This window comes from Doryrhamphus excisus, chromosome 1 (assembly GCF_030265055.1).
Source record: "Doryrhamphus excisus isolate RoL2022-K1 chromosome 1, RoL_Dexc_1.0, whole genome shotgun sequence".
In the NCBI taxonomy this organism is placed as follows: domain Eukaryota; kingdom Metazoa; phylum Chordata; class Actinopteri; order Syngnathiformes; family Syngnathidae; genus Doryrhamphus; species Doryrhamphus excisus.
In genome coordinates, this window is record NC_080466.1 from 28,729,311 (window position 1) to 29,017,668 (window position 288,358).

The following is a 288,358-nucleotide window of genomic DNA, read 5'->3' on the forward strand; positions in this document are numbered from 1 at the left end:
TGATTATGGGATGCATTCAATTGTCGAGTGGTTAGCGCGCAGACCTCACAGCTAGGAGACCCGAGTTCAATTCCACCCTCGGCCATCTCTGTGTGGAGTTTGCATGTTCTCCCCGTGCATGCGTGGGTTTCTCCGGGTACTCCGGTTTCCTCCCACATTCCAAAAACATGCTAGGTTAATTAGCGACTCCAAATTGTCCATAGGTATGAATGTGAGTATGAATGGTTGTTTGTCTATATGTGCCCTGTGATTGGCTGGCCACTAGTCCAGGGTGTACCCCGCCGCAGGCCGTGCCATCGGGGGACCAGCACCCGGGCCCCCCGACTCCGACAGACAGGAGGACCCCCACATTAAAGTGAGGAACCCCCAGCCGGCCGGGTCGAAGGGACCCAAGGATGGCACCCCCTCAGCAGACCCGACACAGCCCCCAGTGTGGACGACCCCCCCCCCCCCCCCCCCCCCCCCGAGGAAATACTGGAGTTAAAAGCTACAAACTAAAAGCATAAAATAGGACTAAAACGATAAAAAACATAAGAAAAGTTAAAAAATATTAGTTAAAAATGTGGGGGTCTGTCGGAGTCGAGCGGCCCGGGTGCTGGTCTCCAAAGGTGACATTTCCATGATTCCATGCCATGCCATGTCTCCCTATTGTGTGTGATTGTGTGTGGGTGGGAGGTAGAGGCTTTCTTTGTAATTGTTTTCTTTTTAATTGTGGTAATTGTTTTTAATTCTGTAAAGCACTTTGTGTTGCATGTCCTTGCAGGAAAAGTGCTCTACAAATAAAGTTGATATTGATTTGATTTGGCCGTACAGTTGTGGGCGGTCAGCGTGCTTAAATTCTAATTTTATGTCCCGTTCCTGTTTCTGTCATATCTACAGTATTCTGCTGGAATACTGGGAATATAATTAGCTTTTTAACGCTGTTATATGGTTCTCCATTGTTTTTTTTTCCCCACATCTTCTGTTTTTTTTTTTAATCCTGTTTCAGCATTTCCGTTGTATGTATTTCAACCTATGGCAGTGTTTCAGACTAATCTATGAATATTAATATTCACATAATCGTGTTTAATACGCACATAGAAGGGACTCTTATGTGCTTTTCTGAGCTTGGCATGTAAGCCGACGGAAGCGGGATATTCAGATATACAGTAAAGGTAGAAACGCTAGCCGATGAAAAGGTTGGTGGCAGTGTTCAAGCACGGGCAGTCGCTTATAGCGGAGGTCCTGAGAAAAAGCCTCACATTGATAGAATAATTAAAATAATTCCTCAGTTGGTTAGTGATCACATTTCAACTTTCATCTGCTAAAAAGACACTAAATGGAATGCTTAATTTGGTTTGTGCTCATTAGGAGCTGAACCCAAGTGGGACCCCTGGCTGCGTTAGAGAGATGTGAAGCTGCCAGCATCCGCCATTACATAACGCCCACATTGATTTGGTATTACAGCCTTGAAGTCATAATAGCCGTCGAATGTGAGAAATACTGAAACAGAATGCAAAGGGAGCTTTAGAAAAGATCCCACAAGGAGAAAAAGGCGAGGTCGGAATTAAGCTATTTGTTTCAGACTTCACACGCTGACTTTATTTAAAGGGCACAAATCACAAACACGGGGAATGTACCAAACCATCACAGCCTTGTTGGGTACTCTGGGTACTCTGTACTAGTATGTAGTCAGCACACGTAGTCATGTGCTAAATCCATAACCCTGTATGTCAACACTTCTATTTACCCTGCGAAGCTACCGTATTTTGCCATTTTTCATAACACACTTGCTTTCATTCCAAAAAAAAAAAAAATGTAAATCCTCTGTGGAGTAGCACAATGTCCGATCTGCACCAGCAAGGACTTACACCAGCACGGCAACACTCGTGGAAGATCAGAATTTCCCTTCTGTGGCCGAGAAATGCCATTTAACAACTCTAATGAAACAAAACATGATGCCAAGGTCCAAATGTTAGCCTGATTTGTGTGCTGCAGTCTGCTTCTGGGTGGAATAATTGTCATTTATTTTCCTTTTTATTCATGTTTTTTGCACTTCTCAGCCACTGTATTGTGTACATATCCACTAGCTCCAGAAAATGTCCCTTATTTTACACTGCAAATGTCTTTACACCAGCATTCATCCCACTCATAATAGGTTCTTTCCTGTGCTGGAGAGGTTGGAGGGATAGTGCTGGTGCTAAACCTTATGGAAGATTATAATTCCCATTATTTTTCCTTTGTTTTGCTGGTGGAAATTCTCATCGAAGATTCAAATCTCCCTTATTTTCTATCAATGTCCCTTCTTTTTTCCAGAAATTGTCCCCTATTTTATAATGCAAATGTCTTTACACCAGCTTTCATCCCACTCATAATATGTTATTTCCTGTGCTGGGGGGGTGCTGGTGCTAAATCTTATGGAAGATTATAATTTCCCTTATTTTTCCTTTGTGTTGTTGGTGGAAATTCTCATAGAAGAATCAAATCTCCCTTATTTTCTCTCAATGTCCCTTCTTTTTTTCAGAAAATGTCCCCAATTTTATGACAAAAATGTCTTTACACCATGTGATCAGTTTGGAGCTAGTTTTTGCCCAAAGGGGAAGCTAGAAGTGGATATCACGTTCATGGGGCAGATACTTTTTCAAGTGGCACTGAACAATTTTGCTGTCTAGTCAATATATTAATTATGTCAATATATTAATTATGCATTGTACTCAAAACACTATTTGTGCACCCCCACTTGTGAAATGTTGTTTGTTGTGGAGGGGGAAGGTGCTGGTGGAAGAATTTCCCTTATTTCTTCTAATTTTCTCTATTTATTTTTCTAGAAAATGTAACTTATTTTGTCTTCAACAGAATTGAAGTGGCTGTATATATGTCTGTTTATTTGTGGATACACTTCTGTGTGTGTGAGAGAGAGAGGTAGAGAGAGAGAGAGAGAGAGAGAGAGAGAGAGAGAGAGAGAGAGAGAGAGAGAGAGAGAGAGAGAGAGAGAGAGAATAAGTCTGTTTGTCATAAGGCTTCCCTGATGACCTTGTACACTGCGGCAGGGGGGTGATTAAGGATCAGGGCTGAAGACCATTTCCTTTTGCAGGGGAAGACGGATGACCCTGTTTGAAAGTGGCTGCCTTTGGCCTCGGGGCAATTAGAGTTTTCTGTGTGCCAGCAACCTTCTCTGTGCTGTGTGTACGATCGCTGGCCTTTTTTTTTTCCTGTGAAATCTTCTGCACAGAAGCCATTCTGCTGAAACCAGTTAGTCACCCAGCACTTGTCTCCCTTTCTTTCCATTTCTTCTTAAACCCATGAAGGCAATTAAGGCATATCAATATTTGATGTGCAAGATCATTAAACAGAGCTTTGGGCTCTACAAGTTGATACTGGTTCTAATTCTGTTGCCGTTTACCAACAAAATGGAAGGAATACGGGTTTGACAACTGATCCTTCTTGCTAATGGATTCCATTTTACAAGTGATGGAACCCAGCAATAAAGCAGCATTGTGTAACATGTCATATAATTTGGTTGATACGAATTCCGATAGCAAAACAACCACAAATAATGTTTTGAGTACAAGACATAATTAATATAATGACAAGAAAGCAAAATTGTTCAGTGCCACTTGAAAAAGTATCTACCCCTTGAACGTGATATCCACTTGTAGCTTCCCGGTTGGACAAAAAAAAGCTCCAAACTAATCACATTGCTTGTTTGTTTTAAAAACAAAATGGAGTTTGTGGTAATTCCAATAGCAAAACAACCACACATAATGTTTCGAGTACAAGACATAATTAATATAATGACAAGACAGCAAAATTGTTCAGTGCCTTGTGGTGATTGTAGCATGTCTCGATAGCAAAACAACCACAAATAGTGTTTTCAGTACAAGACATAATAAATATGACAAAACATCAAAATTGTTCAGTGCCACTTGCAAAAGTATCTACCCCGTGAATGTGATATCCACTTGTAGCTTCCCCATTGGGCAAAAACAAGCTCCAAACTAATCACATTGCTTGTTTGTTTTAAAAACAAAATGGAGTTTGTGGCAAAAAGTCATATTTGGAGTCCAAAAAACACCAAAAGGTTTGACAAGGGGTTGATCAATGCATGCGTCAAAGCAATCAAACAGAAACCATTGAGGTTTTATAGACTTGTGGTGATTGTAGCATGTCTCGATAGCAAAACAACCACAAATAGTGTTTTGAGTACAAGACATAATTAATATAATGACAAGACAGCAAAATTGTTCAGTGCCACTTGAAAAAGTATCTACCCCGTGAACGTGATATCCACTTGTAGCTTCCCGGTTGGGCAAAAACAAGCTCCAAACTAATCACATTGCTTATTTGTTTTAAAAACAAAACGTGGTTTGTGACATTTGGAGTCATTGAGTAGGCGTGTAATTTTCTGATTTTATTCGACCATAATTTCATACTTTGCACTTTACTTTTGTTATTTTATGGATGTTTGTGCCACATAGAAATGTGCAGTTTTCAAAACTGTGTGATTACACGAGATTTGCCCTGGCATGAGAATGAGGGAACAGCTGATGCCTATATCGGCAGGATATCAGATATCGGTAAGAAACACAATATTGAACATCTACTATTTAATAAAAACAAAATAAATATAGTAAAGTAAAAAAAAAAAAGAAATTTCATGGTGGAAAGCTTCTGGTTCCCGGAGAATAAAGATGAAGATGTTAGGATTAGGCAGATGGTTCATTGTAACTCAAATCGTCTAAAGCGAAAATAAATGAGTTTCCATATATTTATTCAGAACCTCATCAAAATGTAATTGGATCTTGCACAGCACATGTCCCCCCACTCTATGAAACCGTGTTTCATAGAAATAATCGTGTTGTATTTAGAGAGGACAACTTTTAAGCAATTTATTTTATCTTTCAGTCTGCGGTGCCGTTTGCACCACAGGCAGTCTTTACCCCTTTTCTTATCTGGCACAGTGAGGAGCGTGGACAGAAGTTATGGCAGTGTGACAGATAAGGATAGGGGCACGGTGCCATTGATTCCCCTTGTAATACAAGCGTGAGCCTTGTCGGCCTGCCAAAGCTCAGATTGGACACGATAACGAGCACAAGAGACAGTCGTCGACAAAGAAGCGAAACATCACCCATGAAGATGACTATCTTGCCAACAAGGACCATATCCGCAGAGTACTGGAACGGGAACTAGCGAAATAGTTAGAAAGCGGAGATTAAAGTCTTACTTCTGAGTCTTACATCCCGAGAAATATTCTACTTCATGTATTTCTACGGAGCATATGAAAAATATAAAGGGTCCAAGGTGACCAAGGAGCACCCCAGGGAATAAGAAGTTGCTTTGAATTCTGTCTTTGATTTGCCCTTGCCTCTGCGTCGTCACTTTGATCTCTCAAAGTGTAACCATATTGCATTTCCATGGCAACTGATGAAGCGCTGGAGGAAAACGTATTTGTTTGAGTTCGTCTTTTTTTTTTTTTTATCAGTGCAAAAAGCAGTTTTAGCATTCAGGCACTCTGCCTTTGTAAATAAACCAAATTGGGTATGATAGACGGAGTAATGGGGTTCCATACTGTGTTTTTTTTTTCTCAAAAGGCATTGTTTCGCTGTGTTTACATCACCCTTTAGGGCAGAAATGTGTTTGAAGGTCATTTATTATGATTGCGGTGCGTTCGGGAGCAGCTTCCCTCATGTAATGAATGACTCTGTGGAATATATACAGTGGGCTTGTGTTTCTTCTTCACCTCCCCAGACAGCACTGTCATGCTCATACTTCATCTCATGTTAGTAAGCCTCCAGTCAACGCTGCCTTTTAGCCTTTACATTGCTTTTATTGACCCGGGGGGGGGGCATATAGACCGGGCTTGTTACATAGTCTTTTTCACTCCAAATGATGAGCATAAACTATTGCAGTGATGTGTCCACTGATCACATCTTCATCTTGCACTCTGGCCCATGCACACAGTTTCTTAACAGAACATTACCCAGCATGCCTTGCATGTATACGGTAATCTCTTGTTTACTGCAGTTAATTGGTTCCAGAACCAATTGTGACATCAATTGTGTTCATAGAGCATGGAAAACATGTTCACAAGCTTCTAAATACAGTTTGTTTTTTATATTATTAGAGCCCTTTAGACAAGAAATAACACCCCTATAGTCACCATTACACTCATATTATCCAAGTAGAGATAATGGTAGAAAATCAGACATACATAAGGATCAATAAGATATATTTAAACACAGTATGAGCTGCAGCGGTGAGACGCTTTCCTCTCCTTTGCGTGCTTTTCTCGAGCAGATATCTGCAGCTGTGTGTCGGATGAAAGGCACCCAAGGTGCCTTCACGGACATCGGATCATTACCAGGCATAGGCATAGACTCGCGACTCACTGAAAACAGCTCCTGAAGCCACTTCTGGGTCCCGATCCACCAGTTGAGAAATTTGCTTCAGAGCACGCAAGTGAGAGCTTTTCTCCCTGTCACTCACACACACTGGTGAGTTGGAGAGATGCAGCTGGGACCAGCTTGGAAATATGTTTTTTTTTTTTTTTTTTTTTTTGCAGTCTGCTGTTCATTTATTCATTTTCTCCCAGCTGTCTTTGGGCGAGAGGCAGGGTACACCCTGGACTGGTGGCCAGCCAATCACAGGGCACATATAGACAAACAACCATTCACACTCACATTCATACTTATGGACAATTTGGAGTCGCCAATTAACCTAGCATGTTTTTGGAATGTGGGAGGAAACCGGAGTACCCGGAGAAAACCCATGCATGCACGGAGAGAACATGCAAACTCCACACAGAGATGGTTGAGGGTGGAATTGAACTCGGGTCTCTGACTTTTATTAAACGGATCTTGGAAAAAGTGGGGTAATCTTGTATTCAGGCTTGTCTTATATTCGGGTCAATACGGTACCGTACTGTATATAGATCATTTAGAATATTTATTCAAATAATGTCAGAAGTGAGCATCTTCAGCTGCCCTTCATGTTGTGTTCGTGAACATCAGAGCTTTGAGCTATGACTCATCTTCGGAGCCTGTCTGTCTTCATCGATCCCTCATAGGATCTGCTTGACGTGCAGAAGCAGTCAGAAGTAAATGTTTTATTGAGGCTTGGTTATTGATTTTTGTTGTAGCGTTGTTTGAGTTAAGATTCTTAGGTGACGTCATCTCGATAATCAGGTGTGATGTTTAGAGACGCCTGCTGGCTTCACCCCTTGTACGCTCGCTTGCATTGCGTGACGTAGTAGTGACGTATACTAACCAAAAATAGTGGTTGGTCAGCTTGGAGAACATTATGGTGGAGGGAGTCTCAGTCAGTAAGACAAAGGTCTGTGGGCTCACTATCTATGTTAGTTCAAAAGGTGTTTAACCCTTATATGCATAAATGGGTCAAAAATGACCCGGTCAGGTTGTTTTCTTGAAATATCTTCGTAATGAAATTTATGTAATGAAAAATATCATTTGATATTCCAGGTATTCCTCAAAAAACATGTTTTTGATATCATGCCATTCACATTTTTAACTTACCTTTTATACATTTTAAGAAATTTTATTTTTTGTGTTACTACCCCAACCTTCCATAAGTGGGTCAAAAATGACCCGGTTAGGTTGTTTTCTTGAAATATCTTCGTCATTAATATTTTTTATAATTTCATATTCCAGGTATTCCTCAAAAAACATGTTTTTGATATCATGCCATTCACATTTTTAACTTACATTTTAAGAATTTTTTGTTTTTGTGTTACTACCCCAACCTTCCATAAGTGGGTCAAAAATGACCTGCATGCATTTTCTATGGAATCCAATAGGAACCTTTGATTCTTATCAACTTATCAACTCCTAAATATAATACTAAATATCATAGAAGTGATTATTCCTCACCAAAATGGGAAAATTGGCATAACAACGCATTGATTGTAGTATGGGTCATTTTTGACCCACTAATGGAAGAGTTTAGGGTCCAGTCAATAATGCATCTAAGGGTTAATGAGCTTGAAGTCAAGGTTTTTCGCTATTTATTCCGTATTTTGCTTTGTGGAGCGTTCTCCGAACAGTTTATGTAAATCCCACCAACCCCGAATAAAAATGACAACCAAAGCTTTTTGAGGAGAATAATAATTACACCAAAAAATAAATGTTTTTGCTACCAGAGTATATCCAACTCTATGTTATGGAGATTTTGAGAATTGGATTTCTCCAGCTGTGAAATCAGTTTCTGCAGTCCTGCTGGAAACCAGATGATCATTATGCTACACCGCTGTAGCCTCACTTCTCTGCTCGCACGCGTTGCCATGGCATTTTGTGCCCTACCAGCTCTCTATTTTTTCCGTCGACAGCCTCATGTTGATTCCACCCAATGGCTGACCGGGGAAAAAAAAAAAAACAAAACAAAAAAAAACAATAAGCTTTAGGTGTCACTTCACTGGCTTTGCATTAAGTAAAAACGCACTTTCAAGCCTTGGCGAGAAAGCACTTCAATCAGAAGCGTAAAGGCAAGCAGGGATGCATTCAATGTTTGCGAAGATGAGTGGGCTACACATCTTTTGGGCCTGCAAATGTCAAACATCGCACTTCCAACGCCACCCTCTTAGTTCAGAGAACACAATCAGCCACTTTGATGAGAGAGCCTCTCACTCAAAGTGCGTAGATGATGAACTGTCAACTGAAGAGCGAAGTCCTTCTGTCTTCTTTTACGATGCATGAGCCCGGACCAAAAACTGTATGTAGTATTGCACAGGTGGTATTTGAAGTCGTACTTTACCATAGAAAAAACAACATATGCAATTATAGTGAAACTACATTAGACCAGGGGTCTGCAACCCACGGCTCCAGACCTCCAGCCTCTTTGTTGTGGTTTTTAACACACAAACTTGTTGGGGTAAACAACAAATGTATTAATTTATTTTATACATATATTTATGTATGTACATATATCTACTATATTAGTAAGATCTGTTACTAGCAAGAGTACTCGATCAACTCTGCTTTTCTCCTTTGAGCTACTTTGATACCCCAAAATTCGGTCTAAATCTGTCAATCAATCAAAGATATCAGGTAAAAACTTTTAAAAGTTTATAAGATATTGTTTTTTGAATTAAGTTTTGCAGGTCCGGTCTATTTTCCTTTAGTCAGTAAATTGATCCGGGTTCAATTCCACTCTCGGCCATCTCTGTGTGGAGTTTGCATGTTCTCCCCGTGCATGCGTGGGTTTTCTCCGGGTACTCCGGTTTCCTCCCACATTCCAAAAACATTCTAGGTTAATTGGCGACTCCAAATTGTCCATCTTTCTTTCAATAAAATACAGTTTAAAAAAGGGCATATTTTGGACATTGGTGCAAATGGTGATTAATCAGGATTAATTCATTAGAGAACTAATTAATCACACAATACACCATTTTCAAAATAGTAACTTCCTACAAAGTGGAAAGCAGTGAAGCCTGTGCGCTAACCATACTTCCACCATGTAGGCTTCACAGCTAGGAGACTCAGGTTCGATTCCCGACTTGGGATGTGTGGAGTTTGCATGTTCTCCCTGTGCATGCGTGGGTTTTTTTCCGGGTGCTCCGGTTTCCTCCCACATTCCAAAAACATGCTAGGTTAATTGGCGACTCCAAATTGTCCATAGGTATGAATGTGAGTGTGAATGGTTGTTTGTCTATACGTGCCCTGTGATTGGCTGGCTACCAGTCCAGGGTGTACCCCGCCTTTTGCCCGAAGACAGCTGGGATAGGTTCCAGCACCCCCGCAACCCTCGTGAGGATAACCGGTAGAAAATGAATGAATGAATGAATGAAATGTTCTTAGCTACACGGCAGTCGTGTGGTTAGCGCGCAGACCTCACAGCTAGGAGATCCACGTTCAATTCCACCCTCGGCCATCTCTGTGTGGAGTTTGCATGTTCTCCCCGTGCATGCGTGGGTTTTCTCCGGGTACTCCGGTTTCCTCCCACATTCCAAAAACATGCTAGGTTAATTAGCGACTCCAAATTGTCCATAGGTATGAATGTGAATGTGAATGGTTGTTTGTCTATATGTGCCCTGTGATTGGCTGGCGACCAGTCCAGGATGTACCCCGCCTCTTGACCGAAGACAGAATGAATGAATGAATGAAATGTTTCTTCAGACATTCGCATCCAATACGGATGTTTTATTATTTGATTAGATTATATGGAACTTTATTGTGTCCTCAGGGAAATTAAGGTTCCAATAACAGCAACCAAAGTAAACATGTATAAATAATATTGCATAATAAAATCTGAAATTAACAAAAACTATTATGGAAATGACGGTGAGACTATTTAAATGATTACTTACAACGATGCGGGTAATGCTTGCATCAAAGGTTGTGCAAATACCGAATGGGAGTGCAGGGGAATTTGCCAAAAGGGGAGTGAAGTGGCCATTTCCTGTCCCTCTGTGTCCCTACCTCCCATATCTGTTGTCATCATCATCATAACAAGCAATAACCAAGACATTCACACCCATAATGTGGCTTCAATAAATAATGCTATGTTTACCAGGGGGGGCTGTATTTTACATCCATTTCATTTAAAGCTGCCACTTTTGCGCTTTTTTTTCCCCCAGCCTTGTGCCACCGTAATTGGCTGCAATGTGTACACAGATGCATATTTGATGCGCGTACGGAACATTATTTGTTAGCGATATGCTTACAGCAGAGGGGAACCGGTGCCCTATCGAATGCAGTAAGCTAAGGTATGATGGTGGCGCCTTTCATTAGTCTGTCAAAACCAATGATATTTAGAACCCCCCCATACCACCAACCTCGCATACAGCCACCAGAAAACTCAATCAATGCTTTTGATTTCATAACCCTGCAAGGTGACAGCACCTGTTTTATTGCCCTGCTGATTCTTTCTAATAAACAGCGGCTGCTGGGCACGGCTTGAAATACAATCCTCCCCCCCTTCTTCTTGTCATACTCGGTTTGCCCCAAAAGAAGACGAAAGAAAGGGAGGGGGGGCCTTAACAGAAAAGTGTTGATCTATGAAAGCTTGCCCAGGTTATTGATTGTACGAAGCAGAGAAAGGGGTGAGTGGGTAAATAATGACTGGTGGAGGGTGAAGGAAAACAATTATCCCGCGTTGGTGGAAAGCCCATAAAGTGCAAAATGATAAACACTGTGAAATATGATGGCGCTGAAGTGATATGTAAAGCCAAAGGCGGCGGGGGAGGGGGGCAAGTGTGCAGAGATATGGACTCGCTGTGTGGATGTTCCCGCCTAACTGATGTGTGTTTTTTGTCTACAGACCACAGATGACATTGTTTCATCAGCCGAGTGCTCCAGCGACGACGAGGACCTGGAAGAGTGTGATTCCGGACATACAGGTGGGATGAGTGTGTCGAAGTTGTGCTTGCTCGAGTCTAGTCCCCCCCCCCCCTTTCCCCCCTTCCGAATGTTCTTTTATTTGCTTCCGAGGAGACTCTCCTCTCTTAGCATCATGTCCCATTGGAGCTTCAAGTGTAACTTAGAAATATGGAATAGAAATGGAACCGGCCTTTTCCCACAAGAATTTAGGAGGATATAGCTGGAAAGAGTGAAAGACTCATTATGGATTTTATTATGAATTAATATTAGTACACTAGTATGATGAGTTCATGTCTATTACTATTACTATTATTAGCTTTGCCATTATTTTTATTATTAATTATTTATTATTATTATTAATATTATTAGTATTAGTATTATTATTTTATTATCCTGTTACTATCATCAGTATCAACCAGCAGTATTAATATGTATTATCATATTATTGTTGCTTTTAATGACTATATTGTCATTTTTAATATATATATTATTAGTAGTACGTATATCACCTTTATTATTATTATTATTGCCGTTGTTAGCATTATTATTACTTCCACTGTTCTGATTATTATTACTATTGTCATTATTACTATTATCTGTGTGCTCAAGAGCAATTATGCAACGGTTCTATGGTCGTCATCACTTTTCTCATTACTATTAGCTTTGCGTTATTATTTTATTATGCTGTTACTATTATCATCAGCAGTATTAATATGTATTATCATATTATTGTTGCTTTTAATGACTATATTGTCATATTTAATACATATATTATTAGTAGTATATCACCTTTATTATTATTATTGCCGTTGTTAGCATTATTATTACTTCCACTGTTCTGATTATTATTACTATTGTCATTATTACTATTATTTGTGTGCTCTTGTACATATCAAGAGCAATTATGCAACGGTTCTATGGCCGTCATCACTTTTTCTCATTACTATTAGCTTTGCTGTTATTATTTTATTATGCTGTTACTATCATCATTAGCAGTATTAATATGTATTATTATATTATTGTTGCTTTTAATTACTATATTGTCATTTTTAATACAGATAATAGTAGTAGTATATCACCATTATTATTATTATTGCCGTTGTTAGCATTATTTATACTTCCACTGTTCTGAGTATTATTACTCTTGTCATTATTACTATTATTTGTGTGCTCTTGTACATATCAAGAGCAATTATGCAACAGTTCTATGGTCGTCATCACTCTTTCTCATTACTATTATTAGCTTTGCTGTTATTTTATTATTTGTTTACTATTATCATTAGCAGTATTATGTATTATCATATTATTGTTGCTTTTAATGACAAATACGAAGTAATTATTATTACTTCCACTGTTCTGATTATTATTACTATTGTCATTATTACTATTATTTGTGTGCTCTTATACATATCAAGAGCAATTATGCAACGGTTCTATGGTCGTCATCACTCTTTCTCATTACTATTATCCTTCCTTGGTGGTATCAGGTTTTATGTAGTTTTTAATTGCTGAGCAAGTATCAGCAGGATCAATAATATCATATTTTTGACGTTATTACTGTGAAATATTTCAGCCTTAAAATGTTCCTACTAAAAATGTCCTACTAAATTCTTGTGAGATGATTTTGCCGCTTTTGCGTGAGGCTCCCAACTTAGTTCTTTTAGTTGTAGTTGACATGCTTGGCACGTTCCCTGGAAGAAGTCACACTTTTAAAACCGCAAATAAACACAACTTTTCAAAAGAAAGAAAAAACCAGGACACGGTAAAAAAAAAGAAGTTACACTTAGCTATGGGGCCACTGCTTGCTGACATGATGATGCGTTGATACTAATTTTGCTCTCTCAGCATCGGGTGGAGAGGCAGCTTGACACAAAGTACAAAATTAGTATCAAGCCCCCCCCCATGTCGCCCGGCGCTGATGCTTCAAAATGTATCTGTCCTCTACCTTAGTTCCTCTTGCTGTGGGTGTGTCTCCTTTGACCCAGGATACATTTTGAGATTGTTTTGAGAACAAAGATGCTTTCAGCATAGACACCGTTGATATGTAGCAGACTAACTGCAACACGGCCTCCCTTACCTCCTCCTCTTCCTCCTTCTCTTGTTTGTAACTCGTTTCCTTTTGTTGGAGGCTTGCCTTACCTGAAACATTCTAATAGAGAACAGATATCCTCGAATTTCTGTGCGCATTGTCTCTCTTCCCTCCTCCCTACACACACACACACACACATTTATGCACATACATAAACATGCATATAAAGAATAAATGTGTCTTTTGTGATTCAATCACAAATTTTTGATTAGACTTGGGTTTGGGTGATTTGATACCACCTTTAAGTTTTTTGATGACTAACAAAATATCTCCAGTGTCATACATACGTATAGTGTAGAATAATGTATTTGGATATCATTATTATTCCAAGAGTGACAAGACAAACAAGATTTCATTCATTCAAACCCTCCCAGTGCCGAATTGGGACAAATTAACTGTCCCTCCTAGTCACAGACTGTACCCAGACCCCCCCACCCCCCCCTTATGTTTAGTGTCAAGTATAAGTCACAATTTTTCGCTGACATGTGAGTCTATACTATGCCTAAAATGTCTTATTTAATGTTATTATATTATATATATATATATATATATATATATATATATATATATATATATATATATATATTATATTGGGTAATATAAGTGGTAACTATAACTAGGGTTGTTATTTTATGTCTAGAGGGCTCTAATCATGTAAAAAAAACATATTTAAAAGGCCATAAAGAGATTTTTCTATGCTGTATGAAAATATTCAGTGTAGAAATAAGGAGTAAATAAGAATCCTAATTCCGAGAAACTGACAGTTGTGACAATAAACTTGGGGGTGTTATTGTATGATTAGACGACGCAATGGAATAACGTTGATAGATATTTTTGGTTAAAAAAAAAACAGCAAAACCTATTAGAAAGCTTAGAAGGCCGTATATAGCCTGTAGGCTGTAGTTTACCAATGTCTGTTATGGAGAAGTACTGTATTTTAAGTAGCATTTTTTTTTTTTTACATAGGTTGGCTGTTCCTGCGACTTGTACCCCAGAGCGATTTATAAATGAAAATATATAATTTCTGAGAACGACAGAACAAAATGTAATGTCTGTTTTGGTCAAGTAATTTGTAAAATAAATTACCCACAAAAAATGCGACTTGCACTCCAGTGCAACTTATGTATATTTTTTTCTAATTATGCATTTTTGGCCTTGTGCGACTTATACTCCGGAGCGACTTCTAGTCCAGAAAATACGGTAATGTCGGTGAGCTAGGGTTGGCCTTGCCATGTTTACATGCTATTTGAACACCACTACTACGTTTCTCTCCAATTCCAAGTGTCACTCCTTCACTCATTTTTTGGGATTAGAACAACTAATCAGATATTTATTATTCGTTAACGCTATTAAAAAGGCCCGAGTAATATTTTTCTTCCCATGTACTTTGGACCACATTGGAGAGTGGTTGATTTTAAACCTCAAACCCAAGTTTTGTCAAAAGTGTCCAAATAGTGTAAGAGGTCTCTACTGGTACCCCTCCCCTCATATAGTGGCAACATACAGTACGTACTCCAACACACTCATATGTACTGTATATACATCTCACCATGTTGACACAGAAATTCATATCCTCATTCCTTGACTCACGTCCAGTCGTTTGAACAGTTGCATGATGACTTGATGTTTGATTTCTTTTCTGTTGCTTTGGTCTTTTTTTTTTTTTTTCCTGTGATGCGCCTGTGAACATCTTCTGTGTCGATTGAGGCCCACTTGCCAGGTCGCTTAAGATTTTTGTTTTGGTTTTATTTTGGGGTCTGGATGGTTTGAGTAAGGGACGCGACTGGGGCAGTTTTGTTTGGTTTTGTAGTGTTTTTTTTTTTTTTTTGGTGTCCTCCTCATCATCCGTCGTCCATCCTCCAAGCAAGGATAGAGCTGCTACTCCTCCCGTTTTTGCCTCATCTTGTGCCGCATGAACTTTTGGTGGTTGGAAAATTCAAAGTTGTCCTCCTCATTAAGTTTGTGTTGATTTATTATTTTGTGCCATATGGCTTCTAAACAAACATGCCCCCCCCACCCCCTCTCCATTTTTTCTTTTTTAAACTGAGAAAAAGGCAACAAAATCTTTTATTGCCATCATCATTTATTTATTTTGGCCTTGTGCAGGCGACTCCATTCTGTCTCAAGAAAGTTGTGTGTGAAAGAATGACCCCCCCCCCCCCCTTACCCCGTCCCTTTCCTCGCCCAAGTGTTAACCCCCCCTGACTTCCATCCCAAGTCACCCATCCTCTTTGGTTCCGCCTCTGTTTGAATGCAGATGGCATAAAAAGACTTTTATTGCCACAAAGTATATCTGTTTTTCTATTCTATCTGTTGCTCCAAGTAGAAGGCATTTGTGGCATGTACCCCGTACTGGACTGTACTGTAGCTCTAGAACTAACAGACCCCCCCTCGTTCCTCTCCCCTCCTCTACATGCTACCAGCTTCTGCATGAATATGATTGGCCTCCATTTTCTGTGCTGCTTCTTCTCCCTCACCCATAAATGTGTGCTGACTCCCAACCCCGCCCCCCCTCAGCTGGCTTGTGCAACATGTCGGCATGTATTTTCAGGGGGACACAGCAGGGGGGCCTGCAGCGCCACCATAGCTCCTCCCCCTTGAGATGTCTTGTTGATGCTTGAACTTGTTGTCACAGTTCCGTCTGCGTCTCCTGTCTCCTGTGTGCGGGTGTATCATAGTTGTGTTGTCTGTGTGATATAAAAATGTTCAACCCTCTTTGCCCTTTTATCCCATGCGGGTTCCACAGGAGAGCAAATAAGGAGTCATGACCATCCTCTGATGACAGTCTCGGAACAATCTTGTCATTTTTGCTATTATTTGATTGAGCGTTAACTCAGGATGCGAGGACAATCAATGGAGGTTTTTTTTTTTTATAAACAATAGCAATAGCAGTACGACTAGGTCTAATATAAAAAGTCAGCATGGGATGTGGAAACAGGAAGTGACAAGAAAAAGTGCTAACAGAGATACCAGCGGGGAGCATCGTTTAAGTTAAGAGTCCAAGCAGAAACAACCGTCCAACGAAACAGAAACCGGCTAAAATCCAAGCTTATCCTACACAGAAGAGTAATTACCGGTAGCCAACAGGTACGATCCAAGCTACCTCCAACAGGAGTAACAGCGGCAAAACGAAAATAATGACAAACCAGAAAAAAAAAACAACTATAAGCTGACCTGTCATGCCCAGCGGGGCATTTTTCAGACAAAATGATCTACCACCAAAACATATAGCATGTATATAACACATTTGGTTGACACACTTTTGGCGCATTTGAAACAAAGTTAAGTATCGGCCATTTTGAACAATTTTGACTGATCTTTCAAGGCACGCAGATTATTGTGATCGATGGCTATATAAACACGGAGGCTACCATAAGAAAGACGAGACTCTAATCTTGTTTTAATCTTTTTTTTCCCCGTTCAGCCGTAGAGCATAGGTAAGTTTCAGGGAAATATCAGTTCCCAACAAAAAAGACAAAAACAGTTTTTGTGAAAAGATACATTTACATAACTGACTTTTTTGAGCATAGGTAAGTTTCAGGGAAATATCAGTTCCCAACAAAAAAAGAGAGACTGTTTTTGTGAAAAGATACATTTACATAACGCACTTTTTCGAGCATAGGTAAGTTTCAGGGAAATATCAGTTCCCAACAAAAACATAGAAAAACTGTTTTTGTGAAAAGATACATTTACATAACGCATTTTTTCGAGCTTAGGTAAGTTTCAGGGAAATATCAGTTTCCAACAAAAAAGAGAAAAACTATTTTTGAAAAAAAACAAACTATAAGCTGACCTGTCATGCGGAGCGGGACATTTTTCAGACAAAATGATCTACCACCAAAACACCAAAACATATAACATGTATATAACACCAGTAAACTACTATATTAAATACTATTATGGGTATTTCCCATTGACAGTTTTAAAGTTCAGTGCATATCAGTCAATAATAAAAATAACCATCACAGATCATCAACTTAAAGAGTTTAAGTATAGACCAATGCGTACAGTACAGGCACAGACAGCATCAAAAATGCACAAATATAAGTGTGCATCATGTTTCCCATAGGAAATCCAATTAATCCATTCCAAACACCCAAAAATATTCACAGAAATATATATAGAGAATAATTATGTTTTTACATAATTTAATTTGGCCGTATAGCCTTATTTAGCAGTCACACTCGAAAAAAAATGGCCGGAGTAATATGAGTTTGTTTGGGAATGATACACAGCAGGGCAAACAGACTCGTTTGTTACGTGCAATATTGTATGCAAACCCTTGGGCGTATGAAAACCAATGACGATATTTTCACCTTTTGCTCAGTAATTATTCATTCTCTCTCTAATTCTACTCTCAAAATATTGGAAGACAATTGGGTGTTGTGTGCTACTGCAAACACAGCAGACACGGAACAAATTTGTCTAATGGTTCCATCTTTAAAAAAGTTATCTACCTACCAATCACTATGTTCTGCATTATTGTTAACAAATAGACTTACCAATGACAGCACTCACCAATCATAACGTTTGACGCAATGCAAAGTTTTCATAAAGATTGAGTGAGATGCCAATCACGGATCAGTTGCATTCAAGTAAACCATTTTGAGAGATAATGACTTATTTCCTCTACGGGATCACAAACTAAACTTAAACAACTAGAATAAGTGACCAGTGAGATCCTTTTGATGGGCATACGTTGCACCCGAGCACGTCCTTTTGAAACATGTCGGGTGATCATCTTGCTCCGTGAGCTTGGTGAATGAATCTGCTGCAACAGGTATTTGGACACAATGCAGACAACCACAATAGGATTTCAACCCCTTCCTAAATGACTGACTCTTTCACAATTTCCAGTGTTGAAATCACATTGACTCGGCCTAGCCTTGGGTCGGTACTCGCGCTCCAGCTTCCACGGTGTGTATGCGTGGTAAAATCCCTTCCACACAGTCAGGATTCATCTCCATTTGGAAGCCTCAGCAAATGCTGGATAGACCAGGGGAGAAGTGCTACTCAACACATTTCTAAACTGCTGAGCTTGTCACTCAATCAAGCATGCAGAAGACGACTAACTTAATACCTCTTCAGAACCCTGAAGGTATATGAAGTGATTATTTCCTTTCAAGGGTGATGAGCAAATGCATGTAACATTCCGGCTGGAATGCTCTCACTTCAATTCTGCTACTCTTTAGGATTACTTTTTTCCCGACTGATAACAGCTAGTGCTTAGATGGTACCCAGGCATGCCTTTTTGTCTTCTTTTCAAGAGTAAAATGCACAATGACTTGCACCGAGGCAAAGGTTTCTCCGGCTTGACACGTGCAGAACACAAACAAAATTTGGGTAGGCAAGCAAACGACAGTGTTTGCCAGCACCATGAAAAATGCTTGTGCAAGAGCTTACTCGGGATTAAAGTGTTTACCAAAACATCAAGGGTCCTCTGCACTTATTTGAAGCCCTTTTGACTGCAGCAGCAAATGTTTTGTTGATATAACACAAAGCACACAACAGAGGGCTAACACAGCCAAGACAACAAGGGCAAACTCAGCCATCTATGAAACTGCCGTTCCACTACACAGTAGCTCGATTCTACTTATCTTGCTTTGGTTGACACACTTATGGCGCATTTGAAACATAGATAACATTAACTCATCAAAATTCAACCCCTTAAGTACCAGCCATTTTGGACAATTTTGACTGATCTTTCAAGGCACGCAGATTATTGTGATCGATGGCTATATAAACATGGAAGCTACCATAAGAAAGACTAGACTCTAATTTTGTAATCTTTTTTTCCCGTTCAACTGTAGAGCATAGGTAAGTTTCAGGGAAATATCGGTTCCCAACAAAAAAAAAGAGAAAAACAGTTTTGTGAAAAGATACATTTACATAACGCACTTTTTCGAGCATAGGTACGTTTCAGGGAAATATCAGTTCCCGACAAAAAAAAAGAAAAACAGTTGTTGTGAAAAGATACATTTACATAATGCACTTTTTCGAGCATAGGTACATTTCAGGGAAATATCAGTTCCCAACAAAAAAAGAAAAATAGTTTTTGTGAAAAGATAGATTTACATAACTCACTTTTTCGAGCATAGGTAAGTTTCAGGGAAATATCAGTTCCCAACAAAAAAAAGAGAAAAACTGTTTTTGTGAAAAAATACATTTACATAACGCACTTTTTCGAGCATAGTTACGTTTCAGGGAAATATCAGTTCCCAACAAAAAAAAGAGAATAATAGAAAATATGCCGACTTTGGTGCATGGCAGTGTTAGGGATAGCCAAGCTAACATATTCCGAGAGCCTATTTTGCATACGTCAACATTTGCATTTAACTATGGCGAATCTTCTGTAAAATTACAAAATTTTGGGTGGGTTGACAGGTTGTTTAATTGAAAACTATTTCCATCTTGCAGAGGATGAAGTCAAAACTCAATACCAGTCTCTCCATTTAGTGCCCCCTTGTGGAACTCACACCAGTACTTGTTCATCTGTCCGACCAAGGCTGTTGGCTGCTCGTTAATTAATAGTAATACAGCATTGCTGGATTAATTAATTTAATGCTTCCTTTGCCTGAGAGAACATCTTGCAGCCCTTGGTGACGGTGACCTTGTCGTGACCCCCTCCCCTTCCACCCTTACATAACCCCAGCTTGTTGTAGCGTTATTATGTTATCTTACTCTCCCTAAATGCAACTTACTTAAGCATGCATTAACCCAATCAAATGTAGACAAGTATAGAAATACTATATCTAGATAGACCCTCTCCTGTCTGACGTACATCCAGATTGCACGCCCTGCCCCGTGTTTTGAGAATACTAACAAGAGAAATGTATCTCACTAACTAATAATAAAGTGTTTATTATTAGTTAAAGGAAGTACCTTTGAACCGTGTCCTAGTGTGTGCTTTCTGGTTGTTCATCTTTGGTATAGTGTGACAAATTTAATGCCTTTCTTGCTTGCAAGTTTTGTCCTTGAACCACATGTATGTTCTTCAACATACATGTGCACCTCTATGTTTCTTTCTTGAAAATGTGACAATTATCTTCTAATTTGCTAAGATTTCCAATGTTTTGATGATTTGTTTGTCACCGGATTAGACTGAAGCCTTCCTCGTTTCTCTGCGAATCCATTTTATCCGAGACAACAACAAAAAAAAACAACGAAAAATGGACGCGCCGAGAAAAGAGCGAGCCCAAAGTTACGAGCCGCTATCTTGTGCAAAGTGTTTCAATGCTTATCTTTCCTGTCACTCCATGCCTATCTGGGATTTGAAAAAAAAATTGGGATAAAATGGCTTTGGTGCATGGCAAAGAAGTTGCAACTTAGGGTTTGTAAAACTGTCAGTGCTGTTCTCTTCTGTCGATGGGCATGAATATGCTCATTGTTTGTATATCCCCATCCCTTCCTTACAGCCAAAAGCTCTAATGCCGCCCGACCGCTTCGTGCCGCCTTTACATGGACATGGCAACTGATGTACACGTTCACCCCCATCTATGTCATCCCCTTCCTCGTATGTTCATAGGCCCCGCCCTTGTCTCGCACCCCCCCCACCACCACCGCTTCCCGACCTTTTATGTAGACATTCAAAGATATGTACAGTCATTCTTTTGTTCATCGCTAATGAACAAGGTAGTTTAAAAGAGCCTGTACATATTTATGGAGAAGTTCAACAGTTTTTATACTTAATGAGAATTTAAAAAAAAAATGATATAAATATATATATATATATATAGCCGGAACAGAATGGTGAAGATTATTTTTCATGTCATAAAGTGTGGATGATTGTGTTGTTTCCTCCCTGTACCATCCTGTCCAAAAAGATACATATATACAAAAATTAACTGTTTCAAGTAACTAACCTGTCCAAAGGCATTCTTACACAACTTTCTTTTGTAAACTTTTTTTTTTCTTCCTGCCAAAATCATGCGGGCAATTTGTTGATGTAAGTTGACAAAACTGACGGTATGCTTTCTTCTTTAAGAGCTGTCCTTTGTAGGCTTTTATGGTTTTGTTTTGTTTTTTTTTATGTCTTTGTTTTCTCTCTCCGACCTTCTAACTCTGACTGATCCCTTTCTGGGTAGCTCTATCTGTGACTTTACTTTGTGAATGTTTCAACAATGTCTGCTCTAACTCTCAACTTCTTGCAATGTCTTCATTCTTTGGTTCTGTTTCGTTTTTTGTTTTTTTCATTTTTTTGTTTCCTTTATTTATTATGATTTGTTTTAATTTGCTGTTCCATAAGGTTTGCATCTCTATCTAGTGCCCTGTTTGTGAGGCTTTGCAATGTACGAACAAACCACTTTGACAAGAGGATGAGCAGATTCAATGAACATCTGAATGTTTTAGGATTTAACCGGTTTTACCAGTAGCGGAATGCAGTGGAACCTCAGGTCGAGCCTGATCAAACTCCGATGTGACTACTCAACCACCTCCTCGCCATATTTACAATGTTTGGGTAGATGTTAAAATACGATATTTATGATTTTTATTATTTATATAACATTGTGTATGCTTCCGGGCTGATGTGGTTAGCACGCAGGGCTCACAGCTAGGAAGACCCCAGTTCAATTCCACCCTCAGCCATCTTTTTGCATGTTCTCCCAGTGGGACTCCGGTTTCCTCCCACATTCCAAAAACATGCTAGGTTAATTGGCGACTCCAAATTGTCCATAGGTATGAATGTGAGTGTGAATGGTTGTTTGTCTATATGTGCCCTGTGATTGAAGGCGGCTGGGATAGGCTCCAGCACCCCCCCCCCTCTTGTGACGATAAGCGGTAGGAAATGAATGAATGACTGAATGAATGAACATTACCATATGCTTTCCTGATGCTATTTATCCGGGCTTGAGATCAGCACTGGACAGCTCCATTGGCTGAGTGTTGGCGAACTAATAAAGGCTGAATTATGATACAACTCAGTCACTGTGACTACTCCACGGCTTCCTGCTGTTGTTCAAAAACACAGTATTTGTAAACATGCTAATTTTTATCTTATTATTTTTTATTTTATTTTTTGAAGACAGCTGGGATAGGCTCCAGCACCCCCCATGACCATCGTGAGGATAAGGGGTAGAAAATGAATGAATGTGTACCCTTCCGCGTACTTTTCTCCACGACCATGATTCTTGCCTAGACAAGGGCAAGAACCAACTCCGAGTCAGGGATGAGATCCTGCCCCGAGTCCGAGTACCTTGTGAGCTTGTTCACCAAGGATGGAAGTCTAGACCTCAAGATTGGTGCGGCGCATTCAGTGATGCGGACTCTGCATCGATCCGTCTTGGTGAAGAGGGAACTGGGGCTCTCAGTCCGACCCCCATCGCATGGTATACCAAATACCCAAATAGTGACCTGAAGGACAAGATTGCGGGTCCAAGTGACCAAAATTAGTTTTTTTCTGTGGGGTGTCTGGGGTCTCCCTTAGTGATAAGGTGAGAAGCTGTCATCCAGTAGAAACTCCTTCACATTCCTCCACATTGAGAGGAACCAGATGAGGTCCAGCTTGGGCACCCGGTCCTGAACGCCTCCCTTGGGAAGTGTTCAAGGCATGTCCGAGGAAAACTCAGGCAACGTCTCTCTGGAGGAGCTGGACGACATAGCAAAGGAGAAGGAAGTCTGGGCTTCCCTGCTTAGGCTGCTGTCCCCCACGAAAAGTACAAAAGACACCACCGCTTTACATTTGAGGTTCCACTGTAGTTTTGAAATTTTTTATTTAAAAAAAAATGTAAACATAACAAACATAAGCCGATGTCGGCAATTTTTAAAGAAAACATTCAGGTGTTGCTGAACTGCCATATGACTTTATGCCACTGTGGTAACTGTAGGGGTCAAAAGGCACGAGGCCAGGGGAGTCCACAATTACACCGAAGATGAAAGATTTAGCTCAGTTTTTCAGCATAAAGTAGTACTAGTACCATAAGTACAAGGTATGTTTGCCGATGCATGACACAGTATTCAGATTGTGCTTTTCAAGAGGCTTGTTTCATTTATATGAAAACTAGATGCAAAACACAGGAACGATTTGGTACTTTTTGATGCTAGTAGACAAGTAGAGGAGATATTTGTGTGTTTGTGCAGAAGAAAGGTCGCCGTTTTATTTTAATCGTGTTCCAGTATTGACAGGTTTTTGAGATCATACTTGTCAACCTGTTTTCCGAAGTTCCACATTTTCTTACTTCCTGGTGCCATCACGTTTGGATAGGTTCTTATTGTTTTCATTTAATGAAAAATGTATTGCTAGAGCACAGATTCATCCTTTTGATGGCAGTAAAATAACACAGTTGTACCACATGTGGCATTTAAAGGTTCAATTAATTTGACTGCTCACCTATTTGATGAGTTCAAATGCTTACAGTAAATCGTAAATATACATAGAGTATAATAAACATTTAATAATAATAAGCATTTAAATCAATGAAACAAGCCTCTTAAAAGCCTGAACAAGTCATGCAAGTGGAAAAGTTATCACCCTCTTTAGACGGACGGCAGTTATTTATTTATGGCCCTTTACGCTCACTTGTCAATTTATTGGGAATGCTGACAGTTGAATATCCGCCATATCTGATGGCGGTACGCTTTTCATTCAATTCATCGGTGAGAAGATTCAGTGGATGCTGCTGTTTTGGTTAGCAAAAGTGCAACAAACACAGCAGTTCAATACAACATACGGTGGTACATCGGTTTTTGTTATGAATTCAAAACATACGTACAGAAATCGAAGCAATTTTTCCTATAGGAAATAATGTGAAGCCAATTAAATGTAGACAACCCAAAATCTTAACAAAAACTACAATTTCTAGAAAATGTTTTTATGATTATTATGACTATTACTATTATTATAGAAAAACAATATCAAAATATTAAAAAGTTAATATTCTAAATTAATAATAATAATTATCATGATTATGATGATTGTTATTGTTATACTACTAGTAATAATAATTATTATTATTATTGTACTACTACTACTACTACTACTGATACTGATACTGATACTACTAATAGTGATACTACTAATACTGATACTACTAATACTGATAATACTAATAATGATAATACTCATACTGATAATACTAATACTGATAATACTAATACTGATAATACTAATAATGATAATACTAATAATGATAATACTAATAATGACAATACTAATACTGATACTACTAATACTGATACTACTAATAATGATAATACTAATACTAATACTACTAATATTGATAATACTAATACTACTAATAATGATAATAATGATAATAATAACTATTATTATTATTATCATCATCATCATAATGGTTTTCTTGTATAGTAAAAATAGTAAAAAAAATAGTTTTACATGCAGAATAATTAAAATCTACCAGGACATCTTCGTACTTGAATTCAGTAGAATTTACCCGTTACGGGTCACCACGAGCCAGTTGGGAGGCAGTTTGAGCCACTGCACGCCACTAGGCACCTTATTGGCACCACAGCAAATTGCATTGGCGCGAACTGGCATCAACTGGCGCCGGCCATGTGGACTCTTAGCATAACCGAGACAGTATAAGACAAAATTTTGCTTAAAAAAAAATGCCGGTCATTTGAAACCCAAGGTTTGTTTTCATTTCTATTTGTGTTTCCTGAATCAACTGGCAAGTGAGTGTCAAGGTCAGCTAGCAAGCGTACGGAGTTTGTTGTGGCTCGCCCTTATTGCGTTCCTCCAAGCCTTTTGATGCAAAGTATACGTTACTAATGGCTGTCGTTTTCTTTCTCCGATGGGTCTTGTTTGGTTCTAACTTCTCTTCTTTTTGCACTGGTACCGTCTTTTCTGTTCCTCAATTTCTCTTCAGTTCATTTCCTTTTTAAGTTCTTTGCTCCTCCATCCTTTGCCGTTTGCTTCACTGCCGCTCGGGAGTCTGGCTGCCTTCTCACTGGTGTTTCTTTCTGTCTTTCACTTTCCAGGAGGGGAGCTAGTCATCCCCATTTTAGTGGAGGACCCCATAGACATCCCTTCTGTCTCCACCCGTTCTTCTTTCATCCCCCTCCCCCCCACCCTTCACCCCCTCCTCACCATTATCGAGACCACCAAAGAATCCTTGGCCATGGCCACTGAGGCGGGGGTACCTTGCTTGTCGGACCGAGGCGGCGATGATTGTGATGATGGTGGTGATGATGATGGTGATGATGATGATGGCATGGTGATTTCGGGGTTTGGCTCTGGGGAAGAGTTCGACTCTAGCCTGCCCCCGACTGACGATGAAGATTTTTACACCACCTTCTCCCTGGTAACAGATAAGATCTTGACCACCTCAACCTATGAAGGCGGCTACAAAGCCCTCGCACCCAAGTGGGAGGCCAAGGACTTGAGGCCTAGCAAAGCCTCCGAGGCAGGTAGGACTACACCCACCTTGCCTCTGCCCAACCCCGGGGGCACGCCAGCAGCCGCGGCCCCCTCGGACACGCCTCCTAAGCTGCCCGCTGGGAAAATGAACAACCGCGAGCTAAAACCCCCGCAGCCTGACATAGTCCTGCTGCCGCTTCCCACGTCCATCGATCTGGACGGCACCAAACCGCGGGGTCCTTACATCACTTCGCCCATGCTGCGCACGGTACCCGCCGCCTTACCCACCGTTCCCGGCGTGGTGCGGCGAGTACCGCCAGGGGCCTCGGAAGTGATCCGGGAGTCGAGCAGTACCACGGGCATGGTGGTGGGCATCGTTTCGGCCGCCGCCCTTTGCATCCTCATCCTCCTCTACGCCATGTACAAGTACAGGAACAGGGACGAGGGGTCCTACCAGGTGGATGAGACGCGCAACTACATCAGCAACTCGGCGCAAACTAACGGCGCCGTAGTGAAGGATAAAACGCCCGGCACGGGCCCCAAAGGCAGCGTCGCCAACAAGAGACCGAAAGACAAGGACAAGGAATATTATGTATAGAAATCATTTCCCAACATGAAGAATAAACATTTTGACAGTACCATATTGGCAACTGTGACTTAAAAAAGTGAACTCGAGACTTTCTGAGTCCGTGGAACATTTCCACATGAAAAAAAAAAAAAAAAAAAACACTTACTATTGTAAGCATTCTGGAGAGACTGTGACTCCACATGGACCTTTTCAAGGAGATGACTGAATCACATCCACGACCCCAAGTGACTATCCGAGGTATGTTTGTGGGTGGGTGTGTGTATGTGTGTGTGTGTGTGTGTGTGTGATTCATCGGAGTACTGATGACCCTGGACCTTGTCCGTTGTAACCCTGTAAAATACAATCACTGTCATTCGGGCCATTCAAAGCTTGCATGTGAGGTGTACGTGACGTGGTGCTGGCATCTGTGTAGGGGAGGAACCTCAAGGAACAACGCTTGTTGCTTTCAGGACATGTAGCTTTTTTCAGATGTGGTTGGAAGTTGTATACATTTTTTTTGGCTTTTGATTAGTTTATTCATTTATAGGGATGGGTACCGAACCTGGGTTGCATACTGGCACTGGTGCCGACATTGAGGGTAGTACATTGAAAAAGTAAAAGTAGCTATGGGTGCCTCATTCCAGTGCTAAATCATGGCGGACTTAGCCTCCTGCAAAAAGTCCTTGAAGGTGATATTGTGCAAATAGTCTTGTAAGTCCTGGCAAACGAACTCTGGGCTGGCGCCAGTTGGTGCCAGTTCGTGCCAGTTCGCACCAATCACATAATCTTTGGCGCAAACTGGCGCCGGACCAGTGGACTCCTAGCATCATCGACGCAACTTGGCTCGTGCCATTACATTCCAGTTGATTCCAATAGGCGCATTGTTTGCGACATTTGGTTCCACTTGGTGGACACTTTGCGCTGATTGCTTGATACAAGTGACGCGACGAAGATTTTAAACATTTTGAAGTTTTCTTGCCGCCAAACTAAATTTTTGCCGCCGTTACGGGCCACCACGAGCCAGTTGGGAGGCAGTTTGAGCCACTGCACGCCACTAGGCAAAGTGGCATCAACTGGCGCCAGCCCAGTGGACTCTTAGCATAACTGAGACAGTATAAGACAAAATTTTGTAAAAAAAAAAAAAGCGTGACATCCTTGTAAGTCCTGGCAAACGAACTCTTAAACATTTTGAAGTTTTCTTGCCGCCAAACTAAATTTTTGCCGCCGTTACGGGCGAAAGTGTGAATGGTTGTTTGTCTATATGTACCCTGTGATTGGCTGGCCACCAGTCCAGGGTGTACCCCGCCTCTCGCCCCAAAGACAGCTGGGATAGGCTCCAGCACCCCACCGCGACCCTCGTGAGGATAAGCGGTAGAAAATGAATGAATGAATGAATGAATAAATAATACCAAAATATCGTTGATTAATTGGTCAAATCAATTAATTGCCTCATGGATTAACTGGTGCTTATTGCCCTATTGCCAACCATCAGCAGTGCTCAGTTCCAACAATTTTCGATTTCGACGTAGCGCTCCTCAGAACAGCAACACAACACTTCCTCATTATCAACCAGAGCAAGGTGCATTCACTGACAGCGGGATTCTGCATGTTTTTTTTCTGTGTTGATGCTGGTCTTGCTGTGATAATTATGACAATTTGTTGTGTAGTTTTTTTTTTTTATATTAGTGAACTGTATTACTTTTATTTACTTTACTTTTAAGTATTTAATTGATTTTGGATATAACTTGTATTTTCAGAAATACCGCTTTGGCACCGGTTTCAGATCAAATGGAAACGATACCCATCCCTATTCATTTATTAAGCAATTATTTTTTTTGTTTTTTTTTTTTAACAAAAAAACACAGCACACAACACTGTGATCACCCGGTAGGAGGTAACATGGTTCGCTCCTTCTTGTCTGACCTTAAATTGGATGATTGTGATCGGAAGGATTTCTTCTAATTTATCAGAATTTAAATATGATAAAGCATTTCCTCTTTATTAGCAGAAATTATCTTAAAGATGTATATCGCTGATGGATTTGGGAGTTTTTTTATATTTTATTTGGATATATTTTTTGCAGGAATTGAAGGTTTTTGTTGTTTTTTTTCCCCTCGATTTGGGACTTTCTGGAGATAAACCACATGTTGGATTCCACACCGCAAACCAGAAAACTAGTTCAGTTTTTTGGGGTTTTTTTTCAGAATTTAAGATTTTTAAAAAAGTAAACTAAAGATGGATTATGATGATTTTATTATGATGTATTGCCAGCACCTTACTTGACTTTGGGTTTCATTCCTTCCTTGGTTTTTAATTGTGACATTGTTTCGTTAATTGGCTCAGCATTTTTTTTCTGTTACTGTTGTAGCCGAAATTACATGTATGATTTTTATGATTTTTTTTTTTATCCATTTATTACCATATCATGATTTATTGCTGACGTTATCTGTTCGGTCAATGTTCACTTTGCTTTTTTGTGTTGGTACTTGACTCGTCTTATGCTCCTTTTTGACTCCGAATCCTGAAATTAAAAAAAAAAAAATGTTGTTCCCAAACTTTTTCTGTTTGTGTGTGGTTTTGACTGCGCTCATTTGTGTGAGGAGATGGAGATGCACTGATACCCGTCTCTGCTATAGCGACAATTCACCAAAACACAATTTCTCATCGCCTCTCCAACACTTCAATGATTTCCTTTTTGACCGAATAGCAACTGCATTTCCATACAAATGAAATGCGTCGCTGAGTAGCTATCATTTACCTATGGATGATTATGTAAATATATACACTGTTCATCCATGCAAGAAGGGAAAAAGACAATGTTTACTGGAGCAACATTCTCAGTGCGTACCACCAGGTTATATACACTTTTTTTTTTAAATAATTTCTTTACATGGTCTGTATTTTAGTACAAATGGGTCTTCACGGACTCGGTCATTAACTTGCAAATAACCCATTGATACGGGATATCAGAGTAGCACGTGTGAGTCTATTCAGCTCACACTATGACTTCATATTAGCCGATTCATCCTGCTGCAGGCAATCGGAGCAAGGAGGTCAGCAAGGATTTCTTGCTCATTATCCTCTATGAATTTTTTATCATTTTATTAGAAGGCTCCAGAAATTTAAACTTTAATACCAAATATGTGGAGTCGACCTGATTTTTTTTTTTTTTTTTTTTTGGTAATGTCCCCCCAGGATATAACGGAAATACAGTAGCTCCTCGCTTTCCATGGGGGCATACATTCCAATACACTAGTGATTGATGAAAATAAGTATTTCGATTTTGGCTCAACAGCTGGGATAGACTCCAGCATAAAAAATAGATTGATAGATAGATGGATTGAATTTCTGTAGTGTTTTTACAGTATTTTTGGGGGGAAAAATCATTAAAACAAATACATTTTATCTTCTTAAGAATCTCTGGTGTAACTATGGTGCGTTCAACAACCAAGGACAAAGTGCAAAATCTGAACACTTGGTGAAAAAAACATCAAGGTGAGACATAAACATGTAAAAGTGCATTTTATCTGTATTATCAAAATGTATCAATTATTACTGACTTACTGAGGGTGTTATCTATGGAACAAATATCCTGTTTCCATAGAAAAAAATATACTTGTTTTTACTAAAAATCCACAAATTTGCATACATTGCATACATTCCAACAACACCAGTGAATTACGAAAATAAGTTATTCAATTTTGGCTCAACATTTACAATGTCAGTAATTGCCTTTCAGCTGGGATAGACTCCAGCATAAAAAAATAGATTGATGGATGGATGGATTGAATTTTTTTTGTGTTTTACAGTGTTTTTAAATGTCATTGAAAAAAAAATAATTAAAACAAATACATTTTATCTTGTTAAGAATTGGTGGAGAGCCAGATGCCGTCATCAACCATCTCTGGTGTAACTATGGTGCGTTCAACGAGGACAAAGTGCAAAATCGGAACACTTGATGAAAAAACCATCAAGGTGAGACATAAACATGTAAAAGTTGTATTATCACAAATGTATCAATTAGTACAGGACTTAGGGTGTTATCTGTGGAAAAAAACGTCCTGTTTCCATAGAAAAAATATACTTGTTTTTACCAAAAAATCCACAAATTTGCAGAAGAATATTTAACTAAATTGTAAATTGTATTCAAATATATTCAATGGGCAAACATTCAAAATAGATGGATGGATTGAATTTCTGTAGTGTTTTACAATATTTTTAAATGTAATTGGAAAAAAATCATTAAAACAAATACATTTTATCTTGTTAAGAATTGATGCTGTCATCAACCATCTCTGGTGTAACTATGGTGCGTTCAAAGACCAAGGACAAAATGCAAAATCTCAACACTTGATGAAAACAAAAATCAAGGTGAGACATAAGCATGTAAAAGTTGTCGGCTGTACATTTTTTCTGTATTATCACAAATGTATCAATTATTACTGACTTACGGTGTTATCTATGGAACAAAAATATACTTGTTTTTTACCAAAAAATCCACAAATTTACAGAAGAATATTTAACTAAATGGTAAATTGTGTTCAAATATATTCAATAGGCAAACATTCAAAATATCCCGATTACCATCTTGACCATGATGTTCTGAAGGACTATTTTCCTTTTGAATACAAATGATTATATTACATATTACAAAATATGTGAATCCAAGCAATTGCTTTATTTTTCCTTTTAAGCTAATTGGAAGATCACATCAATCCTGTCCATGTCGGCTGAATAATGTATCATTAAAATAATTGTCAGACAATTTTCCTCCACTAATGACTTTCCTGGACAGACGTATGCATCCGACTGCATTAATGCTGCCTGAAACCTTAATGAGGTTTTTTTTTTTTTTTTTTTTTGGACGTTCCTTTCTGCTTTTAATGGCTGCCACTTGACCAGCCTTGTAATTTTACTCCAGCTTCCGAATTGCTTCATTCCACTCCATCACCTTATAATGTTTTCACTCCGCATGCTTTGCTATAAAAATAAAGGTAATCATCACAGAGGCAATCGTTGGAATGGCAAGGCAATTAGCGAGACAACCTTTAACAACTATTAAGAAATGTTTTTGCCACAGTTTCTCCTCATTATTTCTGCTTGGCTCCTGGCGACTGCATTTCCTCGCTCCATGAGTCGATGTATGCAGCCTTTGGAGGTTTATCAGCTTGTGTATCATAGCCATAGATGGTTTGCTACGTCAAAGAGGCTGGATGAGATGCCAGGCGACAGGCCAACGTACCAGGAAAGGCGGATGCTGCGATATTCCGATCTACTCCTGTGTGCAAGGATTACCAGGGATATGTGTGTCTCTGTCCAAACTGTCAAACTCTGGGATGGTTGGATGCCCGCTGGGTTTTGCCAGAAGCTGATTCTTCCTTGGTGCCTTGTTCTCGGTCACATTGAGCTCCTAGGATGGACTGGCATGGATAGAGATAGTATGGAGGTGTGGGGAACTGTAGCCGAGAAATTCATGTACGAGGTTGCGGTCGGATCAGGAGATGGCAAGAACTAATCCGGACCGTTGATCCGCCCTGCAGCTTCCATAACTACAAATAAATGTCTGTTTGGGAAGGTGTGTCCTAACGCCGCATTTCAGAAAAATAATAATATAGAGTAATATATGGTGGTGGTAGTGTGATGATCTGGGTTGTTTTGCTGATTCACGACCTGACCAAAGGAAGCTTTCTAGATCTTCCAGATTCTGCACCTTTTTTCTGCAGTGTTTTCATTGACTTCCTGCTCCTGGCTGTTGAATAATATAGAGTAATATATGGTGGTGGTAGTGTGATGGTCTGGGTTGTTTTGCTGATTCACGACCTGACCAGAGGAAGCTTTCTAGATCTTCCAGATTCTGCACCTTCTTTCTGCAGTGTTTTGATGGACTTCCTGCTCTCGGCTGTTGAATAATATAGAGTAATATATGGTGGTGGTAGTGTGATGGTCTGGGTTGTTTTGCTGATTCACAACCTGACCAAAGGAAGCTTTCTAGATCTTCCAGATTCTGCACCTTCTTTCTGCAGTGTTTTGATGGACTTCCTGCTCTCGGCTGTTGAATAATATAGAGTAATATATGGTGGTGGTAGTGTGATGGTCTGGGTTGTTTTGCTGATTCACGACCTGACCAAAGGAAGCTTTCTAGATCTTCCAGATTCTGCACCTTCTTTCTGCAGTGTTTTGATGGACTTCCTGCTCTCGGCTGTTGAATAATATAGAGTAATATATGGTGGTGGTAGTGTGATGGTCTGGGTTGTTTTGCTGATTCACGACCTGACCATAGGAAGCTTTCTTGATCTTCCAGATTCTCCAGCTCCTTTCTGCAGTATTTTCATGGACTTCCTGCTCCCGGCCTCTAGATACGCCCACTCCGCTGTGATTGGTCACGCTCCAAAGCGCTCCCGAGGACTTTTGGATACGTAGGTCCGCGTTTACTGAGTGCAGGCGATCTACAGCTTATATAAGGAAGTAAAACCGAGATTTTAAAATTATAATACAGTCAGATTCACAAAGATCTGAATGTTATTGAGCACGTCTGGCACATTTTTCATTCATTAAGATCTGGAACATGTACGTAAGTCTTCTTTTTATTTGAATGATAAAACCCAAACTGATTTTCTTTCAAGCATCCGTGGTGATGAGCTTGGACAGGTAAAATATCAGCCCATTGACCTTAACAGGCAGCAAAACGAAGGACACACACACAAGTTGTTTTTTTTTAATGCAGGCTTGCGTCAAAGAGGAAGAAGCACTTTAATGCGTGGTGGTTAGGAGGAGATATGCATATGTCTCGGTGGGTGCACACGGTGAATCAGGTGTGTATCTGTGCACTTCACTCACCTTTGTGTCACTCGGTTTGGTGCGCTCCTCCTATTTTTCCTCCGCTCCATTACTTCCCATCTAAAGCTTTCTGTGAGCGTGCAGCCTCTAATTAATGGCAAAGATATGAAGGCTCTAATCTGGTCTCTAAATCTTTGAAGGTGTTTGCAGACTTTTGGCCTCGTGGACACAGTGCCACCTAGAGATCATGTGCTTGGGCAGGATGTTTCGATTACCGACTGCTTCATGAGTGGGATTTTCATTTTAAATGGATAGTCAATGAGCATTCTGTAAATTCGGTGCACCCTGTGGGGTTGTTGGGGGCACATTTGGGTCATATGTACCACCCCCACCCCTTCTTCTGTCAGCACACTTACGTATGTGTGTGCTACATATGCTACCAAGGGACTCACACCTGCTATCCAAGCTTCACAGTGTGGATCCAGAGGGAATCCCAATGAACCAGCGAGCATCTCAGCAGCAGCAGAGAACCAACACAGCCCACAAGTCGGTCCCGGCCCTGCCTGTGTGCGACAGATGGGACACAAGGATAGATGGGCTCCATGAGGGGGGAGTCTAGCCAACAATTGAGCTGCTGTGAAGGTGACTGCAGCAAACGCTTCTGATTATTTTTTAAAGTAAGATTACTGCTCTTTTAAAGATGTTTATGATTTTTTTGAGGTGTCATTCTCCCGTGGAGGAGACTTTGTCTTCCCCCGCTTGGGAGACATAATGAAAATATGTTTCCATTGCAGTACATTGTTTATTTTTCTATATTGGAAATGTGCACCAAAAAAATGCCAGTGTTTGAGGGCATAGATTTTAACAAAAAAACGTAAGGGCTTAGTATGTAAGTTTTTTATCAAAAATCAACGCCCTCAAACACTGGCGTTTTATGCGCTTTTTGGGTGCTCCTGGGCCCCCCGGTGTGAGGTTTCCGCTGTTTTTTTTTGTTTGTTTTCTTACCAGAAAAGTGCATTTTCAGCAAGTTGAAAAAATGAAAAAAAACAACATACTAACCCCTTATGTTTTTTTTCAAAAATCAATGCCCTGAAATACTGGCGTTTTATGCACTTTTTGGGTGCTTCTGGGCCCCCTGGTGAGTGTGTGTGAGGTTTCTGGGGGGTTTTGACCAGAAAAATGCATTTTCAGCAAGTTGAAAAAATGAAAAAAATCGACATACTAGCCCCTTACGTTTTTTTCAAAACTCAACGCCCTGAAATACTGGCGTTTTATGCACTTTTTGGGTGCTTCTGGGCCCCCTGGTGAGTGTGTGTGAGGTTTCTGGTGTTTTTTTGACCAGAAAAGTGCATTTTCAGCAAGTTGAAAAAACGAAAAAAAACGACATAAAAAACGACTTACGTTTTTTTTTCAAAAATCAACACCCTGAAATACTGGTGTTTTATGCGCTTTTTGGGTGCTTCTGGGGCCCCTGGTGAGTGTGTGTGAGGTTTCTGGTGTTTTTTTTTTTTTACCAGAAAAGTGCATTTTCAGCAAGTTGAAAAAATGAAAAAAAAACGACATTCTAACCCATTACGTTTTTTTTCAAAAATCAACACCCTGAAATACTGGCGTTTTATGCACTTTTTGGGTGCTTCTGGGGCCCCTGGTGAGTGTGTGTGAGATTTTGGGTGTTTTTTTGACCAGAAAAGTGCATTTTCAGCAAGTTGAGAAAATTAAAAAAAAACGACATACTAACCCCTTACGTTTTTTTTCAAAAATCAACGCCCTGAAAAACTGGCGTTTTATGCGCTTTTTGGGTGCTACTGGGCCCCCTGGTGAGTGTGTGTGAGGTTTCTGGTGTTTTTTTGACCAGAAAAGTGCATTTTCAGGAAGTTGAAAAAATGAAAAAAACCCTTACGTTTTTTTTTTCAAAAATCAACGCCCTGAAACACTGGCGTTTTATGCGCTTTTTGGGTGCCTCTGGGCCCCCTGGTGAGTGTGTGTGAGATTTCTGGTGTGTTTTGACCAGAAAAGTGCATTTTCAGTAGGTTGAAAAAATGAAAAAAAACGACATACTAACCCCTTACGTTTTTTTTCAAAAATCAACGCCCTGAAATACTGGCGTTTTATGCGCTTTTTGGGTGCTGCTGGGCCCCCTGGTGAGTGTGTGTGAGGTTTCTAGTGGTTTTTTGACCAGAAAAGTGCATTTTCAGCAAGTTGAAAAAATGAAAAAAAACAACATACTAACCCCTTACGTTTTTTTTCAAAAATCAACGCCCTGAAATACTGGCGTTTTATGCACTTTTTGGGTGCTTCTGGGCCCCCTGGTGAGTGTGTGTGAGGTTTCTGGGGGGTTTTGACCAGAAAAATGCATTTTCAGCAAGTTGAAAAAATGAAAAAAATCGACATACTAGCCCCTTACGTTTTTTTCAAAACTCAACGCCCTGAAATACTGGCGTTTTATGCACTTTTTGGGTGCTTCTGGGCCCCCTGGTGAGTGTGTGTGAGGTTTCTGGTGTTTTTTTGACCAGAAAAGTGCATTTTCAGCAAGTTGAAAAAACGAAAAAAAACGACATAAAAAACGACTTACGTTTTTTTTTCAAAAATCAACACCCTGAAATACTGGTGTTTTATGCGCTTTTTGGGTGCTTCTGGGGCCCCTGGTGAGTGTGTGTGAGGTTTCTGGTGTTTTTTTTTTTTACCAGAAAAGTGCATTTTCAGCAAGTTGAAAAAATGAAAAAAAAACGACATACTAACCCCTTACGTTTTTTTTCAAAAATCAACGCCCTCAAACACTGGCGTTTTATGCACTTTTTGGGTGCTTCTGGGCCCCCTGGTGAGTGTGTGTGAGATTTCTGGTGTTTTTTTGACCAGAAAAGTGCATTTTCAGCAAGTTGAAAAAATGAAAAAAATCGACATACTAACCCCTTACGTTTTTTTTCAAAAATCAACGCCCTGAAATACCGGCGTTTTATGCACTTTTTGGGTGCTTCTGGGCCCCCTGGTGAGTGTGTGTGAGGTTTCTGGGGGGTTTGACCAGAAAAATGCATATTCAGCAAGTTGAAAAAATGAAAAAAAACGACATACTAACCCCTTACGTTTTTTTTCAAAAATCAACGCCCTGAAATACTGGTGTTTTATGCGCTTTTTGGGTGCCTCTGGGCCCCCTGGTGAGTGTGTGTGAGGTTTCTGGTTTTGTTTTGACCAAAAAAGTGCATTTTCAGCAAGTTGAAAAAAATGAAAAAAATCGACATACTAACCCCTTACGTTTTTTTTCAAAAATCAACGTCCTGAAATACTGGCGTTTTATGCGCTTTTTGGGTGCTTCTGGGCCCCCTGGTGAGTGTGTGTGAGGTTTCTGGTGTTTTTTTGACCAGAAAAGTGCATTTTCAGCAAGTTGAAAAAATGAAAAAAAACGACATACTAACCCCTTACGTTTTTTTTCAAAAATCAACGCCCTGAATTACCGGCGTTTTATGCACTTTTTGGGTGCTTCTGGGCCCACTGGTGAGTGTGTGTGAGGTTTCTGGGGGGGGGGTTTGACCAGAAAAATGCATTTTCAGCAAGTTGAAAAAATGAAAAAAAACGACATACTAACCCCTTACGTTTTTTTTCAAAAATCAACGCCCTCAAACACTGGTGTTTTATGCGCTTTTTGGGTGCTTCTGGGCCCCCTGGTGAGTGTGTGTGAGGTTTCTGGTTTTGTTTTGACCAAAAAAGTGCATTTTTAGCAAGTTGAAAAAATGAAAAAAAACGACATACTAACCCCTTAGGTTTTTTTTCAAAAATCAACGCCCTGAAATACTAGTGTTTTATGCGCTTTTTGGGTGTTTCTGGGGCCCCTGGTGAGTGTGTGTGAGGTTTCTGGTGTGTTTTTGACCAGAAAAGTGCATTTTCAGCAAGTTGAAAAAATGAAAAAAAAACGACATACTAACCCCTTACGTTTTTTTTTAAAAATCAACGCCTTGAAGTACCGGCGTTTTATGCACTTTTTGGGTGCGTCTGGGCCCCCTGGTGAGTGTGTGTGAGGCTTCTGGTGTGTTTTTGACCAGAAAAGTGCATTTTCAGCAAGTTGAAAAAATGAAAAAAAACGACATACTAACCCCTTACGTTTTTTTAAAAAAATCAACGCCCTGAAACACTGGCGTTTTTTGCACTTTTTGGGTGCTTCTGGGCCCCCTGGTGAGTGTGTGTGAGATTCCGGGTGTTTTTTTGACCAGAAAAGTGCATTTTCAGCAAGTTGAAAAAATGAAAAAAAAATCGACATACTAACCCCTTACGTTTTTTTTCAAAAATCAACGCACTGAAACACTGGCGTTTAATGCACTTTTTGGGTGCTTCTGGGCCCACTGGTGAGTTTGTGTGAGGTTTCTGGGGGGGTTTGACCAGAAAAATGCATTTTCAGCAAGTTGAAAAAATGAAAAAAAACGACATACTAACCCCTTACGTTTTTTTTCAAAAATCAACGCCCTGAAATACCGGCGTTTTATGCGCTTTTTGGGTGCTTCTGGGCCCCCTGGTGAGTGTGTGTGAGGTTTCTGGTGTGTTTTTGACCAGAAAAGTGTATTTTCAGCAAGTTGAAAAAATGAAAAAAAACGACATACTAACCCCTTACGTTTTTTTTCAAAAATCAACGCCCTGAAATACTGGCGTTTTATGCACTTTTTGGGTGCTTCTGGGCCCCCTGGTGAGTGTGTGTGAGGTTTCTGGTGTGTTTTTGACCAGAAAAGTGTATTTTCAGCAAGTTGAAAAAATGAAAAAAACACGACATACGTTTTTTTTCAAAAATCAACGCCCTGAAATACTGGTGTTTTATGCACTTTTTGGGTGCTTCTGGGCCCCCTGGTGAGTGTGTGTGAGGTTTCTGGTGTTTTTTTTGACCAGAAAAGTGCATTTTCAGCAAGTTGAAAAAATGAAAAAAAACGACATACTAACCCCTTACGTTTTTTTTCAAAAATCAACGCCCTGAAATACCGGCGTTTTATGCACTTTTTGGGTGCTTCTGGGCCCCCTGGTGTGTGTGAGGTTTCTGGGGGGGTTTGACCAGAAAAATATATTTTCAGCAAGTTGAAAAAATGAAAAAAAACGACATACTAACCCCTTACGTTTTTTTTCAAAAATCAACGCCCTGAAATACTAGTGTTTTATGCGCTTTTTGGGTGCTTCTGGGGCCCCTGGTGAGTGTGTGTGAGGTTTCTGGTGTGTTTTTGACCAGAAAAGTGCATTTTCAGCAAGTTGAAAAAATGAAAAAAACGACATACTAACCCCTTACGGTTTTTTTCAAAAATCAACGCCCTGAAACACTGGCGTTTTATGCGCTTTTTGGGTGCCTCTGGGCCCCCTGGTGAGTGTGTGTGAGGTTTCTGGTGTGTTTTTGACCAGAAAAGTGCATTTTCAGCAAGTTGAAAAAATGAAAAAAAAAACGACATACTAACCCCTTACGTTTTTTTCAAAAATCAACACCCTGAAATACCGGCGTTTTATGCACTTGTTGGGTGCTTCCGGGCCCCCTGGTGAGTGTGTGTGAGGCTTCTGGTGTGTTTTTGACCAGAAAAGTGCATTTTCAGCAAGTTGAAAAAATGAAAAAAAAAACGACATACTAACCCCTTACGTTTTTTTTCAAAAATCAACACCCTGAAATACCGGCGTTTTATGCGCTTCTTGGGTGCTTCTGGGCCCCCTGGTGAGTGTGTGTGAGGTTTCTGGTGTTTTTTTGACCAGAAAAATGCATTTTCAGCAAGTTGAAAAAATGAAAAAAAAACGACATACTAACCCCTTACGTTTTTTTTCAAAAATCAACGCCCTCAAACACTGGCGTTTTATGCACTTTTTGGGTGCCTCTGGGCCCCCTGGTGAGTGTGTGTGAGGTTTCTGGTGTGTTTTTGACCAGAAAAGTGTATTTTCAGCAAGTTGAAAAAATGAAAAAAAACGACATACTAACCCCTTACGTTTTTTTTCAAAAATCAACGCCCTGTAATACTGGTGTTTTATGCGCTTTTTGGGTGCCTCTGGGCCCCCTGGTGAGTGTGTGTGAGGTTTCTGGTTTTGTTTTGACCAAAAAAGTGCATTTTCAGCAAGTTGAAAAAAATGAAAAAAATCGACATACTAACCCCTTACGTTTTTTTTTCAAAAATCAATGCCCTGAATTACCGGCGTTTTATGCACTTTTTGGGTGCTTCTGGGCCCACTGGTGAGTATGTGTGAGGTTTCTGGGGGGGTTTGACCAGAAAAATGCATTTTCAGCAAGTTGAAAAAATGAAAAAAAACGACATACTAACCCCTTACGTTTTTTTTCAAAAATCAACGCCCTGAAATACCGGCGTTTTATGCGCTTTTTGGGTGCTTCTGGGCCCCCTGGTGAGTATGTGTGAGGTTTCTGGTGTGTTTTTGACCAGAAAAGTGTATTTTCAGCAAGTTGAAAAAATGAAAAAAAACGACATACTAACCCCTTACGTTTTTTTTCAAAAATCAACGCCCTGAAATACCGGCGTTTTATGCACTTTTTGGGTGCTTCTGGGCCCCCTGGTGTGTGTGAGGTTTCTGGGGGGGTTTGACCAGAAAAATATATTTTCAGCAAGTTGAAAAAATGAAAAAAAAACGACATACTAACCCCTTACGTTTTTTTTCAAAAATAAACGCCCTGAAATACTAGTGTTTTATGCGCTTTTTGGGTGCTTCTGGGGCCCCTGGTGAGTGTGTGTGAGGTTTCTGGTGTGTTTTTGACCAGAAAAGTGCATTTTCAGCAAGTTGAAAAAATGAAAAAAACGACATACTAACCCCTTACGTTTTTTTTCAAAAATCAACGCCCTGAAACACTGGCGTTTTATGCGCTTTTTGGGTGCCTCTGGGCCCCCTGGTGAGTGTGTGTGAGGGTTCTGGTGGTTTTTTGACCAGAAAAGTGCATTTTCAGCAAGTTGAAAAAATGAAAAAAAACGACATACTAACCCCTTACGTTTTTTTTCAAAAATCAACGCCCTGAAATACTGGTGTTTTATGCGCTTTTTGGGTGCTTCTGGGCCCCCTGGTGAGTGTGTGTGAGGTTTCGGGTGTTTTTTTGACCAGAAAAGTGCATTTTCGGCAAGTTGAAAAAATGAAAAAAAACGACATACTAACCCCTTACGTTTTTTTAAAAAAATCAACGCCCTGAAACACTGGCGTTTTATGCACTTTTTGGGTGCTTCTGGGCCCCCTGGTGAGTGTGTGTGAGATTTCGGGTGTTTTTTTGACCAGAAAAATGCATTTTCAGCAAGTTGAAAAAATGAAAAAAAACGACATACTAACCCCTTACGTTTTTTTTCAAAAATCAACGCCCTGAAATATTGGTGTTTTATGCGCTTTTTGGGTGCTTCTGGGCCCCCTGGTGAGTGTGTGTGAGGTTTCTGGTGTGTTTTTGACCAGAAAAGTGCATTTTCAGCAAGTTGAAAAAATGAAAATAACGACATACTAACCCCTTACTTTTTTTTTTCATATATCAACGCCCTAAAATACCGGCGTTTTATGCACTTTTTGGGTGCTTCTGGGGCCCCTGGTGAGTGTGTGTGAGGTTTCTGGTGTTTTTTTGACCACAAAAGTGCATTTTCAGCAAGTTGAAAAAATGAAAAAAAATGACATACTAACCCCTTACGTTTTTTTTCAAAAATCAATGCCCTGAAATACTGGTGTTTTATGCACTTTTTGGGTGCTCCTGGGCCCCCTGGTGAGTGTGTGTGAGGTTTCTGGTGTTTTTTTGACCAGAAAAGTGCATTTTCAGCAAGTTGAAAAAATGAACAAAACGACATACTAACCCCTTACGTTTTTTTTCAAAAATCAACGCCCTGAAACACTGGTGTTTTATGCGCTTTTTGGGTGCTTCTGGGCCCCCTGGTGAGTGTGTGTGAGGTTTCTGGTGGTTTTTTGACCAGAAAAGTGCATTTTCAGCAAGTTGAAAAAATGAAAAAAAACGACATACTAACCCCTTACGTTTTTTTTCAAAAATCAACGCCCTGAAACACTGGCGTGTTATGCACTTTTTGGGTGCCTCTGGGCCCCCTGGTGAGTGTGTGTGAGGTTTCTGGTGTTTTTTTGACCAGAAAAGTGCATTTTCAGCAAGTTGAAAAAATGAAAAAAAACAACATACTAACCCCTTACGTTTTTTTTCAAAAATCAACGCCCTCAAGCACTGGCGTTTTATGCGCTTTTTGGGTGCTTCTGGGCCCCCTGGTGAGTGTGTGTGAGGTTTCTGGGGGGTTTTGACCAGAAAAATGCATTTTCAGCAAGTTGAAAAAATGAAAAAAATCGACATACTAACCCCCTTACGTTTTTTTTCAAAAATCAACGGCCTGAAATACCGGCGTTTTATGCACTTTTTGGGTGCTTCTGGGCCCCCTGGTGAGTGTGTGTGAGGTTTCTGGTGTTTTTTTGACCAGAAAAGTGCATTTTCAGCAAGTTGAGAAAATGAAAAAAAAAACGACATACTAACCCCTTACGTTTTTTGGGTGCTTCTGGTGAGTGTTGGAAAAATTGTAAAAATATTCCAACTATTTTTGTGTTATTTTTACCTGAGCCTGGTTCCCAACCAGAGCAGTGTGACATAAGTATAATAAGCTAATTAGAACTGCTCACTGGGGGATCACCAAGTTAGACCAGACTCCACTGGGGCTACCAAATGGTCCCATTGCAAGTTGTTAAATGACGCTGAACGTCATGCACGCCGCCGAGACCATTGGCTTGAACTGGCTTGTTGCTATGGCGCTGCATTGTTCCCATCTTGCAACAGAACCACCGTGAGGACCATAAAGAGGAATGATGAAGCTCCCCACTCAGTGCCAGGAGGTCATCATGAGTGCTTCGCCACACCTGTCGGCCATCAAAGGCACAAAAAGACGGTGCTCATCCGTGACCGTTGCATATTCAGTAAGCAAACGGAGAATGTAGCTCCTCATCTTGTTTTACAATGGCTCATAAATACAAATAGTTGCACGGCAATTGTACTAAAATGTATTATGTTTTCTAAGCAGAGGGAAACCACTTGGCTCTGGCTGGATGCACTCACAGCCTCCGGGCTTAAACGAAAAATCCGAGCACGTCTGCCTGATTGAATGGGCTTGTAACGCAAGCCAAATAGGTTCGCTCTAATGGGAATGAGCCTGCTGCCGAAGCTTATACGCTTCGCACCTCCGTAGAGGTAAGTAGCTGTGATTGGATGGAAGCAGACGCTGCGTTTAATGGCTATTTTTTGCGAAGAAATAGTCCGCAAGCACCGACTGGCTTTATTTGCTATGTTTTGCTGTTTCTCCTTTAAAAACTTGCATGACACGGCCGCACTACCCAATATAATAAGATAATAATAAAATATAACAATAATAAATAATAATAAAATATTTTTTATTAATAATAATAATAAAAAATAAAATAAATAATAATAAATAATAAAACAAAAAAATAATAAACAATAATAATAAACATAATTATACGATAATATAATACGAGAAAATGCATAATACCAACAATACATTTTTTTTACGTCTAGTTTCCGGTTTCCAACATTACTACAAAGCTGTAAATATATTCATTACCATCTCTCATATGACAAGCTGGACTACAGCTGGACTAACGATGGGGTAGAACGTAGGTGGGAAAAGTAGTCTGCAGGGACCAGCAGGATCGATGTGTGTTTAAATGTGTTTTGCAATCTAATACACTCGAGATAAGCAGGCGTCTCGCTCGGTGTGCAGTTACAGCGTTAAGGTGCGTTACAGACAGAGTTTACCCAAATAATTAAAACTCAATATTGAAATACCGTATTTCTAATGTAGAAAAAAAAAATAATAATAATAATAAAGTATCAAACTTATTGGCTATCGTCAGATTGTCGATGTGTAACCACACACGATTGGTGCGCTTTAGTTTTAAACGTGGTCTTCCTGTTTGGCGTCGCTTCCATGCAGAATCCTTGCTTGGAATGAAATGCTAAAAAGCTACTGTTCTTATAGTTAATGTTGTTTAACAGCAACAGGAGGTGTCATATAAAACGTGATTTGCATAGTGGCTGTTAGTCAAGAATAGCTGCTGGAAGAGAGGCCCACTGAGTGTGTTTACACGGAATACCAAAAGGAACGCTCCAAATGCAAATGGAGTCAATATATCCTATTCGTATATTAAAATAGAATCCATTTGCACATTTCTGGTCAGAAGATAAAAAAAGGCCCATTTAAATGTAAAATTTAATACTGTGAAATTACTATTCACGTTATTCAGTCACGACATAAGTTAATTAATGTATTATCCGCCAGTACATAGCGTAAATTCCGGTGGAAAAGCAGCATCCAATAAATTTAGTGGAATATGGTAATGGAATATTTTGTGGCACGCATTACTAGAACAGTCTGACTCACGGTGTCGTCTTACATCATCACACAGCAATGTAACACTCAAAAGGTAGCTAGGATATATACAAACAAGTACCAATATGAGTTTAAAATGAAAAAAAAAACATTTTCCCATAATGCATTTCCTTTGAGGACAAACGGCATAGCAGCGCTCCAGCAGACACCAAAGAATGTTTGGCTTGGATGCAATGCATTATGGGAAAACTATGTTGACATTTTTAACTCCTATTGGTGCTTGTAGTATATATTTCCTAGCTACCTTTTGAGTGTTAAGTTGCTGTGTGATGAGTTTAGTGTAAGCTGACACTGCAAGTCAAGACTGTTACGTTGAGTAATGATTTCCTGCGATTTCCGACAGGTTGATAAGATCGTCGTAAGTGCAATGATAGCTCACGCTTGGCTCCTACCATTTCCTCAAAGTATTTAAACGATTAGCAGTTGTGAAATTAGAACTTAGCAATGAATTAGTGTAAGCCACAAGGATCGGAATTAGTTTCGTTATTTTAATTTTGATAACAATAAAAAATATATATATATTTTAAAATGTATTTAAATTTGAATGCCACTAACTTTCGCCTAATTTACACGTGTATGTATTTTGTCTCCACAGCGGCATGGCGGTCAATGTCGTAAACGTCACAATGTGCACACTGTGCATTCTTCCTGCTCTTTCCGCATTCTCTTTCTGCAGCTGCGAGACAAGACTTACTTATTTTAAAAGAGATTTATTTGCACCTTTTCACAGTTCATAAAAATACACTTCAGGTGCTCGGTGTTTCTTTTACAAATATACAGTACATAATACATAAACTACAACATTTTGATGGGAGTTTCATCATGGCATACTGTGTAAAACATGAAAAAGGCACTGTTATAAGTAAATAATAATTATTTGAGTGATGGCACCACCGCTAGTTGTATGTTGGAGGTAGTCGAGGAGCATTCAGGGTTGAGACCTCCAAGTGCGGTTTAGTTACTTTCTGTTTGTTTGTGTGTTGCAGACAAAATCTTGCGGTCGAGCTGTCAAGGATCTGCAAGGAATCGGGCCGTGATGACTGCAGTGTCGTCGAGGTCAGAACTGGTTAGGCGTTTGTGTGGAGCTGGAAAAACAGACATGTCTCTCAGTTGATAGTAAGTACTACACTGGCCTCAAGTAGATGTTTTAGCAATACTGTAATGAGGATATGGAACTAGAATGTCAGTTAGAGGGACGAGCTCCAACAATTGGGACTAGCACAAGCTACTTCCTGGTTCATAGAGGATGACTAAACATAAGGGGGGGATGCCTTTGTTGCCATAGTGACCCAAACTCTCTCTTAAATCCCTGCAGAATTATTCCAGATCCTTAAGAAAAAGGTTTGTAAGACTCGACCGTCTCGACTAAGTTTGGTAAATTTATGGTAATGGTTTTATTTCATTTGAACATGCATCAGATTACAATTGAATGCATCACATAATCAGTTCACAGTTCCACATGTCCAAAAGGAGTAGGAAGAAGCAAAGCTTATTAAATCCTACCCCTCCATCTGGTACTATTACAATCAGTAACTGTTCCATTTATTCACTTCCTGCTTTCCTAATATAGTTTAAGTCTTTGTATTTATTTATTTTATTTTTGTCACGTACCGAAGTACGAGGTGATATGACCATACAATGACATAATGGGTACCATACTAATCATTATGTCATTGTATATGTCATGTATAGCACATAGATATTGTTACCGTATTTTCTGGACTATAAGTCGCTCCGGATTATAAATCGCACAAGGCCAAAAATGCATACTTAGGTAGAAAAAAAAACATACATAAGTCGCACTGGAGTATAAGTTGCATTTTTTGTGAGTAATTTATTTTACAAACTACTTGAACAAAACTGACATTACGTCCTCTTGGAAGGCAAGTTCTAACAATAAAAGAATAGAGAACAGATATGCTAACACAATGGTTATTCAGCTACACAAAAAATAAACATGAACAGAAAAGTCCAGTGTTTATGTAACATAAACAGTTTTTTCATTTATAAGTCGCACTGGAGTATAAGTCGCATTTTTTGCAGGTAATTTACTTTACAAACTACTTGAGTTGTCGTGGAAGTGATGACTATTAAAGTACCGTATTTTCTGGACTATAAGTTGCTCTGAAGTATAAGGTGCACAAGGCCAAAAATGCATAATTAGGTAGAAAAACAACAAACACTAGTCACACCGGAGTATAAGTTGCATTTTTTGCGGGTAATTTACTTTACAAACTACTTGACCAAAAACAGACATTACGTCCTCTAACAATAAAAGAATAGAGAACAGGCTGAATAGGTGTAAGATATTACACCTATTCAATGGTTATTCAGCTACACAAAAAATAAACATGAACAGAAAAGGTGTCCAGTGTTTATGTAACATAAACACTTTTTTTCATTTATAAGTCGCTCTGGAGTATAAGTCGCAGGAACGGCCAACCTATGAAAAAAAGTGTGACTTATAGTCCGGAAAATACGGTAATTATGTTGGTCTTATTAATGTGTCAGACATTTTCATATGGCAGCAAAGTAGATAAACCAGTATGAGTCATGTCTGCTTAAGTATGAACATCATCATCCACGATTTAACAGCTCTCTTAACTATAAGTCATGACAAAAATGGCTGAATTCCGTCTATCAATATCCATTTTGTGTCTTAAAAGGCCAAGTCTGCCCATCGCCTCATCACAACAGTCAAAGCGGTCACACGGTTTGCAATTGCACGTATTGAAATTATATTTAGATCACTATTATTACAGAGACGGGTTGTTGACATAAATGGGACCGACTTATGCGGGTTCCACTGTATACTCACATATCGTGTCAGCTTTCACAGAGCGACTGAGGAATGAGTCGGGGCTCTTCATGGAGGAAGACATAGCAGCTAATCTCATGCTCCTGGAAGAGGCGTCCAGTTTCTCTTCCTGAAAGGCAGGACAAAACAGGAAGTCAGTAACATACTGGTATGAGTGTTTGTTTCTTGAAAATTAGATAATTTATTTTTTTTTTTTTTTACATAAGGTCCCAATTCCCCTGCAAGGTATGCTGGGTAACTAACCACCGTATGTTCACAAAAGTACTAAATACATTTCAAATTATGATGCTAATGATGTTACATGCACAGTTCATAATATGATACATGCACGTTTAAAGAATAAAAAGAATGACATAACATGCAGTTACATTGTTTAGTTTTTTCCCATTCATTTCCTACCGCTTATATATTCTCAGGGTCAAGAAGTGGGTACACCGTGGACTGGTTACCATTCACTCACACATCGAGACAGTTTCATTTATGAGAAATTACTTTTGTAAAGCTTCAGATTGTCTAAAAAAAAAAAAGGTTTGGCTCTGCACCACCGCCTGTTGTGCTGGACAAGTATTAAGAAGCATTTTGAACATTTTGTACAAGGACAGGCAGCCACATTTAACTGTGATTTCCATTGTTAATACTCACCAAGACGGATGTCTTTTTATATCCATTTCAATACCACAAACCTTGAATATGCACATTGAGAGTCCCATTAGGTAAAGTACTCTGACAACGCAATAAAGCAGGTCTTAAAAAGTTATCAGCACTCAAAAGCTACCAAACATGTATTCACGGCTCTCCTGGCAGACTGACATCATCAAAAGTGACTCTTATCATTCACATTTGGTTAAGTGTACATTTGTGCCATTGCTTTAGCTTATCGCGTCCTCTATAAAGCATGCAGAATTGCCCAAGTTCCAAATGAGGTGCATCATAGACAATGGTACTGCCGTGGGCCAGTTAAACTGTTATATAAATAGAGTAGATGCATAGTCAATTGTTGGTGTCGATGCCCCTTGAACTGGTTGACTTATCGTAGCCGAATTGGAAATTAACCATTCCCTGCACATTTATTTGAGAGTTTGGCCAGAGGCAATACAAAAATAGGCAATTAGTGGAATTTTAGGGAGTATGTATGAATTAACGCTGTGTAGCAATAGTTGTCAAATCGCACTGACAATGATGAAGTTAATACTACAAACATGTTGACATGAATACGTATATATACATGTACGTATACGTACATACATGCATACATGTATGTATACATACATAGTACATACATACATACACGTACGTACATACGTACATACATACATACACATACGTACATACGTACATACATACATGTACGTATACGTACATACATACATACATACATGTACGTATACATACATACATGTACGTATACGTACATACATGTACGTACATACATACATACATACATGTACGTATACGTACATACATACATACATACACGTACATACATACATACATGTACGTATACGTACATACATACATACATGTACGTATACGTACATACATACATACATGTACGTACATACATACATACATGTACGTGTACGTACATACATACATACATGTACGTACATACATACATACATGTACGTATACGTACATACATACATACATGTACGTACATACATACATACATGCACGTATACGTACATACATACATGCACGTATACGTACATACATACATACATGCACGTATACGTACATACATACATACATGCACGTATACGTACATACATACACGTATACGTACATACGTACATACATACATGTACGTATACGTACATACATACATACATACATGTACGTATACATACATACATGTACGTATACGTACATACATGTACGTACATACATACATACATACATGTACGTATACGTACATACATACATACATACACGTACATACATACATACATGTACGTATACGTACATACATACATACATGTACGTATACGTACATACATACATACATGTACGTACATACATACATACATGTACGTGTACGTACATACATACATACATGTACGTACATACATACATACATGTACGTATACGTACATACATACATACATGTACGTACATACATACATACATGCACGTATACGTACATACATACATGCACGTATACGTACATACATACATACATGCACGTATACGTACATACATACATACATGCACGTATACGTACATACATACACGTATACGTACATACATACACGTATATGTACATACATACACGTATACGTACATACATACATACACGTGCGTATACATAGATACATACACGTACGTATACATACATACATACACGTACGTATACATACATACACGTATACATACATACATACATACATACATACATACATACATACACATATACATACACATACACACATATACGTATTTATGTCAACATGTTTGTAGTATTAACTTCATCATTGTCAGTGCGATTTGACAACATAACTACTGCTACACAACGTTAATACATAGTGTGACTCCCTGAAATTACTGTAATTGCCTATATATATATATATATATATATATATATATATATATATATATGCTGTATGTGTTGTGTGTGTGTGTGTCATACTCTGTACTCCTGGATTTTGCGGTTGGATTCATCAAGCTGGTGCTGCAGGTCCCAGACAATTTCTTTGTGTTTGGTGTAGCACTGCTCAACCACCTCCTTCTGCCGTTGGGACTCCTGATGACAGAAGATTAAATGTTATATTCCAAATTGAAGAGATTGTTTTCTTGAAATATTGAATAAATATATATAACCTACCTCTAAATCCTTGAAATTGTCCATCAGATATTGTTTCTGTGTCATGGATTTCCAATATTCCATTGCTGCTTTTGTGCTCTGGTAAAAAAAGAACGGTCAATTATATCAGGTAAAGATATTCCCATTTTAAAATTAAAACCATGAAGAAACAACAATTCAAATTCCCAAATATTGTTTAGTTGCTCAGCACTTCCAACTATACAGCAAAAAAAGTAAATGCAGCAAAGAGGAAAAGTGGAAGTGAAATGAGGCATCATTTCCAGTCCAGCGGTCATCTGAAGCGATGATTACACACGACGGCTGCACGGCTGCATCAGATCTCTGTGGATCATAACAGCTCTGGATGATCTGACGCTGTTCCTGCATTTCGGCAGATGGAAGAAACTTCCCAATAACATTCCTGCACAGTACATGTACCGTTATTTCTACATGAAATCCGATAGGGACAGAATATCTACTTCACTGGTCAGTGGAATAATAGCCTCCTACTAATTTAGGATTATTTGATTAGGAAATATTTTAAGTGGCCAATTCTATTCTAAAGGCAACCCCCAACCCCAGTCAGACGGAGCGACTTGGCATGACAAAATGTGGTTGTTACATGGTGTCACGCTGATTGCTACAGTGAATGACATGCTGGCATACAAGACTCACTGGACGACGACACCCGCCCGGGCAGAGTAAAAGTGGGTCGATGCATCCTACTGTTGCAGAAATGATTTAACTTGACGGTGGTCGGCAGTATTTTCTATCTGTCAGTGGTTCACTAAGTGAAGACTGCGGGGGCAAGCCAGCTGCATAACTGTCAGAGATGGACATCTTAAATTAGGCTGATGCTTTTTTACCGCCATTATTCCCATAACACATAAAACTAACAAAAACATGTTTTATACTTAAACCTAAATTGCTTTCAACCTTATTTTGAGCGAGAGAAGTCATTGTCTCATTTGCATAACTGGCCATGATGACATTCTCTTGTGTTTTTAAACCTTATTCAACACCAGCCCGCCATATTGTTGACTTATGGGTGTTTTTTTTCCATTTCTTGCAAACGAAGTAGTAAGAAATACACAAGTGTGTGCATTGTAACATGCACAAGAGATTAAAAGAAAACATGGATCGGACCTGCTGCTCATTGAGAAGAATAATGTTTACACATAAAGTGAGCTGCCATTATCAGTATTAGTTGATATCACTATCGCAGTTTTTTCAAAAATACATTAAGAAATAATTCTATTTTGTGGTTGAATACGGCCTATTAGTCAAACTATGCATTTTTAAACACATTTTACCCGGGGTTTATTTGACTAAATTAAGATTTTTCAAGCATCTAAATGGTTAAATGAACTAAAATATAAATATATAGTAATTCAGAAGACGCATTCAAAGACATACTGATCACAAGGTGTCAGTAATGTTACGGTAATGATTGGGACGACGCACAAGCACCGGACTTGATTATCTCACAACAGGCATATCTCACAATCCCTTAAACGGGCTCCTGTTGAGGTGTAACCCACGGCAAGCTAAAACTCAACTTCCTGTCCCCACTTTCACCAGAACATATTTACAGTAACAAATGAACACAATAACATTAAGACAATAATAATGCCCTTGAGGGCCATTACATTATATTACATTGATGAGATAATAGCCAGTGGAAGAAAAAACAACAACAACAACAAAAACAAGAGGGTGAGTCTATATTATATTATATTATATTTATTATGTTATGTTTATGTTATGTCTACTATATTGGGCAATACATGTAACAGTGACTATAGGGGTTTCACTTCATGTCTCTAGCCATATTCGCCATATTTTAAAATAACTATAAATACAATATACTTTAAGGGCTGCATGGTGGTCGAGTGTTTAGCGCGCAGACCTCACAGCTAGGAGACCAGGGTTCAATTCCACCCTCGGCCATCTCTGTGTGGAGTTTGCATGTTCTCCCCGTGTATGCGTGGGTTTTCCCCGGGTACTCCGGTTTCCTCCCACATTCCAAAAAACATGCTAGGTTAATTGGCGACTCCAAATTGTCCATAGGTATGAATGTGAGTGTGAATGGTTGTTTGTGTATTGGCTGGCGACAAAGTCCAGGGTGTACCCCGCCTCTTGCCCCAAGACAGCTGGGATAGGCTCCAGCGACCCTCGTGAGGAAAAGTGGTAGGAAATGAATGAATGAATAATATCCTTTAGCTGCAGGGTTTCAAGCGTGAGAAATACACTGCAAATTATGGTAACCGCAATAAATGAGGGAAATTGGTGAAAAGCTGATATCAAACATCTCTACTTACCAGCTCAAGGTCCAAAACACGATCCTGTGAAGACACAATAGACGGTAGATGATTAATTTACATGAAAAGTGGAAAAACACACAAGTGCATTAGGCAAACTAACAAGAGGAGGCGGAAAACACAGCTGTGTATGAGAGACACAAAGTCCAGGTAATTTATTCTAATAGCAAAAGTGGTGCGATTGTGTGTGTGTGTGTGTGTGTGTGTGTGTGATGAACAGAAACTAAATGGGTAACAAAAGAGGTAAGAAGTGATGGTAGCAGACAACTGGCTTCTTATCACACCCACACACAAAGACAAATTTCTCTCGCCCCTCATCCAGCTCCTGACTGATGTCCTCTCTGTAATGATGCATAAGTGATGCTATGCCTCTTATCCACCACTCAAACATACACCTGCTTCTCCCTAAACCGGGCCTTCCTCTCCCCCCACTGATGCATACGCATTGGCAGTTTGTAACAAGGCTTCCTTTATTGCAGCTTCTGCCTCCCTCGGCGAGCCTTTCCTTCCCACATCTCTCTATTCTCATTCTTCATAATTAAAAGCTCGACTGGGTACGGGACAGCTGAATAACTGCACGCGTTTCACCAGGTGCCATCGAGGGGGTAACAGATGTATCCAATGTGCGCACACACACACTTGTGCAAGTGAATGTGTATGTGTGTTATGATGAGCAAAAGGCCAAGTAAGGTGCTGGGAGGTGACTGGGCTCCAATGAAGGTGAGTTCGGTGGACGCTGTGGCGCTGTGGGAAAGAGACAGGGGCCGCTGGTGGCTCTCAAACACCAAGGCCTCATGTCTGCTGTAATTAACTACTTGTCCAGGCATGGCTGCAAGATGTGTGTCAGGCTCAGGGCTGTGCACTCATGTGTGCAGCACTGCATCGCAAATGACTACAAGTCCCTGCTGCTACTCCGAACTAAAACAAACTATAAGTAAGGAAAAATGGCTGCCATACCTGTAAGCTCCGCATTTGTTCATCTTTCCTGCGGCTCCCCTCCAACAGTTCTGAAGAACAATAAAAACAATTAGCATGAATGTGTGATAGTTTAGAACAGTAATTCTCAACTGATGGGCCGGGACACAAAGGTGAGTTGCGGACTCAATATGGGTGGGTGGCAGAAAGCTTTTCCAAAATTTACAGTAAATTTTGGCATAAACGCCGCATCCACTAAATTTTGACGAAAAACAGATTTGCACACGTACAGGCCACACGTGTCCAGTGGACAAACACCACACAAAATGTTGTATGGAATGCTGTCTTATATGTATATCAATATACATAATATATATATGTACATTTTGCGTGTTAAGTCGCTGAGTGATGAGTTTAATGACAAACTTGTTGTGAGTGAACACACAGCTTGTGGTTAGTTCCTACCAAAGAAAGCGCTACCGTTTCCTCATTGACGCATGAGCGGCACAATATTTAAAGAATTCGTAGTACAGTAAACCTCGGATATATCGGATTCAATTGTTCCCACTGGTTTTGTCCGATATAAGCGGAATCCGTTATATGCGTATACCGGAAAATGTCCGTTTTACCCATATATCGGATTTATATCCGGTATATGCGTAAATCGGATTTCATCCGTTATAAAAAGGCACTTCCTTGACTATGTTTCCAATGTACCTGGACGCGCAGGCAACGCTGCAAATGACGTCGTATAACGGCCTGTCACGATTCGGCGAATCGGAGCGCCACGATGCGGTCATCCGATATATGCGAGGGAAATTTAATGGAAATTCATTGGAACGGGACTGGAGATTTTGTCCGAAATAGGCGAAATCCGTTATAAAAAATCTGATATAGGCAATGAATTTTTATTGGAAATGCATTACAGAAAAATTGGTTCTTTTTTATCTGTCCGTTGTGAGCGAATTTCCGATATATCCAAGTCCGATATATCCGAGGTTTACTGTAGTTCTGGGGGCCGCACAGTGGACGAGTGGTTAGCATGTCACACAGTAAGGAGATCGGGAAGACTGTTCGATTCTACGCTTCGGCATCTCTGTGTGGTTGAGAATAAATGCCGTTCAATCACATAGCACTACAGAATATATATTTTTAAATTGTAAATGGGATAATGCTATGTTATAAGAGTGACAAGCTTACTCAGTGAGAATAATGTACAGACTGCAAATTATTATTATGTGGATCAAACAATTTGCGACAAGTGGCTTCTTGATACCCATGCAGGCAAAGCCTTGTTTCTGTTTGCTTTTGATTGCAGCACCAAAATTGTTTTCAATTCCGGTGACTGATTGTTTGCCTAATTACTGTAGATGTTTATTCAGCAACTGATTGTATTTCACAATGACACAATATTTTCACACGAGTTTGATTCGGATGATGCTGTGCCGAATTAACCTTGATTTGCTGTTTCAATTAGCTGCCGGCAAGAGATTAAAGCATTAATAAAAAAAGAGAGGAAATGTTCAAATATATTTTCCGTCAATATCATCACAAACAATCTGAGAGAAAATTTGTTCCGGCAATTATATTTGCTGTACCAAGTTGTTTGTTGTTACAACACTGATAGACTAAGCGCCTGCAGAACAGGAACTGGCATCAAACACATCTTCACTGAGCCTTAAGTACCTACTGATGTGCAAAACCTTTCATCTGGCAAATAAATAGAAAACACTTGATGCCTTTAGATGCTCATGAGCATTGCAAATACTTAAACCAGCAGGGTCCAAACTTTTTAAACCAGGGGGCCGCATATGCAAAATCTAAAGAATGCAAGGGGACACTTAAATTTTCTAAAGCAAACTATGTGGAACTGCAAATATGTTTTTATATTAAAAAAAAAAAAACCTGAATCTCTGCTTTGTGTGATTTTGCCATTTTTTTATTTTTACGAATGTATTTATTTATTTTTACTAATATTTCAACGTTTTTCTTGTAGTATTGTCTCTATTTTCATTATATTGTAACTTTATACTTTTACCCAACCTAATTTTCAGCAAGTTAATCTTTAGTTTTTCATAATATTACGACTTTAAAAAAAAAATCCAGGCCTTTGACTCCTATAGAGCAGCTACTACACACAATAACCAGCACAGAAAGCTTTCCACTTCTTCTAGAATCTGCACCTATTCAACTGTATTTCTTTACATTTTGTGCTTCTCGCGCAAACGGTCTGTTTTAATTTATTCCACCCCCGGCCGCCACCAGGCATGCCCACTCCCCTGTGGGTGGTCACACGACCAAGTGCTGGGTGATGTTTGCGTCGTTAGGATTTTGAAAAATTGGCATACTCTGGTAAACTATAACGTGTGTTTGCTTTTACCAAATGGTGTACTAAAGTCCAATAAAGTATGTATATGCACCTCCACATCTCCAAGCCCACATACGTTTTTAAACAAACTTATGACATTCCAAAACAAAGCTGTGGGTCTCTACAGTGTATGCTGATGTTACTGTGCAATAATTAATGAGGTCAAAATATGACATGTAAAGACAAAATACAGCGATAATTCATAAATGAATGATAAGTCAGGGGTGAGCAATTAAGTGGATTTGATATAAACATTGCTCATTTTTTAATGTGATTGATATTCAACACGAACATGAGCAGAATTCAGAGGACGGCAACAATACCGCATCGGCAGTTCAACTTTCTATCAAAGACATTTACTACTTTTGTATTAATGACTGATGGGTGCCAGAGATACCGGTGTTGTTAAACCTAGAAAAATGAGCTGACCTTCTTGTAAAATGAATCTTCAATCTTAATTATCACGCCATCACATCATTACTGGATCTTTTTAACAGGAGCGGTGAAGGGACAGCAGAGGGAATTGAAGATTGTGATAGGCTGATTAGAACTGCTGCAGAGGTGATGGGGAGAAAAGCGTTCACGTAAGAACAGACAGTGAACACAGGCTGAGACGCTGACAGGGTTTTAAATGATCACAAAGTTGAAGCAGAAGCTAAAAATGGAGCAAAATTTACGGTTGCTTGCAACATTTATATTAAGAACGATTTGCCCGCCAGCTGCTGCTCATAAGAAATGGATTACATTCAGTAAAGTTGCACTTTCTCTTGCACACACTAGACCTAAACCATTTGGTAGCATTTCATATTAAACATTGTAGAGGATCTAGTTACAGAAATGTTTGTGATTGCCCGCCACAAATAAATTTGGACCGCCACAGATTTGTATAGACCTTTTTTGTCACACTATTGGTTTGCCCTCATTTCTAAACATTATAAATTACTGTCTGTGTAGCTTGTCATTGTGGTATCCTGATATTGATTTCAGCAAAAAAAAAAAAAAAACATAAAACTTGCGGGTCGCGGGGGGTGCTGGAGCCTATCCCAGCTGTCTTTGGGCGAAAGGCGGGGTACACCCTGGACTGGTGGCCAGCCAATCACAGGGCAGATATAGACAAACAACCATTCACACTCACATTCATACCTATGGACAATTTGGAGTTAATCTAGCATGTTTTTGGAATGTGGGAGGAAACCGGAGTACCCGGAGAAAACCCACGCATGCACGGGGAGAACATGCAAACTCCACACAGAGATGGGAGGTGGAATTGAACCCTGGTCTCCTAGCTGTGAGGTCTGCGCGCTAACCGCCGTGCCGCCAGTATATTTAATTGAAGTCCGAAAAATATACATTGAAGCTTAGTGCAAATCTTGTCATGCACAAGTTTCATGTGGTGGCGCGTTTGAAGCAACATGACAAAAACATGGCATGGGGATTTTTGCAAGACAACAGTACACTGAAATCAACCAATGCTGTCCAAAACATTTGCATGAGAAGCGTGAGATACTCCCACAGGACAGAAAAAAAAAAAAAAAGTCAGCACCTGTCGGTGGTGAGTAATTCCAGGTTAAAACGCTTAACTGAGCCCATTGAGCCTTGCTACATTATGGATAAATCTATAACCCTGATGCATAGAGAAGTAAATGGGTCAGCTTTTCTCATACTTACTGTTGACGACTATTGTTCTCTGTTTTAATATCAGGCCTCCACACAACAAAGTAAGACATGTATGATGCTTGTTGATATATATGATACTGAAATTAGTATTGAAAAGTACTGGATTAGACATCAAACCCCTCTATCCTGTACCACAGATAGATAGCAATCCTGTTTATGTATCTTTCTTCTCTGTGGTGGCAGCTCATGGGAATAAAGCCCGCTACAATAATGTTTACCTTTCTTTTCAGTGCTGATTGAGTGCAGCAGCTTCTCTTGTTGTTCCAGACGCTGCAGGAGCGCATCTCTGTCTGCGTCACGGGTGTGCCTCAGTGCTTTCAACTCATCCCTGGTGTGTTGGCTCTGCCTCCGAAGGTGCTGTTCTCTTGTGCCTCGCTCTTGAACCTCCCCATGCAGCCGCCGTAGCTTGGACTGGTTAGGTGAAAAGACAGAAGTCAGGTGAAATTGCATGCAACAAGGCATGGTGGTAGGCCCAAGGAGACGAATTTGACAGATAGAATAAATAATAACAATAAAACAGCTACCTCGTGATTAAATCATGTTTAATTACAGTGTATCTTTGATTGTCTCGAATGGTAATAAATGCTGAACTGCGTAAACACTTTTTAACAACAGTCATGCATCACCCAGTGAGCGATACGTGCAAGTCATTTCGTAAGCGATTGATGCTATTAAATTGACTCATTTGGTTTAGAAAGCGGTGAGGTGGAAAGCACAGATACAAGACAAAAGACAACACGTACATTAGGAAAAAACACCTCATTTAAATAATACAGTTAAGAGAATGTGCTGTTTGTGGCGTCTGAAAGTAGAACTGATGACATGTCACAGTGTTAAAAATATCTACCTCCAATAATAAGTGCAAATGAACCATTTAGCCAAAAAAAGTAAATATAATTGAGCATTTTTTTATGCAGGGTTCCTATAGTGATTGTGTCTGTTTTACGTGATTAATCAAAACAACAAGCTTCATATTAATCAACTAAGAAAATAATCATGAGTTGCAGGACTAGCATCATGTTAATTAATGATGGAATTTTTCATTATTTGAAAAATACATGCTATTATGTCAGCATATTAAAAATATAAAAGGGACAGTGGTAAACGTGAATATTGTTCCATACTTGACTTTCCATACTTTTCCAGACGTGTAAATAAATAAAATCTAATTCCACACATGTGTAGGAACCCTGTTTAATGTCAGCAAGTATTGTCCACTCCTGGTCACACAAGTCTGAGCAGGAAATCGCATGTGATTTCGAAAGAGAAACGTTGTAGATGTGGGCCATAAGGACATATGTGTGTGGAAAATACAAAACCATAATCAGGCTAACCGAAAGGTCATATTACTCTACGCTCCACAAGGCCCAAAATGGTGGAATGCGTTTTCTCCGCTATAAATCATTTTCCTGAGAGGTTTCATCTAAGTAAATGTTGGTGTGGGACCAACAAAAAAAATGGATCATTAATTTCCCGTGCTGTGGAGGCACACCATGTTCCTACTAACAGTGTCACACTCTTAATCTTGTGTTATATAATTTCATTTGCTCGAAAAATCCCTTGTAAGGTTGGCAGCCCAACACTGCATGTTGCAATAATCTTACCTTTGTCTCCGCTAGCCAAAGAGAGGGATCTTTTACGAATCCATCTTTCTTGGTTGCCTGTTGGAAAAAAATGCAATTGTGAAGTGCAAAAAATGGATCCAAATGATTTTGTTATTGTTATTTTGTGTATGCATTTTACAATGTAAAAAAAATGCAATCAATAAATATACTGCAGAAAATATATAAGCTTTTGTCAAGTATGATTTATGTGAGGCACAGTGAGATGTCACACAAGCTTAAATGTACGCATTCCCAAACGATGCTGCCACCATTAGCAATACAAATGACCCTCCATAAGAGCTGCAGACGTGCTCATTTTCAAGACAATCACTGACAGTATTGTGTGCCATCACAAACCTAAATGTCACTCAGTTAAGAGCAAACCTAATGCTATGCAAATGCTGAAATGTACCAGCCGAGACGTATGATTTGAGAAATAACAGCCAAGGCTGCTAGTCGCATTCCGTGATTCATTTGTTACATGACTCATAAGGAGATTAAACATGTATGCAGGCCAACAGCTCAACTGGAACTTCAAACACCAATACCTCAAGAATCTTCAGGTATTTTAAGAGGGGCTGTCAAATGATTGATTAATCACCATCAATTGTGATTAATCATTAATCGCGTCAAGTGTGATTAATCGTTAATTTCATTGTGATTAATCGTTAATTGCATTGTGATTAATTGTTAATCACCATTAATTGTGATTAGGAGTTAATCGTCATTAATTGTGATAATTGTTAATCACATTAATTAGGATTAATCATTCATCTAAATTAATTTTGATTAATCATTAATCACATTAATTGTGATTAACCATTAACCACAAATTCGCAAATGAATTAATCATGATTAATCATGTCAAACCATGTCTGGAATATGTCATATTCACTGTATTTTATTCAAAGAAATATAAATGACATTTCTATGCATTGACAGCGCCAAATCTAAATCAAGTTAAGAGCTAGCACCCACGTCTGAAAATCTTGTGGTCTGCCCGGTGACAGCGGACGCGAGAGATGTGTTTGTTTGGAGTTAGGGATGTGTATATGGAATTGTTGGAATTACACTACTCTTGATGCGTTCAGGTCAGAATAGTTATAAAAGAGCATCAGACTCTGTGGGGAGCTCCACTGTGCTGCCTCCACACTTACCAACAAACTACATGTTTTTTGTTTTTTTTTTAGACCCAGTCCATAGGAGGTCTTGACACGGCCTTATCTCTGCATGGGCACCAGGCAGTTTTTCAAGGTGCTACTTCCAACCAGGTCCAAGCCACAGAGATATATCGAGTGAGTGGCTGCCACACAGCGTCAAAGCACACATAGAGCACGGCAGTGCACACAGGTCCCCTTCTGAAGGGGTCCACAAGCACTTGGCAGGGAGAGTGACTGTGAACCAGGATACAAATGCGATCAAAGGGAATGCTGCACTGTGGCAGGGAAAAAAAATATATTAAAAATTGAAGCAAACTCGACTGGGAGCTGAAAGTACTGTTGGTGTGAGTGATGTGCACAGAAGCATTGTTGAATCCAAGGTTCCTACTCAAATGTCTGCTTATGGTGATATATTCTGTTTATCATGTCTGTTGATGGGTGTCTTTCGTCTGTTTGCTTCAGTACTCCGTTCGAAAAAAGCTGAAGTAGAAGCTCAAGATCCCCAAAAGAAGCAAGTGTGTTCAAAACTAAAGGTTGCAGGCAGGGAATACAACCAAATGTAAATGGATAGGACAGCATCTATTCAAGTATGTTAATACTTTTGGTATATAGCTTTTTATCTCTCGATTTGCCACAATAACGTAATGAATTGAAATGAAAATATCTTTTGACAGCACTACATAATATACCTGGAAGTCGTCTTCACCGTTGCTGGCGATTCCATGAAGTGCTACATCTAGTTCATCACCAATGGAGGACAGAGCCTCCTCGTGTTCTGCCTCCATCTGTGCCACCTTCTCTTCCAGCTTTACAAGCTCTGAAACCGAGACACGTCTCCCTTCATTCATCCTCACCTGTGAAGGATGGGAGAGCAATGACACAGTTGAGGATATTGTCCCTTTCTTTATATAGCTACCTAGGAGACAGAACATCAATTAGGGATGGGAATAATCATCGATTAGTCAGTGAATTGATGGCAAAAGATTGTGTCAATTATCTGAATTGACTCTTGATCAAGTCATGAAGCAGTTGAAGTAAAAGGCAGTGCACTGCTTGGCCGAAGCCTGCAAAGGTGCCGTTGATTCAGTCTTAATTAGCATGCACTGTAGTCTGAAGATGAGGAACATGACGTTTGCCATCTCCAGTATGATCTCTTTATTACTTTAAGCCTTTAATATTATGACCCGTTGACCCTTTTCACGCTTGTTTGTGAAGAAAACAGTTTGATGCTGTATTACAACAAAATACGCTATTCTGCTACCAAAAACCTTGCCAATATCGTCAAAATTTAAAGTGGAGGTGCACTTCTTTTTTTGCAGTGCTTTGCCATATCATACAATAAACCAGGGGCACAGTTTCAAATGAATTAATCATGATTAATCACAACAGAGAAGTGTGCTTGCTCTTGTGGACATGTTATTTACACACAAAAATCTGGAATGTATTAAATAAATTAGTTTCTACTGTTAGTGTTATTTTTGACAGCCCTAATATTTAGATATGGCTTTTAGATATCAATACATTAAATGGTTGTGTTATTTACACACAAATATCTGTAATTAATTAAATAAAATTAGTTTCTACTTTTAGTGTTATTTTTGACAGCCTTAATATTATATATACAATATATTATGTTTATGAAAAATAGAGGAAAATGAAACCTTGCACTCACAAAACATTCTCGTCAGTGATCATGATTATGATTAGACTTTTAGATATCATATTTAGTAGTACTAGTAGTATAAAACTTATTACAATACAATTACAATAATTTAAGAATAAATTAAAATATAATTATATAACACATATATAATCCTGAGGTGGTGGCATGGCGACCGAGTGGCTAGCACGCAGACCTCACAGCTAGGAGACCCAAGTTCAATACCACGCTCGGCCATCTCTGTGTGGAGTTTGCATGTTCTCCCCGTGCATGTGTGGGTTTTCTCCAGGTACTCCAGTTTCCTCCCACATTCCAAAAACATGCTAGGTTAATTGGCGACTCCAAATGTCCATAGATATGAATGTGAGTGTGAATGGTTGTTTGTATATATGTGCCCTGTGATTGGCTGGCGACCAGTCCAGGGTATACCTCCACCTCTAGCCCGAAGACAGCTGGGATAGGCTCCAGCACGCCGCGAAAATGAATGAATGAATGACTAAATTCAAATTACTCACATGGAGTAATTTGGCCCCATATCTATGGCCTAGCTTCTTGCTTGTGTGCTGCAGAAGCAAAACTGAAAGTGTTCAAGGCACTTTCCACAATAATTAATGTGCATGATGCCGACACAAAAAGTAACAACTATTATTGGATTTCAAAAGTTGAGTCAACATTGTCTGTGTAGCAGAAATTGAGTTGTGTATTTTGCAAACAGCACATCAATAATGAGTTCCACTACAAATTATTTCACAGGATGCAAAGTACAATTAATGTCAGATCCCACTCAATAAAACCATGATATTTCAGAACATCAGAACAGATTGTAGTTACATTTCTAGATACCACCTTAAGTCGTATTTTTGTCTGTTTTCCTGGAAAAGAAACAAAAAAACACACTACAGATAAATACACATACAACCTTAGGCATCAGTGTCATTTGCTTTCCTCCCACACAAACAGACCTAGTTAACTATCTTCCTCGGCTCTGCTCTGCTCTGTCAATAGTTTCAGGGTCTCTTCCAGGACACAGTCAATCAATATGTCAGAGAACCAGGAACTAACCGATCAGTGTTGCCGGGGGACTGCGGGTCATTATTCTGTCTCTACATGATAAACTACCCACATTACATGAATAACGCCCTTTTTTTCTCCTCCACTCACCCGATTTAGAGTCAATACATGGATGCCCTAAAGAGACCCTCCTACTTATGGGGCCTGTCAGAAAGCAAAGTGAAGACCCCATCTGCTGTTGTAAAACACCTAAGATTTTATGCCGTAGGCCTTTTAAAAATAGTGCCGATTTGGCACAAACGTAACCTTTTAAACATGACGCATGATGACATGACCTTGCTCTGAATCCATCGCTGGTATGTTATTAAATGTGTGTTAGCCCATCTGTTGCAGCGCTAGAAAACACGGTTTGCATTTATTATGCTAATTGAACAAATAACTGTCAAAGTAATTGGGTGCAGTGGAACCGACTAAATAAAATTAAGAGTGCCGATATGAAGGAGCTATAAAGTCATACTGATAAATCAGATGAAAAAATACATTTGATTTATCAGTAAAAGGGGTGAGATTACCCGTACAGTGGCGGAGGGGAATTACCGTGAGCAAACAAAAGACTCCTTTTCTGGGATGTTCTGCAAACAGCCTGTCCAAACTTCCCGTGTGCTCACTGGTAAGCAAACATGCCATCCATGGTGTGAATGGCACGTCCACGGCCCGGGGCTTGTTCTTATCGTTGCGGCTTTCGAAAAAGTGCAAACAGTTTGCCAGAGAAGACCCAAAGGTCGGTGATTTCATCATGAAAATGGCCAGCCATTTACCATCGTTGAAGATGCCGGCTTTTGTCAGCGTTCAGCGTTTTTAATATGCAAGATGTTGGAAAATAACTTTATATTTTGCTCGCTATGTCGCCTTTTTGGTACCGCTTTCAGGCAACTGACCCACATAGAATGCATACATTGAGTTTATTTAACTAAAGTAATGCATCATCCAGGGCGACACGGCGGTCGAGTGGTTAGCGCGCAGACCTCACAGCTAGGAGACCAGGGTTCAATTCATGGAGTTTGTTCTCCCCGTGCATGCGTGGGTTTTCTCCGGGTACTCCGGTTCCATTCCATTCCAAAAACATGCTAGGTTAATTGGCGACTCCAAATTGTCCATAGGTATGAATGTGAGTGTGAATGGTTGTTTGTCTATATGTGCCCTGTGATTGGCTGGCCACCAGTCCAGGGTGTACCCCACCTCTCGCCCGAAGACAGCTGGGACAGGCTCCAGCACCCCCGCGACCCTCGTGAGGATAAGCGGTAGAAAATGAAATTAAATTTTAGAGCCCTCGAGACATGAAGTAACACACCTATAGTGAACTTTATACTCATATTACCCAATATAGTAGACATAATAAGTGAAAATAAGATGTTTTTACGCTGCATGGCAAACGAGTGAATTAGCACGAGGGCCTTACAGCTAGGAGACCCGAGTTCAATTCCACCCTCGGCCATCTATGTGTGGAGTTTGCATGTTCTCTCTGTGCATGCGTGGGTTTTCTCCGGTTTCCTCCCAAATTCCAAAAAGCTGGGATAGGCTCCGGGACCCCCTGCGACCCTCGTGAGGAAAAGCGGTAGAAAATGAATGAATGAATGAATGCATCATCCATCCATCTTCTATGCCGCTTATCCCCACAAGGGTTGTGGGGTATGCTGGAGCCTATCCCAGCTGTCTTCGGGCGAGAGGCGGGGTACACCCTGGACTGGTCACCAGCCAATCAAAGAGCACATATAGACAAACAACCATTCACACTCACATTCATACCTATGGACAATTTGGAGTCGAATGTGGGGAAAAAAACGCAGTACCCAGAGAAAACCCACGCACGGGGAGAACATGCAAACTCCACACAAATGTGTCTGTATTATTGTAATTATTGCTCCTAATTTTAGTGTGCTGCAACGTTTGTGTAAGCACTACACACAACTCTGAACAATAGCACCAAGTGCCCAGGGGTGCACTGGCTGTTCCACCAAGATTATAGCCATAAAAATAGCAAAAGCAACGACAGAGATGCGATTCTCTCTTTTTTACAAGCCAGAGGGTGCATTTTATGTCAAAATCACTCATGTCGTTTTTCTTTTTCTTTATTTTTCATTGATCTATATTATTTTATTTTTGCATTCCTCAATGTGAAACAGGAGACAGCACTTACTTCATCCAGTTCCAGTTTGAGTCGTTGGTACTTTTTGTGGAGGAGTGCATGCGCATCCTCTTTTGTGCTCAGCTGTGCAGCCAGCTTGTCACATTCATCTTTCATCCTGTCCAACTTGACACGCAGCGCCTCGCACAACTTCTTGTCAGACGTTGCACCTGCCTAATGGAGAGCAGGTGTGTTCATGACCATGATATGCTTAGGGATTCATTCCGACTTACAAGTGAACTCTCATCATTTCGTTTTATCTGGCAGATTTTAAAGTATGAAAACGTGTGTGTGAAAGTATGTGAACCCTTTCAATTTTCTTAGATTTCTGCAGAAATGGTCTCGTCAGACCAAAGAGTATTTTCTCAAAGGTCTTTGGGATCATCAAGATGTTTTTTCTGGTAAAATTGAGACGAGTCTTAATGTTCTTTCTGTTCAGTAGTCGTTTTCGTCTTGGAACTCTGCCATGAACACTGTTTTTTGCTCAGTGTCTTTCTTGAATGCTGACCTTAACTGAGGCATGTGACACTTCCAGTTCTTTGGATGTTGTCGTGGGGTCTTTTGTGACCTACTGGATGAGTGATCACTGCGTTCTTGGGGTCATTTTGGTTGGCTGGCCACTACTGGGAAGGTTCACCATCATACAATGTTTTGGCTATTTGTGGGTAATGGCTCTCACTGTGGTTTGTTGGAGGCCCAAATCTTTCGTAATGTATCAGCGTTTAAATTTAAAGGCTTTCTAACTTTTTTCCAGGCAGACAGATCTGAATGAATCACATTTATTTTTTTTAACCAGGAGTAATCACTTTTTCCACACAGAGGCGTGGAAGTTAAAATAAAAATAAAATGTAATTAAATTTAAAAAAAAAAGTTTCAAAATCTGTGTTTAGTAAATATTTGTATTTGTTTCATAATCTGTGCGACACACATGCAGAAAATTAAGAATCAAAAAGGGGGCCAACACTTTCATTTGTGTGTACAGTATATCCTGTCATTGCACTATATATATATATATATATATATATATATATATATATATATATATATATATATATATATATATATATATATATATATATATCCTGTCATTGCACTATATAGATAGATATATATATCCTGTCATTGCACTATATAGATAGATAGATAGATAGATAGATAGATAGATAGATAGATAGATAGATAGACAGATAGATAGATAGATAGAATGAGAGAATGAGAGAGAACGAGAGAGAACAAGAGAGAGAGAGAGAGACAACGAGAGAGAAAGAACGAGAGAGAGAACGAGAACGAGAGAGAAAACGAGAGAGAAAGAACGAGAACGAGAGAGAACGAGAACGAGAGAGAACGAGAACGAGAGAGAACGAGAACGAGAGAACGAGAGAAAACGAGAGAGAGAGAGAGAGAGAACGAGAGAGAGAGAGAGAGAACGAGAGAGAACAAGAACGAGAGAGAGAGAGAGAGAAAACGAGAACAAGAGAGAGAACGAGAGAGAGAATGAGAGAAAACGAAAGAAAATGAGAGAAAACGAGAGAGAACGAGAGAGAGAAAGAGTGAAAGAAAGAGAGAAAGAGAGAGAGAGAGAACGAGAGAGAACAAGAGAACGAGTCAGTAATTAAAGTGTCATTAACAATGATGGAGAACTTGGTATGAACTTGGTAACAAAATACAAAAAAAAAACCTTGAAAACGAGAGGAAGGAAACAGATGGAAAAATGCAAAATTAAAGCTGGAGGGAGGTGACAATGGGAAGGATTATGAGGGAGAAGGATGATGCAGTGGACAAGTACAAGGAAAAGCAGCTATTTTAAGCTTTGTCTCAAAGTTGACTGGAGCTAAACTAGAATACACGCTTCTAGCTATGAATATTAGGCGGGCTTCTTAGGGACATGTGCGGCACCCATGGGGTAGAACTTAATGCATTCTAGAACACGCCCTTGTCCTCACTGAACTGAAATGACACCATTACGTTGAGCTATGCCAGATATTAATGCCAATGAGGACACTTAAAGTGCTATCCTCAACCATATCAGGGAAGAGTAGGCACCTTAAAAACAATGAACCCATGAGGGCTCATCATTGCAGAGAGGAGGGTCAAGGTTGAGCGCTAAAAGGCTTCAAGTCAACGGGAATTCCCTATCTACAGCGCTGCCTTGATGAGACTCCTGTTTTTATATTTTCACGCCTGGAGCCTCGGAATGACCACGGTGATATGGTAATGGTTTTATTTCATTTGAACATGCATCAGATTACAATTGAATGCATCACATAATCAGTTCACAGTTCCACATGTCCAAAAGGAGTAGGAAGAAGCAAAGCTTATTAAATCCTACCCCTCCATCTGGTACTTTTACAATCAGTAACTGTTACATTTGATCACTTCCTGCTTTCCATCATACAGTTTAAGGTTTTTTTTTTGTTTTTTTTTTATTTAAATAATGTACCTCGTACTGAAGTATGAGGTGATATGAGCATCCAATGACATAATGGGTACCATAGTAAGTGTCAATATAGTGATATATATAGCACATCATGACTGGTTCAAGACTCTTCATCCTTGTATTTAGCAAACATCAACTGCTTGTATTGTTTCTTGAATTGGCTCATCGTTGTGCATTGTTTGATTTCCTTACTCAATCCATTCCATAGTTTGATTCCACATACTGAAATGCTATGGCTTTTTAACGTAGTCCTAGCATAGAAGTGTTTCAAATGTACTTCTTCCCTGAGATCATATTTCTCCTCTCTTGTAGAGAAGTATTGGATGACATTTTTAGGTAATTGGTTATTTTTAGCATTATGTATTATTTTAGCTGTTTGAAGATTAACTATAATATGTTGAAGTATTTGTGATTTTAGAAATAAGAAGTTAGTATGTTCTCTGTAGGCGGTATTATGAATTATCCTTACTGACCTTTTTTGCAGTACAGTGTGAAGATTGCTTTTGTAGTTATTGTGATCCGCGCACACCATTTAGATCTCAGCTATATTCCATTCCCTCACCCTCAGAGTGTCACAGACAATGAGGAAAAATATGCTTTATGAGTTTTGCATTTCCCCATGCTGGAAATCTGGCAGATGTTTAGTAACTGGGGCACATTATTCTAAAGTACAAGCTAATGACACTCCACGCGCAATGTCAAGCACAAGGAAAACTATCTGTGGTTGGATAATGTGGGTTTCTCGCAAGAACCTACCTTAAAGTCACTTAGATGTGCCTGGATTTCTTCCCGTTCCTGACGGCAAACCTGGATCATTTCCTGCATTTCCTTGTTCTTTGTCCTGCCATCCTCAATCAGGGCCTTCAGGTTGCTCAGCTCTTTTTCATGCACCTCTCTCTCCAGCTGCAGCTGTTGCCTTAGTGTGTCCCGTTCTTCCTGAGCCCTGGCCAGCTTGGCGTGCAACTCCGCCGAGACCTTATGAAGCTCCATCTTGGAAGCTTCCTCCTCAGCCAAGCGCTGTGCTAGCTGGGAATGGGCTGAGGTCATCTGCGTCACTTTGCCTTGAAGTTCAGCTTGCTTATTCTGGTCTCTCTGACAGAGACGGGCTTGTGCGTCAGCTTTTTCTCCGAGCCTCAGGTTCTCTTCTCTCAGTCTTGAGTGGATGTCCGACTGATGCCGAGCCTCTGTCTGAAGGGCAGCTGAGGCCTCTTTTACCTGTAGTTAGAAAACACCTTACAATCAGAATGTACAGTACTTTAACTTCAAATCACACCGATTGCCAAGAATATATGAGTTATGCATGAATACTAATGTGATCTTAATGATCAAACAAGCTTTTGAGAAAAGACATGTCTACCTTAGAATAACTTCTGTGCTGGCTGGGCTGCTTTAAAAAAAAAAACAAGTACATGACAGATAATAAAGCAAGCTTCGTGATGGATGAGGAATAACTTGACTGCTGCCTTGTCTGTAAAAGTGAATGTAATAAACATGAGTGACAACATCTTTTAAAGGCCTCACATTTCATGAATAATAACTAGAATATTCTTGTATAAAGGTAGTGTGGTCCCTGCAAAATAATCACTGATTACCAGTAGAAACTGCCAGAACTGTCACTAATAATTCTGCACCTGTATGACGTCAAGATGTCATTCAAAATTACTTGAAATCAGGTGAATATTTCAATATTCTTATTTAAACGTTTGACGGTCACTGGATTCGGTCTGCTGTGACCAAACACAATTTCGGAACGTTGACTGGTTGACTGGGTGACAAAGAACACCTATTGATTTTACCTTTTGTTTTAAGATACAGTAAACTACTAAAAGGTAGGCAAATTACGGCCCGGGGGCCACATCCGGCTCATTTAAACTCAACATTCAACCTGGCATCATGGCTTGAGCCGACCTTTTGATGGTTGAAGTCGCTGTTTTATCAATTTCGTTATTCGATGTGGTCTGTTGTTTACAAAGTGCTCCTGAAAAAAGAGACACAAGCACATAATAATAATAATAATCATAATAATAATAAATTTAATTTATAACGCAGGGCTGCACGGCGGTTGAGTGGTTAGCGCGCAGACCAGGGTTCAATTCCACCCTCGACCATTTCTGCGTGGAGTTTGCATGTGCATGCGTGGGTTTTCTCCGGGTACTCCGGTTTCCTCCCACATTCCAAAAACATGCTAGCTTAATTGGCGACTCCAAATTGTCCATAGGTATGAATGTGAGTGTGAATGGTTGTTTGTCTATATGTGCCCTGTGATTGGCTAGCCACTAGTGCAGGGTCTACCCCGCCTCTTGCCCCAAGACAGCTGGGATAGGCTCCAGCACTCCCCGCGACCCTCGTGAGGATAAGAGGTAGAATGAATGAATTAATTGTATTGGGGCTGCACAGTGGTTGAGTGGTTAGCGCACATGCCTCACAGCTAGGAGACCAGGGTTCAATGCCACTCTCGGCCATCTCTGTGTGGAGTTTTCATGTTCTCCCCGTGCATGCGTGGGTTTTCTCCGGGTACTCCGGTTTCCTCCCACATTCCAAAAAACATGCTAGGTTAATTGGCGACTCCAAATTGTCCATAGGTATGAGTGTGAATGGTTGTTTGTCTATATGTGCCCTGTGATTGGCTGGCCACCAGTCCAGGGTTTACCCCGCCTCTCTCGCCCAAAGACAGCTGGGATAGGCTCCAGCACTCCCCGCGACCCTTGTGAGGATAAGCGGTAGAAAATGAATGAATAATTTATAACGCGCTGTACATCAAAGAAATGATTTCAAAGTGCACATATTGCAGATTGCATGACACTTTTACAGATACAATAATTCCAGGTGGACTGTTACATGTAAAATATATAGTCTGACCCCCCCTCCCCCCGGCAATGCGGCCCACGACTCAAAAAGTTTGGCCACCCCTGACCTAAACCATTCATTCATTTATTTCTACCATACCACAACAGATTCCTTTTTTTGATATTCAAGAGATGAATGTATTTAGTCTTTGTATGTTTAATGAAACAGGATGAAAGGTTGTTCAACCCTCCCTCTAACCTCTCGGATTTCTTGCTCCAGAGCCAACTTGCGCTGGCAGGTCTCAGACAGTTCCACATCTTTGAGGTGAAGCTCCTCTTCACGCTGGGCCAAACGTCGCAGGTTTTCAGCCAGCTCTCTGCGGGCTGCCTCAGCCTGCTGGCTCAGCGCCTTCAGACGAGTCTGGGAGCTCTCCTTCTCTTTGGCTACCTGGAGAGAGGAACAGAAAGAGTGGGGGGGGAGATGGGCGCGAGGGGAGTTGGAAGGAAAAATAGAATTACAGATGATGGGGAGCTGAAATGGTGAACAAAAGGAGCGCTTTGACGATATTTGACAAGGCCAGATGGAAGAGTGACAGTGAAAAAGTGGAGGAAAGCAAACGCAGCACTCGCACCCGGCTCGACGATAAGCGACAACGGTCAGGTCTGTGCGAGGCAGATTGCTTCTAATACTCTGGCTTTGACTGGTATTTGTAAGGACTTTGCCGAAGCTCAGACACTAATCATTTAATTGAGCACTTGATTATCTATTCTAATTCATTAAGGGGGGGTAGACATTATTTCATAATTAATTCACACCACGTCAAGTATTCAAGGTAGAAGTCTCCGTGTGTGTGTGTGGTGATTACAAGTTTGGAGGTGAATTAGAACTGCATAGTAATATGCTAATATGCTAACATGCTATGTCCCGGGTCACCTGCACTACTGCAAGAGTTACAAACTATATCTGTCTATAAAGGTGATATGTTGAACGAAACGAGTCTTAGAGCTGGCTCTTTGAAGTGAACGAATTGTGCTTTTTTTTCCCTTGACTGTCCAAAAGACGTGTGGTTCCGCAAATGTCGACACTATACAGAATGCCAATATTACTTTCACCTGGACTCCTATAGAGCAGCTACACACAATAACCAGTACGCAACGCTTTATAGGTCTTCCAGAATCTGCACCTATTCAGCTGTATTTCTTTGGATTTTGTGCTTTGTGCAAAAACGGTCTACAATTTATTCCACTCATGACCCGCCTGCAAGCACGGCCAATCCATTGCTAGCAAGTAAAACAGAGGAGCAGAGGCTTACAGCGACGTCCGTCTAAGAAGGTCCACCCCTCTGTGACATCACAAAGGGGCAGTTTTACGACGCATTTTGAGCCATCTCAAACTTCTTTCAGGGCTCACTTCCAAATGCGCAAACCTCATTATCTGAAAATTTGGCATCGTTTAACATGAGAATAAAACACTAACTACAATTAAAAGTCAGAAAAGTGGAAAAAAGCATAATAGTTTTGCACATTTTAATCTATATTTTCTTGTATAAACTTTTGTTGTTGTAGTGTTGTTTTACTGTGTATAGTTGGACATTTAAAAATAACAGACAATCACATTGCACCTTTTCTGGTAATACCAATACCAATAATAAACTGCACTATAATGTCAGTATTCATCTTAGTACTCTAAGTATACTTTTGGAACCCATTGGATCCCACAAGATTACACACAAAGTTCCATCTTATTTGCGTTGTTGACTATCAGTGTCAGTATAAAGCGACATAACACCATCTTTTATTATTAATAAAAGGTATATTTGAATAGTTATAAGGTATTATATCCAATTCACCTTTTCACCAGACTTCAAGAGGACATTTCTGCTTATTTCACAGGCAATTTCTAATCTCAAAGGGCATTATAAAGAAATAGAAGCCAAAAAAAAAAAAAGCACATAAATAATTCAGCCACGGTAGGTTTATGCAAATGGTAGTGTGTTGGTTTATGTGCTGTGGAAACAAGATTACTTAACCACAGAATCACATAAGCTGGGAACGTTTGGTTCTGTTGTCAATGCCTGGAAGACTGGTAATTGTTGCACACAATGGCTAAAAACGAAATTTTTTGCTTATCTTTTTTGGAGATTGAGCGTCCGTACCTATTTGCTGCGGAATTACTTATTGATTTCTCAATTAAAATGATTTTCGTTTTCAAGTTCCGAGAGTCTATTGTGCTTAAGTGTGATAAGACTATTACAATTCAATTGCACACTTGACAGGCGACATGACTTCAAATCGCTCTTTGAGGTCAAATGTGCATTTAACTCAGTATACTTACTAAAAACACTCAGGAAAGTTCCATTCATTTTAGTGGGAAGCAGCTAGCAATGGTTTATGTGGCCAATTACCCTTGCAGAAATTAAAGTGATGATTTGCTATTGCTGTCTGGTGCTTCACCAATGTCCAGTATGCATCAAGAAAGTTTGAATTAATGTGCGCTGTTACTATCTTAGGGAGAGCTACTTCCAATGCCGCACTGAGTGACAGCGTATAAAGTGGTAACTTCTTCACCCAAGGTCTGTGACGACAGTAGTCATTTAACAAATTCATCTACCAGGTCAGCAAGCTGACCTGTACTGCCTTGGCACTGTGCAGCTGAACGTGGGCTCGGGCCTCCTCCAGCTCCTTCTGCAGTCGATTGCACTTTGCCCTCCATTGGCGCACAGCTTTTTGGGCCTTGGCCTTCAGTTCGTCTCTGCTCCTTGTGCTCTCTTGGAGTAACGCCTCGGTCTCGGTCCTCTCCGCCTGCTCTCGACTCTGAAAGAGAAAAGTAGATTCATGTATGGGTAATTATCCAATATTTTAACATCTTTTGGATTTAATTCGAAACAGGGGTTTCGCCATACAAACCATGTTGGTCTCGAAATTGTATTTTTTTGCCATTTAGCCCAGATTGAAGTATTAGATAAAGTATGATATACCGTAGTAAAACTAATGAATAATGCTAATGAATTAGAACAGTCTTATATTATGTTAATTTTATATAATATTATTTATAGTACGAGTAGTATAAAACGTATTACAATACATTTACAATAATAATTTAGAATAAATTAAAATTAATTATATAATACCGTAAAACAGAGGTGCCAATTATATAAAGAACCAAGCATGATAAGAACCATGATAAAAGGCATACATACTTTACAGCACCTCCAGGCCTGTCATGGCCGATCTTACAGTAGGTTAATTGCAATTGAAATGTCCACATTTCAGAGTGTTTTCTCTAAATTAATTTGTTTGTGAATACATTTGGACTGGCACAGGTACATTTGGTGCTAACTTTTTTTTTTTTATTTAGATTTGCCTTCGCTCATAAACACATTATAATGGGACTATGTGTTGCTTATTGTTACAGTAGATGGCATCCTAACTCTTTTCCTTAACATACATTGCAACTATTTATGGTCTTATTGTACGGCTTTGGAGACTCTAATGTGAAATAATGCAACAAGCAGTGGGGCCTACACATATATTTTTAAAAAATTAAAATTGTCTCCCACTCCCATGTTAAAAATGAAAAATGTGTTATCCATGCTACCACTGCGCGACAAATGCACACTAAATCACTGATTAGGAATTACAGTAAATACCTGTATGTCCCTCAGTTGTTCAAGCATTCGCACCTGCTGTTGCTCCCGCCGTGCCATGTCTGCAGACAAGCCCTGGAGTACAGAAACAAAAAGAGGTCTGTGGGTCGAAAAGAAAGTCTTGAAAGGGCCGCAGTGGCTGTAGTAGAAACAAACAATAGAAAGTAGAAACAAAAAAAGCAACAAAACACACTAACATCAAAGAAAGCAGAGAATGCGCATCTTCAAATTGGATTATCCTTTAAACAAGTCTGAAAAATAGTCCAAAATGAAGTCGCAGTGGATTATTTTATATCCCTCACAACAACAAAGTTGAGCCACTTTGATGTAATTTTTTTTTCCCAAGGACGTCAGTTAGGAGAAATTAGTCACAGGTTGATTAGTCATGGAATTATTTCACGGGGAACGATGCTCCTCTTTCTATCTCAATTTGGCTTTTTTTTCCTGCAAATACAAAGCATTTATTTGGATCTACCTTCAGTGGGGGCCTGGGTGATACATACAAACACCCACCTCATGTTTGAACACCTACGTGTAGGATTCAGGAAGCGTGGGATTTGAAATAAAGGTTCATTGCAAGGAACATCAGAGAGAAGAAAAATGATAAAACATTAAATGATGCAGCCTACCTCTAACATTTTATTCATGAAACAGCTTCGAACGCCGCTATTTAACACAGATTTTATGTTTTTACACGTTTCCCAACACAACAGAAGTTGGACAAAAAAACTGCCTTCAAAGTGCCAAGAAATTATTTAAAGATGCAATTTTGGAAAAAAAAAACAAAAACAGGATTGCACTATTTATCAGTCAAATTTTCATTATTCATCAACACACCTCCAACTGTAAACTCAGCTGGACTCGTTCTCTCTCCTTGCGGTCAACGGCCTTTTTCAGTTCTTCGATCTCGCTATTGGTCGAGGTCTTGTGCAGCTGGGCTCGCAATTCTGCAACCTCTTTTTCCAGATCTAAACCATCTAGACGCACATTCGAGACACAGAAGGACACACGTAGAAGGAAATGAATTGAACTGCTCAGAACTAAAAGTTAATATGGAAAATTATGAGTTACATAATTATAATTATATTTACAATGCACTATTTATTTAAGTATGCTAAGATACACATTAATGTCACACTGACCTGCTATGATTATCCGCTAGAAGTCTCCAAAACAAGTCCTCCACATGCTTACCACCTCATTCAAACAGCATTTTGTGTCTTGGCATGTGAGTCTTCCCTTCGTCATCTCTGTCCCCCACAAGAGATCACCCCCAATCTTGCATATGTGGTATCCTATATTAACTAATATTTTAGTATGAGGCTGCACGGCGGTCGAATGGTTAGCGCACAGACCTCACGGCTAGGAGACCTGAGTTCAATCCCACCCTGGGTCATCTCTGTGTGGAGTTTGCATGTTCTCCCCGTCATGCGTGGGTTTTCTCCGGGTACTCCGGTTTCCTCCCACATTCCAAAAACATGCTAGGTTAATTATCGACTCCAAATTGTCCATAGGCATGAATGTGAGTGTGAATGGTTGTTTGTCTATATGTGCCCTGTGATTGGCTGGCCACCATTCCAGGGTGCACCCCGCCTCTCGCCCGAAGACAGCTGGGATAGGCTCCAGCACCCCCGCGACCCTCGTGAGGATAAGCGGTAGAAAATGAATGAATGAATGAATTTTAGTATGAATTGTCTGACATTAATATTGCAAGCAAGCGATTTTGCTTTGAAATAACTTGTCTAATCTGTTGTCTATTTTGGAGCTAAGAGCAGATATTCACTTAACACGTGCCCATGTGTCATTTTCTGTTATGCAAATCAAACAATGACATCATCCATCCCCCCCACTCCCACAAATTAATGGCACATTTTTTTGTGTGGATTGGTCAACTGTGCACTTTGTACCTCGTAATCTCCCCTCATCTTTGCCAGTGTAGTTGCCCTGCATGGGCTGTGGAGGCTGCCTCCAGATCCTCTGAAGCTCCGTCTTCTCTTTCCGGGTCCTCTGCAGCTCAACCCGCATGTCCACCACCTGTGGATCATCGCCCACACGGGACGGACTCATGCAGTTGCCGAACCGGTGGGGGGCTTCTTTAAACGGGCTTTGCAAACCTGTTGAACAAGTGATTCTCTGCTGTCCTCTGACTCTTCCAGTAGTCTTTTAGCTCTCTCCAGCTCCTGCTCCATCTGAGGAGATAGGTGCTCATGACAGGAAGATGTGATGCACAATATACTGTAACATAGAAACCACACACTCACCTTAAATTTCTCCTTTTCTGCATTGTGTAGTCTATACGTCACGGGTTCCTCTCTATGGTGGGCTTGGACATTGTGTCTCTCCAAAGTCTATAAACAAACACACAGGTCAGAAACACATGAACACTGCAGCAAATAACAATGCAAAACATGACAGGTGCTTAACTATGACATCATCGGCCCTCCTCGTCTCTTTAGAATGAGACACGGGGCATAATGGTGGATTTGTACCAGGCTTCAGATCCTACTCAATCCCATCCATTCTAAGCAGAGTACGGTGATGAATTGTTGGCTGCGAGCAATAACATCTACCCAAGTGACTCATCATCTATTTGATTCACATCACAGCGGGCCCATCGGTGGGGAATAAATGTGTCCTCTGCTTTCCCTCTCCCCTTGCTCTTTAGTAGTATAAAAAAAGATTTGTTTTCTTCCCATTTCCTCATGTGTGTTTATTTACCGGGATTTTTTTGGGGGGGGTGGGGAAAAAAAACACTTCTTTTCACCCAAGGGGCTGTCTGCGTCCCATCAGAACACTATGGTGGAGAGGGATGTAATTTAATTTGTAGCTGCCTTGTATGTTTGTTATGTGAGCTTGTACTAATCAGTCTAAAAGAGAGACACAGTGCCCCCTTGTGGTCGCTTGCAAAATCGTACTACTGTACAACAATGTGCAAGACAGCTTTTTTTTTTAATTTTATTTGTGCAAACATTACAGTGCATTTGTTACATCAATAAAAATATAATTTTCCATTATTTACATTTGTATTCAACTACCTGATCACAAGCCCAAAAAGGAGTAGGCTGAAGCAAAAGCTTAAAAAATGCCTACCACTTTTTGCAAGATATAATCAGTCTTTTCCCCTGTTATCATTGTAATATTATTATTGTTATAATATTTATCATTATTACCATTATTTTTATTATTATCACCATTATTATAATCATTAATATTACCATTTTCATCATTATAGTTGTAACAATTTTTGGATTTTTTTTTATTATTTAATTTTACAGACTTCATTGCTTCTTGTAGAGTGCTGTGTCATTCCATCTGTTGTTTTCTGAAATCCGCAGTATTTGTGCTTTTATTGTCAATTTATTAGCATACTTTTTCCCCCCTAAGTGTAACATTTACATATCATTTTCTGGATTGCATGTGTCTAATCTTGTGCATTAAAAAAACAAGAACTTGAGACTGTGTGTGTCAAAGAAAAAAATAAACACCTCTGGCATCCCGATATACAAAGCAAATTTGTAATAGTTGAATTTGAGATTATTTAGATATTATTTATTGCAGTATCGTGTTTAGTCTTGCAGGATTGATGCCTTTCTCTGAAATCCATCAAGTAACACGATGAAATGTAGAAAACAGTACATAGCAAGAACTCACAGAGTCCAGACGCTGTGAAGTGGGCATGTGTTCTGACAGGCTTTCTATTGTTAGCCTGGTGTCAGCATCGGACCTGTCAAGACAAGACAAATGTTTATCCACAAAGTCAAGAAATATTATTAAGAAATATTTGCTGGAGAAATACTGTAGTAGCCTGTAGTAGGATTCTATTTTTCTCCAAAAAGAGGCAATTTTTTTCTGCAGAAAACATATGTCATTCACCCTAAGTCAGTAATAAATTATAAATGTGTGTTTAAAAAAAAAAGTCCACAATTTTTACAAGCTTGTCTTCATGTTTCACTGATAATGGTTTTACATCAAGAGGCTTTGTTCGGCTGTCCTTCAGCACATTAAAGTTGCTGCGAGAAGCAAAAAATATACAGTCCATCTTCTACATCCATCCGTTAATGGATCATTTTACATTATCATTCATCGGTGATGAGTACCTATATAGTATATGCTTTTAAATATGTTAATTCTAAATAATAATTGAAGAGATAACCTCATCTAATAATTACAATAGTCGGTCAATCTCACTGAAAATGTTGACTCATAAGAGCAGAATGTGAACATTAAGCTTGCGGGAGGGTTGAAATGGGGGGAGCAAGCAGTGTGTAATTTTTTTCAGAGTGTCTCAATAATTCGCATTAATGGTCTCGGACAACACACTAAGGTTATTAAATCATATTATTTAAAGGGGACCTAGCATATTGTGCAAATTTTCGGCCATTTGTATTGAGTTGTGGACTCGTGTAAGCTCCACACAATAACCTAAACAAAAAGTTTTCGAGATCTTCCAGAATCTGCACCTATTCCAGCTATATTTACTTAAATTTCCAACAGGTCTGTTTTAATTTATTCCACCCACGGCTCGCTTCCGGGCACATAGACTTTACTGTGATTGGTCCCACTCAGCTTGTACCCGAACACGCCCATATGAGGAACTCAGTGTGTCATTTTTTTTTTCAGAGTTTCTCAATAATTCGCATAATGGTCCCGGGACAACACACAAAAGTGATTAAATCCGATTATTTAAAGGGGACCTAGCATATTGTGCTAATTTTCGGCCCTTTGTATTGAGTTGTGGACTCCTATAAACTCCACACAAAAACCTATACCTATTTATATAAAAACCTATAAAGTTTTCTATATCTTCCAGAATCTGCACCTATTCCAGCTATATTTACTAAAATTTATTTAATTTATTCCACCCACGGCTTGCCTCCAGGCAACTACATTTTACTGTGATTTGTCCCACTCAGCTAGTACCTGAGCATGCCCATATAAGGAAGTCGGGTGAGGTCACAGTGAACTGGTGGTCGAAAAAAACTCTCTGAACCCGAGCATTCAAAGCCATCCCAAACTTCTTTCAGTGCAAACGTCATTATCTGAAACTTTGGCATTGTTTAAAACAATAATACATACTTTATTGTTCTGATGTTTATATATAGCCTTGTGGAAATACCTATTCCTCCGGAGGATTTCTCGATCCAGGTCCAGAGACAGTCTTTGTTGGCCGCAGTGCAGATCCCTCAAGGACTGGTGCAAAGCATGGATCTGGAATTGGTGTAATACATAACATTACATACATAAAAACAAAATGTCAACAAAAACATTGAGGATTCGAGGAATCAGCGGTTTAATTTCCATGGTATTCAAATGAAACCTAATTTAATCAACATGCAGGACACTTTTTGATCATGCATGAACGTGACAATAATGAAATGTATACAGTTCTTACATCTTCTCCTGACACACTGCTATTTTTGAAGCGGACACTGGCAGTGTGAGACCTCCTCCGTCCCGATGCTCCTGTGTAGTCTCTCGATGGAAACGTTGGGTGCAAGTGTTGACCATCTGTAACCCCACGTGAATGAATTACACAGCGGTCACATGTGAATAATAAAAAGACAGCGTTCGCAAGATGGCAGCTTCAATGGAAGAGCCAAATAGTCGCTTTGTGCTTTTGGAGTCAAAATTCGAGCAACTGCTGAATCTCTGTGCCTACCTGATCCAGGGCAGGTGTCCAGGTCACTAGAATGTAGAGTGGAGGCGGAAGCACTGTGAGCATTGTTTCTGCTCAACCTCTGTGCCTGCAGCTGGCTGATGGACTCTTCCAAGTTATCCCGAAGCTAAATGGAAAAGAGGAAACAACAACAAGTTACTATGGTAATGGTTTTATTTCATTTGAACATGCATCAGGTTACACTTGAATGCATCACATAATCAGTTCACAGTTCCACATGTCCAAAAGGAGTAGGAAGAAGCAAAGCTTATTAAATCCTACCCCTCCATCTGGTACTTTTACAATCAGTAACTGTTACATTTGTTCACTTCCTGCTTTCCATAATGCAGTTTACTTTTACAATCAGTAACTGTTTCATTTGTTCACTCCCTGCTTTCCATAATGCAGTTTACTTTTACAATCAGTAACTGTTTCATTTGTTCACTTCCTGCTTTCCATAATACAGTTTGCTTTTACAATCAGTAACTGTTACATTTGTTCACTTCCTGCTTTCCATAATACAGTTTACTTTTACAATCAATAACTGTTACATTTGTTCACTTCCTGCTTTCCATAATACAGTTTACTTTTACAATCAGTAAAAGTTTTTTTTTTTTAAATAATGTACCTCGTATCAAAGTATGAGGTGATGTGACGATAAAATGACATAATGGGTACCATAGTAAGTGTCAATATAGTGATATATATAGCACATCATGACTGGTTCAAGACTCTTCATCCTTGTATTTAGCAAACATCAACTGCTTGTATTGTTTCTTCAATTGCCTCATCGTTGTGCATTGTTTGATTTCCTTACTCAATCCATTCCATAGTTTGATTCCGCATACTGAAATGCTATGGCTTTTTAACGTAGTCCTAGCATATAAGTGTTTCAGATTTAGTTCTTCCCTGAGATCATGTCCCTGAGAAGGGACAGAACCAAGACTCAGAAACACTTAAGGGCGATGAGTCCAACCTCAATTTTCTGTTAATTGAATCCTCAACTGCGTCTTCATTTAATTTCAGACAGGTCAATATTCGGCAATATATTCGGCAATGACAGGGTGCAACTGAGAGTGAACTAACATAAAAATAAGACAACCCTGCCCTTGTGCAATTTAAAAGCCATCTGTGTAATGGCTAATATTTCATTACGCTGGGAATTAACTGAACAGGTGTCTCACCAAAGCCATGGCCTGAGCCTGGTCGTCTGTGTAGTCCCTGTACTGGCCCAGCATCTGGTCCACCTTGGTCAAGTTCCTATTGGTGTCCTGCCAGAGAGACATAACAATTACTGTGTGAGCGCTGATGTTCAATCGTTCACAATGATGCTAATGTGCAGCGGGGAAAAAAAAAAAAAAAACACCACCGCATGACAACCGAGCATCTGTTTAAATTGCTTTTTAAAGTTTATTCTCTTTGTACTTATTATTTGACGTTTTTAAAGTGTGGATTCAGATTCAAATATTGGTTGTATGGCTTCGGAACAAGTCTTACACGGTTACAGCACACACAGGAAATACTGTGCTAGAAGCCGACCAATCACAGCCTCGGCATTGAAAGAAAGGAAAACTGAACTGTAATTTGTCCATCATCCACAATCCTTATGTGAGATATGAATACACATTTCTCTTACCTTTAAATAACAGATAAGAAAGAGGCAGCAAAGAATGCACGTAATGGGACGCACCTTTTCCATTCATTCATTCATTTTGTACCACTTATCCTCACGAGGGTCACGGGGGTGCTGGAGCCTATCCCAGCTGTCTTCATGCGGGAAGTGGGGTACACCCTGGACTGGTGGCCAGCCAATCACAGGGCACATATAGACAAACAACCATTCACACTCACATTCATACCTATGGACAATTTGGAGTCGCTAATTAACCTATGTTTTTGGAATGTGGGAGGAAACCGGAGTACCCGGAGAAAAATCCACATGCAAAACATGCAAATTCCACACAGAGAGCCGTGCAACGCACCTTTACCTTTACCTTCTATATTAACCACATTACAGAGACATTGTTATTATTAAGCTACGAGACCAGGGTTCAATTCCACCCTCGGGTATCTCTGTGTGGAGTTTGCATGTTCTCCCCGTGCATGCGTGGGTTTTCTCCGGGTACTCCGGTTTCCTCCCACATTCCAAAAACATGCTAGGTTAATTAGCGACTCCAAATTGTCCATAGGTATGAATGTGAGTGTGAATGGTTGTTTGTCTATATGTGCCCTGTGATTGGCTGGCCACCAGTCTAGGGTGTACCCCGCCTCTCACCCGAAGACAGCTGGGATAGGCTCCAGCACCCCCCACGACCCTTGTGAGGAAAAGCGGTAGAAAAGAAATGAATGAATGAATTATTATTATTGGCTGTTTGTCTATATGTGCCCTGTGATTGGCTGGCAACCAGTTAAGGGTGGACCCCGCCTCTTGCCAGAAGACAGCTGTGATAGGCTCCAGCATACCCAGGCATAAGTGTAATAGAAAATGAATGAATAAATGTCATTATTGATAACATTGTCACCCTGAAGAACTACATTAGTGGCAAAGTGACACCATACCAGCTAGCCATTATCTGACTTCACCACACACTCTGAAAGGTATTCAGTAGTATTACTATATGATATTAGTTTTTGTTCTGTCACTCGGTTATTTTTGTTTGTGTGATTTGCAGTTTTAACGAGGTGTAAATGAAATTACCTGCAAAGTGTCGCACAGTGTGCTGATCTTCTCAGAGATGTCAGATGCTCGGCCATCAGCTGCTCGACCACTGGCTCTGCCCCTTTCTCGCCCCGGTCTGCGGTGGGATTCACGTCCCTGCGGCCTGCGGCCTCGCCGGTCGTACGAATCCGACCCACTGGATGTGTCCATACTTGGCTTGACAACAACCGAGGAGGCAAATCTGAAGATTATTGGCCAGAGTGTCGTAAACGCTTACTGGCAACAGAAGTGGAAATAACAACCAAATATTTGGCTGGGAAGATAATGCCAAACAAACACTGCACTCGTATCCCACAGAGGCATTTTGAGTTTTGCTAGTTAAATCCAAAAAGTAAGATTATTTTACCATTCAACTACAATGCAGGTTTTTGTTTTGCTTGATCTGCAACAGGTGTTAACAACTGAATGCTAGCAAGCTAACTTAAACCTTAATGCACGCATAATGCCAAAACCACCTCAAACCTCTCGATATGTCCAACATTTGCATCTCAATCACAACGATTTCTCATTTACGTTACACGCGAGTATTTCCACTTTGGCTGCAGTAAAAGAAAAATAAAACTAGGCATCGCTGTGCTATGGCAACTTGAACTAGCCGCCTCTAAGCAGCAAAACAACGGACTGCAGCACAAGCAAGAAATAGACGCTGGGAAACGTAGTCCTTTTAACCATTAGACACTGAAGGAATGTGAGGTTTGTGAACTACAATTCCCAGAAATAGGCTTTTGCGCCAGTGCTGCCGCGTCGAAGAAATGAACGAAGAAAATTTGCATTCCAGTATAACAGTAGCTCAACTAAAATAATTTATAAAAATGTTATTTTGTTGAATCTGCACTTTATTAGCTCTTAGTTTACTGGTAACACTGCAGAAGCTGTCACTGCCGTTTTTTTGTCATTTTTTTCAGCAAGGCAAGTCACATTTATTTATTGAGCACAAGATTTATTCATACACAAGATAATTCAAAGTACTTTACAGAAAAGAAGGCAAAAAAATAATTTAAAACCCCAAAAAGTAGATTAGAAAAGTAATAATGAATTAAATACTTTCAGTTGTCATACGCACATTTGAATATGATATAAAATATAATATAAAGTGTTTTCAGCCTGATGAAACTGAAATGCGGCCTCACCTTGTTTGGTCCTGACTGCGGGAATCTGCAGAAGACCTGCAGAAAAAATATTTGCATCCACACACTGATCTGTTTGACGTAGTGACAAAGTAAATCTGAAGGATCGTGTTCACCTTCGTCTGTCCGACGGAAGGATGTACAGATTGAACAACAGGGGTTCCCCGGATTGACCCCTGGGGAACCCCAACTAACTACTTCCTGTCATAGTTTAGAGCAACTAGAGATTCCAACACAGATTGTTTTTTACCAATATTTGCTCAATTTATTTTGTTCCCACACCTTTTCCTACATTTCTTTTTTCATCACTTTGTAATATCTATCTCTTGCTTTTTGCATTTTTTTAAATTAGTAAATGTTGACACTTAAACAGGAAGCAAACAAACGAGAAACCTGTCAACATGTAAAAAAAATGGTGTATTAATTATTAGTAATACTGTCTATATATGATTAAATGAGCATGTTGCATGGTGCAAACATGATGCTCCTTAATGTAACTTGTAACAAAACTTACCATACCATGCATAACACCCATAAGAACTGAAGAGAACAAGATAAGAATTGGGCTGGGAGTTATTCTCCAATCTAACACAAGAGTGCCTCATAAGTCCACCCTCAAGTCGAAGACCACCTCCAAAAAAAAAAAAAGTCCACTAAAGAGCTCTGGCTGCCCGTCCTCCAGCATCCCGACGTCTCAGCCTCACAGACAAGAATCTCTTGGGAAACTGGGAAGAAAACAAGTACTCTTTGAAAGGATTTGAGCAACAATTCATATGCTATTCTGCACACAGATCACCAAGAGGACCACCAGAGACTTCCACAGAGTGGCACTCCAAAATGCAAGTGATATTATGCACTTTGTTTGTCCTCCATATGAGCACTTGGTCCCAGGCTGACTCCTGTCCTGATGCCTGCGAGTGCACAGAATGGAAGAGTCACACCATCTCCTGTGTTGACATTGACAGACTCCCCGATTTCCCTGCAGGCACAGAGACTCTGTAAGTACATTTTCATCTGCTTTTTTTATTTTTTTATAGCTGTTGGATGTTAAACCTTGTCGGAATATTCATCATAATGCAGCTATTCCCCACCAAAAGTGTTCCCACATGACACTTTAACAGTCTGTCAAGTAGCCATGCTATCTGCCGGTTCAAAGCTCAGACTTTATTCTGGATTTTCATTGGATAGCGGTGTCCAAAGTGCAGTTTTTAATTGTCATACAGCACATTCTTAAAATGCAATTAAACAAGACAACAATAGCAAAAAAAAGTTGCCTTAATTATGTAAGAATAAAGTCATAATAGTATTAGGAAATAATGTATTTTTTAGAAGCATAAAATGGAAAGGATGTTATTTTTTAAAGTTGTAATATTGTGACAAACAAGAATGAAATTGCAAATTTGGGAAAACTAGGTCGGGGGAAAAGTTATGATATTAGGAGAATAAAGTCATACTCTTTACAAAAAACAGGAAAGATTCTCATTTTATGAGAATGAAGTGGTAATATTCTGAAGAAAAAACATGTCATTTTTCAAAGCATTAAGTTGTTATTTCTCATGTCAGAGGCAAAACTAAACAAAAAATTATATTGCCAATTTTGGAAAATTAGGTTGGGAAAAAGTTATACTTCAAGAATAAAGTCAAAATATTATTGAATAAAAGTCAGAGAAAATGTCAACTTTGGAATTTTTGGGGGCGAAAAAAAAAGAACAAGAAATGGAAAAACGTGAAAAATGTTCATACTAATAATACGCTTTTTCACCTACATTACAAAGCTGACATATAGGTTTTTCTTTCAGCCATAAAGTATATTATAACATCTTACCATATCATATCATATCATACAAGTTGGTTTGTAAAATGTAAAATATCAGAACTGATAAAGATAACATCGATCAGATTTATGTGAGTTCCATATTATAAAGTAAGTAAGTGTGCAGAAATGTTAGAAAATCTTAACTACAAATGCAATGACTGCATACAGAACACCTAAAACGGAAGAACGTGTCACCATTGGGGGGCTTCTTTGCGTATGCTCCTGTAAAAGGTCACCGCCTGTGTCAGTGGGAGTCAGAAAGGTGGAAAGAAAGCACCCTTAAAAGCCTGCAGAGCATGACGATGCCTTCAAACACAATGTTTGCAGCACTTTCTTAAGCATACTCTATCATCTTAGAATATGTATGGTTGAATATAGCCTATTAAAAGAAAAAGAAATGTAATAATTTAAACATTATTTTTGCCTGAATTAAGCATTTTATAGCATAGAACTGGCTAGATGAACAACAATACAAATACACTAAAGGTATTTAGAGGATGCAATCAAAAACAATGGAATGATATGGACGGTGAGACACACAAGCACCAGACTCGACAATTTCAACAACATGCAGACAACAGATAAAATAATCCCTAACACGGGCTACTGTTGTGACTGTAACTCATATGAAGCAAAAACTCAACTCAGAACCCCGATGTCACTTCCTGTCCACCCTCCACTCAGCTCCCAGAGTGCCGGAACACATTTAAAGCAATACACACAAGCATGAGTATTATTATTATTATTATCTTTTATGGCCACTATATTGGTTAATACATGTGTAAAGGTGACTATAGGGGTGTTATTTCATGTCTACAGGGCTCTAATGTCATAATGACCAACATGCTAGGTTGCTCTAACTATGGAAATATTATACTTATAAAAGGCATCACTTATCACAATCAGGTTTGGAACTAATTGACCGTGATAAGCGAGGGATTATTGTACTACACAGGCTCATAAAATGTAATCTTTTTTATATCCACTTAGGGCCTCCACTACGCCACCGCAAAAATGAAAATAATGTTAACACAACTGAAATGAGTTTAGCAGGTTTGAAAAATGTTTCTCTTTATTTTTCTTAAGCTGCTGTGCCTCCCTTCAAGTCCCAGGGGAGGCGCCCCTCACACTTTCAAAACCGCTGAATATACTGCTTATATAACTAACGGCAAAGTAAACAACAGTAATGGAAAATATATATATATATATATATGTATATATATATGTGCGGGAACATTCAACAGATGTTATTACAAAAACCATGTGACAGGTGTCCTGGCTGGTCAACCAAAAGGTATGGATCACTAAAGCCTACTATGGTTATAACAAGACACTATTTAAAGCATTTGTTAAATAAAAATGTTTTAGTTAGTATCAGTGGAGAAGCTCTAGCTTCATCTCATTATCCGTCAAAATAAAAGTCTATGGTAAACACCGCCATGTCGTCAATTCTGCTGACGCAACCATGAATTATGCGGCTTTTGCTTCACTTCAAAACCAATTCCCAACCTGTTTGTTTTCTCGGGTTTCCATCCAAATCCAAATTGAGGGTGTAATTTTCTCCTTAAGCCAATGAGACGGGCTCATTGGTTTTTATGCCGGTTATTTGGGTTGGTGCCGAGAGGTGCTATGCAGGTTCTGATGATGGGTGGGTTGGAATGTTCTAGGTGCCAAGGTCTGCTCTGTGTTGGGGTGTTTGTTTGAGTTTGTCAAAGTATTGTTGTGGTATGTAAAATGATCCCCCCCCAATGTGAGAGTGATGGAGCCAGATCAGAACCCTCTGACTCAGCTTATTGTTTCCTGACTGTATACAAGCAATGGCGTCATAGTAGTCATTTTTTGACATCAAAGTCAAACTGAAATGAACATTCATCTTACCAGCTGAGACACGTGACGGTTAAGTCTCCAGAAAACCATGCAAGGTAGGCCTCGAGTGTGATACAGCGGTTTCTCACATTCACCTCTCAGCACTCATGACCCTGCAAGGAATTTTTGGACCCTGGTTAAGGAATTTTTGGTGCAAAAACCTGCCACTTTATGCTTATAATCTCCATAATTGGTAGAAAACCTCATCTTGGTTGTACAGGAAGTAGTCCAGTCAAAAACATGTGGAACACACAATGTTACACTAATATACAGTACATGCAAAACAATATTTTATACTAATTTAGAACCTACAAACTGTATAAAGTCAGTTCAAATACCAACACTCCGTACGTATGTAGACGTGTAGTTTCAATGGGCAATATTTGTTAGGGAAATACAGGGTCAGGCAAAAATAATCTGACATACAGTAAACCTCGGATATATCGGACTCGGATATATCGGAAATTTGCTCACAACAGACAGATAAAAAAGAACCGATTTTTCTGTAATGCATTTCCAATAAAAATTCATTGCATATATCAGATTTTTTATAACGGATTTCGCCTATTTCGGACAAAATCTCCAGTCCCGTTCCAATGCATTTCCATTAAATTTCCCTCGCATATATCGGATGGCCGCATCGTGGCGCTCCGATTCGCCGAATCGTGACAGGCCGCTATACGACGTCATTTGCAGTGTTTGCAGCGTTGCCTGCGCGTCCAGGTACATTGGAAACATAGTCAAGGAAGTGCCTTTTTATAACGCATAAAATCTGATTTACGCATATACCGGATATAAATCTGATATATGCATAAAACGGACATTTTCCGGTATACGCATATAACGGATTTCGCTTATATCGGACAAAACCAGTGGGAACAATTGAATCCGATATACCCGAGGTTTACTGTATTTGTCGGTTAAATAAAAGGCAAATAAAGTAAAGAAACAAAAAAAAAGTGTTTTTATTTTCAAAAAGTACATATAATGCCATTCTGTTTTTTGGTTTCTTTTTCAGTTGTTGCCATGAATTGGAGTGGTGAGCATGGCGCTTTCATTGTGGAAACGTTTATCAAAAACAAATCTAACTGCAACTGAGTACCCGTTTGCACTTCAAACACCATCTTGTTATGGGTTACCAACTTCAGAGCGACTGGATCTGCATTGAAACCAAAACAAGCGGCTGACTTCGCACCGCCAGAACTGATTTAAATATTTAAAACACAATGAAACAGAATGGCATTATATGTACTTTTCGAAAATAAAAACACTTTTTTGTTTCTTTACTTTATTTTACTTTTATTTAACCTACAAATGTGTCAGATCATTTTGCCTGACCCTGTATAAAAATTGAGCTTGACATGAATTCCCCACTTTTTACAAATGCCATTTTTTTTGTGATGCACGGCTTGCTCACCCAACCCTCTAAACTTCTCCGTGTTAGCTTAACGATGTTCTTCTCGATTTCAGATCAATTTTGCTTTAAAATTTGCAGTACTGTGTGGAATCCACTGTACAAGGTCATCTGTTAACACTTGGTACTCAATCAATAGGTTGGGAAAAGTCCAAGATCACATTGCTAGTCAACAAAATTGATTTGTTTTGCCTTCTTCCAAGTTTGTAACAACTAAAGTTTTGGTGTTGCTTTAAAAAAAAAAAAAAAATCCCTTCTATCTTTCCAAGCAGATGGCTTTTCGAGACTCGCTTGTCCTCTGTGCCGTCAGATGCTTTTGCCAACCTGGTCAACATCTCGCGGATGTGAGTACCAACTCTCATTCTACTCTGCTCCACCTGCTCCTTTTCAGCCATGCCCCCCCCCCCACCCCACACACACACACACACACATACCCTTTGTCTGCCTCACACTCAAACGAATGATCCTCTCTCCGTCGAGTATCACCTCTGGCTGCACAGCTGGAAGCGTTAATACATTCCTCAAACGCCAAAAGCACTCATTTGACCGCAGGAAGGTTTTCAACACTGGTATTTGAGCCAAGCTTTAAAGGGGGCCGGGGGGACTCCCTGTAGAGAAGCATGATGTAGTCAAATATACTGTAGACCAGGGGTCTCAAACTCAATTTACTTGGGGGCCACTGGAGCTCGGGTCTGTGTGAGACTGGGCCGCATCAGGTTTTCAAAAAAAAAACAAAAAAAACGCATTTATTAAAAACAAAAAAATTTAAAAAACTGTGGCCCACAGTCAAATGTGGCCCGCAGGACACTAGTTTGAGGCCCCCGCCTTGATATGAAAGTTTAATGTTAGTGCGGCCCGCGCAAGTTTGATATGGATGCTGTATGGTATCATGTACCCAGAAAAAATTATTACGTTTGATTAATGTTCATGTTAAAAGTTAAATAACTGTTAATAGTTAATCCGTGTGGAAGTGGTAAGTTTTTGGCTATTTAAGTTTAAAGGAAATAACTTGAAGGCTACCGTTTAGGTCGCTAGCTCTCTAGTTTGCGAGTCAGTTGCGCAATATGTTGTAAATAAAGAGAGTATAAATGTGACTATAGTCGTGTTTTGTCATGTCTACAGGGCTCTAATAATGCTTTGTTCATTTTAATCTGAAAAAAAATAATTTGTCTACCCACCAACTATATGTGGTTTCTTAAGTTTTATTTGCCGTATTATTATTATATTTATTTATTTATTACTGATTGATTTTCTTTATTCTTGATTTGTTTATTTATTTTTCATCTTATTTTGTGTAGAAAAATAAAAAGTAAGATATTTGAGAAAAGTGGAATGTTTTATCAGAGCTTTTCTTGTAGAAAATTGGAACCAAAGCAAAGTTTTTAAAATTTTTTTGTTTTTAATAAATGCGTTTTTTTTTTGGAAAACCTGATGCGGCCCAGTCTCACCCAGACCCGAGCTCCAGTGGCCCCCAAGTAAATTGAGTTTGAGACCCTGCCATAGATGTTTCTTTAGTGATTAATACTAAAATGAGAAAATAAATAAAACCAATTGATTTAAGAGATATGTTCTATAGCTCTCAGTAATAGCCAGTAACAAAAGAACCTTCAATTTATTAATATGATTCTTTTGACGTTCAGTTTACCATTTTTGGAAATTAAAATTGAGGTTGTATAGTGACAAAAAAAACCTACATGCCCACACCAAAAGTATATCATGGATGAGGAAGCCTAAAAAGGTAACCAAGACATGAGAAGCAAATTTAATGGTAACTTATTATTTTTAGTGTATTTTATAGCTGATTTAATACATGGGTCAAAACCGACCCGTTAACATAAAGAGATGATACCAGAAATCTAACACAAGAAGAAGGTTAAAATCACATAAAACACGAACTCTCAGAGCAGAACAGTGCTTGTACTGTGATTGTTTCTTGTAGATATATATCGGTGGATGTGACCCTGCAGAGACTGGAGAGGAACTGCTTTCACAGCCTGAGGAAAATCACCCACATGTGAGTATCTCAAGTGAAGGGCACACACGCTTTATTGATCCTTGTTGAGTAAACTGCTCTATTAGCAGCTGGGTGATAGAAATGTTTCAGTTTCAGCCTTGGAAGAGGCTCACTTGCTTTACATTTGTGTGCTTTGATGGTTCGGTTTCGGAAACTGGATATTGGAATTGGCTGAGATGGTTTTGCCGAGCAAAAATGCCGAAGGAAAGATACGTTAGCGTACTCAGTGGAGTGCAGACCTTGGCTAACTGTTAACAGAAGGTGTGTTGTGTGACTGTGTGGTGGGTGGCATGCCCTGCAATCAGTAAGTAGTGTGTGACAATGTGGTGTGTATAATACAGTATACATAGACACCAATGAAAAAAAAAAAAAAAAAATATATATATATATATATATATATACACACACACTGTGTTAACATTTGAGTAATATCATATTTTTTGCACGAGAGGCAACTCCACAATAGAAGAGAGCACTTTTGTTACTTTTGTTTGTGTTACGTGAAGACAAATTTTAATGCATAATACAGTTTAGTTGCAAATATGAAAATGTTAAATACTTATATTGAATTGTTATTTTCATGTAAAGTAACCATTTTTTGTGTTTATGTTGTTAGTTTATAGTTGTTTACACATTTTGGCTAACTATATGGCTATATTTGTGTCAAAGTGAAATGTATCTTTTCACGAATAGCCTTTTTTTTTTTTTTTGCTGAAACTTATCTATGTTCAACTGCTGATTACTGAAAAAAAAAAAAACTGGAAGCAGAGAGTCCCATCTTTCTTTTGGTATATACCAAAAAAAACAGTCAAAAATGGCTGATACCAAGAGGGGTGGCTTTTGAAAAATTACTGAAATTGAATGAGTTAATCTTTGTAAATTTGATTAATTTGCTCAATTATCTCACAGAGATGCACAAGGTCCATTTTGAACACCCATCTATGAACAAATTTGGCTGCTTGACCAATTAAAGAGTAATACAAATGTCCAAAATCCTCTTTTCCTTGTCACAGGACACAACTATGGTGTCACCACACACACACACACACACACAGACTGCTATGTCACCCACCCCTATTTGTTAGAATTATTGATTCATTCATTTTCTACCGTTTTTCCTCACGAGGGTCACGGGGGTGCTGGAGCCTATCCCAGCTGTCTTCGGGCGAGAGGCGGGGTACACCCTGGACTGGTGGCCAGCCAATCACAGGGCACATATAGACAAACAACCATTCACACTCACATTCATACCTATGGACAATTTGGAGTCCAATATGCTAGCATGTTTTTGGAATGTGGGAGGAAACTCCGGGTACTCCGGAGAAAACCCATGCATGCACGGGGAGAACATGCAAACTCCACACAGAGATGGCCGAGGGTGGAATTGAACCCAGGTCTCCTAGCTGTGAGGTCTGCGCGCTAACCACTAGACCGCCGTGCCGCCCTTGTTAGAATTAATTATTCGTAAAAAAGTAATTATTCATGTCGCTCCGAATACCGTATTCGGGTTCAGCTCCACCCCATAACATACACTAGCTTATTGGAGCACAGCATCTTGAACGCGGCATAATAATAATAATTGGTAGAATTGGACAGTAGCGGTTTGGGATGGAGGGACTTGGCGATTTTTTTTTTCTCGTTTGTCATATTGAAATGCCGGAGATCCGTCACGATACAGTGAAAATTAAAATTATGACCGACTTATGGTGAATAAAAATTTTTTTTTTTAAATAAATTTTCATAGAAAAATCGGGTTCTTACATGTGGATAAATGCAAACAACCAAGTATCATGTATTATTTATTACGGACATGACTGTGGAGGCCGGTGCAAGCAGACAGGCAGAATAAGTTTGTCAGAGCGGAAAGAGCTCCTTCACGCTCCGGCTCTTGCAGGAGTGTCTCGGGTGGAAAAGTCAAGCAAGGTGCACTCTTACTCTTGTCTCAATTAGGAGATTTATGTATGCATTCTCCAGGTTTTGGACCACACACTTCCTTCTGCAGTGCACCTAGCTCTCCGTGTCCTGCTCCAAAACCTGCCTGTCTGAGTGACGGATTTCTTCCAACACAATCCACCGCAGCATTTCGCGGGACTTATTTCCACTCTCCAATTACGGTGTTAAATGCGGCCGTGTCGCCGTTTGCAGCGACTATGATTAACGACCGCGTGAATTGATGAACGCAAGTGCAGCTAAATGACCTCCTCGGTTAGTGTCTTTTCTAAAGTAGCGGACTAATTACAGATAACAAAAATACAGACAGAAGCAATCATTCCAAGCAGCTGAGGTTGGTATCTGTTTTCTGTTATTTGACATCTCTTGGGCCCTATTTTCCTCTGATTGGTGCGGTACACTAGATAATAGCGTCTCACTCAGGTTTCCTTCAGGGTCAGACACACAAATTAATGCACCGCTTCCCGTTGGCTGCTTTAGGCCAACAGCAGCTGTAGATGTGAGACAGCACTTGTAAACTGATGATTGGGCGGGTGGAACCGGGTGGGGGGGGGGGGGGGGTCCCGTCTCAACAGAAACCACATACTTCAAGACTGTTTGCGTTCTTTGCTAGGAATTAGAGAGGCACCAATGATGAAAGGAGGATAGATTGCTCAATACAGAGTTACGGTACACGCAAAGAAAAGTGTATTCTTACTTTTGCTTTACTTAAACTAGAGATAGGTTGCCTTATGTGCTATTATTTAATACATATATTGTATTTTTGGTTGTCTTTTTAAACCTTTTTAAACCTTTTTAAAATATTTTCCCAAGGCTAATCTAGAAAAATACACTCCTCTTCATGCAACAGTGCACAGAAAACATGCTTGGTCAATTAGCGACTCCAAATTGTCCATAGTGTGAATGGTTGTTTGAATATACATATGTGTCCTGTGATTGGCTGGCGACCAGTCCAGGGTGTACCCCGCCTCTCGCCCGAAGACAGCTGGGATAGGCCCCAGCACCCCCCACGACTCTTGTGAGGATAAGCGGTAGAAAATGAATGAATGAATGAATGATTTTAGTTAATAGTTAATCACAAAAGCAAAAAAAATGTGTGTGTTATGCTTGAAAGGTATCTTTTTGCAAAAAAGCCGTTTTTCTCAATTTTCTAGACAGGAAGTGATATTTTCCTGAAACGTACCTATGTTCCAAAATGTAGAAACAAACTTTTGTTTTTAATCTAATATTTTGGTAGATTCCTTGTTTATATAGCCATATAAAGCACAATATTCAGTGTACCTTGAAATATCAGTCAAAATCCTGTTCAAACATTCCATATTTTTTATTTTATTTTTACGGCACTTTTCAGTGTGGACCTAACCTTTCTTCATTAGTGTGTTGAAATTGTATCTATACAAGCTAACAAGTTAACAAGCATACAAATTGTATAAGTAATAACCAATGATCGGTCAAAACCTACCCTTAATTTTAATAGCTTGCAGATTAAAAGTATGATAATGCATATTAAAAGGTCGTCCTTTATGATGTTCTGTGTTACGATGGATGAAATAAAAACGTAATTTTGATCCATAAACACAAGACTCTCTTGAGAAGTAGTTACAGCGTGCACGGCGGAATAATAATACGTACCACGTGCAGCAAAAGAATGCGGCCTGTGCCTTGGAAGACTGAGGAAGGATAACATCGCTTACGAGTTAACTTCTTACACTTCATTACGTCTCCCATGCAGCAGTGTGCCAAAGAAAAGGAAAGCCATCAACTGGAAGTGAAAATGATCATAAAAGGCTCAGACAGGACAACTGAAAATATATTCAACGTGTAAGTCTGAACCCAAAAGCATCTGCATGACCAAATAAGTACACTAATTGGCAATGGTTCTATGAACTTATAAAGGAGCCTACTCAAATACAGTACAGTAAATCTCTCTGCCAGACTGTTAGCCAGGATGTGAATCAAGGCCAAGGCACATTTGGGCTTAGACATGACTGCAGTGCTCAGTGTAGTCTTGGGGAACCAGAGTAAACACATGCTAATGAAACACTTTTTTTTTTAAATTCTACTTCTGGATTTGGCTGTCGGCATCGCGTTTCCTTCATCTTGCCCGTTGACCTGTTCACAAGGACATGTTCAATTAAGTGTCTCTGGATGTGTTTGTATTCCACTGTATTCACAACTTTTCAACATTTAAAACACGGATGTTCATTTTCATTTTCAGAGAAATACGGAACGCCAAAAGTTTAACCTACGTTGACCCCGAAGCTTTTAAGAATCTCCCAAACCTGAAATATCTGTGAGTTTTAAATGTACCATTTAATACATTTGGTAAAACCCACCCTTTTGGGGCTTTTAATGTCAAGAATTAAACACAAACAGCACAAAAATGATAATATTTTATACAGGTTATTATACAGTAAACCTCGGATATATCGGACTCGCATATATCGGAAATTCGCTCACAACGGACAGATGAAAAAGAACCGATTTTTCTGTAATGCATTTCCAATAAAAATTCATTGCATATATCGGATTTTTCATAACAATTTCGCCTATTTCGGACAAAATCTCCAGTCCCGTTCCAATGCATTTCCATTAAATTTCCCTCGCATATATCGGATGGCCGCATCGTGGCGCTCCGAAGCTAGCTGACATTCTGAGACGTTTTAAAGCAGAGGACATTTTTAATGCCGACGAAACTGGGTTATTCTGGCAAATGCTGCCAGAAAACACCCTGGGATTTATTGAATGAGATCTTAACCTCACTATTGGAAATAACCTAGGCCTGACGGGCGTAACAGGGCCTAACTTAATTAACAATTTGTTATGCTCAGAGTCCAATAAAGTTAAATTCTCATTACCTTACGTCTCTTTTCATTGCCCAGTCCAGGTACATTGGAAACATAGTCAAGGAAGTGCCTTTTTATAACGGATAAAATCCGATTTACGCATATACCGGATATAAATCCGTTATATGCGTAAAACGGACATTTTCCGGTATACGCATATAACGGATTTCGCTTATATCGGACAAAACCAGTGGGAACAATTGAATCTGATATATCCGAGGTTTACTGTAGATAGAATACTGAAAAAGGACAAATACACTGATCTTGTCTAATATAATCTTTATGTTTCTCAGGGGAATTTTCAATACAGGCCTTACTGTCTTTCCCGACCTGAGCAACATCCACTCGACTGACAACAATTTCATCCTGTAAGTTATTACATTATAACGGTTATTGTATGGGTTATGAATGCATTTACAGTCATAACTAAATGTTTTGAGAATGATACATGTATACGTAGATGTTACTATGATATACTGAAACATGTCATACGTGTCAAAGGCTTTTATTGACAGTTTATGTCAAGACTTCATCTCTACAGTCCTGACCCTTTTCCAATTGACCGTGGAATGCTCTTGATTCACTTTTTGAATTCTGACTTATGGTAACCCGTTCTTTCATAATCCACATCAACGATGTAGTGCATCAACGGTGATTTACCCCCCCCATCTTGGTCCCGTGAGCTCAGTTCTGGTCAGATTTCAGTGATGAGGAACGTAATTCCGGTTAGTTGCTGGGGACACTTAAGTAAATAGTTTGGCTTTTCAAAAACAATGTGCAATACAACTGCATCACAAAAACGCGTAAACAATAAAAATCAGTGTAGTGTAGTGGTGGGCAAAACCGTTCATTTCAGTGAACCAAATCATTCCGGTTCATTCGGTGAAAAGAGCCATTCATTTCAGTCAATTGGTCATTAGTCTGTGATCAGTCGTGTCGATTCAGTCCGTTCACTCGTGTTCCGACTCAACAGCGCAACAACACGTGATGACTACTGATGTGTCGGTCATGAACGAACGGGTGAAAAGAACTAGTTCTTTTTTGTGAACGGAATTAACAGTGTGTCGGTCAATCGCTCGGTCTGGGTCTTTCAGTCGGCTAACCCCACGCACACACAGAGCGAGGCGCGACGATAGGATAAGACAGATAAGAACGCAGATAGTCCCGCTTTGCAAAAGGAACGGTGAACTGACTCTCCAGCCAATCAAAAAAAAAAAAAAGCATTTGCAATTGAACGGATTGTATAGGTCAGGGGTCTCAAACACGCGGCCCGTGGGCCAAATGTGGTCCGCAGGACACTAGTTTGAGGCCCCTGCCCTGATATGAAAGTTTAATGTTAGTGCGCCCGCGCAAGCTTGATATGGATGCTGTATGGTATCATGTACTCAGAAAAAATGATTACGTTTGATTAATCTTCATGTTAAAGGTTAAATAACTGTTAATAGTTATCCTCTCTATCCGTGTGGAAGTGGTAAGTTTTTGGCTATTTAAGTTTAAAGGAAATAACTTGAAGGCTACCGTTTAGGTCGCTAGCTCTTTAGTTTGCGAGTTAGCATGTGTCTCAAGACCCTGCAGTTGCGCAATATGTTGTAAATAAAGAGAGTATAAATGTGACTATAGTCGTGTTTTGTCATGTCTACAGGGCTCTAATAATGCTTTGTTCATTTTAATCTGAAAAAAAAAATGTCTACCGACCAACTATATGTGGTTTTTATTATTTGACGTTTTATTATTATTATTATATTTATTTATTACTAATTGATTTTCTTTATTCTTGATTTGTTTATTTATTTTTCATCTTATTTTGTGCAGAAAAATAAAAATTAAGATATTTGAGAACAGTGGAATGTTTTCTCAGAGCTTTTATTGTAGAAAATCGGAACCAAAGCACTGAAAAAGTTTGTATATTTTTCTGTTTTTAATAAATGCGTTTTGGTTTTTTTTGAAAAACCTGATGCGGCCCAGCCTTGCCCAGACCCTAGCTCCAGTGGCCCCTAAGTAAATTGAGTTTGAGACCCCTGGTATAGGTATTTTAGGGGCGGTGACCTTGTTTTTTCCGTTCATAAAAAGAACTAGTTCTTTTGACCTGCTCGTTCATGACTGACACACCACTAGTGCAGCGCTACAACGGAAGAGAGAAAGTAACTCTGCACGATCGCGAGGTTTGATTATCAGTATGCGGATGTTTGACACCCCTGGTTTACCTTAGGGATGTTCAAATTTCGAGGTTCCACTATATGTTTTCCAAAGCCTGACTCTGAATTCAGGTTCATCACTTTTTTTTTTTGACTTGTTCTTAAAGTGACAAGGCAATTTAGAGCAGACTGCCAAGCAAATTTGTGAGTTCCTGCTTTGGTTGCTTTCCAACTGCAATGTTACTCGTCGCCATGAACTGAACACGACACAAGCGCTTATGTTTGCACTTGTTTAAAAAGTATATACTCCCGAGATGCTCTGAGTCATCTAGTGTGTGCGGTTTTCACGCCGCTGAGTCATTCCATCAATCATCTTCGCTACACACTTTCATTTTCCAGCTATACTGTAATAAGTTACAACACATCAATCGTCCATAAGAACCCCGCCTGTGTCACTTTCCAGTGAGGAGTTCTCTGTATGTTTACAGCACCACTTAATGCGCTCTTTGTTTGTTTTTGTTTTTCCGCAGGGAAATTGTAGATCATCCTTACATGACGGTGGTCCCACCCAACTCATTCAGTGGCATCACCAGCGACGTGTTAACAGTGTGAGATATTGGCATACATGTTTTAAAATGTAACTATTCGTTTTTAAAAGCAGTAAAACCTCAAGGATTGAGCACAAACTTTCCCTCCAAATTAATAATAAAGATAAAAATCTATTCCGCAGTCAATCTATTGCCATTATTAAAACCATTATTACCAGTGCAGACAATGTTAATACAGAAATCAGTGCAGACCTCCTCCAAGCATAATACTTCGTGTCATATTATGATTTACACCATTTTAGTCCTACATATATTTTATCTACATATTTAGATTCTTGGCTGTATGGCGGATAAGTGGTTAGCGCGCAGGCCTCACAGCTAGGAGACCTGAGTTCAATTCCACAATTCCCCATGCTATGGTTAATTGGAGACTCCAAATTGTCCATAGGTATGAATGTGAGTGTGAATGGTTGTTTGTCTATATGTGCCCTGTGATTGGCTGATTGGGTGGGATAGGCTCCAGCACCCCCGCGACCCTCATGAGCGGTAGAAAATTAATGAATGAATTTAGATTCCTTGACTATTAAACATACAGTGAGCAATTGGATTCATAATGATATTATTATTAGTTCCGTGGTTATTTAAAAAAAAAAAAAATCTAATTTTCCATAATTTTTCTTCTGGATCTAGCTGCATAGCGTTTTAGCATAGCATAGCATAAATTTGTTGACACACTCCCGATTCCACAGATTCTTGTTTGTTGCATGTTTATACCTTCATTTGTTGTCTTCCTATGATTACAATTCCAATCGATCAATCGTTAATATTTTGTAGAACCTCAAACTTGCCCTGTTTCCCCCCTTCCTCCAATTTTCTAAAAAAAAAAAAAAGGGGGAAAAAAGTGATTCAAAATCTTGACAAATTGGAGGTCAACCGGTTTTGCCTATTGCGGTCGACCTCAGAATGTTTCACTGTAGTTGGACAGAGGGGCCATTTGTTTAAAAAAGTACTAACAAGCCACTTCACTATTCCAGAAAAAATAATAAAAAGCAAACATTGCGCCATAAATAGTAAGAATTTAATTAAGTCTACAGTAAAACCCAAAGCATATTGCCTTTTCATAACCCTAGAGGAGGTGCAGACAGGTCCGAATGACCTCACTTTGCAAACATGTCCTGACTGTGAATACAATATTAACACAAAAACACACAACAACAGGCGCTCATGCACATGTGGTTAGGTTTCAGACTGACGGAAGAGGGGATTGTACATTAATTACACCGAGCAGTATTTACAAAAAAAAAAGTAAGCCTTTAAACCACAAAATTACACACACAGAGACAAGACGTCACCGTGTTGATGTGAAATAAAGACGCATTGATGTGTTATTGATTAGTAGGTAACCCTTGTTGTCTTCCAGGATGCTGTACGGCAACGGCTTCAGGGAAATTCAACATCACGCGTTCAACGGGACCAAGCTGGATCAAGTGTATGTCAAAAGCTTGTCTTGCTGATTTGACGATAGTTAGAAGGGAAAAGTTGAAACGTTGGGAAAATGAGACGTGCGTTCAACTTCTCACCTACAAGCAATTAAGTGCATTTCTACCGTTTGCTTTGACAGCTTTGCTCAGCACTTTCGGACCTCACAACTCGTAGGATTAAAACTATAGCCGACATGTGTCATGCATGTTTTTTTTTTTTTTTTTTTTTTTTTTTTTAAATCCTGGTTTCATTGCATCTCAGTAGACCCGAACAAACCCTTAGCCAAGCTTTTGATTAGCCTGCTCAAGTTCTCATGGGAAAATATGCCTCCAAATTGAGCAAGAGGAAGTCTGCATTAAGAGTTCCTTTCTAGCGTCCACTCAGTGGACACTGGACTCTTTGTAACGGACTCCAAGAGGTCAATTATGACCATAATCATTACTTTGCAGCAACATGCATTCCACCGATCCAGAACCCTGCATATTCAGGATATGAGGTATTGAATACAATATCAGTGTGATGTAGCTTTACCCCCGTTTGTTTATTTCTAACTACGACAGACACTTTACAAGAGCCTAATTAAGCCATCTGTGAGTCTGAACATGTGTGTGGTGTTTGTGTTGGAGTGTGGATCTGCAGTCCAGCGTTAGGTGATTCCAACGGAGCTTAACCAAGACAAACACAGCTCCTTGTAGCGTTATTATTCTTATTACATTGGAGAGATGGTGTACTGTCTGCAAGTAGTCTTCTTAGGTCTGTGGGTGAGACTGTTGGATTTCAAGTATGTGCAGTTCTTAAGTTCATGGGAGTTTTATGCTACAATGAACGCTGATGTCGGTTTGACTGAAACAAGGACGATAACTTGATTATTTTCACTCTCCTGCACAGGGATCTCCACAGGAATAAGTATTTAACCACGTTGGATGAAAGAGCGTTTGTCGGCACTGTCAGCGGGCCCATGTTTCTGTAAGTACCTCGCAATTACTGTCTTTATCATCTTTAAAATGGGGAGAAAGAGTAGGGGAAAAACTCTAGAACAGGGGTCTCAAACTCAATTTACTTGGGGGCCACTGGAGCTAGGTCTGGGTGAGACTGGGCCGCATCAGGTTTTCCAAAAAAAAAAAAAAAACGCATTTATTAAAAACAGAAAAATGAATAAACTTTGCTTTGGTTCCGATTTTCTACAAGAAAAGCTTTGATAAAACATTCCACTGTTCTCAAATATCTTAATTTTTATTTTTCTACACAAAATAAGATGAAAAATAAATAAATAAATCAAGAATAAAGAAAATCAATCAGTAATAAATAAATATAATAATAATACAACGGCAAATAATAAAAACTTAAGAAACCACATATAGTTGGTGGGTAGACAAATTATTTTTTTCAGATTAAAATGAACAAAGCATTATTAGAGCCCTGTAGACATGACAAAACACGACTATAGTCACATTTATACTCTTTTTATTTACAACATATTGTGCAACTGCAGGGTCTTGAGACACATGCTAACTCGCAAACTAGAGAGGTAGCGACCTAAACGGTAGCCTTCAAGTTATTTCCTTTAAACTTAAATAGCCAAAAACTTACCACTTCCACACGGATAGGGAGGATAACTATTAACAGTTATTTAACCTTTAACATGAACATTAATAAAACAAAATAATTTTTTCTGGGTACATGATACCATACAGCATCCATATCAAACTTGCGCGGGCCGTACTAACATTAAACTTTCATTTCAAGGCGGGGGCCTCAAACTAGTGTCCTGCGGGCCACGCGTGTTTGAGACCCCTGCTCTAGAAGGACCAGAACTATCTTTCACAGCGAGTTTGTTTATGTTGAATAAAGACTCACCAAGCGGTTGTCAACTTTAGATTAATCGCCTTACATTTAAACAGTAAGAGTGATTAAAGCAAGGAGCAGCGTTCCTGAGAATGGGGAACATCATGGTGCATCGTGGCGGCTCTTAAAATTGACTACGCCCCTCTTGCTTCGACCGACAGATATAGTCATTGTTGCTCTCAGAGCAGGAAGGGTGGTGGGTCTCCTGTGATGCCCCGTTTGGTTTGGGTCCATAGCAACACATTCCGTTCAGGACTCGTCCTTGGGATTCTGGAATTTCTTTGTAAGAACTCTTCCCGCAATAACCAGACTCCTCAACTTTTTGAATAAGTAAACTAACTTTCTGGTCTGGTCTCTGTGCCCGTCCTTGAAGATTATGGGTTAAATAAAATTGACTACGCCCCCTCTTGCTTCGACCGACTCATTGCGACTTCACTGTTCCTCTCAGAGCAGGAAGGGTGGTGGGTCTCCTGTGATGTCCAATTTGGTTTGGGTCCGTAGCAACACATTCTGTCCAGGGCTCGTCCTTGGGATTCTGGAATTTCCTTGTTAAAACCCGACGCCTCAACTCTTATATTTGAATAAGTCAACTAACTTACTAATTTTCTGGTCTGGTCTCTGTGCCTGTCCTTGAAGATTATGTGTTAACTCAGGGGTCGGCAACCTTTACTGTGAAAAGAGCCATTTTACTCCCTGGCCCACGGTCTCCCACGGTTTTGGCCGTAAAATTTGGAAGGAATTTTGGGGTATCAAAGTAGTTCAGATAAGAAAAGACAAGTTGATCGAGTACTTTTGCTAGTATTGGAGATAAACTTACATGAATGTATGCATCAATTACTGTAAACTTACCCACTCTACCGCAAACAAGCTCCCATGCTGTTTTTTTTTTTTAAATGATCTGTCATTTATTTTTTTACAAATGTCAAATTGTGACACAAGTAGCATAGTAAGTAGCAATAGCGTCCTGTCTGCTCATCCAATCACCAGTCAGAACTCACACGGTGTGTATTTTCCCCACTCGAGTGTTTGCATTGCAAAGGGAGCCACAACAAAGAGGCCAAAGAGCAACATGCGGCTCTGGAGCCGCATGTTGCTGACCCCTGGGTTAACTATTTCTCACACAGGGAAAGAAGTACCACAGAGTCTATACAGTGGTATCTCAGTTAACTGCTTGTTTAGCGTCCCGTTTGATTATGCCGCCATTTTGGATCACACAGCTAAGATGAACTCTTGGAACGTTTCGGTGTTGAAGGCAACACCAATCGGTGCAGTGTTTTACGATAATTCTAACAAACCATCTGTGCTTTTCCCTCATTCATTTGTTTCTCTGTGCCTCAGTGACATATCCCAGACGGGTATCACCTCCTTGCCCACCAGAGGTATGGAGTCCCTAAGAGAGCTGAAGGCACGTAATGTCTGGGCGCTCAAGAAACTGCCACCCATCACAACCTTCAAGCACCTTACCACGGCTAACCTCACCTACCCCAGCCACTGCTGCGGCTTCAAAAATCTCAAAAAGAAACGAGGGTGAGCTTTGTTGTAATTGGATTTTTTTTTGTTCTTGTTCAAATTAGCTTTATAGACACTATTTGTTATGTGTTGGTTGTATGAAAGCAAATAAAAAAACTCCCAGTTTGCAGTATTATGCTATTTGGGTGATGTACCACAGTGTAGCATAATGTGGATGTTGGCGGGGACTGAATCAACTCCCTGACGTATTTACATAGAAACGTCTAACTTGGCCGCCATAATTAGTGTCACTCCATGTTGTTATTGTAGGACCAAGCATAAGCCAGATTTATAATAACTTATAATAGGAATCACTTTCCTTAAAAGTACTGTCTATATAACGTAAATGATATCATTGTGAGCGTGAAGCATGTCTCTCCTGGTGTGAACCAGAGGACACCAGGGTGCAGCAGCTTGAGAAATATATTTTAGAAAAGTGTTTTGAAAATTATGATTTCTGGTACAGCTTAAAGGGCAAAAATTACAATACAGTACCAGAGAATACAGTAGCATAAAATCACATTTTATAAAAATGGCAGACAGGAACAAGATTTCACATCAGTGGTTGAGACGGCAAGGAGTGATTGTTATATGACATATTTATACATTTTCACAAATATAAAAGAGGAAAAGCGGCAGAAAATGAATGAATGAATTACAATGGAACCCCCCAAACTCGAACACTATTTGTTTCATGACATTGATTTTCAAGTTTAAAACATAAAATTTTCAATTATTCATAGCACCTGAACTGTACAGATAAATGTTATTATCAACAGCCATACAAGAATGCCATTCCTGTATAATAAAAGTACAATAAAGTAAAACTACTCATCCTTGGAAGGCGACTGCCAGAATGGGGATGGGTAATTCAGCACTAGTCAGAAAGCGTTAACATCAAATTAATTTGGTTATGTAATTATTATTATTATTATTAGTCGGCTGCACGACATCCGAGTGGTTAGCATGCAGGCCACACAGCTAGGAGACCCGAGTTCGATTCCACCCTCGGCCATCTCTGTGTGGAGTTTGCATGTTCTCCCTGTGCAAGCGTGGGTTTTCTCCGGTTTCCTCCCACATTCCAAAAACATGCTAGGTTAATTATCGCCTCCAAATTGTCCATAGGTATGAATGTGAGTGTGAATGGTTGTTTGTCTATATGTGCCCTGTGATTGGCTGGAGACCAGTCCAAGGATGTACTCCGCCTCTCGCCCGAAGACAGCCAGCACCCCCCGTGACCCCGTGAGGATAAGCGGTAAAAAAAATGATTGAATTATTATTAAAATCAATCTTGCTCATGTTTTTAGGTTTTTGGATTATATCATCTGCAACCTGACGGCATTCTATGATCAGCATCACAAGCGTTCTGTGGCGCCCCTGCATGCTCCATCCCTCCAAGATGTGATCGAGGAGGCTCCAGAGGAACAGACGAGTGATGCCGATCACAGAGGCGACTTCCATGGCAGCCTGCACTACCACTCCTACTTTGGGGGCCATCCGGATGAGAACGTCGGCTTTGGTGAGACCCTGAAGAACCCCCAGGAGGACACGAGTCAGGACTTTGATAATCGTTACGATTACGTGGTGTGCGAGGAGGGTGAGGAAGTGACGTGCGTGCCGGTGCCTGATGAGTTCAACCCTTGCGAAGACATCATGGGCTTCGCCTTCCTGAGAGTGTCGGTGTGGTTTGTGAGTCTGCTGGCTGTTCTTGGAAATGTGGTGGTGCTCCTGGTGCTCCTCACCAGCCACTACAAGCTCTCCGTGTCCCGCTTCCTTATGTGCCACCTGGCTTTTGCAGACCTCTGCATGGGGATTTATCTGCTCCTTATCGCCTCGGTGGACCTCCACACGCGGGCCGAGTACTTTAACCACGCCATCGACTGGCAAACGGGCCCGGGCTGTGCGCTGGCAGGTTTCTTCACCGTGTTTGCCAGCGAGTTGTCCGTCTACACTCTAACTGTGATCACTCTTGAGAGGTGGTACGCCATCACGTTTGCAATGCGGCTCGACCGGAAGCTTCATCTTCACCACGCGGCCTCAGCGATGCTTGGCGGATGGATCTTCTGCCTTCTTCTAGCACTGCTTCCTCTAGTCGGGGTTAGCAGCTACCAGAAGGTCAGCATATGTCTACCAATGGACATCCAGTCCACCGAAGCTCTGGTGTACGTCATCTCAGTGCTGGTCCTCAACATCATAGCCTTTCTGGTGATCTGCGCTTGCTACGTGAAGATCTACTGCAATGTACATAATCCTCAATACCGATCCGGATCAAAGGACACAAACATCGCAAAACGCATGGCTGTACTCATATTTACCGACTTTCTGTGTATGGCACCGATTTCCTTCTACGCCATGTCAGCGGTGTTGGACCAGCCACTCATCACAGTCTCAAACTCTAAGATACTATTGGTGCTTTTCTACCCACTCAACTCCTGCGCCAACCCGTTCCTTTACGCCATCTTCACCAAGGCCTTCCGTGGGGACGTCTTCATCCTGCTCAGTAAAGTAGGTCTGTGCCAGCGGCAAGCTCAGGTATTCAGAGGTCAGACCATCTCGTCTAAAGGCAGCAGCGGGACATCCCAAGTCCGTAAAGACAAGGACAAATTTAGAAAAAGTCCAAATAACTCGACTCTTCACCTCAAGAAGTGCTCCAGGTGTACGTATCATCAAGTGGTCAGCCGACAGGCAAACAACCCTGAGGACAACCAAAAAAACGGAGACGTGAGCTGAACACCAGCCCGAACTCTTGAAAGGGGAAAAAAAAAAAAAAAAAAAGGCCTTGAAGTGCCGGCGGACCTGTTGGAATATTTAAAACAGAAAGCTCCAGTGGGCTTCCTTTGGCCGGCCAAGTTCAGCTGCTTTCTCAATTTCAGTTGTGATGATTTTACGCCTCCAGTTGGTGGATATAATATCAAGTGTCACTGAAATATGACTTTGACCTCATCTCGACAACCCTGAGCCCTTGTTACGCAAGCACAGCGGGGATGGCAATGAGCACAAGTTCTTCTAAAAGGAGTAAAAAAGTAATGCATGACATTATTTTATGTGATTTTTTTCTAATACATTGTCTTTGCAAAATTACAGTTTGTGTCATCTAATTCTGGTAAAATGAGTACGTCTTAATATTCAAACTTTTCCTAGTAAAATTTGAATTATAGATATATAAAATATAATAATAAAAAAAACTTGTACAAATATACCATATTTGTATAGTTTAATTTGGCTGTATATATTTTCATTTCAACCCCAATACTCTTACTTATTTTCAGTTAATATGTCCACTATATTGGGTAATATGAGTGTAAAAATTACTATATGGGTGTTATTTCATGTGCAGAGGGCTCTAACAAGGTCAAAAACTGTATTCAGAAGGTCATAAACAGGTTTTCCTTGCTCTAACTGCAAAACCTATTTGATTTTTAAATAAGGAATTCTACTTTGTGGAAATGGAATGAATTAAATTACTATAGGGGTGTTATTTCATGTGTAGAGGGCTCTAATAAGGTCAAAACTGTATTCAGAAGGCCATAAACATGTTTCCATGCTCTAACTGCAAAAACTATTTGATTTATAAATAAGGAATTCTACTGTGTGGAGATAGAATGAATTAAATTACTATATGGGTGTTATTTCATGTGTAGAGGGCTCTAATAAAATCAAAAACATGTTTCCGTGCTATAACTGCAAAAAAATATTTGATTTATGAATAAGGAATTCTACTTTGTGGAAATGGAATGGATTAAATTACTATAGGGGTATTATTTCATGTGTAGAGAGCTCTAGTAAGGTCAAAAACTGTATTCAGAAGGTCATAAACAGGTTTTCCACGCTCTAACTGCAAAAAATATTTGGTTTATAAATGAGGAATTCTACTTTGTGGAAATGGAATGAATGAACCACAATAAAAAAGGGATTACTATACTACAACATTTCTTCTTGTCATAGGAATACCTCAGTATATTGTATATTATTGAAAAGTTGTTTTTTTTTTTGTAATCTGAGACTGAACATTAGTATATATGATGGTAATTGTATGTCTTTTGTTTCTAACCATAGGCTTATATGAATGGAAAATAGATAGATGGATGTTCATAGTTAAATAATTTATTGTATTATTGAAAAATAACTAATCATTTGTTTGTTGCTTTTTTTTCCTGACAGTTAATATCATTATAAATGTTGTACACTGATGCTGGAAATGTAGTTTGCACAGTTTGGTCTCCCAAGAAGAGCTTGGCATCCAATTCCACAACTAAACCCCTGGTCGGATTTTGAGTATTAGCAATTTACAACAAATTACACGCAGGTATGAGAACCACAAATATCGTCTGTCTGAATCTCTCCCGTGGAATGTCATGGTTGCTTTTCTTTGATTTTTTTCCATCCTCTTACGGGAACAAGTGACTTATACAATCAGCAGAGATAGTTTTGCCTTCACCGGGTGAGATTTAAGTAAATAATGGACACACACACACACACACGTGTGTGTTGCTTGTGTGATAGTAAAGTATTACAAGTCAAAGGAGACTGTCTCCCGACAACGGCAGCCTAACATCTGGTTAGCATTTCATCCGCAAGGTGACTTTTTTTGTGTTTTTTTTTTTTTTTAAAGGAAAAATGCTCCGATTTCCTGGAAAGGTAGACACTTTTAGATCTTCTGGAATTTTGATAATTTGCAAGGATATGACCACACTCATGCCTTCTCTGAGCATCAGCGAGACCCTTTGATTTCAAGTGGATTTAAAAATACTGTAAAATGGAAAATTCATCATAGTTGCACTGCAGTCCTGTTGTAGGCAGCGTGTTCATTAAACACTGTGTGCATCCCTTGGTGAGTCATTGCCCCCAATGCAAGTGGACTCAAGCTCAACCGTGACCCTAATGAGGCCATGTGGCATTAAAAAAAATGGATGAATGGATGTTTGTATTGATAATTGTGATTTTTTTTCCCCCTAAGCATCATGGAATTATTTTGTGCATTTGCCTTTAATTTCTTGATTATCAAAATAAACCACCCAAATGACTTCCTGTTGCTTGTTATGCTTTGCCATAAAAACAAATGGATGAGCTAGCAGGGCTGTAGAGAGTCGCTACAGACACATTGCACAGCATGCCTTGTGGGTTACCACTGCATGTGTAGTTTTGCATGTACAGTCGTCCCTCGTTTATTGCAGTTAATTGTTTTCAGACCTAAACTAAAGTCATATTTGACATTAAATGAATATTTTTGTACTTTGACCATAATGTATTTTTTTTAGTTCGACCAAAGAAACTGTTAGTCTTTTTAAATAGAGATTTTAGCATTACTAGAGCCACAAAGACATGAAATAACACCCTTATAGTCACTTTCGCACTCCTAATATCACTGCAGGACATAAAAGACACCCACCTCTAGCATAGCAAGCTACCAAGGTAACACACTTTAGCTTCAAATTGCATGACAAAATATCGCTGCCACCTTAAGGATTTATTAATAGATGACACCCACCTGCATAAAGTTGAAAAAAGATTCAGAATATCTAAAATGTGCATCCATTATTCATGATATTTTGCCATTTATTGGGGATTTAGAGACCCCATGAATAACAGGGATCTACTGGCTACACATATTTTACAAGAATAAGTCATAAAAATCATTACAATAAAAGAAATCACAATTTTATGAGAAGGAATGACATTTGAACATGACAAAAATGAAGTTGTGCCTCTTCCTCTACTCATTTCCAGTTGAAGTGAGCAAATGTTAACTTGTTAGGCATGTCCAAAACAATAAACCATACCTTAAACCCTGAATGATGGGATCAGAACTGCACGTTGGAGGTCTCCTAACTCCGGATTAGGTTTCTGCAGTCAACCATAGAGAGAAACAATCAGCATCAGAAGATTTACGATACAATTCTAGCAGTTTTTCTTTTTTTCCCAGTTCCTATTCCTGGGAACATCAAATCCCTGCATTTATGACGTCATTCCACGGGCCAGTAGGCATGGACGGCACTCTTGTGGGGTCAAGCTGTTGCCTCTCATTAGAAAGCTGTAGAAAGTGGAGGAGTTACTAAAACAACCTGGAACTGGGAGATGCATGGTAAAATAATGTATCTGGAATTCTGAGTCATCTGAGAGAGGCTCACCCAGACGTGCCAGGTGAGACCGACGAGGACCAGATAAAGAGAAAATGTCTCATTTAGCCTGAATAATGAGGCTTTGTGATAAAACACAACATCAATACAGCAAAGGGAATGATGAAGGAAATACACAGGGATTGTATCACAGAGGTCAGGGGAGGAATTAGGAGGAAAAGGAGGACCACAAACCTCCAGACGTTGGATTAGTTGGTCAGAAAAGTGAATTTGAAGGCAGCTTGGAGTCGATCCTACCTCCAAAGACATCTTTTCAGGACAATGATTACTTATATTTAGCCCAGGATTAGAGCGGCGGCATTGGGCAAAAAAACAGGAATCATGATTTTCTTGCTTATAATTTAGTTTAAAATTATCTAATTCAGTTTAGGTTTTTGAGTTTCTTTTTAATTATTGTTTTATTGAACTCATTTTGTCCTGTTTTAAAGAAACAGCTGACAGCTGAAGGAGACTTTCTTCATGCAAATCTGCTAAATGATACACAATCTGTAGAAAGGTTTTATAGTAGCAATGACAAATCAGTTATGCATGATAATTGCACACAAAATACAATCATTTTAAGCTTATGGTACAATAATTAACATGTAAGCTAAAAACGTGTACCACAAAATAAACATGTAGCTGCATGACACAGCTAGCATTACTCTAAATTAGCTTAGCTGCATGACACAGCTAGCGTTTCTAAATTAGCTTAGCTGCATGACGCAGCTAGCATTACTAAATTAGCTTAGCTGCATGACACAGCTAGCATTACTAAATTAGCTTGCTCTTGTTACCTTGTCAGTGTTATTAAGCTCCGAACCGTCGTGAGGGAGAGCCGACATCAACACGGGAATAAACTTGTTGAATAAACGGGAATAAACAAACATTTATTTGGAACGTGACAGCTGAGCATGCGCAGAACAAACTCACAATTAACTCCTTCTCCAGCACGTGATGCTCACACTTCCGCCTTTTTTAACCCCGCCCCCTTCACGTGCCAAAGGCGAAAGGTCACATAAGTCCCGTATTATGGAGCTGTCCCGGGCAATACATTTAATACCCTCATTAGTAGAGACACACGACCAAAGTTACAGCAATAAAAGTACGTTCACAACACATTTACGCACTTTTAGATTATGTGTTGCCAAGGGTTACTCAAGTAGTTACTGTCAAAATGACGTTTATACTAATTGCCCGCTGCTTACGGATGGTGCCCACTAGATAGCGCCATGCCAGACGCCTGATCAAGCAGGTTGGCGTGGCCGCCATATTGGATACAGGTAAATGGACCAAAAGTTAATTTAAGCCTTTTATTTACCCATTCACACATTCATATATTTGGGGAAATTTTGGGGGGGCTTTTCAGTCTTACCTGCGAAAGTCATTTCAGATCTGGTTTGGACTGTAAAACGTTGGTTAAATTCCATGCAGCACATGAATGAGCCACATTCAGTATGAGGTGACGCATGTATGGATGGGTGTTGCCATATAAAACTACCAAAATTATTTAGATAATGGCAGTAACCATGGGGTAATAAAGACAACAAAACATAATTAATGAAAAAAGTGAAAAGTAAACTAAAAAAGTTAAAAGACAAATTAAAAAACTTAAAACAAAGACAACACTGACATCTACTGGATGAAGAAAGAAAGAACAATTACTTTTGCAAATTAACAGAATTAAGTTGTATAAGTGACTGTATAAATGAGTTTTCTGCAAAAATCTGTAAAATAAAAAACATGGCGTTTCCATTGACAAATTTGCAACCATATTTTCTTTTTATATGTATTGTATATATTCTCAATTGTCCAAATCCATTGTAGATGAACATTTGAAGTGCTATATACAACGTATCCAAAAATTCAGATTTAATTTATTCCTGTTTACATTGGTCAAAAGCCATGTTTTTCCTAATCAGATGTGTGATTGACCAGGGGAGAAAGTGGTAAAAAATGAACAAAAGATAATAAAACCAAATTGTAAAGGCATTCACAGTACAAGCGTCCACGTTTGGTTGCAAATTTAATTTATAAAAAAGATTTATTGAACAATAAATGATCTCAACAGCGATTAGAAGTGACGACAGAGCAAAAGAGAAAACATTTCTCATAAACATCCTCTTTGAAAGATCACCCTCGTTTTGTGGGAATACAAGAAAAAGCAAAAAAAAAAAAAAAAAAGGCACAAACATTGAAGTATGTGGAACAACTATGATCTCTTTTATGAGCCATAATCCACACACAGCTACTGGAGTCATCCTGGGATCAATCTACTTCAATGACATGACATTGATTTTGGCTGAGGGGCGCTTTTGCGGGCATGAACAGCTTCAACTTGAAATTCAGAAAAAACATCAAGTGAAATAAAAACATGTTAAATCACATTTTACTTTAAAGGTTGTATTCATTGTATAAAAATATGAGTAGCACACCAACTAGCCAGTGGACACAGCAGCTCCAGCCCCCCCCCAAAAAAATCATAATTTATTTCAAATTTCTGCAACTGGGGCACTAAAACATGTGGAGAAACACACACTGCTTTCCTTCTCACCTAGAAAACATCCTTGTTTAAAAGCCCAGACTAAAATACGCAAGATGATTTGGAACAATGTTACACAGCTTTGTTCAGCCAACACAAAAAAGGAACACTTATTTTGATTGTAAGAGCACAGTTTGGTGTGACTCGAAAAAAGTACATCACAAATAACTTTCATGAATAAATACAAAAAAAGCTTCAATTTTTTTTTTTGGGGGGGGGGTGATGCTCAGTGGTGCAATCAACAAATGGTGAACTCTCGCTCTCTCACACACACACACACACACACACACACACACACACACAGTGGGTATTAATTAACTTAACTGCTTTAAGCGCACACACATTGATAAAATGACAGATGCCAAAAATTACATTTCACACAAAATTTGTTCATTCTTCATTCCAAATTGCTGACTGGACCGGGGCTACAGACAAACTGGCGTCGGGAAAGAAGGAATAGTTGCAGAATCATTTTGGAAAAAAAAAATGCCTTTACAGAATTATAAATTAGTGTTGAGATTTAAGTCATTTTTTTAAACTTCTTTGTTAGAACCCTTCAATTTAAAAGAAAACGTTTAAAAGTACATAAAACGCTCCGGAGCACCATTTTCCAAAACTTGAGACACCAGAACAAAAAACAAAAAGTTGATTCTGGCAGAAGTGAAGGCAGCAATCATAAGTTTGGACTCGAACGTAGACGAGTTGAACCTGTCTACTGTCTACAGTGCGTGACAAGTTTCGAATTAATGACCTTTAGCCTGGAAGTAGGTCGTGGTCACTCTGGTCCTCTCAACGCCTGCATGGTGTGAAATGTGGGAAACAACTCGGGATCGAAACCGAGAAACAAAAAAAATAAAAAATAAGGGCAGGCTTTCCCTTTCGCTGTCGGTTTTCTCATCCTGCAAGGCTGGCTCGCCGAGTGCTATCGGCAAGACCCAGGTTGTATACGATACCCTCACAGTCCTTTTTGGGGGTTGTCAGAGTTCTCTTAGGACTCCCGACGTGTCCCGAAAATCAAATCCAGTCACAGGATATGGAAGGATATTGATATTGTCTGTTAACTGGACTGGAGGAGTAACAGAGACCCTGCTCCTGTTGCTTGGCTTTTTTTTGTCGTCCTTACCATTCGGCGTCCCCGATGGCTTTGGAGAAGACATAGTCTCTCCCGTTCAGATTCATGATGCCGTCTTTTAGATGGAATTTCCATTTGTTCTTACTTCTGTGAATCTGAGGGGGAAGCAAAGTGTAGGGTTGGGTATTGTTTGAAACATGCTGGTGCCTAAACAGTGACCCAAAGGACACTTCAACAAAGGAAAGAAATGCCTTTTTTTTTTTTTTTACATATTTCGTTGGCGTCATCAACAAGGTGACCACGCCGACTTCTGTGTCCTGTTTCCACCAGTAAGTAAGCTAATATTGCAGCTAGCACGGATGGTTTGTGATTTGCACTGGATTAATAAAGTGTGAAAATGCATACCATATTGTATGCCAACTGAAAAATAAGGCAAAACTTTGGTGCCACTATTAGCACCAAAACTATAGCTTTTCGGTCTGGTTCCAATCATTTTCTGTCTGCTATGGCACTAAGGTATATATTTTGGAATGCATCATCAGTGAAGAGAGCTAGCAATGCAGAGATGTCTCACCTTGTCATACTGGCACACTACTACATTCTCTGTGTCAAACAGCTCCTGGCCCTCCTCGTCACTGACATCATCGCCGCTGTTCAGTGGCTCCTAGCAAGCAAACATTGGCCATCAATGGCAATCAATGATTAAAATAATCGCGTTTCTCTCACCTCCTCCACCTGGCCATCTTCTCCCCCGTCCTTGTCTTTCTCCTCCTCCTCATCTTCATCATACTCCTCTTCTTCGTCCTCATCTTCATCCGAGGACGTGTCTCCGGCCCCGTCCACTTGCAGCATTATGGGCGGCTGCTGAGCCTGGGGTTGACCCGCCTGCTGTGGCTGCACTTGGGCCTGTGGTGCTGCTGCGCCCTGAGCCTGCTGGACTTGCTGGACCTGAGCTGCAGCCGCTGCCTGACCAGTCTGGGGCGCCATTGCAGCGGCCTGCATCACCTGAGAGGAAAAGTGTAAAATGAGAATGAGCGCCATTGAGTTTCTGTTACAAAAGCCTACAAAAGTGTGTTGAGGTCCCGTGCAACTTTGTTAAGCTACAGAGGCTTGCTGCTCCCCCTCAAACTCTCCAGTGAAGCATTAAACTATATTGCATATATAATGTCCCAATGGCAAAGACATTAAAAAACAGAACCTGAAATGTGATGGAAGAGTGTCCTAACCTGTGTGTTGCCTGGGACTTTGTTTCCAGGAGCTAAGACGATCTGTGGCTGTTGGATGATGACTCCAGTTTGTTGAGACAGGCCTCCTTGTAGAGGAGCCAGGACCTGGACATGGTGCATGGCAAACAAGTTGGCTTCTCAGAATAAACAAACAATCTTGAAGCAGCATTCTGGAGTCAGAGGGCAACGTAGTTGCTGTTGTGCTTGCAAACATACCTGCTGGATGACTGGGGCCTGCACAGAGCCTGGTTGCATCTGCTGCTGCAAGAGGATGGGCTGCTGAGGCTGCTGAATTATGTACTGAGCCCCGTTAGGCGCACGGACAACCTGCAGGAACTGACCTAAAGAACCACAAAACCAAAATAGGTATGATTCATGATGAATTCCATTAGTAGCACAGTAGTAGTATTTAGTAGCACACTAGGCAAAGTATGGGACGTACCTGAGCTGGTGATGAGCTGGGGATACGGTGTGACCCCTGTGGGCAGAGCAAGCGCCGCTTGTGTAGCTGCTGCACTCTAGAGGACCAAACAATCATGAATATCACATGCACAAAAATCATGGCAGAACATCCTGTTTGAGCAATTGATAGATCGGAGGGGACAAAAAGTCACCTGTGTGCAAAATACTTTGAACTGTTCACTTACCATCCCCGTTGCAGTCATGTGCTGTAGGATCTTGGAATCTGGAACAAGAACTTGCTGCTGGGGGGCTGCAGAGAGAAACTATACCATTATCCAATGCAACACAGAACATTCTATTAAAAACATGGAATTTTGCTGGCACTCGTTGCCAATCATTTAGGTAAGACACAACAACTTTCATTTGTTTAAAATAAAAATGAAACTTTCATGACTGGCAAAAACTAATTATAGCAGACAGTTACTGTACAGAGATCAACATTTTTTTTTCAGGTTACGTTGCATGTTTGCCTATATAGTTGTTGCCAGTCAGACTTTCTAGAGCTAAATAAACAAAAGATACTGGCCAATTCAAGAACGGTATCACTCACAACATTAGGTGCTAAGTGACAAACTAGGTTTAATCTACACTTTATGTATTTTTCATAGTACTCCGCACAGTATGACATGGAAAGAAAGAAAATCAGTGCCATCTGCGGGCTACAGAGTCACTTAAGGACTCAAACCAGCCCTAATTCTTATAAACCAACCTTGCTGCTGCTGGGGAGACAGGATGACTTGCTGGGTCTGTGCAGGCTGGGAAACCTGCTGGACTTGTTGGACTTGCTGTTGCTGCTGTTGGTGTTGCTGCTGCTGTTGCTGAGCGGCCTGCAGGGCAGCCTGGTCCTCCGAGTGGAAGCCGTCTACCGCCTTGGACTGCAAAAGTTTGCTTTCCCATAGCTGCAACACACAATACAGTGTGTTGACTAAATATAGTTTATGGCTGTGTTCTTTGTTAATATTTGATACAATTCCAGTGTTTTCCCATACATTCATTTATAATGGCCTGTCAGCTCAGAATTAACCGCATTGTTTGTTTGAAATATAAAATGTCTTGGTTAAAAACAAAACAAAACAAAAAAACACTAGCAACCAACCTTATTGGACACTATGAGACTGAACATGCAAGCATGTATCAGTCTAAACAAGCAGCTGGTCCAGTGTAGTTTAGTAGTAATATCTTGACGTGGTCAAATTACCTTGTGTCAGACTTCCTGAAACACTCTGCTTCAAAATAGTGCGTCAGCGCTTGTATCAAGCTGCAAATATCATGTGACCGATTATGTTTGAAACTTCACACGTCACAGCGCACACTGATGGTTTGAAATGGACTGGCTGCTGTCCGAATCTGTTCCGGTACAATTTGAAGGAAGGCCTCAAAGCTTCATGGCACTTCACCCGCCCATCTCAAGTAATATCTAATACCCGTTACAGCATGCAGTGAAAATACAATAGTTTACCGTTTTCAGCTCCAGAAGGACTTGTTCATCCACTCCCTCATCGAGGAACAACTCTCGGACCTCGTTTATCACATCCTCAATCACAGTCTTGTACAGTTTAGGCTACAAGGAAGCAAAAGAAAAAACGGCAAAATATAAGAAAACTGAAAAGAAAACATTGAAATTGTTTGAAAATTATAGATAAAAACAGCTGTAATTTTACTATAATAAAGACACAAGACGCTATTTTACAAAAATAAACTTCTAATATGAGCAAAATGTTATTTTGTTCTTAGCATATCTACACGTTTGCTTTCAAAATAATAAAAGTAGCCCTTGCATACTTTAATTCTTCAGTATGTGGCCCTCAGTGGGGAAAAAAAAAAAAAAACTTTCGACACCTCAGATCTACAAGTCACTCCACTTAATAAAACCTACCCCATCTTTTCCATGTGTGTCAATGGCAGACTTGGTGTTGAAACAATTATGTTAGTGTCCCTAATCAACTTTGCTTATATATTGTCTGTGATGTTCATGTTTTAACAAATTGTAAATTAGCAAAGATGCCATTTATAGTGCATGGCCCCAGCCATGACGAAATTGCTGTTGCACTTCAGACTCATTTCCACAAATAATGCCATCTAGGTGCTATGGCTCAGGTAAACAAACATGGTGAGACAGAGGATATTTTCTCTGATTATAGTTACTTTTCCAATAATGTATCAAAAGTTTTTGAGGACAAAGAAACATTCGGAGACCAAAGATGGAACTTGCAGAACACGGACTTAATACTAAATACATGGGGATGGACATTGGTCGCTTTCAAAACACAGAATAATACGTGTAAGTTACACTCGAGTTGGTTATACTTCAATTATTATTGAAGTATATTATTATTATTATTTGTTTAAATCAGTGAATGTCGGCCGCCACAGTGCCCACCCCCTATAGTAAACATGTGGCTGTCAACAAAAGTTTATATAACATGTATAATGCTTTGCAGCCATGTTGCTATCATAGAATAGTGTTTGGAAGACATTTTGTAAATAAGACGTGGTTGATATTCATTGACTTTTTTTTGGCTATGTACCCGTGGAACAGCATCCTTTTTCTTTAGGAAAGAAAAAAACAGTAGCACTCAGCAATTGTGAACATCCAGCAGCAACACGATATTTTGGCATGACTACTATTTCAAAGACAATTTCGACAAATACTTTATCTGAGAGGTGTTATCCTGGTGATGTCACTTCCGGACATGAGGCTGAGCTAGTTTGTCATGGCTGGCGCCTTGAACTATAAATCATTTTTGGGAATTTACCCTCGGCTATCAGAAATCTAGCAAAATAGAACATAATTACAAACAATATTAAAATGTTTACACATGTCAGGGACCCTTTACTGCAGCTTAATGAACTAAAGTAGAGATTTAATCAGCCATGTTAATGTTAATGCCATGCATAAGAGTACTAACCTGTATGAGTTAGTTACATTGGCAAAACTTAATTAAAATAAAAATTCATCTATGCTTGCTTAATTCAAACATGCTGCGGATGTAGCTTGGTGATAAAGCACTGTACATCACGCTTTTGGTCATCATTGTTTTGCACCAGGGCCAAAAAGATAATGAGCACAGTTGTACACCACTGTAAACTCCAACCACAATGATAAACAAACTATTGTACCACACGTCAATATGACAATAGATGGCCATGCATTATGTAGCCGCTCCACCCACAGCATAATGAATACTTGTCAGCAACAAACATAAATTATAATTAACTACGTTCTGATTTTACAGATACCCATACTTTTAAAGACACTACGGACGATGGCTTTCGCTGAACAAAAGCGTTAAAACAAGACGAGTACAACCGAGGCGACACAAGGAGACGCCGCGTGGCTTTGTCCCGATGCCCGCGACACAGACCTCGGCTCTCTCCTTTCCCTCCCCCTCGGCCCGGGCTGCTCCTCCACTATTTAAAGCACCCTGGTGTTTATAAGCGGAGCCAGTGACGTAGCGTCGAGAAGCACCTTCCCATCCCCGGCCAGTCTATATTAGAGAGCCAAGATGGCGGTATAAAACCAGGCAGCCGAGCGGGAGGAGGACCAGAAGTGGAGCTCGAGAGGAAGGGAGACGTGGAGGCCATTTTACGGAGCGGCTCGCAAATTCCACGTTTAATAAGTGTGTTGTCTGTTATCGTATATTTAGTCATTTTGAACTAGGTTGACTGGAATTATTATCGATGGGGAGTATGTATACTGTTTTTTTTCCAAGATGGGGTTGGAAGTGGGGTTTTTTGGCGGGTTTGTTGTCTTCACGTCGTGGAATGGTGGACAATGATGATGCAGTATAGTGAACGTTGCCCCCCCTCGCGACTTTTACCTACTTTATTCCATCACAAAGAATCTTACATTGTGCTTTGCGTACATTTAAACAAATAACGCACGTAATGTCGGCCATTTTCCTCGTATCGCCGCTCACCTCGTGTCCCAACTGTCGACATAAACGCATTCAAAACGACATAACATCAAGCACAACACGGGTGAATTCATACCAGGAACGTTACAAACGTTACAACTATCGAAACTCGACACCAGTTTGGAGTGTGTATTAAAAATGTGGCAATGCACCTTTTCCTCACCTATTTTAAAGTTATGTCTACCTGCTGTTCTCAATAAGAATGACAAGACGAGAAGCCTGATTCAAATGTCCTGTCGATTGAAGCTATTTTAATTGTGTTCCTGTATTGCAAAGGCAATGATTAATGTGATTGAATTAACATCAAAACATGTTTTAGACAACTTTAACCCCCATTTCCCCCCACGTTGACAATCCTTGAGATTGATCCTTACCACTGGGTTCGAGTTAGCCGAGCTCGCCATTATACGCGTAGTGTAAAAAAACCACACGGAAATGGGCGAGAAATAAAGAGCCAAAAAGAACAAAAAACTGTTAAAACAACTGGGAACGGTACATTAAAACAGCCGGCATCACTTTTGTAAATAAAACAGTTTTTGGCGGTCTTATTTACAATCCCTGGCTGCGAATCCCCAGCCGTCCTCCGTCCGCCGTTGTTCTGCTTTATATACTGAGCGAAGGAGCTGCGAGTGCGCGAGACATAGGGCAGGGTCAAAGCGGAAGTCTCGCGAGATTTCAAAGGGAAACGGCTGTATTTTTGGCATGGTGGGAAATGAAGTTCAATTGTAACATTCAAACCAGGCTAAAAACCCCATTGGATATGTATTTTAAGACTCACATTTGTTAGTTATTCAACAGTTAAACTTTTTATATCTTTAAATTATGACATTTTGCTTTATCGTTCCCATTTTTTACTGTTTTTTAAAAAGTATTTTGAGTTCACGTATTGGTTGTTAGCTGTGTCTGCAGGCCTCAACCTGGAGAAGTGGATTGTACTTTGTCAGGCATCAACCCTCAAATGGGTGCACCACCTGTACACTCAGTGACAAATGAATGTAATTTTCCAATTATGTTATGTTATTTTTATCATATTAATACGAATTTTACTGTATACTATTAGCATTGGTGGCAGTGTCAATGTATTACGCTGTACTTGACCTTTTTGATGTAGTGACATATGAGTGCCACAAGAGGGTGCTGCCACCTCGCGGTAGCACTACTGCACTGTCGTCTTTATGTCCACTCTAAACAAAAAAAACACACACACAGTGCACAATCCAGTCACTTTAGGACCAAACTATTTCTCTCTCACACACACACACACAACGGGGAGGTGTGAGCCTCATTCCATTTCATCATTCACATTCACTTGTCCTGATCTTTCCTCTAACGATCCCCGCTTTTTGCAATAAATGAGAGCTGACAAGAAGAGAATGTTAGCTCCACTTCTGTCTCCATGGAAACTTGCCTCTTGTGGTCATTGTGTGGCTACGGATGATGTATACAGGAACATACAAGTCACTCTGCTTCTGCTGCTCTTCAAATAGTCCCACACACAAAGTGTTTGCTTCACAGACAAGGAAAAAGTTTGGAATAATCAATACTTGAATAAATATTCTCAATTATAGTCTCAATTTAACCAAATATGCATGCTTTTGGACTGTGTAAAACCTATGCAAAGTCTATACAGAGATGTTTCGGATTCAAACTCTGCAAGGGCACACACTAGTCCATCGTGCGGCCTGTCAAAAGATGACATTTAAGCCTCATTTGAAGATCTCAAAGAGCGCTTGTTCATACAATGGAGTCCCACTCTTAGCAACTGATGATGCCCTCTAAAGATCTCGTGAATGCTACCCCCCCCCCCACACACACACACACACACTTCCCCTCCCTCCTTCTTGCTTTAGTTGCATAGCAACAGAGAAACTGCAAGCTCCAGTTGTGTTGATGGTGGGAGCGTGCAGCACACACACTAGAGCCACTGGATCGAGATTAAGCCAGTCTCAGCTTCAATTATGAATGGACTTCCACTGACACGACGACTCCGGAATGGCACCCCCACCCCCCCGCCGCCCTCACATCGAAGGACTCTTTGCCCCCCCCCCCCCCCCCCACACCCCCCTCCTACACTTAAGAGCTAAGTTTTGACTTTTAATCGTAAGTATTGAACTTGCATGATTAGAGGAAGTAAATGAATAATTAACTGTCAGAAGAGGCAGAGTTCTGATAAGACCGCCGTTGATGGGAGTATGTGAGGTTAATTATTGGGGTCAGCCTTGAGAGAACATCAAGGAGGCTCCGCTTTCACATAGCTTATGGAGGCTGATGGTGTCCGTTGCAGGGTGAACTAAAGGGGAGCCAGGCAAGCTGGTGTTGCCTTTCGGAAAATGCTATATGCAGTTGAACCTCTGAAGTCCAAATGCTCGGGGGGGGGGGGGGGGCTGAAGCGGTCAAGCAGTCAATACACATATTTTACATTTAAATCTTCTCATGATACCCTTGATAACTTGAATATATCGATTTAGCGGCATGCTACTATGATATCAAACCCATATGGTCACCATGGCTCCACCGTAAGTAAGACACTGAGCAAAAAACGTCAGACTTCCAGACCCGTTTAAATTTTACCAGAAAACATCTTGATGATCCCCAAGATCTTTGGTCTTTATGAGACAAAAGTTGAACTTTTTAGAAGGTGTGTGTCCCATTACATCTGGTGAAAAAGTAACACCGCATTTCAGAAGAACCAACAGTAAAATACGGTGGTGGTAGTGTGATGTTCTGGGGTAGTTTTGCTGCTTCAGGACCTGGAAGACTTGATGTGATAAATGGAACCATGAATTCTGCTGTCTACCAAAAATATCACACAACATCATACAAATAGTAAAATATGGCGGCGGTAGTGTGATGGTTTGGGGTTGTTTTGCTGCTTCAGGACCCGGAAGACTTGCTGTGATAAGTGGAACCATGAATTCTGCTGTCTACCAAAAATATCCCACAACATCATAGCAACAGTAAAATACGGTGGTGGTAGTGTGATGGTCTGGGGTAGTTTTGCTGCCTCAGGACCTGGAAGACTTGCTGTGATAAATGGAACCATGAATTATCCTACCAAAAAATCCTGAAGGAGAATATCCGGCCATCTGTTGGTGACCTCAAGCTGGAAGCAACTTGGGTTCTTCAGCAGGACGATGATCCAAAACACACCAGCAAGTCCACCTGTGATTGGCTGGAGAAAAAACAAAATGAAGACTTTGGTGTGGCCTAGTCAAAGTCCCGAGGTTAATGCTAGGAGACCACTGGGCCGGCGTCAGTGTGACACATTAATACATTAATGTGTCACACACATGTCACACGCCAATGCGATTTGCTGTGACACCAAGTGTCACCAATAAGGTGCCTTGTGGCATGCAGTGGCTCAAACTGCCTCCCAACTGGCTCGTGGTGGCCCGTAATGGCGGTAAAAATTGAGTTTGGCGGCAGGAAAATTTCAAAATGTTTAAAATCTTTGTTGCATCACTTGCATCAAGCAATTGGTGCGATATGTCCACCTAGTGGAACCAAATGTCGCAAAAAATCCACCTATTGGAATCCAGTGGAATGTAATGGCGCGAGCCAAGTTGCGCCAATGATGCTAAGAGTCCACTGGGCCGGCGTCAGTTGGTGCCAGTTCACGCCAATGCAATTTGCTGTGACACCGAGTGTCACCAATATGGTGTCTAGTGGCGTGCAGTGGCTCAAACTGCCTCCCAACTGGCTCGTAACAGCGGCAAAAATTGAGTTTGGCGGCAAGAAAATTTCAAAATGTTTAAAATCTTCATCCACCAAGTGGAACTAAATGTCGCAAACAATCCACCTGTTGGAATACAGTGGAATGTAATGGCGCGAGCAAAGTTGCAGCAATGATGACAGGAGTCCACTGGGCCAGCGCCAGTTGGTGCCAGTTTGCGCCAAAGATTATGTGATTATGAGAAGCACCGAATAACGGCAACATGGCAACATGCTGAGCGAACATTAATTTGGCGCCACAGCAAGCTACTACGCGCCAATCACAATCTTTGGCGCCAACTGGCGCCGGCCCAGTGAACTCCTAGCATCATTGGCGCAACTTAGCTCGTGCCATTACATTCCAGTGGATTCCAATATTTTTATTCCAAACAATAATAATTGTTTGTGACATTTGGTTCCAATTGGTGGACACGTCGCGTCAATTGCTTGATGCAAGTGATGCAACAAAGATTTTAAACATTTTGAAATTTTCTTGCCGCCAAACTCAATTTTTTGAGTTACGGGCCACCACGAGCCAGTTGGGAGGCAGTTTGAGCCACTGCATTCCACAAGGCACCTTATTGGTGACACTTGGTGTCACAGCAAATTGCATTGCACTTTTCTAATTTAAAATCATTTTAGCAATGCTGAAATTTGCCCTGCATTATTACACATTTACAATTAATAAAATGCATTTTCGGCATGAAAAATATCCCGAATTTCCCTGTACGTGAACGCTGAAAGGTGACGGGGACGTAAAAAAAAAAAAATACTCTTCTGCAACTTGGATTTTTTTTTTATTATTGCAACCAACTGGAAGACAATACATCACATAAACATCATTGCAGTTTCTCAGAAAATGGAAAAACAAAATAAAACAACATTTATATATATATTTTTTGCCACGCTATTGGACAACGTTGATATTTACATGTAGTGATGGAACAGGTCTTGAACTCATTCTTTGGCAATATGATTGCACAATAAGGAAGAAAGGGGGGAAGCGGGGGGCGTTGGGAGGGGGTTGAACATTTACGGAAAAAACCAACACACCCGGGTTGTACTCTGCATCACATCTCACAGATCAATAACAGTTTTGCATTTTTGACATCACTAACCTATGGCTTTCCGATACTCAGCAGAGACAATCAGCAAAAATAATGGCAGTATCGTAGACTAGTTCGCCCGAGAGGAGAAAACACAAAAATGGCAACTTTTTGTTGTTTTTTTTTTTTGTTTAGCATTTTAGCATTTATAGCATTTTGCTGTTTGCTTGGCAGCTTTGAAAAGAAACACTTGTTTTTCGGGTATCGTCAGGCAGTGAAGTATACTCGCTTTACTTGCTGAATGCAAATGAAACACAGGAAGTCGTTGTTTTGTTTTTGTTTTTTTTTTTAACAACCTATCCCGACATTCCATTGTTACACAGATATCACACGAGGGACAGGGAACAAGAAAACCAACTCCGACTTTTTTTTTTTTTTTTTTTTTTAATGTCAGCATGGATAGCGTCGGGAAAAAATGACAGGAAGCCAGCGATGCATGCTACAGGTGGCACCGGTGTGGATGGGACATGCGTTTGAACACTTGGCTTTAACGTCGCTTAGCTGCTACCCTGCCGCACGTGCAGTTCACGCCCCCCCCCCTCCCGACACAATCGTCTGGCGTTCAAAGCCAAAGCACAAGCGGTGGCACAATATCAAAAATCGCTTCGGAATGAAAGAAAGTCAGCAAACGCCGGTTAAATGGTTCTTTCATTCGTAGCTGGAAGAGATAGCGCCATCAAAGCTAGCGCCGCCGTAGCTTAGCAAAGTACTTGTGTTGGATGCGGCAAATTCGGGATGGGCATAGTAATTGATTGATTCGTGGAAAAAAAACAAAACATGAGCACAGCCGTGGGAATTTTAGAACGTTCGAAAATGACAACGACAATGGTGAGGAAGCAGGAGTTAAGAACATTCAAATAGAGATTCTTTGTTTTTAGATTTAACCAATCGATTTCATGCTGACCATAATCGATGGTTGGAATTTGCGGCAAATGCCCATCCCTAATTTCCAAGGAAGCCATCAGAAAATCCAGTTAAGCCCAAAATAATTCATATTCCCGCCGATATAGGAATTTCATTATTATTATTATTATTTTATTTCTTTAAATCGAGGGCAATAATCACGCCAAAACATTATAAGGAAGCCTTCTAAAGGGTCATGGTAACTTCAAGCATAATCTTGAGCAGCTGTTTTTTAAGTGTAAGGTTAACTGGAGGCACGGCAGCTTGAAAAAAATTAAGAAAATATATTTTTTTTACCTGCTAAGCTAACTTAAGCAAAACTTAAAGAGTGATGGCACTTTGTTTTCTTCGTCTCCGGCAAAGATGTAATCGACTACCATCGACTTTTGCGGAGTTAGCTAAAAGTCCCATTATAATGTGTTTAAGAGCCAGCATCGTATCTTTTTTGTGGCGGTCCAAATTTATCAGTGGCGGGCCACCAATGATACATGTGTGCCATCTCGGGCTGTGATTACTTTAATAATCGATTAATCGGTCGATTATTTTTGTGATTAATCAGAAAAAAAAGACATTTTTAATTACCGCTTCTTCGTCGCAATCACTTTAAAAATGTAAAATTGGACTTTTCTGCGGTTTTCACGGCGGTCGAGTGGTTAGCGCGCAGACCTCACAGCTAGGAGACCGGGGTTCAATTCCACCCTCGGCCATCTCTGCATGTTCTCCCCGTGTACTCCGGGTACTCCGGTTTCCTCCCACATTCCAAAAACATGCTAGGTTAATTAGCGACTCCAAATTGTCCATAGGTATGAATATTAGTGTGAATGGTTGTTTGTCTATATGTGCCCTGTGATTGGCTGGCTGGCCACCAGTCCAGGGTGTACCCCGCCTCTCGCCCGAAGACAGCTGGGATAGGCTCCAGCACCCCCCTGAGGAAAAGCGGTAGAAAATGAATGAATGAAATTGGACTTTTCCCTCCCTAGAGTAATTTTTCTTACTTTGAGCGGGAATATTCTCATGCACACTCGAAGCTCACATCCCTGCAGTGGTTGTCGTCACAAAAATGTCAATTACCGTTAAAAAGTCAAAGCTGATTTTGACTCAGGAAATTTAAAAAAAAAAGTCACATTTGAGAGGCTGAACCAACCAAAATAGTTGTCGATTAATTGCATCATCGATTAATCCTTAATTAATCATTACAGCTCTAAAACCAGACCCTTCCCATGAATAATAAATAAAAAATATATGAGAAATATGTTTCTTTTTGTACAGGATACGAGTCGTTTTGGGCTTAAGTGTACTTTTTTTGTGTTTTCTACTTCGTTTAAATCCATCCTGAACGATTCTTTTTCATGTGGGCATATATTGTTCTAAGTTGTTTCACCAACTTAAAGTTGTTTGGTACATTTACACTGAATGATGCTGATGCCAACACACACACACACACACACAGGAGGAGAAATAAACAATACTGTTGTGTTAAATAAAGAAGGTCCGTGACATGACAACAGAGGTACTGAGGGGCAGGCACAATGTTAAACAGTGTGTTCCTGGGTATACACACACACACACACACATTACAGATGTGTTGTGGAATAACACTGATCACCTCAACCACTGTACGAGCAGAAGAAGACAGAACCCCTAAGAGATGGCCTACTAGGAGCGAGAAAACCTCGCTCCCTGAAGGCGTGTCTTTCAAGAACCCTGAAAAGGATTCAAATAAACAACAAAAAAAAAAAACACAAAAAAGCAAAAATAAAAAGAAATAAAAATCCAATATAGTCACGGGTATAAGAATTGGCGGCAAAACTTTTTTTTTCTTTCCTCTAGGATCAAGGTTTATATGAAAATAAGTCATGCTTCATGCTAAATACATCGTTTATCTTACATGTTCTTTGAATAAAAAAGATTTGCTTTGTATCTTATTTACAAGCACCCATGCAATATAACTGAGAAAAGTCCTGCAGGTCAAATTGCTTCAATTAAGAAAGGAAAAAAATAAAATATTTTCTAACTTTTTACAGAGTTGCCCGCGTGGGAGCAAATTGCTTATATCTTTATGAGGGGTCGAGTGAGTAAGGAGTAGGAAGTAGGAAACGGACAACAACATAAACCGTAAAACAACTTTGTGTAGACGTCTTCTCGGGGGGGTCCGTAGACAGGAAGTACTGGGTAAAAAGTTCAGGGATGTTTTACATTATGCAACAACAACAACAACAAAATGAAGGAGATATTGCCTCACACCCGGCACGCTATCCATCTCTATGGTGATACATTTTTTTTTTTTTTTTAATTTTCATATATCTACTCTTAAATACTATGAGTGCTCTTGAAATAAACCATGTCGCTTTACTAGAAGTGGCGTAAAAATAATATTAAGTGCATGAGTATATATCACATTACAATTATTTTGACACTCGTCAAGCTTTACTACCATAGCCTTCAGGTTTTTTTTTTAATTTTTTTTTTTTTTTTTTTGTCAGCTGTCTGTCTGTCGTTATTGGCTACATGAAGCAACCTGGTCACTTCTCTTTGGCACAGTCTCACATTTGTGCTCGTGTAAAAAGGATGTAAAGTGATGCTCGCGCCGCCATCACTGCGAGATTGCTACGGGTTCACGCGCACAAAGAGATACGCAAAGACAAAACAGCCATCATGTCATCCCGTCCGTGCTTCGTTTCTTTGCCGACCGACGTGTCCAAATTAATGCTTTTACTATGGCTTTCATCCCCTTTTTTTTTTGTTTTTTTTTTGTTTTGTTTTGAAAACGACAAAAAAGAAAAAAAAAGACACATGAGAAGTACCCATTAGTGTTGCTGAACATGTAAGGAAAACATCGATTTTTGATATTGCCACAAATAAGTAGGATTCACCTAATGCCCTGCAAGTTAGATCGAGGGAGATGAGAAGTGTCCGTTGAGACTAAACCGTGTTACCTGTTGACCTACTCGTCGTGTGCATGTCGGCGTGCTAACGTGTGAACGCGTGATTCCGTGTCTTTTTAGTTTCTCAGGGCTTCTTTCTGCTCCTTCTGGCCCTTAGCGGTGCGATTCGTGATGTTATTGAGGCAGGCTCTGACCCCGGCCAGGTGTAGCAGCGACCCGGCCGCCTCTTTCATCTCCTCGTCGTCGCTTTCCGGCGGTTTCTCCACCGCCGTCGCCATGGCGCGCCGTTTCTTCAGCGGAAGCGTGTCGCTGATGCCCCGCGCTCGATTTTTGGTCCACACAAAGCTGCTTCCCGCCAGAGTTCCGGGTCCCGTCACCAAGGTACGTCTCTGTGCGCGAAGGGGTTGCTGGGAAATGTAGGAGGCGGTCGTGACGTGGGAATCCAGCGGGATCTCTCTAGGCTCGGGTTTGACGTCGGATTGGATTTCCACGGCGATGATGTCGTCGTCCTCCAACGGAGAGGAAGGGGCCGCCGCCTGGGAGGACCCCAGCCTGGTCGGGGATTTGGCGGTGCTGTAGGTGTGATCTTCCTGGAGGTCCTCACCGCAGGGAGGAGGGGAGTAGCAGGAAGGGCTGTCCTGACCTCGGTTTAGGTAATCTCCGAGGGATGACCTGTATGGAGACATGGAAAATTTACTTTGTGAGACAGTGCCCTCTGCTGGATTCATAGCTGCATCACCCCCTAAACCCCCGGATCCAATTCCAACATCTCAAATCAGGTTTGACTACAACATTCGTTTCTGCTTCCGAAGGCGTTGAAGGACAGCGGTGTAAAATAATAAATCACAAACATGCCTCAGCGCTCTGCCCTTTTCCCTTGGCCATTTCCTCCCTTCAGAATAAGAGAGTTAGCATATTAATAACTTATAAGACAAACACGCACCCCTTCGGTGATCAGTTATTCACTGCAAAACCTTTACTGAGTGTATGTCTATGTTTAATTCATCGTACAGTGCAGGCCATCATGCTGTTATGCTGTCATAATGCATGTGCATGTCCATGCATGCCCCCAAATGTTCTTGGGATCACGGGGGCCTTCTGCTGCTAATAAACCTGTTTGTGCGTATGAATGTGTGAGACTTATATAACGGCTGAGATAGCATGTTGCCAAGTCTTTTGACCACAGTAAAAACAATTGTGAAGCATGTTGTGATTGATTTAAGATCAGCCACACCTTCACAACCATAACTTGAAGATGCACAGCTTTTATTGCACTATAGAACGTCCGTGCATCAGTCACTGTGCCGCTTTATTCCATTTATTGAATTTAGAGGTAATTAGTTGGCTCATTTGCATACTAACAGTGATTGGATGGTAACTGAGGGGATGGAGGGAAGCACAGAAATACAATACAACAGTTAATTAATTAATACAAAAAAAGTACATCAAATAGTGGTTGCTGGTTGCATTGAAATGTGCCTGACACTCTGAAAAACCTGCATGTGAGGTTTTGGTGACATGTCTGCACTGTGCGCCTGTCAGCCAATTTACCACTGCATAGGGTGCGCTTCACCTGCACCAAGAAGTGACCAGGTAGGAGCTGATGAGCTTTCAGCGCACCAAAGGTGTCAACAAATTGTCACAGTGGCAAACTGCTGTCACTATGCGCCTGTCAGCCAATTTACCACTGCTCAGGGTGCGCTTCGCCTGCGCCAAGAAATGACCATGTAGAGTTGACCAGCTTTCAGCGCAACAAAGGTGTCACCATATTGCCACTGTGGCAAGCTGCCATCACGGTGCGCCTGTCAGTCAATTTACCACTGTGCAGGGTGCGCTTTGCCTGCGCCAAGAAGTGACCAGGAAGGAGCTGATGAGCTTTCAGCACACCAAAAGTGTCACCAAATTGTCACAGCGCCAAGCTGCCATCACTGTGCGCCTGTCAGCCAATTTAACACTGCGCAGGGTGCGCTTCGCCTGCGCCAACAAGTGACCATATCGGAGTTGACCAACTTTCAGCACACCAAAAGTGTCACCAAATTGTCACAGCGGCAAGCTGCCGTCACTGTGCGCCTGTCAGCCAATTTACCACTGCGCAGGGTGCGCTTTGCCTGCGCCCAGAAGTGACCATGTCGGAGTTGACCAGCTTTCAGCACACCAAAAGTGTCACCAAATTTTCACAGCGGCAAGCTGCCGTCACTGTGCACCTGTCAGCCAATTTACCACTGCGCAGGGTGCGCTTCGCCCTGCGCCAAGTATAGACCAGGTCGGAGCTGATGAGCTTTCAGCACACCAAAGGTGTCACAAAATTGTCACTCTGGCAAGCTGCCGTCACTGTGCGCCTGTCAGCCAATTTACCACTGCGCAGGGTGCGCTTCGCCCTGCGGCAATAAGTGACCAGGTAGGAGCTGAGGAGCTTTCAGCGCACCAAAAGTGTCACAAAATTGTCACTCTGGCAAGCTGCCGTCACTGTGCGCCGGTCAGCCAATTTACCACTGCGCAGGGTGCGCTTCGCCCTGCGCCAATAAGTGACCAGGTCGGAGCTGATGAGCTTTCAGCGTAACAAAGGTGTCACAAAATTGTCACTGCGGCAAGCTGAAAATGTGGACACCTCCCAGTATATATTTCTACTATTTTTGAAAGTATATAGTTTTCAAATATGAGCAAATTGAAGATCCAACAAACATTGTGGAAAAGGCGTACCTAATAAAATGACTCACCTGATCGCAGAAGTTCTGCTCCCCACAGGACTGACAGGAAGAGGTCTGATCACAGGGAAGAGTGCCTGGCTCCTTACCCGGGCGCCATTTTGAATCACCCCACGTGGAACTAGAAGACAAGAGCAAACACAACGTAAGCATCCTTGACAAACACATAATCTCTAATATTTCTAATTAATGCAGAGGATGAAGGGAAAAAGACAGCGGTCGCTTCTCAGAAACACGATTAGATGGCGATAAGAGCTCACAGCAGCTCAATGAGACTCCGCTGCGTATCTAAGGAGGCCAACAGGGCTCTATTGATGAGCAAGGCAAGGTTAAATTGAGCGGGAAAGCGTCATAAATGAGTTAAGGGCGCTGTGAATCATTCAATTACCAACGACCGCTGGGCTTGGCTAAATCCAGCCTGTCCCAAGTGTGGAGGCTGCTGGAACTCGAGATGGCCCATTTTTAATTCAGTTAGTGACATGTTTATTCTGCTTGTGGCTTTTCATTTTTGGCGTTGGTGCCATGTCATGTTACGACTTGACTAGCATAAAAGCCTGATGGCTATAATTAAAGCAAAAAGGTACGTCAACGAGCCACCGTGTTAGTATTACTGTGTGCAACCAACATATTGCACTTTATATTTATATTTTTTAATAACCCGCAAGGCATGCTGGGTAACTTCATGTTCCCAGCATGCCTTGCGGGCTATGAATTAGTATAAGTATATTAGCACTATTTTGACACTCACATAGTCGTAAGGCTTGCTGGGAACATGAAGTTACCCAGAATGCCTTGCGGGTTATGAATTAGTATAAAACCGTATCTTAGAATGTAAGAGTCTTGACTACCATAAAAGCCTGATGGCTTTAATTAAAGCAATAAGTACGTCAACGAGCCACGGTGTTAGTATTACTGTGTTCAACCAACATACTGCACTTTATATTTATATTTTTTTAATAACCCGCAAGGCATGCTGGGTAACTTCATGTTCCCAGCATGCTTTGCGGGTTATGAATTAGTATAAAATTGTATATTAGCATGTAAGAGTTTGACTACCACGACAACCAACATATTGCATATTTTTTATAACCCGCAAGGCATGCTGGGTAACTTCAGGTTCCCAGCATGCCTTGCGGGTTATGAATCAGTATAAAATTGTATATTAGCATGTAAGAGTCTTGACTACCATAAAAGCCTGATTCCTATAATTAAAGCAAAAGGTACGTCAACGAGCCACCGTGTTAGTATTACTGTGTGCAACCAAAATATTGCACTTTATATATACTTTTTTATTACCCGCAAGGCATGCTGGGTAACTTCATGTTCCCAGCATGCCTTTCGGGCTATGAATTAGTATAAGACAGTATATTAGCGCTATTTTGACACCCACATAGTCATAAGGCATGCTGGGAACGTGAAGTTACCCAGCATGCCTTGCGGGTTATGAATTGGTATAAAATCGTATATTAGAATGTAAGAGTCTTGACTACCATAAAAGCCTCATGGCTATAATTAAACCAACATATTGCGTATTTTTTATAACCCGCAAGGCATGCTGGGAACATGAAGTTGCCCAGCATGCCTTGCGGGTTATGAATTAGTATAAGACACTATATTAGCGCCATTTTGACACCTGCATAGTCGTATATTACAGCATTTCCTGATGCTGTTTTGTATTCACACCAACTCCATCCCACTGAAGATGATTAACAGTCTGAAATGTGTCAATGTGTCGACTATTGGAAGAGGCCACTCAATTCACTCAGGAGGTTTGTCGTCGGGAAATGTAAAAATATAAATAAAGGCAAAAAGCTTTCCACTCAAAGTTAGTGACCAGGCTGATGAGGAACCCGACCCCCATTCTAATTAAATTAACAAAAAAAAAAACAAAACTCCAGTCTCCATAAAACAATTTAGCTAAGTGATGAGAATAAACAGGCCGATGACAAGAACCACCTGCTGTGCTTGGTCGGATCTATAATCCATATTGGAAAAAAAAATCACTTGTCATCCAACTATTGTCTTGGGGCTATTATCACGACAGCCAAATATAGCCAAGCTCTGAAAGAAGAAACTTCCTGCAAAATGGGACAAAGGTTCACCTTGCAGCAGCCCGACACCCTCAACCGCAAGGCCGGGATGATGGAATGGCTTTGGAACAAATCCCTGACTGTCCTCGAGTGACCCACAAAAGCTTGGACTTCCAAACCTTTTGAAAATCTGTGTTGGTTTACCAACACCCCTGATCCAATGCCACATGTGATCTACACGAGACTTAAAGCCGTCAGCCCCTTCAACACTGCAGGAACTGTATTTAAAAAAAAAAAAGTTATGGCAGCCATGTGGACTCAGGAGTGCGTGAAAATAAAACTTGCATTGTCATATATCATATACCAAATAATGTAATGATATGTAGTATTCTGCACTGGTCACTAGGTGTCAGTAATTCATTTTCTACCGCTCATCCTTGCGGGGGATGCTGGAGCCTATCCCAGCTGTCTTGGGGCGAGACGCTGGGTACACCCTGGACTGGTGGCCAGCCAATCACAGGGCACATATAGACAAACAACCATTCACACTCACATTCATACCTATGGACAATTTGGAGTCGCCAATTAACCTAGCATGTTTTTGGAATGTGGGAGAAACCGGAAGTACCCGGAGAAAACTAATTGGTATTATAGTAGTTTTGTCAGGGTATTACTCAAAACCTAAAACCCGGCATTCGTAGTTTGAAAAGGAAAACCCCAATCTTGGCTCAAAATGTGTGACAATACCAAGACTTTATCACCAAATTATTAACGTTTACGGTTTGATTAAATGCCCCGGCTACATCCGATGGTGGAGGCTAAAATACTTAGTAATTTGTCATCGTCCATCTGGTTAGTATCTGTGAATTTGATTTGGACTCATTAGGTCAAAGTCCTGAGGACGAGTGAGTCAAAATAAATGGCTGACTTCCTGTATATTTGTGAACCCTTACAATGTGACCTGTACTCTGGAAAATAGGGTAATAATTGGTATTGTAGTAGTTTTGTCAGGGTATTACTCAAAACCTAAAACCCGGCATTCGTAATTTGAAAAGGAAAACCCCAATCTTGGCTCAAAATGTGTGACAATACCAAGACTTTAAAACAAAATTCTTAACGTTTACGGTTTGATTAAAGCGACGATCAAAGCTTGCCGCCATTCCCCGGCTACATCCTACGGTGGAGACTGAAATACTTAGTAATTTGTCATCGTCCATCTGGTTAGTATCTGTGATTTTAATTTGGACTCATTAGGTCAAAGTCCCGAGGAGGAGTTCAGTCAAAATATGACCCCTGATTTTGACCAAATATGGCTGACTTCCTGTATATTTTTGTGAACATGTGTCCTGAAGACTTTTTTTGTGTGTCATGTCATGACAGACATCTCTACCAAATTTGGTTATGATATGTGAAACTGATGGGAAAAAGTATATGGGGGCGCTAATGAGTGTGTTTTGGTGGTTTACATTCGAGACCAATAGTCAATAAACAGATCCAACAGATCCAATACGGTCTTCGCAGAACCCGAACAATGCGACCTATACTCCGGAAAATAGGGTAATAATTGGTATTATAGTAGTTTTGTCAGGGTATTACTCAAAACCTAAAACCCGGCGTCTGTAGTTTGTTTGTACTTGGCTAAAAATGTGTGACAATACCAAGACTTTAACACAAAATTCAACCTTCTCGACAGGGAAATCGATCACACACTTCATTCAATGACGTCTCAATGGAGAGAAGATTCGAGTGGAAACAAACAATTTGCCGTGAAGAACAATGGTTCCTATGAATTTCCCAACCAGTAAGCTCCGACCAATTTCACAAGCACTGAAAAGGCTTTTTTCATGCCAATGAGAAAAAATCCACATTTGCTGCAAAGGAAGCAGATCCATGACTCAACGCTGGCGGCTCACCGCAAACGCTTCCCCTTAAACAGCTGTCATCTTCTACTTCCTCAGTTCACGTTTCAAAAACTACCTGCTGTTTGCTGCCCAGGCCTGTTTCAGTCTGCTACAAACAGTAAGCCCCCACATCAATACAGCTTTGTTACCTGCACCTGGCAGGTTACTCCACGTTTTTTATGGGCTTTATGGGCTTTTTTTTGTTGATATGTTTGTTTCTTTGCGAGTAGCCTGTCTACAGTTGCTGATATACGTATCTACATCGTTCTTTTATGATTTGGGCAGGGATTCTCCAAATATGCCACACATTGGAAACATCACGCTGGATTCGAATCTCCATTAGTCAGCATCATTGGTATTCATCAGGAAAGGCGAATAGCCAAAATCAGTTAGAGGATCAAAAGATCCGCTGTGGCGACTCCGAAATCAGGAAAAATCCAAACAAACAATGTTTATACTCGCTTTATAACTTATAAAGATACAATGATGATGGTCATATCACCTCGTACTTTGGTATGTGAAATAAATTAAATAAAATAAAATAAAAATTATATTAGGAAAGCAGGAAGTGAACAAATTTAACAGTTACTGCTATTATAAAAAAAATCTCCGTTATCAAGTAAATGGTCATGGTTTCCATCTTTAGATGAGATACAATGACGAGATATGTCATTGTATGGTCATATCACCTCGTACTTCAGTATGTGACAAAAATAAAATGAAATAAAAATTATATTAAGAAAGCAGGAAGTGAACAAATGTAACAGTTACTGCTATTATAAAAAAAAAATCTCCGTTATCAAGTAAATGGTCATGGTTTCCATCTTTAGACGAGATATGTCATTGTATGGTCACATCACCTCGTACTTCAGTATGTGACAAAAAATAAAATAAAATAAAGTAAAAATTATATTAGGAAAGCAGGAAGTGAACAAATGTAACAGTTACTGATTGTAAAAGTACCAGATGGAGGGGTAGGATTTAACAAGCTTTACTTGTGATGCACTCAATTATAATCTGATGCATGTTCAAATTAAATAAAACCATCACCATTACCATAAGACAAACTACGGCCCAGGGACCAAATGCGGCCCACCGAGCATTTGAATCCATCCTGCCAGTTGCTTTCTAAGTATTCCGACTTTTAACACAAACTGGTAACATGACTTGCAAGTCGGATGTCTTATTTAGTAAAAAAAAAAAAAAAAAAACTAAACATAAAAAAATTACATAGTTTGATGTGGTCTGAAGCGCGCAGACCTCACAGCTAGGAGACCCGAGTTCAATCCCACCCTCGGCCATCTTTGTGTGGAGTTTGCATGTTCTCCCCGTGCATGCATGGGTTTCCTCCCACATTCCAAAAACATGCTAGGTTAATTAGCGACTCCAAATTGTCCATAGGTATGAATGTGAGTGTGAATGGTTGTTTGTCTATATGTGCCCTGTGATTGGCTGGTGAACCTCGTGAGGATAAGCGGTAGAAAATGAATGAATGATGTGGTCTGATGTTTAAAGTGCTCCTGAAAAAAGGGACATAAGAGCAGTATGACACTTTTACAGATAAAATTAATTCATTTAATGAATTAATTCAATCAATTAATTAATTAATTGAAAGTAATTCAAAGAAAATTATAAGCATAAAATAGTGTGTTTGTGTTAAATATATGTTCTGCCCCCCCCGGATAATTTTGTTAACCGCATTGATCTCTTAACCCAACGGTTCTCAACTGGCGGACCCCTTTTCAGTGGGTCCTGCAGCCAAACCAGTTGAGAAGCCTTGGCGGAGGTTTTGCGAGTGCTCTTACTTCCAATTTCCTCTATTCTTTTACAGCACATTTATGATCCGTTTTATGGGGAGACATTTCATCTAGCCCGGGAAACCATGCGCTCATTAAAACACACTCACGACACCAAAGTCCATCCCAAAAATGTTCCCACAACATTTATTTGGGTCTGAATCATGTTGCAAAAGACGGCACAAATAGCGTACATCTGTGATTTATGTCGCCGTTAGCTCTCTGCCCACAGTAATCTCATTGAGCCCCAGTTAGCGTGGCTCTGCCCCTCCACCCCCCCACCCCCGATATCTCCTGCTCTGCTCTCCATAACCTTATAAGTAAGTCCCTGCACAGTCTCTTTTCTAATCTTGATCACTCACTGCAGGCTTGTGTATGTGGTCAGTGCATTAGGTTTCCCTGGGTTGTCAACCCCCCCCCCCCCCCCCCCCCCTTCCCCTTCCCACTGCCGCCGCCCCTCCAGAAGCTCCCCACCTTGAGCTCCAGCCAGGCTTTAGGTCGCCATAGCAACGGCTCGCCTTCCACATGCCACAGAGTGGTAGATCATGCATCAGCAGAGAACGTGATAGAAGAGAAAGAAAGCGAGGGAGGAAAAAAAAAAGGGGGGGGGGGCGAGGGGGCTGGAGAGGAAATACCAGACTCTGCTTGACCTGGACTCTCCTAGCTCAGCGGCACACTTTTGACCAGTTTGTCCTTCACACACACACACACTGCTCTTTTTCCAAGTTGAATGGAAAACTATCCTCGGAAATATGTGTGTACTCGTATCCGTTTCCTCATCGATAAAAATGTATTCTTCGTATAGTGATGACTCATACCTCCAACTGAGCATGTACGCCGCTCTGCAGCAAAAACGAGCACGGGACGCACGCCCTTGAGACGGGGTAATTTGTTTGAAAAATTAGAACAAAAAATTATAATTAAACTCAGTGGAGAGCAGGAATCATCATGCTGTTCCACTTCTGTCCTGTGAGTGGCAGTAATGTGCAACTACTACACAGCAGCTTTTTTTACCCGATGCCTCACTTGACTCCCAACACAAGAAGATAACAACAAAAAATAAATAAATCAGCACTTGAGATGATTCTTTGGTCAATGTGTACACCCGCTAGAAAAGTGGTTCTCAACCTTTTTCAGTGAAGTAGAATCATTTTTCAACTGTAAAAAAAAATACTTGGTGGTCACTAAAGTGTTGTCTGGTTTGTATTTTTGTCAATGGAATAAATGATGTACTCATTTAAGCTTATGCAATAAATCAGGTCTTGTGGGTCCCATTCACTTTCAACATATGGCATTCTGTGGCTGATTTTTCATTCATTCATTCATTTTCAACTGCTTTTTCCTCACGAGGGTCGCGGGGGGGGGGGGTGCTGGAGCCTATCCCAGCTGTCTTCAGGCGAGAGGCGGGGTACTGGACGCCAGCCAATCACAGGGCACATATAGACAAACAACCATTCACACTCACATTCATACCTATGGACAATTTGGAGTCGCTAATTAACCTAGCATGTTTTTGGAATGTGGGAGGAAATCGGAGTACCCAAAGAAAACCCACGAATGCACGGGGAGAACATTCAAATGCTACACAGAGATGGCCGAGAGTGGAATTGAACTCGGGTCTCCTAGCTGTGAGGCCTGTGTGCTAACCACTCACCCACCGTGCAGCCAATCCTAATCATTCATTCATTCATTTTCTACCACACCTCACCAGGGTCGCGGGGGGTGCTGGAGCCTATCCCAGCTGTCTTCGGGCGAGGACTGGTGGCCAGCCAATCACAGAGCACATATAGACAAACAACCATTCACACTCACATTCATACCTATGGACAATTTGGACTTACCAAATGTTTTTGGAATGTGGGAGGAAACTGGAGTACCCACAAATGCACGGGGAGAACATGCAAACTCCACACAGAGATGGCCGAGGGTGGAATTAAACTCGGGTCTCCTAGCTGTGAGACCTGTGTGCTAACCACTCAACCACCGTGCAGCCAAAAAAAACAAGGTTTGACTGTACTCCCATTTGACCAACCAACAACGCTAATATCAACTTGTCTCAACTTCTACACTTTCATAGACTGATTTTATACATTGTTCATTGATACTGCAAATACTGCAATACTCACTTTAAGAAAAGTGGAAAAAAGTATACCTACTCTACCACCAATGAGCACACAAAGTAGTTTTTGTGTGTGGAGAAACTAAACTCCCGTCTCTCTTGTCTCGACAATGTTTTCCTCCAACAGGTCATCTCTTTTGCTTCTCTGTCTGCATCCTCACTGACTGCCTGCTTGTTTTCCAGGGAAAGCCAAGCCTATCCGCCCCCCACCTCCTTCGCTCTCTCATGTGCCTTATACACACTCAGCCTCCTGTTAAATGAGTTCCACATGGCCCTGCAGGCGGTCGTCTCCGCGCAGCCGACATAGAAGCGGCGGCAGACGGGCAAAAGTACACACAAAAAACACGCGTTGCTGCACATGCTCGCTGTTGCTCAGTCACACGGTTCAGCCGGGTTCAAAGGTCAATCCCAGCAGACCTTGACAACGCAACTGTTTGAAAGTGACCCCCCCCCCCTCTCTGTCTCGCTGTCTGTTTGCCTGGCGTGCGTTTAAGCGTGTGCGGCGTGTGCAGAATGCATGCTAATGTCTGACTGACTGACTGACTGACTGGTGGGCTCAAAACGCTGGCAGTTGAACTGATGGGCTAACTGGCTTGTCTATCTGACAATGCGGCTGAGCGTCTTAAGTAATTGGCTGGCTGACGTGTGCTGTGACTTACAGGCGGGGCAAAAACAATGCATCACTGCCACCCAATGAGTGGGTTCTTTTTCAACACGCCCACAAACACGAGACATTATAAGCCCAAATGCTAATCAAGAGAATTGGCTCGTGCGGGGGCTGGATAAATCTGCCGACTCAGCATGTGATGTGCATGAGACATTCAAATATAAATATTGTGGGAATTCCTACAACTGTCAATTGATATGTCCTGTTTTCAAAAAGCCAAAGACAAAGCAAAATTTCATGTCTTATTATATAAGTTGTGCTGCGGTTCAAATTCTCATGTTCTTGTGAGGATGTAAAATGGGTGTAAAATTACAGCTACAGCAGTTAATTGATGACCAATTAATCAATTATCCAGTTAATTAACAACTATTTTGGTATTCCAAAAAACATATTTAAATGTCCGCTGATTTCCGCCTCTCAAATATGCAAATAATATGTTGAGGAGCAAAGCCGTAACTGTGCATGTTTTGGTGCACATTGATTTGGTCTCAGCTGCACGGAGGTTGAGTGGTTAGCACGCAGACCTCACAGCTAGGAGACCGGGGTTGAATTCCACCCTGTAGCATGTTCTCCCTGTGCATGTGTGAGTTTTTTCCGGGTACTCCGGTTTCCTCCCACATTCCAAAAACATGCTAGGTTAATTAGCGACTCCAAATTGTCCATAGGTATGAGTGTGAGTGTGAATGGTTGTTTGTCTATATGTGCCCTGTGATTGGCTGGCGACCAGTCCAGGGTGTACCCCGCATCTCGCTCGAAGACAGCTGGGATAGGCTCCAGCACCCCCCACGACCCTCGTGAGGAAAAGCGGTAGAAAATGAATGAATGAATGAATGAATGCTAGGTTAATTAGCGACTCCAAATTGTCCATAGGTATGAATGTGAGTGTGAATGGTTGTTTGTCTATATGTGCCCTGTGATTGGCTGGCTGGCCACCAGTCCAGGGTGTACCCCGCCTCTCGCCCGAAGACAGCTGAGATAGGCTCCAGCACCCCCCGCGCCCCCCGTGAGGAAAAGCAGTAAAAAATGAATGAAAGAATGAATGCCCTTGTGACATAAGCATGTGTTAAATGCAAGTGCGATGATTTTATTTTATTATTGTTTTTTTTTTTTTTTAATTTGGTCTAGTGATGCTCCGATTCCAATGCCAGTCATCCTTGAGTGAAATCGTCCGATACCGATAAAATTTATCAACTGACATTTTGTGATGGAGCCGCTGTCTTCCGCCGCTGAGTCCTACTGATTCAATTATTTTTGGGGTTATTTGCTTAGCCTTAGTCCCGCACATACGGGCGAGCGTTGGCTGCACGAGCTGCCGTTTGACTGATGCTGCACCACCGTGATCCTCGCAAAGTCATCGTACTCGTGTCAAGTGTTTGTTCTTCATGTTTGTTTTGGCTTCGGCATGCCGACGAGATGCGAAGGAAGGAAAGTGGCCGGGAGCAAGGCACTACAATGCACACAGACATCACGAAAGGTTACAATAATACTCGCCAGAGATCAAGAGCTTTTGTGATTAGCGTCGAAAAGACATTTTTCAGCGTATGCCGATCACATGCTTTTTCCGCCGGAAATCGATATTGATCGGTGGACAATCCATGGGAACGTCCCTCATTTGGTCCGTCTGGGGCGTAACCTATTATCCAATTCATCAAAACAAGATTATAAAATAAATGATAAAGCATCTTTCAGTATATTTGAGTATCTCCTAATTGAAACTGAAACCAGGAAAATACTAACCAGGAAAGTACTAAAAATGTGTACATGTTGGCAGGTATGCATTAAAATCACAGTTCCCTGCATCCCCCCTCACTATTTGAGAAGCTGTGCTTTAGTATAAAGTAGTATGTACCTAGCAGGGGCAGTTGGGCAGTCCCTTTGTGTTTACATAGGGGACTCAAACCTGCAACCAAAGACCAACTCCTTACAGACAGAGCTACTGCAGCCATTTCTGTACCATTTCATGACAAGTCGAAGCACTATGATGTATATATATTAGTAATGATGGGCAAATTTAGATCATAAGAATCAAGCGACATTCCCAATTGTCACCCCTCTCCGATCACATCCTCCCTGCATCCGAATACGCCGGTCAGACGCATCACTCCCAGATTTGTGCGTCCAGAGGGAATCCAGGTTTTCAGACACTCCGCAAAACCTTGGCTCCTTGACCATTACTACTCCATTATCAGCGGCGATGGAGGGCACGCCGCAGACGCCTAATGTATCCATTTCCCTCTCCATTTAGGACTCGGCGGCCCGGCGAGCTCCTGGAGTGCTCCTTGATTGGGATTGAATGTCCATTTAAACTGCCGTGGAGCCACCAGGGAAGGTAAGGGAGGTAGTGAAGATGGGAAAAGGGGCGTAATGGGAAATACAAGGAAAAAGGTGCATAACAACAAAAGCGACTGACGGGGGGGGAACGCATGTTGTGTGTGTAGAATGAGGACCGGGAAACAAGGGAATTAGATGCGATTGTTTCCCCATTCCCGCTCGATTGCTGTGTCCCTTTTTTTCACTTTCAAATACACTTCTGGAAAAACGGATTCCTGCACTACGTGGTGTATTCTTGAGGAGCACAGACGAGGAAAAAAAATGACAAAAGTGATAGCATACCTTGTAGAAGGACACCGCCGTTCTTTCTGAAGAGCGGACTCCCTGACCACAATGGAGGACTGTGGAAAAAAAAAGAAAAAGAAGTAGTCAACCATTCGATCACGTCATCGCAAAAGCAAGACAGCAAGGCAGGAATTTGAACCCATAAGCTGGCGCGCTTCTGATTATAGTGATTAGAATCCTGGATGTCCCACTGTTGCCATTATTCCCTGTGATTACCTCCGAGAATTACAGCCTCGCCGCTGTAAGTCCATGGGAGTAATTTCTCATGACAACCCCCCGCCGCCTGCCACGGGTCCACACACATTTAACGTTTGAGAAAAAAAATAAAAAATAAAATAAAATCATCGCACTTGCATTTAACACATGCTTATGTCACATGGGCATTCATTCATTTTCGCTTTTTCCTCACGAGGGTCGCGGGGGTGGGGGCAGTGGGGGGCGGTGCTGGAGCCTATCCCAGCTGTCTTCGGGCGAGAGGCGGGGTACACCCTGGACTGGTGGCCAGCTAATCACAGGGCACATATAGACAAACAACCATTCACACTCATATTCATACCTATGGACAATTTGGAGTCAACAATTAACCTAGCATGTTTTTGGAATGTGGGAGGAAACCGGAGTACCCGGAGAAAACCCACGCATGCACGGAGAAAACATGCTCCACACAGAGATGGCCGAGGGTGGAATTGAACTCAGGTCTCCTAGCTGTGAGGCTTGGGTGCTAACCACTCAACCCAGTTAGTAGCCATAAAAATAGTAAATATGTGGCTTGTGAAGGGCAGGAAGTGACGTGTTCAGAGTTGAGTTTTAGCTAAGGTTGTCAAAAATTTCAATACAATTCATCACCATTCTCAAATTAATTAATCACCATTGGCAACCCTGTCCCTTTTGCTGTATTTTATGAACAAAAAGATAAAACCAACGCATGCACGGGGGAGAACATGCAAACTCCACACAGAAACGGCCAAGGGTGGACTTGAACTCGGGTCTTCTAGCTGTGAGGCCTGCGTGCTAACCACTCAACCCAATTAGAAGCCATAATAATAGTAAATATGTGGCTTGTGAGGGACAGGAAGTTCAGAGTTGAGTTTTAGCTAGGGTTGTCAAAAAATTTCAATACAATTAATCACCATTCTCAAATTAATTAATCATGATTAATCACCATTGGCAACCCTGTCCCTTTTGCTGTATTTTATGAACAAAAAGATAAAACCCACGCATGCACGGGGGCTAACTCCACACGGAGATGGCCGAGGGTGGAATTGAACCCATGGTCTCCTAGCTGTGAGGCCTGCGCGCTAACCACTCCTCCACCGTGCCGCTTCACATGGGCATGTTTTAATATAAATGTGCCTGTGGAGTGACATATTTAAACACACACACACACACAAGGAGTGCACAAAAGCCGGGGACTCGTTTTAGGTGATCATTGCACCACTAATGAGGGGGGTAATGACAGTATTTCTCACATAGATGGAGACATCTTCACACACACACACATACACACACATAAAGACAACAGAGCGGCTGAATTAGACAACATAAGAGGAAAGGTGTATCGAATGAAGAGGAAGAAGAAGAGCAAGAGCGCTCCAGGTTGAGCAGGTCATTAGCGCCGCATTAAAAGACACGACTGGGCTGCTTCTTTTCCACTCGTTTCCGCACGTTCACACACGCCACACGCATTCAGCCTGCGTTTGACAACACAAGACCTTTCTCGTACGCGCACACGCATGCACAAACAAACAAACAAACACGCACGGGCGGGCGGGTGGGCTAGACAAAGAACACCTGGAGATGCTGTGAACTCCAGAGAAAGCGGCCCACTCATCGGGAGAGTCTCCTTTGTAATGTGAGGCCTGTTTTATGTGGCGCTAAGCTGCTGAATGAGAGGATTTGGACGTCTGTACTTGTGATGTGGCTCTCACCTCGCCAGATGCAGGGGGAAAGATGGACCGGAGGCTGGCACGCACACACACACACATGTACACACACACACACATACACACGTGTGCGTGTACGCACACACTGCACAAAACGCAAAAGCTGCAAATTTCAGCCCTGAGCCACCTGCTGTTGCCATGGAGAGTTGCCACATTGCGTTGCCACGGCGATAACATATTTTTCCTGCGCTAACAGCCTGTCTGTTTTCCCTACCACCCCACACCCCCGCCAATCTCACCCCCCCCCCCCCCACACACACTTCTCTCTCTGTCTCTCTTCCCATCTTTACGCTGTCTCTCACTCTCTCAACAAATGGCCTTGCAGTGTGCGACAGCACCTGTGTTGCCATGGTGGCGTTCCCGTTGCCAAGGCGATTCTGTGCATTTCATATAGTGGGCGACGGGGGCTAAACTTCCTCAACACCCCCCCCCCCCCCACAACGGTTGTTTCCTACAAGACATGAAAGGAGAGAGGCTCGGAGAGAAAGAAAGGAAGGATGATGGAAAGAGAGCAAGCTTCTCTACACCCCCCCCCCTCCTCCCCTTGAGACATCCAGCCGCCCCGCCTCCTTTTTCCTCTCATCCAGATGCTGATGGGGTGTGAAGGAATGCACCACGGATCTGACCTCCTACCAGCATACACACACACACACACACATTTAAACATGAATACATTCATGTACACAAAACAATTGGACAATTTAACCGCACCTTTGCAGTTTAGTCCAATGCATGCATTGAAGGGGGGGCGGTGGGGGGGTCGCCTTGGTGCATTACGGTGAATTACGGTCCATTCCAAACGGAGAGAGCTATGAGTGACATTAAGACTGCAAGAACAAAGGCGTCATCATTCGCTCGTCTTTCTCCGCTTCAGGTTGCGTTGAACCGCTTGAGACAGTCCTTGACCTTAATACGATGGAGCCGCTTGTGCAGCCATTCACGATCATTACATTTCATAACATCATCGCGTGGAGAAGGAAAGCTCTTGAGTGGGTGATATTGTCTGATATTGATCAGACCTACTGAGCAGCGTGCATATAAAAGGGAAGCTGAATCTGAAGTGAGTCATTAGCGGAGAGTTGGCTTTTTTTAGTCATTACACAGCGAGGACGGCAACACAAATAACCACAACAAAAGTATCAGAATGGATATGATCTCATGTTAATTGTGGCAAGAGTCACCGGTGGACGCTATAAAAAGGATATGAATTAACTCAACGTATTATTAGAGTAGTATATTGTTCCGTGCCGTTATAACAGCTGTGATTAATATTAATTGCCTTTACCGGTGAACCCTGATTTTCTCCTTGAATTCACTTAGCGGCATTAAAACGGCCCCCGTCCCACTCATTTACTCAAAAGTTTATTTTCACAAAATATGCCACAAATCCAAATTTGTGTACAGATCGACTGTGAGCTCGGTCTTTAGCATGTGTCAGCATTTTAAACATATACAGTTATAAATTATAATATAAGTTTCAAAAACAGCATGGAGCCTCTTCAATCACAAAACACATAGATTCCGCGCTAGTACTTCCATACTTTCCAGACTATAAGTCACACTCCACACAGAGATGGCCGAGGGTGGAATTGAACTGGGGTCTCCTAGCTGTGAGGCCTGCGTGCTAACCACTCGACCCAATTAGTAGCCATAATAATAGTATATATGTGGCTTGTGAAGGACAGGAAGTGACGTGTTCAGAGTTGAATTTTAGCTAAGGTTGTCAAAAATGTCAATACAATTAATCACAATTCTCAAATTAATTAATCATGATTAATCACCAATGGCAACTATGTCCCTTATGCTGTATTTTATGAACAAAAAGATAAAACCCACGCATGCACCGGGGAGAACATACAAACTCCACACAGTGATGGCCGTGGGTGGAATTGAACTCGGGTATCCTAGCTGTGAGGCCTGGGTGCTCACCACTCAACCCAGTTAGTAGCCATAAAAATATTAAATATGTGGCTTGTGAAGGGCAGGAAGTTCAAAGTTGAGTTTCAGCTAGGGTTGTCAAAAATGTCAATACAATTAATCACCATTCTCAAATTAATTAATCATGATTAATCACCAATGGCAACCCTGTCCCTTTTGCTGTATTTTATGAACAAAAAGATAAAACCCACACATGCACGGGGGAGAACATGCAAACTCCACACAGAAATGGCCAAGGGTGGACTTGAACACGGGTCTCCTAGGTGTGAGGCCTGCGTGCTAACCACTCAACCCAATTAGTAGCCATAATAATAGTAAATACGTGGCTTGTGAAGGACAGGAAGTTCAGAGTTGAGTTTTAGCTAGAGTTGTCAAAAATGTCAATACAATTAATCACCATTCTCAAATTAATTAATCATGATTAATCACCAATGGCCACTATGGCCCTTTTGCTGTATTTTATGGGACGAATAAAAACATATCTTAATCTTAAAACCCAAGCATTCACGGGGAGAACAAACTCCACACAGAGATGGCCGATGGTGGAATTGAACTCGGGTCTCCTAGATGTGAGGCCTGCTAACCACTTGCTTACTTGCTAAATGTCCTTATAGCCATGCAGTTCCTACTTGATCGACCTGAACAAGCGTATTCTGTCAAAGGTATTATTAAAAAGCTTTCATATTTGGGTAAAAGCTATTTCAAAAGATTTTCTTGCAACAGAACATTCTGGTCCTGACTCAAAAAGTGCTGCTTTTTTCCTCCGCTGCCGAGAAGACAAATAACGAGCAAAAATGTAAGTTAGCAAAAGGCTAATATAAACTGGGTCAGCTTTTGCATGATTTTTTTTGTTTTTTTTTTCCTTGAGCTTTTTCGGTGTTTGATGCTGATGCTTAAAGGACTAATCACTGCTACATTCCTCCAGCGGTGATCAAGTCAGTGACAAAAAGCATCGACAAATCAACAGCGACAGAATGCGTTTTCCTGTCAATGTACAGTAAGCTCTTTTTGTGTGGAAATGAATGGAAATCAAGTCTGTTTCGATTAACTCAATACAAAACAATTAGTCATTATTATGATGCGGAATCTGCATCGGTGACGCTGAGCCGAAAGGTAAACTACGGTCCTACTCTCACCTATGATCATGAGCTGTGACCGAAAGAACTGCTCTCACCTGGCCTGTGAATGCCCCAGGATCCGTTGGGAGGAACTGGACAAAGTGGGTGGGGAGTGGGAAGTCTGGGCTTCCCTGCTTGGGCTGCTGAGTTTTGCCGGAATTCACGAGTGATTTCTCAGATTTCTCGTTGTTTCATGCTAAAAATTGTTGTGCACGTTTGTGAGTATGTGCACAATATTAATATAAATTGCTGATTTTGAAAGTGTGTCATAGATAATTAGCTTCTGCATCACATTAGAGGGGGGCATATTATTACCATAAATCATGTTCTCTACCCAAATATACACTTTTGGATAAAAAAAGTTGGCTGGCATGCATATTCCGGTATTTTTGGCCCATTTTGACAGGAAGTTTAACTTTTCCAAACTTGTTTTCCAGTTTTTACTTAAAAAAAGCGGGGCTGCACGGTGGACAAGTGGTTAGCCCGCAGACCTCGCAGCTAGGAGACCCGGGTTCAATCCCACCCTCGGCCATCTCTGTGTGGAGTTTGCATGTTCTCCCCGTGCATGCGTCAAAAAAAAGTTTGTTTCAACCTTTTTCCATTCTGAAGTAATGAGCAGTAGAAGTTTCAGGAAAATATCAGTTCCCGACGATAAAAGGAAAAAAAAGACAAAACAAAATTTAAAAGCGACCAGGTTCTTTGTGTGACCTGAAATACTAATCACTATAATACTATACCGATACAAAAAACCCAAAAATGGTGAGTGGTTAGCGCACAGGCCACACAGCTAAGAGACCCGAGTTCAATCCCACTCTCGGCCATCTCTGTGTGGAGTTTGCATGTTCTCCCCATGCATGCGTCACGGATCAGGATGCATCAGGAAAAAAATGTTTAATGTTTATGTTTGGTTCATTAATCAGAACAACAGCCTTCAATGGAAACATGTAATCGGGATAAAAAAAAAAAGTTCTACTAGGTTGATATTGTGTAAATATACCTTTGATACACAAAGGCGATCTGACCAAAAGGGTATCAAAGGACTAATACACACATACAGGCATGCGCGCACACACACACACACACACACACACACACACACACACACACACACACACACACACACACACACACACACACACACCATTCTTGGCAGGTGCTGTGTCACAGGGGACCAGTAGCTCCTCTCTAACCTCAAAATGAACTGTCCCCACTCACTGTCTCATTTCCCACAGTGAGTCACCATGCAAATGACCGCGTCCCCCCCAAGACCCCCCCCCCCCCCCCGACTCCCAATGCCAACATCTCCTTACAGCACCTTCAGCTCTCCCCGGTGTTCCCAATCCGGCCTCCAATTTGTTCCACTTCCTGATACCTCATTGTACAAAATGACACTTTTTTTTACATTTTAGGGTGAAGCAATTATTCTGTCTTATACAGTCCGCTAGCTCCGCGAACCAACCTGCCCACATCGACTCGACGGAGGGGTGGCACAGCACTGGGGGGATTTATTCCAAGGGGGGTGAGAAAGACGGGAAAACGGACAAAAAGAGAGAGAGAGGGAAAAGGGACTAATAGCACCTCTCCTTGACATATCCACAGGGATGTGAAGCAGAGCCAGGGACTGAGAAAGTTGGGAGCGCGTAGTGGAGGAGTGGAGAGGTCGAGGAAGGAAGGAAGGTGAATGAAGACAAAGATTAATTGAATGATGAAGAAATAAGGAATAATAATAAAAAAAAACGGTGCCCCTTGAGGATATAATGTATGCTGGAGGATGAGCAGAAGGATATTACCCGCTGATCTATGCCCCCCCCCCGAATCACTTCATTGCACTATTGTACATATTGCACTATTGTACATATTACTGTAATATCTTGTTGCATTCATAGATCATACTGTTGAACTAGGAAAAAACGGATGAATTAGGAAAAAAAAAGTTTGTTTCAACCTTTTTCCGTTCTGAAGTAATCAGCAGTAAAAGTTTCAGGAAAATATCAGTTCCCGACTATAAAAGGAAAAAAAAATAAATAAATTTTTAAAGCGACCAGGTTCTTTGTGTGACCTGAAATATTTCGACAACTATACCGATATATAAACAACCCAAAAATGGTGAGTGGTTAGCGCACAGGCCACACAGCTAAGAGACCCGAGTTCAATTCCACCCTCGACCATTTCTGTGTGGAGTTTGCATGTTCTCCCCGTGCATGCGTGGGTTTTCTCCGGGTACTCCGGTTTCCTCCCACATTCCAAAAACATTTGGCAACTCCAAATTGTCCATAGGTATGAATGTGAGTGTGAATGGTTGTTTGTCTATATGCGCCCTGTGATTGGCTGGCCACCAGTCCAGGGTGTACCAGGGTGTGCCCGAAGACAGCTGGGAAAGGCTCCAGCACCCTCCGCGACCCTTCGTGAGGAAAAGCGGTAGAAAATGAATGAATGAATGAATGCCCATGTGACATAAGCATGTGTTAAATGCAAGTGCGATGAACGAATGAAAAATGAATATATTGTCACATCCATACTGTGCATAATGTTTATAATGTGTATAATCTACAATAGCCATATTATAGTCATTTATATCCCTGTACATATCCTCACTGTATTATAGTCATAGTCTGTTATAGTTTTTTTTTTTTACATAGATCTGTCCATTTTTTTCTACATTTACTTACTACTAAGGTACTTATAAAATTGCACTTCTGGTTGGATGCTAACTGCATTTTGTTGCCCTGTACAAGTGACATGAGCAATAACAATAAAGTTGAATCTAATCTAATCTAATCTATTAAAAGAAGCAGAAAAGTGCATTAGGTGTTGTTGAAGAGGCAAAATAAGGATGGACAGAGCAAGGGGATAAATTAAGAGATCAGGGGAAAAGTGTTAGAAAGCTTGCTGGAAGGAACAGAACGGAAACACGACTGAGGCCCTAAAGGGAAGGAGATACTGTGGAGGTAGAATATGTGAATGTGGTGGGGGGGGTGGTGGGGGGGTAAAAAAGGCAAGCGCTGCTTTTGCCTGTGATGTGCCTGAGGATGTGGGAGAGATAGGAAAAGAGGGGTGGGAGTGTTGTTGCATGAAAACAGCGTGCAAACAGATTTAAGGAAAGATGGGGCGGGATTGCTATTCGACGCCCGGAGGAAGCTGGGATGAGAGAGAGAGCGGATGAAAGACGTCGAAAAAGTGGATGGAATAAGCAAAGTTAATAATTTACTTTGTCTGGAGTCTATCTAGCTTTTAAATCTATTAGGTTTATTAATTAAGCAGCTGGCCGTTTAACAACCAGGAAGCAACCGTCCAATCAGAGCTTAAGCAACGTTATTATGGAGGATGCCGTAAATACAGTTCAACTCCCCAAAACCTTGCATTATGCATGAGCTTATATCAGTAGCATATATGCAATGGATGAAAAAAAAAGCTATTTCAATTCCGCTATTTGTTCCAAGCCAATTAAAATATGCCCTTCCTTGTATTGCCTAGATGTGGGAAACACTGGAAAAAGGTACAGATACCGGAAAGAGTAATACTTCATTCTCAAGCACCTCAAATCTAATCTGTTCAGATTCCTTCAAATGCGTCCTTGATGCGTTCAATCTGCATTTACACCGACTAGAATAAGTCCCAAACCCAAAAATGGCAGGCCTCAATCAACCAAAACGGTTCCCAACTCCTGGTGTACTTCAATTCTGGCTTACCTGTGGTGAAATGTCTGAGACAAGGTGGGCGGGGATGTGGAAGGTGTAGTCGCCAGTCCCGTCGAGTAGGGATGATACGGTGTTTTCTTCAGCGCCTGGATCAGGTTGTGTCGGTATTCTGGGTCTATTGACCACAAAGATCCTTTCCCTATGCTCTGAAAAAAAGCAAACAATAGGATGCGGTATCAAGGCTCAGTTCAAACACGGCAAAGTCCAAAGTCCCTAAATAAGCTTTGGATTGTTCTTATTGGACAAACTATGTGTACACAAAGAAATGTTGCGTTGGCTGAAGGTCGAGGTTATGGGGAAAAACAATCCACATGCATTATTACTATAAACAGTATCAGGCTGATCTGTGATTGACTGGCAACCAGTCCAGAATGTACCCAGCCTTGCAGTCTAATCAGCTGGACAGGAACCCGGATCCACAGAATCGAGAATTGACAGCACTAGCCGTCGAGCAAAGAAACCTGAACTGTCAAAATTATGTCCAGCGTGACTCTTAAATCATTAAATCCCAGCCATGATTTTGACTGATTTTTCTCCTGCACGCCTCCCCAGGCCAGACCTAGGACACGCTGGAGGGATTATGTCTCACAGCTGGCCTGGGAACGCCTTGGGGTCCTCCCGGTGGAGCTGGAGGAGGTGGCCGGGGACCGGGAAGTCTGGGCTTCCCGACTGAGACTGCTGCCCCCGCGACCCGGACCCGGATAAGCGGAGGAAAATGGATGGATGGATGGAATGGACTGATCTTTCAAGGAACACTGAATATTGTATTATGTGTATAAACACATGGAAGCTACCAAAAGAAAGACTAGACTGCTATCTTTCATCAGAAAAAAAAAGTTTGTTTCAACCTTTTTCTGTTCTGAAGTAATCATCAGTAGAAGTTTCAGGAAAATATCAGTTCCCGACTATAAAGAAAAAAAAAACAGCTTTTTGTGAAAACCTACCCAAAATTTGTGACCTTGTTTTCCAGTTTTAACTTAAAAAAAAAAAAGCGGGGCTGCACGGCGGACAAGTGGTTAGCCCGCAGACCTCACAGCGAGGAGACCTGGGTTCAATCCCACCCTCGGCCATCTCTGTGTGGAGTTTGCATGATCTCCCCGTGCATGCGTCACGGATCAGGATGCATCAGGAAAAAAAAGTTTGTTTCAACCTTTTTTCCATTCTGAAGTAATCAGCAGTAGAAGTTTCAGGAAAATATCAGTTCCCGACTATAAAAATAAAAAAAAAAAACAAAATTTAAAAGCAACCAGGAACTTTTGTGACCTGAAATTTCTCAACAACTATACCGATATAAACAACCCAAAAATGGTGAGTGGTTAGCGCACAGGCCACACAGCTAAGAGACCCGAGTTCAATTCCACCCTCAACCATTTCTGTGTGGAGTTCGCATGTTCTCCCCGTGTATGTGTGGGTTTTCTCCGGGTACTCCGGTTTCCTCCCACATTCCAAAAAACATGCTAGGTTAACTAGCGACTCCAAATTGTCCATAGGTATGAATCTGAGTGTGAATGGTTGTTTGTCTATATGTGCTCTGTGATTGGCTGGCCACCAGTCCAGGGTGTACCTCGCCTCTCGCCCGAAGACAGCTGGGATAGGCTCCAGCACCCCCCACGATCCTTTTGAGGATAAGCGGTACAATTTTTACATTACACTAATTTTGCACTTTGTTAAGCGGTCCTTGAACACACCATAGTTGAGTGATGAGAAGCAAAATCTGTTTGGCTATGAGCTCACTAGCTTGGGCATCCATTGATCATCATTCATGGTGAGTACTTATATATATTTGATACTTTAATAAGTGTGTTTTTACGGCATATTTACTTTGTTTGTGTTGTGAGTGAACAAAGGCAATCGAAGAGAGAAGGGGGACGATTCTGGAGCTGTTTGCCAGAAATTGTTTTTTTTTTTTTTTTTGCAATTTGGTGGTACTTCCAGAATGTAACCGATGTAAAAAGTGTGTATGCCTTCATATTTGATAATCGAATCAATCAGTCGGTTCTTATTTGCATGGTACTGATTCATCCTTGCAGGATTTTTGTCTTCCAATTTTGTGTGCAAGGTCCATACATGTCCAGTTATGGCCGCTCGCCAGTGCACAACCCCATCAAACACCTCGTGGGGACAAACTAGAACAGAAACGGTTGAGCCAGCAGTCCTTCTCTCCAGCTCTGACCTAACAAATATTCTTCTGGCTAAATGAACAAAAATGTCCACAGACACACTTCAAAATAGTTCAGTCACCCCAGCAAAATGGGCATCCAACTCTATAATTTCTTCTATTTTCACTTAGCAAGGTTTGCCAATAGAGCACAGAACCACAACAACACGGAAAGAAAACTTTGGGGAAGGTGAATTAGTTCGTCACTCAATAAATGCAAGTGTTAAATGCAAGTGCGATGAACGAATGAATGAATGAATATATTGTCACATCCATACTGTGCATAATGTTTATAATGTGTATAATCTACAATAGCCATATTATAGTCATATAATGTATATATGTACATATCCTCACTGTATTATAGTCATAGTCTGTTATAGTTTTTTTTTTTTACATAGATCTGTCCATTTTTTTCTACATTTACTTACTACTAAGGTACTTATAAAATTGCACTTCTGGTTGGATGCTAACTGCATTTTGTTGCCCTGTACAAGTGACATGAGCAATAACAATAAAGTTGAATCTAATCTAATCTATTAAAAGAAGCAGAAAAGTGCATTAGGTGTTGTTGAAGAGGCAAAATAAGGATGGACAGAGCAAGGGGATGAATTAAGAGATCAGGGGAAAAGTGTTAGAAAGCTTGCTGGAAGGAACAGAACGGAAACACGACTGAGGCCCTAAAGGGAAGGAGATACTGTGGAGGTAGAATATGTGAATGTGGTGGGGGGGACACACTTCAAAATAGTTCAGTCACCCCAGCAAAATGGGCATCCAACTCTATAATTTCTTCTATTTTCACTTAGCAAGGTTTGCCAATAGAGCACAGAACCACAACAACACGGAAAGAAAACTTTGGGGAAGGTGAATTAGTTCGTCACTCAATATTTTCCTGTGTGTACCTCCTTTTTTGAAGTGTTTTCTGATTAAAAAAAAAACGGGAAACTCTTGAACTTTTTTTTTCCCCACTTCAGAGGCCACAACAGAGTGTATTTTTAGATCAAAAGCAACCCCTCCTCTATCCTAATGAATCTGTCGCTCCCAATCTGACTGAAACCGGCGTATAGATTATAGAGAACAGGGATCTCAAACAGGTCGCCATGAAAAATACTTTGGCTGTCTGCATCTCTCTCAGCTACCCACCGCGCTTTCATCTGCCTTGTCAACCGAATGTGGCAAAAATCTCGGGTTTGTATATACGGCGGCGACCAAGGATGGCAGGAAGATGGGGGGGGGGGGGGGGGGGTGCGAATAAATTTGAAATGAAAGGCGCCTTGCCTTATGTTCAGCTCACTTTGTAGTGCTGTATGATACGAGATAGATACAGGCGATGGGTTGGGGAGATGTCATAGCTGCAGGCTTCACGTTTTTTTTTATGTTAGCAAATACTAGAAGGAATCTATTAAGAGGAAAAATGTCAGCTATGTCAAGAGCCGCGTGTCAGAAGTAATTGAAAAAAAAAATATCCCAAAACTGCAGTTTAGTATTTGAATAAGTTACTTCTTTAGTATCTCGTCTTCATGCAACTATCGATTATTTCATTTGTCGGTTAATACGACGCTTGTTTTGATTAATCAAGTCATTAAAAGCCATGTATACATGGACCCAAATAATCCAATTGCATTCGGTTTATTTGCTCAAACGGAAAGAATGTAACCTTTGTATACACCTCATTCCGAAAAAAAAGTGCCAATCCGAATGAATGAACATATAAACCAGGGGTCTCAAACACGCGGCCCGCGGGCCAAATGTGGCCCGCAGGACACTACTTTGAGGCCCCCGCCTTGATATGAAAGTTTAATGTTAGTGCGGCCCGCGCAAGTTTGATATGGATGCTGTATGGTATCATGTACCCAGAAAAAATTATTACGTTTGATTAATGTTCATGTTAAAGGTTAAATAACTGTTAATAGTTATCCTCCCTATTCGTGTGGAAGTGGTAAGTTTTTGGCGATTTAAGTTTAAAGGAAATAACTTGAAGGCTACCGTTTAGGTCGCTAGCTCTCTAGTTTGCGAGTTAGCGTGTGTCTCAAGACCCTGCAGTTGCGCAATATGTTGTAAATAAAAAAAGTATAAATGTGACTATAGTCGTGTTTTGTCATGTCTACAGGGCTCTAATAATGCTTTGTTCATTTTAATCTGAAAAAAATAATTTGTCTACCCACCAACTGTATGTGGTTTCTTAAGTTTTTATTATTTGCCGTTTTATTGTTATTATTATATTTATTTATTTATTACTGATTGATTGATTGACAGAAAAATAAAAATTAAGATATTTGAGAACAGTGAGAATTATGCTGGTTTTGTCACCCTGAAACCGATACTGGGTCGCCTCGGCCCCAACCCAAGTCGGTATGCTTCCAAGGATGGTCCCATTACAGTTTAATGAGAATGCCGACATTAATGAGACCATAAATTGTGATAAAAGGAATAAAATTACAACGGGCACGAATAAACAGGTTGAATGTCATGACAAAATTCCCCATTAGTATGCAGAGTCAGACGGCCATAATGACAAAGCAAGTTTTATCTTGATCTGATATAGACGCACAAATAGCAGACATTTATTAGGTGATCATTTGTGGCAATTTGAGGAAATATGATAGCTGAAAGGAGATGAAGTGTCATGCAGGTACGCAGGTTCCTCTGGACACAAGGGAACAAAATGTGTATAGTAGTATGGAGGTGTCTAATGTAATAGATAAAAACATCTGACCACGACCAAAGGATAGCTGATATACTATTCAGAAGGAACTTCTCTGAATTGCAATGACTTTAATTCCACTTCCTGTAGTTCCAATTCAACATCCTTTCAGGGGGCGTCACTTCAATTCAAATACTTCTTAAATATAGTGACAAGATTCATACCCCCTGCTACCTTTTCTTATTCCCTGGCAGATCAGGTTACAACGGCATCTAACGTATAGAGTTGTACCAATAACCTGCATTCACATTCAGTGCCTTTATAATGGGATAATTGAACATGTAACCTAAAAAAGTCAGATTATAATAAACCATTTCCCCTCAAAAAATGTGTTCTGGACCTGCAATTCCATTACAACATAGCGACAAGATTGATCCCCCCTGCTACCTTTTCTTATTCCCTGGCAGGTCAAGTTACAATGCCATAACCTGCAGTCACATTCAATACAACATCCTTTATAATGGGATAATTGAACATGTAACCTAAAAAAGTCAGATTATAATAAACCATTTCCCCTCAAAAAATGTGTTCTGGACATGCAATTACAATACAACATCCTTTCAGGTGGAGTCACTTCAATTCAAATACTTCCTAAATATAATGACAAGATTCATCCCCCCTGCTCCCTTTTCTTATTCCCTGGCAGATCAGGTTACAACGCCATAACCTGCCATAACCTGCATTCACATTCAATACAACATCCTTTAAGGTGGAGTCACTTCAATTCAAGTACTTCCTAAATATAGCGACAAGATTCATCCCCCCTGCTACCTCTTCTTATTGTAATAACCTGCATTCACGTTCAGTGCCTTTATGATGGTATAATTGAACACGTAACCTAAAAAAGTCCAATTATAATAAACCATTTCCCCTCAAAAAATGTGTTCTGGACATGCAATTCCATTGGAAAAATGAAACTTCCATTTAAGCTGTTGTATTTCCTGAAAAGATTGAATTCACTGAGAGTTAATGGTCTTGTCAAGGTCATTCCAAATTCTCGGTGTATTTCTTCAGGGTTGTAAAATGTAATTATGTCATAGCCTGAGCTCTTCACTCATTTTTGCAGGTGACGGATGATTCAACCTTGGCAGAGGTCTGTGCTCTTGCTTCGCGTGACCTTGTTAGAATGCACAAAAGCAGCTAAGTCTGGTCATTTGAGTCCCGCTTTCTGGGAATCTTTGCATTATTAGACTGCAAATCAGCGTGGTGGTACACAGGCCATATGTGCCATGCGTGTTTTCGCAGAGTGTGTACGGCGAGCTCCCTGGGGAGTGTGATATTACCCAGCATGGTCTGCTCCTGAGAGTGCTTCTATTACTGCCAGCAACGCCTCTCCTGGAGAGCATGATATTACACACACATACGCTCAGTACCACCTAGGTGACCCCCTACCGGGCCAAATTTCCCTGTGCACCTCCAGCCGTTTGTATATTTAGAAATATGTGTGTGTGTGTGAGCGCCTACTGTCTGCCCGCCTGCCACTCCATTAAATCAATGCTCACTACAGAAGCTCTGTTAGCCTCTGTCAAGCAGCCAGCCAATCATAAGGCCTGATCTGTCGACCTCAACCGCCCCCTTGGTCACATAGGCCAATCACAGGGCGTGACTGGGAAGCAAGGGTCTGACACCTGGGTTATAGCGGTCACCTTGGCAACAGGCAGCATCTCCAGCAAGAGGAGGGAAAATGGAATTTTTCTAAATGTATTCATGAAGTTGAGAAAAAGGCATCATATTTCATAATCGATAATAATAATAATAAGTTGAGATTCCTCATTTCTCTTTCTTGACTCAATTTATTATGGGCCTGCCCACAAAGCGCAGCCCATTCTATTATTCTTTGTACTTACTATATTATGGAAAGCAGGAAGTGAACAAATAAAACAGTTACCGATTGTAAAAGTAAACTGTATTATGGAAAGCAGGAAGTGAAGAAATGTAACAGTTACTGATTTATTATGGGCCTGCCCACAAAGCGCAGCCCATTCTATTATTCTTTGTACTTACTATATTATGGAAAGCAGGAAGTGAACAAATAAAACAGTTACCGATTGTAAAAGTAAACTGTATTATGGAAAGCAGGAAGTGAAGAAATGTAACAGTTACTGATTGTAAAAGTAAACTGTATTATGGAAAGCAGGAAGTGTACAAATGAAACAGTTACTGATTGTAAAAGTAAACTGTATTACGGAAAGCAGGAAGTGAACAAATTAAACAGTTGCTGATTGTAAAAGTAATCTGTATTATGGAAAGCAGGAAGTGAACAAATGAAACAGTTACTGATTGTAAAAGTAAACTGTATTATGGAAAGCAGGAAGTGAACAAATTAAACAGCTACTGATTGTAAAAGTAAACTGTATTATGGAAAGCGGGAAGTGAACAAATGTAACAGTTACTGATTGTAAAAGTAAACTGTATTATGGAAAGCAGGAAGTGAACAAAAGAAACAGTTACTGATTGTAAAAGTAAACTATTATGGAAAGCAGGAAGTGAACAAATGAAACAGTCACTGATTGTAAAAGTAACCTGTTTTATGGAAAGCAGGAAGTGAACAAATGTAACAGTTACCGATTGTAAAAGTAAACTGTATTATGGAAAGCAGGAAGTGAACAAATGAAACAGTTACCGATTGTAAAAGTAATCTGTATTATGGAAAGCAGGAAGTGAACAAATGTAATAGTTACTGATTGTAAAAGTAAACTGTATTATGGAAAGCAGGAAGTGAACAAAAGAAACAGTTACTGATTGTAAAAGTAAACTATTATGGAAAGCAGGAAGTGAACAAATGAAACAGTCACTGATTGTAAAAGTAACCTGTTTTATGGAAAGCAGGAAGTGAACAAATGTAACAGTTACCGATTGTAAAAGTAAACTGTATTATGGAAAGCAGGAAGTGAACAAATGAAACAGTTACCGATTGTAAAAGTAATCTGTATTATGGAAAGCAGGAAGTGAACAAATGTAACAGTTACTGATTGTAAAAGTACCAGATGGAGGGGTAGGATTTAATAAGCATTGCTTCTTCCTACTCCTTTTGGACATGTGGAACTGTGAACTGATTATGTGATGCATTCAATTGTAATCTGATGCATGTTCAAATGAAATTAAACCATTACCATTATATACTTTTCTTATTATATCACATTCTGCCGCAACAATGTGGGACAACCTGTGTGAACAACCCCCACACTGAAAAGTCCTGATGGTGGGTCATGTGCTATTTATAGCGTGTAACATTCTGTGTCATAATTGCGTCGTAATTGACGAACAAATGAAATGAGAACCGCCCTTGATCCCGTTCCGTGTGAAGAACCCCGACATGTTAAGAACCCTATTTATATTTAGTAGCATTCTCAGAGAACCATAGTTACGTAATCGCCAAACAAAGTTGACCGCTTTATTAGGAACCCGCCCACACAGGAGGGTAAGCCGCAGGCAAGCCCATTAAAAATTCCCAAGGATATTTTTTTTTTCTTGTTGCATCTGCTGTTTGTGATTTAAGAGCAGTACTTTTTGGGGAACATGTCATGCAGTTTATTTGTCTTCCATCTGTGTCATGGAAAAATCCCGTTGCTTTAGTATTTGCAGCTGACGAGCGTGATTACACAACAAATAATCCACAAACTCGAAATCATAACCCCACTGCAGCAATGCCAAAAAAATCATGAAGCACCGCATTCAACTTTTATTAGACTTTTTTCGGTCTCTGCAACACCCCCCACTTTAATTAAAAGGATTTAATTATATGTAGTATCTGTGCCACTTAAAGATGTAAGAAAAAAAAGCGGTTTTTAAACACATAATGTGGTAAAACACAGAGCAACACAGCTGGCTGGTTAAGGAAACAAACGCACCGTAACTTGCCTGTGCTTATTGTATTGGGTGGAGGGGGGGGTCGAAAAACAAAAGGCGAAGAAAGTGGATTGAAAGGCGGGGAGAGGGAGAGCGTTGTGTGTTGCCAACATCTGTTTCCTGTGTTATATAAGCTCTGGGGGCTGGTCTCCCTTGAAAATGGGAGATATTAAATACTCCTGCTGCCACTGACCTGGCCGGTAACATTATACTTCTGCTACCGCAATCCTCAATGCACTAGTCTAGTTCCATATATACTTTAGCTGTCAATCCAGCATGGGTGTCAATCAAATAAAAAAATGACTCGACTCCAACTTGGCACTAAATATAAAAGAGGGCGACTTTTGTTAAGATTCGGAGATATAACTTGGCTCTTTCTGAATTTGAAACTGAGAACTCCAAAGACGGGCTGCACGGTGGTCTAGTGGTTAGCGCGCAGATCTCACAGCTAGGAGACCAGGGTTCAATTCCACCCTCGGCCATCTCTATGTGGAGTTTGCATGTTCTCCCTGTGCATGCGTGGGTTTTCTCCGGGTACTCCGGTTTCCTCCCACATTCCAAAAACATTTAACATTTAAGAAGAAATCTGAAGTAATTTTACAATTATAAAGTCAAAATATTAAGAGAAAACAATGTTGTAATATTAAATGGAAAAATAACATGATTTTGGTGGCATAAAGTTGGAAGTCGTAATATAAGGACAAATAAACAAAACAATGAATAAAGTTGTCATTTTTGAAAAATTGGGTTGTGCAGTGGTTATAATGCTACGAGAATTAAAATAATGAGAATAATAATACAAAGAAAATTGGAATATGTGGAAAATAAAAAAATTAAATACATTTTAGGGGGGAAATGTTGAGAGAAAAAATCGATCTTAAGAGATTAAAGTTGCAATTTTTTTTTAGAATATAATCATAATTTCATGAGGAAAAAATATATAATTTTTATTAAATTTATTATTAGAAGTCATAATATTGTGTGAAAAAGTTCATTAAAAAAGTGGCCGGGGAAAATGATATTATGGAAATAAACTTTTAATTAATTATGTATTTTTTCTCGACTAAAATTACATAATTAATTAATATAATACATTATTTTTCCTCATGAAATTATGATTTTATTCTAAAAAAAAAAGTTAACTTTTTTCTTTTGAGATCATTTTTTTTCTCTCAACATTTTTCCCCCAAAATGTATTTTATTTTTTCATTTTCCACATATTCCAATTTTTTTCCCATTATTATTATTCTGTTTATATTTTGATTCTCGTAGCTTTATAACCATTGCACAACCTAATTTTTCAAAAATGACAACTTTATTCATTGTTTTGTTTATTTGTCCTAATATTACAAATAATGATGTTATTTTTCCAAAACATTGTTTTCTTTTAATATTTTGACTTTATAATTGTAAAATCACTTCAGATTTCTTCTTAAATGATATTTTTTGAATGTGCTGCAGGCTGCAAATGGCCCCCGAGGCCGCACTGTTGACACCCCCATCATAGACAGTGTATTAAGGTACATCCTATGAGTCTCACCTTGCCAATAATTGCATTGCATTACACTGCATAACAACATCCATTTTCAGTAGCGCTTATCTTATTCAGAGTCACCAGTAGCTGGAACCTATCCCAGGACTGGTCTGCAGTTAATTACAGGTTAAGTATAAACTCAGACAAGCAATCGCATTCATGTCCACGCCACCACTGAGTGGGCACAGAACCCACACAATATAAAATCAGTCACTATGACAGAAAAATGTGACTTTTTTTTTTTTTTGCTGCAAACGATAGCAAAATCCATCCATATCTTTTCTTGGCATCTCTAAAATCCCAGCACCACCCATCCAGCTGCAAAGCAACACAGTCTATGCCTGATTTCTGTGCTTGCCAGGCATCAGTTTAAGAAGCTTTGTTGTCCGATGCATTTTCATGAGCAAAAAAAGATTTATCAATCTTAAGTATTATGACTATGTCTATAATTCGTGGGACATCCGCAGTGTAAAAAGCATTAACCGGTGGCTGGTTTTAAGCCTGATTAACCCACCGCAATGCGGGGATCCATCTTTACTTACTGTATATATCCTGTACAGATAAACAGAGGATTATATTATTATACAGCCGTGTATTGGATGTCGATACATCCATTAACATATTGAGTATATAAAAGAAAGATGGAGTTCAGGCACATAAACACGTGATTATTCTCAAGCTAAATAAGTCAAATATAATAGAGGTTATAATACCACAAAATAATGGGGAAATCCGTGCCGTGTTATGGCATGAGTAATTCACGGAAAAGTCACGGAAAAGAGGACTCGTATGTGTGGGTTGGTTCTGTGGTGGGATTTAAACCTAAATATCACACTGGATGTTTACACAAAAAATATGGTCAAAAACAGCAATGTCATGTCAGCCTGACCTAAAACAATGTCTAAATCAGGGGTCTCAAACATGCGGCCCGCGGGCCAAATGTGGCCCACAAGACACTAGTTTGAGGCCCCCGTCTTGATATGAAAGTTTAATGTTAGTGCGGCCCGCACAAGTTTGATATGGATGCTGTATGGTATCATGTACCCAGAAAAAAGTATTACGTTTGATTAATGTTCATGTTAAAGGTTAAATAACTGTTAATAGTTATCCTCCCTATCCGTGTGGAAGTGGTAAGTTTTGGGCTATTTAAGTTTAAATGAAATAACTTGAAGGCTACCGTTTAGGTCGCTAGCTCTCTAGTTTGCGAGTGAGCAATCAAAGCATATTATTATTATAAACTTTATCTCTATAATATCATTTTCCCCCGAACACTTTTTTAATAAACTTTTTCACACAATATTATGACTTCTAATAATAAAGTTAATAAAAATTATGTTTTTTTCCTTGCAACTTCTTTTCTCTAAAGATCATTTTTTTTCTATCAACATTTTCCCCCTAAAATTTATTTAATTTTTTTATTTTCCACATATTCCAATTTTCTATGTATTATTATTCTGATTAAATGTTGATTCTCGTAGCATTATAACCATTGCACAACCCAATTTTTCAAAAATGATAACTTTATTCATTGTTTTGTTTATTTGTCCTTATATTATGACTTCCAACTTTATGCCACCAAAATGATGTTATTTTTCCACTTCATATTACAACATTGTTTTCTCTTAATATTTTGACTTTATAATCGTAAAATGACTCCAGATTTTTAAATTTTTGCTGTTGTTTCTTTCTAAACTAAACAGACCGTTTGAATTGGAAGCGGAAAGTCCATGGAAACGCTGCAGAATCTGGAAGATAATTTTATTAACTTAATAATAAAGTTAATAAAAATTATTCCTCATGAAATTATGATTTTATTTTTAAAAAACGTTTTTCTCTTGAGATCATTTTTTTTCTCAACTTTTTTCCCCCTAAAATTTGTTAAATTCTTTTTATTTTCCACATATTCCAATTTTCTTTGTATTATTATTCTCATTATATTTTGATTCTCGTAGCATTATAACCTTTGCACAACCCAATTTTTCAAAAACGACAACTTTATTCATTGTTTTGTTTATTTGTCCTAATATTACGACTTCCAACTTTATGCCACAAAATGATATTATTTTTCTACTTAATATTACAACATTGTTTTCTCTTAATATTTTGACTTTATATTTGTAAAATTACTTCAGATTTCTTCTTAAATGATATTTTTAGAATGTGCTGCAGGCTACAAATGGCCCCCCAGGCCACACTGTTGACACCCTGCACTGCAGAATCTGGAAGATCTAGAAAGCTTATCATGTGTAGCTGACTCCACGACTCAATACAAAAGCACCTAAAATGATCATAATCAGTCCCTTTTAAGAAGAGCAGCACAAACTTCCATTTCAAAACCCCTAAAAGTCTCTTTACAACGTTTGTCACTCGTCAACAAACAACAAAGTCGCTAAGTTGGCAACACTGATCCCTTCTCTTCCATCGTGTTATTCTCTGGCAGACCAGGTTCGCTATAATGTGTTTTTACGAGAGCGGGCAAACAGGTATCTCCAGTATAGGAATGATAAATAATACCTGACGCCCACACAGCATCCAAAACTACCAGTACAACATGTTGACGCTACTGTCAATCACAAGCACGAGTTACTTAATTACAAGCAATTACGTCTTGAACATACATCAGCGTGATAATCATTAACAGTAAACTTGCAATGTGCAACCATCATTAAACAGAGGTCGGTTAGTGAGGCTCACATCAGGCCTTGTCGAGTATATCTATCCCCCCCAAAGAAGATATAAAAAAAAATCAACCCGCAATTAATTTCACTGGGGTCACGCAGGGTTTTAAGTCCCCCCTTGGTGTCTTTCTAACACACTGAAAGCGCCAATGCTTCAAATGTTACAACTGTTAGACCCGCCTTCCCCTTGGCTGCACTGAACAAGTGACAGTTAGAGCTGCGTTTGTCAAAATTGTTAGCACAAAATTGTTGAATTCTCCTAGGCCTCACAGCTAGGAGACCCGAGTTCAATCCCACCCTCTTACATACCAATTTACATACTGCTTGCAGTTTTATTGCCACGGAAAGTTGTGTGCTGCAGTGAAACGCGTCCAAACAAAAACGACGGTTAGAGCTGCGTTTGTCAAAATTGTTCCCCAGCCGGGCCGAGTGGTTAGCACACAGGCCTCACAGCTAGGAGACCCGAGTTCAATCCCACTCTCTTACATACCAACTTACATACTGCTTGCAGTTTTATTGCCACGGAAAGTTGTGTGCTGCAGTGAAACGCGTCCAAACAAAAACTACGGTTAGAGCTGCGTTTGTCGAAACTGTTCCCCAGCCGGGCCGAGTGGTTAGCGTGCAGACCTCACAGCTAGGAGACCAGGGTTCAATTCCACCCTCGTCCATTCCATTTTAACTGTGTTTTATTTCAACAACTCGGTTGCACGGCGGTCGAGTGGTTAGCGCACAAACCTCACAGCTGTAAGTGTGAATGGTTGTTTGTCTATATGTGCCCTGTGATTGGCTGACCACCAGTCCAAGGGTGTACCCCGCCTCTCGCCCAAAGACAGCTGGGATAGGCTCCAGCACCCCCCGCGACCCTCGTGAGGAAAAAGCGGAAGAAAATGAATGAATGAATGAATGTTCCACTCAACTCAGTGAGCAGCAAGTAGCAAAAAAAAAAAAGTAAATAAATCAAGATAATAGCACTGAAAGATGCTAAATTGTGCACCCCTACAATTTAAAAACAGCAGCCCATGGTGGCTGGCCTTGTCTCGTATAAAGATATTAGTTAGTGCATCTGAAAAACGTGCTCTATTTAACCTAAACCTTAAATGTTGCCTCGGGGTGTCTTCAGCTGGAAACCAGTATTTATTTCCATTTGCAAAATAGCCAAGGGGGAGCATAACATGGATGATTTAGCCCAGCATAACAAGCTAACACCTTTATTATGTCCACAAAGAAGCTTATATTTTTGAAATTTGGATGTGGGGTGCAGCACAAGCCAAGGACAAATTCATTTTAGACTAAGTCTGGTAAACACAGCAAGAAATGGTTTGCACTGGACAGTGTTGTCGGGGATTTGAGTTTTAATACCAGTTTCCGACCAGTTTGGCGATGCATGCTTCGCGAGCAAACACACAAACGACCTATAATCAAACCAAACAAAAAGAAGCATAGACCGTTTTGGGAAACACATAAATCCAAAGATGACTTTAAGGTATTAACCTTGCAAGGCAGACAATTTGGGAGACCATGGATTTTTAATCTAACAAAGCCATCTTGCCAAGATTCTGACTGATACAATGATGACCGGACTAAAAATTTGTGGGTCAATCAGCGTTCCCTTTGAGGCAGTCCAGCAGTGTGAAGCAGCACATCAGAATTGTGCAACATATCTTCATTCAAAAACAAAACTAGAATGACACTGAACGCAACTCTTTTCCTAAGATGACGTCCTCGTCTAATTCGAATTCAATTGATTTTGGGTATAAGCTAGGGCCGGGCGACATATCGATATAGCGGCAAAGCTAGCTTGCCATGAAGAAGTCCATGGTGGGCGCAAAGAAGAGAAACAAACAACAGGTGTCGGCGAAGAAATAATGGAATGTCAGAGCGTCCCGCTGCAGCAATCTCTAGGAAGAAGTTGTTTTCACAACACGACCTTGGTTGGCCTTGGGGTGGGGGGAAGCCGAAATCCAGATTAAGTATAATGTTTGGGTTAGTTTGGACGGCCACATTCAGCATTCAGCAGAACAGCTGTTAGTACTGAGCACCCCTACACTACGTGGAGCAATGGCAGAACCTCACGGAGATAAGGAGGAGGAGAGGCTGCATAGCAGGAGTGAACAGCGAAAAAAGACGGTATAAAGGTTGCTGTATGAAGACGGTATCAACTATGTTTACCGTCTGTCGTCATGGGGAATATGAGATGGAAGCGCTAACGGCGCTAACCCGGCTGTAAAGAGACGACCGTGAATGCAGCATTATTGCACTGAAGACTGAATATTATATTAAAATTTTTCTATACTTATTTAAACACAATTTAATTACAACACAAAACTTTCATATATAATTTCCAGGTTGCTACATGATAATTATGATAACATTATTCGTTTTCTATGCCGCTTAATCCTTGTTTGGGTGGCGGGGGTACACACAGAGTGCGGCAGAGTGTAACATAGTAGAAATTATACTAGTAGATTGCAATATATTTTTTCCTTGTACTTTTCTTCAAAATAACGTTAAAATCTTGTCTCGTAGAACCAAGAACTGTCTCATGACACCCCTAGTAAATATAGTAAAGTTGCTAAAAAAAAGGATCCTCCTGCTACATCTTCTTATTCTCTGGAAGACCAGGTGTGTTCGGTATGTTAGAATTATGATGCCATCGACTGCTCCATTCCAAGACAGTCCCATTATAATGTGTTTAAATTGTTAATAAAGTGTCTGTGTTACCAGGAGCCAAAGCAGCCGCAGCCGTACAGGGTGCCACCATCTTGAAAAAAAAAATACAAAAATAAAAAATAAGCCCCTCTACCTGCCCACATGCATACGCAAAACTTAAATTATTATTATTTATTCTAAATTATTTGTACAAATGGCTGTTTACACTGTACATTGTTCATATTTAATGACATCTATTTATTCTCCACATTATTATTTATTATTTATTATTACACAGGAGCCTATTGTGCAATGACAATAAAGAAAGTGTGGCATATTAGTACATTATTTTCATATTATATATATATATTTTTTACAATCAGAGGTTGGAATGGATTGCATTTGACCTTGGAGATTCGCAATGTTATCACAATACTGATCCACTGACCCAGAAGTCCGAGGACAGCGATTGTCATTAGTGCATGTTATTGTGCAAAGTGAGGAATTCTGTTTGTAAACAAAGCCATGGCAACCTTGGGCCTTCTCTTCTAGTTCTCACACAAGCTTGCCCTTCCACACACACACACACACACTATTACTGACACACACATGGGCACATAGAGCACTAGGCTTATTCTAAAACTAGTCCCCATCTTGTCATCTGCCTGGATATGACCCAGAAATACAGTCACTGGAACAAATAGGCCACTGTCATATTAATCTGCACCTCCACAATTTGATGGAAATGTGATTTGGTGTGTTCACAGTGAGGCACATTTACCTCGCTGCTGCTTAATAAAAAACTACCTCTAAAAAAAATATTAAAAAAAATACAATATTTCTGCACGGTAACATGACACTAATGCTGTCAGTTTTCAAAAAGACATAAACAGGTAATGGGAGAATACAGGAAAAAAAAAAGCGGTGAAAAGCTTTGAGTGGCAGAGTCAGACGGAAATTACAGAGATTCTGTAATTGCAGCTTCAAATAAAGTGCAATACTTGCCAGGTAGAGTAGGAGTCTGCAGAGATGTGCCCTCATTTCTTCACAGACACGGGCGCTCGAGCACGTGCGAGAGAGTCCTTTTATGCATGCATGCGTGCTCCTGAGTTTGCATTATGCCCGTGCGCCTGTTTGTTTGTGCGTCTGACATGCTGTGTGTGTGTGTGTGTGATTGCAAAGTGTGTGTGCATGCAAGAGAGGGGGAATAGGTTTGAAGGGTTAATTAGTGTCCTGTCTTGAACAGTGTGCACTGACAGGAAGACAAGGCTGGATGTCCTTGCCAAAATCTCCTCTACACGCGGTGCGCCACATGCACACTTATCCACGCACACACACATTTAATACAGAAGCGTGCACGAGGACATCCACTCTAAATGTAGCTTACATGCACACATTCGCATATTTTTTCACACGCACGCCCGAGAGGCCAAATCGGTTTTTCCCTCCGTTGCTACAGCAAAAGCATACTTTGATGTCAACTGCAACCTTGTTACTATGGAGATATGTATACAAAAGAACTCTGTGCCCTTGTGCAGTCAAGGGCCAGATGACAGCATAGCGTGAGGGAGCGTGCACGAACACACACACACACATGCGCACAAATGCTGCGTTTTCTTCACCCTTTTCATTCTTACTCAAAAGAAGGACAGCAGTTCATACGATGGTCAAGGAAAAGCCGCCACTGTATTATCTCAACCGGCTCAACATGCAAAGCAAACCATTGATCTTCGCTGTTTGTCCCCCCCCCCACCGACACCCCCCAGGCCTGATGAAATCTTAAAACCGCTACCGTCTGTGTTATTAAATCCTCCAGTATTAATTTAGCACTAATTGAGTGAAGGGATTCATTCCCCAGTTTACCCTGAGTCTTTTAATGGAGTAAAATCTGAATGAGAGGAAAACCCGTATAAAAAAAAAAAAAACGATATCGAGACTTAAATCAAAAGCGAAATGCGGTTCCCACTAGGGAAACGTTAGAGTGGAAGAGAACTAAGAAAGCGAGATAGAGATCATCAAGTATTGATAGGGTCGAATCTGGTACAGCTGAAGACAAAATACCAAATATGTTTGACTTCAAGTCGGATATGCCGGCAAAACCGCTGATAACCGTTTGCCTGTGATGTAAGTTACGGCTACACGTTACGGGCAAAAGTAGATATTTAACCTGTGCGTGCATTTCGGGTCATTTCAACACATAACTTAAGTTTCTCCAACTTAAAAGACCAAGTTCACGTGACTTATTGATTTGTTGAGGGGACATTTTTTAGGTCAAATAACCAAATATTTTGGTTGTATCAACAATGTAAATCAAGTCATCTCAACTCATTTTCAAATCAGATTAACTAATTCATTCATTCATTTTCTCTGGGTACTCCGGTTTCCTCCCACATTCCAAAAACATAGCTAGGTTACTTAGCATAACTCCAAATTATCCATAGTTATGAATGTGAGTGTGAATGGTTGTTTGTCTATATGTGCCATGTGATTGGCTGGCCACCAGTCCAGGGTGTACCCCCCGCAACCCTTGTAAGAATAAGCGGTAGAAAATGAATTAATGAATGAATGATGTTTTGTTTGTTTTGCAAATTTGGAGTGGTCGGACCGGAGCAGGAGGGGATAGAAAAGAAGAAAAAACAAAATGTCTAAACAACGATGCCACAACGATGCTACTCCCGTTTCCAAATTATCCATAGGTATGAATGTGAGTGTGAATGGTTGTTTGTCTATATGTGCCCTGTGATTGGCTGGCCACCAGTCCAGGGTGTACGCCGCCTCTCGTCCGAACACAGCTGGGATAGGCTCCAGCATCCCCCGCAATGAATGAATGAACTATTTACAATTTTCACATTTCACTGATAATGTTTTTTAATTTTGCACGTTGTTAGGCGGTCCTTGAACCCACCATAGTTTAGTGTGCTGAGAAGCAAAAGTATGAATGTGAGTGTGAATATGTGTGTAATTTGAACTGTGTTTTATTTCAACAACTCGGCTGCACGGCGGTCGAGTGGTTAGCGCACAGACCTCACTGCTGTGAGTGTGAATGGTTGTTTGTCTATAATATGTGCCCTGTGATTGGCTGGCGACCAGTCCAGGGTGTACGCTGCCTCTTGCCCTGAAAACAGCTGGGATAGGCTCCAGCACCCCCCCCCCCCCACAACCCTCGTGAGGATAAACGGTAGAAAATGAATGAATTAATTAATTTTAACAACTCTGAATGGTAACCTGACTGCACGGTTAGCGCGCAGACCTCACAGCTAGGAGACCAGGGTTCAATTCCACCCTCGGCCATCTCTGTGTGGAGTTTGCATGTTCTCCCCGTGCATGCGTGGGTTTTCTCCGGGTACTCCGGTTTCCTCCCACATTCCAAAAACATGCTAGGTTAATTGGCGACTCCAAATTGTCCATAGGTATGAATGTGAGTGTGAATGGTTGTTTGTCTACATGTGCCCTGTGATTGGCTGACTGGCGACCAGTCCAGGGTGTACCCCGCCTCTCACCCGAAGACAGCTGGGATAGGCTCCAGCACCCTCATGAGGATAAGCGGTAGAAAATGAATGAATGAATGGTGACCTTGAGTGTCCTGAAAGGCGCCTAAAAATAAAATGTATTATTATTGTTATTAAAAAAAAGACCATCACCCAAATCAAATGATTTCTAAGATCGCCAGATACGTTAAATTTGTATTAATAATCGATAATCATAGACAGGTTAATGCAGAGACAACACTGCTGCTGTAATTACCTGGCTGCGGTCTTTATCCACCTTCTTGAAGCACTTGTTTAGCGACAGATTGTGGCGCACCGAGTTCTTCCATCCCGTGGGGGCGCTTGCAAAGTAGGGAAAATGCTCCAGGATCCATCCGTAGATGTCTTTTACCGGCAGCCGCTTGTTTGGCGCATCCTCAATCGCCATAAAGATCAAACAGCTGAAAGAATACGGCGGTTTCCTATTGGCCCCTGCCGCCAAGTCATACGCCGAGTGTGCATCGCCCAATAAGGGGTCGTCCGGGCATGGCGATGAGGAAGAAGGCGAGCGGGGGTGCTGTCCGTCGGGGTCCAGCAAGGGGGAAACGCTACGTAACCCAGAGTGGCTGAAGCTGTTGAGGAGGTCGGTGCTCTCGTGGAGCCAGGAAAGACTTGTGAGTTCCTCGTCTTCGGCTTTGGAGAAGGAAGCTGATAAAGACAGAGAAAGGTCGGCCGCTTCGGCTTCTGATGCCGCGGTTGCAGCGTCGCCTTGTCGGTACGGCGGACTCATGCCTTGAGAGGCGCTGGCTCCACTACTGGGGCTCTGAGCCTTCTTACTGGGGGGCATGGTGGGTCCCATCCAGCCCGGGGCTCACACCTGTACAATGAGAAAACAGAAATGAGTTAGAGAGGATTTGTTTGGATTTTGAAAAGAGGAGGCAAAGAAGACAAGGACAAATGAAGGAGAAAAAAAAAAAAAAACAAGGTCAGCTTGTGTTATTTATTCATTTGTCTTACTCGTTTTTCTTGAAGGCCAAAAGGGTAGAAGCAAACAACGCTCTTTTAACCACGTTTCCAATTAGGCTAGGCTGAGATGTGAGGAAAAACAGCGTTCATCATCATTTTTTTCTCAGAGGCTTTTTATCCATTTCTCACTGGGATGGCAAATTTAGTGCTTCACTGGTGGAAGAAAGCTGCCCTGTAACGGCGAGCAGCCAATTACGGCCATACCACGGAGGTATTGACATTACATGAGGGTGCAGTCACAATATAAGTATTCTGTTAAAAGCCTAATAGTTGCTGGATTATATTCTCTCAACAGTATAGCGTGATGTCGTTTTATCCGGGTCAGCTTTTCGAAGTAGAACCGCATTCCTTATGACTGAGCAGTATTTGCATATGAGTCATCACTGAAACTGTTTATAGTAGTATAGTATTGGTCTCGTAGATATCTGTCTATAAATTCAAGAAACAATACAAGCAGTTGATGTTTGCTAAATACAGTAAACCTCGGATATATCAGACTCGGATATATCGGAAATTCGCTCACAACGGACAGATAAAAAAGAACCAATTTTTCTGTAATGCATTTCCAATAAAAATTCATTGCATATATCGGATTTTTTATGACGGATTTCGCCTATTTCAGACAAAATCTCCAGTCCCGTTCCAATGCATTTCCATTAAATTTCCCTCGCATATATCGGATGGCCGCATCGTGGCGCTCCGATTCGCCGAATCGTGACAGGCCGCTATACGACGTCATTTGCAGCGTTTGCAGCGTTGCCTGCGCGTCCAGGTACATTGGAAACATAGTCAAGGAAGTGCCTTTTTATAACGGATAAAATCCGATTTACGCATATACCGGATATAAATCCGATATATTCGTAAAACGGACATTTTCCAGTATACGCATATAACGGATTTCGCTTATATTGGACAAAACCAGTGGGAACAATTGAATCCGATATATCCGAGGTTTACTGTACAAGGATGAAGAGTCTTGAACCAGTCATGATGTGCTATATATATCACTATATTGACACTTACTATGGTACCCATTATGTCATTGGATGCTCATATCACCTTGTACTTTGGTACTTATTTCAATTTAATTAATTTAATTTAATTTAATTTAATTTAATTTAATTTAATTTAATTTAATTTAATTTAATTTAATTTAATTTAATTTAATTTAATTTAATTTAATTTAATTTAATTTAATTTAATTTAATTTAATTTAATTTAATTTAATTTAATTTAATTTAATTTAATTTACGGCAAATAGCTTGTGTAACAACTACGCTAAATGTACTGTAAAAAAAGGTCAGTAAGGATAATTCATAATGCCGCCTACAGAGAACATACTAACTCCTTATTTCTAAAATCACAAATACTTCAACTTGCTGGCATAGTTCATCTTCAAACTTAAAATTTAAATTCTTTTAAATTAAAATCAGAAATGAACCTTTGCCATGTCTGCGCTTGAATAAATACCATATAAAGTCTATGATAAATGCCTCAAAATATCCATATCGTACTTTTTAATATTAATGTGGAACGAAGTATCGCGATATATCGCCGAAACGATATTTTCTTACACCCCTGTTCATGAGTGGTGAGTAACTATGTATTTAAATGTGTTTCATAAATTTCATAAATGCTTGTCATGAGTGAACAATGGCAATTGCAGAAGGAAGGGGAGTGTTCCGAATAGTGGCCTTTATTGCAAATGTTGATCTGAAATCAGAAAAAAATATCAATATGAAGATTTGGATGGGTGAAACGAGCCAAAAAGAGACATTTCGACCTTCGCTAGTCGGGTTGGAACGTTAATAACTCCTGTAAAAAAAATGGGATCTACTCCACACACATAACTGTGAGCATAATATAAATTTGCATATGCGGTAGACACATATTTTGGCAAATACACAACATAGCACAACTCATGAAACCAGCAGGGGACCAAGCGTTGTTGCACTGCTACACACATCAGAGAGCAGGGATTAAGTCCAGATATGTTCTGGCTGGCCCCTGCGTGGTGCGATCGCTCTCTAATCCAAGGTGATCATCTGCCGATCTGTCCCCTCACTCTGCGTGATTGACGGACAGCTGTCACCCGTGGCAACCTACTGTGCCGTGACAACTGTCAAGCTCGCTGCAAGCTTCAGACTACCGCGTCACCATGGCAACAAAGAGAAACAACACGGTTTATGCGGCTCGTCTTTCGCTTTCAATTTCCTAAACCCGTGCTGATAGTTCTTCTTAACGGCGTTGATGATGGGATGTAGCGGAAGGAAGGACGAGGCTAAATATAGAATTGTCACGTATCGCCGCTTCCCCGCGTATATCGTCGTGGAGCCTATAGTCGCTCCAGTTGGCTCTCCCACTCGGCGAAGGGAAACGCCAGCGAGCCGGATGCCTTTGATCATCCCTTTGCTCCATCTTCTCACACTTTCCGACAGCAACACGCTCATTCAACAAGCTGTACCTGTCTGAGTGGGTGCGTTGTTGCGCCAATATTGATGCTGAGTGTAATGAATTCAAATTGCCCCAGTGACTACGAACGTGAACGCTGGAAACGCCGGAAAAAAGGAAAAAATTTAAAAAAAATGAAAAAGAGAAAGAACAAGGATAAAAAGAAAAAAAGAAAAAAAGAAAGAAAAAAAGAGGAAAAAAATGAAAAAGAGAAAGAACAAGGATAGAAAGAAAAAAAGAAGAAAAGAAAAAAAAGAAAAAAAAGAGAGAAAAAAGCAAACACCGGAAACGATGGGCACTGACTTCTTAAGTGTGTGTGCTCAAAAAGAAAAAAAGAGAAAAAAAATGAAAAAGAGAAAGAACAAGGATAAAAAGAAAAAAAGAAAGAAAAAAAGAAAAGAAAAAAAATGAAAAAAGAGAGAAAAAAATGGAAAGAGAGAAAGAACAAGGATAAAAAGAAAAAAAGAAGAAAAAAAAGAAAAGAAAAAAAAAGAAAAAAGAGAAAAAAAATGAAAAAGAGAAAGAACAAGGATAAAAAGAAAAAAAAGAAAAAAAAAAGAAAAAAAGAAGAAAAGAAAAAAAATAATAAAAAGAGAAAAAAAGGAAACACCGGAAACGATGGACACTGACTTTTTAAGTGTGTGTGCTCAAAAAGAAAAAGAGAAAAAAAATGAAAAAGAGAAAGAACAAAGATAAAAAGAAAAAAAGAAGGTAAAAAGGAAGAAAAAAAGAGAAAAAAAAGAAAAAGAGAAAGAACAACGATAAAAAGAAAAAGAAGAAAAAAGAAAAAAAAAAGAAGAAAAGAAAAAAAAGAGAAAAAAGGAAACACCGGAAACGACGGACACTGACTTTTTAAGTGTGTGTGCTCAAGAAAAAAAAGGAGAAAAAAAATTAAAAAGAGAAAAAACAAGGATAAAAAGAAAAAAAAGAAAAACAAAAAAGAAAGAAAAAAAGAAGAAAAGAAAAAAATGAAAAAAGAGAAAAATAAAATGAAAAAGAGAAAGAACAAGGATAAAAAGAAAAAGAAAAAAAGAAAGAAAAAAAGAAAGAAAAAAAGAAAGAAAAAAAAGAAAAAAAAAAGGAAACACCGGAAACGACAGACACGGACTTTTTAAGTGTGTACTCGACACCGTGTCTTTCTTTCTTAGTGCGTATTTACATCTGACAGTCCCCTCATCGGTGTGTCCGTGCAAGGGCATCTCGGCGACATTGATCCCGGGAAGCAGTCCGTCGGAATGCAGAGACGGATCTCATGCTCCGGTTTTCTCCATCTCCTTTTTTTTTTTCCCCCTCCTCCTTGTTATGTTGCCATAGCGGCAAGGGGGCCATGAAACATTACGGCTGACAGTAAAGTCATCTCATTTTACTGTTGCTATGACAACAAACTCCTCACTGTTGGTTGGGGCCAGTGCGAGCTGCCGCCCGAGCCACGTGCCTGAGCGAGCGAGCATGTGTGTGTGTGTGTGTGCCATCATGTCTCCCGTGGGTTCTCATAAAGCTTAACACACTTGCTCAGCTCTAAACAAACTTTCATGCAACTCCAACAGCAGCCCCCTCAAGACCAACTGCTAAAGGACAAAGGCAGATATCGCTCAAGTTCAGACTAAATGATGCCTGCGCAATGTGTGTGTATGTGTGTATGTGTGTGTGTGTGTGTGTGTGTGTGTAATCATCCTCACATTTGTTTGACAGATGGGACTGTGCCATTCTCTCTGTTTTCTTCATTCTCTAGATCTCTTTTGTGTTTGCATGCCTTGTTTTGATTTGTGTTCATCTCTGTTTGGCATGTCCGCATTTTGGCTTAGTATGTGTGTGTGTTTTGTGTGTGTGTGTGTGTACGCACAGGACACAAGTACACTCGCTGATTATCTCACTAAGTATTGCACCGCGGTAAATCCTGTGCATACCAATGCGGTATATAGAAAGGTCTAATCTGCGAGGTCCGTGAGCCTGGCACCACCTTAACTCTGTTTGCACTTTCTAACCTGATAACACACACACACACACCTCGAAAGAGACTATTCAATTAGAATAAATGACTTTTTTTTTTTTTTTTGAGACTACATTGTGGAGCAGTTGGTGGCTCAGATTATTCCAATACTGCCATGAATACAGATTCCAAAAGACTGTTAAGAGACACCAGTGACGAATTAGAAAAAGGGCCTCACTTGAGTGGAACACAAATACTGGTTTTCATGTCCTGTTTGAATGTCAATTTGCTGCAAAGGATCATGACAGATAAACATTACTAACAATATGTTGGATTATAGTGAAGATCATTGCCTCTGTCTCAGGGGACATTGTGTAAAATCCATTTATTTTCTATGCTGTTTATCCTTACTAGGACCATAAGGGTATGCTGGAGCCAAATGTGGCCCGCAGGACACTAGTTTGAGGCCCCCGCCTTGATATGAAAGTTTAATGTTAGTGCGGCCGGCGCAAGTTTGATATGGATGCTGTATGGTATCATGTACCCAGAAAAAAATATTACGTTTGATTAATGTTCATGTTAAAGGTTAAATAACTGTTAATAGTTATCCTCCCTATCCGTGTGGAAGTGGTAAGTTTTTGGCTATTTAAGTTTGAAGGAAATAACTTGAAGGCTACCGTTTAGGTCGCTAGCTCTCTAGTTTGCGAGTTAGCATGTGTCTCAAGACCCTGCAGTTGCGCAATATGTTGTAAATAAAAAAAAGTATAAATGTGACTATAGTTGTGTTTTGTCATGTCTACAGGGCTCTAATAATGCTTTGTTCATTTTAATGTGAAAAAAATAATTTGTCTACCCACCAACTATATGTGGTTTCTTAAGTGTTTATTATTTGCCATTTTATTATTATTATTATTATTATTATTATTATATTTATTTATTTATTAGTGATTGATTGATTTTCTTTATTCTTGATTTGTTTATTTATTTTTCATCTTATTTTGTGTAGAAAAATAAAAAGTAAGATATTTGAGAACAGTGGAATGTTTTATCAGAGCTTTTCTTGTAGAAAATCGGAACCAAAGCAAAGTTTATTCATTTTTCTGTTTTTAATAAATGCGTTTTTGTTTTTTTTTGGAAAACCTGATGCGGCCCAGCCTCGCCCAGACCCTAGCTCCAGTGGCCCCCAGGTAAATTGAGTTTGAGACCCCTGATCTAGACATTTCCCACCAGGATTCGGATGACCATGCTCAACATTTGACTGAATGAGTTTGTTTAACAGAAGAAGTGTGAATGCACACTTACTCAATAACAAACTCTAAATTTGCTTAGTTGAAGTCACACGGGAAAAAAAAGCTTAAAAAATTTTTTTTTTTTTTTTTTCAAATAGCTAACTGGAACAAATTGCAATTACTCAAGTACAGATTTTTTTTTAATCAACATTCTTTTCAACCATTAAATCTTAATGATATGAGGCCTAGCTTTTGGATATGACCGAGTAAGTAAACAGAAAATATGTTTTCTGCAGCCTTTGTGACCGTTAGAGTGTACACAAAAAAAAGGGGTGGGGGGGGTGGGGGGGTTAACAAACTCCTCTGAGGTTCGAGATGATGTTGACTAATTCCCCTTCTCTAATTGACGGTGTAATCATCTTACAATGTGTTGCTGTTTCTCGCCAATACTAGACTAAATCGCATGTTACATTTTTACGTAATCCTCGGAAAGATCTTTCATTCCCTGTCGGCTTGTTGCTTTGGTCTAACTTGGGAATGTTTTGCACGCCGACGCCAGTAAAAAAAAAAAAAAAAAAAAAACGTTTCTGTAATGTACTTCATATCGTGGATACGGATACCGAGTCTGCTCCCTGTCTGCCGCTATATTCACAGAACTTCCTGACAAATCCCCCGGTTATCAAGTTACAGACACCGACCCCCGCCCAAACATACCCGCCAATATCACATCAGTGAAGGAATATTAAAATAAAACCAATATAGGCTTATGACATGCTGTCAGCGCTGCGTTTATGCTCGATTGGGGGGGGCCCTCAGCGGACTGAAACAACTATTACAACTTTGTCAGTTTGATCCCCCGGCTCATGACATATGTTGCATGTCACATCCGCCCCGCTTCTCACTTTTACTGTCAGCCTTCACGACACAGCCAAATAAAGCCGGCTGCTGAAATAACCCCCCCGCCGTACAATGATGTAGTAACGCTAACATTGTAGGAGATAGTAGAAATATTCCTTTGCAAAAAAAAGGGGTTAGCTGAACCTTGCAGGCTCACTCTGGCCGCAGTGATAAAGCGGCGTCAGATGCATCGAGGCAAAACTAATCTGGACTTTTTGATGACAAAAGACGACCTTTATCACTCCTGCACATAGTCAGGATGGATGGAATGTGGGGGGGGGGGGGGGGGGGGGGCAGAGCGATCAGAAGGAGAAAATTGAAAAAATTTCGAAGTCTGGAATATAATAACTTCCGCTACATATGTCAACAAGGAAAAGAAACCTTGTTATGGTGTCCATTTTCATCCCCTGGACTGTCAACCCCCCCTCGCCGCCATCGCATTTCCTGTTTCCACTGGGCTTTATAGCAAGACCAATCTCATCCTGGAAAGTCTGTTTGTGTCTTCCTTCATGTCATGCACGGTAGCAAAGAGTTATGGAATAGAGGTCAGGTGGTCACGGTGTCCCCCCCTCCCCGGGGACTGCTGCTAACCCCCCCGCCCCCATCCTCCATCTCGATCCGGGGTTGCTGCTGCTCTTTGCTGCCTGGCAACCAACCACCGTCCCAAATGTACACAAAAAGAGACACAAAAATGCAGACATGCATTCTGAGGTTTGTCTTTTTTTAACTGCTGGTTTAGTCTGAGCAAAGGACAGAAATACACTAGAGAGTAAATTCACTGGTCTTAACAGAGAAAGAGAGAGTGCAAAATATCTTCACTACCATAATCAAACAGGCAACAGTGCTGGAAGACAGTCTAATGTGATGTTGTAGTGACCAGACGGTAAATCGATTTCACAGCACTTTTACTGATTTTATACACAACCGAAGAAGACTTGATCCTTGAAACAGTTATGGCGAACACTGTTCAGCAAAGGTTTTAGAAAATATTTCTGCTGGGTTTTTCATCTACATTTTAAAAGGCCATATTCTTAATTTTAAATTTACTTTGGTTTTATTTCATTTGAACATGCATCAGATTACAATTGAATGCATCACATAATCAGTTCACAGTTCCACATGTCCAAAAGGAGTATGAAGAAGCAAAGCTTATTAAATCCTACCCCTCCATCTGGTACTTTGACAATCAGTGACTGTTACATTTGTTCACTTCCTGCTTTCCTAATATAGTTTAATTTTTTACATTTTTTTAAGTAAAAGAATATGTTTTTAATAAAAAAACAAGTTTTTTTATTTTTTTATTTTTTTTTATTTAAAAAATAAAAAATATTTAATTTTTTTTTTGGTCACGTACCAAAGTACGAGGTGATATGACCATACAATTACATAATGGGTACCAGTAACTTACATTTGTTCACCTCCTGCTTTCCTAATATAATTTAGGTTTTTTTGTTTTTTTTAATGTATTTTTAATTTTTTTCTATTTATTTATCTATCTATTTATTTTTATTTTTTCATTTTTTTTTTAAATATACATTTTTTGTCCCGTACCGAAGTACGAGGTGATATGACTATCCAATGACATAATGGGTACCAGTGACTGTTACATTTGTTCACTTCCTGCTTTTCCTAATATCATTTGGGTTTTTTAAGCCTCATCAGTTCATGTTCAAAGACTAGATAGGACAGCTCAAGTCTGGCAAGGATTGTGCAGGATTCAAAGTATTCACAGTAAGAACTGTTTCAAACTTCTATGGTGCAAAATTACATTCAGGCCACTTGGACTTGGATTTGGACACATCATACCCTCAGACTAGGGGTGTCCTACCTAGTCTTTGAGCATGAAGTGATTAAACCTGCACGGATGGGTGGTGAAATGTCTTCTGACAAACTCGAGAGGGTTAGTCACCTATTTGTGCACAGTTCTGTAGAGGCTATAAGGTCGTTTGCTGCGGAATTTCTTTTCCCATGAGACTGCAGTTTGTGCATAATTAGTTTCATCAACTTTTTAATGTCTTAATTACATCTGAACTAATTCCAACTAATCTTTAACAATTAAATACTAAACATCTGTACATAACACATTTTTTTCAAAAATAGTTAACGCCGGATTTCCAAATGTCCAAAAATTATAACGAATGCTGTTATCGTCTCATTTGTCATCATCCCAATCTGAAAAGCGAAAAGCTGCTAAATGTTTAACTTTTAATGAACAGGATTAATCACCGTACAGATAGACGGACTCAGTCATTTGTTGAGAATGGGACATAATCATTGATTAATTGATTGTTAAGGAATAATGTTGAATGTGTGAAATTGATTGTGGTTTAATTACGTCACGATGCAACTGAGGCTAATATGGAGTCTGCTACTTGGCTGCAATCAGCAAAAGAAGAACATGACGTCACCAATGGGAATCTATGCAGACTTCCACTTTGGCAGTATAATACCGACATTGGAGAAACGACTCGTTTCCTCTTAAAAATAGTATTACAGAATCATGAATCGATCAGAGGTTATCAATCTTTATGCTCAAAAACTCTTGGATATGGTGTGTATCAACATTGTTGGGACCGCAAAGAATGCCAACATGGGTGATTCTACTTTGACTGTCATTGGCTGGCAGAGTTCGATACCACTCCATAGAATGGTAATGACTGTCGTTTTGCACCACAACTCAATGAAACTCTACTTTTTTGGGTTTTCGACCATCCTATGAAAAATCGTTTTGAAAAATCTTGATATAGTGTATTTTCCGTCCTTAGTCACCTATTTGTGCACAGTTCTGTAGAGGCTATAAGGTCATTTTGCTGCAGAATTTCTTTTCCCATGAGACTGCAGTTTGTGCATAATTAGTTTCATCATCTTTTTAAATGTCTTAATTACGTCTGAACTAATTCCAACTAATCTTTAACAATTAAATACTAAACATCTGTACATAACACATTTTTTTCAAAAATAGTTAACGCCTGATTTCCAAATGGAACACAGGAATTTAGCTGAGAACTGACCACTGTGCTGCAAGAACACTTAATTCAACTACCTCGGATGGAACATGTACAATGGAACAAAAAATCAAATACTTGCCAGTGAATAATTCAAGACGACACAAGCAGACACAGACAGCCTCTGTGTTCCAAAGTAGGCTAACCAACAAAGCAAACAGACATTTTGCGTCAGGCAAACACAGAATAAGCTCGGTTGTGATTCATCGGCATCCGGCAGCCGTCAAGTTACGGCTCAACCCCCGGCTCGTTTGAGGATGAAGACTGAGCAGAGTCAGATGCACACAAAAAAACGAACGTGGACACTTGAAGGTGACTGGTGTGACGGTGCAGTGTTTGTTTTTTTTTACTGTGGCAAGGACACAGGCGAGTCCAGTGGCAATTACACAGCACGACGCTGTTCCAAACACATGCACACTCAGCCACTCACGTCCTTCCTCAATCACTAAACTAAGGTATTATTAGCGAATGTAGTATAATAACACCATTAGTGTCATGTTTTGATTATATCAAATGTTTTTTTTTTTAATGATTTAGCAAAGAGTAATAAAAAACTAATTTAAATGACAAATTCTGTTTATTTTAGCAAATTAACCTCAGTGTTGGAAGCTAAATTATACACTCGGCTTGGCGGTGCGGTGGTTAATGGGCTGTCAAGTAGACAGCAACCTCTTTTAAAAGAGCTTTACCGCTTTGTTTATTAACACTGAACTTATTAATGGCGGTAAAATGACACCACACACGCGTGAAAATGCGTGCCCGGTGGCATCTATCTTTTGATCGACCCGCTTCCAAGGCAGGAATGTTCACAGACGAAGATACTCCGCTGTGAAAAGGGGAACTGCGCATACTTGGGAATTTTGCCCATCATTCACAATCCTTATATGAAACATGAACTCATATTTATTTCCCTTTTCTGTGCATTATAACACAAAAAAACGAGTTAATATCAGCTAGCTTGCAATGCTGTCATTGGGATAAACTTTTTTCAAAGATGAAAAAAACTAAATTAGTGATGCATCGCTTCGGTATGCACGCTATACAATATCACAGCTGCATGGCGGTCGAGTGGTTAGCGCGTACACCTCACAGCTAGGAGACAAGGGTTCAATTCCACACTCGGCCATCCATGTGTGGAGTTTGCATGTTCTCCCTGTGCATGCGTGGGTTTTCTCCGGGTACTCCGGTTTCCTCCCACATTCCAAAAACATGCTAGGTTAATTAGCGACTCCAAATTGTCCATAGGTATGAATGTGAGTGTGAATGGTTGTTTGTCTATATGTGCCCTGTGATTGGCTGACCACCAGTCCAGGGTGTACCCCGCCTCTAGCCCGAAGACAGCTGAGATAGGCTCCAGCTAAGGATAAGCGGTAGAAAAATAAATGAATGAATGAAAATCGCATTAAAATACAAACAGTAGAGTTCGATTGCACTCTCGGCCATCTCTGTGTGGAGTTTGCATGGTCTCACCGTGCATGCGTGGGTTTCCTCCCACATTCCAAAAAACATGCTAGGTTAATTGGCGACTCCAAATTGTCCATGGGTATGAATGTGAGTGTGAATGGTTGTTTGTCTATATGTGCCCTGTGATTGGCTGGCCACCAGTTAGGGTGTACCCCGACTCTCGCCTGAAGACAGCTGGGATAGGCTCCAGCATTTAAAAATTTCTGTTCACTGATTTAAGATAATGCATCATATTTTGGCTAGAAATAATTTTGTCCCGGGGAATTGCATGAGCATTCATTACATGCATGGTTGCCAGGCAACCAGCCAAGGAACTGGGCGGACAGATAAGCTGCTTGTTTGTCAAGGAATACTTACATCATGTAACCTCCCCTTAAACTTCAGATTACCATGTTTAAAATTAATTTCAGGGTATTGGAATATGCACGTAAGAAAAGTTCACCGATTTGGAAGCTTACGCCTTGGGAAAACTTTTTTCATTTTTATGAGAAAATTTATGCTAAGCAAGGTTGATGGATTGCTACAGACCTGGGAGTGGTATGCTTATTAACCAACTAGTACAAGCAGGTACCTCGTTAAAAAAAAAATGAGGTGTGCAAAGGAAAAGCAAGTCAGGACTTTACTCAACCTGGCGTGCCAGATGTTTCATTTCATAAGAGATGGTTTCACCAAATAACCTCGGAAAGTGGTCTTGCAAAACCAATACAGTTCATCTCCTAACAGGACCACCAGCGAATGGGGAGGAAAAAAAACTGCTGCCATTTGATACGCCCATAAAAATGTCTATTTTTGACACATGGCTCAACCCCCAACTCTGCTAGCTTGGCGTTGATAATCAAATATTTCCAATAAAACTGACTGCAGTATTTATTATCTGCACATATACGTTGATCTTGCTCGTTTTTGTTCTTCGTTCTTCTCCGCTATCCTCTCAAAAGGATGCCGATTGCTTGAGTCCGTTTTTAAACCGTCCACAAGCTTGAAAAGATGGATTTGCCGGATTATATATTTTTTCTGTTTTCATGAATCCTGCTGCATAATACTTCGGGTTTTCAACAATGAAAACACACACGTGTTATCGTGGACACCGTATCCAAACCCCTCCCTTATATGTGTTCAGCCCTTCCCTCTTTCCTCTCAAGGGTTTTTTTCTCCCCGACAGTGAGCCGGTTCCCTGTTGGCAGTCTATGCTCTTTTACGGAGTCAGACTGAATGAGAGACTAAGAAAGACCGCTAGAAACACTATAACATATCAAAGCACATAGTGCACAGTCAAGAGAGCTTTGATAGCAGCAACGGAAGGGGTGCAGGTCAGTAAAAAAAAAAAAAAAAAAAAAAACGCCTGGAGAAAGGCATGGTGAACTTGTATAAAGAAGTGACCATGATCAGGATCCCCCCCCCCACACACACACACACACTGAGGTTGAGAGTGTTTTTCAACTGGAAGTCCTGCAGCTGCTCCAAAAATGTTATTTTTCAAATAAATAAGCAGGACTGTGTGTGTGTCCCCGTGTCCCTCTTTTCTTTTTTCCCCTCTGGCTTCTTGACTTATCTTGAACAAACAGCAGCACAGGCTCTCAGCCACTGGCCGACAGTTTGTCACACACTAAAAAAAAACAAAAAAACAAACAAACAAAAAAAAAAATAACCACATGCCAACAGCCACTAGATGAGCTTCCCCACTAAAATAACAAAAATATGAGAAAGTAAATTAATTTACTCGCAAAACCAGGTAGACAAGGGACACTTTGTCTCGCTTATTATCCGAAAAGTTAGTAAAATTAATGACAGCTCGTCACAGTCTAAGCGTGTGTGATTCAATCACATTACATTGTTTTTGTTTACATTTTACTTAGCTCCACTGCGTCACATGTATCACCACCCTTCCCATCTAAAAGACATTAATAATTCATACGTTTCATAAGTTAGTTAAAATGAAAGTAAAATAGCTAAAAGTTCTAATAAATATTGTTAAAAAGGTTAAAAAGTTTACAGAGTATCGTTTTGGGCCACTAGAGAGTGAGTGTTCTCGCATATAGACAAGCTTTGTCGTTTTCTCTCAGTGAAAAGCAGGCTAGCCTCACATTAGAAACGAAGCGGGAAAACTTCATAAACACGCTGAAAGTTGCTGTAAACGCTTGTTTCTTAGGAAATTATCGTCTTTGTAAGTATATTGATGTATAAAGCACTTACATAGATGCATTTTCTATTTCAAAAGTTGTACTTGTTTTGTCAAGTTCGCTAACTTTGCAGTTGGTGTACGTGTGTTAGCTAACTGTTAGCTGATGTGTGTTTAGCCTGCAACATGAGCAGTATTGGAATGGTAATATATTTTTTCTGTATGTTTCAGTCATAAGTTAGTTAAAATGAAAGTAATAAATAGCTAAAAGTTCTAATAAATATTGTTAAAAAGGTTAAAAAGTTTACAGGGTGAGAATCTTCTCTAGAAAGTATCATTTTGGGCCACTAGAGAGTGAGTACTCTCACATATAGACAAGCTTTGTCGTTTTCGCTCGGTGAAAAGCAGGCTAGCCTCACGGCAGAAACAAAACAAAAAAACCTCATAAACACGCTGAAAGTTGCTCTAAAAGCTTGTTTCTTGGGAAATAATCATCTTTGGAAGTATATTGGTGTATAAAGCACTAGTTCGCTAACTTCATGCTACTGCTAGTTTGCATTTGCAGTTGGTGTACGTGTGTTTGATAGCTGTTAGCTGATGTGTGTTTAGCCTGCAACATGAGCAGTATTGGAATTTTATTTTTTTATTTTTTTATTTCAGTTACAGAATAAATGAAAAACACCACCAAAACGTATTTTACCCTGCGCATTGATACAGATAATTATGCTAGCTCTGTCAACAAACACTTATGATCTCCGCTCTTCTTGGGATGGCTGTGTCTTCCAGCACAAGACGTGTGCTTTAAAAAAAATGCTAATGGCTAACGAAGCGAAATCGAGAGCGAGCTAGGTTTCCACTCTTCTATCTGTGAATGACACGGAAGTTGGCTAACTTCATGCTACTGCTAGTTTGCATTTGAAGTTGGTGTACGTGTGTTAGCTAACTGTTAGCTGATGTGTGTTTAGCCTGCAACGTGAGCAGTATTTGAATTTTATTTATTTATTTTTTTTTTTTTTCTGTATGTTCACTTATTTTTGTAAGTTTTTACAAAAAAAAACAGCAAAAGGAAGTGACACGCACAGACAAAATGGTCTTCCTACAAAGTTTAAAGCGTTTCCAAGCACGGTTGATGTTTTCCTTTAGGTAAGATAAAATGGCTGCCCGTAGAAACGCTTGTACTTTATTAAGTTAATGTTTATTATTCCCACGGCACCGCTCTTTTTGTCCAAGCCACCACATCACTGAGCTGCATTACTGTCTAGAAGTACGTCTCTCATCACTGCCACCATATTTATGTCCGGCGTTAGCGAACACTATTTTCTTCCAACTGTTAAACAAAAAATGGAGTAGATGGTAAATTACTGTTTACAGTCTGAGAATGTGTTTTTTTTTATTATCTACCCCTGAGATCAGTGCTGAATTAGGTAAAAGTGCCTTTATGTGCCCTCCTCCCTCTTCATGGAGCCAGCTGTAAAATTATTTAAAGCTGAAAGCTCTCACGGTGAGTTTACACGGTTAATGAAGGGGCTTGTGGCAGACTCAATAAGGAGCTGTCTTTCTTTTGTTTAGTCACGATTTAAATAGGTTTGGCAATGAGCCTGCTTTTTTTGAAATTTAAGTATTGCCTATTGGGAGCGCATAATAAGCGCTTTCTTGGCTATAAGACATCCGTAGGGTTTTGACATTGGCTGTGTTCGAAATCGCGTACTTACTACTATATACTATCCACACTCTATACTGCATACCCAATCCATCAGACAGTATACAAAGCGTTTACACTACAGCGTACTACATGATAACCCACAATGCATTGCGCTACGACCCGAAATCGACAGGCTGATGCTAATTTCATTTTAGCTCTAAACCAGGGGTCTCAAACTCAATTTACCTAGGGGCCACTGGAGCTAGGGTCTGGGTGAGACTGGGCCGCATCAGGTTTTCCAAGGAAAAAAAAAAAACGCATTTATTAAAAACAGAAAAATGAATAAACTTTGCTTTGGTTATGATTTTCTACAATAAAAGCTCTGATAAAACATTCCAACCGTTCTCAAATATCTTAATTTTTATTTTTCTACACAAAATAAGATGAAAAATAAATAAACAAATCAAGAATAAAGAAAATCAATCAATCAGTAATAAATAAATAAATATAACAATAATAATAAAACGGCAAATAATAAAAACTTAAACCACATATAGTTGGTGGGTAGACAAATTATTTTTTCTGATTAAAATTAAAGCATTATTAGAGCCCTGTAGACATGACAAAACATGACTATAGTCACATTTATACTCTTTTTATTTACAACATATTGCGCAACTGCAGGTTCTTGAGACACATGCTAACTCGCAAACTAGAGAGCTAGCGACCTAAACGGTAGCCTTCAAGTTATTTCCTTTAAACTTAAATAGCCAAAAACTTACCACTTCCACACGGATAGGGAGGATAACTATTAACAGTTATTTAACCTTTAACATGAACATTAATCAAAAGTAATATTTTTTTCTGGGTACATGATACCATACAGCATCCATATCAAACTTGCGCGGGCCGCACTAACATTAAACTTTCATATCAAGGCGGGGGCCTCAAACTAGTGTCCTGCGGGCCACATTTGGTCCGCTGGCCGCGTGTTTGAGACCCCTGCTCTAAACTTTTTAAATATTTTAATCAGGCAAGAAAGTGGCCGTTTAGATCCCGAGTGTGTCATTTATTTGTCCAAATACCAACCGTTTACAATTTCATTCGGACGAATTTGGCAAAATTGAAGTTAGCCAGAAGTGACCAACACACAAAATAAAACACCCCCTTACTTTTCTCATACAAAACAAAACAGTGATAAATCACTGCTTTTACTTTGAAAACAAGAAGCGAAACAACTCGCAATATATCCTGCTTGACATATCCGCCGTTTGGTCCATCCTGCTGCTCAATTTTTTTTTCCCGCGTTGCATCGTGGGTAATTTGGGTGTGAGTAGTAAGCTGATGTTACATACTCAACATTTTCTTCTTGCATACTCAAAAATCGCCTACTGCCAGTGTAGACACACCGCATACTTAAAGACTTAGTATGAGTAGTAACTAAGTATACAGTTTCGAACACAGCCATTGTATTTTGTGTTAAACACATCCATGTTTGTCAATGTTAGCAAGCATTGACTTGAGTCCACGGAATCACGGATCCACGAATCCACGGATATGCGGTTAAATAAGTTTAATCACATGGCAAAAGATAACGTACAAGTTTGTAACGCACAATAACCGAGACAGTGGTGTATGATAAATGGAAGTACTCTGTAATAGCGCGTCACGGTATGAAAGTTTACCTACAGATGATACAGCATCTGTAGGTTCAGTATTTTTTCTCCAAGAATACTTCAAAATGGTCGCTGGAGGATTGAACCAGCAACGTTCCGACTGAGAGACGACCATCCGAGCCACGATGTTGGACAACTCTTTTGGCAAAAACGGAATTCAACACTGGACATTTGAATCTTAAATCCCACCCTCGGACTCGGATCTTCTAATCCCAAAATGCAAAGACCGGGAATGACGAAGAACGAACATGATTGCGAGTGCAAATGACACAGGAAGACAAGAAAGAAGAAAAATAGTGAGTGGGCGTGAAAAAAAAAAAGAGAGCGGACTTATATCCTAGGGTCATTAGCAACATTTCAAAGTCACCCCGTCTTTTAGCGTATGCTAGCTGACAGGCCCTGCCAACAGGATTAGAGACGAGGGTTGATGGTGCCGTGATTAGACGTGTAACTCAAGGCTAAAGACATGGCCTGGCCATGGCTACGGTTCTTACACTTCCATGGACGATGTAGTTAAGGAATGAATCAGGATGAAGGGAACGTTTCTAAGATGCGATAACCCCCCAGCCTATGAGGTCAGCCATTTGGCTAGATGGCTCCTGAACCCCCCTTTTAGTTGCCGCTTAGGTTGATAAATACCACAAGCTCCCCTGGCTCGCCCCTATGAGTGAATTGAATTCCCAAATTACCTGGCTTTAGATAACATACCTGGATAAATTGGCACTCCGCAATCTCTTTGTAGATATTCATCAAAGCCTGTTCACTCCTGATGCGGAGAACACAGGAGATGGGATACAGGTGAACAACACACAATGTGGTTCATATTAGAGCCTCTGATCTTCTATCTGGAGCTGATTTTTCTGCTACATTCCTTTAGCCAGGGGTGATGTGTTAAAAGAGGGGGGCTGGCATCCTCTCCCTGCCTCTGTACAGTGATTTTTTTTTTTAAATAGAGCACATGCTTTAGCTTGATAGTACGGTGAAATATGATAAAAAAATGTATTTGAGCTATACGGAAACAATTACACATGACCTCAAGAAGTAGCGTTATGGCTCCATTTCAACATTTTTGCTTCCCCTTTTTGCAGCCTTATCTCATGTTCTTGCCCGACATGCCAGCACTCGGGAAGCAAAGTCTGACGTATCCATCTGCCCGGTGCCAAGTGCACGGCAGCGACAGTAGTGTTTGTTGGATAAACTGAAAAAAAGGTCCATCTGTTGGCACACACACTCCCACTCGAATGTTTACCCTAAATACAGACACTGTGGTACAGTGTTGAGATTCTTGTGGGTGCATCGACTTGTTCCCGATGACCAAAAAAACCACACAAGTTGGCTTAATTGGCTTTTGTAATATTAACCCATGACTGACTAGTGTCATGTGTGGGTGTAGTACATGGAATCAATATCAATTTGCATACTCATTCATTCATTCATTTTCTATCACTTATCCTTATGCTGGAGCCTATCCCAGCTGTCTTCGGGCAAGAGGCGGGGTACACCCTGGACTGGTTTCCAGCCAATCACAGGACCCATATAGACAAACAACCATTCACACTCACATTCATACCTATGGACAATTTGGAGTCGCTAATTAACCTAGCATGTTTTTGGAATGTGGGAGGAAACCGGAGTACCCGGAGAAAACCCACGCATGCACGGGGAGAGCATGCAAACTCCACACAGAGATGGCCGAGGGTGGGATTGAACTCGGGTCTCCTAGCTGGGAGGCCTGTGTGCTAACCACTCGGCCCGGATGGGGAACAATTTCGACAAACGCAGCTCTAACCGTCGTTTTTGTTTGGACGTGTTTCACTATAGCACACAACTTTCCGTGGCAATAAAACTGCAAGCAGTATGTAAGTTTGTATGTAAGAGGGTGGGGGATTGAACTCGGGTCTCCTAGCTGTGAGGCCTGTGTGCTAACCACTCGGCCTGGCTGAGGAACAATTTTGACAAAGGCAGCTCTAACCGTTGTTTTTGTTTGGACGCGTTTCACTGCAGCACACAACTTTCCGTGGCAGAACAGAAGAGAGTTGCCTATTTTGTGGAGGAGCTGTCAAGGAGCTGTTTTAAGCATGCAAACTCCACACAGAGATGGCCGAGGGTGGAATTGAACCCTTGTCTTCTAGCAGTGAGGTCTGCACGCTAACCACTTGACCGCCGTGCAGCCTTGGTGGTATAGCGTGCATATCAAGCAATGCATCACTAGTTTAGTTGTTTTCATAGTCGAAAAAAGTTTATCCCAATGACAGCATTGTAGGCTAGCTGATATTAACTGTTTTTTTTTTTGTTATAATGCACAGAAAAGGGAAATAAATACATATGTGTTCATGTTTCACATTAGAATTGTGAATGATGGGCAAATTCCCAAGTAAGTACCCGAAGTATTCCCAAGTTTAAGGCACATATAGACACATATAGACAAACAACCATTCACACTCACATTCATACCTATGGACAATTTGGAGTCGGCAATTAACCTAGCATGTTTTTGGAATGTGGGAGGAAACCGGAATCCTCGGAGAGAACATACAAACTCCACACAGAGATGGCCGAGGGTGGGATTGAACTCGGGTCTCCAAGCTGTGAGATCTGCACGCTAAACCGCTCGACCGCCCGATTTGCATACTATGACAAACAAATTCAATTTGAGTTGTGTTCGTTCGTCATTTGTGTCTACAGCTTTTAGTAACCATTCATCCAACTTTCCGTGCCTTTTCGATACCACTCATCCTGTTCAGGGTCACAGATTGGGAATGGACCATTGAGTGGGAATCAATCCAACACCAGCTGCATAAAAATCAGTTAAGTGACCCACTACACTGCCAGCATCAATTTAATAAATACACTAAATGGAAACAGAATGAAAGTTTGCAAGAATAGGCAGCCTATGTAACACACTTTTTCTCAGGCAATAATGTGCACATCACCTTACTTACTCTGTACGGTCAAGAAATTAGGTCAATATTTACATAATGTACCTCAATAAGGATGACTTGCTGACAACATTTTGAATGGGAAATTGGACATAAAAGGTTAGTGTTAGTGCGACCCGTGCCAATCTTTTAATTTCCGTATAAACAACTTAGGTTGCATAAAGTATGAGTCTCTTTAATTAGGTAAACAATGGCAAACTGAACTCAATGAACTAACTACAATAGCCACGTATACATGGACCTAAATATTCCAATTGCATTCGGTTTATTTGCTCAAACGCAAAGAATCGAACCTTTGTATACACCTCATTCTGAAAGAAAAGTGCCAATCCGAATGAACATATAATCGGATTCCCAGGGGTGGAATATTCCTTTCCCCAATCCGATTGAGGTATCTTGTACCCGCTCAAATGGAAAGTTGTCAGACTGCGTTCTTCTTCGTGGTGTTTTTCTTCTTCTGTTGTTTATTGGCGGTTACTGCGCATGCCCCATTGACTATTCTGGTTGATTATCGCGGCGAATGTAGACAAAAGATTGGAATATTCCTTTCCATGTATACCGAAAAGTTATTTGGAAAGATTTCATTCGGAAAGAGGAAAAAGTCCTCAAGTAAACATGGCTACTGAGTGACCATCAGGGTCTTGCAAAGCATTCTATGCTAGCTTAAATACGATATATATCTATAAGTTTAATTATAAAATATTAGCTCGATTGAATTTGATCTTTTCCCATTTAAATTTATCCCGGATGCGTTCTTTCAGCGCATGACAATGTCTTCAGACATTCTTCGGTTTTAAAAATGGAGGCAAGCAATCGGCACTGGAAAGTTTGGTTTTGATCCAAACTAAATTTCAAGACTGGACGAAAAACTGGCAATACAGAGTTATTCCGACAAGTGAAAGAAAAACTCGAGGAAGTCGGTATCACGTGATGTTGATCTTTACGTTTCACTGCGCATGCCCCATTGACTATTCTGGTTGATTATAGCGGCAAATGTAGACAAGAGATTGGAATATTCCTTTCCATGTATACCAAGTTTTCGGAAAAGTCATTCGGAAAGGTTCAATTCGGAAAGATGAAAAACTCTTCATGTAAACGTGGCTATTGACGGTACAAGCACAACATGTACTATCGGTAAGAGAAGCGTATGTTCCGACGAACCGTTCATTATCTTATTAATAAACATTGAGAAGATCAGTTGTACTTGTTTTGGAATTCATCAAGAGACCCCCAGGTGAGTTGAGTTTGAGACCCTGGTAATGGATCCAGTAACAAAAGCATGGCAACACGTCACCAACAACAAAAAAAAAGGTAGGCGCTGAGGAGAGACTCTTTCTCGGAGGCAAGGGCGTTCCACGTGTTTGTGAGACGACGAGGGGGAAACTCCAGTGTTCACAGTCACTGCATTGCATTCTTGCATGAAAACGCATTAAGGTCAACTGAATCCTGCATATTTGATTTTGCGTTCGCAGACACATGCTCCCCTTTCTCCTTTGCTCTTTTACACTGATTTCCTCCGCTCACCGCTTGCCTCATGCTGCATTCAGAACATGAACAGTCAGAGTCAGCAAGTCTGGACAAAGCTGCTGAATATTCACCTTGTCCTCTCTCTCTCTTTCTCTCGTTTCATCCTCTCACCCGCTTTGTCTCGCACCTTAAACTCCTCTCACTTCCCCTCCTGCTCCACTTTTTGCTCTCCTTCTGTCCCTTCTCTGTAGCTCTCCAACAGCTCCGCCACTGCCTGTGCTCTCTGAGCTCCACTTTCATTAAGGGGCTCTCCTCTGATAGCCCTTCATATACCACTTAATCATCATAACAGCGAGAGCACTCTTTCTGCGACGAATCACCTCGAGGGGCCGGTCCTAAAGACTCTACACTAACTGATGTCATTATCTGTCCGTTTCCTCATTGGCCCCAACGCCGTGTAAGAACCCGCCCCGGGTGTTTGATGGAGGGCTCAGTGGGAGCGTGCAGGTCAGGCAGACGAAGGACATTCCTCATGTGGAAACCAATGGTGGTGGGTACGCACAAAAGGAGAAGGCGAGCCGTGTTTGGTCTGCAGTCAAGAGAGACATGAATAGGACTACTGAACAAAGCGAGGGGAGGTTTGAATATTTTTCATGAATGGATCTTGAGGGAAAAGACCGCTCACTGTTATTTTACAGTATATGTGTAAAGGATGCTGATTCTGTGCTTCCATTATGTGTGGGTTTACACATACATGAAGCGTTCACACACACGGACACACGCAAACACACACTGAACCACCATGAAATCACAGCTGTTCTCCGTTGCTATGCGGCAGTCTTATCATCACCTCAGAAACACACGTATATAAAAACGTGACACGGGGACGGCAGACTCGGCAGGGGTCAAAAGGTCACAAGGGTACTGTGACAAGGTTGCTTGGCCACAGACACAGGAGACACACAATGTCAACCGCACTCAACCTACCCGACCGACCCTGACCAAATCGAAATCTAGCAATGATGAATATGTTGATAGTCGACATCTGGTTTGCAGCTGCTCTCAAAGTTATGCAGGACGAATGCATCTCAGACCACCATACACACTACACCATTGCAAGGAAGTCAGCAACTGGTGAACAGAGAACATACAGACAACATATTAACTCCTTATTTCTAAAATACAAATACTCACAAATACAGCTAAAATAATGCATAAGGCTAAAAATAACCCATTACCTAAAAATACAAATATACAACATAAGGTGACCAGAAATATTTCAATATTCAACAAAGCAAAATTTGCTCTCAATCAGAAATCACTCCACACTCTTTATTGCTCTCTGGTTCTACCATATCTTACTTATTGTGTGGAAATATGGGATAATAACTATAAAAGCAATCTTCACCCGCTAAATGTACTGCAAAAAACGGCCAGTAAGGATAATTCATAATGCCGCCTACAGAGAACATACTAACTCCTTATTTTTAAAATCACAAATACTTCAACTTGCTGATATAGTTCATCTTCAAACAGCTAAAATAATGCATAAGGCTAAAAATAACCAATTAGCTAAAAATGTCATCCAATACTTCTCTACAAGAGAGGAGAAATATGATCTCAGGGAAGAACTACATCTGAAACACTATGTTAAAAAGCCATAGCATTTCAGTATGTGGACTCAAACTATGGAATGGATTGAGTAAGGAAATCAAACAATGCACAACGATGAGCCAATTCAAGAAACAATACAAGCAGTTGATGAAGGATGAAGAGTCTTGAACCAGTCATGATGTGCTATATATATCACTATATTGACACTTACTATGGTACCCATTATGGCATTGGATGCTCATATCACCGAGTACTTCGGTATGAGGTACATTATTTAAAAAAAAAAACTTAAACTGTATTATGGAAAGCAGGACGTGAACAAATGTAACAGTTACTGATTGTAAAAGTACCAGATGGAGGGGTAGGATTTAATAAGCTTTGCTTCTTCCTACTCCTTTTGGACATGTGGGACAACTGGGAACTGATTATGTGATGCATTCAATTGTAATCTGATGCATGTTCAAATGAAATAAAACCGTTACCATTTTTTGCAAGGTTATATGCTCCATATGACGGTCTAATATTGTTTCCAGATCATACACATGTTCCCCCCAGACTATGCATACTCAATAGAGCAATTCATTAGCTACTTCACTGGTATGTCTCAGTACTAAGCTTATGACAAAAGCCAGATTGAAATTCCTTCTTTTTCATTTTTTTTTGAATTCATTCTTTCAAACGCTTATAACAAAAAAGGAAACTTTAAAATTAGTGTGTAGTTCTTAAACTGTTTTTTTGTGGGGAGGCTGTTAAAGTAATCAGGTACAGTCCCAAAGCACAGGAAATAATTACATTAGTAAACAGACAATGAACTAATTCCGGAAGCACCAATATTAGAAATATATTTAAGAAGTCACATGATCTACAGGAGAACCGGTGACAAAATTAAGAGAATGGAAAAATGACGGAGATGGGAAATAAACTGACCAGGTGGCGCGGAAGGTGACGATGTGTAATAAATCCCAATATGTGAAATCCTGTTATTTCCAAATAGTGTTACTGTAATTATCCTTTGGGTAAAAGTATACAAATAATCTTAGCGCATCACAGAAAAGAAACATTACCATACTATAATACTGAACTACTATGTGTCAAGGAACAAAAGGAGAGTATTTCTTAATATAAACTGCAACTTGCTGTGGAATCATAATACAAGAATAAACCCTATCTCGATCTAAGAATGAACGTAACACACACAAGCCTGTATTTATGTGCACACACACACAAACACAGGGGTTCTTACATCATATGGGAAGGTATTTTTTCCCCTTACATTGCCAGGGAACAGGCCCACGCATGGACACACAGACGCTGACTAAGGCTCTAAGACTCTCGGTGGTGGGGGTGCATATATGTGTGTGTGTGTGTGTGTGTACATTTACTTCAGTTGGGTGTCAATTCAGCATACTTATGAACAATAAACACAAATCATCATTCGGTACACAACTTCAACTGCATCTAATAATTGCCTCTCCAGGGATCATTAAGATAGCGGAACACTTGAATATGAAACATAATCAGTTCCAAGATGCTTTGTTCAAATTTAGCCCAGGCCCAGTTAGGATACCCACATTTAGCAAGGGTATCAAAACTGATACCCAAGTGTGGTGGTTCACCTCAAAGTCCCAATCCCTGGAATCAAACTCAGCAATGTTGTTTATGCGGTAGCGATGACCTCTACATTAGCAACTCTTACACAAAAAGAAACAGCAGTCCATTGAAGACAACAATGTCCAAATTCTCAATATGGTAGACCAATGAAAAACATCTGAAATAAGTTACTTACATTAAAAAAAGAGGAGTGTGTTCAAGCCATTGTGTCTTATTTATAACAGTGATCTAACATCTCTCCCCCAAAGACTGTGTCATTCCACAGTAAGAGCAGTCACTACCAAGCTTTTTTGACCTATTGTTATGCAGGGCGGTTCTTAACAATCACAACCAAACAACCCAATTGTGATCAAGTCCAGGTGAAACACCACCAGAGACTCCACACTCCAAAATTTAGAGCAAAACAAGCCTTTTGGATTGAAGGTGAAACATTTTCAACAATCGAGTGGTTAGCACGCAGGACTCACAGCTAGGAGACCCGAGTTCAATTCCACGCTCTTATATACCAACTTACATACTGCTTGCAGTTTTATTGTCACGGAAAGTTGTGTGCTGCAGTGAAACGCGTCCAAACAAAAACAACGGTTAGAGTTGCCTTTGTCAAAATTGTTCCCCAGCCGGGCCGAGTGGTTAGCACACAGGCCTCACAGCTAGGAGACCCGAGTTCAATCCCACCCTCTTACATACTGCTTGCAGTTTTATTGCCACGGAAAGTTGTGTGCTGCAGTGAAACGCGTCCAAACAAAAACGACGATTAGAGCTGCGTTTGTCGAAATTGTTCCCCATCCGGACCGAGTGGTTAGCAAACAGGCCTCACAGCTAGGAGACCCGAGTTCAATCCCACCCTCTTATATACCAACTTATATACTGCTTGCAGTTTTATTGCCACGGAAAGTTGTGTGCTGCAGTGAAACGCGTCCAAACAACAACGACGGTTAGAGCTGCGTTTGTCAAAATTGCTAGGTTAATTGGCGACTCCAAATTGTCCATAGGTATGAATGTGAGTGTGAATGGTTGTTTGTCTATATGTGCCCTGTGATTGGCTGGCAACCAGTCCAGGGTGTACCCCGCCTCTCGCCCGAAGACAGCTGGGATAGGCTCCAGCACTGCCGCGACCCTCGTGAAGATAAGCGGTAGAAAATGAATGAATGAATGTTATTATTGCCGACTAAGTCCCGTTCTAAGTCAAATTCACATGCCAATATCTTTGGACCATGCCTGCATGTAAAAGTCTCACAGTGTTTACAATTCTGTATTTTCTGCTATTATAGAAGAGTGGTTTTCATGAAAAATCTGGTTGAACTCCGGGGCATTCAAATTTGTGTGAGTATTTTCATATGCACGGATGTGTGTTTATATCGGTCTGTTCAATGTGCCCCCCTTGTGTGGCTTGTAGAAACAATTTGTGGTTGGGCTTTAGTAGGAACATCATAACAGTAAACAGTTTAATAGGAAATTCAGCTTATTGTTTGTTAAGTGGGGAGATTTAAATCCTGCATGCTTGTTTTGATGCAAGTACTCCATAAACTGTTATACTGTGTGTGTGTGTGTGGAATGACTTCCTTTTGGTTTTGGGGTTTGAGGTTAGAGAAATAAAGTGGAACAGGATGATGAGAAGACAACGTGTTTGTTTTGTGTGTGTGTGTGTGTTAAATGTTCACCGATCTACTAAAAACTGATGGGTGAAGTTCTGGGCTCACACGCTAATTACCAAAATATCCATTAAAACTACTGTAAGACAAAAACAGATCCACACTTCCTGCCTTCAAACAGAACTCCGACTGTGAGCTCAAAGAGTTATTTTTGTCGAAAGGCAGGCTAACATATCCTCTCTCTTTCTCTCGGTGACGTGGGGTGTTGTTTCCGCTAAAATAAGAACCGGACGGGAAGCTAACACTGCATAGTATCATTCGACTTATTGTGGCTTTTATTGGATGAGAATGAATGAAAGGTCAAACGCCTGAGAACGAAGGGCAATAAGGGGATGGAGTTGCAAGCTGGGAGACAACAGGGGTGTCCGTTTACGTCCGAATTTGTCTATAACCTTTGGTGCGGGGGTGAGGCTCAGGGGGCCAGAAGAAAGTTTGTAACAATTTTTTTTTTTTTGTCCGAGTTTTGATTAGTCATATCAACACATCGAATATGGCTGTATCCGCTCATGACATCACTGTAGCTAACCAGAAAGATGAGGCAAGCAAAAGAGTAATACTGACGTCATCCCATTCAACTCAATGTCAATTACGTAATCTCGAGGTCCAACGCCCGCAGGACTGAGACACGCTGTGTGTGTTTTTTTGGGATTGCTTGCAGGGCAAGAACACATAATTGCAATCTCATGTGTGAGCGGAGACATAAAAAAAAAAAAAACAAGGCATGCTGATGACATCATTAGCAGGGAGGCGTGTCACAGTGAGAGTGTTTGGGGTTTAGAATAGGAGGGGGTACGGAGTTCACATCCGACCCGGTTTGAAGAGTTATGCAACGCGTATCCAAAATCAACAAACCAGAAAAGGCTTTTTTTTTTTTTTTTTTTAGTGTGTATACAACGTGTGGGTCTTCAGTGACTTTTTACTCGTGTTTTCCACTTGAGGCAGAGTTGAATTAAAACGCAAGCACTCAAGCATATGACTAAAAAAATGCGTGCTCAGTTTTCGAACACGCACGCACGCACAGAAAAAAGTCTCATAAACAAAAGCTTCCTAAGGACAGGAAATCCTTTCCGCCCACGTTGCTGTGTTGCTTGGCAACCGCAGCAGCATCATTCTGTGCATGCCTTTGCGGCACACACAAACAAGGAGACACAAACAGCATCTCCTTGAACTCCGCAGCCCCCCCACCCCCTTTTTTAAAGCATCGAAAAAGTAAGCCAAAACCGAAGCAGCTGATGCACCATGGCCTCCAAATTTGTCAGTTATGGATTTATACCAAACATGACATCACCGACTTCTGTCTGTTTGTGAGATTTATTTTTACACCAACTGACATCGTTTGGGTCTGCGCTCATGCATGTGTGTATTTCTGTATATCGCTATGTCGGGATTCGAGCAGCGATAGCTCAGCAGGACTTAAGCGGAGAGGTTCTTTCAGGCCGAGCTCATTCAATCACACTGTTTCATAGTGTCTATCTATTCAAGGCTGTTGGAACCTGAGAAACAGAGAAGAGCATTATTCTTCAAAAACCATCTTGATCACTTGGCCAGGCTAGTTTTTTTTTTCCACTGCAGTGCTAAAACATTGCTTTCAACTCAATTTTTCCAGAAGACATAATAACCTTGACTTTTTTTCCGGTCTTTAGTCTCGGAACTTGTTTGTGGTCCAAGAATAACAATATGATATCACTAATAAAGAGCTGTCCATTAGCAGGGCAATACATTAAAAACAAAAATGTGGTTGCCCCCAAAACTATGGAACTCTCTCCCCTCCCAAGTAAAAAAGGCCCCCCAACATCGAAAGCTTTAAGTCTCGTCTTAAAACCCACTTTTATTCTCTGGCTTTTAACTCGGAGTGAGTCGTATGGTACTGTGTCTTTTAGTTCTTCGCTTTTATTGTAATTGTTTTTATTTTTTGTACTTTTATTGCTTTGCTTCTTGTTTTTAATTTAATATCTATTTTACTATTTTATTTCTTAAATTATCTTTTAGTTTTGGATTATTACTTTTAATTTTACTAGTCTGTGCAGCACTTTGGAAACTCTGTTTATAAAATGTGCTATATTAATAAAGTGGATTGGATTGAAAAATGACTTGCCTATGGGGAATCCTTATGGTGAGAACTACTTGACCGAACTTGCACCCATGTAAAATGAAAAGACCGTCATAATGATATCATCTAATTTTTGTGGCATCACATGAGAATCTCAAATAAAATCTCAAATTAAATGATTATCATTTCTTGTGGTTGTTTTCCTACATAGATCATGACGTTGCATGGAAATCTGAATTGTCAAGAGACAAAATATAATTCTATCATATTCATATATTCATATTTACATGGTTTTATTTCTATGCTCAACATGGAAAATTACAATAAACTAGCCTACGGCTTTTAGCTTTTAGCTCTCAACATCCTCCCTTCAGAACCATGATATTAGGTTTGCTGTTGATTGGATTGGGCACTGCCCTGGTGACCCCCCCCCCAGCCCCATCCACCCACCCACTAACCCCCACAGTTAACTAAGGTCAACAACTTCTCAAAAAAGGAGATTGTTACAACGAAAAGCTCTGACCCTCCATTATTTCTTCACAGACACTTGTTGTTTGTTGTCCCTGTCTGGGCTCATCCACGGACGTCTCCATGGCAACTGCCGTGTTATCGCAAAGAGGGGGGAACTTCTTACGTGCATCCAAAGACACTCATAAGCGCGTTTGCACATGCATCACTTCAATCATCCGACGCCTTCGCTATACCGCTATACCTCGGACTACGGCTTGAGCCGTGATTGGCTGCATGTGGCTGTGGTCGACCACGCTGGGATCACTATGTCTCTTTCCCTTTTTCTTGAACGCTAATCTTGCCCGATCATACTGTATTGTCTACACCTTGTCTCACTGTATAATATAAATGACAAGATCAATAAATGCCATTTCCATCCGTCCATCCAATCTGAGCGTCTTATTTGTACATTTCAAACTATTTTACAGAGAAACAACAATAGCATCCAGGAAACCACTTTAGCTCATCTTTCTCCAATAAATTTCATTCGGAAACAAACTTTCCGACAAGCTTTTGATTCTTACTGCTCATTTTCCTCACCTTCCCGGTGTATGTAACCCCCCCCCCCCCCTCCTCCTCCATCCCGTCAACACATACTGTACAGCACCACACATATCAACCAATCATGTGCTGCGTTAACAGAAAAAAAAAAAACCCCAGACTCATTCATTTCAAAGTGCCAGCTCCCTTCGTTCACTTCAAAGAGCCTGCTCTAACAGTCGCTTCCATTCGTGAGTGACACCTGACCGCTGCCCACAGAGACCCCCGGCTATAATGGGAGAATCATTCAACTCAACAAAACACGGCTATTGAAACAGACCATTTATATGTAGCCATTCCATTGAAAAGATCAATTTATTGTAAAATTTGATTTTTAAGAAATGCCCATCCCTTGTGCTCATTAGAAATTCCTTACTACAATGCAATATCTGATCTATCACAATAACATATACAGGAGAGTGGACTAAAAATGTCAATGGTGTCTGGTTGGCTGCTTATGCAATTTGCAATTCACTGTAGAGCAGGGGTCTCAAACTCAATTTAATTGGGGGCCACTGGAGCTCGGGTCTGGGTGAGACTGGGCCGCATCAGGTTTAAAAACAAACAAAAAAAATTTATTAAAAACAAAAAAATTTAAAAAACTTCGCCAATCAGTAATAAATAAATTAATCTAATAATAATAATAATAATAAAAAAACAAATAATAAAAACTTAAGAAACCACATATAGTTGGTGGGTCGACAAATTATTTTTTTCAGATTAAAATTAACAAGCATTATTAGAGCCCTGTAGACGTGACAAAACACGACTATAGTCACATTTATACTCTTTTTATTTACAACATATTGCGCAACTGCAGGGTCTTGAGACACATGCTAACTCGCAAACTAGTGACCTAGCGACCTAAACGGTAGCCTTAAATTTATTTCCTTTAAACTTAAATAGCCAAAAACTTACCACTTCCACACGGATAGGGAGGATAACTATTAACAGTTATTTAACCTTTAACGTGAACATTAATCAAACGTAATAATTTTTTTTGGGTACATGATACCATACAGCATCCATATCAAACTTGCGCGGGTCGCACTAACATTAAACTTTCATATCAAGGCGGGGGGCCTCAAACTAGTGTCCTGCGGGCCACATTTGGCCCGCGGGCCGTGTGTTTGAGACCCCTGCTGTAGAGTGTTGACTGACGATGACTATCACATTACAGAAGACCACCAGACGGGACATGTCAGAAAAACTAATTTTGTGCCAAAATAGATGGAAAGCAAAATAAAAAAAATAGTGGAAAATCTCTAATTTCTATAAAATGTTGTCACAGACAATCGTACATATTTGCTTGTCATGTGACTCGGTGCTCTGCTGCATGTTACTTGAGACTCCACTCTCACTCTCACGCTTCAGTTTTCCCAGCCTTGTACCGCTGCTCTAAGCGTTAAAAACAGCAGTTCATTGTCCTCTAGGGTTGCTGCGTAGGAACTAATAGAGTTAAGCTGGTCCACTTCAGTGTCAGTTGTCATGGCGACCAAGGTCATTGCATCGACGCGAGGATTTACACTTGTAAAAAGATATGATGAGCAGAACCTCTGGTGAAAAGAACAAACAAGTCATTTTACCAGGCGCTCCTCAGGGTCAGAAGGATAGAGTTCATAGGTACTGCTTAAAATATAGAATATGACTTTGAAAAAGGGGTTTAATTTTAATGTCTTTGGACTCTTAGGTGTTCTGGCCTCAGTGATATTATTATTTTTGGACCTGCAGTCAGTAGGATATGAGGTATATATCGGTTTAAATTCTCTTCAAATGACTGAGCCTCAATAATTGCCTGTGCTGATGACATCTGGGACTTGTGAAAATTATTCCATCAAGAGTTACGCAACTCACGAGATTTCAATCACAACTGACTATGCAATGATTTGTTTTTTGGTTTTTTTTTTTCTCTGACGGGTGCGAACAATGTCTTTAATTAGTTTTACTATATTTGCTAACGCTTGGATCTGGAGGGAATCAAACCCTTGACAACAGCAGAGGCGGAGTAAGTCCTGATCTAGAATTCTGTGAGAAGTAGTCCCGCTCTTTTGGATGAACCGTGTGTTCTTCGCTTTGGCTGTGGAAAAAAAAACTACAACAGCTGTCAGCATAGCAAATGCACTTTCAGCTTTGACTTGTGCCCGCCTGCCTCACTCGAGGATTTTCAAATCAAATTCCAAAAACGTGGAAAACCACAGACAAAACAGCCGAATTTCATTTTTTTTTTTTAGCCGCAAGATCGCTTGCATCAGATACACAACCACAGAATTCACATGTGATCAAATGTGACTCCAAAAACAACCACCTAACTTCAAATATACTTGACTAATATTCAGGAAAAATGTCCGTTTGTTATTTATATTTAGGACTGATGCAATAATGGAGATTAATCTATCATAATTATTAATCTAATTAAAAAATATAATCTCTGTGTGGAGTACATACTGCTTGCAGTTTTATTGACAGCTCCTCCACAAAATAGACATGGAAAGTTGTGTGCTGCAGTGAAACGCGTCCAAACAAAAACAACGGTTAGGCTGAACTAATGTTCTTGTCGAAATTTCGGTTAGCACGCAGGCCGCACAGCTGGGAGACCCGAGTTCAATTCCACCCTCTGTGTGGAGTTTGCATGTTCTCCCCGTGAATGCGTGGGTTTTCTCCGGGTGCTCCGGTTTCCTCCCACATTCCAAAAACAACAACCACCTAACTTCACCATCGTTTGGGTAGAGTTAGCCATCATCATCATAAAGAAACAGTTGGAGGTTAGTTGAGTGTCAATCAAAGGCATGGGGAAGAAAAACTTCACAATAGGTACACAGAAAAATACATATATATAATATTCAGGAAAACTGTCCACTTGTTATTTATATTTAGAACTGATGCAATAATGGAGATTAATCTATCATAATTATTAATCTAATTAAAAAATATAATCTCTGTGTGGAGTACATACTGCTTGCAGTTTTATTGACAGCTCCTCCGCAAAATAGGCAAATCTCTTCTGCTCTGCCACGGAAAGTTGTGTGCTGCAGTGAAATGAGTCCAAACAAAAACGACGGTTAGAGCTGCCTTTGTCAAAATTGTTCCCCAGCCAGGCCGAGTGGTTAGCACACAGGCCTCACAGCTAGGAGACCCGAGTTCAATCCCACCCTCTCACATACCAACTTATATACTGCTTGCAGTCACGGAAAGTTGTGTGCTGCGGTGAAACACGTCCAAACAAAAACACCGAACTAATGTTCTTGTCGAAATTGTGGTTAGCACGCAGGCCTCAAAGCTGGGAGACCTGAGTTCAATTCCACCCTCGGCCATCTCTCTGTGGAGTTTGCATGTTCTCCCCCCGTGAATGCGTGGGTTTTCTCCGGGTACTCCGATTTCCTCCCACATTCCAAAAACATGCTAGGTTAATTGGCGACTCCAAATTGTCCATAGGTATGAATGTGAGTGTGAATGGTTGTTTGTCTATATGTGCCCTGTGATTGGCTGGCCACCAGTCCAGGGTGTACCCCGCCTCTCGCCCGAAGACAGCTGGGATAGGCTCCAGCACCCCCATGAAATGAATGACTGAAAACATAGACTCACAGTGTTACTGTCGTTTTCTTATGTCCGTCATTTACACAATTCCACAATTAAATCGACCTACTAATGTGACAGTATGAATTGAGAAAAAACTTTAATAAGCCTTTTGTACAAAGTAAAAAAAAAAAAAAAAAAACGGTATCACAACCTGAAACTCTGACCTAAACCTGGACACGTTCTATGCAAAACACAACTGCAAGTAACTAACTCCAACCTTCCAGATTGTCTTCCTAAATATGTGCATATCAACATGTGAAGAGATAGCCAAGCAGTTGAAACCACCCGCTTCAAAGGCATCAAAGATGAGCGAATTGCCGCACTTTAGAAGCAAACTTCCACAGCCTTGGGGAACCTCATTCCATTCTGCATAATGTTTAGCATGTGTATTACACAACTTCGACACTTATCGCAAAATGGGGACATTTTAAAATAACTACGTAATAGTAGTGTGGTACTTATTACATGATCGATGTCAGTGGAAAAGTGGCAGTGACAAGCCAAGTCGGTACGGTTTAAAATGGCAAACTAACCACAACTACAAAGCAACCTAAACATCCATCCGATAGACTGATTCTAAATGATGCATGAAAAAAAACAACACGTACAATTCCCAAATACCTCCTCAGGAACTATTTGTTTCCATGGTATATACCAGGGGTCACCAACATTTTTGAGGCCGAGGGCTACTTTGTGAGCACAGATAGTATGAAGAGCTACATGACCTCACAGCTAGGAGACCAGGGTTCAATTCCACCCTCGGCCATCTCTGTGTGGAGTTTGCATGTTCTCTCCGTGCATGCGTGGGTTTTCTCCGGGTACTCCGGTTTCCTCCCACATTCCAAAAAACATGCTAGGTTAATTAGCGACTCCAAATTGTCCATAGGTATGAATATGTGAGTGTGAATGGTTGTTTGTCTATATGTGCCCTGTGATTGGCTGGCGACCAGTCCAGGGTGAACCCCGCCTCTTGCCCGAAGACAGCTGGGATAGGCTCCAGCACCTCTTGTGAGGATGAGCGGTAGAAAATGAATGAATGAATTAATTAATTAATGTTACCCTGGTGAGGATAAGCAGTAGAAAATGAATAAATTAATTTTAGAGCCCTCTAGACATGAATATAGTGAACTTTATACTCACATTACCCAATATAGTAGACATAATAAGAGGAAAAAAAGATGTTTTTACACTGTATGGTGTACGAGTGATGAGCGCGAGAGCCTCACAGCTAGGAGACCCGAGTTCGATTCCACCCTCGGCCATCTCTTTGCATGTTCTCCCCGTGCATGCGTGGGTTTTCTCCGGGTACTCCGGTTTCCTCCCACATTCCAAAAAACATGCTAGGTTAATTGGCGACTCCAAATTGTGAATGTAAGTGTGAATGGTTGTTTGTCAATATGTGCCCTGTGATTGGCTGGCGACCAGTCCAGGGTGTAGCCTGCCGCTCGCCCGAAGACAGCTGGGATAGACTCCAGCACCCCCGCGACCCCCGTGAGGAAAAAGCGGTAGAAAATGAATGAATGAATGAATGAATGAATTTGTGACCGGTGCTATTTTTAGAAGATGCCTCGCGGGTGCCTTAAGTGGTCCACGTGGGCGCATGGGCGCCCCGCGGGCACAGCGTTGGTGACCCCATGGTATATACTGTAGATTATGGTTGATTATGGATTATGGCAGGTCTTAAATGGTTTTGCTTCAGTCACAAGTAATACAATCAGAAACATCAAAAACAGCACTTTCTGAGTATTGCTGTTGAATAAATCAGGGCCCCGGCATCCAAGAAAAGCAGTCTGATGCTTTTATCCAAACACAGACTATTCAATTCATTCACACATGAATTATAGATCCATAATAGGCTGCTTTAGCTGCTTTGGGGGGGGAATCCGACAAACAACACTTGTAGTGAGAGCACTAACCCGCCGAGCCATCCATACCAATTATCTGTGTCTAGGGGTGGAGTCTGAATTCAATATTCAATTTACACAACTTAATCTCACATCAGAGATTCCGGTTGAAAAAGCGCTGCTGTGTGTGCGTGAAGTCGTAAAAAAAATAAAAAAAATAAAAATTAAAAAAAAAAACGGGAATGCTTTCTGGGAAACTGAAATGCATCAAAGTCAGGAAAAAAAAAAGGCGGTTTATGGGCTCAGGGCTAACTGAACAGCGCGCCACGGGGGTGTCCATTGAGAGACACTGAGAGGTGGAAAGGGGTTGAGAACTCCATTGAGCGCAGCCATAGGGGGGGTGGGGGGGTGGAAAAGAGAGAGAGGGGGGGGGTCAATATGTGAATGAATGCTTGCCATGGAGGTGAATTATGAATGAGCGGCACTCTGAGCACTCCTGGAGGGAGCACGTCAGCCCCCCCCCCCCCCTGTATCATTCGCTCCATCTCCGCCTCGTTCCTTCCATTTCTCCTCCTCCTGTCCTAAAAAAATCTCCATCATCTCTCGCCAGGGGATTAATCATCTCATCTGCTTTATTCTTTGGACATCTTTTCTTTATGTTTCCCGTCTTTTTTTTTTCTGCAAACCAAAAATGGGGAGACGATGGTAGACACTGACTGTCTGTCTGCGGAGACGACAGAACATTCTTTCCCTACACACACACACACATGAACACACACACAGCCTCAGGTGGGCACACACACTTGCACCAAAACAGCATATAACACAAAGGCAAACAGTCCTGCACGTGCAAAGGCAGGCGCATGCAAGTCAAACGCTCTTAGGCACTGACACACTCATTTCTCCCAGCTGTTCTGCTGGCCACCGAGTGTGTGTGTGTGTGTGTGTGTGTATTGGTGTGTGTGTAATCCAATGTGCTGCTGCTCAGCCTGTGCCACGCTCTCTCCTCTGTTGCTGTGCGTTTGATCAGATCTGCCTCCCCCCAACCTGTTAGCTGTCTGACAACACACATACAGTGAATTACTACAACTTATGATGATGCGTTTACTGTCAGTCAAGATTTTTTTTTTTGAGAGCTGATTTATTTTGATGTATCTTAAAGTAATACACACATAAAACGTGTGTGTGTGTGTGTGTGTTGGTGTGTAACATACCTCATGGTTTACTTGAGTGTTTGTTGTGTTCACTCCTTTGGATCCCTTCACTCCAGTTTACAGTGGTCAGCTGGTTTTAGACACTTTTTACACAAAAATTAACAAGCAAGAGACTTTAAAAAGTGTGGCACATGTACACTCCACACATGAAGTGTTTCCCCTTTAAGTGTACAGCCACGCGCATGTCAACACAACACACACACAAATAAACCAAGCCACAAGAGACATTCAAGTCACCTTATGATCCTGATGCGTTCACGCTCTTCAAATCCTCTTGTCAGACTTTTCTCGTCTCCTTTTGCTTCCGTCCTTCCGGTTCTTCCTTCTTTCCCGTTCCGTATATCCGTCCTTCCGTCCCCCTTATCTTCTCTGTTTCCCCCCCCCCCTTCTTCGGCCTCGGTGCTCGGTCACTTCCCAGCGTTTTTCCCGTGTCCCTCCATGTCCGCCCGGCCACGCCAGTCGTTTCTACCGCCGAGCGAGCGCGTACCTAAAAAACCTAGCCTACCTTACACACACACACACACGCATTCACACACACACACACACACAAGCCGCTGCGTTCCGATAGTCTCTCTCTCTCTCTCTCTCTCTCTCTCTCCTTCTCTCTCCTGTTTATCCCGCTCTGCGCTCTCTCCTCTGTGAGCTGAGTTGCGTGTGCGTGTGATTGTGTACGCGTGTGTGTGTGCGTGGTTGTGTGTTGGTTTCTCTTGCCTTGCCCCGCCAACAGCACAGCGGACTTCCCACAAAAAGTCGTCCCCGGGTCCTAGCGCCAGTTATATTCAGTGAAAGAATGCTATTGTACACTAGAGGTTAAGTCCAAGATCGTCTATGCATAGACGGATACAAGTACTGTACTGTAGCTGTAAAAATTATAAAAATAAAAAAAATACCCGGAAATGCAACCAACATGAAATGATAAAAACACTTTACACTTATTAAAATACAAAACATTTAATATTTCAACAGCTAAGTTCCACTATAATTAGAATGTATATGGTTTTAATGGCATTAAGGGTGATCCTCCTCACTTTAAGCATTCGTGCTACAGTTTGACTTTTTTTAGTAACTTCAGTCATTAATATTAATATCAGTCATTACAGGTATTTTACAGGTATTTTATTATAATTGTATTATTTTAAATTATTTTATTATGTCACTATAATCTGATAATTATACTAATATTTATATTAAGCAGGCCTTTATTATGAAAAGAATAACACACTGCAAGTAGTTTCCACTGTTACCTAGTGGTTGTTATGGCAACAGAGGACCAGAGGTGGAAAAATAAAAAAAGGGGTGTCGATGGTAGATAGAGAGGCCGTTACTCAATTTAAACTCTGCTTTAGCTATTGGTTATGAATGTAAATATTGCTATTATGTAAGTAAATTACATTAAATCAAAATTATAAGCAGAATAACACTGGTATTTAATCTTATTTTGAAAGGTCAATATATGACACAAAAAAAAGTCCTATCAACTTTCTGGATGTTTTAATGTCAATGTTTAAATGATTTATGCAAGAGATGATGTGAGATTTGACATGGTAGTGAGTCATCTTCCTAAATGAGTCAATCTTTGGTGCAGCTAACCTCTTCCTCATTTCTCCTACCCGCCCTTCCCTTCTCCCTCCCCTTCTGTCTCAGAGCGTCATCAAGTTGCCATAGTAACAGCCTGCCCGCCTATGAGAGACAGAGAGAGCAGCTCATTATGGACCATGGGACCCAGAAATTGAAGGACATGATTTTTTTTTTCTTCTTGACAACACAGGAAGTGGGAAGCCGTAACAGGAATGTTTTAGTTAAGTTGAACACGCAAGACCAGCATAGTTGAGAGATAGAAGCTCTGAGTACAAAGAAGAATCTTTGTGCTCCATTTAAGCCCTTGAAAAATGATATATTATGCATATCCAGTTTCCAAGCATGTGGCTAAAAATACACACATTTTGATTAGATACACAAGATTCAAACAGTTGCCTCAGGAAACAGTTGACCAGAACTTATTTTGCTCACCCTTATGGGAAAAAAATATTGCAGGATATTGGCAAATATAATGCAATGTATTAGGAAATATATTTCCATATATGGGATCTTATGTTTATATTTTCCAATATATTGCAATATATGCATTGATCATATATGTGTATATATTGATACATATAAAAATATCTTGCGATCAAGACCAAAAAAGGACTATATTTTTACATATATAAAATTGCATATAATTTGGGATATAAATATATATTGTAAATATAAATATATAATATATATAATAAATATAAATATATAATATATATATAAACTCATATTATATATTTGGATTTAATATATTTCAATATATTGAAAGCGGCACACATTTGTATAATATATGTACGAAAATATATTATTCCATATATTTATAATATATAATGTATTGGAAAATATAATGGAAAATAATATATTATAATAAATATATAATATATATAATAAATATAAATATATAATATATATATATATAAAGTCATATTATATATTTGGATTTAATATATTTCAATATATTGAAAGCGGCAAACATTTGTAAACAAAAATATATTATTCCATGTATTTATAATATATAATGTATTGGAAAATATAATGGAAAATAATATATTATAATAAATATATAATATATATAATAAATATATAATATATATATAAACTCATATTATATATTTGGATTTAATATATTTCAATATATTGAAAGCGGCAAACATTTGTAAACAAAAATATATTATTCCATGTATTTATAATATATAATGTATTGGAAAATATAATGGAAAATAATATATTATAATAAATATATAATATATATAATAAATATATAATATATATATAAACTCATATTATATATTTGGATTTAATATATTTCAATATATTGAAAGCGGCAAACATTTGTATATTCTGCAATATATTGCCATAAATTACATGAATATATAATATATTGTATAATATATGTAGAAAAATATATTATTCCATGTATTTATAATATATAATGTATTGTAAAATATAATGGAAAAATAATATATTATAATATAATACAATATATTTAAAGTAATATATTGATATTTTCGTAAGGGCATTGGCAGCAGTCAGGCTACTGCAAAGCTGCAGCCAGGAACTCCGAATATGCTGTTACTGTGCTTATGGGTGGGAATGTCAGAAGAGGGAAAAGTACATGGCAGCATATTAGAGCTGAGAGCAGGAAGCATAAAATACAAACTATATTGCTTGGTAAAGATCAAAGAGAATTTGAGAAGAATAAAAAAAATGTGTGTACGAGTCCTCTGCTCCAACACTGCTTATCCGTTCCTTAATATTAGCGAGAGGTATTTGTATATACGTGTTTTTACTGTGAGCTTAGAGTATTAATCGGGATGAAAATTCTGTATACTAAGTGGCTGAGACCCATATTTGCATCTTTACACTTGGGGCCCGGAAAAGGGTACAAATATTTATCTTGGAGCAGTGTCTTCCATTTTCTACACCACCAATGTCATTCAGGGTCACAAGGAAGAGGTAGCCTATCCCAGCTCGGTGCCTCATTTTGGTAGTGTCTAAAAAAAAAAATGGTGTACAGTAGAACCCTGCTTTTCCTGGGTGGGGGGTTACATTCAAAGCCACCAGCAAATGGTGAAAATCATGAAAAACACTCATAAATGTCAATTTTTGACTCAAACAAGGTGGCCAGGGGTGGCCGTGGGTGGTCACTTTCTGGCTGGGGAACTCATTCATTCATCGCGGGGGTGCTGGAGCCTATCCCAGCTGTCTTCAGGGGAAAGACAGGGTACACCCTTGGACTGGTCGCCAGCCAATCACAGGGCACATATAGACAAACAACCATTCACACTCACATTCATACCTATGGACAATTTGGAGTCCCTAATTAACCTAGCATGTTTTTGGAATGTGGGAGCAAACCGGAGTACCCGGAGAAAACCCACGCATGCACAGGGAGAACATGCAAAGAGATGGCCGAGGGTGGAATCGAACTCGGGTCTCCTAGCTGTGAGGGTCTCGCGCTAATCACTCGTACACCATGCAGCGTAAAAAAATCTTATTTTCCTCTTATTATGTCTACTATATTGGGTAATGTGAGTATAAAGTTCACTATAGGGGTGTTACTTCATGTCTAGAGGGCTCTAAAATTCATTCATTCATTTTCTACTGCTTATCCTCACCAGGGGATGCTGGAGCCTATCCCAGCTGTCTTCGGGCGAGAGGCAGGGTACACCCTGGACTGGTGGCCAGCCAATCACAGGGCACATATAGACAAACAACCATTCACACTCACATTCATACCTATGGACAATTTGGAGTTGCTAATTAACCTAGCATGTTTTTTGGAATGTGGGAGGAAACCGGAGTACCCGGAGAAAACCCACGCATGCACGGGGAGAACATGCAAACTTCACACAGAGATGGCCGAGGGTGGAATTACTACACTAATCACTAACCACTCAGCCTGGCTGGGGAACAATTTCAACAACAAACGCAGCCCTGAATTGAATTGAATTGAATTGAATTTTCAAATTTGCAGGGCAGTGAATCCTGAATCACAGATTACGGGGATCTACTTTATATCTCTGAAATAGGCAAACTCCACTCTCCTGTTTGCATTCCAGTATGTTGACAAAATACCACTGTGACTCCTTCATCTGCACCTTTATAAAGAGAGCTTCATCAAAATTAAAATGTAAAGTTTTTGTGTCATACTGCTAATAAATCAACACACAAACCAAATAAGCAAGAACAATCCAATCAATATCTCTTGCCTTTATTTTTGGCAAGGTAAAAAAAAAAAAAAGATTCTGTTGTATTGATGCTGCTGCATTTGTTTTGGAATTCAGTTTCTTTTCTCTTCGGGTAAATAGTCAAAGGACATGATGTGGAAATACTGAAAACATATTTTCCTACCTGGCAACAATAATTATTTAGCTAAATTAGGTCATTGGCCATTTTGGACTAACAATTTTTTTGGACTGACTTTATTCCAAACAAAAGCTTCATGGGAATTTGAGGTATCAGCAGTTTTGATTACTCCCATCTCCACTGTTCTAAGGATTTTGTTTAATATGTCATATAGGAATCGGCTATAAATTCTCCATTTTACTTTATGGACCAATATTCCTAGTATCCATGAAACACCACTCTAAAGAGAGTGCTTTCTGTGCCGTATAGGCTCCAGACAATAAAGTATCGCTTTATGAAAATGACAAACATTTGTGTATGACACCCCGTAGGAACCAGTCGGACTTTACGTGCAAATAAACAAATAAACTGCAGTGGTCATTCTGCAAGGATTAAGATTTAAAGATTAAGGCTAATGGTAACCGAGCAAAAACGGGCTAAAATGTGCCACCCTCTTATGCACTTAGTGTAAAGCGACACATAAACGCACAGGTCACACACAGCGAGTGACCTGGGAGGAGACCGTTTTAATCATGGGCCTGCCATCCCCGGCTCGTCTACCCACAATCCTCCACTTTGTAATCATGTTCTCGATGTGACAGGAAGCCAGCGGGCGTATGTGCTGTCAATCACGCAGACAATTTATTTGATCATCTTTGGGGACGTTTATGTTTTTTTTTTAACACATCTCTTCTAACCATCAAGTCTGATAATGCAAATATTTTGTTGAAAATTAGTTTAAATGATATGACGAAAACCATAATATAGCAATGTAAATCCAATTAATCCACTCCATCCATAAACGGGTTAATTAGCCGTAGCGCCAAATAAAAGATGAACACGATGAGTTCACGTGCACGGGACGACACAGTACTGGGAAAACTTTCAGTTTGTCGCGTGGAAAATTTTCCCACAAAAATCATGATCATACCACAACAAAGCGTACAAGAATGGAGGTTTGACCCTACCTGCTTAACTTGGTCTCGCTTATGTCCTACTCGTCAAGTCCTGGTCCACCTTGGTGTTATTACTAAAAAGTGGTGGAAAAAAACAAAAAAATTAGTAAAAAAAATTCATTGCAAACAAAATACTGCTCTTTAATACAGTTGATAAGGCAGCATTTCAAGAAGTGCTGCAAATGTTTCACAGAAAGTAAGAGTACCCGAGTTGAAGTGCTTGTTAAATTGTGGAATGTAAAAGGAAGAAAGAAAATTTCAACTTGGAAAATTGACTTTTGTGTATGTTTTGCTTTTTCTTTGGCTTTTCGGTGATACCGTTTGAAAAAAGCCATCTATACAGCAGCCTATCCATGATAACACCATGCATGGTGCTTTTCCTCACGGGGGTCGCGGGGGGTGCTGGAGCCTATCCCAGCTGTCTTTGAGCGAGAGGCAGGGTACACCCTGGACTGGTGGCCAGCCAATCACAGGACACATATAGACAAACAACCATTCACACTCACATTCATACCTATGGACAATTTGGAGTCGCTAATTCACCTAGCATGTTTTTGGAATGTGGGAGGAAACCGGAGTACCCAGAAAAAAACCCACGCATGCACGGGGAGAACATGCAAACTCCACACACAGAGATGGCTGAGGGTGGAATTGGACCCTGGTCTCCTTAGCTGTGAGGTCTGCGTGCTAACCACTCAATCACCGTGCATTAAAAATTTTGATGTACATCAAAAAATGCGGGGAGGGGGGCTGCTGGAGCCTATCCCAGCGGTCTTCGGGCGACAGGGTACACCCTGGACTGGTGGCCAGCCAATCACAGGGCACATATAGACAAACAACCATTCACACTCACATTCATACCTATGGACAATTTGGAGCCGCTAATTAACCTAGCATGTTTTTTGGAATGTGGGAGGAAACCTGAGTGCATGGGGAGAACATGCAAACTCCACACACAGAGATGGCTAAGGGTGGAATTGGACCCTGGTCTCCTAGCTGTGAGGTTTGCGCGCTAACCACTCGTCCACCGTGCCGCCTGACATTTATCATCATTTTCTCAAAACAAAATAGGACGCTGGGTCACCCAAGTTTATGTGGACATAAATTCGTTACATAGCATTAAAACATACTCATGGTAACATCCTAAAATAAAATCTTGACAGTATAAACTACCACAGCAGCTAACAAAATGAATTCAATTCAATTCGATATCAGCTGAAAACAGAAGACAAACGGATCCCACTGTACTTCAAATAATAAACCATGACCGAGTCAACATTCTGTAATTTAACATTCCCAGGAAAAAACAAGCCTGCTTTTTCCAAATGCAGCTGAGCGCCGCACGGATCGATAGTCATTCTCAGTGGGAGCTGTTTATTTTGGAACGTGTGTGTGTGTGTGTGTGACCCAGTGAGTGACATTTTCACTCACACATGCGTGCAACATTATACATTTTGCCGCAGCCAGAGTTGCTCGCACACAAAAAAAACCCACAAGATCTGCACGCATTGGTGCAGACCAACTGACACACAAACTTAAAGAAACCGACAAGAACACACTTCAACAACACGCTCAGGGCCTGACAAAGCAAAGCCTCCTGTTGGGCCGGGCTCCCCTTCACTCCTCCGCTGAGCACAACTCACAGGGCTTCAGGCTGGAGGAAGGGGGGGGGGGGGCAGTGTGATTCAACACCGTCCCCTGCCAAGGTCTCGGTTTCTGGGGATGGCAGCTCTCAGCAGCTGGCTAGGCTGGAGTCCTCTGTGTGCTGAGTCCAAGCCGTCAGCTGTCTGGTCTGGCCAGTAATTGATGTTTCTGCAATAATGGGGGAACGTTTCAGCAAACCAATATTAGCGCTGGGATAAATTTTTGGATAGGAGGAAAAAAAAGATACAAGCATAAAATACATCATATTCAATGTTGGACTAGTTATTTCTAAAGTGGATGTAATCCTTTCTATGACAATTTACTGTAATTTGAAATTTACTAGGTGGCACGGTGGTTGAGTGGTTAGTGCGCAGGCCTCACAGCTAGGAGACCGGGGTTCAATTCCACCCTCGGCCATCTCTGTGTGGAGTTTGCATGTTCTCCCCGTGGTTTCCTCCCACATTCCAAAAACATGCTAGGTTAATCAGCGACTCCAAATTGTCCATAGGTATGAATGTGAGTGTGAATGGTTGTTTGTCTATATGTGCCCTGTGATTGGCTGGCAACCAGTCCAGGGTGTACCCCGCCTTTCGCCCAAAGACAGCTGGGATAGGCTCCAGCACCCCCGCAATTTTTGATGTACATCAAAATTTTTGATGCACGGTAGTCGAGTGGTTAGCACGCAGACCTCACAGCTAGGAGACCAGGGCTCAATTCCACCCTCTGCCATCTCTGTGTGGAGTTTGCATGTTCTCCCAGTGCATGCGTGGGTTTTCTACGGGTACTCCGGTTTCCTCCCACATTCCAAAAACATGCTAGGTTAATTAGCGACTCCAAATTGTCCATAGGTATGAATGTGAGTGTGAATGGTTGTTTGTCTATAGTATGTGCCCTGTGATTGGCTGGCCACCAGTCCAGGGTGTCCAGTCCGCCTCTCGCTGGAAGACAGCTGGGATAGGCTCCAGCACCCCCGGCAACCCTTGTAAGGATAAGCGGTAGAAAATGAATTAATGAATGAATGATGTTTTGTTTGTTTTGCAAATTTGGAGTGGTCAGACCGGAGCAGGAGGCGATAGAAAAGAAGAAAAAAGAAAACAGACAAGGGAGTGCATTTTTAGACAAAATGTCTAAACAACAATGCCACAACGATGCTACTCCCGTTTCCTCCCACATTCCAAAATCATGCTAGGTTAATTAGCGACTCCAAATTGTCCATAGGTATGAATGTGAGTGCGAATGGTTGTTTGTCTATATGTGCCCTGTGATTGGCCGGTCACCGGGCAGGCTGCATCAGTTCATGCATAATCACTTGGTAGGACAGCTCGATTCTTACTAGATAGGATAACTCTCGGACAACTGTAGTCTAGATTATGATGACAACTATTCTAACTAGTCTTTAAGCATGAATTGATTAAGTTTTCTTGGTATGACAGCTGTAAGACAAGACTACTATCCCAGTTCTAGTGTAGTCCTGTCTAGCCAAGACTAGTTTATGACGAGTAAGGCAGTTCCAGTCGTGTCTAGTCAACTTGAGAATAATTTGATGAGAGGCAAAACATGTTCAAAGAGTCCAGTTGATGAAAAAAAAAATGTCCCCCACTTCTATGTTTGACCACTGGCACTTTTACTAATTACCATCCATCTGAAAAAAATCTACATTCAAAATGTAGAGATATTAAAAGGCGTAATTATCACACTAAAAAAAAACCCATGGACACTCGGGGCCTGTCTGGGCTTGGTCTTTCAATATTGGGGTCCCGTTCAGAGGCGTGTGGGAGGGCTGGTACACACACACACACACATAGTGACACACTGACCTGTGTTTTTCGCCTGAGAGCATTGCATTATCTGAGGCAATCTAGCAGCACATCAAACCCCGCTGCCAATTCTGCTGGGCCGAAAGGGAGAGCCGTAAAAATGACCAAAAGCATGAAAAAAAGGAGCATAAAGTTGAAAAATTGTCATTTTGGACATATGAAATTACAAAGTATGGAATGACATGCAACATTACTCATTGTGGGGGTGCATGGAAGGGGGGGGGGATCTTTACTAATCCATTAAGCTAATGATTTTCCAGCGAACACCAGCAACCATTTTGGATATTATTTTGAAGCCACGGATGATAGCCTGAGCAATCTCGGCAATACGCTACGACGCCATTAGCAGTGATTCAGGCTAACCTTGTCAGCTTGCGGGAGCTTTATGTCGAGCGATGAGAAAACCTTAATGCTTATCGAGGTTGCAGATGGAAAGAATAATGGTGCAGTATAGGCATATCCTGCATGTATAGACACACAAGGGATCTGACCACTTAACTATCTCGGCTCTTTGCAGTAGTCAGCAATACGGATAGTAATACACCTCAGCAATACCTCCTTATCCTTGGCAATGGAGCCGACTCAGTGGTGTCATACAGTAGAATCATCTATTGGTCCTGTCACAAAGATATGATAGAGATTTGAGATTGAAAGCAAGTCGGATAACGGGTTTACAAACAAAATGTAATATATGATCAAGAAGTATATATAATAATAATAATAATAACGACATAATAATATGAATATTGAAAATATTTTTGCAGAGTTTGCATGTTCTCCCCGTGCATGCATGGGTTTTCTCCGGGTATTCCGGTTTCCTCCCACATTCCAAAAACATGCTAGGTTAGGTTAGGTTCCAGCACCCCCGCGACCCTCGTGAGGATAAGCGGTAGAAAATGAATGAATGAGTGTTCTTTAGTAATCAGCACTACAACATAGGTAAGTTTCAGGAAAATATCAGCTCCCAACTAGAAGGGGGAGATAAACAGCTTTTTGTCCAAATTACATTTCAAGCACAACTTTCACTTTGACACAAACATGTTTTATGTCCCTGCACGAAGTGGTTAGCACGCAGGCCTCACAGCTAGGAGACCCAAGTTCAATTCCATCTCTGTATGGAGTTCTCCCTGTGTATGCTAGGTTAATTAGCGACTCCAAATTGTCCATAGGTATGAATGTGAGTGTGAATGGTTGTTTGTCTATATGTCCCCTGTGATTGGCTGGCCACCAGTCCAGGGTGTACCCCGCCTCTCGCCCAAAAGACAGCTGGGATAGGCTCCAGCACCCCCCGCGACCCTCGTGAGGAAAAAGCGGAAGAAAATGAATGAATGAATCATTACATATAATATTATTAAAATTAAATTAAAATTATAAAAATTAAATGTAAAAAATATAAAAATTATAAAAAATTAAATTAGAATTATAAAATTATATATAATATTATATATATAATATATAAAAAGAAATGATATAATAATAATTATATAAAATATATGATATATATTATAATATATATTATATTTTATATAATTATTGTTATATCATTTTTATGTATATAAAATATAATACATATATTATAATATATACTATATTTTATATAATTATTATTATATTATTTATTTTTATATATTATATATATTATATAATATAATATATATATAATATAATATAATATAATAAATAATGATAAAGAAGTGCAATGCCGACGAAGTTTAGGATGCCGTTAACTTATTACGAGTGTGGCAGAGATGAATAAACGTTGTCAATGATACAATCAATCGGATGAAGACGTTCAAATAAAAAAGGTCAATGGAGAAAGATGTCTTCTGCTGGTTCAGTCTCAGCTATCACACTGCGCCGTCTTCCTTCCTCTCTCTCCCTCTCACGCCGTCCCTGGGTGGGATGAGTCATCCAAGAGAGGAGAACAGAAGAGAGTGAAGTGAAGTGTGTGTGCTGTATACATGTCTGTGTGTGTGTCTGTGTGTGTGTGTGTGTGTGTGTGTGCACGTGTTGTGTCATTCCTCCTGAGGTGCTGTGCCCTTCACACTCAGCTTCTCAGTCAAAACGGAAATGCAAACTAATACGATCCAAAAGGTACGCACCTCAAACGGAACACAAGATGCACAAACAGATATTTTCGCTTCCAAAAGGTGTTGATATGAACTTTGACCCCAGCTGTCTCAAGCATATTTAATCTGATTCTTACACTTATATAAAAATAATTGAGAATTGATCAATCACAACAAGGATGCAATCTTGGAGAAGGAAGTTCAGGTCTATTGGAATGCAGCCGTCCCAAACTATGATAATGGTTTTATTTCATTTGAACATGCATCAGATTGCAATTGAATGCATCACATAATCAGTTCACAGTTCCACATGTCCAAAAGGAGTAGGAAGAAGCAAAGCTTATTAAATCCTACCCCTCCATCTGGTACTTTTACAATCAGTAACTGTTACATTTGTTCACTTCCTGCTTTCCTAATATAATTTAAATGATTTATTTTTATTTTTTAAACTAATTAATTAATTTTAATTTTAATTTTAATTTTAATTTTAATTTTAATTTTAATTTTAATTTTAATTTTAATTTTAATTTTAATTTTAATTTTAATTTTAATTTTAATTTTAATTTTAATTTTAATTTTAATTTTAACGTAGTCCTAGCATATAAGTGTTTCAAATGTAGTTCTTTCCTGAGATCATATTTCTCCTCTATTGTAGAGAAGTATTAGATGACATTTTTAGCTAATTGGTTATTTTTAGCCTTATGCATTATTTTGTTTGAAGATTAACTATATCAAGTTGAAGTATTTGTGATTTTAGAAATAAGGAGTTAGTATGTTCTCTGTAGGCAGCATTATGAATTATCCTTACTGACCTTTTTTGCAGTACAGACAAACCCAAACAATATATAATATACTTAATCTGGATCCCCCCCCCCCCAAGGCCAACCAAAGTCATGTTGTCAAAACAACTTCTCCCAAGAGATTGCTGCAGCAGGACGCTCTGACCCCTCCATTATTTCTTCACGGACACCTGTTGTTTGTTTCTCTTCTCTAGTCCCACCATGGACGTCTCCATGGCAACTGCTGTTTATCGCAATGGCACCCTGCAAACTGAGCGCCGAGATTGGGCACCTGACATGCGGGGAACTTCGCATACATCCGAAGACACACATACGCATTCAAACTCACAGCCCCTCCTCATCCAACGCCGTCTGATGCAGCGATTGCGTTTCGATCTGACAAATCTTAAGTCACTTTGATCAAATGTAGAATTACATCATATTCCACATATACTAAATATTGTCAGGTTTTAAACTCGGGTTAGATGTTGTGACATGCAGAGTAGATATCTGGCCAAGAGTGGCTTCCCAAATTAAACTCTCAGCAAATTCCATAATCAAAAAGTGCCACTGTTTTTCGTGAAAGAAGTTACATCAAGTAGATACTTCCTTTAGATGCTTGGGTGCCAACATATGTTCTCCAGACCCCCCACTGGTTCTTACAAGGAGACAGCATCTCAAAGGAATCTTGATCAAACTATGATACCAAGTGTTTGTCACACCTATGCCACAAACAACCTCCTGTTTTGGAGTTATACATGGAATACAGGATGTGTCATCACCACTTTGTCAGTGCTGGGACCATCTCAGCTGGCCTCATAGCAACAGTGTAAGAGTTAAGAGTTGACCCGGGGAAGCAGCTCAAATTCCCCACTGCCACAACAACGCCAAGGGCCAGATATGGTGCTGATCTCCAAAGAATCCAAGCAGCTAGTCCTCCTGGAACTAACCATCCCCCCCCCCCGGGAGGATCGTATCGAAGAGGCTAATGACAGAAAGATGGTAAAGTTATGCCGGGATGCTGGGAGTGTGTTGCTCCCGGTTCCTCTGCAGGGCCGACAACATGCTGGGCATCAGCAGTTCCGGAGGCGAAGAGCCATCATAGTTGTCGCCACAAGGTGGCTGTAGATCAGGAAACAAGACACAAAACCCACGCATGCACAGGGAGAACATACAAACTCCAGACAGAGATGGCAGACAGTGGAATCGAACTTGGGTCTCCTAGCTGTGAGGCCTGCACACTGACCACTCAACCACCGTGCATCCACCTACAAAGTTCATTCATTCATTTTCTACCGCTTTCTACCAGGTGTCGGGTCGCGGGTCGTGCTGGAGCCTATCCCAGTTGTCTTCGGGCGAGAGGCAGGGCATACCCTGGACTGGTGGCCAGCCAATCACAGGGCACATATAGACAAACAACCATTCACACTCACATTCATACCTATGGACAATTTGGAGTCGCCAATTAACCTAGCATTTTTTTGGAATGTGGGAGGAAACCGGAGTACCCGGAGAAAACCCACGCATGCATGGGGAGAACATGCAAACTCCACACAGAGATGGCCGAGTTTGGAATTGAACTCGGGTCTCCTAGCTATGATGCCTGCGCGCTAACTACTCAGACGCCGTGCAACAACACAAAACATATTTGTGTCTAAGTGAAATTATGCTTGAAATTTTACTTTTGACAAAAAGTTTATCTCCCGCTTCTAGTCAGGAGCTGATATTTTCCTGAAACTTACCTATGTTCTAGTGCTCATTGCTAAAGAACAGAACAAGTTAAAAACGCAGAGGGTGGAATCAAACTTGGGTCTCCTAGCTGTGAGGCCTGTGTGCTGCCCACACCACCACCGTGCAGCCAGTTATTAACAAAAGAATAACACATAAGTACTTACGTATACTTACAAGACAACATGTGCACACAACGTATTGGTTGGCTTATCCCCTAAAATCATTAGAATCCCTAAGCTACCTAGCTGTGAGCTGCACACGGTAAATGGGGAAATTGGGTAAAACCTAAACTGTGCCAATATAACTCACAACATAGCATCTGTTCCGTGTTGAATAACAGTATAAGACAACAGTAAATGAACACAAAACCTATGAAAGAAACCCAGAAAAAACAAAATATTTGGGTACTGTATTGTAAACAAATTTGGGGATATCTTCAAACAAATGTGGTTGGCGGTAATATATTTGGTGTGCAATTGCAGTGACAACTTTGCGTGTGCACGCCTCAACCAAAATGTGCAGCGGCGAGGCATTCCAGGTCATCCTCCCCAAAACAGAACCGATGACATCAAACCTCAGCAATCAACACGCAGCAATAATCCGATGACTGTTTGAATGCATATTAACAGCCTTTAATATACACATAAATACTTGGATATGCATTCAAAATAAACAACCAAGCATCAGTCCTCCTGAGTGCAGTATTGTCATTACCATAAAGACTCTTAAAAAGGTGCAGCCAAAAACCCATGGCAGGGTTGCGATTGCCTCTCGGCAAAGAGATGCACAAAAAGCTATTCTTTCAAGAGACTGTAGGAGCGGATGACCCACTTAATCGAACAATTTTCAGCGCCAGTGTATGTGTGTATGTGTGTGTGTGTGTGTTAGTGTGTGTGTGTATAAAGGCCTCCCAGTGCCTGGAGACAGACAATAAACAAAACCAACAAGCTTATGGTATTGCGGAGATGTGTCGTGATGGCTGTCTTGCTGGAGTTAAACGCGTGTGTGTTGATTGTCCAACACCTTTGTGAGTCATAGGTTGATATTTCAATCAAATTGACAAGTGAAGGCGCATTTGACAGCAAAAATGGAGCAGGATTCAGCCCTTGATAAATGTTGGTGTGCACACTCCAGGAGTTCCAGCTGTAATTAGGGCATCTAATTGCCACTTGGTACAAGTAAAAGTGAGGTCATGATAAGGGGGGTGGGCAGATTTAATAGTGATAGTGTCAATAAATTGTCCCATTATGTCACATTTTTTAGTTCTTTTTTTGTTGACTTATTTTGCACTATTGACTATATTGTCTTATATCAGGGGTCTAAAACTCAATTTACCTGGGGGCCACCGGAGCTAGGTTCTGGGTGAAGGCGGGCCGCATCAGGTTTAAAAAAAAAACCCAAAACGCATTTATTAAAAACTGGAAAAAAAATCAATAAAAAAACTATCTTCAATGCTTTTGCTTCTGCTGTACCCTACACTTCTTAAGTACTTTGGTTCCGGTTTTCCACACCGAAATATCTGATAAAACATTCCACTGTTCTCAAATATCTTAATTTTTATTTTTCTATACACAAAATAAGATAAAAAAAAAAACAAATTAAGAATAAAGACAATAAATCAACCAATCAGTAATAAATAAGTATAATAATAATAAAACAGCAAATAAGAAAAATTTAAGAAACCACATACAGTTGGTAGAGAAATTATTTTTTTCAGATTCAAATGTACAGTATTAACAGTTATTTAACCTTTAACATGAACATTAATGAAACTTAATAATTTTACCCAATTAGCAAGTTAGCATCGTACTCAGTTCCATCTGGGAGCAGCGTCGTAACTTTAACAACATGTTTGATGAGATGCTTTATCTTGACGTGTATTTTCCATTTTATTCCAAATCATTTCCTGCATTTATTTGTACCCAGCGTCATATAGCCGTTAGCTTCATTGCTAATCCAAAGCAAAACAGGGTGGGGTAACAGGGTAGGGTAACAGTATGGGCGGGGCAAAATCATGTTAATTGTTGTCCGGTGTGCACACAGCTTTAAGCTGTCATTTCAACATTAAACTTTGGTATCAAGGTGGGGGCCTCAAACTAGCGTCTCGCGGACCGCGTTTGAGACCCCTGTCTTATATTGTTGTACAGCTATTGTTCCAAGAACACAGCCAATCACAAAACCCAACAATGTCTATTTTTTTACACACATCCTGTGCCCCCAGCCCAAGCCCCAACCACCCCTGCCGCCATTCTGCTGTACTGCAGCGTTTTTGTATCCTTGTTAAAACTTCCTTCGTCCTGTTTTATTTTGATTAGAATAGCAAAGATGAAGCATAGCACTGAAAAAAGCCTCCAGACTGATAAAAAACTAAATTCATACAATTCAATTCCATACGTAGATTTTACATTTTAAACTAATTTCATGTATTTGTCATTGTCAAAGAGACGCTCGTCATTAAGCCATAGAATGTTACCGAGCCGCAAATTGTAACAATGCCATTTTATTACAAATTCATAAGAAGCTAGGAGGTACGTTCCCTGACGCCATTCTGTTATACTGTGGCGTTTTTGTATACTTGTTAAAACCTCCTTAGTTCTGTTTTATTTTGATTAGAATAGCAAAGGTGAAGCATAGCACTGAAAAAACAGCCTCCAGACTGATAAAAAATAAATTCATACAATTCAATTCCTTACATAGATTTTACATTTTAAACCAATTACATGTATTTGTCATTGTCAAAAAGACGGTCGTCATCCTGCCATAGAATGTCACCGAGCCGCAAAAAGTAACAATGCCATTTTATTACAAGTTCATAAGAAGCTAGGAGGCCATTCTGCTAAACTGTGGCGTTTTTGTATACTTGTTAAAACCTCCTTAGTTCTGTTTTATTTTGATTAGAATAGCAAAGGTGAAGCATAGCACCATTTTATTACAAGTTCATAAGAAGTTGAAGACTCTTTCTCCTTCCGTCTTATTTTTGTGTCTCTCCGCACCCCCCGCCGCCATCACTGCTACTCTCCCTCTCTCTCTACTGCCATTGAGAGCCACTTTCATCTCCCTTTATAAAGCCATGAAACATCAAGCGGTGTCATAAATCCAGCACTGGATTGCTGTAATGACCATGAGCTGACTGACAAATGGACGGCAACTGGAGCCGGACAAACGTGGGCACTCACACACAACACACACACACACACACACACACACACACAGGGGGGTCAAGGCTGTCGCTGTTTAGCATGCAGTGCCACAAAGCTGCATGTAAATGTACAGTAGTGCCACTGAGCTCTCAGCTCACCTGAAAAAAAGGGTTGCTGTGACGTGCTACTAATTCACACACTGACAGCGTGCGAGGTATATTTCAGATAGTACACAAAACCAAAGACAGGCTGAAACCAACACTAATGGGGTACACTTTTCCCCCGGTCCTGCAGAGCTCCGATAAAAGTCATGCAGCCTGGCATAAATAAGACCTGCACTGTAACACACTACAAAGAGTGTTTCACAGGACGAAGTAAAATGGAGGTTTGCAGCTAATTCTACTTGTTCTAATATTAGCATAGAAATACAATTCAATTTTATTGGGGTTTCAATGGATGAAATGACACTATCCATGTATACATGGCCCTAAATATTCCAATTGCATTCGGTTTATTTACTCAAACGAAAAGAATGTAACCTTTGTATACACCGCATTCTGAAAGAAAAGTGCCAATCTGAATGAACATATAATTGGATTCCCAGGGGTGGAATATTCCTTTCCCCAATCCGATTGAGGTATCTTGTACACGCTCGGAAACGGAAAGTTGTAAGGGTGCGTTCTACTTCGTGGTGTTTTTTTTCTTTTGTTTATTGGCGGTTGGCAAGCAGCTTTCGTGTGCATTAGCGCCATCTGTGCAACAGAATCTAAACCCTTATATACTTTATTCGTAAGTCCAGTTTTTCTTTATAAATAATATATTGTATTTTCTGGACTATAAGTCGCTATGGAATATAAGTCGCACAAGGCCAAAAATGCATAATTAGGTAGAAAAAAACACTGGAGTATAAGTCGCATTTTTTGCGGGTAATTTATTTTACAAACTACTTGACCAAAACAGACATTACGTCCTCTTGGAAGGCAAGTTCTAACAATAATAAAAGAATAGAGAACAGGCTGAATAGGTGTAAGATATGCTAACACAATGGTTATTCAGCTACACAAAAAATAAACATGAACAGAAAAGGTGTCCAGTGTTTATGTAACATAAACACTTTTTTTCATTTATAAGTCGCTCTGGAGTATAAGTCGCAAGAACAGCCAACCTATGAAAAAAAAAGTGCTATCTATAAGTTTAATTATAAAATATTAGCTAGATTGAATTTGATCTTTTTCTGTTTAAATTGATTTCGGGTGCGTTCTTTCAGTGCATGCTCCAGATATTCGTCGGTTTTAAAAATGGAGGCAAGCAATCTGCACTGGACTACTGCGGAAAGTTTGTTTTTGATCCAAACTAAATTTCAAGATTTTACGAACAAAAAAACTGGCAATACGGAGTTATTCCAACAAGTGAAAGAAAAACTGGTGTTTACGTTTTACTGGGCGTGCCCCATTGACTATTCTGGTTGATTATAACAGCGCATGTAGACAAGAGATTGGAATATTCCTTTCCATGTATACCATTGTTTTCGGAAACGTCATTCGGAAAGAAGAAAAAATCCTCATATAAACGTGGCTATTGAGTGACCGTCAGGGCCTGCAGAGCATTCTACGCTGGCCTAAAAACAATCACTGACCAAAATTTACAACTCAAATTGTCAACCTAATTTGCCCAGGGCCTTCAGAATCAGTAGTGCTGGCCCGTGTCACTTAAGCGCTATTAGCAATGGGGCTGTTTGTTGAATCCGATTTCAGAATAATGACTTTTGATTGGTTTATCAGAACAAAGTTGTTAGAAAAATAGTCTAGAAATAATCAGGGTCGACAATATCTTTTCATTATTAACGTATTTCCTCAGACTGTTTTTTTAAATTATTTATTTATTTTTTTAATGTTCAATATCAAAGTATTAATAACAAACTGTATTTCAATATTGTGGGTTACATTACGTCTGGTCATTTTTTAGACTACACACTGTCCTCTGCCACAATTACAAGAAAATGACCTTCAGTTTTTTTTTTCCCCCAAACAGATAAATCTCTCAACCAGAGAACATTCCTGACAGCAAATTAGTCATTATAAATCAACTATGAACAGAATTATTGTACCAGGCCTTTAAAAAACTCATCTGGGTATGACATATTTTAATTATGCACAATTTTTTTAAAGTTTACATCTCTCTTATGACTTTACCGACACTGATAAAACCGATAATTACAAGTGACACTTTAAGCTCCTTGTTTTAAATCAGCAGACGAAAGCTGTCTGAATGTTTAATAATTGTGACAGTAATGTATATTACACTTAATAAAATGAATAGAGCAATATTTCCCACCATATTAGCATTATATTGGACACATCGGGTACAAATGTTGGGTCGCGGGGCGTGCTGGAGCCTATCCCAGCTGTCTATGGGCGAGAGGCGGGGTACACCCTGGACTGGTCGCCAGCCAATCACAGGGCACATATAGACAAACAACCATTCACACTCACATTCATACCTATGGACAATTTGGAGTCGCTAATTAACCTAGCATGTTTTTGGAATGTGGGAGGAAACGGGAGTAGCATCATTGTGGCATCGTTGTTTAGACATTTTGTCTAAAAATTCACTCCCTTGTCTGTTTTCTTTTTTCTTTTCTATCCCCTCCTGCTCCGGTCTGACCACTCCAAATTTGCAAAACAACAAAACATCATTCATTCATTTTCTACCGCTTATCCTTACAAGGGTTGCCGGGGGTGCTGGAGCCTATCCCAGCTGTCTTTGGGCGAGAGGCGGGGTACACCCTGGACTGGTCGCCAGCCAATCACAGGGTACATATAGACAAACAACCATTCACACTCACATTCATACCTATGGACAATTTGGAGTCGCTAATTAACCTAGCATGTTTTTGGAATGTGGGAGGAAACCGGAGTACCCGGAGAAAACCCTTGCATGCACGGGGAGAACATGCAAACTCCACACAGAAATGGCCGAGGGTGGAATTGAACCCTGGTCTCCTAGCTGTGAGGCCTGCGCGCTAACTACTCGGACGCCGTGTAGCAACACAAACATGTTTGTGTCAAAGTTCAAGTTACTTGAAATGTAACTTTTGACAAAAAAACTGTTTATCTTCTAGTTGGGAGCTGATATTTTCCTGAAACTTATCTATGTACTAGTGCTGATGAGTGAGGTCTGCGCGCTAACCACTTGAACGCTGTGCAGCCTAATGAATAAACAAATCAAGAATAAAGAAAATAAATAAATCAGTAATAAACAAATGCACGGGGAGAACATGCAAACTCCACACAGAGATGGCCGAGGATGGAATTGAACACTGGTCTCCTAGCTGTGAGGTCTGCACGCTAACCACTCGACCACCGTGCCACCCCATATTCCTTCTTAAGAGTGTATATTCTTGCTTCAATCAATCCCACCTAAACAAAGCCAAGGCGGTGAATCTGAACCTGACACCCACTTAAGGATTTTTTCATAGACCTTATCGGACTTCCAGTCTCACTAAAAAACCCACACATGCGTGCAAAACCCTCAGACGACATTTCTATCAAAATGCCCCTAATACTTTTTGCTGTGCCGGCGTCAAGTGTGTCCCAATTGAGGGACGCCCTGACCCTGACGGTACCGCCCCCGGGGGCTGTACATCACTGTGACCTTTGTGAGGACCGATGCATCCCCACGTCTTTGTTCGCCTAACGGGATCCACACAAAGACACTTTTGACCAAGAACACAGAAAGAAGGAGGGCAGCAGATAAAGAGATACGGTGAAGTGGAAGGAATGAATGGATTAAGTAGCGGGCGTCGGCTGGAGGTCTACTCTAATGGCCCCAGTGTGTTTTGTAATTAGGAGCAGTGTCAAGAGATGCAGGGATGAGATTTAGGAAAGGGGCGGTAAGGGTTGGTTGGTCAGACAGCAGGCTACGAGAAGGAGGCCATGGGAGAAAGGAAGTCGACAGATACCCGGACAGACGAAGTAAAGCCAAAGCAAGAGAGGAAAAGAAGCAAATCCAGAAAAGGAGAGATTAAGGGCCAATTAAGAGAGGACTATAGAGGTTGACTTCTAAAGGAATCCAAGTGATGGGACTTGCAGTCTCTGATCTGAAATTGATCTTATATCAGTGGGCCTTTTGCATGTTGATGAGAATGTTAAGTGTGTTATGCGTGTTGCGTGGGTTGCTTATTAACACTCATAGTAGAGGCGGCCATTTGTATATGGTCTTCGATCAGAATTACGCATTGGGTTCTTCAAATAAAGTTGCATTGATTTGATATATTTCTTAGTCAATACTCATGTATACATGGACCCAAATATTCCAATTCCATTTGGTTTATTTGCTCAAACGAAAACAAAATTTCAAGACTGGACCAACGAAAAACTGGCAATACAAAGTTATTCCAATAAGTGAAAGAAAAACTCGAGGAAGTCGGTATCACGTGATGTTGGTGTTTACGTTTTACTGGGCATGCCCCATTGACTATTCTGGTTGATTATAGCAGCGCATGTAGACACGCGATTGGAATATTCCTTTCCATGTATACCATTGCTTTCGGAAAAGTCATTCGGAAAGATTCCATTCAGAAAAGAGAAAAACTCCTCATGTAAACGTGGCTACTGAATCAGATTCTTGCATGTCTGAGCCACACAATCACATGAAAAGGTGGTTTGAGTTGTGAGTTCTACACATGAGTGTCAACGAGGCCAATCCAAGTCTTACAGCAGTGGTCACCAACCCTTTGAGCCCAAAATCCCTGTTCTCGGCCATGAACCCAGGCCAGATCTACACCCCGTAGGCCGCGGATTACCCCAGTTGGAAATTTAGGCACTACTTTTGTGGCTCTGTTGACTTCTTGTTCAGACCGAGTGATGGTGGTTGAGGAGAGAGGGGGGACTTTTGTTGCGATTGGTTAACCTTAATCTGCATTGCTGTAAGTGCATGACATACGTACGTGCATCACGTGCACCAGCATCTCTGCATTTGGGGGACTTGCCTCGGGGTTTGGCTGCTGCTTGGATAACGGTGATTGGCGTCCAGGCGTGTTCAGTCAACACTTTTCTGTTGGCATGTCATTTGGTCACTCGCAAGAAAGGGACGCCGCTAATGTGAAAATGCATTTTCTTAACTAATGTTTTTGGCGGGCGGCACGGTGTACGAGTGGTTAGCGCGCAGACCTCACAGCTAGGAGACCAGGGTTCAATTCCACCCTCGGCCATCTCTGTGTGGAGTTTGCATGTTCTCCCCATGCATGCGTGGGTTTTCTCTGGGTACTCCTCCCACATTCCAAAAACATGCTAGGTTAATTGGCCACTCCAAATTGTCCATAGGTATGAATGTGAGTGTGAATGGTTGTTTGTCTATATGTGCCCAGTGATTGGCTGGCGACCAGTCTAGGGTGTACCCCGCCTCTCACCCAAAGACAGCTGGGATAGGCTCCAGCACCCCCCGCGACCCTCGAAAATGAATGAATGAATGAATATTTTTGGCATGACCAAAGTCCCAAAAATCGACTCGATCATGATCCACAGGTTGGCGATCTTTGTCTTAGAGAATAACAGTAAGCAGATATTGTATCGCCTTAGTTTTCCATTTCATAATAGTACTATGGACTGCATGGTGGTCAAGTGGTTAGCATGTTTGCCACACGGTCAGGAGATTGGGAAGACCAGGGTCTGATTCTCCGCTTGACATCTCCAAATTAATATTTCAGATATTTTGGTCATTTACAGTTCTCTATCTTCTGTTCTAGCAGTAGTTGGTATCTGGACCTGGTTTTGTCAATGGAAAAACATCAGTTCCGAACAGAGCAGGTATCGGAAAAAGGAGCGTGACCATTATAGTAGATGTATAAGTAGAACCTCTTGGATCATGTAACAATCATCAAAGTTCAAGCAGAAAACCAGGCTTGATTTTGGTCTAAGAGGTCAAAGCTAATCATATGAGTTGACTGTATGTTCAGGGTTGGAATCTGTAATTGGAAGTTTCCTCAGTAGGTAGGTTTCCCTGTGGACTTTTTTTTTTCTCCATCAGCGCCTCATCACTTTGTTTGCATCATTTGTGCGTGATGGTTTTGTAATCTTGGCAGATCTACACGACACCAGGAAAGTCAGAGAAGGAGAGTGCAATGTCACAGACAAATGGGCTGTTGCCAGATTGCGTCACTGGACGCCTCTACCTGATATCTTTTTCACACATTCCTGCACTGATAGCAGCGGATACGGTGTACCACTTTATATGACCCTTCATTTGTAGGTAAAACATGATGCGGACCTTTGCTCGGTTGTGTATGTCATGCCACAGATGAGGCGGGAAGAATGGGGACAATGCTGCCTAGTTACCATAGCAATGTTGCAATATATCCAACACAGGCACCCTTAATACGAGCATCAGTCATGCATAGCAGACAGAAGAAGGCATCACTTGCTCTGTGGATTACTCGCAGAAAAACACTTTCTGTGACAATAGCGGCAAATAATATGCGGAAATGTTCATGTCCTTTTTTTTATCGTCTGTATAAAAACACATCCATCCGTCCATTTGAAGATGGTTGAGAAGATGGTTTGATGATAATAGATTGTCCTTGAACCTAAGTAAAACTAAAATCATGCTGTTTGGTAACAGCAGAAAAGGACACACACCAGCAAATACAAATAGACGGTGTGGACAATGAAAGGGTGAACAAAAATAAATTTCTGGGGATCACAATAGATGAAAATATGAGCTGGAAAACCTCATATTACAAATATACAACATAAGGTGGCCAGAAATATTTCAGTATTGAACAAAGCAAAATTTGTTCTCAATTCTACCATCTCTTAATGTGTGGAAATATGGGCTAATAACTATAAAAGCAATCTTCACTCGCTAAATGTACTGCAAAAAAAGGTCAGTAAGGATAATTCATAATGCCGCCTACAGAGAACATACTAACTCCTTATTTCTAAAATCACAAATACTTAAACTTGCTGATATAGTTCATCTTCAAACAGCTAAAATAATGCATAAGGCTAAAAATAACCAATTAGCTAAAACTGTCATCCAATACGTCTCTACAAGAGAGGAGAAATATGATCTCAGGGAAGAAGTACATTTGAAACACTTCTATGCTAGGACTACGTTAAAAAGCCATAGCATTTCAGTATGTGGAATCAAACTATGGAATGGATTGAGTAAGGAAATCAAACAATGCACAACGGTGAGCCAATTCAAGAAACAATACAAGCAGTTGATGTTTGCTAAATACAAGGATGAAGAGTCTTGAACCAGTCATGATGTGCTATATATATCACTATATTGACACTTACTATGGTACCCATTATGTCATTGGATGGTCATATCACCTTGTACTTTGGTACAGGACAAAAAATTTAAAAATAAAAAAATAATAAAAAAATTAAAAAAACCATATTATGAAAGCAGGAAGTGAACAAATGTAACAGTTCCTGATTGTAAAAGTACCAGATGGATGGGGTAGGATTTAATAAGCTTTGCTTCTTCTTACTCCTTTTGGACATGTGGAACTGTGAACTGATTATGTGATGCATTCAATTGTAATCTGATGCATGTTCAAATTAAATTAAACCATTCCCATTTGCTATACCGTTCGTCCTCATGTAGGGTCACAGTGAACTGGAGTCTATCCCGATTGACTTTGGGTAAAAGACAAGGATACACCATGGACTGGTCTATGAAAGGACACATATAAACAACCAACTCACAATTTCCAGTCTCCAGTGAACCTAACTTGCATGTCAGAGTACCTGGAAATAAGCCATGCAAACTCTCAAGAATCCACCATACATGTTGAGAGAATCATTAGCATATGCATGTACATATGGTTGTGTGTGATTGCGGCACATGCAAGGAGGACACGACCACAGCGGTGCTACGACGGAGTCAGGCAGATCAGTCAGACACCTGACACAACGGTCGGGCTTTGATGTTGATGTGAACAAATAGAAGGAAGCCAAAATGAGTGGAATGGATGATTATCTGCTGTGGAGAGGCCCTCTCATGGAATTGTTCCTGCCTGTCTGCTTGGCTTCCAATCATGGAAGGTGACGAGGGATTGAAGAAGATGGACTGTGGGACCCTTACAAAAGAAGAGGTTGAAAGGGGAGGATAAAGCCTATTGATTGATCCCGTGTAGAAACCCCAATACTGCTGTCTTTATATCGAACAAAGCATTCTGCAAAGGACATTTGTAAATGCAATGTTTGACATTATTTCCATCACAGTGTGAGGGAAAATGAATAGTAAATGGGGGCGTCTGAATCATTATAACGTTTGTCGATTTAAATGGTATTGCGGGTGAACCAGACCCTATTCCAGCTGACTTTGGGGTACATCATGGACTGGTTACCAGTCAACATAAACAAATTCAAACTCACATTCAGACCTATGGACAATTGGTTATTGCTTCTCTGAATGGTAATGGTAATGGTTTAATTTCATTTGAACATGCATCAGATTACAATTGAATGCATCACATAATCAGTTCACAGTTCCACATGTCCAAAAGGAGCAGGAAGAAGCAAAGCTTATTAAATCCTACCCCTCCATCTGGTACTTTTACAATCAGTAACTGTTACATTTGTTCACTTCCTGCTTTCCTAATATCATTTATTTTTTTATTATTATATTTTTTTTATTTTAATTTTTTTTTTTTTTTTTAATAATGTACCTCGTATCGTAGTACCTTAGCCTTTCTTCTTGGTTCTTTGGGTCGTGTAGCTATTGGAAAAGTAGTTGATTCAAATCGTACCAAAAATAAGAACAAACTCCAGATCATTCTAACGTTTTTCGATTTAAATGGTATTGCGGGTGAACCAGACCCTATCCCAGCTGACTTTGGGGTACATCATGGACTGGTTACCAGTCAAAAACAAATGACCGTTCAAACTCACATTCAAACCGATGGACAATTGGTTATTGCTTTTCTTTAGACTTTCTTCTTGGTTCTTTGGGTCGTGTCGCTATTGGAAAAGTAGTCGATTCAAATTGTACCAAAAATAAGAACAAACTCCAGATCATTCAAATGTTTGACGATTTAAATGGTATTGTGGGTGAACCAGACCCTATCCCAGCTGAGTTTGGGGTACATCATGGACTGGTTACCAGTCAACCATAGCGCACATATGGTTCTTTGGGTCGTGTAGCTATTGGAAAAGTAGTCAATTCAAATCGTACCAAAAATAAGAGCAAATTCCAGATCAAGAACCTCTCTCCTGTTAGGCAAACGTGCTTCCAACATGGAGTTATACATACTGTATGAGACATATTTATACCCAATCGTAAGCTTTCTCAGACTATTACTTTTACTCACCACATCTAAAACTTAAAGATGACATCAAATGATGATGCAAATGACTTCACAAGGAGACAAGATGAGAGACTCTACCGAGAGCGTTTGTCTGCATTATAATTCAGCCGTCTTAGATGATGAAGACGGAAAGATGCAAAGGAACTTGGGGGAGTGCAGGTTCCCCCGATTGCTGCTAAACTTTCACACAATATAGTCGGTCAAGCGAGATAATCCCGGTTGAAAATCCTGGGTCAGTGTCTGTTTCTCTTGACAGCTAATGAGCGTTGTTGAGGGGGGGGGGGGGTGAATGGGGGGGGGGTGTTGGCTGCTAAAAGTTGTAATTAGTTTGCAATGCCACATCTGCTGAAGGGCAGTCATCATTAATGAACATCAGCAGCCCTAATGGAGCATAAAATGACACTCGGAATTACAAGATGTCGTGACCAACAAGGGATGAGCACATCAGTCAGTCCCAACTTTCTTCTGCTTTAGTTTAGAAGGACGATGATGAAAATGGCATTTGTCTCTTCGTATACTTCAAAGTTTATCTGAGTCTACTTAGCCCCATAATGCTAGGACCGGGCACAAACAATCCGCGTATTGGAATCCACTGGAATGTAATGGCGCGAGCCAAGTTGCGCCAATGATGCTAAGAGTCCACTGGGCCGGCGCCAGTTGGTGCCAGTTGGTGCCAAAGAACATGTGATTGGCACGTAGTGGCTCGCTGTGGCGCCGAATAATGGCAAAATGCTGAGTGAACATTAAATCGCATAATCTTTGACACCAACTGGCTCCAACTGGCGCCGGCACAGTGGACTCATAGCATCATTGGCGCAACTTGGCTCGCGCCATTGCATTCCAGTGGATTCCAATACGCGGATTGTTTGTGATATTTGGTTCCACTTGTAGACAAGAGATTGGAATATTCCTTTCCATGTGTACCATTGTTTTCGGAAAAGTTATTCGGACAGAAGAAAAACTTCTCATTCCTAGCATCATTCCTAGCAACATTTTGAAATTTTCTTGCAGCCGTTACGGGCCACCACGAGCCAGTTGGGAGGTAGTTTGAGCCACTGCATTCCACGAGCCACCTTATTGGTGACACTAGGCGCCACAGCAAATTGCATTGGCGCCAACTGGCACCAACTGGCTCCGGCCCAGTAGACTCCTAGCATCATTCCAGTGAATTTTAATAGGCGGATTGTTTGCGACATTTGGTTCCACTTGGTGGAGACTTCCAATCGCATCAAGCAATCGGCGCCACGAAAATTTTAAACATTTTGAAATTTTCTTGCCGCCGTTACGGGCCACCACGAGCCAGTTGGGAGGCAGTTTGAGCCACTGCACGCCACTAGGCACCTTATTGGTGACACTAGGCGCCACAGCATAATTGCATTGGCGCGAACTGGCACCAACTAGCGCCGGCCCAGTAGACACCTAGCATCATTCCAGTGGATTCCAATAGGTGGATTTTTTACGACATTTGGTTCCACTTGGTGGACACTTCCAATCGCATCAAGCAATCGGCGCGACGAAAAATTTAAACATTTTGAAATTGTTCTTGCCGCCGTTGTGGGCCACCGCGAGCCAGTTGGGAGGCAGTTTCATCCACTGCACGCCACTAGGCACCTTATTGGTGACACTAGGCGCCACAGCAAATTGAATTGGCACGAACTGGCACCAACTGGCTCTGGCCCAGTAGATTCCTAGCATCATTCCAGTGGATTCCAATAGGCGGATTGTTTGTGACATTTGGTTCCACTTGGTGGACACTTCCAATCGCATCAAGCAATCGGCGCGATGAAAATTTTAAACATTTTGAAATTGTTCTTGCCGCCGTTGTGGGCCACCGCACGCCACTAGGCACCTTATTGGTGACACTAGGCGCCACAGCAAATTGCATTGGCGCGAACTGGCACCAACTGGCTCCGGCCCAATCTTGTTCAGCGTTGATACTTGATCACCGAACTGCTCTGATCAATGACGACCTACATACTTTACTCATTTTACTCCCTTTCCACTCTGTTTTTCTTTCAATTACTTTCAATATTTTCCCCAGCTTTTTTTTTGACTGTTGTTAACTCACCCTGTTGAACACTGAAGGCTGGTCCAAGCTTTGATTTATTCATAAGGTTCAATGAGGAAGGCCTTTGATGTCCATGAATAATTTAAAGGCAACAGTTTTTTAATAATTTGTCTCTTTGTGGAATTTTTCCTTCTGCGGCTTCGCCGGCTGTCTATCATCGTGGAGGCGAACGTGATGATGGCTTGAACAAATATTAAATGAAGAATAAAGTCATGAGATCAGATGGTCATAAAGACTCTGGAAAAAAAAACAACTTTGCATCAGGGAAACAAGATCCAGCAGATCCTGCTAGTTTCTATACTTTCATTTTAGCATTTTATGTCCGTCAACAGGCTGCACGGCGGTCAAGTGGTTAGCGCTAGAAAACAGCTAGAAAAACCGAGTTCAATCCCACCCTCGGCCATCTCTGTGTGGAGTTTGCATGTTCTCCCCGTGCATGCGTGGGTTTTCTCCGGGTACTCCGGTTTCCTCCCACATTCCAAAAACATGCTAGGTTAATTAGCGGCTCCAAATTGTCCATAGGTATGAATGTGAGTGTGAATGGTTGTTTGTCTATATGTGCCCTGTGATTGGCTGGCCACCAGTCCAGGGTGTACCCCGCCTCTCGCCCTCTCGCTGGGATAGGCTCCAGCACCCCCAGCGACCTTCGTGAGGATAAGCGGTAGAAAATTAATGAATGAATGAATTTTAGAGCCCTCTAGACATGAAATAACACCCCTATAGTGAACTTTACACTCATATTACCCAATATAGTAGACATAATAAGAGAAAATAAGATGTTTTTACGCTGCATGGCAAACGAGTGATTAGCACGAGGGCCTTACAGTTAGGAGACCCGCGTTCAATTCCACCCTCGGCCATCTCTGTGTGGCATTTCTAGGTTAATTGGCGACAAATTGTCCATAGGTATGAATGTGAGTGTGAATGGTTGGTTGTCTATATGTGCCCTGTGATTGGCTGGCAACCAGTCCAGGGTGAGACTGTGTTTATGAATCTTCAAGGTGTGTAAGCCTATATGCCAAAGGGCTTTTAAACACCGATATCCTTCAGACATCCACATTTTAATTCAGAGCACTTGTTAAATAATTGCTAGCCCCAAGTGGAAAATGATGTAACACTGATGATACAACAAGAACTATATCTGGTGAAATTAGGCAGGCAACGTAGTGGTATTGCATATATTGAGGGAAAGGTGTGAAAGTGGAAAAGGTGCAGTACATAAACTGAAAGGCTGGGATGAAATTTGAGTCTTTGTCAAGAACCCGCGAGTCAGTGAAACTTGAACCCATGAGTCAGTGATACTCGAGTCTTCACTGAGAAGCCTTGGAGTCTTTGTTGAGTACCAGTAATTTGGGAAACTCGAGTGGATGATGCTCGAGTCTTGGTCAAAGCACCCATGAGAAAGTACCCGTGAGTCAGTGAACTTCGACCCTTCCCTGGGCGCCTGTAAGTTAGTGAAGCTCGAATCTTCGTCGGTGAGTCAGTGATACTCAAACCTTTGTCGAGCACCCATGAGTCAGTGAACCCCAAGTCTTCCCAGAGCCCCCGCAAGTCAGTGAAGTTCGAGTCTTTGTCAAGTACCCATGAATCAGTGAACCTCAAATCTTCCCGGAGCACCAGTAAGTTAGTGAAGCTCGAGTCTTCGTCAAGCACCCATGAGTCAGTGAAAGTCCAGCACCCGTGAGTCAGTGAACATCAAGTCTTCGTTGAGCACCCGTGAGTCAATGAACCTCGAATCTTCCTTGAGCAGCCGTAAGTTGGTGAAGCTCAAGTCTTCGTCAAGCACCCATGAGTCAGTGAAAGTCCAGCACCCCTGAGTCAGTGAATCTCGAGTCTTCGCTGAGTACCCATGAGTCAGTGATAGTCAAGCCTTTGTCGAGCACCCGTGAGTCAGTGAACCTCGAATCTTCCCTGAGCAGCCGTAAGTTAGTAAAGCTCGAGTCTTCGTCAAGCACCCATGAGTCAGTGAAAGTCAAGCACCCGTGAGTGAGTGAACATCAAGCCTTTGTCGAGCACCCATGAGTCAGTGAGCCTCGAATCTTCCCTGAGCAGCCGTAAGTTAGTGAAACTCGAGTCTTCGTCAAGCCCCCATGAGTCAGTGAAAGTCAAGCACCTTTGAGTCAGTCAACCTCGAGTCTTCCCTGAGCTCCGGTAAGTCAGTGAAGTTCGAGTCTTCATCAAGCACCCGTGAGTCAGTGAACCTCGAATCTTCCCGGAGCACCAGTATGTTAGTGAAGCTCGAGTCTTCGTCAAGCACCCATGAGTCAGTGAAAGTCCAGCACCCGTGAGTCAGTGAACATCAAGTCTTCGTTGAGTACCCATGAGTCAGTGATACTCAAGCCTTTGTCGAGCACCCATGAGTCAGTGAGCCTCGAATCTTTCCTGAGCAGCCGTAAGTTAGTGAAGCTCGAGTCTTCGTCAAGCACCCGCGAGTCAGTGTAAGTCAAGCACCCATGAGTCAGTGAACCTCAAGTCTTCCCTGAGCTCCCGCAAGTCAGTGAAGTTCGAGTCTTTGTCAAGCACCCATGAGTCAGTGAGCCTCGAATCTTTCCTGAGCAGCCGTAAGTTAGTGAAGCTCGAGTCTTCGTCAAGCACCCGCGAGTCAGTGTAAGTCAAGCACCCATGAGTCAGTGAACCTCAAGTCTTCCCTGAGCTCCCGCAAGTCAGTGAAGTTTGAGTCTTTGTCAAGCACCCATGAGTCAGTGAACCTCGAATCTTCCCGGAGCACCAGTAAGTTAGTGAAGCTCGAGTCTTCGTCAAGCACCCGTGAGTCAGTGAACATCAAGTCTTCGTTGAGTACCCATGAGTCAGTGATACTCAAGCCTTTGTCGAGCACCCATGAGTCAGTGAACCTCGAATCTTCCCTGAGCAGCTGTAAGTTAGTGAAGCTTGAGTCTTCGCTGAGTACCCATGAGTCAGTGATACTCAAGCCTTTGTCGAGCACCCATGAGTCAGTGAACCTCGAATCTTCCCTGAGCAGCTGTAAGTTAGTGAAGCTTGAGTCTTCGCTGAGTACCCATGAGTCAGTGATACTCAAGCCTTTGTCGAGCACCCATGAGTCAGTGAACCTCAAGTCTTCCCTGAGCATTCGTAAGTTAGTGAAGCTTGAGTCTTCGTGAAGCACCCATGAGTCAGCGAAAGTCAAGCACCCTTGAGTCAGTCAACCTCGAGTCTTCCTTGAGCTCCGGTAAGTCAGTGAAGCTCGAGTCTTCGCTGAGTACCCATGAGTCAGTGATACTCGAGTCTTCATTGAGTCAAACTTGAGCAGGAGCGAGTAACAAAACAAGTTAACAGAGACAAATACTGGAGAGTCATGAGTTTTGAATGAGTCGTTCATAATAACTACCCCCCATGCTTGTGTGGGTTTTCTCCACGTACTTCCACAGTACAAAAAGGTACACTTTATATTAACTTGTGAGTGTCAGCTGGGATAGGCTCCAGCTAAACTGTAACCAGACTAAGCGGTGCAGAATAAGTATGAATCGAGTATGCAGAGTTGAAAGGTCAACGCCTAGTGCCGCTGCAGTGTCCCGTATTCCACATGTCCTCATGGTGGGCCGTGCCATCTGTGGAAGCATTTTTCCAGCCACGGTGATGCCATTTAGTCTTTTTGTCTCGTCTTTTTCGCGCCGTGTCTTACAAAGTGCGACGAGCGCACACATGCACCGCTTCCCCTCTCTCTGTCTCTTGTCTTGGATATCATACAGGAGCATCGCATAATGTGACACGAGGGGCAGCGACAAGACTGCTCGCTTGGCCACGCTTCTGCTGTTTTACCCCATGCGGCGGCACACGACGCAGGCAGGAGTGATATAATTAGAATGGAAATTACAGAAACTTACAGGCGAGCTAAATCCCCCCCCCCCCCCTCCCTCACTCACTCACTCACTCACTGCCTCCTATCCACACACCCCCCTCCCTCCTCTACCCACCCAGCGCATCGCGTGGCTAAAAATGTCCCGGGCAACGCCAGTGGATGTATCACCATAGCAACAGCCTTCTTCTGCACTCTATTTTCAGACTGAAAAGGGAGAACCATCCACAGAGAGAGAGAGAGAGAGAGAGAGGAAGAGCGTGAGGGAGAGAAATGCAAACATTGCCATTTCTGTGGAAATGCATACATTATTCAAGTAAAGGAAAACATCTCAGTGGGAGCTCTTTTTTTTTTTTTTTTTTTATGCTGCGCCGTGCGCCTCCTTGTCAGGGCTAAACTGAAATGTCTTGAGAGCACGAGTGTGACGGTCACACAAGGACAATGGGGGTTGCTGTGGGGCTGGCTTCCACATCTCCGGCAGAGGTCAACTCAACGCCGCATTCGCAAACCGGGGCCCCGCCAGAGATGTTAACATCAATGCATCAAACGTGATGACTCCGGTGAAGCCATCGCAGCTTCTATTTTAATCAATCACACGCGGAATGGTTTTGACGATGAAGCGCCTTGAAAAGTGAGTCATCTCGTGGAGGAAAGAAAGTAATTTGGACATTAGGAGGAGTAGGTCTTTCGCCGTGTCTGTGTTGTGTCAAGGGCAAATTAGGAGTCAAACCTGTGTCTTTTCGAAACCCTCAAAAGAGCTCGGAAATAGAAATTCATGAGCAAATCTACAGAAAGCTTCCTCATGAGTTCAATGTATTCTCATTCATTGTGGTTTCTGGGCTTGACAGCTGAGAATAAAAAAAAGCCAAAATATGAAGACAAAAGCTCCACATGTTCATCTTTTGCTCCACACACACACACACACACACACACACACAAACGTGTCCATCTCCTAATGTTCCTCTCTGGCCCCACAGGGGTCTGATTGAGCCCGGCTGGGAGGCATGGATCTTTCTTTATTGATCTGCCTCCTGAATCACTTATCCCTTTTCCAATGGCCTTCATCACCACACTGCGATTTCTACACTCACCGCAAAGCAAGCACATTTTCCCTTCACTCAAGCCACCAAAAAGACCAAGGTTGGCGGAAAAAAAGCTGCTTTACACATTGAATAAAGTCAAGTGATTTGAAGTGTTGCGCTACAATTTTGCAGGAAAATAAATAACAGATCAGGTAATGTCTTATCGATGAGCCCAATTTTCTTTAGCAATCAATACAATTACTAGCAACCAATATGATTGTGAAAGGAAATTGGTGGCTGTATGTTTAAAGGTGGCTGTATGTTTAAAGCAAGGAAAGGAAAGATTTTGGCTAATGGTGCAATTAGCGTAAATACAGAAAACAGAGGAAACTCGATACCAGGGGTCTCAAACTCAATTTACCTGGGTGGGTACCTGGGTCTGGGTGAGGCTGGGCCACATCAGGTTTTCAAAAAAAAATAAAAAATTTTAAGAAAAAAATATTTTTGAAGAAAAAAAATTTTTTTTGAAGAAAAAAAAAATATTTTTGCATTTATTAAAAACAGGAAAAATAAATAAACTGTCTTCAATGCTTTTGCTTCTTGGTTCCATTTTTTCCACAAGAAAAGCTGTGATAAAACATTCCACTGTTCTCAAATATTTTCATTTTTCTACACAAAATATTATGAAAAAAATAAATAAACATCCATCCAACCATTTTCTACCACTTAGAAAAGTGAAAAGGAAGCCTATCCCAGCTGTCTTCGGGGCAAGAGGCGGGGTACACCCTGGACTGATCACCAGCCAATCACAGGGCACATATAGACAAACAACCATTCACACTCACATTCATACCTATGGACAATTTGGAGTCGCTAATTAACCTAGCATGTTTTTGGAATGTGGGAGGAAACCGGAGTACCCGGAAAGAATCCACGCATGCACCGGGAGAACATGCAAACTCCTACACAGAGATGGCCGAGGGTGGAATTGAACCCTAGTCTCCTAGCTGTGGTGCCTGCGCGCTAACTAACTTGGACGCCGTGCAGCAACACAAAACATGTTTGCGTCAAAGTTCAAGTTATGCTTGAAATGTAACTTTTGACAAAAAAAACTGTTTATCTTCTAGTTGGGAGCTGATATTTTCCTGAAACTTATCTATGTACTAGTGCTGATGAGTGAGGTCTGCGCGCTAACCACTTGACCGCCGTACAGCCTAATAAATAAACATATCAAGAATAAAGAAAATAAATAAATCAGTAATAAATAAAATAATCATAAAACAGCAAAAAAAACACATTGTAATTAACGGTATTAACAGTTATTTAACCTTTAACATGAATATTAATGAAACGTAATAATTTTAGCCAATTAGCAAGTTGCTAATACAATGCTGTAGTTGTCGTTGGACCAGACAGCGGCCTATTTATTGATTTGCAGGTATTGATTATTGATTTCTCAGTCACGGATAATGAGAAAAAAAAGCCAAACAGGCAGGGCTCGCTCGCGTATGGGCGGGGCAAAATCACGTCCAAAAAAAAATTTCCGGGTACATGATACCATACAGCATCCATATCATCGAACATTAAACTTTCATGTCAAGGCAGGGGGCCTCAAACTAGCATCCTACGTGCCGCATTTGGCCCGCAGGCCGCAAGTTTGAGACCCCTGCTCTATACTGAGCACAATCCTGATCCTGATTGATCTCTGATCTGTCGTACAATACAATGGAACCTCCAAAATGGAACATCCCAAAAATCATATGCAGTGGTACCTTGGTTTTCATTATTAATGAGTTCCAAAGTGAAAACCGAAAGCCATTTTAACATCATCCCTCATTATTAGGTGGTCCGGTGCCCCTTATTCCTGGAGTAGTCCCTATAGAATTAGTAGTAGTCCCCACAGAAGAAAACTCCCATGCACTTGCAAGGACCCTGCTGAGAGACTAGAACTGGTCCTAAGTTCCACAACTAGGATCTAAACCACACTGCTCCTTCTGAACCTGGGATTCAACTCTCCAGTGGATCCTCCCTGAATCGACCACACCAGGAAGGCTGAGAAGTGTGATTCCACGATAGTTTGAATCATCTGAACTCAAATAAGCCCAAAAAAAGGATCGTTTTGAAAGACCCGCTTCAAGGCTTTGGAAAAAGGTCGCATAGGTGAGAAATGGCAAAGTTCACAATGAGGTCCAAAACGAGCACACGTTGACAGACTCATCAGAAAAGCTCTGTGGTCTTGACAAAGGTGGTCAGGCGGCAGCCATTGGCGGTCAGGTGGGAGAAGTGCGGTCACCGGTGGGAGCGTCTTTCAGTCGTGCCGACAGCACGTTGTTGAACTGTGCTCCCATACTGTCCATCATGGCGTCCGGCCGCTCTAAAGCACCTTCCCAAAGCAATGAGCTGATCCTTTTGACTGGGAAAGCTGATCCTCTTGAGCTTCCGAGTGCCAGATGCACCGTGTCCAACTCTGCTTGGTCCATGTACTGCATGTATCCAGTATGTTCTACCACGTCTTGTATGAAGTTGGGCGCAGTATGCAGTATTTATTTAGGTGGTAATGTTTCACAAAAAACTGACAAATATTCAAATGTGAAAATTTGGAATGAATGCTTGCCAAACCAAAATCCAACCAACCAGCATTCAAGTCTTCACTGCAAAACTTATGTAGCAGACTTATATTTATGTAGATTATTAACAATTATTAACAATAAATTATTTAACGGTTGAATTCCATTACATCTCGGATAATTTTTGTTTAGATTTAGTTATATTTAATTGTAATGACTGTTTTTATTGTACTATGTTTGAAGTCCGAAATTTACGGGGATTATGAAATAAATGTAAAAAAATGGCATGAATAAATGTAAAAAAAACCCCACAATAATAATAATAATAACAATAAATTATTTAACGGTTGAATTCCATTACATCTCGGATAATTTTTGTCTCCGAAAATTACAGGGATTATGAAATAAATGTTAAAAAATGCCATGAATAAATGTAAAAAAAACCCCACAATAATAATAATAATAACAATAAATTATTTAACGGTTGAATTCCATTACACCTCAGATAATTTTTGTTTAGATTTAGTTATATTTAATTGTAATGACTGTTTTTATTGTATTATGTTTGAAGTCCGAAATTTACAGGGATTATGAAATAAATGTTAAAAAATGGCATGAGAAAACCCACGCATGCACGGAGAGAACGTGCAAACTCCACACAGAGATGGCCGAGGGTGGAATTGAACTCGGGTCTCCTTGCTGTGAGGCCCTCGCGCTAATCACTCGACTGCCATGCAGCGTAAAGACATCTTATTTTCTCGTATTATGTCTACTATATTGGGTAATATGAGTATAAAGTTCACTATAGGGGTGTTACTTCATGTTTACAGGGCTCTAAAATTCATTCATTCATTTTCTACCGCTTATCCTCACAAAGGTCGCAGAGAATGCTGGAGCCTATCCTATCCTACCCTATATTCAGGTGAGAGGCGGGCTCCACCCCGGACTGGTGGCCAGCCAATCACCGGGCACATATAGACAAACAACCATTCACACTCACATTCATACCTATGAACAATTTGGAGTCGCCAATTAACCTAGCATGTTTTTTTTGGAATGTGGGAGGAAACCAGAGTCCAGGAACATGCAAACTCCGAGAGTGGAATTGAAACTCTGGTCTCCTACTTGTGTGTGGCCTGTGCGCTAACCACTCGGCCGATTTGCCTCCCAGCTTTGCCCTTATTCTTAACGCCATTACTCCTAACACGGCAAACGATAATAGAAAAATGCAGTCAGCCATAAGGACTACTTTGAAAGACAAGGTCAGGAGTCGTGTGTGAGCTAAATTTAACACATAAATGTTGGTTTATACGACTGTAAACAACTGCTGTGGTTTTAGGAGACGCTATTGGCAAAGTCGCCCCTATATTATTGTTGTTTTCTTGTACTGCTGGGAATGTTCAAAAACATTTTCTTACCCTTGAAAACATGCAAGATAAGAGGCAGATGCTGCAAAGACCAGGTCCCTGGTGGTCATGACGGTTTTTTTTTTTTTTTGCAAAGTCAACTAGATGCCTGTGGGCTGATACAGATGTTTTTATTCTCCGGGTGGAATCGACTCAGTTACGCTGCCAACCTCTGTCCAGGCCAACAACACGTCCCAGCATGCATCTCTACACAAAGGCTGTCTGACTGGTTCGGATTCCTCATAGATCTGTTTCTCTTTATCGGACCGTTTGGCGCTAGTTTTGTTCCCCCCCCTCTTTAACTCGCAGACACACTCTTCTTTCTCGCTCTGTTCTCTTCTTTATTCGCTTCATTCCTTTCAATTCAGTTTGGATCACTCTCATAAACGGCAGAAATGACAGATTTTTGACAGAATTAGGGACAAATATTTGCGGTTGCATTTCCATGATTTGGTATAAGAAAAGTCATAAATTAACTTGTTCAATTTCTGCCATTTTTCAAAAGATAACCCCCAAAATCAGATGATTTTGACTGATTTTTCAAAGCAACCAGAATATTGCCTTCTATGGCTATAACCTGGAACCTATCAAAAGATTACACTCCCCTCTTACATCAGAAAAAAACATGTTTTTAACTTGTTCTGTTCTTTAGTAATCAGCACTAGAACATAGGTAAGTTTCAGGAAAATATCAGCTCCCAACTAGAAGGGGGGGATAAACAGCTTTTTGTCCAAAGTTACATTTCAAGCATAACTTTCACTTTGACACAAATATGTTTTATGTCCCTGCACGAAGTGGTTAGCATGCAGGCCTCACAGCTAGGACACCCGAGTTCAATTCCATCTCTGTGCGGAGTTCTCCCCACATTCCAAAAACATGTTAGGTTAATTGGCGACTCCAAATTGTCCATGTGAGTGTGAATGGTTGTTTGTCTATATATGCCCTGTGATTGGCTGGCCACCAGTCCAGGGTGTACACCTCGCCTCTTGCCCGAAGACAGCTGGGATAGGCTCCAGCACCCCCGCGACCCTTGTGAAGATCAGCGGTAGAAAATTAATGAATGAATGTTCTTTAGTAATCAGCACTAGAACATAGGTAAGTTTCAGGTAAATATCAGCTCCCAACTACAAGGGGGAGATAAACAGCTTTTTGTCCAAATTACATTTCAAGCACAACTTTCACTTTGACACAAACATGTTATATGTCGCTGCACGAAGTGGTTAGCACGCAGGCCTCACAGCTAGGAGACCCAAGTTCAATTCCATCTCTGTGTGGAGTTCTCCCTGTGTGGGTTTCCTCCCACATTCCAAAAAAACATGCTAGGTTAATTGGCGACTCCAAATTGTCCATAGGTATGAATGTGAGTGTGAATGGCTGTTTGTCTATATGTGCCCTGTGATTGGCTGGCCACCAGTCCAGGGTGTACCCCGTCTCTCGCCCGAAGACAGCTGGGATAGGCTCCAGCACCCCCGCGACCCTTGTGAGGATCAGCGGTAGAAAATTAATGAATGAATGTTCTTTAGTAATCAGCACTAGAACATAGGTAAGTTTCAGGTAAATATCAGCTCCCAACTACAAGGGGGAGATAAACAGCTTTTTGTCCAAATTACATTTCAAGCACAACTTTCACTTTGACACAAACATGTTTTATGTCCCTGCGCGAAGTGGTTAGCACGCAGGCCTCACAGCTAGGAGACACATGTTCAATTCCATCTCTGTGTGGAGTACGCAGGGGGACAAACTCCACAAAGAGAAGCCCCAAGCAGAGAATCAAACCAAGGTTTTCCCCTTTTACGAACATGCCAACCACCAATACACAATGCCGCCACATGCTGTTAGACTTGCATGCTACAGTTCACAATGAACTTGCCTCAAATCATCGCGTTTCATGACCCGTATAACAACCGTAAAAGGGAGAGTTAGCATGTGACAAACACGCATATGTACTACTATATGTGTCAGGGCCTGCCTGGCGTCACAGCTGTCAATTACAGATGTAGGTCGAACAGACAGATGGTTGCGTTGTTAAATCAGTCGGACTGATGTGTTGACTTTATCTTCTAACAGCCAATGAGAAGACATTTACAGAGGTGGAGATGAAAGATGGGATAGACCAGGGGTCTCAAACACGCGGCCCGCGGGCCGCATTTGGCCCGCGAGCCGCTAGTTTGAGGCCCCCCACCTTGATACCAAAGTTTAATGTTGAAATGATGTTGTACCCTCATTTGAGCTCTGTAGACATAAAATAACACCCCTATAGTCACTGTTAGTGTTTGTTTACTGCAGGGGTCTCAAACTCAATTTACTTGGGGGCCACTGGAGCTACGGTCTGGGCCACATCAAAGCATTATTAGAGCCCTGTAGACATGACAAAACACGACTATAGTCACATTTATACTTTTTTTTATTTACAACATATTGCGCAACTGCAGGGTCTTGAGACACATGCTAACTCGCAAACTAGAGAGCTAGCGACCTAAACGGTAGCCTTCAAGTTATTTCCTTTAAACTTAACAAAGCCAAAAACTTACCACTTCCACACGGATAGGGAGAATAACTATTAACAGTTATTTAACCTTTAACATGAACATTAATCAAACGTAATAATTTTTTCTGGGTACATGATACCATACAGCATCCATATCAAACTTGCGCGGGGCGCAGTAACATTAAACTTTCATATCAAGGCGGGGGCCTAAAACTAGTGTCCTGCGGTACTTTGATACATGTTTGGAAAAAAGTGTGTAATAAAAACATGCTAGGTTAATTGGTGACTCCAAATTGTCCATAGGTATGAATGTGAGTGTGAATGGTTGTTTGACTATATGTGCCCTGTGATTGGCTGGCCCCGAAGACAGCTGGGATAGGCTCCAGCACCCCCCAAATGTTCTGTGTCAGGTTTCCACTGTGTTGTTGTTGCTATGTAGCGGCCACAGCTACACTGCAACACTACAACACAAACCAGATGAGGGTTTGCTGCTCCAGAGCAATTGAACTGTATCGACTGGCTGCAACCTGACCTACGACCTCTCTTTTTGAGTATGCTTAAGTATACATTTTCAGTCTCTGAGGGTAGTTTTTTTCTTTTTTAAACTATGCTCCCAGAACTGGACTGAGAAAAAAACGGAGAAAAAAGGTACAAGTTGTTTTTGCCAAATTGCCAGTGGCCTCAAACCAACATTTTTTTTTTAATCTACATGTTGAGCCAACAGTACCGTCAAACAATATGAAATTGTTAGCATTTCTGTATGACTAATTGTGCCTTCATATGCTTCTCGTTACTTTGTTTGTCATTCTGGAGATTGCACATGCAAAGCGTTTGCAAGTGAAAAGCACACAATAGACATTGTGCACAGACCGCGTTTGAGTTCTACAGTCAAGCAGATGAAACATGGAGCTGCGATACGCAGAAGGTGGCTGACATAATAACATTTCATTCATTCTTCACTTTGACTCTGGAACATATTATACATTTTAAGTACAAACAGACTTTAGAAATGTAAAATGCAACAATATTATGAAGACAGCAGTAGTAACACTAGCCACGTATACATGGACCCAAATATTCCGATTGCATTCGGTTTATTTGCTCAAACGGAAAAAATGTCTTCAGAATCAGTAGTGCTGGCCCGTGTCACTTAAACGCTATTAGCAATGGATTTCAGAATTGCTTGTCAATTGTTTTTTTTACATCAAAAATTCGGAAAAGTCCTTCGGAAAGATTCTATTCAGAAATAGGAAAACTTCCTCAAGTAAACATGGCTACTAAGTGACCATCAGGGCCTGCAAAGCATTCTATGCTGGCCTTAAAACAATCACTGAGTTGTAAATCAAAATTACAATTCAAATTGTCAACCTAATTTGCCCAGGGCCTTCAGAATCAGTAGTGCTGGCCCGTGTCACTTAAATGCTATTCACAACGGGGCTGTTTTTTTAACCAATTAGATTTCAGAATTGCTTGTCAATTGTTTTTGTTTTTTTAAATCAAAAATTCTGAAAAGTCATTCTGAAAGAGGAAAAATTCCTCAAGTAAACATGGCTACTGAGTGACCATCTGGGCCTGCAAAGCATTCTATGCTGGCCTTAAAACAATCACCGAGTTGTAAATCAAAGTTACAATTCAAATTGTCAACCTAATTTGCACAGGGCTTCAGAATCAGTAGTGCTGGCCGTGTCACTTAAATGCTATCAGCATTGGCAATTATTAGCAATTATTATTTATTATTATTAGCAATTATTATTAGCAATTAGCTATTAGCAATGTTTTTAACCAATCAGATTTCAGAATTGCTTGTCAATTGTTTTTTAAATCAAAAATTCGGAAAAGTCATTCTGAAAGAGGAAAAATTCCTCAAGTAAACATGGCTACTGAGTGACCATAAGGGCCTGCAAAGCATTCTTTGCTGGCCTTAAAACAATCACCGAGTTATAAATCAAAATTACAACTCAAATTGTCAACCTAATTTGCACACGGCCTTCAAAATCAGTAGTGCTGGCCCGTGTCACTTAAATGCTATCAGCATTGGTGATTATTAGCAATTATTGTTTATTATTATCAATTATTATTATCAATTAGCTATTAGCAATGTTTATAACCAATCAGATTTCAGAATTGCTTGTCAACTGTTTTTTTTTTTTAATAAAAAATTCGGAAAAGTCATTCGTAAAGAGGAAAAACTTGTAAACGCGGCTAGTGACAAAAAACACTTTCATGCCTGCGCTGTAGAGAACACATCCTGTATTAACTTCCTCCCTCTCTCACCTGTTGACTCATCATCAGTCCCTCATTAATGTGCACACATGGCACTGATGTGTAACTTGGTGATTAGCAGGAGCGGAGCGACAGCGAGACAAAAGGAGGGCGGATGTTTCCGAGGCGGTGCAGACAGGAGAGACAAATGAACAAGTCGTCACGCGGGGTGACTGTATTGACAGTAGAGGTCATGTTGACAGATTGAACGCACCTGCAAGCGGTGAGAGTTCAGCACCGAGGGCGCGACAAAGGCCCCGTTAGACAGACACAGACACCATCTTCTGTCGGACTATCTGCGGCTCTTAATTAAACATGACATGCTAGGTTAGTATGGACGCTATTGCATGCGTGGTCGTGTTTGCTGGATTGGCTCATTGCTGCATTACAGGAAATGACATTACGGGATTGGTCCAACCTCTGGAAAGACGGGGGTGTCCAATATTCACTATTAGAGCTACTTTGACAACATGATAGATGAGGTGAACTACTTTGGTTTTATGACTGGCAATATTTAATTGTACTTCATGTACAAAGCATTTTACGGTATTTTGAGGGCAATTTATCATTAAGAGAGCTTAGGGACGTATTCATTGATCAGTTGGGGATCGACTAAAATAGTTCATAAACCACACTGCTGTATAGTCAGAGCTGCCCTTAGATGCAACAACTGCAATCAAGCATTTGCGATAACTTGCAATGAGTCTCTTACAGCGCTTGTTGAAACTGTTATTTTATATTATTCAGGTCATAAACCACACTGCTGTATATATTTAGAGCCGCCCTTAGATGCAACAACTGCAACCAAGCGTTTGCGCTAACTTGCAATGAGTCTCTTACAGCGCTCGTTGAAACTGTTATTTTATATTATTCAGTTCATAAACTGCACTGCTGTATATTCATATCCGCCCTTAGATGCAACAACTGCAATCAAGCGTTTGCGATAACTTGCAATGAGTCTCTTACAGCGCTCGTTGAAACTGTGTTATTTTATATTCTTCAGTTCATAAACTGCACTGCTGTATATTCACAGCCGCTCTTAGATGCAACAACTGCAATCAAGCGTTTGCGATAACTTGCAATGAGTCTCTTACAGCACTCGTTGAAACTGTTATTTTATATTATTCAGTTAAACTACACTGCTGTATATTCAGAGTGGCCCTTAGATGCAACAACTGCAATTAAGCGTTTGCGATAACTTGCAATGAGTCTCTTACAGCGCTCGTTGAAACTGTGTTGCTTTGTATTCTTCAGTTCATAAACTGCACTGCTGTATATTCAGAGTAGCCCTTAGATGCAACAACTGCAATCAAGCGTTTGCGATAACTTGCAATGAGTCTCTTACAGCGCTCGTTGAAACTGTTATTTTATATTATTCAGTTCATAAACTACACTGCTTTATATTCAGAGCCGCTCTTACATGCAACAACTGCAATCAAGCGTTTGCGATAACTTGTAATGAGTCTCTTACAGCGCTTGTTGAAACTGTTATTTTATATTATTCAGTTCATAAACTGCACTGCTGTAGTCTGCCAGGAGACACGTTTTATTCAAGAGGAGACTGAGGGCAGCAATTCGAGACTGTGGGGTACAATCCTTCAGTATCCCCACGTTGCAGTGACGCAGCAGTGATGAATCCGCTTGACCACCGCGCAGCGCTATACATGAACTGAACCGGTTCTTGAAATAGTACCCGTTTCTTCCAGTGGAAAAGCATCCATACCAAGCGGGCACTGGGGTGTCTACTAGTACATATCATGCAGGTACCCCCTGCCGGCATGCTGCTCTTCATTCTTGTGAAGAAGAAGAAGAAACACGCCCACAGTAGCAGACATGCACACACAATTTGCCTGCAGCAGAAGATTTGTGATATGTAAATGGAGCTCTATCCATGCCTGAGGTAATGGGGACAACAAAGGCATGATAAAGATGCCATTTTAGTCAATTTAGCTCCAGGATATGATTAGTAACGACCCACATCAGGTGAGGCATTCACTGCTCGGGTAGAGCGGCGATGGGAAATGGATGGAAAAAAAGAGAGCAAAAGGAAGAGATGAACAAGTGGCCAATTAGGAGACAATAACATGAGGGATTGTTGGACTAAATGGAACTAACCACAAGTCAGAGAGGTGCTTATTTAGCTGTGCGGTAATGATCAACATGATGAAACAACTGCAATCAAGCATTTGCGATAACTTGCAATGAGTCTCTTACAGCGCTCGTTGAAACTGTGTTATTTTATATTCTTCAGCTCATAAACTGCAATGATGTATATTCACAGCCACCCTTAGATGCAACAACTGCAATCAAGCGTTTGTGATAACTTGCAATGAGTCTCTTACAGTGCTCCTTGAAACTGTTTTATTTTATATTCTTCAGTTCATAAATTGCACTGCTGTATATTCACAGCCTCCCTTAGATGCAACAACTGCAATCAAGCGTTTGCGATAACTTGCAATGGGTCTCTTACAGCGCTCCTTGAAACTGTGTTATTTTATATTCTTCAGTTCATAAACTGCACTGCTGTATATTCACAGCCGCCCTTGGATGCAACAACTGCAATCAAGATATGTGCGATAACTTGCAATGAGTCTCTTACAGAGCTCGTTGAAACAGTGTTATTTTATATTCTTCAGTTCATAAACTGCACTGCTGTATATTCACAGCCTCCCTTAGATGCAACAACTGCAATCAAGCGTTTGCGATAACTTGCAATGAGTCTCTTACAGTGCTTCTTGAAACTGTTTTATTTTATATTCTTCAGTTCATAAACTGCACTGCTGTATATTCAGAGCCGCCCTTAGATGCAACAACTGCAATCAAGCGTTTGCGATAACTTGCAATGAGTCTCTTACAGCACTCGTTGAAACTGTGTTATTTTATATTCTTCAGTTCATAAACTGCACTGCTGTATATTCAGAGCCGCCCTTAGATGCAACAACTGCAATCAAGATATGTGAGATAACTTGCAATGAGTTTCTTACAGCGCTTGTTGAAACTGTGTTATTTTATATTCTTCAGTTCATAAACTGCACTGCTGTATATTCAGAGCCGCCCTTAGATGCAACAACTGCAATCAAGATATGTGAGATAACTTGCAATGAGTCTCTTACAGCGCTTGTTGAAACTGTGTTATTTTATATTCTTCAGTTCATAAAAAAAAAGAGATGATCGTACATTAATTACATTGAATCATACAAAACAAACCAGAGGAGGGCTTGCTAAGCTAAGTAGACGAGGGTAGAGAAGGAGGAAGAAATTGGGGGGGTGAAGAAAGGAGATAGCTCTCTGTCAGCCACAGCAGGTTAATTTGCTCTTGTAAGAACGAGGGCGTTCCTTCTACGTGCCCTTATCTTTGTTGTCCTCCTGGATGTCGGTGTCAAAGCGAGAGGCGGCGTGTGAATTCTGCCCCTGCGCTGCCACCTCAATGGTTGCGGCCCGGCGCCGGCTTTATATGGTAATCCTTTAATTATGTCAATTAAAGGGCTGAGGAAAGGAGGAGAGTGAGAAAACATTTTGGAAGAACAAAACTAAGTATACAGTAGATCCCTGCTATTCACAAGGGTTACGTTCCGAGATCCCACAATGGAAAAAAATGGGAATAAATGCCTATTTTTACTTGACATCAAAGTTTTGTGTAATGGAAAATATCAGCACATGTAAACACACAACATAGAGCAACAACTGTGTTCATTCGAAACACATTACTGGTAACTTTTTTACAAAATAAGTGCCGCAAAGCATGCTGGTAAGCTCATATTTGAAAAAACAGCCACAAAGTGGCAGAACTGCACAAGTGCAAACACGAAAATATCAGCACATATCAATACATATAGAGCAACAACTGTGTTAAAACAAACCACATTACTAAATAAGTGCCGCAAAGCATGCTGGTAAGCTCATATTTGAAAAAAAAAACAGCCACAAGGTGGCAGAAGTGCACGAGTGCAAACACAAAAATATCAGCACATGTAAATACACATAGAGCAACAACTGTGTTCATTCGAAACAAATTACTGGTAATTTTTACAAAATAAGTGCCGCAAAGCAGGCTGGTAAGCTCATATTTGAAAAAAAACAGCCACAAGGTGGCAGAAGTGCACGAGTGCAAACACAAAAATATCAACACATGTAAACACACATAGAGCAACAACTGTGTTAATTCGAAACACATTACTAAATAAGTGCTGCAAAGCATGCTGGTAAGCTCACATTTGAAAAAAACAACCACAAGGTGGCAAAAGTGGACGAGTGCAAACACAAAAATATCAGCACATGCAAACAGACATAGAGCAACAACTGTGTTCATTCGAAACACATTACTTTACATTAGGGTGTTAAGCTGCTGTGTGATGGTCATAGCGTTATTTTTTTTTTTACCATCCATATATTTTCTATGCTGCTTATCATCTTGAGGAGCCTATCCCAGCTGACTTCAGGTAAGAGGCGGGGTACGCCCTGAACTGGTCGCTAGCCAATCGCAGGGCACATCAATCATTCATACCCACACTCATACTGATGAGAAATTTGGAGTCGCCAATTAACCTAACATGCATGTTTTTTGGAATGTGGGAGGAAAGCGGAGAATCGAACCCAGGTCTCCTGACTGTGTAGCCAACATGCTAACCACTTGGGTACCATGCAGCCCTAACTGTTTGCTTATTTTTATATTCTGCTGCTTCTACCAGCTCAGATCTTATATAAAACTTCTAAAATATACTTCTAAATAACATTGTCCATAAGCACAATACCACACAAAGACATTACTATCAAAAGACACAAAAAATATAAAATATATGATATTTTGGACATAAATTGCCCAACACTGTCAGCGACCCAATAAAAGGACACAGCCTAAATTTCGGGACGGCTGCGCTATAGTCATGACCTCTTCAGCGAGCGAGACTGGTTACATCACAGGGGATGACACTACAAAATGAAGATAGAGCATGAATAATGAAGCGAAAGCAAAAATGCTAATTCAGGATGAGTGTCAGGCAGGGAGATTTAGAGAGCCTTAAAGTGGTGTACATTACCTCAAATAGGATTTGTTGCAGCTGTAACTGTATGAGATTAGACTATGACAGAGAACACAGCCATGTAGTTATTATGTACATGCCAACGTCCTGCAGAGGACAGTCACTTGATTAAAACGGGGGACGTCAATTATCACACGTTAACGACCGTAAACTCACATATTTACAACATGAATGCATTTTTTAAAAAGGTACATTTTTCACATCATCAAAATCAAGACGAAATTGAGGGTAGCAGTCATAGCGTGCTACGTTGTGTGACTTTTAGCCTACCTGCTAAGTCGGAATTGAACAAAGATGTGAAATGCGAGGGCATATTTCAAGAAGGAACAGTGCGAGGTGACTCACAGATGAAACGTTTACGTGTGTGAAAATCTCACTGTTGACTCATCAGCACAAAAGTAGCTATAATAAAAATGCAACTGTTGGGATTTATGCTCTAAATTAACCACAGTAGAAATGAAAAGGTAACCCAACCTAATGCTTACTGGTTTAAGGCACCTTATGCATGCTTGTTGTGCTCGTGCTTGCAATGTTTTAATTTTATTTAATTTTATTTAATTTTATTTTATTCTTAATGTAGTTGATATATCAATATATCAATTTCGTTGTACTTGTTACATGATATAATATTATATAATAAAATAGTGCCGCATTCCCAAAAAGTTTAAATGATTCATTCATTTACCAGGTGCCCGCAAAGCATGCTGGGCACTCCATTCCATTCTTCTCGACATTATAATATTGTGAGGTTATATGGAGCCCAGGAGAGATAAGGTCATCAACATGGCTCAGACGGCCTTCACAGCGCTTGCAGTGTTTTGTTTTATTTTATTTTATTTTATTTTATTTTATTTTATTTTATTTTATTTTATTTTATTTTATTTTATTTTATTTTATTTTATTTTATTTTATTTTATTTTATTTTATTTTATTTTATTTTATTTTATTTTATTTTATTTTATTTTATTTGTTAATGTAGTTTTACATGTGTATTACCTAATATAGTAGACATAGTAAGACTTGTGTGTGACTGTAAATGTTTTCCCTTGGTTCCCAAAGCCATGTACCCTGTACTCCTGCACGCATTCAACTTTTAAAATTTTTTTAAATTAAATAATTAAGTTAACCCCGCGACCCTCGTGAGGAAAAGCGGTAGAAAATGAATGAATGAATGAATGAAGTTAACTAAAACTATTAAAGTCGTCATCTTCAGCATCAAAATTGATGCTTCATAATTCCTTCATCACACACTTTGTCAGCCTCCTTGCAGTGTTTCTACACTAACTAGCGTCATTTCTGGTCTACTTTTTTTATTTTAATCATGCCTTGAACCATGTAGCTTGCACAGTCATGCCACAGAACTACCTTTCCCATGATGCTTAGAGTGCAGCTTCAGAAATTAGTGACATGATCTCTGACACATTTTCAGTAAATTTGTGTAGAAATACTGCACCTTCTGTTTGGGCTGCTCGGACTGCCAACCGTCCAATATGGCAAGGAGGCTGACAAAGTGTGTGATGAAGGAATTATGAAGCTGGTCAATTTTGATGCTGAAGATGACGACTTTAATAGTTTTAGTTCCCAGGAGGAGGAGAAGGAAGATGATGACAGGTAAAGGCGGATATAGGGGTGTTATTTCATGTCTAGAGGGCTCTTCATAATGTTAAAAAAAACACATTTAGAAGGTCATTAACAGGTTTTCTATGCCACAAAATGCCAGACTATATGAGCTATAAATAAGGACTCCCACTTCTCATCATGGTCGGGACTTGAACCAATTTACAATAATGACATAATAAGAAATAATTGCAGCTTTACTATGTCTACTATATTGGGTAATACACAGGTAAAGGCGAATATAGGGGTGTTATTTCATGTCTAGAGGGCTCTTCATCATGTTAAAAAAACATATTTAGAAGGTCATTAACAGGTTTTCTATGCTACAAAAATATTGGACTTTATTGGCAAGGAGGCTGACAAAGTGTGTGATGAAGGAATTATGAAGCTGGTCAATTTTGATGCCGAAGATGACGACATTAATAGTTTTAGTTAACAGGAAGAGGAGAGGGAAGATGATGACAGAAAAAGGCGGATATAGGGGTGTTATTTCATGTCTAGAGGGCTCTTCATAATGTATATATAATGTATATAGAACAAAAATCTTTATATAACAAAAATTATTTATTGGCAAGGAGGCTGACAAAGTGTGTGATGAAGGAATTATGAATTATGACGACTTTAATAGTTTTAGTTCCCAGGAGGACGAGAAGGAAGATGATGGCGATTAATTACTAATTAACTTATTTTAATTTAATTTTTAAAAAAAGTTCTATACTTCAACTCTGCTCAACTGATGCTAATGTTCGCTAGCGGGGTCATGGATTCAGTGTGCTGTTACGTTGTTAAGTCGGAACCAGCAACATCATTTCCTGGTTCTCCATACGCATACCTGTGTTAGCGCATGCTAAGTCATTTATATTTCCCCACACTGATTCTGATCCATGTTCGCTATCAACGACAATCCCGTAGGACGCGTCCCTCGTTGATGACATCGTCACTTGATTGATCCCTCGCCATTTTGGTACCCGCGGTTTTGATGAAGTGGTGTGCAGGTAACGAGGGGCGGATGACTGCCAAAAACACCCATAGTGCTTTGTCAACGTCAGGAAGACGCACTCAGGGTCCCCGTGCAGCGAAGACAGAGAATAAGAACAGGAAGTGTGTGTTAGTGTGTGTGTGTGTGTGTGTAGTATGCATCACGGGATCTAGTGTTGTTATGTTGTTACGCTATCATTTATTATATAGTGAAATATCCACTCATGACTAAACTACCTAGGGGACACCCACGCTTTTACACACACACACGCAGAAATATAGCGATTCCACGCGACCTTCCACCCAAGATAAAGGGTCACAAGAGAAGTCAAATGAAGTGACACAAGAACGGAGGTTCACTGCATGTGTGTTTGCGCCCGGCGTCTGTTTTGTCTTTGAAACGGCCGAGTCACTTTACGAGCCAGCGGGGGGGGGGGTCGGGGGCTCGCAGCGAGTGTGTAGGCATATGCAACAACGGTGTGACTACAATACCGTGTGCGGTATTTTCGTCAAGGGCGACCTGTCAGAAGAAAGCATCACACACCGTGCTGCCATGGCAACGACATTAGCGCCCTGCGAAGGTCACGAGATATAGAACGCGCCCGCCTTTTCTCCTTTGCTGGGGCGTCTGTCACGAATGACACAAACGGCTTAAAAAGCCACGGCAAAACACACACAAATTCAATCCGCCGCCCCGAGTCGTGTGTTCATTACCGACTCGTTTGCGGCGTTGCCGGGAAGCAGGCGTGATTGTGTGTTGCCATGGGAGACGGCCGATGCTGCGGCATCAGATGGAGTTGATTTCATTTGGTTTTTATATTTAGGAGAATAAGACGAGCTAGCGGGTGTGTGTGTGTGTGGGGGGGGGGGGGGGGGGGGGGGGGTTAAGCCGCGGTAAAAGCCGAGTCCGGGAATAAGACTTTAAAAAGCGCGGGGACACACAAACAAGATGTGGGTACACACACTCGCTTCTCAGCAGGTTCACGGACTCATTAGAGTTCTCCCAGCTGTCTGGAGAGGATCTGTGGGACGTCGCCATCACTTACCTCAACTGCACGGGGATCTAACTCCATCATCTCATCACACACACACACACACACAAACACACAAGTGAGATTAGTGCAACATGCGCTGTCTTTTCCACAGTCGGATGATGAATGTTCCACTCCGAAATGTGTCCTCCCTTTGTTAACAGACTGATGGAGACCCCCAAGTGGCACCCTATGCCCACCCAGAACCTCCACGACTGAAGACTGCAGTCTCTGAGATCATACAAATTAGAAATTGACGTACATTTTTCCAGGAAAGTAGCCTTTAAAATCACAAAACTTATATATAAAATGCAATAATCAAATATCAATAGGGTATCTGTGATGGCACTATCTGAAGGGGGGGGGGGGGTTAAAGAGTGTTGCATCCATGACTCCAGCAGAGGGTGCTGTCTCCACAGCCAAATCACATGACAGTTTCCAGCAGGAAGACGTAATTTTGTATTTTACTGTCGCGTTTGCCTGCAATTATTTCTTATTATGTAATTATTGTAAATTGGTTCACGTCCCGACCATGATGAGAAGTGGGTGTCCTTATTTATAGCTCATATAGTCCAATATTTTTGTAGCATCGAAAACCTGTTAATGACCTTCTAAATGTGTTTTTTAACATTATTAAGAGCCCTCTAGACATAAAATAACACCCCTATATCCGCCTTTATCTGTCATCATCTTCCTTCTCCTCCTCCTGAGAACTAAAACTATTAAAGTCGTCATCTTCAGCATCAAAATTGACCAGCTTCATAATTCCTTCATCACACACTTGGTCAGCCTCTTGCCAATAAAGTCCAATAGTTTTGTAGCATAGAAAACCTGTTAATGACCTTCTAAATATGTTTTCTAACATTATGAAGAGCCCTCCAGACATGAAATAACACCCCTATATTGGCCTGTACCTGTGTATTACCCAATATAGTAGACATAGTAATAGCTGCAATTATTTCTTATTATGTAATTATTGTAAATTGGTTCAAGTCCCGACCATGATGAGAAGTGGGAGTCCTTATTTATAGCTCATATAGTCCAATATTTTTGTGGCATAGAAAACCTGTTAATGACCTTCTAAATATGTTTTTTAACATTATCAAGAGCCCTCTAGACATAAAATAACACCCCTATATCCGCCTTTATCTGTCATCATCTTCCTTCTCCTCCTCCTGAGAACTAAAACTATTAAAGTCGTCATCTTCAGCATCAAAATTGACCAGCTTCATAATTCCTTCATCACACACTTGGTCAGCCTCTTGCCAATAAAGTCCAATAGTTTTGTAGCATAGAAAACCTGTTAAAGACCTTCTAAATATGTTTTTTAACATTATTAAGAGCCCTCCAGACAAGAAAAAACACCCCAGGTATTCCTCAAAAAACATGTTTTTAATACCATGCCATTCACATTTTTAACTTACCTTTTATACATTTTAGGACTTTTTTGTTTTTGTGTTACTACCCCAACCTTCCATAAGTGGGTCAAAAATGACCCGGTCAGGTTGTTTTCTTGAAATATCTTTGTCATGAAATTTTTTTTATGATTTCATATTCCAGGTATTCCTCAAAAAACATGTTTCTGATATTGTGCAATTCACATTTTTAACTTACTTTTTATACATTTTAAGAAATTTTAGTTTTTGTGTTACTACGCCAACCTTCCATAAGTGGGTCAAAAATGACCTGCATGCATTTTCTATGGAATCCAATAGGAACCTTTGATTCTTCTCAATTTATCAACTCCTAAATATAATACTAAATATCATAGAAGTGATTATTCCTAACCAAAATGGCAAAATTGGCATAAAAATGATTCTAGTATGGGTCATTTTTGACCAGTCACTCGTGCATCTAAGGGTTAATATTATGGCCAGTGAGCGTCTATAATGGTAGCATCCAACAACAGGTTGTTATCGGCCTTCAAGCTGATGTGATGTCTGAGCTTGATCCCTGAGAGTGTCATTTTATGGACCCGGTGTTTATGCATCAAGGCAACAGCGTCTTTATTGAGGTGAGGGGGGGAGGATGAGTACCAATATTTCACTTCACTCCTCCTTGACTTGTCAATTCACTCTCACTGACTTTTGTTCTACGATACCATCATTGGCCTTGTGCACACCGTGCAGTTATCTTAGGAACTTTGGTAAAACCCTTGCAACGGAGTGTTATCCGTGTTATTTTAAACGCCACAAAATGAGTAGTTCGGGTGCTGATTTGACGGCAGAGATTTCCCAATTCAAATGGTATCGAAACGTCACATACACATCTGGTCCAATATCGTTAAAAATTACATGGAGTGTCCATTTAATAATAACAGACTTGGTCTTAGTCCTCTGTTGAGGATCCTGTACCTAATTCCAATTTGAAGGAAATGGAAGCACAAAAGTAGGTGATCTTGGGTTGCCATGGTAACGGCGGAGAGCCTATTCTCCTTATTACAAGCCTGTGTGCACCACCCAAATGATTTTCAAGCGTTTCCTTTGAAGTCAATTGCAACAAATTGGTGCATTAATAGCAACGGAAATAACGTCGAGTCCATTGATTTGTGGTTCACATTCAATTTTTTTCATGTTTAAAGTTGCTTTTTATTTGTAAATATTGCTGCTGTTTTTTTTTAATAATGATGCTTTATGAAATAGAATGTTGCTTTTATTGTCATTATCAATAATGACAACATTTGATTGATGATTTCGATCAACATTGCTGCTCTTTTAAGAGCAGTTGAAAAACTGCAGTAATTTACAACGGTGCTTTGGGTTGTGCAGGGGCGTCAAACGGCTGTAGGCTATATGGAAACGTTTTCAACTCTATTAAGATTCAATTCCTGCAAATTTCAGGAGTGTATGTGGTTGGATGCCACAGTTTTTAATTTTTGTTTTTTAATTAATTGATTAATTCATTTACAAGGTGTCCGCAAAGCATGCTGGGCACTCCATCATCAACTCCTCTCGACATTACAATATCTTGAGGTTATAATGGAGACCAGGATGTGAAATAAAGTCATCAACATGGCCCGGAGGATAGTCGGTTTCCCCCTTCCCTCACTGGACGACCTTCACAGTGCTTGCAGTGCTAAAAAAAAAAAAAAAGCACTGAGCATTGGTAAAGACTCTTCCCCTCCATGTTTGAACTTTTACCGTGATGCAGACATTACACGTTAATGAAATTAAGGGACTAAAAGGACTTAAAAACAGTTTTTATCCAACCGCAGTAACTACCCTCAATGCCTTAACATCGTGCAACAGCATTGAGTGAATTTTATGCTTGACTGAGTGTTTATTTTATTTTGAGGAAAAGCGGTGGAAAATGAATTTTATGAATTTTATGAATTTTATGAATTTTATGAATTTTATTTGTTTAATTTATTTAATTTATTTAATTTTATTTATTTATTCTTAATGTAGTTGATATATGAATGGTGTATGTGGTTGGAAACCACAGTTAATTGATTCAGTCATTTACAAGGTGCCCGCAAAGCATGCTGGGCATTCCATCAGCAACTTCTCTCGACATTACAATATCATGAGGTTATATGGAGCACAGGAGAGATAAGGTCATCAACACGGCCCAGACGGCCTTCACAGTGCTTGCAGTGTTTTGTTTTGTTGTTTTATTTTATTTTATTTTATTTGAATTTTATTTTAGTTTATTTTATTTTATTTTATTTTATTTTAGTTTAGTTTAGTTTAGTTTTTATTTTATTTTAGTTTATTTTAGTTTATTTTAGTTTATTTTAGTTTATTTTAGTTTATTTTAGTTTATTTTATTCTTAATGTAGTTAATATATGAATGATGCACTTTTTCAATTTTGTTGTACTTGTTACAATGACAATAAAAGATTATTCCATAAAACAAAATGGCCAGCCCAGCCCACAAACATTGTGACCAATTACGTAACCCAGCACCACAGAAGAATAGCAGACCTGTGATATAATAAAACACTCTAATATAATAAAATAGTATCGCATTCCCAAAAAGTTTACTTCGGGCAACTTGGATTTTCCAAACGGTCCACGTGTATTTTGAAATGCTGGAATTTCTGCCATATTCTGCTGTAAACAGAATTGCGTGACAAAGGCAAATAGGATGTGTCAACAATTGTATCCCTCGATTTTCTATTAACGCGCCACTGCCAGTGTTGTCAGCATGCTGCTTCTCCTCAGAAATGGAAGAGTCAGTTATGATCTTTTATCAGCGTGGGTGCCAGGCTGGGTGTGTGACACACTTTCATCGGGTGTCATTCAAGTGTATTCCCCCAGCATGAACTAAACAAACTTGCTCAGCCTTGGGGGAGGAGGAGGGGGGATGGGGGGGGGGGGGGGGGGTTATCACGTTTAAACACAAACCACACAGGATCAACTCTGATCGGCACAAGATTTCCCGCGATGCCGCTTTGCTTACTCTAAACGGAATGATATTTAATTATAAGGTATTTGAACGTGAATGGGGACAAGTTTGCCGCCCTCAAAAACACTCATTTTACAACTCATATTACAAATATACAACATAAGGTGGACAGAAATGTTTCAATTTTCAACAAAGCTAAATTAAAATAAACACTCTTTATTGTTCTCTGGTTCTACCATATCTTACTTATTGTGTGGAAATATGGGCTAATAACTATAAAAGCAATCTTCACTCACTAAATGTACTGCAAAAAAAGGTCAGTAAGGATAATTCATAATGCCGCCTACAGAGAACATACTCCTTATTTCTAAAAATCACAAATACTTTAACTTGCTGATATAGTTCATCTTCAAACAGCTAAAATAATGCATAAGGCTAAAAAAAAACAATAAGCTAAAAATGTCATCTAATACTTCTCTACAAGAGAGGAGAAATTGAAATTGAAATTGAAACAAAACAAAATATAGTTTACGTTTTTTTTGTTTGTTTGCTTGTTTTTTATTTTATTTTTGTCACATACCGAAGTACGAGGTGATACATACAATGACATAATGTATACCATAGTAACTGTCAATATTAAAATAAAAAATAAAAAAACTTTAATATCGTTTAAGTTTTTTGTGTTTTTTTACTATGTAACAAAAATAACATTAAATAAAACAAACCTTAATATTTTTTTAATAAAATTACAAAAAACAAAAACCTTAAACTATATTAAGGTTTGTTTTTTTGTTATTTTTGTCAAATAGTAAAAAAATATATATTTTTTTAATATATATATATATTGTTTATTTTTGTATGTGACAAAAATAAAATAAAAAAACAAACCTTAATATAGTTTAAGTTTTTTTTATTTTTATTTATTATATTTATTTATTTTATTATAACTTCGGTACGTGTTACTTCAGTATGTGACAAAAATAAAATAAATTTAAAAAAAAACTTAAACTATATTAAAGTTTGTTTTTTTTTATTTTATTTTATTAAGCAGCATCGGAAATAACTTTTTTTTTTTTAAAAAACCCTTAAACTGTATTAAGGTTTTGTTTTTTTATGACATAATGGGTACCATAGTAACTGTGAATACAGTGATATACCCATTATGTCATTGTATGGTCATATCACCTCTTATTTCGGTACGTGACAAAAATAAAATAAAAATAAAAAATCCTTAAACTATATTAGGAAAGCAGGAAGTGAACAAATGTAACAGTTACTGATTGTAAAGTATCAGATGGAGGGGTAGGATTTAATAAGCTTTGCTTCTTCCTACTCCTTTTGGACATGTGGAACTGTGAACTGATTATGTGATGCATTCAATTGTAATCTGATGCATGTTCAAATGAAATAAAACCAATACCATTTTCTTTTTAATACACCATTTAATTGTCTTAATGTGTGTGTAAAACAAGTGTTCACGCAGACTATGTGTGATCAGACAGCAAGAAAGTGAAGCCCCCGTACAGTGTAATGTAAACGACTACTTCAAGGACCCCTGGATGTATAAAATTATTAAGTCACCGGCGCAGAGTTAGATTTAGATGGCAGCATTTGGTTTATATCGTTAATCATGACGACACCATCTCTCGCTCTCATCCAAGGAATTTGCACAATGTAAATAAAAGCTCCCCCTCGCAGACCTCATTTTATGATTTATGGTCATATCAGGAGACGGGACGGGGCCGAGCTTGAGGCCGTTGGCAGCTGCTGCCACTCCAGCGATGTCGACGTAAATTTGACAGCGCGCACTAAAGTGATGGCCGGGGTAAAAACATGACGACGCGACACGGCGGTGATCATTTAGCAGCGACGAATAAGAAAAGAAATACACCGTACATGACACTCGCATTGAGGCGCTTATAGGCCAAAGCGTGACATTTGCGGTCGGCTGTTAGCTAAGCCTCTCTGGATCAGAACCTCACAGCCTCTCTGAGGTCGACAGGGAACTGAAAGAGACTTAGCGGTACAGTTTTTTTTTTTTTTTTTTTTTCCGAGGGATGAAAACACATAAATAGACATAACAAAAGCAAAGACTCACACATCTCAAATATGAGGCAGGCCAACTTGTACACAATGTTTGCATCATACGCCGCTTTGTAACCTTCACTGCTGTCAGCATCGCCGCTTTATGGGAACCGGCAATTACATAAACAATGTCAGGTGGAGGAAATAGCTTGGATGGTCATATCACCTCGTACTTTGGTACGTGACAAAAAATTGAAAAAAACAAAACAAAAAAAAAAACCTTAAACTGTATTACGGAAAGCAGGAAGTGAACAAATGTAACAGTTACTGATTGTAAACCCTAACCATTATGTCATTGGATGGTCATATCACCTCGTACTTTGGTACGTGACAAAAAAAAAAAAAAAAAAAAAAACCTTAAACTGTATTACGGAAAGCAGGAAGTGAACAAATGTAACAGTTACTGATTGTAACCCTAACCATGTAGTTTAAGGTTTTTTTTTTGTTTGTTTGTTTTTATTCGTACTTCGGTACGTGGCAAAAATAAAATTTAAAAAAACTAAACAAAAAAAACCCTTAAACTTTTTTTTATTTTATTTTATTTCATTTTTGTCACATACCGAAGTATGAATAAAAACAAACGAACAAAAAAAACCTTAAACTACATGGTGATAGGAGGTGATAGGATTACATAATGGATTACATAATACAATTACATGATTACTTAATGGGTACCATAGTAACTGTCAATAACAAAATAAAAAAAAAACCTTGGTCTGAAACCAATTAACCGTAATAAACGAGAAATTACTATACACAATGAAGAATATTCATACTGTATATTCATATATTCTTACCTATGGATGATTTGGAGTTGCCAGTTAACCTAGCATGTTTTTATTAAAATGTGGGAGGAAACCAGAGTACTTGGAGAAAACCCACGCATGCACGGGGAGAACATGCGAACTCCACACAGAGATACCCGAGGGTGGAATCGAACTCGGGTGTCCTAGCTGTGTGGCAACAACATATATGAGTCAATATTATGCTTTATATGCCTTACTCTCTCTCGTTATGTCTCCCGTAAGAGTGTAAAGCTGACTATAGGGTTGCTATTTTATGTGCAGAGGGCTCTAAAATATGTAGGTCGTAAACAGGTTATGATTTAACAACAAAAATATTCCATTTATAAAGGTTCTTTGGTGCTTTTCGGATTTGAAATTGAGCTCACGGGCCTTGAAGTGAAAAATCCTGCTATAAACGGCCATACAAGTGTAAAAAGAAGTTAAACATAATGCACAAAAAGTAAAAAAAAAAAATATTATATGGGTATACAATCTGCATGGCAAATGAAAATAAAGGAACATCTCGCTTATCGTATCAGTCAGCTGAACTGCTGACTCTCCCAAAATAAAAGAAGGAAAAAGAACAAGCTGTGTGGCTGCTGAGTGGAATTCTTTTTAAAAAAAAAAGTCCTCAGGGGCTTTCAAGTGAGGAAACTGCACATTGTCTGAAGTAAAACTTGACAGCTATTGTCAAAATGTCACAGTGAAGGCCTGTTTGCTTTGTAGTTTATTGGTAAATCTCCAGCTCCTTGGGTAACATGGAACTCTGTGAAGTTCCCCAATTATTATTTGACATGTGTCATTATGTAAAATGCTGATGATACAGCTGCACGCAAAACACATTTTCATCAAATAGATACAATGCATGAATATTTGGTCATCTTTTTTTGGTCTGGTAATATTTTTTTCTGCAGAAAAACACATCTAATTCTATAAGTCTTATGTTATATTGTAAGTCGTAATAATAATAATGGTAATGGTTTTATTTCATTTGAACATACATCAGATTACAATTGAATGCGTCACATAATCAGTTCACAGTTCCACATGTCCAAAAGGAGTAGGAAGAAGCAAAGCTTATTAAATCCTACCCATCCATCTGGTACTTTTACAATCAGTAACTGTTACATTTGTTCACTTCCTGTTTTCAAATTTAATTTAATTTAATGTAATTTAATGTAATGTAATGTAATGTAATGTAATGTAATGTAATGTAATGTAATTTAATTTAATTTAATTTAATAACATACCGAATTTCAGCTGTATTTTTCTCCAATGGTCCAATAAAAACAAGCCGTGTTATAGTACTGTTTACCTCATAATGTCTATCATACGTCTATCAAAAAGATGCAATGCTCAAAATTGTGTCTGGTACAAAGCTGGGGACAGATTTCACCTTTGACCTATGATGCCTCCATCAATTTCTGTCGGGTATCCCACTCAACCTTCACAATGACTCGAGTATGAGTCTTGGAAATATGTAACCTTTCCAGGTTATACGTACTTCCTATCAATGATGAATGCATAAAATATAAATGTACCGCAATGCATCTTGACGTTGACATTTGGACATCGAGGGCAATGTTCACAATGCGGGATATGATGCCTGATTCGTATTTTTGCACCCGCAATTTGCTGTGGTGCCGAGTGGCGTGCAGTGGCTCAAACTGCCCCCCAACTGGCTCGTGGCGGCCCGTAACAGTGGAAAAAATTTAGTTTGGCGGCAAGAAAATTTTATTCATTCATTTTCTACTGCTTTTTCCTCACAGGGTCGCGAGAGGTGCTGGAGCCTATCCCAGCTGTCTTCAGGTGAGAGGCGGGGTACACCCTGGACTGGTGGCCAGCCAATCACAGGGCACATATAGACAAACAACCATTCACACTCACATTCATACCTATGGACAATTTAGAGTGGCCAATTAACCTAGCATGTTTTTGGAATGTGGGAGGAAACCCGGAGAAAACCCACGGATGCACGAGGAGAACATGCAAACTCCACACAGAGATGGTCGAGGGTGGGATTGAACTCGGGTTTCCTAGCTGTGAGGTCTGCATGCTGACCACTCGATCGCCGTGCAGCCAAGAAAATTTCAAAATGTTGGCGGGCTCACGCGCCAATTGCTTGATGCAATTGGAAGTGTCCACCAAGTGGAACCAAATGTCGCAAACAATCCGCCTATTGGAATCCACTGGAATGTAATGGCACTAGCCAAGTTATGCCAATCATGCTAGGAGTCTACTGGGCTGGCCAACGATTATGTAATTGCCGCATAGTGGCTTGCTGTGGCGCCAAATAACGTCAACATGGCAACATACCGAGCGAACATTAATTCGGCGCCACAGCGAGCCACTACGCGCCAATCACATACTAAGTCAGTCACTCAGTAGCCACGTTTACATGAGTTTTTCTTCTGTCCGAATAACTTTTTTCCGAAAACAATGGTATACATGGAAAAGAATATTCCAATCTCTTGTCTACAACTGGAACCAAATATGACAAACAATCCGCCTATTGGAATCCACTGGAATGTAATGGCGCGAGCCAAGTTGTGCCAATGATGCTAAGAGTCCACTGGGCCAGCACCAGTTGGAGCCAATTCATGCCAAAGATTATGTGATTGGTGCGTAGTGGCTTGCTGTGGCGCCGAGCAAACATTAATTCGGCGCCACAGCGAGCCACTACGTGCCAATCATATACTAAGTCAGTCACTCAGTAGCCACGTTATTCTTCTGTACGAATAACTTTTTCGAAAACAATGGTATACATGGAAAAGAATATTCCAATCTCTTGTCTACAAGTGGAACCAAAATATGACAAACAATCCGCCTATTGGAATACACTGGAATGTAATGGCACGAGCCAAGTTATGCCAATCATGTTAGGAGTCCACTGGGCCGGTGTAATTATGTAATTGGTGCGTAGTGGCTCGCTGTGGCACCAAATAACGTCAACATGGCGTTCACATGTTCACATGAGTGAACATTAATTCGGCGCCACAGCGAGCCACTATGTGCCGATCATATACTAAGTCAGTCACTCAGTAGCCACGTTTACATGAGTTTTTCTTCTGTCCGAATAACTTTTTTCGAAAACAATGGTATACATGGAAAAGAATATTCCAATCTCTTGTCTACAAGTGGAACCAAAATATCACAAACAATCCACCTATTGGAATCCACTGGAATGTAATGGCACGAGCCAAGTTATGCCAATCATGTTAGGAGTCCACTGGGCCGGTGTAATTATGTAATTGGCGTGTAGTGGCTCGCTGTGGCGCCAAATAACGTCAACATGGCAACATACCGAGCGAACATTAATTCAGCGCCACAGCGAGCCACTACGTGCCAATCATATACTAAGTCAGTCACTCAGTAGCCACGTTATTCTTCTGTACGAATAACTTTTTCGAAAACAATGGTATACATGGACAAAAAAAATTCCAATCTCTTGTCTGCAAGTGGAACCAAAATATCACAAACAATCCACCTATTGGAATCCACTGGAATGTAATGGCACGAGCCAAGTTGTGCCAATGATGCTAAGACTCCACTGGGCCGGCACCAGTTGGAGCCAGTTCATGCCAAAGTGGCTCGCTGTGGCGCAGAGTGAACATTAATTCGGTGCCACAGCAAGGCACTACGCGCCAATCACATAATTTTTGGCACCAACTGGCACCAACTGAACACTGAACAAGTCCAACTATGTTTGTAATGTATTATTTTTTCATCACAAATCGTCCTTAGCATCTCTCAAATATACTTTGCTAGCAAAATGCCGCCTATAATGTCAAATGTAAACACAATACATTTTTTTTGCATATATTTATGATCATCTTTGCTCGACTAAATCGCACTTTACCCCCCCCCCCCCCCCCCCCAAGAAAAGCATCTAAGTAAGCAAGAACGGAACCTACGACTTCTACCTGATTGTTTCATTAAGACATTCATCGCCAATTGTTTTCGTAAAGGCCACAAACGTCATCTGCTGTCAAGCCGTCACACGTGATCTCAGCAGGTTAGCTATTTGGAACACGGAAATTAATTATCCGTACGCTACACAGTAAATCACATCATTAAATCATTTATTGCATAAACACAGTATTTCTGTCCCTTTCAACTATGATGGATTACTGGGATTTTCATTTTATTTCGACATGTAAATAAATTATTATTGTGAATTTGAAATAATTAAGAACCGGTCCAGCATTGTGTGTATACATGTATGTTCATATAAGATATAAAAACATAAGAAAAATGACAGACATGATGATTAAAATGGGCTCTTGGGAAGACCCGGGCTACTTCTGGGAAGGAATCGGCACCGGAGTCATTTTGACGGGATGTTATTTGCTTTGTGATTGACACAGGACCCTCTTTAATTGGTCCTTGAACGCAACAGCTCCAAGGCACACACCTGTCACCCCATCACATGTACGCTGACATGTCCATGCATTATCAGGTGACCTTCTTGAAAATGATGACGCCTGCGCTACAAAATGATGTCATGCCCGACACCGTAAGTTGATAGCATGCAGCTATTAAGTGGCTTATCTTTTTTGCGGCCGATCGTAGTTGATATGACATCGATAATTGGCGGTTCGTTAAAAAGGCCTCGGTCGTCGCAGTCAGTTGGAATGGGCTTGGATTTCTACATTCAACACGTACCAAAGTTATAATAAAATAAATAAATAGAATAAATACATTCAAAAAATAAAAAAAACTTTTTATTTTATTTTTGTCATGTACAAAAATAAACTGTGTATATATATATATATATATATATATATATATATATATATATATATATATATATATATATATATATATATATATATTATATATATATATATATATATATATATGTATATATATTTTTATAATTGTTTTCCTATTTGACAAAAATAACAAAAAACAAAGCTTAATATAGTTTAAGGTGTTTGTTTTTTTTAAATTTTTATTAAAAAAATATTAAGGTTTGGTTTTTTTGACAGAAATAACATTAAAAAAACAAACCTTAATTTTTTTTTTTTACAAAAACAAAAACTATATTAAGGTTTGTTTTTTTATGTTATTTTTGTCAAATAGGAAAACAATTATTAAATTTAAAAAAAATTTAAAACTTTATTTTATTTTTGTCACGTACAAAAATAAACGGTGTATATATATATATATATATATATATAAAATATTAAATATATATATATAATATATATATATATTTTTTTTTTATTTAATAATTGTTTTCCTATTTGACAAAAATAACATAAAAAAAGAAACCTTAATATAGTTTAAGGTTTTTGGTTTTTTTTATTTTATTAAAAAAAATATTAAGGTTTGTTTTTTTTTGACAAAAATAACATTAAAAAAAACAAACCTTAATATAGTTTAAGGTTTTTGTTTTTTTTAATTTTATTAAAAAATATTAAGGTTTGTTATTTTTTGTTTTATTTTTGTCACGTAGTAAAAAAAACAAAAAACGTAAACTATATTAAGGTTTTTAATTTAATTTAATTTTAATATTGACAGTTACTATGGTAAACATTATGTAATTTTATGGTCATATCACCTCCTACTTCGGTATGTGACTTCCTGTTTTCCTAATATAGTTTAAGGTTGTTTTTTTTGTTTAAACCTATGAACTCTATACACAATTGGTGTGTATGCTAAATTCTGTCAGTTTTACAATGAAACACAAAATGACTAAAAAGGTTAAAAAATAGCCAAAGACACTTAATACCGATGCCCACAATACACAACACTGGTAGACTTTTTTCTCTATTCATGATAACAGCATGAACTGGTTGAGGCAGAATCTAATACCATTCAACATAAATGTCAAGTTCAGTCACAGGTGGAAATGTCAGCGTCTCCGCTACATCTTCCAGGAGACTCCACAGATGCATCCAGCTCACCCGCCAAATTCATTGATTTTCACCGAGACCAATTACCGCCACGTCAGAAATCTTACTCACAAGTTGCGTACAGCAGGGTGGGGGGGTGGGGGTAGGATTCTCTGACTTTAATCACATATCAATGCAAGACCCTCGGAGCAATCTCCACTGTTTATCCCCTGCTCCAACCCTTTGCCCACTGTGTATCGATTGCTACACAGCTTTAGCACTGTTCAGCGATCCGTCGCAATCTCTCTTGTCTGTTCGCTCGCCGCGCACCGCTCGCTTCTTGGTGTGAAGTTAAAAAAAAAAAGGCCAGCGTGGTCGTAGGAATTGGAGAAACGGATGATTTCCTTATGAAACTGCCATTGATTTTGTGACATGCTGATCCATCAGGAGACAGTGAGCAGATGATCAGTTGTAAACATCGGAATGAATAACCAGCCGTCTTCCTTAGACGTGTTATGTTTGGCACTTTACTCAGATCTGATTGTCCAGTAAAGGTGGTTTTCATCCAGAACTTCATTGACCAACAGAACAAAGACCTAGGTCTTTATTTAGTCAGGTTTGTTGAGGGTTTAAACACTCTTCTCTATGCTGGTACGGTTTGTTTAGTCAAGTATGAATGTGGTCTACTGAACCAAACAGGTGGACTGGGACTCACCTCGTTTGAGAGATGGGACTGGGTTCAGGCACAGTACAAAACCCAAGCGAACCAGGGCAGAACTGGCCTTTGCTGATCATTGATATGAATAATCTACAGAACACCAGAAAAGATCCAGGACATCTGTTTACATGCTACCTGGAGTTTGTTGCGTTTAATTGGCAGTTGGCTCCGTTCAAGACACTGAACCATATCAGAATTTGTCTGGGACCATTCCAAGACCACATCTATTTTCCCCTGTCAGTGTAGTTTACTGATGGTAAAATCGATTCCTTTTGACTGACTCAAGTTCTTATGAACTCAAGTAAATCGGGTAGTCAAGTCGCTCGGCAGAAACTGGCACATGTGCAACAAGTTAAACCCCCTTCCCCTAAATAATTCCCCTAATACTGCATACCATCTCGCTAAAATGATTGATCGGTGGTTATACGGCATTAAAGGACGCTTCGCCAGAATCTGTCTATAGTGTCCGAACTGTAAAAGAACCACTATCCATTCTTCACAGAGACTGCGTCACCATTGTTATTCATCCCAGTCATCATATATTTTCTGTTATGCCCCTGAACACAACGCTACAGCATGAAAGGATTAAAGGATGCTTCGCCAGAATCTGTCTATAGTGTCCAATATTTTATTACAGCTCATATTCCGCGTCATACTACATGTAAGTCTTTTGCAGTACACTATTTTCCCCTCTCAGTGTAGTTTACTGATGGTAAAATCCATTCCTTTTGACTGACTCAAGTTTTTATGAACTCAGGTAAATCGGGTACTCAAGTCGCTCGGCAGAAACTGGTACATGTGCAACAAGTTACACCCTATTCCCCTGAATAATTCTCCTACTACTGCATACCATTCGTTCTCAGTTATTTTCTGTCATGCCCCTGAACACAACACTACGGCATTAAAGGATTAAAGGATGGTTCGCCAGAATCTGTCTATAGTGTCCGATATTTTATTACAGCTCATATTCCGCGTCATACTACATGTAAGTCTTTTGCAGTCTCCTAATTTGTAGTATACTATTTCCCCTCTCAGTGTAGTTTACTGATGGTAACATCAATTCCTTTTGACTGACTCAAGTTCTTATGAAGTCAAGTAAATCGGGTACTCAAGTCGTTCGGCAGAAACTGGCACATGTGCAACAAGTTACACCCCCTTCCCCTGAATAATTCCCCTACTACTGCATACCATTCATTCTCAGTTATTTTCTGTCATGCCTCTGAACACAACGCTACGGCATTAAAAGATTAAAGGATGCTTCGCCAGAATCTGTCTATAGTGTCCGATATTTTATTACAGCTCATATTCCGCGTCATACTACATGTAATTCTTTTGCAGTCTCCTAATTTGCAGTACACTACTTTCCCCTCTCAGTGTAGTTTACTGATGATAAAATCGATTCCTTTTGACTGACTCAAGTTCTTATGAACTCGAGTACAAGTCGTACAGCAGAAACTCGCACAAGTGTAACAAGTTACACCCCCTTCCAATGAATAATTCCCCTAATACTGCATACCATCTCGCTAAAATGATTGACCTGTGGTTCTTAGTTATTTTCTGTCATGCCTCAGAACACAACGCTACGGCATTAAAGGATTACAGGATGCTTCGCCAGAATCTGTCTATAGTGTCCAAATTGTAAAAGAACCACTATCCATTTTTCACAGATATCACCCAGCATGAACCTGAACAATCCAGTTGCATGATTTGCAATATTTTATTACTAAGTCTTTTGCAGTCTCTTAATTTGCAGTACAGTTATGATGTGTTGCATGGAGTAAAATACTGCATCAAAGAAAAAAAAAAAAAAAACTGGTTTAGAAAACTTTTTAATTCTGTTGCATCCCATTTCACAGCGACATTTTCTCACTGCACTGTTCAACATAAAAGCAGACTTATGCATCCCCCGCCACCCCTACAAGATTTTAAAGAGCTTAATCTACTTAACCAACTTTGAAATTCTGCTTATTCAATAGTGCATCGACATAAATGATGCAGGGCTATATGTTTAACACTAAATTAGGTCAATTCTCTGCATTAAATTCAGTCAACTTCGTGGGAACAATTGCGTTTTTAGCGCCGGAATGTAGGTCATGTGCTCGTCACGGGGGTGCTTTCAGGGCATAGCCACGCGGTTGGAATATGTTGCATGTTTGTATGCCGCTTGCACATGGGCTGGATTTTGAGGCGTCTTCACGACGACGCAGTCTTTAAAAAGCAGGAGAAATACTGCACCATTGACATTACCCAGAGCAGGAGACATCTTATTTTCAGCCGTTAAAAGTGTGATTTGTACCTCGGAGAGCCAGCCAGCTCAGATCCTGCTGAAACTACTAATTTGTACCTGGAGAAATAATAAAAAGTCAGTGTAGCATGAAGGAGCAGTAGGAGGTGTGAGCCCTGCACCCTATGGGAGAAATGTATTTAGGTCGATTGTATTAGTCATTTGGGATTTTTTTTTTTTTTTACTTTGTATTTCCAGCATCGAATCATAAGACTTGCATTGAAAATCCTTTACCAGGATAATAATGCTGTATTTTTATTAGCCGATCATTCACTAATTTGCTTATTTATGACCATTTATCCATTTATCTGACTATTCATTCATTCATTCATTTTCTACCGCTTTTTCCTCACGAGGGTCGCGGGGGTGCTGGAGCCTATCTCAGCTGTCTTCGGGCGAGAGGCGGGGTACACCCTGGACTGGTGGCCAGCCAATCACAGGACACATATAGACAAACAACACATTCATACCTATGGACAATTTGGAGTCGCTAATTAACCTAGCATGTTTTTGGAATGTGGAAGGAAACCGGAGTACCGGGAGAAAACCCACGCATGCACGGGGAGAACATGCAAACTCCACACATCCCAAGTGGGGAATTGAACCTGAGTCTCCTGTCTGTGAAGCCTACATGGTGGAAGTATGGTTAGCGCGCAGGCTTCACTGCTTTCCACTTTGTATGAAGTTAATATTTTGAAAATGGTGTATTGTGCGATTAATCAGTTCTCAAATGAATTAATCCTGATTAATCACCATTTGCAACTATGTCCAAAATATGCCCTTTTTTAAACTGTATTTTATTGAAAGAAAAATGGACAATTTGGAGTCGCCAATTTAACCAAGCATGTTTTTGGAATGTGGGAGGAAACCGGAGTACCCGGAGAAAACCCACACATGCACGGGGAGAACATGCAAACTCCACACAGAGATGGCAGAGGGTGGAATTGAACCCTGGTCTCCTAGCTGTGAGGTCTGCACGCTAACCACTTGACTACCGTGCCGCCCCCAGCTGACTATATTATACTCAAAATGGGTCAGACACAGATATTGGAACCTAGAACCACCTAGCATTGAGTCAGATGTACTAAACACTTTTCCACAGTGCTATCTGCATAAACTGTGTGCAGCAAAATTGCAAAAAAAATTGCATTTTGGTGCAATATCCATGAAAACCGTGCCTATATTCTGAGTATTACAAACCTGCACACTATACACACACACTCGTTTCTTTACACTGTATAATATTAGCACAGTAAAGTGTATTGCAAAGATAATTGTAGGTTTTTGGTAATTCAATATAATCAGCATGGAGTGCCACTGATTGCTTGGATTAAAAAAAAAACACCCCATAATCTAAAAATAGATTAAAGGTAATTGACCAGTTTGAATACTTCATCACTGGTATATGTGTGGGTCCAAGTGTGTGAGCTTTGTGTTTTGTTTTTGAAGCATGTGTGTTCTGGCAGAAGTCTGTTTGCTTTTGTGTATGTGTGTGTGTGTGTGTGTGCGTGCGTTTAATTTGGATGAGTCACTGCCGTTTCTGGCAAGGTCGAGGTGGGCTGGTTGGAGATGGATCGAGTTTGGATGAGGTGGAAGAGCTGACATCGGAACCTTGTCTCCTGTTCTCCCATCTGTTCTGCTCCATGGAGGTGCATGGGGGTGATAATGACACTTTGTGTGTGTGTGTGTGTGTGTGTGTGTGTACCGAGTGTGTGTGTGTGTGTGTGCAACTGAAACATAAAATTACAGACTTGAATGAAATTATAGACGTGGGTACGTGTTGGAAGGCTTACACACACACACACACACACACACATAAAATGCCTCCGAGCCACAGATGGCGGAGAGAAGGGGATGTGGCTTCCTGAGGTCAGGTGCTTGAGCATCCTGCGGCAACATCTCCATCGCCAAATTTCATCGTCCTCCACTTCCCTTCCCTCCTGACGTGACGCTCATTCATCACCTGAAGGCAGCAGCGCTGCTTTGCAGCCATTTAAATGCAGATAGGTACATCAGCCTAACCTTGTCCAGTGGTGTGACTCCCGGATCGGGGTAGAGACTCTTTTTTTTGGGGGGGGGGGTTCGGGCTTGGATGAGAAGAATTAACCTTCAGTCTTCATTTTTGTTTTTCTTCAGCCAATCAGAGGTGGACTAGCTGTTGTGTTTCGGATCATCATCCTGCTGAAGAACCCAAGTTTGGTTTCAGCTTGAGGTCACCAACAGACATCACAGAATAGTCTCCTTCATGGTTCCATTTATCACAGCAAGTCTTCCAGGTCCTGAAGCAGGACGGTCCTGGACCATGAAACTACCACCACCATATTCTACTATTGGCATATTGTTCTTCTGAAATGCAGCGTTACTTCATAGCCGGACGTAATGGGACACACAAGTTCCAAAAAGTTGAACTTTTGCATGTTTTCAACCTTCTAAACTATTTTTAAACATTATTAGAGCCCTCTAGACATAAAATAACACCCCTATAGTCACCTTTACACTTGTATTACACAATATAGTAGACATAGTAAGACAAAATATGACATAAATAAGACTTCATGTCGGCTTGCAATGCGCAGACCTTACAGCTAGGAGACTCGGGTTCAATTCCACCCTCGGCCATCTCTATGTGTGGAGGTTGCATGTTTTCAACCTTCTAAACTATTTTTTTCAACATTATTAGAGCCCACTAGACAGAAAATAACACCCCTATAGTCACCTTTACACTTGTATTACCCAATATAGTAGACATAGTAAGACAAAATATGACATAAATAAGACTTCATGTCGGGCTGCAATGCGCAGACCTTACAGCTCGGAGACTCGAGCTCAATTCCACCCTCGGCCATCTCTATGTGGAGTTTGCATGTTTTCAACCTTCTAAACTATTTCGTTAAACAGTATTAGAGGCCTCTAGACATAAAATAACACCCCTATAGCCACATTTACACTTGTATTACACAATATGGCAGACATAGTAAGACAAAATATGACATAAATAAGACTTCATGTCGGACTGCAATGCAAAGACCTTACAGCTAGGAGACTCGGGTTCAATTCCACCCTCGGCCATCTCTATGTGTGGAGTTTGCATGTTTTCAACCTTCTAAACTATTTCTTTAAACATTATTAGAGCCCTCTAGACATAAAATAACACCCATATAGTCACCTTTACACTTGTATTACCCAATATAGTAGACATAGTAAGACAAAATATGACATAAATAAGACTTCATGTTGGACTGCAATGCGAAGACCTTACAGCTAGGAGACTCGGGTTCAATTCCACCCTCGGCCATCTCTGTGTGGAGTTTGCATGTTCTCCCCGTGCATGCGTGGGTTTTCTCCGGGTACTCCGGTTTCCTCCCACATTCCAAAAACATGCTAGGTTAATTAGCGACTCCAAATTGTCCATTTTTCTTTCAATAAAATACAGTTTAAAAAAGGGCATATTTTGGACATTGTTGCACATGTTGGTGATTAATCAGGATTAATTCACTTGAGAACTGATTAATCGCACAATGCACCATTTTCAAAATATTAACTTCATACAAAGTGGAAAGCAGTGAAGCCTGCACGCTAAGCATACTTCCTACCATGTAGGCTTCACAGATAGGAGACTCAGGTTCGATTCCCCACTTGGGATGTGTGGAGTTTGCATGTTCCCCCCATGCATGCGTGGGTTTTCTCCGGGTACTCCGGTTTCCTTCCACATTCCAAAAACATGCTAGGTTAATTAGCCACTCCAAATTGTCCATAGGTATGAATGTGAGTGTGAATGGTTGTTTGTCTATATGTGCCCTGTGATTGGCTGGCTGGCGACCAGTCCAGGGTGTACCCCGCCTCTCGCCCAAAGACAGCTGGGATAGGCTCCAGCACCCCTGCAATCCTTGTGAGGAAAAGCGGTAGAAAATGAATGAATGAATGCAATAAATAAGATATAGAAAAATATATATACAGTACACACTTAGTACTTATTCTCTTAATACCATTTGTTAAACACAAAGAACAAGTAGAGTTAATCCACTGCACTAGAAGAAGCTTTCATTTAGATGCGATGCAGTTCTCCATCACAATACACCAAAACGCTAAACATACTGTAATACCTGGTTTGCCTTTGTGTGTATCCGAAGATGCAGGCGTATCATATTCATTATGCTAGTCAATGTCCCGTCCAATACATAAACACACCTTTCTCCCACAATCCCACCTCCCCCGCGTGTCTCCAAACAGGTGTCATCCTGTGCTGTCCCTCGTTTGAAATAATCTCATACAACAGATGGGTCATTTTCTCCAAGCCTGCCAGCCAGACCGGCACAGCTCCGCGGGAGTTCTGTGGCAGCAAAAACACTATCCACGCCATGCCAATTTCTCATAGCAGTGGCCGTCACATTGGTCTCCTGTCTTCTTTACCAATACCAGTACAATACCATTACTGGCATTTGTTTTTCGATTTCTGGCTGGAGACTATTCCAGTTGCTCAAGCCCCCAGATAGATCACCAAACCCTTGCGGTGAGATGGAGCACTGACCGTCAACTGTGTAAAAATCAACAACAAAATTATCATCAACCTCGAATCAAGACCTGCTTATCCATTCGTTTCGTCTGTCATTAGGAGTTGGAGCCTTTCCCAGCGGACCTTCGGCAAATGGCAGGGACTGGACGCCAGTCAATCACAGGGCATATATCGAAAAACAACACTCACATTCACATAATGACTTAGCAGAAACCAAACCCAAGAAGTCAGAAGAGTAAACCACTGCCCCGTCAGTGACTGCCAATCAAGTTGCGATCTGATAATGGCAATACTTCTGTTTAGTGACTAGACTATAAATCAGGGGTCTCAAACTCTAGGATCTGGGCAAGGCTGGGCCGCATCAGGTTTTCAAAAAAAAAACAAAAAAAAAAACGCATTTATTAAAAACAGAAAAATATACAAACTTTTTCAGTGCTTTGGTTCCGATTTTCTACAATAAAAGCTCTGATAAAACATTCCACTGTTCTCAAATATCTTAATTTTTTTTTCTGCACAAAATAAGATGAAAAATAAATAAATCAAGAATAAAAAAAATCAATCAATCAGTAATAAATAAATATAATAATAATAATAATACGGCAAATAATAAAAACTTAAGAAACCACATATAGTTGGTGGGTAGACAAATTATTTTTTTCAGATTAAAATTAACAAAGCATTATTAGAGCCCTGTAGACATGACAAAACACGACTATAGTCACATTTATACTCTTTTTATTTACAACATATTGCGCAACTGCAGGGTCTTGAGACACATGCTAACTCACAAACTAGAGAGCTAGCGACCTAAACGGTAGCCTCCAAGTTATTTCCTTTAAACTTAAATAGCCAAAAACTTACCACTTCCACACGGATAGGGATGATAACTATTAACAGTTATTTAACCTTTAACATGAACATTAATCAAACGTAATAATTTTTTCTGGGTACATGATACCATACAGCATCCATATCAAACTTGCGCGGGCCGCACTAACATTAAACTTTCATATCAAGGCGGGGGCCTCAAACTAGTGTCCTGCGGGCCACATTTGGCCCGCGGGCTGCATGTTTCAGACCCCTGCTATAAATGGTAGCAGATATAAGGCTTTAGTTAGTTAGTTTCTGTCTCTCCACACTAACGCCCCCCACTTATAGGACCCCAAAAAAAAATTTCAGGAATGAGGAGTTATGACCCCGATCCTCAAAAGTGCAAAAGCAGTACTTTAGGTAGTACCGAGCCATTGGACTATAACTTGTACAAGATATGTATGGTATGTATCAGAGTTTTGTGTACATTACAAAGTGAAAGACTCCCCATCCTCATTAATCGTCTATATTGTTCCCCAAAAGACTCACCCCCCCCTTCCACCTGTACGTCATCTCATAAAGCTTTATGTTCCTCCATCAATCCTCTCCCCTTCTTATATTCTGTCTCCGTTGCCTCATTAATATCTCTTGAAATTCCTCTTCCCAAAAACATTCCTGTCATCCACCATCAGTATTCATCCATTTCCCCTTTCCCCGCGTCCTCTAAGCGTTGTTCCGTTACAGCTTAGATGGTGACTGCTCCTTTTGTGCCACGCTGAAAAGGCTCACGGCTTCTGCGCACCAGCAGGAATGGCAGGATTATTAGAGATGGACGTCGACGTCAACGAGAGCCTCATTTCCATGCGGCAGTACGGAATAACATACAGCATGCATGCAGTTCATATGCAGTTTTCACAATTCAGTCATCAGAATGGTATACAGCAGGGGTCTCAAACACGCGGCCCGCGGGCCAAATGTGGCCCGCAGGACACTAGTTTGAGGCCCCCGCCTTGATATGAAAGTTTAATGTTTAATGTAATGGCCCGCGCAAGTTTGATATGGATGCTGTATGGTATCATGTACCCAGAAAAAATTATTACGTTTGATTCATGTTCATGTTAAAGGTTAAATAACTGTTAATAGTTATCCTCCCTATCCGTGTGGAAGTGGTAAGTTTTTGGCTATTTAAGTTTAAAGGAAATAACTTCAAGGCTACCGTTTAGGTCGCTAGCTCTCTAGTTTGCGATTTAGCATGTGTCTCAAGACCCTGCAGTTGCGCAATATGTTGTAAATAAAAAAAATATAAATGTGACTATCGTCGTGTTTTGTCATGTCTACAGGGCTCTAATAATGCTTTGTTCATTTTAATCTGAAAAAATAATTTGTCTGCCCACCAACTATATGTGGTTTCTTGAGTTTTTATTATTTGCCGTTTCATTATTATTATTATATTTATTTATTTATTACTGATTGATTGATTTTCTTTATTCTTGATTTGTTTATTTATTTTTCATCTTATTTTGTGCAGAAAAATAAAAATTAAGATATTTGAGAACAGTGGAATGTTTTATCAGAGCTTTTATTGTAGAAAATCAGAACCAAAGCACTGAAAAAGTTTGTATATTTTTCTGTTTTTAATAAATGCGTTTTTTTTTGTTTTTTTTTGGAAAACCTGATGCGGCCCAGCCTTGCCCAGACCCTAACTCCAGTGGCCCCCAGGTAAATTGAGTTTGAGACCCCTGGTATACAGTATGGAACCCATTCCATCCTGCTGCTTAACGGTTGCAGTCAAGTTTTATTGTTGCACACACAGGCATGTCCACTAAGAATGAGGCAAAATATTCCAAACATTGCCATGATAATGTGTTGCCAGGTCTCCCAAGAGAACCAAAACACCAGCTCTCTGAAAACAAGCCCAAAACAAAAGGAACTTGGGAATTTGTAAGAAATATTCCAAAAAAAACAAGCCCAAAGTGGCTGATAATAAGCAAACCTGGCAACACCGAGCAGAGATGCTTTGTTCATAATTGGAAAAATGTGAATTTTGTGAAGGTTGAAAAGGAGCACAAGGGCCACCTAGCGTTTTAATGAGGTCATCTAATTAGTGTCAAAGTGCTTTGAGTACCTTGAAGATAGAAAAGCGTAATACAAAGATCAGCTGACCCAAAACAAAACAGGATACTGTTAAAAAAAACATCAGCAAACTCAGAAGATGTTGATTGGTTGGGGGCTGGGGGGAGGTTTTTTGAACTCTACCCGGTCTGTGCCCTGGTTCTGTGGGTTTGCACTTGGCTTCAATGGCTTTTTCAGACTTGGTTCTCGTTCCTTGTCAGCGCTATTGAGCGAGAGGCGGGGTACACCCTGAACTGGTGGCCAGCCAATCACAGGGCACATATAGACAAACAACCATTCACACTCACATTCATACCTATGGACAATTTGGAGTCGCTAATTAACCTAGCCTGTTTTTGGAATGTGGGAGGAAACTGGAGTACCCGGAGAAAACCCACGCATGCACGGGGGAGAACATGCAAACGCCACACAGAGATGGCATGCACTAACACCACTCCCGCAGCGTGCAGCCAGTGCCTTATTCTCTCTCGTTATGTCTCCCTTAAGAGTGTAAAGCTGACTATAGGGTTGCTATTTTATGTGCGGAGGGCTCTAAACTATTTCGGTCGTAAACGGGTTATCTATGATTTAACTACAAATGTGGGAGGAAACCGGAGTACCCGGAGAAAACCCACACATGCACGGGGAGAACATGCAAACTCCACACAGAGATGACCGACGGTGGAATTGAACTTGGGTCTCCTATCTGTGAGGCCTGCGTGCTAACCACTCCTGCACCATGCAGCCAGTGCAACAATATATGTGACTCTATATTATGCTTTATATGCCTTATTCTCTCTAGTTATGTCTTCTGTAAGAGTGTAAAGCTGACTATAGGGTTGCTATTTTATGTGCAGAGGGCTCTAAAATATTTAGGTCATAAACGGGTTATCTATGATTTAACTACAAATGTGGGAGGAAACTCGGAGAAAACCCACGCATGCATGGGGAGAACATGCACACAGAGATGGTTGACGGTGGAATTGAACTCGGGTCTCCTATCTGTGAGGCCTGCGTGCTAACCACTCATCCACCGTGCAGCCAACTGCTATTGGAACCTTATTTTTACCGTATTTGCTTCCATGTCCAATAAAAATACTGCATTTTAATATTTAGCTGCTTGATTACTAGCCATACTTTGTATTTTATTGGTTCGAAAGCAGCAGTCCTCATCTCTGCATTATTTTGTTTGGACAAATCATGTTTCATTTAACTAATCCAAGTCTGATTGATGCAAGTAGGAGTCAATTTGCCATGAAAATATGACTTATGTTGGCTTTATTGTGAAATGCTTTGATTCCATTATGACCTTTATGGAAAATGACTTTGTAATTGATTGCTAAAAGCTATAAGATATAAAGACAATACAAAACCCCAAAACACTGTTTGACTTATTTGATAGTATTTTTGTCCCTTATATATTTTGCTCATTTCCATGCAGCAATACGGAATAACATACAGCATGTATGCAGTTCATATGCAGTTTTCACAATTCAGTCATCAAAATGGTATACAGCAGGGGTCTCAAACATGCCTGTCCTGCGGGACACTAGTTTGAGGCCCCCGCCTTGATATGAAAGTTTAATGTTAGTGCGGCCCGCGCAAGTTTGATATGGATGCTGTATGGTATCATGTACCCAGAAAAAAATATTACGTTTGATTAATGTTCATGTTAAAGGGTAAATAACTGTTAATAGTTATCCTCCCTATCCGTGTGGAAGTGGTAAGTTTTTGGCTATTTAAGTTTAAAGGAAATAACTTGAAGGCTACCGTTTAAGTGGCTAGCTCTCTAGTTTGCGAGTTAGCATGTGTCTCAAGACCCTGCAGTTGCGCAATATATTGTAAATAAAAAAAGTATAAATGTGACTATAGTCGTGTTTTGTCATGTCTACAGGGCTCTAATAATGCTTTGTTAATTTTAATCTGAAAAAAATAATTTGTCTACCCACCAACTATATGTGGTTTCTTAAGTTTTTATTATTTGCCATTTTATTATTATTATTACTATATTTATTTATTACTGATTGATTTTCTTTATTCTTGATTTATTTATTTTTCATCTTATTTTGTGCAGAAAAAAAAATTAAGATATTTGAGAACAGTGGAATGTTTTATCAGAGCTTTTATTGTAGAAAATCGGAACCAAAGCACTGAAAAAGTTTGTATATTTTATATAGTATAGTATTTTTGTCCCTTATATATTTTGCTGTATATTATCAGTCATAATATAGTGACAATATTGTGTAAGGACCGTCCGGTTTCTCCATCAAACATACACAACAGTGCATAAAAGTCAATAATGTGCAGCACAATAGAGACACAATAGAGGGCTGCATGTTTTGAAGCCCAGTAGAGCATGACACTGAAGAGAAGTAGCCTTGTTAAGAGCTCAGGCAAACTCCGTGCCTCCCGCTAATGGATGGGTAAATTTAGAAATACAGTCAAAAGAGAAGCGCCGGGGAGGAAATAGTTCCAGCCCGCGGTGTCTTCTTTTTACAGCTGAGGATTGTAAAGAGCTTTCCTTCATACGCTAGAAGGGGTTTTAAAAAGAACAACCTGCTCAAAGTGGTTTAATCTCCTGCAAAAAGAATACACTTTTTCTTCAAAAACTTGTCATAGGAATAATACTTGCTCCGGAGTTAACAGTCCAAGAACACATTGCAAAATAGACTGGAAATATGATCAGATGAAAACGGCTGGAGATAGAATGGACCTGTGGGGATGACATCACCGTAATGATACTCGTCCTAATGCACCATCTGGTGTAAAGGTTTTTTTTTTTTTTTGCATGGGGGCCATGACCGAGCCCCGAGCGATAATGACTTATTCACTTATTGACACTGGCTCCCTTTATGGATTTATGACGAAATAAAAGTTTACAATTACACCGGTCCGGGGTAATTATTTCATGTGGGCTATTTAGCTGCCTGTGGCTGAATCTTGCGATCCTGGATCATCAGAACAAATGCGTTCTACTTTTCATTGTTAACAATCAAAAGCAATACAAGCAGTTGATGTTTGCTAAATACAAGGATGAAGAGTCTTGAACCAGTCATGATGTGCTATATATATCACTATATTGACACTTACTATGGTACCCATTATGTCATTGGATGCTCATATCACCTCCTACTTTGATACGTGACAAAAATAAAATAAAATATTAAAAAATTAAAAAAGTTAAAAAAACAAACAAAAAAATTATATTAGGAAAGCAGGAAGTGAACAAATGTAACAGTTGATGTTTGCTAAATACAAGGATGAAGAGTCTTGAACCAGTCATCATGTGTTATATATATCACTATATTGGCACTTACTATGGTACACATTATGTCATTAGATGGTCATATCACCTCATACTTCGGTACGTGACAAAAAATAAAAAAAATAATAATAATAATAACCTTAAACTATACTAGGAAAGCAGGAAGTGAACAAATGTAACAGTTACTGATTGTAAAAGTAGGATTTAATAAGCTTTGCTTCTTCCTACTCCTTTTGGACATGTGGAACCGTGAACTGATTATGTGATGCATTCAAATGTAATCTGAAAATCATTACCATCACCATTTTTGCAAGGTGAAGGTGTATTATATTGACAGATTTAGCATTTCCATTACCCTTATTTATCTTAATTGAATTGTAAATCATAACAAAATTGACAGTACAGAGTGTGTACTTTTGTGATGAAAATGCAAAAATCCTTAAATTTATTCATGCAATACACCATTGCCCAGTATTTTAGAAGCGGATGTATTTTGGCTAACTTGTTAGTCGCTGCACACACAAAAGGAAGTCGCAGTCACCAATGCAATTCCAATTACGTTATTAAAATATTGTAAAATATTAAAAACGTTAGTAAAATATTTTTTATGACACCATTATTTTGTGTATACGATTAGTATGTGGCCAAGAGCTCTTATTTTGAAGGTTGGAAGTGTGTTGTGTGTGTTCACTTTGATTGTTGACGGTTAAAAGGAGCTGGGAGAAAGATTTAATGTGCCTCAGAACTTCCACAACATTCACGAGCATAGTAATGTTCATTCATTCATTTTCTACCGCTTTTTCCTCACGAGGGTCGCGGGGGGTGCTGGAGCCTATCCCAGCTGTCTTCGGGCGTAAGGCGGGGTACACCCTGGACTGGTCGCCAGCCAATCACAGGGCACATATAGACAAACAACCATTCACACTCACATTCATACCTATGGACAATTTGGAGTCGCCAATTAACCTAGCATGTTTTTGGAATGTGGGAGGAAACCGGAGTACCCGGAGAAAACCCACGCATGCACGGGGAGAACATGCAAACTCCACACAGAGATGCCCGAGGGTGGGATTGAACCCTGGTCCCCTAGCTGTGAGGTCTGCATAGTAATGTTGACAAAAAAAAAAATTTTTTTTAGATTAAACTATATTAGGAAAGCAGGAAGTGAACAAATGTAACAGTTGGTGATTGTAAAAGTACCAGATGGAGGGGTAGGATTTAATAAGCTTTGCTTCTTCCTACTCCTTTTGGACATGTGGAACTGTGAACTGATTATGTGATGCATTCAATTGTAATCTGATGCATGTTCAAATGAAATACAACCATTACCATTACCAATTGTATTTTATTGTCTTGTCTTATTGCACAGAGCTTCCCAAGGACAATACATTACGAGTGGTTATTGTTGATAGTCCTAGCCACAGTTTTCTGGCCTTTATGTACCAGAACCGACATAGAAAACCTCAACAGGACAAGTCCAGCTACGATAATGTAGCATCCCACTGAGACACTGCTGCTTTTCAGAAGGTTTATTGCCAAACCACAACAGGTGTCCGTGAACTGTAACTTACGGCAACGACAAACAAGGGGCTTCCTTAAGGCCATCAGAGCGGCTAAAAGACTCATTCCTTCTCCACATGTGTACACACACACACACACACACATAGCATGCAAAGGAGGGAAGCCTACAGTATCAGTGGCCTCACGCTACCTGAACGTACCATCATCATCATTGTATGATCGGTCAAGTGTGTCCTTCAAATGTGTCCTAGTATTTTTACTGAATCGGGACTCACGGGTACTGGTCTCTGTTGATTTGTTCATTTACTCACCCCTGCTAAGTTTAAAAAGCCCCACGGCAAAAGCAACAGATCTAGTCCTTGCCTCAAAGCAACTCTCTTTTACCCTTCCTACCCAAGCTGTGTCGCGGGTGCTTGATGGAGACGCCAGTTTCATGGACTAACAGGTGGTTGGCGAAGACTTGAGTTCACCGACTCGCGGGTGATTGACAAAGACTCAAGTTTCACTGACTCACGGATGCTTTTTGAAGACTCAAGTTACACTGACTCATGGATGCTTGTTTGACAAAGATTCAAATTTCACTGATTCATGGGTGCAGAATGAAGACTGAAGTTTCACTGACTCACGGATACTTGTTGACAAAGATTCGAATTTCACTGATTCACAGGTGCAGAATGAAGACTCAAATTTCACTGACTCATAGATTCTTGTTGAAGACTCAAGCTTTACTGACTCACGGACACTTGTTTGACAAAGATTCGAATTTCACTGATTCACGGGTGCAGAATGAAGACTCAAGTTTCACTGACTCAAGGATACTTTTTTGACACAGATTCGAATTTCACTGAATCACGGGTGCAGAATGAAGACTCAAGTTTCACTGACGCATGGGTATTTTTCGAAGATTCTAATTTTACTGAGTCGCGGGTGCTGGATGAAGACTCAAGTTTCACTGACTCATTGGTGTTTGACAAAGATTCGTATTTCACTAATTCACCGGTGCAGAATGAAGACTCAAGTTTCACTGACGCATGGGTGTTTGACAAAGATTCAAATTTCGCTGAGTCACGGGTGCTTGTTGAAGACTCAAGTTTCACTGACTCACGGATACTTGTTTGACAAAGATTCAAATTTCACTGATTCATGGGTGCAAAATGAACACTCAAGTTTCACTGACTCGTGTTTGTTTGACAAAGATTCCAATTTCACCGAGTCACAGGTTCAGAATGAAGACTCAAGTTTCACTGACTCATGGGTGTTTGACGAAGATTCAAATTTCACTGATTCACGGGTGCAGTATGAAGACTCAAGTTTCACTGACTCATGGATATTTGTTTGACAAAGATTCGAATTTCACCGATTCACGGGTGTAGAATGAAGACTCAAGTTTCACTGACTCATGAGTGTTTGACAAAGATTCGAATTTCACTGATTCACAGGTGCTAGACAAAGCCTGGTGAGACTTGAGTACCTGATTCACTTCAGTGAGTGATTCAAGATTACGAGTAAGTGAATTCCCATCACTATTGTGAATGGTCAGCATAGTCTGTTTTGTCTTTTTTGTTGAAAAAAACTGCAGAAGTTTTGTGAACATTCACATGGTTTGGCATACAAAATCTGTTCACCATCTTCTAAAATAATTTTTACCATTAGAGCCCTCTAGATATGAAATAACACCCCTATAGTCACCTTTACACTCCTATTTACAAGCCATTTAAGATGTAAATACAACTCGAAAGTAGTGGAGCAGAATGGGTGGTGGACAGGAAGTGACGCCAGGGGTTCAAAGTTGAGTTTTAGCTCAAGCTAGTTTTAGCTTGTCGTGGGTTATCGTCGCAACCGTAGCCCGAGTTGTGAGATAAAGTAAACCTGCCATGACGGCCTGTTGTTCCAGCTACGCCGTGTAAGAGGAAGCACTGCCAGGGTTGCTTGGACAAGCGAAATAGGCATCATTTCAAATCAACTTGTCCTTTTGAGTCATTGGAGCCAATTTCATGCTTTTATGTATTTTTGAACAGAGTCATCCTTTCCGATCTTCATACAAAGTTAAGCTAAATAGCTAACGGCTTCATGCAAAACCTATTTAACGCACTGTCAGTCATCTCCGTCTCCAAAGGAAAGTTATAGCGGCTATATTGCTTTAAAAGTCCACAAGGAGAATTCCCGCAACCCAAACTTTGAGGTAGTCCGCTTTTTTGGAGATAAAGTCGATACTTTGTTCCAGTTGAGAAAAATGACTGAACTCCATTTCCCACTTCAACATTCCCAACATCTGCAAAGGAGGTGCAGCGTCTCGAGGGAGGCTTTTTGCAGCTCCCAGGTGAGTTCCGTTCTCCAACAGAACAAGGACAAGCGGAACGTTCCCAAAGAACAGCAGGTGGGTTTTGTTAACCAAAACTGGGCTCAGTACAAATTTGGTACTTTGGAATATTTTCCAGAAAAATTAACAAACCAACAATCCCACCCTTGCTGACTCACGGGTGCTTGTTGAAGACTCAAGTTTCACTGACTCACGGATACTTGTTGACAAAGATTCGAATTTCACTGATTCACGGGTGTAGAATGAAGACTAAAGTTTCACTGACTCACGGATACTTGTTTGACAAAGATTAAAATTTCACTGATTCACGGGTGCAGAATGAAGACTAAAGTTCACTGACTCACGGGTGTTTGAAAAAGATTCGAATTTCACTGATTCATGGGTGCTGAATGAAGACTCAAGTTTCACTGACTCACGGATACTTGTTTGACACAGATTCGAATTTCACTGAATCACGGGTGCAGAATGAAGACTCAAGTTTCACTGACACATGGGTGTTTGACAAAGATTCGTATTTCACTGATTCACGAGTGCTGAATGAAGACTCAAGTTTCACTGACTCACGGATACTTGTTTGACAAAGATTCGAATTTCACAGAGTCACGGGTGCTGGGCTGGACAAAGACTCATGGGTGTTTAACAAAGATTCAAATTTCACTGATTCACGAGTGCTGGGCTGGATAACGACTCAAGTTTGACAAAGACTCATGGGTGTTTAACAAAGATTCGTATTTCACTAATTCACCGGTGCAGAATGAAGACTCAAGTTTCACTGACGCATGGGTGTTTGACAAAGATTCGAATTTTGCTGAGTCACGGGTGCTTGTTGAAGACTCAAGTTTCACTGACTCACGGATACTTGTTTGACAAAGATTCAAATTTCACTGATTCACAGGTGCAGAATGAAGACTAAAGTTCACTGACTCATGGGTGTTTGACAAAGATTCGTATTTCACTGATTCACGGGTGCAAAATGAAGACTCAAGTTTCACTGACTCATGGGTGTTTGACAAAAATTCGTATTTCACTGATTCACAGGTGCTGAATGAAGACTCAAGTTTCACTGACTCACGGATACTTGTTTGACAAAGATTCAAATTTCACTGATTCACAGGTGCTGAATGAAGACTCAAGTTTCACTGACTCACGGATACATGTTTGACAAAGATTCAAATTTCACTGATTCACGGGTGCTGGGCTGGATGACGACTCAAGCTGGGCTCAGTACAAATTTGGTACTTTGGAATATTTTCCAGAAAAATTAGCAAACCAACAATCCCATCATTCATGTAGCTTGTCCAAATGGCAGAATATGTTACAGCTGTGGTTTAAAAAATAAATAAATAAAAAGATTCAATTTAATCCCCATGACGTGCTCCAGTATTATTGTTCTGGTTTCAGCGACAGCTTCCTGCCTGCCATAAGACACTCGGGCACAAAGACGCACACCACAGCCATGCAAACACGATTTTTACACTCCGAGACAAAATGAGATTATTCTTATTTATTTATTTATTTAGGTTTGCCATTGAGGAGATTCCAGCGTTCCCGTTGTGTCTCAGTACCGCAAAAGCACAAATCAGACTTTACTTTATCCGTGGAAAAATGTACAAAAAAAAAAAAAAAAGGACAATATTCCAAGAGGGGGCTCACATTCACTTTTCCGATTTCCTGAATTTGTGACTTATTTCAAGTACAGGTGGTCCTCAGTTTGGGACGGTACTGCGTTCAGATATTTGGTTTGTACTGGGTTTAGATATTTGGTTTGTACTGCGTTTAGATATTTGGTTTGTACTGCGTTCAGATATTTGGTTCGTACTGCGTTCAGATATTTGGTTTGTACTGCGTTCAGATATTTGGTTTGTACTGGGTTCAGATATTTGGTTTGTACTGGGTTCAGATATTTGGTTTGTACTGGGTTTAGATATTTGGTTTGTACTGCGTTTAGATATTTGGTTTGTACTGCGTTCAGATATTTGGTTCGTACTGCGTTCAGATATTTGGTTCGTACTGCGTTCAGATATTTGGTTCGTACTGCGTTCAGATATTTGGTTCGTACTGCGTTCAGATATTTGGTTCGTACTGCGTTCAGATATTTGGTTCGTACTGCGTTCAGATATTTGGTTCGTACTGCGTTCAGATATTTGGTTCGTACTGCGTTCAGATATTTGGTTCGTACTGCGTTCAGATATTTGGTTCGTACTGCGTTCAGATATTTGGTTCGTACTGCGTTCAGATATTTGGTTCGTACTGTGTTTAGATATTTGGTTCGTACTGTGTTTAGATATTTGGTTCGTACTGTGTTCAGATATTTGGTTCGTACTGTGTTCAGATATTTGGTTCGTACTGCGTTCAGATATTTGGTTCGTACTGCGTTCAGATATTTGGTTTATACTGGGTTTAGATATTTGGTTCATACTGCGTTCGGATATTTGGTTCGTACTGCGTTCAGATATTTGGTTCGTACTGCGTTCAGATATTTGGTTCGTACTGCGTTCAGATATTTGGTTCATACTGCGTTCAGATATTTGGTTTATGTTGGGTTTACATATTTGGTTTATACTGGGTTTAGATATTTGGTTTGTACTGCGTTCAGATATTTGGTTTGTACTGGGTTTGAAATATTTGGTTTATATTGGGTTTAGATATTTGGTTTTTACAACATTCAGGTATTTGGTTTATACTGGGTTTAGATATTTGATCTGTCAGTGGTTAGTGGTTAGTGCAGGCCACACAGCTAGGACACCCAAGTTCGATTCCACCTTCTTGTATCTCTGTGCAGAGTTTGCATGTTCTCCCTGTGCATGTGTGGGTTTTCTCCGGGTACTCCGGTTTCCTCCCACATTCCAAAAACATACTAGGTTAATTAGCGACTCTGAATTGTCCATAGGTATGAATGTGAGTGTGAATGGTTGTTTGTCTATATGTGCCCTGTGATTGGCCGGCGACCAGTCCAGGGTGTACCCCGCCTCTCACCCGAAAACAGCTGGGATAGGCTCCAGCACCCTGTGGGCTTTGTCTTTATTTCTATAAAGTGGAGGTTTATTACTAATAACTGGTGGGAGGACCAATCACACAGATTATAATCTGTCTAAAAAAAAATGGACTTTAGGCATCAAACGTATCAAAGCATGCCCTGCATTGAGAGTGAGTGCACTTTTAAGAGTCTCCCCTCTTGTTGTTGCATCTCTGCGGGAAATAAATTATATGCCAGGCTGCAAAAATAAACAAACTTTCCGGCTACTTCTACAAATGAGAGATGGCGCCCCCCCCTCCGTGGCCACTTTGGCTTGTGGTGGGTAGAATTGTCCACGGTGGCCAAAGGAGGGACGTTGTGATGAAGAACGAGCAGCTGCAGACATCAAATCCCATAATGA

The 288,358-nt window shown here is 40.4% G+C and overlaps 5 protein-coding genes and 2 long non-coding RNA genes across 12 annotated transcripts in view; 2 read left to right on the forward strand and 5 right to left on the reverse strand.

Annotated features, from left to right (window-relative positions):
• LOC131129542 (neurexin-3b-like) overlaps positions 1-32,212 on the forward strand; it is a 340,697-nt gene extending 308,485 nt beyond the window's left edge. Inside the window, exons 27-28 of one of the 2 annotated variants that reach the window (XM_058073250.1) lie at positions 11,251-11,329; positions 25,336-30,022. In XM_058073250.1, coding sequence (XP_057929233.1) covers positions 11,251-11,329; positions 25,336-26,312 — 1,056 coding nt within the window. In that variant the 3' untranslated portion in view covers positions 26,313-30,022. Of the gene's footprint in view, positions 1-11,250; positions 11,330-25,335 lie in introns of both variants that reach the window. The other variant, XM_058073334.1, reaches the window with a different exon arrangement.
• Positions 32,213-43,958: 11,746 nt separating this feature from the next.
• On the reverse strand, positions 43,959-81,854 carry LOC131138724 (centrosomal protein of 128 kDa-like). 3 transcript variants are annotated; one of them, XM_058088029.1, is made up of 25 exons: positions 81,170-81,854; positions 79,656-79,742; positions 78,475-78,598; positions 78,208-78,323; positions 77,932-78,023; positions 76,467-76,539; positions 75,077-75,163; positions 74,930-75,004; positions 74,723-74,849; positions 73,653-73,792; positions 72,819-72,890; positions 71,797-71,982; positions 69,428-69,616; positions 67,740-67,766; positions 67,139-67,597; positions 63,958-64,119; positions 59,779-59,943; positions 57,930-57,986; positions 56,544-56,736; positions 52,323-52,372; positions 51,366-51,389; positions 49,066-49,143; positions 48,871-48,984; positions 46,242-46,350; positions 43,959-44,508 (listed from the first exon to the last, which is right to left on the reverse strand). In XM_058088029.1, exons 1-25 carry the CDS (start codon positions 81,338-81,340, stop codon positions 44,432-44,434), a joined length of 3,054 nt encoding a protein of 1,017 aa, XP_057944012.1. In that variant the 5' UTR covers positions 81,341-81,854; the 3' UTR covers positions 43,959-44,431. The 3 variants fall into 3 exon arrangements, with proteins under 3 accessions (XP_057944012.1, XP_057943933.1, XP_057944097.1); XM_058087950.1 differs by having other exon boundaries at positions 67,740-67,769; XM_058088114.1 differs by lacking the exon at positions 67,740-67,766 and having other exon boundaries at positions 43,960-44,508; positions 81,170-81,852.
• Positions 81,855-82,076: 222 nt separating this feature from the next.
• On the reverse strand, positions 82,077-88,052 carry LOC131139154 (uncharacterized). Its single transcript, XR_009132202.1, has 3 exons — positions 87,848-88,052; positions 86,012-86,112; positions 82,077-83,296 (listed from the first exon to the last, which is right to left on the reverse strand). It is a non-coding gene; the product is annotated as an uncharacterized LOC131139154 (long non-coding RNA).
• Positions 82,846-106,700, forward strand: tshr (thyroid stimulating hormone receptor). The gene is made up of 10 exons (XM_058088337.1): positions 82,846-83,315; positions 87,686-87,757; positions 89,353-89,427; positions 93,596-93,670; positions 94,517-94,591; positions 96,889-96,966; positions 98,327-98,395; positions 99,277-99,354; positions 101,572-101,760; positions 103,050-106,700. The coding sequence occupies exons 1-10, from the start codon at positions 83,155-83,157 to the stop codon at positions 104,470-104,472; spliced, it is 2,295 nt and encodes a 764-aa protein (XP_057944320.1). The 5' UTR covers positions 82,846-83,154; the 3' UTR covers positions 104,473-106,700.
• LOC131139082 (uncharacterized) lies at positions 100,143-108,805 on the reverse strand. 2 transcript variants are annotated; one of them, XR_009132190.1, is made up of 5 exons: positions 108,656-108,805; positions 107,523-107,586; positions 104,380-104,437; positions 104,058-104,299; positions 100,143-103,976 (listed from the first exon to the last, which is right to left on the reverse strand). It is a non-coding gene; the product is annotated as an uncharacterized LOC131139082 (long non-coding RNA). The 2 variants fall into 2 exon arrangements; XR_009132187.1 differs by having other exon boundaries at positions 104,058-104,437.
• Positions 108,806-109,883: 1,078 nt separating this feature from the next.
• On the reverse strand, positions 109,884-117,630 carry gtf2a1 (general transcription factor IIA, 1). Its single transcript, XM_058088245.1, has 10 exons — positions 117,452-117,630; positions 114,620-114,721; positions 113,870-114,059; positions 113,346-113,410; positions 113,141-113,216; positions 112,915-113,039; positions 112,699-112,803; positions 112,199-112,477; positions 112,047-112,136; positions 109,884-111,627 (listed from the first exon to the last, which is right to left on the reverse strand). The coding sequence occupies exons 1-10, from the start codon at positions 117,479-117,481 to the stop codon at positions 111,520-111,522; spliced, it is 1,170 nt and encodes a 389-aa protein (XP_057944228.1). The 5' UTR covers positions 117,482-117,630; the 3' UTR covers positions 109,884-111,519.
• A 3,885-nt stretch (positions 117,631-121,515) lies between these two features.
• LOC131136925 (forkhead box protein N3-like) lies at positions 121,516-204,430 on the reverse strand. Of its 2 annotated transcripts, XM_058085546.1 has the most exons (7): positions 203,946-204,430; positions 203,709-203,791; positions 167,530-168,129; positions 148,205-148,359; positions 139,514-139,572; positions 128,400-128,508; positions 121,516-126,354 (listed from the first exon to the last, which is right to left on the reverse strand). In XM_058085546.1, the coding sequence occupies exons 3-7, from the start codon at positions 168,109-168,111 to the stop codon at positions 125,799-125,801; spliced, it is 1,461 nt and encodes a 486-aa protein (XP_057941529.1). In that variant the 5' UTR covers positions 168,112-168,129; positions 203,709-203,791; positions 203,946-204,430; the 3' UTR covers positions 121,516-125,798. The 2 variants fall into 2 exon arrangements, with proteins under 2 accessions (XP_057941529.1, XP_057940678.1); XM_058084695.1 differs by lacking the exon at positions 203,709-203,791 and having other exon boundaries at positions 121,517-126,354; positions 203,946-204,421.
• Between the last annotated feature and the right edge of the window lie 83,928 nt (positions 204,431-288,358).

Excerpts from the sequence above, each read along its gene's own strand:
- gtf2a1 (XM_058088245.1), bottom strand. The coding sequence starts at position 117,481 with ATGGCGAGCTCGGCTAACTCGAACCCAGTG. Across the intron at positions 112,478-112,698 it reads AAGTCCCAGGCAACACACAG|GTGATGCAGGCCGCTGCAAT; the intron begins GTTAGGACACTC and ends TTTTCCTCTCAG. Across the intron at positions 112,137-112,198 it reads AAGATGGCCAGGTGGAGGAG|GAGCCACTGAACAGCGGCGA; the intron begins GTGAGAGAAACG and ends TTTGCTTGCTAG.
- LOC131136925 (XM_058085546.1), bottom strand. The coding sequence starts at position 168,111 with ATGGGACCCACCATGCCCCCCAGTAAGAAGGCTCAGAGCCCCAGTAGT. Across the intron at positions 148,360-167,529 it reads TGGATAAAGACCGCAGCCAG|AGCATAGGGAAAGGATCTTT; the intron begins GTAATTACAGCA and ends GCTTTTTTTCAG. Across the intron at positions 126,355-128,399 it reads AGCAGAACTTCTGCGATCAG|GTCATCCCTCGGAGATTACC; the intron begins GTGAGTCATTTT and ends GTCTCCATACAG.
- LOC131138724 (XM_058087950.1), bottom strand. The coding sequence starts at position 81,340 with ATGGACACATCCAGTGGGTCGGATTCGTACGACCGGCGAGGCCGCAGG. Across the intron at positions 72,891-73,652 it reads AGCTGAGTTTACAGTTGGAG|GGCTTGTCTGCAGACATGGC; the intron begins GTGTGTTGATGA and ends TCTGTACTCCAG. Across the intron at positions 67,598-67,739 it reads AGCACAGAAGTTATTCTAAG|GTAAAAGAGGCCTCAGCTGC; the intron begins GTAGACATGTCT and ends TTCTAACTACAG.
- tshr (XM_058088337.1), top strand. The coding sequence starts at position 83,155 with ATGCAAGTGATATTATGCACTTTGTTTGTCCTCCATATGAGCACTTGG. Across the intron at positions 83,316-87,685 it reads CCTGCAGGCACAGAGACTCT|ATGGCTTTTCGAGACTCGCT; the intron begins GTAAGTACATTT and ends CTTTCCAAGCAG. Across the intron at positions 96,967-98,326 it reads ACCAGCGACGTGTTAACAGT|GATGCTGTACGGCAACGGCT; the intron begins GTGAGATATTGG and ends GTTGTCTTCCAG.